This window comes from Culex quinquefasciatus, chromosome 3, assembly GCF_015732765.1.
Source record: "Culex quinquefasciatus strain JHB chromosome 3, VPISU_Cqui_1.0_pri_paternal, whole genome shotgun sequence".
NCBI lineage: Eukaryota > Metazoa > Arthropoda > Insecta > Diptera > Culicidae > Culex > Culex quinquefasciatus.
Window position 1 is genome coordinate 36,042,727 of NC_051863.1, and position 266,799 is coordinate 36,309,525.

Below are 266,799 nucleotides of genomic sequence, written 5' to 3' on the forward strand. Positions count from 1 at the left end.
AAAAATCGATATTAATAAGATCAATAAGTTTGCAGTGTAGGAAAAGTAACGAAATTAGGATACAGTGCGCCTCCATTGCTTTGAAATAACTTAGTTTACATCAGTTTACTTTTTTTTTATAAATCACTGAAGTTTTATCATCATCATCGAGAAATAAAACTTCAATATATATATTTTTTTAATTAACAGGTAAAATAAATAAAACAGTTGCTACCCCTCTAACCTTACCGCGCGTCTAGGCAGGGTACATATGGTTTATAACTTGTGGTTTGTGGTTTGTTTTATAACTTGATTTTTTTTTATTTGAATCCTGAGGTCGCTGGTACGAATCCCAAGGCGGACACTGACAATTCTTAGTGTCGAATGTTCGGTAACTTCTCCCCAAAAGCAAGTCCTCAAGAATTAGCAATTTTCTTGAAAATATGAGTTATGTATTTGTATTTTTCAAAGGCTATTACAATATTCAAAACTCTGTATCTTGAGTACGGATATTCTGATAGATTTGGTGTCTTCGGCAAAGATATGTATTGTATAGAACCGTTCAGCAAAAAATAGTTACACTCTTAAAAATCTGCCCATTTTCTGACATTATGATAAAGGCGGTAAAAAAAATTGAAAGTGTTGTCATATTTTCAAAAACAGAAATCGAAGGAAATCATTTTTTTTTTTTGCTTTAGTCCGTTGCAAATATTTTTCAACCAGCCATTCCAGATATAAAAATAAACCTGTATTTTACAGATTTTTCGATACCAATAATCACCAAAATATGTATATACAGATTATTTAAAATGATTTTATTTAAAAAAATCAAAAATTTAATAATTGAATTATGCTTTAATATCATTAAATACCTTAAATACGCTGTTAGATTTTTTTAATGGCCATAGAGGTTTCCACTTTGATATCATACAGATAAATAACAGATTTATTCTGAAGAAAATACAGATCTCCCATAAAATAATCTGTCATCGTTTTTATTTAACGTTTATATCCTGCGTTAAAAATCATATTTAGCATGTCTGGGATTGATCAAAAATAATTTGAATTTTTGTGAAATTTTTTTTTCGCCGAAAAGAAAAACCTTATTGCTTAGATATTTTGAAAACTAATGATTGCAAAACAACTGGTGTAAGAACACTTTAAAACACTGTTGGCATTCAAGTATCAATGCAATGGCTTGTAATTAAAATTTCATTATTTCCCGAGGTAGGGGGCGACGTTTTCTCTATATCACCAAAAAGCGTTGAATTTTTAAGTGAAGTTAACTTAATAATTATGCTTCCAATTTTTAATAAAACAGCAATTCCCCACGAAAACAGCATGATTCAAAAAAAAGTACTCCGATCGGGCTCAAAATTTTTCTGGGGGTTCTTTGGCCGAAATAATTAGACCCGTATTTTCTGTTTGGCCATTAGAGTGACCTACGCCGTGTTAGGGTGGTCCGAAAAATGGGAATTTTCGCCGATTTTCGCAAAAACCACTTTATTCAAAAAATCATATCTCCGCGCCATTTCATCCGATTTTAGCTGTCTTGGTCTTGGTCTTGGTCAGAAATGGTAAATAATTTTCTTTTTTATTTTTGTTTGAGGCCGTTGCAAATATTTTTTGAAGTTTATGTCCCTCGACTCTGATGAAAGTCCAGGGGGGGAGGGTTAAAAAAATAAAAAAAAAATGTTCAGAAATTTAAGTAACAGGCTACAGAGTAAACATTTGAATGAAAAAAGGGTTTTAAAATGCATTATACTCCTGTCCAGTTGTTTTGCAATCATTAATTTCCAAAGTATTGACGTAAATTTTTATTTTTACGAGAAACAAAGTTTTTGCGGTGCTGTACATTGTAATTTCAAAAAAGTTTAAAATATTTTTAAACGAGCTCAGACATGCTAAATTTCATCAATGAAATCAATGAAGAAAAAAGCATTTTAGATTGTTCCAATTTATTTTGCACCCGGATTTTTCGGACCAATTTTGAAGGGGGGGGGGCATAAACTTTGAAAAATATTTGCAGACCATCGTATTTGCCAGAATAGCAATTTTTAACTCTTTTTCTAAACAACTCTCCAAAATTTGGGGAAGATTAGTTTTGCATTGGATTTTTTTTATTTATAAAAATCACGTAAAACCCTACAATAAAAAGTCTTTTGATTATCAATCCAACGATTGACCCGCACATCATTTTCTTCCAAAAACGTTGCTTAATCCACCTTTAGGTGGGTGGTGCCTTCCTTACATTCAAAAAATTAATACACTACAGAGTCTCAAAAAAGAGTATAAATAAGACTTATTTTTATCAAAATATCTGAGATCCGGCCTAAAAAAGTGTGTAAATAACACTTAAGTGGTTATAACTTTTGATAGGGTTGTCAGATCTTCAACGTTTTAGGCTCATTGGAAAGGTCTTTTGATAACCTATACAAAGACAAGTCGCATGGTGGATCCGGAGAACGTTTTCATCAACATATTTTACATCCAGCTTCCAAAAAGTGCATAAATAACACTTAAGTGCTTACAACTTTTGATAGGATTGTCAGATCTTCAATGTTTTGGGATCGTTCGAAAGGTCTTTTAAATACTTTTTCAAAAATGTATAGCATGACGGGATTTCTTACAAAAACCACCCTTTTTACAATCTTCCGGACATTATTCGAAATCGTTTTTAGCATAACTTTTGAAGTACTTTACTAAACTTCATAATATTAACTAGGGTCTTGTGGGACCTCAAGACAGATCGAATGAGATCAAAACGGTCGAAATCGGTTGTGCCAATCCGGAGATAATCGTGTGCATATTTTTCGGTGCACGGACTCACATCCAGACACACGCACGATTCTGAGTCGATAGATATACGTGAAGGTGGGTCTACGAGGTCTAATAAAGATGTTCATTTTTTGAGTGATTTTTTAGCCTTTCCTCATTGAGGTGAGGAATGCAAAAAAATGAGATCCAAATTTTGAAAACTACTAAAATATCACTTAAGTGTCCATAACTTTTGATAGGGTTATCAGATCTTCAATGTTTCAGGCTCATTTAAAAGTTCTTTCAATTATCCGACTAAAGACGCAACAATTTTCATCGAAATATCTGAGATCCGGCCTTTAAAAAGTGTACTCAAGTGCTCATAACTCTTGATAGGGTTGTCAGATCATCAATCTTTTAGACGCGTTGGAAAGGTATTTTGAATACCCATCCAACAATGGGTTAGTGACAGATCCGGACAACGTTATATCAAAATATCTGAGATTCGGATTCCAAAAGGTACTGATATATCATTTAAGTGCTCATAACTTCTGATAAGGTTTGAAGATTTTCAGTCTTTTGCGCTCATCGAAAAGTTCTTGCAAGTATCTTTATAAAACCATATAACAAGACAAGTTTTCTTACAAAAACCTTTTTACAAAATATTTTTTTTTGCATATGTTTTGAAGTACTTAGCAAAACTTCGTAATTTTCAATAGGGACTTATGGACCCCAAGTCGAATCGAATGCGACCAAAACAGTTAAAACCCCAGTTGAAAGCCAGTGGTGAGATAATCGAGTGCATATTTTTCTGTGCACAGACCAATCAATCGATTCTATTTATTTCCAATTTTCTTCAAAAGGAGTGCTAGATCGTCTTTCTTCGACTTGTGATTCCCAAGATATAAAAGTTGGAAAATGAAGGTTTTTTCTCTAAACTCACCAAAAAAGCGAAACATTAGGGTGATGCAAAAAAGTAGGGAAAGTAATTCTTACATGATTTTTTCTATAAAACTAACTCGATCAGTAAAATTCGATTACGAGTAATGAATCGTTTGAGCTGAAATGAATCGAACATAGGGGAGAGTGGGGAGACTTGATCCCCTTTTTTTGTATCGCACATAACTCTGTCAATTTCTCACAAAACTATGATCTTTTTGCATGAATTGAAAGCTTAAACATTCAACTATGTTTGGCTGATAAGGGTATTTCATCAGATAAACTCTTCGAATAATGCCAAGCTATTTAAAAAAATATTTTAAACCGGCATTTTCAAAATGTTGGGGGTAATTTGATCCCCCTTTCAACATTTTGAAGAAATCTTAAGCAAAATGTTTCTTATTCATCCAAACTTTTTATTTTCTATAAGAAACAGCAATTTCACATTAAACCTGTACGTTTGTGTTCAAAATATAACAAGTTTAGCATGTAAAATATTTAAAAACTTAAAATTTTCTTTTTTAGACCAAAAATGAGCATGTTTACGAAAGCTGGTAATTTTTGTTTACAAAACTATTGAAAAATGGTTCAAACTGCAGTTAGTTATGTACAACTATACTAAAGGAAACTATGTACGTAAACCCAGCCAAATTATTTAATCTTGAGGCTGATTCCAGTGACTGTAAAAATGCAGGGATCAAGTCTCCCTTAACGCACTTTTTTAAACAATTGATTGTAAAAATAGTATGACGATAAATTTAACGTCAAATGCGTAAGGGTTTTGGAGTTGATATGTTTATCAAATAATTCATGCATAAAACATATTTTTTTGAATAATTTTTGAGTGTTTTCTATACTTATCAAAACAAAGAAAAAAGATCTCTTGGAAGTTTTTTGCAGCACTTCTTAGAAAAATGTGTGTAACTCAATCCAAACATTTTTTTAATTTTTTTCTTAGTTTTCTACAATGAGTTTTAGTCAATTTCGCACAACTTTCTAGAACAAAGCTAATTGTTTTACCCACATGCTGACGAGATACAGGCTTGGGATCAAGTCTCCCCGGGGATCAAGTCTCCCCACTCTCCCCTATTCTAAGAGGACTCGAAACGCTAATCAAACCACTTTCATCTCATTGCTTCCGGGTGATTGAATAAAAATGTTTATGAATCATTCTGCTGAGTTCTCAACTTTCAGTTCTCCACGGTTTTTTTTTTTTGTTTGGGTTAAGGAATTCGATCTGGGAGCGTTCTTTTATTACGTAACGCAGTAGGGGGGGAGGGGGGGTCGGAGGCCGTGTTACGCTCCATACAAAATTTTTAAAATGTGTATGGAAATTTTGTTACGAGGGGGGGGGAGGGGGTCTAAAAGTCCGATTTTTCGCGTTACGTAATAAAAGAACGCTCCCTCTGTACACGGATAGAAATCCTGCTAGCAAATCCGGTAACTCTGTGTTGTTGAATTCGACATCATGGAAATGTTTCCAAAATCGTTAACATTTTTTTCGATTTTTAACAACGATGTTATCGATGCAGCATTTGTTGACGATTTTGAAAACATTTCCATGTTGTCGAATTCAACAGCACAGAGTTACCAGATTAGCTTACAGAATTTCTATCCGTGTAGGAACCCTTCGCAACAACCAGCCAAAGATTCAACATGATAAAAAAATTAACAAGTTCAAGACGATCAGTTCCTTCCGACAAGATTGTGTGGAACGCATACAGAGTTGCTACTTAATCAAACAAACCGATGTCAAAAGCTCTATTTGCCAAAGTCATCATCGAACGCGGTCGTGGTGGTAGGGATTTCGGAAGACAATAAATGGCATCGGTTCGAATTGTAACCAAATAGAAAAACAGTTGAGTTTCGAATTTATTGGTTCTTTGAATTGATTTTTCTTTTATGTGTGTACGATCAATTTAGAGTGAATTTTCGGCAAATGGAATCGTTCGATCGGGTTCACTGGTGATTGGTTCTATAACTCATAATAAAAATTAACTGATATCCACTGATAATCATTTAACAAAATACTTTAAAATGAGCAGTGTATTTTGCTGTATTGCCTTTAGTTTTTGTTACGGTTTAATTTCATAAGAACGTGCGCTAACAAAATAATTTGATTTGATGTTTTAACATAACTGAAAAACTAATTAAATATGTGTTAGGGATAACTTTTTCCACTAATGTAATAGGATGCAAAATAAAGGTGTACAAATCTATAAAACAAATCTCATTTGTGTTGTGTGCTTTTTACAAAAAGTCGAAAACTGAATTTTCTCATTCGTCGTACGTTTTGTGTGAGCGTTTTTTACTTTATTACTGTGTTATGCGAAACTGTTCAATTTTCGTGTAAATATACGTTGGAATTCCAGATCACAATCGCTTCGGGCTTAAATAAAGAGCAGATTCCGCCCTTGTTTATTGAGTGTATCGAATTAGCAGTGTTTAGTTTTTATTCGTTCTATAAGTCTTGATTCTAGCAAAAATAGTTGCTTTCTGTGTTTTCCGTTCTCACAAATTTGGCGTTCTGACAAAACAAAAAAAACGGTTCATTGTCAATTTGATAAGGTTTTCGAACAGCTGCTCGACTGTGTCAACGTAAGTTTTGTTTTTATTTTATACTTCGAGGACTTCCGTACTATTGATTTAGAATTATTAGTCTAAAAGCGTTTTCGATATGCGATATCGCATGTGTTTTTATTTTCAGTACGGCAAATAACTTTTCTGCTGGAACATAAAAGTGATTTCTAGTGTTTCTGTTCGTAAAACGCTTAATTTTCAATCGATGATTTTTGTTTTTGGTGATTTTTTCATACTTGTAAATATAAATCTGTTCCTGGTTTATTGTTTGCTTAAACATTTATGCTTCGAGATTTTTGTAAGTTATACTCTATGTTTTGATTTGATGTATGAATTAGAAATTAAGATCACGATTGGCTAGTAATTGTTTTTTTAACGTTTTCATGCGACGAGTGGGGCTGATTCGGAGGCGCGAAAAATCAATGTCATACTTTTGTAGAATATTTCTTTGCGTTTTGTGTGTACATGTAATACCCGTTTAAAATTGAGAAAAATTTAACACTAATTGAGGCGCTCTACGCTGCCTTCAATGCTAATCGTCACTGTAGTAATTTGTTTAAAGGCTTTTTTAATTTGAATTTGTATATTTTATCACGTATGAACATCTTCTGGTTTAGCTGAACTATAAAACAATTAACCTAGACGTCCTTTGTTATGGTTTGTTTCTTTGCTGAGCAAATACAGTGAAGACCAGCATTAAAAGCAATGTAGCACTGCTCTGTTTTTGTTCATTTTATTACTGTTTAACTTTTAGGTTTCCTTTCTTATATTTGCTTGCGAGTAAGTAACTAAGATTGCCTCTATAGAGTTAAGCGTTTTGCTTTGTTTTTGTTATTTTTTCTGTGTCAAATATTTTATCATAAATATTTCTATCAACAGTTTCTTTCTTTAGTAAGATTTTTCCTTAGGAAATAAAAAGATCGATATAATCTCGGTCATTGATTGTCCGCGAAATCCGAATAGGCCCAGTCGCTCGGTTTAGGTTTGTTGTTTTATTACTTTTAAAAACAGGTTCTCTTTTCTGTGAATGCACCATACTTTTGACTTGGTTTCATATTAGATGACTATTTAAAATTTTCAAAATAATACAAAAAGTGACACATAACACATTATCTCACCAAACTCTGTTAAAATACATTATGCTGTTTTAGGAAGAAAAAATGAAGCCTTTTTAAAGGGAGAATAAATCATTTTATTTGAAAAAAGGGTTAAAATTCCTTCATGAATTTAATGGAAATTTAAATTTTCCTATTTTCGATTATGTTCTCAATTTTTATAACTCTATACAGTTTACTTCAGTCAGTCATCTAGAAAACAATATTCCGATTTTTTCATGTAGTTTTACGACCAATTTTTTATAATATTCCCAGGTAAGAAGCACTTAGTATTCCAGTCTATTCGAATTTGAATGAATTTTGGTTCGTAGATTTCTTGTCATGTTTTCATTTTCCCTTGTTTATTTCAGTGCTAATTATTTTTGATAATTTTTTAGATTTGAAATGAAATCTTATTGTTTTATTGTTTTTTTTTTTCACAACACCAAATACCAAAATAAAAGTAATGTTGTTCGCAATAACTTACAAAACTAATAATGCTTTAGGATTCGACATAGATTTCCGTCTCTATTGTGGGTTTGTTGAATTTATTAGTTTTTTTGTTTTTAATCACAGCGCTAGAAGTGTCGGATCAGATGACTCAAATCATGAAAAGAGGAAGTTTTTGTTTGCACATTAAAGGCTTTCCAAACTCATTGCTTTGTAGCAAAAAGTTTGCATGAATTTTAGGTTATTTGCTAGGTATTATGAAGGGTATCCTTTGCCGCTTTTAGGGTGGCTACTCTATGCTTTACTCATCTTGGGATTTTTGTGATTAACAGTAAGGTATTATCTTAAGATTACAAGAACACGTACACATACTTAATACATATGAATCGTGCTGTAGCTTAACTATCAAGGAAATAAAAGATTAAATTTGTAATTTTAATTAAAAATCATATGAGCAACATGAGTTCTGATTGTAACGGGATTGAACATTATTTTAAACTGTGTTTAATTTTTTTTTTGTTAAAGCCAAGCTTCCCTGCACCGTGCGGCACACGCGATTCACTTGTACCTCGGTTTTGCTTTGCGCCTGCTTTGTTCGGTTTACACCCGTACCCGACAGATTCGAGCCGATGGTATTTTGGTTCGCACGCTCGGCTCGTCGGCTCGGTTTCGTGTCTGGCACTCACCCGTGGCATGAACCCAGCGTATGAGCCAATGTGGTTCACTCGGCACATGGTATGCGCCTGCGGTACAAACCGGATTCAACACCACAGCGCGTACCACGGCACGTACCGAGTGAACCACCTTGGCTTATACGCTGGATTCATGCCACGGGTGAGTTCCAGACACGAAACCGAGCCGACGAGTGTCTTGGTGCGCTGGTACGATGAACCAAAATACCAACACACAAATGGGTTCGGGCTCGTACCGAAGCTAGAAAACCAAACCCGCGGTGTGCGTTGTCACTGGCGAAACTTGGTTAAAACTGAAGGAAAAGAGTTTCTGATATTTTTTGCTGAAATTGATTTGTTTGCGTAGATTTCTACGTAATAGACATTCATGGGCAACTTAAATCTTAGCAGAGAAACGAGCTTTACTTCAAGTTACACTAGTTACTCTCCTTGCTTGGACAAGATTCTTGAAGAGAATAAGTTTAACGTTAGATTATCGATACCGTTGAATAATTTATGTAATGTGCAATGTCGTGTAAATATGTGAATTACACTTTAACTTCCACTACCAAGATGAGATTATTCGTCGATCCGCCCTTATAACATGTCAGTAAGCGCTTGTCTCTTCAAGGTATGATAATTTTAGGCTCCCAGAAAACGCCTCAATTGAAAGAATTACATTTGGATTCATCTTAAGCACTTCTTCCCTTCAGAGATTAACTAAGTTGCGCCTTCATAATTTTATTTATTGGTTGGAAACTCACTAAAATTTAGTTTTGTCGTTCAGTGAGCCCAAATCTATCATACCTTACGAAGCTGACATCAACTTCAATAATGTCGAGTTGTATAATTTATTGTGTTGATATTTCTGAAAATGTTAAGCAAAACACACACTATCAGCTATCTTATTAAGGGATTATAGCTTACATTTAAACTTACTGGCTTGTGCATGTGGGTCATCGCGCATGTAATTCTGTGTTTTTTTTTTAAATCAGTACAAACATATCTCTAAACATGCGAAGCCTATTTGTTTGTTACTGAAAATGATGAAAATCTCACACAAAAAAAATCCCAAATTGCCGCTACCAACTGAAGGAGCCAATTTGGTCGATTGTATAACAAAAGCATCGTATTATTTCAGAGATAACAATAAAATAAGCATTAACAACTTTATTCTGTTCATACTTTCAGAAGATTGGATCGTTTTTGTATTGCGCGAATACGCTGTCGTTTCGTTTTGCGTTCGATAAGTTTGTGTTGTTGCACGGTTAATATCACACTATTGCTTTCGCAGTGATTTTGAATCACGATTGGGTTGCACATTTTGAAATGTTCGGTTTTTCCTTTTTCGTTTTTGGAGTGGCACTCTTAAATCAATTATGGTTGAATCTCCCTCAGTAGCGTTTGTTTTTCTATTCGCAAATTTAATCGAAGATGTTAATGGCTTTCATGCGAAATTTAGTCAAATAATTTCACATTCAAATCTACACGGAGAAGAGGAGATCCATTCCCAAATCAGCAGAGTGGTGTGAGTTTACTAATATCCGAATTTGTCGATTTCAGGGATCAGTGTTTTTCTTTTTAAAAAATACATAAATCATTAAAATTTGAAGTCCCTGGTGAAACAAGGCGAAAGATCACGAGAAAATAAAACGGCAAACGGCGAAGAGCAACTTTCCTTTTTACCTCTCCGCTACATTAAGGGTAAAGAGTCATACTCTCAACCAATGCTCAAAAATGGTCAAAGACCGTGATTTCCAAAAAATGAAAGAGATATAGTCAGTTAGCTTTCACCATCGAGCTCCGATCGTTGAAGGCTGACAGAACGCACCTGTCATGGTCGTCATGACGAATAGACCGTAAGTGAACACACACGAAGCTAGTCACGATCGAAACCGAGCTCAACACTCAAGCAGCCGCGCGACACAAATGCACATGCTCTTTCTCTTTTTTCCTTTTTCTCTCTTTCTTCCTGGTGCGTTGCTGACAGCAGTCATTTGAAAGCAGCCACGAGGAAAGTAATAGAAATTTCTGTAATCCTCAAACGAACGAGCTCTTCGCGAGTGAGAGAGGTGGCGAGAGTCAAATGACTGTGTGAGTGACTTTGCGTTGCGCTCATCGACTTTCAACAAAAAAGCGAATGCTCACAACCTTTGCTCTCAACTAAAGTGCTACTATTCGAATCTCGAAGTACGCATGAAAATTTTGTATTGAAAAGCACACATTATTAAGAGTTAATAAAATACTGCACATTTGGTGAGACCGAGGTCACATTAGATGTAAAAACGTCGTCTTCTGACATCTTTTAAGAATGCCTTGGTGATGGTTCCTCTTTCCGTGTTATTGATTTTGCAATCATTTTAAATTTTTCGTAACTTTATCGCCAAATTTGGGGTTGATTTTTATTTTCAAACCAAATTTCAATTTCCTAAAACCCACATACACTGCTTGCTTAAAGTGTACGAATATTCTAAAAAAATCCACATGGCGTTGCAAACAAAGAGGGACCAGACTAAGCTGCACTATACTGGGTTTACACGCTATGCAGTTTACGAGAAAATCCTTGCCCGAAGCATCTACAACTACCGCTGAATAAATCCATAGTAAAATACGATTAAGATACCTTCTGCCAACAATTCCGCGATCGCTTACGTAAAGTGTCCCCGTACGTACGCATCGATCACCTTCGGCGTCTCCTCGGTACAACCGACGATTTCCAGCACCCGTCTGGTTGCGACCATATCCGCGTGGCGCAGGTCCTGCTGGTGGCGACTCAGGCTGACAATAATGTACCTGAAAAGGAAAAAAAAGACGGGGGACACGTTAAAGAAAACAATTCTGCTCGGCCCCGAGAAACTCTCCGCCAACACTTACACCGCTTTGTTGCGCGTTTCGGCGTTGTACGTGTTCAGCACCTGCACCGGCGAGTCCCGCTTCGGGTTGACGCGGATGAGCGAGTCCACGATCGTCAAAAACACGTCCACCTTTGCCTTGGCGCGCTGCGCGTGTCGAATCGGCTCGCAAATGTCCACCTTGGTCTTCCGGTTGGCGATCGCCTGGATGTGATCGCAGCCCTGGAAGTAGGCCATCTCGCGGGTCAGGTTGACGTTGTTCAGCTTGGTCGGCTGCTCCGTGAACGACATAATGTTGACGTGCGTTTCGCGCTTCAACATCGGCAGGGTCAGCAGAACGAACGCCGCCTGGCACGACATCAGACGGTTCCCAAAAACGGGTTCTGTTTGAGAAGGTTTTGGAAAGTGAGCAAAAATTTATCAAACAACAAAAAACAAACAAAAAGTTCTTACTTTTCGACTGCTTCGATCTCAAATCCAGCGTGACGAAGAATCGCAACCCGGTGCGCTGATAGTTCAGCATCGAGCTGTTCAACGCGTTGTAAAACTGCTTCATCACCGTCGGATTGGCCGTCACGTTTTTCAGCGCTAAATTGTTGGCGGTGTGCACGGCTTCCTTGACCACGTTCAGGTAGCGTTGCCGTTCCTCGTACAGTCGCATCGTCTGGTAGATGAAGATGGGATGGAGCTTCGATTCGGACACCGAAGTCACGCGGTTCAGCACGTTACCGTACGCGGTCGAAAACGGCGTGTCGACGTCCTTCAGCAGCTTGTAGTCCTGCAGTACCAGCGCAGCCTGGACAATGTCTCTGTAGGCCATGCGCGAGAACAGACTCTCCCAGACGGCGGACACACGCTGCAACGGAGCCGGCACCAGCTGGATCGTGTACTGATGCTGCTTGATCATCTGGCAGGCTTGCGTGGCCGTCTGAACCGCCTTGAAGGTTTTAATGTCCTTTAAAATCTGCACAGCTTCGCTGACCTTCTCCTCACCAGCTTTCTCATCCTCTTTTTTCGGCTCCTCCGAAGCTTCCGCACCATTTTCCACCCCATCCGACTTCTTCTTTTTGCTGGCCACGTCCGATTTTTCACCGTTGGATCGTATCTTTTTCCCACCCACTGCAGCGTTGATGACTTCCATCTTTTCTCTGTCCTTCAGGTTCATGTGCAGCATCACCGCCAGATCCTTATGGCTCCACTTGTGACAGCTACGGTCCGACGCGAACATCTTGGCCAACTCCACGGCGGAATGTTTGTCGTACCACTTGGTTAGCGCCGTCTTCATGCCGTGACCAAATCCTAGAAACAAAAAAAATCCTTCAATTTTTACGAAAAAGAAATTCTAAACCACACTCACCCTTGCCGGTGGTCGCCAGCTTCTGGTAGAAGTGCACAAACTGGAACAGATCCTCCGAACGCTCGATCAGCTTCGGGATGGTCTCGTACACCTTGTGCTTTTCCTCGGGCGTTTTGAACGTCCGCGCTAGGAAAGCCAGCGCAAAGAGGCACTCGTCCGGACGAACCAGCGAGCCACTTTTCATGACCTGGAAGGGGAAAGGGAGTTTATGTCATACGTTTAGTATATCATATCCGGAACAGTTTACGGATCGGCCAATGTTCAAAAAATCATAGCAAATCGATAATTGAACATAATGATACGCTTTTACCTTCATGTGAAAGCTTTCCTTGTGATCTTTCGATTGATGTAGGGGAAATATACCCATTTTAAGCCTAATAAGCGGTCGTGTTTGAATGATGCTAGATAATCTGGAGTGTTTCTTGAAATTTACTAAAACCAAGAACACCAACGATTAGATCAACTTTTTGTGAACATTTCTGTTTATTTTCATTTTTACTAAAAGTTTTTCTATTCCTTTTACAAGCATTTAAAACATATATTTCCTAAATGTATTCTAATCGATCGAGAATGCATTGGGTCACGCCCATTTTTCTATTTTCAGCTCAGTACTTGTTTCCAACAGCGCTCTTTTGGGTCTGCTTAGTGCTGCCAAAATTGATGAAATTTTAAGCGAACACTCACGAAAAGTAGCATTTATAGAGGAAATTTCCTGGCATCTCTGGCTCACACCAACAAACGCTGCTGATGGTGTTGGTAGCCACCCTTTGTTTTTTATTTGCCTTCGCTTCTCGCTTGGTTTTCTTCAGCCTTCGATTGGAATGGGTCGTCAAAATCGAAACGTCAAAAGACTTGGCACTTTTGTTTATTTTTATGGCGCTTGCTAATTATTTACATGTTTCGGGATTATATTTCAAGTGAGTGGTCAACTAACGTGCAAAAGAACATGTTGCCGAAAGTTGGGGGCAGTTTTGTATCGAAAGCGCCGTGAAATAAGGCGAGGCGTAGCGAAAGTGAAAAGTTAATTTTGGCGATATGTGTGTGCCAACAAAATGATGAGAAATGGACTCGCAAAATAGAAAATATCGACGGTAACATTTCAAAAGGCATCATGTACATTTTGACACTTTCTGGGTTATTGCATATTCTGAAAGTACTCCTAATAAGCTACCTCTCCACCAAAAATGAGCAAAAGTTACTTCAGTAAAGTCTGTTTAATCATGATTTTAAATAAAGTAACATAAACAAAATCTCTGCTATCAGCAGTCCCTGTTTATATAGCCCTGTCAATCTGTCAAACAAAAGACTACATGAACCTCGTGACGAAAAAAAAGCAACATGAACAAAGCGCCATGTACATTCGGCGAAGAAAAACGAATTATAACAAAGCGTCCCCCTCAATGACAGCAGGGTGATATAGAAGTTGGTGATTTCAAAAGAAGTTATGTTTGTTTTTCGTTTTACGGAGCAAGGTGGGGGACGCGGCCTCAAGTCAGTCCAAGTCCGGTTTCTTGTGGAAAAAAGGGTAGTGGCCGAACTAGTATTGCATACCAAATGAACACCACCGGAAGATATAGGGGATCGGGAGGGGGGAGGTGAAAGAAAATTAGTGTTGATGTGAGTAGTAAGAACTTGGATGATTTGAGCAGTTACGGTAATCTAAGTTTAACACTGAATAAAGAAAATCTGAAATTGTGATTCAAAGTAAGAAGGCCCGGAATAAATTAAATTATTAGTTAATTAAATAAGAAAATGTAACTAATCGGAGATCTATACAAAAGAAACCTATGATGTATTCCAAATTTAAAGGAAATAAAAATACTAGAGAAAAAAGATGAAAACTAACTGCCGACCTGTCACGTCCGTCAATAGTCTTGTCGTACATTACAACTAGAAACAGATCTGCCAATGAAATATTACACTTCGTTCAAATCAACTAATCATTTAAGTCCAATTATTCATCTACGGAAAACTATCTAACTTTAATCAACAACCTAAACTAAACTGTCTGAAAGTAAATTTAATCTCAAATCCCCGAATGTTTTATTATAACGCCAAATAAGGTAAAGGATCTTGTTTTTAAACCAGTCTTGCCGCTTCCAAAAACCAATAAACATAAATGAACAGTTCATAAGTTGAACACTAGTAATTAAGACGACTATTTCATGCCATTCATTTCATTAGGGCATAGAGCTTTGCAAACAAGAGTGCATCTATATTATACCTTATGTAAACTGTCATTTGAGTTAAGGAGACACACTCCTGTTCACAAAACCCATGCGCCCTTTTGAAATGTTAGGCTCCATTTGATCGTCAAGGCTCCAGTAGACCCTCGATTCGCAACAATGGTCGATACAACCATAATCCGAAAACCGTTAGTTCAACAGATTAACGAATTTTGTCCGATATCATCGCACTATTGATTGACCGAGACTCTATGGAAATTTTGACATATCAAAATGCTACGTAATAATATTTTTTTAAAATAAATTTCAAAATCTATTCTATCCTACAATGCCTAGAAGAGGCCTCTGTTTCTGTTGTGAGTAAGCGCTGGTTTCAGAGTTCATTTTTCAATTTAAAAGGGGTGGGAGACGACTAATTTGCTTCATGAACTCCTACTCGGCCTTGGGACCACCTCTTAAGACACTGATGGCTCCTAGCTAGGAATTAAACCTAGACACAGCGTCGAGGCCCGCTTCGCATGGCAAAAATGTTGGCTGGGGGGAAGTGATATTATCACGAAATTTTATTTTAAAGCCAACATTGCTAACGGCGTCGAGGTCCTTACTCATGCCCAAGGAAGTTATGTTTGTTTTTCTCAAATAAAATTACGGAACTAATGTTTTATTGAATTTGGATGATCAAGTATCAATAAAAGCAACGTTTTTCATCGCTTGTTATCATTAGAACATCTTATTTTGCTTTTATATTAAAATGGGAATTGAAAATGGATGCTCAACATTCAAATGCGTTTTTCTCAAAACGCATGGTTTGTACATGATGCTTTTTGAAATGTTGGCATCGAATATGATCAAAAGTGCATTAAATTTGATCTTTTTGGCCAGTAAGTGGCATACATTTGCGTGCTTACTCGAGGCGGTGCTGTTCCTGGTAAGTTTATAGCCGTAATAGCATTTTTGAGCTTTAATCGAGCATCTAACTCTACATGTCTGGAGTTCTTTTTGAAAAGGTCCAATAAACAAAATTTTAATTTTTTTTTCTTTTTGGGTGTTTTAGAAACCGTCTTGAGGCAGGGGTATTAAAAAACACACAAAAAGCAAAAACTGAAAATTTGTTTTATTGGACCATTTCAAAAAAAACTCCAGATATGACGAAGATGGGTGTTTGATTAGAAAGGGTATATTTCCCCTATACTGGTCTAGTCATTTCTGACAAACCTTAATGCAATACGTCGTCGGCAATACTTTTCTTCTACAAAATATTACTTGCTTTCACTACTGCCATAAAATTAAAGTACGCATCGATCTAACATCTGAAAGCAATGAAATACATATTTTAGGTCAAATTATGACTTACGGCGTTACGTGCTTTTAACTATAAGAAATGATAATGTCTTCGAAGGTTTAAATTTTGAGCAATGCAAATTTGCTGTCGATAAAATTCAATTCAATTTCATTTTATTTTAGTAATATTGGTAAATAATCAAGTTACAATTCGTTAATGTTACGTTTCTAGTAGAGTTTTGAAGATAATCGCAGTACAAGTGCAACCCTATATTTTTCCACCCCACCTCCTAAATCTGCATTGCTAGAGACGACCAAATCCTTCAGCTGCCCCCATCCCCCGTAATGCTTCGCTGTCTAGGAGACAAGACACGCAAATGAAAAAGAGAGCCATAGCTCCGATGTCCCCCCTCAAGAAAAAGATGGACGATTAGCCCCTTACCCTCTCAACCATCTCGAGCGGAGGCTCGGTCAGCGTTACCGCTTCGGCCAACTTCCGGACTAGCGGATCTTCGTCCGCTCCATTGACAGCGTTCGACTGCGTCGTCGTCGTCGTCGAAGTCGCCTCAGCCAGAGTCTTGATAGGGCCGAGAATCCTACAGCCTTCCTCAATGTTCAGCGGTTGGGGTTTGCGAATGTAGAACGGCTGATCGGTGCCGAGGTACAGGTACCTGAGGATCACCTCGCTGTCCTTCAGTTTGGCCATCGCTCCGGGACCGGCTGCAGAGCACTTCCGCGGGGGTTCAGATACGAAGGAACAGAAAAACTTTCGACTCGATGTGCACCTATTTCGAACGGAGTGAAGTCACCACACAATTATTTTCACTGCTGGCCCAGTCTCACCGAGACACACTGAAAGAAGAAGAGCAGTTCTTCACAGCGTAGATACACGTCGTCGTCGTCGTCTTCTTCGAGTATCGGACTCATGCATGTAGCAGCAGCAGCAGCAATGGCCTGGCCAGCAAGTCTCTATCACCACATACGCGCGTGGCCAAGAGAGAAATTAAACGCACACCAAACTAAAACAAGAAAAACTACGTATGAGCTCTGAGTTGTTGTACAATTTTACGAGAAGAAGATGGGGCGCGCATCTACTGCTGTAAGGCAATCCCCGCGGTGTACGGCCACTCACTACACTGTGTGCCGTATACGTACGTATATACCCTCGCTCTCTCGCGACGTCCCACGTGTCGTCTCAAAAGGCAATGCCAACTCTTAGTGGGGTGTAGTAGTGTTATTGTGGATTTGTTATGCTTATTTTGCATAACATACCAGCATAGTTCGCGTACACCTGTTGAAGAGATGTTCAAATAGAGTCAATTAGTTTTGATACATTGATAACAAAATTAAAATTGAAATAACTTTTCATGGTTTGAACATTTCAATGAAATAAGTGTTTTCACTTAAATCTGTACAGTTGTTTTACAACACAAAGTGATAATCAACGTAGAGAAATGAATTTTAAATTGTTTTCATTGTTTACATGTCTAATATCATTAAAATTTTGAAGTTCTCTGAGAAAATATTTTTTCGGTCCCTGATTTTTAAGCCAATATTCAAGGGGCGGCATAAACTTTGAAGGGTATTTGAGACGCCCTAACTTGATAATTTTCACATCTGGAGTTTTTTTGAAAAGGTCCGATAAATCAAATTTTCAGTTTTTTGCTTTTTGGGTGTTTTTAATGCCCCTGACTCAAGGCGGTTTCAAAAACACCCAAAAAGCAAAAAACTGGAAATTTGGTTTGTTGGACCTTTAAAAAAACTCCAGATATGATTAAGATTGATCGCTAATTAAGTTAGGCGCAAAAAAAATAAAAAAAAAACCATTGGAAAGTTATTAACCACCTGATAAAAATATTTTAAATGAGTCCAAAGTTCTTTTAAAGATCCATTTTTCTTAAACAGCTGATATCGATGTTATTTATTAGGCACCCCTACACACTTCCAACACAGACTTCAAGTGCATGCGCTCACAATCACACCGAGAAAAATATCTAAACTTGGGAATACATTTAGCAGTGGTGAACACACTAGCTCAAAATCTGACGTAGTTGGCTGTATTTTGACATCTGTTTATTTGGTTTGTTTGTAAATAAATGTTTGTTTGATAGGTTATCCAGCATAAGTTGTCTTCTCTTTGGGACTCGGAATGTTAGATGCAAATGGGTTCTGAAATCAAGTCAAGGTGATGATTTTATTACACATATCACATCCATAAAGCTATTTTTTTCAGTGCAATGAAACTTCTTACACGCAGAGCAAAAATATATCAAATATTTTTTCTTGATTTTAACAAAATTGAAAACTTTAGCATACAACGATAAAAAACATTAATTCATTGATCTTGACAGATTCCAGTTCCAAAATAGTAGTTTATACAACAAGTTGCAAAAAGAAGATCAAGTTTTGCAAAGAGTTATTTACAACATTTTTTGCAATTCTGAAAACACTTCTTTAATGGAATTTTATGTCAAACATTCATGTGTTTAGTAAATTCATCGTTCAAAACAAAAAAAAAATTGAAAAATGTTACTTTTCGATACAAGTGTTGAAAAGTTCAACTTTTCAGCACCCATTTTAGTGCTGAAAAGTAGAACTTTTCAGCACTATTATTGAAAGGTATTAATTTTCCATTCTGTTATTTTTGATAGGGAAAAGTAGGCCGTTTCGTTTCTCCAGAAGGACAGGAAAAGTTGACGGTTTCACAGTGGAATTGCAAAAAAACATATTTATTTACAATCGGCAACCTTTTAAGCTGTAAAAAAGATCGCTTGAAGCGGAATCAGACTGTCCACAATTTATGGAACAGCAAAGTGTCATAAGACTTTTCCTCATGAGCCGAATTGGGACAACTGTTTTAGCCTTGTCACTGTAAAATTTTTGGATATTTTTTATTGATTTCGGATAGAACAATGTGCATCATTTTCCAAAAATAAAGCTTTTAAGTGTTCTAAAAACTACTGTCCCAATGCCATTGCTTTGGGAACCAACAACGAGAGAGGTACTCCTCGATATTAGCTCATGGAAAGTGCTAAAAAGTGCAAAAATGCCTCACGGCAAGAAAAAGAGGCGGTCCTCATCGGCAGGATCGGTAGATTTGAAGAAGCTAAAGAATGCCGAAGCGCTACCTGCAAAGCCAGGCAGTTTGAGCAAGGACGCTCAAAATTCGTCTGGAAACCAGTTCGCTACCCTTCCTGTGGAGGTGAACGAGAAGGAAGAAGAAAGTAAATAAACAAATGAGATCAGTTATTAATAAAACGAAAAATACAACAAAGATGAAGAGAATTAAGCCATACCACCAATAAAGACATATTTAATTTAAAAAAAATGCTGTCTCAATTCAGACTGAAGCCCCATTCGCCCCCGTGTTGATAAAAAATAATTTAAAAAATGTTATAATTATTCAATTGTTGTCACAAAATTCGACTGAATTTTTAATGCTTTGATTCAACAAAAATCTTGATTTTCAAATCAACAGCATTGTTGATTCAAATATGCCTTAATTTTTGCGTGTGGGATTTCTAGAACATTTCCTTTGCCTGTTGAACTTATCTATCCCTACCGGAGTGACTATTTTTTTTTTTTTGGAATAAACCTTATTTTTGATACCTTCAAATGAAAAGCTTAAGGATCTATTGAACTACGGTAAACAAACATTGTTTTGTATTTGACAGATTGCCAAACTCACTAACAAAGCTAAATGTATGCATACGTTTCTGAAAACAAATTCAAGCAAACTAATAACTCCTTTAATATTAAAATTTTGGAATAATTTTCAATAAATCAGAAAATTAAAAAAACAGCACAGACTCGATTATCCAAAGGTTACGAAAGAACTTCGGATAATCGAATCACAAAAACAAAATTCATATCAATTTCGAGTTCAGTGCATCATCCCAATATTTCATCACGGTCATCTGGATGAAATAATTTTATTTACATTTTTTTGAAATAGATTTTATTTAAATTGTTTTAATTGGTGCAAACTATTTTGGGGCATTCCCTATGACCAGCAAAGCCATTTTGTGTCATTGGTTCACCCATACAAGACTCCATACAATTTTGGCAGCTGTCCGTACAAATATGGTCCGTAAATATTCGCAAACCTGTATCTTTTGAAGGAATTTTCGGTTTAGTGTTGTAGGTATTGATGAGAACTATCAGAAAAAATTGTATCACGGAAAAATATTGATTTTTTACCTAAGGCCGTTGCAAATATTTTTCAAAGTTTACGTCGCTGAGCTTTTTAATTTGACCTCCTAACCCACCTTCAAATGTGGTTTCTGTATGTTCTAGACAAAAAGTCTGTAGGTAGTTTGATTTGATTTATTCATAATTTATTTTTATTAGGATAGGACCTCTCATATGGACACTTTAAGAAGTCACTTTAGGAGACAAAAAACCGCAATTGGAAAATATGGACAAACATTTTGTCGCCGAGTGAGTTATTGGAAAAAATCGGATTTATTGGAAGATTAGAAATTTTACTTTTGACTTCAGTTTGTAAAGGCTCGTATGCAAATCGGAAGGAAAGGGCTCAAGAAACAGCTTTACGAACAGCAGCACAAAGGAGAGGGAGCGATTTCTTGGGGCTTTTCTTCACCCTCTCTGGCTTGCTTTAGCTGCCGCTGCTGCTCATTTGTTTTTTCTTCTTGACCGGTTCCTTCCGAAGTACATATACCGCTTAATGTAATAATTTTGCAATTGTACGTTGCAGATTTTTTGATAAAGTGCACCCTTTTCAAGATACAGTACCTGTTCGGTAACTGGGCTGAAAACATAGCGCAGTCACCGAATGCTGCTCGTTAACTGAGCTGAACAAAAAATAACGAGGGGACCACCGATGCATAATATTTTACAGATGCAATACAAAAATAAGAGTTAATCAAATTTATTTAAAATACTTACTTGTAATATTTCTTTAATTGTTATTTAAAAATAAATAAAAGTTTAAAAAAGTTTTTAAATTTATTTAGTATGATTTGTGCATCCATCAACCCCTTGGTCATTTCGGTTTGTTTTGGTTTATTGACGATTGTCTGTTTTTTAACTGGGCTCCTGGGCAGTTATCGAGCGCCCAGTCAAACAACGCCCAGTTACCGAACAACTACTGTATAGCCACTTAAAGTTTAATTTTCCATGCAAAATTTAAGTCTATGATTGTCAATCCCTGAAAATATTTTTTTCGAAAAATTTAGCAAATTTCAAAAAAGATGAAGCCAATTGATTTCTGGTTTCTAAAAATCAACGAATAAAAGAAAAAGAAACAAAAAAATAGGTTTTCTAAGTCTCATCCAAACAACCCTTCATTCTGCGGTTACCACACAATTGCCTAACATGGAGTTCGGATATTCGATTAGACAGCAATCTGGCCCGATCGACGACGCGCGCTTGCTTTCTGGTTTCAGGGCGTATGTTTATTTGATTTTTTTTTCTTCTTCATATTTTGTTGGTTTATAAATATTTTCTTTTTTGTGTTTTCTCACATTTTTTTTTCTCTCGGTTTAATATATATTTTTAATATAATAAATGACTAAATGGTTTCGCACTTTCCTCCGCCATCTCTCACTTCAACCTTTTTTTTTTGCACACATGCATTGCAGCGATTCGCGTTTTTTTTTTTTTTTTTGTTTGCTTCGTTTCTCCATTCGAATATATATTTGCCTATGTGTTTTTGTGTTTTTGTTAACCTATACTTTTTTGTCGATTTTTGTGTCTGTTTTTACTTTTTTGTTTTGCTCTTTGAAAAACTATAGATATAGAAGTATGTAGATAGATATAGAATTATGTACAAATCATTCTTTTTTTTTTTTTTTTGCTCTGCTGTCATACCATCTTGGTTTGACAACTCTGTGCCTTCTCTGTTAAGGGGTTGCATGTACGGTTGAATGTAAAATTTACACTTTAGCGTTATCTGTTTGCATTTTTAAGGGTTTAATATAATTTTGAAAGTTGTAGGTCTTTTTTAAATTTAGCTATGGCGTGATTCGTGCGTGTAATTCTGTTGTTCTTAGGCAAATTTTGCTCTTTTATTTTGTAAGCGTTCGTGCACGAGACAGGCTAGCGAGCGAAATATTTTTTTCTTAGTTTTGCTTCTTCTAAAGAATATAGTTTCTCCAGTCTGTTTGTAATGAATTTGTTAAGCATAAATAGATGTAGACTATAAATAGAGTTTTTTTGTGTTGCTTTGCGTACGTTACATTCCAAAAATACCATCTTTAAGGTCAAAACACATTGTAAAAGTGAGTAGCACAATGAGCTTGCTGCTTCAAACCAGGCTGGATGTTTTGAAGTCCTTTTCCGAAAAAAGCAGTCTGCGCAACGATGCCATATTGTGAACAAAGAAGCAAGTTAAGCTTGTTTCGCTAAGAAGAATAAATATACTAGCAAAGCTACAATTGTTTTGTTTGCCCTCTTTAATTTGTTATAATAGTTAAGAGACAACACGAGACGAAAGCGCGGACAGTTTGAATCACAATGATAAGTTTTTAATCGATCTCGTACTATTGTTTTATCATTTTTGCTAGTTTTCCAAATGTGCTTGAGATGTAATTTTGGTGTCGAGTGATGTCAAAATTGCGATACTGGACAAATTTGGGGGAGAGCACCTTACCAAACAGCAAACGTTTGAAATGCATTCCAACCGAGGCCTTGCGAAGGAGAGATTTCACGCCTCAACGGAGTCGTTTTCAAGACTTTGATCTTTCTCACAAGTGATCGAAAAGTTCGTCGTTCTTAACAAAACTAGGCGAAAGTCGTATTTTTGTGTCGTTTTTTTCTTCGTAATTTGTTGTTTCTTGCTTGCTGTCGCTGATGTCTTTTCATGCAGAAAGACTTCAGAGTGTGTCTGAACAAGGGGGGAGGGGGATTACAAGGTATTTACGAATAAGGCGCGTCAAAACTCCTGACAAATAGCAATCGCATCGCGTACAATAAGCTTACAGGACAAGCACAAACACATCTTACCCAGGCCGCGCTCAATCCAAGAAGCTGTACATCGATCACATGACCTGGACGATCACCGCCACTCATTGGTCTATCGTTCGGTACGGTCGCCGGTGGGGCTCCGGGGTGTAGTGGATGCGGGTGCGGATGTGCTGCGGCGATCCGGGCACACTCTCGGAACCTCGCCTTGGGGGTAGCGGAGGCGACGGGGACGCAGAGGTGAACCTACAAAAAAACATCTTCATTCATATGCTACAAAACCCTACCTAATCTAGGTAACCTACCGTTGATTAAGAATCGGCGACTGGCCGAGCTTTTCCAGCTTCCGGTGCAACAGCAGGGGAGATTGGCCTCGGTTGAACCTGAAACAAACGAAACCATCAATACCTTAACCGAACCCTCCTCTTCATACTTCGCCATACCTCGGTGGTGGATCCGGACTCCGGTGGCGCCGGTCATTCCCGAGCACGTGGGCCGCCGCCGACGGGGGTATCGCCGACGGTATTCCCGTGCTCGACCCAGCCACACCAAACGGATTGCTGCCGTAGTGGTTCACCGGCGCAACCGTCGCGCCGTTTCCACTGCCAAACGGAAACGATGGTTGTTGGTGGTACATCTGCTGCTGCTGCTGCTGGAGTAGCTGGTTTTGGAGGTGCTTGTCCTTTGGTCGCTTTTCACCCGTAGTGGCCAGGTTGAGCTTCACGAACGAAGCGAACCGTCGCTTGGCGAGATCTGCAATGGAAGTGAACCATCCTGGAGGTGTGAGGAACACGGGGGAGCGATCGTTTTGCAAACCACAGCGCAGGAAGCATTTTTTTTTTTATTGTGGGGAGGGCATTTGTACAAGTCGGCATAAGCAGCGTAATCGGGGATGATGAAAAATGGTGCGCGGTTTGTAAGCAATGGTGCAACGGGTAAAGAAAAATAAAAGAAAGAAAGAAAAACACAATCAACAAATGAAACACCAAAACGCAGTAAAAGCAACTTATGAAAACTGAATGATTTTAGGCGGGAATGCTCCGGCCCATGGTTACTCTAGCGTGCACAGTGTGGGGTAAGATGGAGCAGCTGCCCACCATCCTCAAACAAATCTGAGGTTTTTTTGAAAAGGTCCAACAAACCAAATTTCCAGTTTTTTGCTTTTTGGGTATTTTTGAACCCGCCCTGAGTTAGGGGTTTTAAAAAACACCCAAAAAGCATATACAAAAAAATGGTTTAGTGGACCTTTTCAAAAAAAAAATCCGGAAATGTTCTAAATTTGCTCAGGGGGTGTCCATAAACGACGATATTTTGAAATCACCCATATTCTTGCCCCACCATCCTATATGTGCTGGGCACGCTAGTGCTTCTGAGCAGCAAAACTATGAACTCAACATTTTTTGAACTGGGACAGCTTTTCATGGGAACAGTTCTTCCCCAAAACCGGAAATGAATTTCAATTATTTTTTATTTTATTTGGCATAAACTTTTTGCAAACCTTCCCTATGACAAAAGGAGAAAGTTGTAATCATTGGTTCACCCATACCAGGATGCAGGCCTGCAAAATGTTTCCAACCCAGCGTACACATGAAGCAACCCAAAATGTCAGTTCACTGCTAGCATGTGACTGTAAGCCTACTGTGTCCGTTCAACCACTGTCACCTGACTCGTGCCGGTCGGCTGCTGGAGAATAGGGACGTGGCGTTACATCGTGCTGCCATCTGGTTTTTTTAAGCGCAAGAGTGGAAAAGTGCTGAGTCATCGTCTAAAAATAGACGGCGTTCTATCTCGCCCAGCAAAATGAAGTCAATAAAGTAGTTGGTTTCGATGAGAAAAAGTGGAAAATGTGGTCTAAAAATAGCGACGCCATCCCCCTATGAGAGACGTGAAAAAATGAGTAACACTCACTCAATTCGTGTCGTATGACTGACTCGTAAAATCCTCTCTAAACACTATTTTGACTATTTTTAAACAATTGAATGGTTCTATACTGTGCAAAACACTTAAAACAACCATAACTTATGTTCAAAATTACATTTCCACGCATAAATACCAACTTTTTGTGTAAAAACTTGTTTCTTTATGTGTGTGCGTGCAACGTCGAATGAGCGTTGGTCGACTACTGCCTCGCATTGCAGCTGCTCAGTGAGCTAGGGCACTCACGACTGAGTCGGGTTTGTTTATGTCCCGGTTTTGCGGTTCAGTGAATGGATCTGAAAAAATCGTGTATGCGTCGCCGATTTTTGCGTCAGGACCCCTGACATTTTTAGCTCTGTCAGGATGTATACAACTTTGACAGCAGTCCGTACAAAAATGGTACGTTAATATTCGAAATACTATTTTTTTTTAAATCCTGTTTAATACTCTCTCGTTTGCGTCCAAGACAGCTGAAATCAGTGAAGTGGTGCGTAGTTATGATTTTTTTTTAATTTGGTTTTAGCGAACATGGCCATTTTTCGGACCACTCTAACACGGCGTAGGTCACCTTAATTGCCAAACAAAAATATAGGTCTTATTATTTCGGCCAAGGAACCCCCAGAGAAATTTTAAGCTCTTTTAAATTATAAATTCTATTTTTACTTTTTTAGAACTTTAGAATTTATAGGTAGATTTTTGTTTATTTTTGTTTTTTTAATATAATAGATTCTAAAGTTTTTTAATTTTCAGGGTTGTTACGGGAGAGTCTAAAAAAAAATCCGCGCCAAATCCGCGCCGACCTAAAATCCGAAACCGCGCAAAATCCACGCCATATAAAAAATTATCGCGACCTACATTTAAGAAATTTTATTTTTTGATAAAGAAAAACTAATTCAGAAGGTATTTGATTAAAAAAAACTCGTTTTATGGTTAAAGGCTCTAAAAGAATGAAAGCAATAAATCCATTTAAAAAAAATCCTCAAGAGACGGTCAAGGCAAGGGTCATGAAAAAAAAATCTTCAAAATAGAAAATACAATATAAAAAAACCTAAAAATTTAAACCTTAAAATTATAATATGATAAAATTTCGAAAGTCTAAATATTCAAAATCTAAGAATTTTTATACAGTTTGTAATCCAAAATCCTCGCTTAAATTTCACTCCGAAAGAAATTTTATTTCCGATATTTAAAATAATGTCTTCTCATAATTTCAAAAAAAGGACTTCAAAAATTGTGGAATTCAAGAATTTAAGAACTAAGAATTTAAAAATAAAAACATTTCAGAATTTACGAATTTTAGAATCTTAGAATTTTAGAATTTTAGAATTTTAGAATTTTAGAATTTTAGAATTTTAGAATTTTAGAATTTTAGAATTTTAGAATTTTAGAATTTTAGAATTTTAGAATTTTAGAATTTTAGAATTTTAGAAATTTAGAATTTTAGAATTTTAGAATTTTAGAATTTAGGATTTTAGAATTTATAAGCTTAAGGATACTAAAATCATTTTAGATTTGAGAAATTTTTTTCTATATTGTTTTGAATTTGATATTTTTTAGTTTTTAAATTTTGACTTTTTAATTTTGATTTCTTTTTTAAATCTTCAAATTTTCGATTACCCTATTTTTTTTGTTTTTTGAGTTTCAGATTGCTAAAATTTTGAATTTCGAAATTTCAGATTTTTTAAATTACGATTTTAGAAATTTCGAAAAAAATTAATATGTATTTTGATTTTTTTTGTTATTAAAAAAACTAATAAAACTATTTTTTTCGAATTTTTGAATTTCTGAAGCTTTGAATTTGGAATGTTCTGATCTTTTTATTTTCGCCAAGAATGTTTAAATTTAGAAAAAAAAAATTTCTACTGATTAAATTCCATTCCAAAATTCTAAAGTGGAGGCCAGCTTCTGTTACGTCCAATCAAGCTCATATTTGGCGCCCACCAGAACAAGCCCCAATAATAGTTTTTGTTACACATTCTAAAATCTATATGTTAGGGAAATGTTTTTAATATTTGATTTACAAAATTAAAAATTGAATAAATCCAGTATAAAATTAAAAATAAGTAAGGTTAAAAATCATTACTCAAAACTCAAAAGAAATTAAATATTCAGAGCCGGAGATGTTAAGAAATGACAAGAAACACATAAAAAATAATTTCTACATAATCTTTATCTTCATTTTTCGACGTTTCGTACTAAGAAAATACAAACAAACATTTTCAAAATTGCCATCCGCGCGAAATCCGCGCCTGAGCAAAATTAGCCAGCAAATCCGCGCCAGATCCGCGCCATCCGCGCGAAACGCGCCGTCCGTAACAACCCTGAACTTTTTTTTAATTTTTAGCCTTCAAAGTTTTGATTACATTACATTTTTTACATTATATATATAATTTTAAACTCTTAAATTTTCTGCAATTCTTTGATTTTTTTTACCTGCTCCTGGATTTGCTCTTAACCATTTCGGACCATTTCCGTTGAACGATAGAGGTCTAATCAAATATTTCGATCAAGGAACCTCCAGAAATTTGTTGGGCTGTATTCGAAGATTTAATTTTTTTATGTTTGAAATTGCGAAAATTATTGAAATTTTGAATAAAAAGCATTCCAGACCCAGCGAGAAAAATAAAACTTTAACACGAAAATGACCTCACTGGCAAACAATCGCCTCTAGCCAGGAGGGAACGCTGAGTTGTTCCTAAGTTTTTTTAAATATAAAAAAATATTGTTTTTTTTTATTTAGGCTGTTGCAAATATTTCTCATTTTTTGTTTTTCACCGCTTCAAAAACAGTCCGAAAAATCTCGAGCAAAAAATATTTTCGAAAAACTTCTAAATTTTAATGTAATTTCAGGTGCCAACCAATTAACCATTTTATAATAATTTTCTTGTTCTTAATTTTAAATCAACAAAAACATTACTATCGTCGTCAAACTGAACCCAAATGATCGCCTACACTAAGCCAAAAAGCTACCACACAAATTCTCACAATCAATCGCAACTCCAACAAACTTACCCGTATCGTCCTTGATGCCATCCCCCGGGACCCCTCCGTTACTAACGCCCTGCATCGCATAACCCGCACTCCCGTACTCGGGCAGCGTTTGCCGCCCGTAAAGCTGCTGACCATGGTTCGCGTAGAAACCTCCTCCTCCTCCCTCGGGGAAACCCCCTTCACTGCCGGCACTCCCACAGCGCTCACCCGCCCTGGCCATGCCACTGCTTCCACCGGCGCCACCATTGCTCTCCCTACTGCTGCTCTTGGCCCGACCGAACGTGTTGAAGAAGCCGGTCTTGTGCTTGGGACTACTGCTGCTGGTCAGCTGTTGGTATTGGTACGTCGGGATGTTGCTCGACTCGGCGGGCACGAGCTGCGGATAGCTGCCAACGATGCCGGTGGCGGCGAACGCCGGGTTTGACGGGTGGTGCACGGTTCGGTGCGAGGGTAGCGGACTGTACTTGACCGGGATGCCGCTGGGTTGCTGCTGCTGATGCTGCTGGTAGAACGGGTTGGTCGTCGATGGCTGCTCGTACTGTTTGGTTTCTCTCAGCTGATTCTGCTGATGGTAGAATCGTTGAAGAACTGCGGGGAGAGAAGGGGTTTGATGGTCTGTTTCATACAAGTCTTAATCGTAGTCAATATCTTACCAATGGGACTAGTATTGCCTTGTAGATGCTTGTACTGCTGGTCTTCGTTCAGGTCAATCATCTTTCTGTTCAGCATCAACGGCGACGACGGATTGCTGAAGCCACCTCGGTTTCCGTTCAGCATCATCCCGCCGCCACCGTCCTCACCCGGCAGCGGTGGCTTGTACGGCTTTTGCTCCGACTTTCGGTGCGAGAACGGCGACGTGGTCAGGTTCTTGAACAGACTCTGGCCCAGACTGCTCAGCGTGGATTCCTTCTTTGGGCTGCCGTACAGCAGGGGCGAATCGACGACCGACGAGGACGAGCCGGCCGCGGCATTTGCGTTCGTGTCCACCACCATCCGTCGGGGCAGAAAGGGCGACTGTTTGTACTTGCGGTTGCCGTCCGGCAGGTTGACGTTGACGGTACTACTGGTGCTACTACTAACTATCGCACTATTTGGTTGCAGTTTAAGATACTGAGCCTGAGGTGTTTGCATTTGTTGTTGGTGTTGTTGTAGTTGGAGGTGATGTGCCGGTGACGGGGACCGCAGATCGTAGGGCATGGAAGACGAGGTAGTTTGGGGCGCCGCGGACGGCGCCAAGCTAATGTTGCTGAGTTTTGTGTGAAGCTGTTGTTGCTGGTGGTGCAGATCAACGTTGCTGCTGCTGCTGTTGCTGGTGTGGTTTGGCATGTTGCTGGATTTGATCGGTATGGACGATGCTATTACGGTTTGCTTTTGCTGGTTCGACTGCGCCTGGACCGCTTCCGTCAGACTTTCGAATGGTGTCGGGACTCTGCGTTAGGGGAGAGGGGAAAGATCAAACACTTAATCGTATCGTAGTTCAAACGTTCGGCGTAAGCGATATTGTAAAAGAATGAAGAACTACTAAAACAAAACAAAACAAACAACTCAAATCAAACTGGTTAGTAGTCATGCGACGTTCACGTGAGTGAGGATTAATGTTAGTACGTAATTTGATAATTTACTGACAACTTAAATGAGGACACGTAAAAGTGATTCAAAAAGTATACTTACTGGTTAGAACTTAAAATACTAAAACAACTAGTTACCTACAAATAAAAGAAATGATCAAAAATACTTCGGTGCACGCGAGGTACAACTTAAAAAAGAAAGGATACTTAGAAATGGCACGCAGAGTAGAGAGAAGAAAGTTCGAATAAAGGCAGAGTCAGAAGAAGTTTAATAGAAATAACGGAACAAATTAATTTGGATTTTTCTGGAAGATCTCAAAGTATTAAAACTAGGTTGCAAATTTTTTTTTTGCAATTCCGTCGTGAAACTACTTACTTTTCCTGTCATTCTTGAACGATGAAATAGCCTACTTTTCTGTACCAAAAATAACAGAATCGAATAGCAATACTTTTCAAAATAAATGCTGAAAAGTTCTACTTTTCAGCACTCAAATGGGTGCTGAAAAGTTGGACTTTTCAGCACTTGTTTCGAAAAGTAACACTTTTCAACATTTTTTTTGATTTAAACAATTTATTGACAAAATACATGAAAATTTGACATAAAATTTCACTCAGTGTGTTTTTTGGAATTGCAAAAAATGTTGTATGGAACTCGTTGCAAAACTTGATTTTTTCAGCACTCTTCGTATTTATCCAACGAGGTGAACCTCGTTGGATAAATGAACGACTCGTGCTGAAAAATCCTCTTTTTGCAACTTGTTGCATAAACTACTATTTTGTATTTTTTAATCCGACTGAAACTTTTTTGGTGCCAAAGAAGCAATTTTGCATTATGGAAAATCGTCCATATAATTTTCCATACAAATTTGACAGCTGTTCATACAAAAAGGAATTTTTGATCGATTTGGTGTCTTCGACACAGTTGTAAATATGGATAAAATTTACACTAAACCCCCAGTGGTTGGTTACTTTTTCGTTTGACACTTTTTTAGTTTGTACCGCGTTGGTTGGTCAAAGTCAAACTAAAAAGTGAAAAACTGTCAGTTTTTACACGGCGCTCACGCACACTATCAAAACAAACGTTTGGTAGTGTGTGTGAACTCCGTGCTAAAAGGGGTGTCAAACTAAAAAGTGACCCCGTTCGTTTGACAACAGTTGGTGTCAAACCATCGGGGTTTGAGTGAACACTGAAACAAACAATCGTGAACTTCTCCGATCTTTCCAAAATAATATTCAATATTTGGCTCTTTTGAAATGTTAGTCTTAATATAAAAAAAATAAATGTTGTTTTCAAAAAAATCGAAAAATATCACTAATACCTATGTCATATTTTAACATTGAAAATCGAACCATTAGTTGCAGCCAGAATAAAGATTTACCCTTCTCTGTGCCAGATATTGACAGATTTTGCCAGATTTTTCACTTTATGCCCATCTTATAAAATTTTTTGTATAAAATGAACGTATTTAACTGAAAATCAAATAAAAGTATAATATGTTTTACAAAAAGAAGATGTAAATTCAACTTTTATAAGGTCATAAAATCAGTTAGACCTGAATTCTGAATTAAATTCTACAAGATTTTGAATTAATTCATATCCTGCCTCCCCTTCGCCATTCACAACTGTAAAATTTTTGTCTGGCAGATTTTTCCAGAATTTTCATCGATATTTTGCCAGATTTTTCAAATTTTGACCTGGTAACCCTGGTTGTTTGGGTGAGACTTAGAAAACATCAACTTCCTATTTTTAAATCTTTGCATTGCAATATCTCAGCAACTAAACTGCCGTTCTAAGCATAATTGTCCCATGTCATCATTTGACGATTTTGACCTTTTGACATTTTTAAGTTTAGTTTGTCGTATACTTTTCGAAAAACTCATAAAATCTAGTACTTTGTTCGGAAACTCATCAAAAACAACACCAAGTCTGTTTGTCCCATTGTTACACTTCTACGCATAATTGTCCTACCAAGTATTTTCTTTTCACGGAATCATTAGTTATATGAAGTATTGAGTCTTGTTTACATACTGTATTGCAATAGGATCATAAATAAGAGTGATAAACTTTTAACTAGGGCGTTTGGGGACTTACAGGACTAATCGAAAAATTTCAATCGCGTTTTTCTCAGTTGCACTTTTTTGAACATGGGACAATTATGCGTAGAACGGCAGTAAAGGTCGTATGAACAAAGTCCAAAAAGCAAAGTATAAAGAATTTTCGCAGCTTTTCTTTTTTTTCAAAAATTGGCAAACGTGGGCACTAATATAAAAAAATAAATAACTGCAACTTTTTTTAAAAAAAAAGTTACCTTAAAAATGGCTTTAACTTGAAAACTTGCCAAAAACCCATTTTCAACCAATATTTGATCTTTAAAAAGCATTGGAAAGAAGAACTCTTAAAATTTTATAAAATTTATGGGTTGGAAGTTTTACTTATTTTATGTGACTTTGCCAAATGTTTTTAAAAATGTCATTCTTTAGGGGTCAACTTTGGTTGTGTTTTTTACTGACATTTCCTATATTTTAAGTAAAAAGAAGTATGCAGTAATTTTTCTAGTGTCCCAGATTATGCCTCTATGCATTTTTTTAACACATTAAATTAATAAGGTGCTATTTTCTAGCAGAAGATGTGAAAAACAAGCAAAAAAATTGAAAAAGTGACTATTAAATCATGAAAAACTTAGATAGGCAAAATGTAATACTATCAAAAACAAATGTAAACCTAACAAGATGAATGCAAATTAAAATACTAAAAATAGAACAAGAAAAATATAAAACAAGAGAAGTAAAGTTTATCGTAGAACAAAAGTTGCTCAAAATGACCTCCCAAATGACGTGAAAAATAAAAAAATCAAAAACAAATTTGGGCAGTAGAGGGTTTACTATTTTTTGTTTGCTGATTTGATTTTACGTCGAAAAATTGAGTTGAAATTTTTTTGCGACGGGTATTTCGATTTTTTGAAAAAAATCAGTATTGATTCAAAAATGTATAACTCGTTCAAAGATTTTTTGACCATTCTGGAAATTTCTGAAAAGTTGGCATTTAATGTCCCCTAAAACATACATATGTATCAGAAAATAAAAAAATTAAAAATAGTGTTTTTTTGCAAATAAGTTTTAGTGACAAAAAGTGAAATAAAAATCACAAAAAAATATGTGTGTAGTCCTTACCAGATACAGATTTTTGAATTTTCATATATATCATGGACAAAATAACGATGCAAAATGGCTTCTTTGGGCACACCGAAGCCACCAAAAAAGTTTCAGCCGAAGTAAAAAATACAAAAAAATCGAATAACCGAAATCTCTCTTGTAACTAATTCTGGATCAAACCGCTTGTTTTGTGAAAGTGAGCTCCAACAAGCGCAGTACGCACCTCTCAAGAAAAGGTCAGCGGTTCTCAACTTGGGGTACACGTATTCCCGGTGGTACCACCGGAAATTTTATTTGAGAAAAAAAATACATTTTTTGCAAAAAAATAACGCAATGTTTTTTTTGGCTAAGTATTTAATTCTTCATTTTTTCCAATCGCTTATCATTAAACATTAATTTTGTATGAAACTTTGTAAACTCGGTTGCCTTCACTTCTACATACAAAATGGGGACAGTTCATACAGAACGCTAGTACACTGGAAGCCCAACGTATTGATTTTGTGTAATTTATGATTTTCTTTAAATCGATTTTAGGAAAGTATCGAAAATATACTCAGATTTACAAAAAATATAATTAAGTGCATCGTTTTCGATTTTTTATAAACTTTTGCAGACATACTATTTAGGCTATAAAGTTACAAGAAACAGCACCGCCTCGAGTGAGCACGCAAGTGTATGCTACTTACTGGCCAAAGGATCAAATTTAATACACTTTTGATCATAACTGCTATTTTGCGAGACCATTTCTTATCATTTTGTTGGCACACGCATCCACACGCAAGATGAGAGGTTAACTGCTTAACGAAAGTCGCCATCAATAACTTTTAACTTGCGCTAACGTTTTCAAAGCGCTTAAGATACAAAATTGCTTCCAACTCCAAAATTGCTCCAACTCCAAGTCACTCACTTGAATAATAATCCCGAACCATTTGAATAATTAGCAAGCGTCACCAAAAAAACAAACACGCCAAGTCTTTTGACGATTGACTTTTGACGACCCATTCCAATCGAAGGCTGCAGAAAACCGAACGAGAGGCGAAGGCAAATAAAGAACAAAGGGTGGCCATCAACACCACCAGCAGCGCCTGTTGGAGTGAGCCAGTGATGCCAGGAAATTTTCTCATCACAATTGGCAGCACTAAGCAGACGCAAAAGAGCGCTGGAAGAAAAAAGAACTAAGCTCAAAATAGAAAAATGGGCGTGGCCCAATGCATTCTCGTCTGATTGGAACACATTTGGGAAATATTTGTTTTAAATGCTTGTAAAAAGAATAGAAAAACTTTAAGTAAAAGTGAAAATGAACACAAATCTTCACAAAAAGTTGCTCTACTCGTTGGTGTACTAGGTTTTAGTAAATTTCAACGAACACTCCAGATTATCTAGCATCATTCAAACATGACCGCTTATTAGGCTTAAAATGAGTATATTTCCTCTACCCTGCTCACCGAACGAATAAGCGCAACGCAAAGTCAATCCCACTGCGGGCCAGCGCAATTTTGATCCTTGAATACTAAAGGATTACCTCAGTACAACGAAGACCGTCAGTAAACTAACACGAAGATGAAACGAACGAATGCCGCGATTGTCCATGCTCCATACACATGGTGTCGATCCAAATCCCAAAATAAAATTCCCTGACTTTTCCCTGACCCCTCCAGACCACCAATTTTTTTGTTTTCTATACTAACATATTGTTTGGAGCGTTTTTATGATTTCATTCATTTTCCTTTTTGAATATTGCAAATTTAAGATATAGAGAAAAATAAAGACTTTTTTATTTTATTTTTTTAACGACGGATTCTGCAAAAACCTAACAACTTTTTTATTATTTTGTCAATCATTTTTTTCTAATCGAACATCCAAAATGTGCAACCATAAAATTGTCATATGTTTTTTATCTGGTGATGCAATTTTAAATGTTGCCTTCTACCAAAAAATCTACAATTTTGTTTGTGTGGGTCCTATAAACATATGAAACACAATAGCTTACAGGACCTTTAAAAAAACTCTAGAAATAATTAATAATTACAATTGTTGCAAATTTCAAATTGCGATTAGTTAGTTTCACTTCACTTCCTAAAGAAAATGTCAAGTTAAAAGTTTTCAAAAAAAAAACAATTGAAAATTTGAATTTAAGTAAGAAGTCATGTTTAATTTTAAAATTGTTGACATTTTGCGGAATTTTCAAACGAATTAGGCCAATGCCATTTTTGATTGCGTTTTTTTATTAAAAAAAACTAAAGGTTTTGGAGACAAAAACTTGAAAAAATATGTAATTTTGTAGAACCTTAAGAAAGTTTAAAACAAAATTGAAAAACTAAGAAAAATATACAACTAAATGAAAAAATTTCAAGTACATGTTTACGGTTTTAAAAAAGATCTAGGTATGTTTCAACAATCAATGTATTTAAAGTAAACGGTTTTCTGGATATTTGAAGAAAACATCTTCTAAAATAATTTTACAAAAAAAATATTTTTGCTATAAAATTAAAAAAAAATGGTTTATACTTTGACTAGAGCCTACAGACGATCATTCACACGATCAATACATTTTATAAAAATATAAACAAAATACAACCTGCTCGAGCTTTTCAAATAGTCATTATTTATCAAACTTAGATAATTGGGTGTTTTGGAATAGATTCCAAATTTAAGCTCGATCTGACCACGGGAACTCCTCCTTGTAACCCCTTGAATGTTGTTTGGGGAAAATATGTGAAATGTAGTTGTACAATCCCTATGAAATCTCTGATGCTGACAAATTTACGGGGAGACCATATTTTATAAATTCTTGAACTCTCAAATTCCTTTACTCAGAATTGTTACGAAGAAATTGAAAAAAATCCGCGCCATCCCAAAACCCAATCCGCGCAAAATCCACGTTATTTTAAGAAAAATAATTTTGCGACAAACATCCAAAAAAGTTTTATAATAAATTCAATTTTGAAATCTCAGAACACAAAATCTTGAAACGCTGAAAATGTATTTTTGCTAAAAAAAAAACAAAAATTTCAACATTTAGAAATGTGAAATCTTAATAAAAAAATAATAAAATTTATAAATTGTAATAAATTCTCGATGTTTGAGGTTTTAAATTTAAGATACAGTTCATACTCGATGATCTTACCAGAGAGAATACATACTCTTTGATCTTACCAAAGCGTCACTTAGAAAAATCGAAGCAAATTTTCCTACATCTTCTTCTCAAAATTTCTTTAACCGAAAAAAAAACTCTAAAAACACTTCAAATTTTATCAGGTTTTCTGCAATCTAAGATGGTAACAAAAATGACAGAATTTAAGAATTTAAAGTATAAGAATATAAGAATATAAGAATTTAAGAATTTAAGAATTTAAGAATTTAAGAATTTAAGAATTTAAGAATTTAAGAATTTAAGAATTTAAGAATTTAAGAATTTAAGAATTTAAGAATTTAAGAATTTAAGAATTTAAGAATTTAAGAATTTAAGAATTTAAGAATTTAAGAATTTAAGAATTTAAGAATTTAAGAATTTAAGAATTTAAGAATTTAAGAATTTAAGAATTTAAGAATTTAAGAATTTAAGAATTTAAGAATTTAAGAATTTAAGAATTTCAGAATTTCAGAATTTCAGAATTTAACTTTTTTTTGTTCTCTTGATTGTTTTTATTTTATTTTTTATATTTGAATATTGATACCTTTGATTTTTGTTTTCAGATTTTTTAAAAATATTTAAAAATTTCGGATCTTTAATTTTTTTTATATGAATTTATTTTTTTGGGGATTTAATAATATTTTTCCTAATTTTATTTCCTAATTTCTGAATAATCTAATTTTGAATGTTGGTGATTTAATTTTTGAATGTTTTGATTTTTTTTTATTTTTCTTCAAGAATGTTCAAATTAAAAAAAAATCTACTGGTTGAATCCCATCTAAAATTCAAAAGTGGGAAGCTTCTGTTACGTCCAATCAAGCTCATATTTGGGATAGAAGCACAGTAAACCCACTGGAACATGCCCAATAATAATTTTTGTTGCTTCCAAATGTCTGTATCTTTAGGAAAAGTTTGAAATATGATTAAGATTCACAAGATTAAAATTGAATGTATCCAGTATAAAAGAACAATAAATAAGGGTAAAAAACATTACTCAAAACTTTAAAAAAAATTAAATATTCAGAGTCAGTATGTTTTTAAATGCGTTGAGTGTAGTCCGTAACAACCCTATTTTTCCATAAATAATTGTTTTATTTCTTTAATTCTTGAATTTATTTCTTTAATTTTTAATTCCATTTCACCATCACTTTTTTGCTTACATTTTAGATTACACAAAATTAGACTACTTTGGATCATTTTCAAATCATAGTTCAGGTTAATTTTGAGAAAAATAAAAATTTAGATAACGAATACTAAAGTGAAATTTTGAAAAATTTTCTAACCTTATATTTTTTTAGAATTTAAGAATAAGAATTCAAAAATTAAGAAATCAACAATTCCAAAATATCATAATTTAAAAATTTTAAAATCTTTATGATTTAGAATTTTAATTTTAATTTTTTTATTTTCAAATCTTCGATTTTTTTAACTTTTGACTTTTTAAATCATTAAATTTTTCTGACAAAATGTATGATTTTCTCTACGGTCCCTTTATGCTAAGCAAACAACCAATTTTAGAACAAATCTCTGAGGATGGTGGGGCAACTGCCTCATATTGTCCCACCCTGTGTGCGCTAGTAATTTGTTGATAATTTGTAATATTCAGTTGAACGGAAATTCAAATCAAATACAAATTATTTGATTTTTAAACCTAAACATATTGCAAACAAGCTACGCATTTTTCATCATGACCCTTTTCTTAAGCATTTTTTATATGGAGTTCACCGTTCCTTCCGGACTGACCAATATAAAAAAATTAATATTATCACTGTTGTAAAGTTTGGCCTGGATGACATTCAAATACATCATCAAGGGCGAATTTTTAAAAAGAAATGAAATTTTGTAGTAATATTTTTAAGATCATCGAAATTCCCTGACCTAGCTTAAAATTCCCTGACTTTCCCTGACTTTTCCAGGTCAAATAAAATTCCCTGACAATTCCAGGTTTTCCCTGACTTTTCCAGAAATCGACACCATGTACAGAAATGATTTGTTTTGTATGGAAATTGTCCACGAGGAAGGGGGTTGGGGAGGGCTGGTCTGAGTTTTCAAAAAAGTGTCCACGTGGTTTATGGATGGTACCATAAAGAAATTCAAGAAATATTTCTGAAGTTTTTTTTTTTAAAGGTCCAATAAACTAAATTTTCAGTTTTTGCTTTTTGGGTGTTTTTTAATACCCCTGACTCAAGGCGGTTTCAAAAACACCCAAAAAGCAAAAACTGGAAATTTGGTTTATTGGACCTTTTCAAAAAAAAAAAAACTCCAGATTTTTACTGTTCAGGTAAAACTGCTTGATGGTCAAGCACAAATTACTTCGTGGGAAAACCACGCGAGCGCGCGCTCGTTTTGTTAGAATGAAAGCTCGAGTTAATCGATTAGTGCTCAAGAGGGTCGTTTTGAACGCTGAAATAGGTTTAGAAATTGCAAAATTCGACAAGCTAAGCACGGTGTTGTGTGACTCGGAACTCGTTAGGTAAAACGTTGCAAAAAGAAAGTAAAACGCAGCAAGGAAAACAAAGTTATTAAAGAAGGGAAAAATTAGGAAAAGAAAGTTTAAGAAAAATCGTCATGCTATCGGGATCAAACATGCACTGCGCAAACGTACCTATTTTGATCCGACGCCGAAGAAGAAGGCCTCTGGATGCTGACGGAGTTCAGCGAGCTGGAGGAGGCAAATCCTGGCCCAACTGCGTTCGCCAACAGCTGCGGCGGAGAGGTTAGCTGAATGCCACAGCCGATGGCCACGTTGCGGAACCAACCGGCCACGTCGGTGCTGGTGTCCTTTTCGGCTTGCTGCAGAAAGCGATGCTTCAGCAGTTCGGGGTACTTTGGTCGCGCCTCGAAATCCTTCTGCAGGCAGCGCTGGACAAAGTCCTGGAACTCGGGGCTGAACGACTGGTCCTCGGGGAGGCGAGGCGGGCTGGATGTGAGCACTTTGGTGAGAACTTCGAAGTCGGTTTTGCAGCCCCGGTAGGGGAAGAGGGCGGTCGCCAGCTCTACCAGGGTGATTCCCAGCGACCACACGTCCGCCCGGATGTCGTACCGGGACTTGGCCGGATCTATTCGTTCGGGCTGAAATGGAGCATGGAAGTAAACGTTATTAGTGTGAAACGGTGACGGAGTACAGGAAATACTTACCGCCATGTACGCGGCGCACCCGGCGGATCTTGTTTTGGCGTTCGAGTCCACTAACCGGCCACTGATGCCAAAGTCGCACAGCTTAATGTTCCCCCGGTCGTCGATCAGTATATTCGACGGTTTCACGTCCCGATGAATCACGTTGTGCTGGTCCTTCAGATAGGCGAGCGCAGTCACCGTGGCCACCGTCACCTTGCCCAGGATCTGCTCGGGAATTGGTTTCTTGTACTTTTTCTGCAGCTTGTCGAAACAGGTCGTCATCAGCTCCATGCAGATCCACACGTCGGCGTCGGTGATGAAGCAGCCGAGACACTTGACGATGTAACGGCACTTTTCCGACTTGAGCACCACGTCCAGATCCATGATGATTCGCTTGTTCTCCTCGTCGTTACCCGTGCGACGCATCTGCTTCACCGCGATTACCGTATTGCTCGGCTTGTGGCACATCTTGACCACGTGACCACTGGTTCCGCTGCCCAGTTCACCCATTTCCTGCATGTCCGCCAGCGAGGTCTTGTAGATTTGGTCGTTGATCTTCAGCATGCCGCTTTTCTCCATGATCGACTGGAAGCGCATCTCCGACTCGGGCCGCCAGGTGCCGCTCGGTGGTATCCGAATGTCCAAGTTTGGTCCTGAAAAAGCATTATTGACACCATTATTGATAACTGCACAAATCATCCTCCCGTAGGAACTCCCCCTTTCACTTACGTCCTCGTCCGGAACCGAGTCCGCCGCTACCACCGCGTTGCGCGCGATCAAAGTTGAGGGTCGGCGGCGTTGGCGGTGTCCCCCAGGGACGCTGCAGTGGAGGGCCCGGGACAAACATCGGAGGTTGCTGGGGCAGCTGCTGTTGTTGCTGCTGCTGGGCCGCCGATTGTCCTGGCAGCAGTTCGGCCTCAATCTTGTTGATGCGGTTTCGTATCGAACCGGGGCTAGACATTTTAACGCCGCTAGTCCGCTCCTAAAACCGTCACAATCGTTACAACCGTTCCGCGGCGATTGGTTCCACTGCAATTTTCCTTCTCTTGTTTTCTTCGTTTTTGACACAAGGCCCTGATGACAGGAGGGGAACAGCCACGGAGGTGGCGAAGGCCCAAATCGTAGCAGGCACTGAGGGATTTATTCCGCAATACCGGGTGTTCCTTCAATCCCTGCGGGGAAAACTGGACCAGGGTGTGACCACACTCACCAACCCATCGGACGGCCCAATCCCGACGAACTCGGTACAGCACCACACAACCTTCAGCTCTTTCTCCTCCTCCTGCGTCAAGGTTTCCACGACACTCGCGAGGCTCCACTCCAAAGGGAATCGACCACCACCGTCGCCCTGTTCCGGCACCGTGTTCCGCGAATCGTTTGCACCGGGAAGGGTGGCCTGGCTAATCTTTTTCGCGTATTTTCTTATTTGCTGCTGCTGCTGCTGCTGCGGAGGGCCCCGTTCCGTCGTCGTCTTTCGTCCGCGCGTACGCACACACACTCACTGCTTTAACATTTTTTTTCTTCTCTTCTTTATTTTTTATGTGAAATCGATGGCAGATCGCGAAAAGCATCCACGAGAGCGGGGTCGGGCGGAAAGGACGTAGATTTTTGTTTTATTTGACAGCAGTTTTCAGACACTGAGAAAAAAATAATATTAAATTAAATTTTACTTATTGACGAGTTTTGCTGAAACTTGCCGGAATAAGGTTCGAAACTAAAAGGCAAACATATTTCAAATAAGAAAGAAAAAAAAAAACAAAATTTATAAAGAGTCTTTTAAATTTTCAACAAATTAATGCAGCTAAAAATGTGTTCATTTGAAAAACATATTTTTAAATTTTAAAACCGATGTACTTTTAAATTTACATAGGGCTTTAGGACCCAATTCTGGCAAAGATCTGGCAGAATGATGGCAGCGTTCTAGCAAGAATATTTATTTTCGCTCTGTTAGAATTGGGTACTAAAGCTCTATATGTCAATTTTTATGAACACTTTTTTATTTTATTTTAATGCAAAAAGAAAAATTGACAAGACAACATTTGTTTGATGGATCAACCATGGTCCCCTTGGAACGAGCCTAGGAACGAGCTGTCAAGTAAGAGCTTTTCTGTTAAGAAGGACCGCGAGGTTAATTTTTCAAAATTGATTTAAAAATCCAACTCTTTGTGGTCGTACAAAGGGTCAATGTACTCAGAAAAATAAGCTTTATCGCTGTAAACAATAATATCAGCAATCTAAGCTTTATTTTAGGACCCAATTCTAAAAGAATCCTTTTGAAAATCACGTTACGCATCGAGTTACGCATTCTGTCTTTTCAGCACCCAAAAATTTATTTATGTGGATTTGTGGTTTATTAAATATCTGGAGTGTTTTTTTTTTTAAAAACAGGTCCAATAAAGCCAAACACCCAAAAAGCAAAAACTGGAAATTTGGTTTATTGGACCTTTTCAAAAAAAAAACTCCAGAGATATATTGTCCGTTTCTCTCGAAGGTACACGCCGCGCGGCATTCCAGAATGTGCCGCAGACACTGTTGCCAGTGATTTTCTGCACTTTTGATGCAATAAAAAACATACCTGGCAACAATGCCATGAAATTCGGAGAAGAAGATCAACAATTACAAAACGCACATCGTTTCGCGTACGCACACTAGCACACTATATGCACAGAGTAATCCAGAGAGAACAGTCCGAACAGTAGTCAGCAAATTTTGTGGCTCCGTTACGAGTATACCCTTTGGGAAGGTAGCGGCTCTCGACGTTATGTTTTGAGCGTTACGGGTTGGATGAAGAAAATTATTCATCATAGTAAGCTTAGGATATTTAAGATTTGTTTGTTTTGACAAGTGCCAGCCATCAAGGTTTCGATTTTGTATTTCTCTCAGTTCAAGATCTGTAATTTAAAAGACCTTGGGGGAAAAAGACCTTGAGGAGCAGCAAAATCCAGTCTAAGCCTGCAATGTCCACCAGGACCACCCAAATACTTAGATTTGGCGGTGGGACAAAAGCATCCGTTGAGGTTTGCTTCCTTCCGGGTTTTTGTTTCGCTCTCAAATGGATAATGAATATGCTGCAGAGTCAAAATTGCTGCCCGTGGATTAGGCAAGATCTTTTGCCTAACCAAGGCAGTTTGCCTAACGTCCAGGTGATCCATAAGCGCTATCTTACGAAGTAAGTCCAACTATGGTTTTATTACTAGTTTGCGATTGTCCACGGTCCATACAAATAAATGTGTGGTGAGCTATTGTCAAGGAAAGAGAGGGTATTAAAAATCGAAAAGTCTGTTTATCAAATCAGACTAGGATAAAGATTATAAATGAATATTAAACATATAATCAATAAGATTCCATATGCTAAACATATTTTTCTAGTGGTATGTTTCGTCGTTCCCTCAAAAACTGGCCAGAGAAATTGTTCTGACTAATCATTCGGTCACAAATGTTAAGGCCACGGAAACTGTCCCAAACAATTTTGCACAAATTTTCACTTTGAAAAAAGTTTAGTTTTCTGAAAATATCACTGGAATTCTGTTAGAATTGCAACTTGCAACTAATTACGCGAAGCCACATCTCCAGTGAGAACCTGGTCAGTTCGAGCCACAGCTGGTACAATTCTTTGGCGGGCATTGGCTCACCCGTTGAAAGGCGGTGGTTCCAAGTCCTTTTTCCAACTTTTCCAGCAAACTTCGGACGTACCGGATGTGGGGACAATATCCACGATAGCCATCAGTAAATTTCTTTTGTTGATTTAGAGCTTTTGGAAAATTTTGACAACTAAAGATTGCACCTGGTTGCTTCGATAAAAAAGTAACAATTAAACGTCAGTTCACTCTGAGGCTCACGACAATCACAAGTGTTGCTAAAGGGGGGATGTACCACGATGTACCGCGTAACGCAACCATAAATTAAATGCCAGTGCTCCCTCTGGGTTACTCTGTGCTATATGGCTAGCCCAGCCGTCCCCTAACATGACAGTTTTCGTGAATTGCGCGTATCCACCGACAGATGGCATGTGGACCTCGTCGGAGTCCGCCCATTAAAAACGCAACTCAAAATTTGCATGGGAAACTTTTTTTCCGTGACGGCTTTCGCGGCACGCTCCCTCCAACTGTTCGAGACTAATATTTTAACGTGGCGTATCTTTAAACAAGTTTTTCAAGAAAATGATTCCAGAATGCTTATTTCAAGCAAAACAATGTAAAAGGACCTAAGTCGAAAATCAAAACAAACGAGATTTTTCATGCAAATGATGCACTAAGTCTTCAACTATCGCTATATATCGAGAAAAGTTCAAAAAGTTGATTTTTTATTAATAAATCCTAATTTTACTAAGGGCCAAAGTAATTTATATTGGGTTTGTTTTCAACATCCACATAGCCCCTTTACTATAAAGGACCAATGTGAAAACTGGAGATGTTTTGTTTTGAAATCGTGTTAGCTCAAGGGACAAACAAGATGTTGTTTATAAACAAAATTGAAATCAATTTGGCCCTTTGCTTCAAATTATGTTTTTTATATCGATTTCTGCTTCAAATAAAAGAAAATCCCGGTCATTTTTACAAATCTCGTTAATTTACACGGTACGAAGCAGCTCCGACGTGATGCAACTTGCAGCGATAAAGTGGCGGAGAGCGTTCGGCGGCGGTGAGAAGTCTGCTGTAGGAACGAGCTCATTGGTACCTGTGTCGGGAGTGTCCGCTCCAGGAAAGGGAGCGGCTTGGTAAATGGCCATTCGCGGAAGAGACACTTCATACAACATTAGACGTGATAATAGTAATATTCGTCACAACTGAAATAAATGTAACCCAACAATGTTTGCAAATAGATTTTATTTATTCTGTAACTTCATTTTTCCTTCGATCGGCAGTCTTCGGATCTAATCTTCGGTTGGATAATGATAGAAACTCCATCGTGGAACATTGGCTATCGGATTTTCGATCTTTCCTGAAGCCATTTCTCACATTAGTTTGCATTCCCGTGTCTTACCGTCGCCATCTCGTTCCGATGAAACTCTCCGTTGCTAGTGCTACGCTTTTTTCTTGGGAGTTGCTCATGACCGTCCACCGACCCAGTAGCTTTTTACGAACGGCCTAGCGATATTGTGGCCTGGTTTCAGCGACAATTTCAGCAGCTTGATTCACACAAGTTCGTCCATTATAAGTATATAAAAATCCAGAGAATGCTAGAAGCACCAGCCGAAGCGATCATCTGGATTATGAACACTAAAGGAATTTGTCTGTAAAATAGAAACTTATCTAAGTATTATCATTTTAAAAACCTTAAAAAGTTACTGACCTTGACAAATGCAGAAGGAACATAACACGGCAGCCACGGCAACTTCCCAACCTTATTGCAGAATAAACAACTTTTTCCACTGTAAAATTCTATTTTTCACATCACAATATCACGATTTGCCCTCAATTACTCAGAATTCTATCGAATTGGCCGCGAAAATAAAATAAAAAAACCCCTTTCAAAATTAAAACAAAAGTTTGATTGAAAAGGCCCTAACACGAAAGCAGACTCTGTTTTGGTTTGGCCTGCCAGGCCAAAACAAAAGAACAACATAAACAAACCGTCATCGTGTTTGGCCTAGGGTCCAACTGGAAAACGAAACTGTCACTGTTTACAAAGGTGCTATCACGCAAAGGGCCCAGCTCGATCCCGCACTGGTAAAACTTTTGCACGAGGCCTAATTATTTTTTTCATTGATTTTCTTGGGGAAAAAAACTTTTCCCGTGAATTTGAATATAGCGAAGCATAAGCACACTAGTTTTACGCTATTTGAGTGAATAATCATAGTAAATTTCTCATTTTTCTTAAAATAGGAATTGAATTACTAGTTGCAAATTTCATTTTCGTTTTTCTCAATGTTTTGAAAAATGACAATGGCCGTTTTACAATGTTTTGCTTGATTTTGTCGTTTTAAACCGAAAGCAGGCAAAAACTATATTAATTTAAACTATTCGCCATTTTCAAATGTTTGGCTAGATGATATCAAGGCCGCCATCTTAGGCCCACTGGGCCCACAAAAAGAGGTACGCTCAGTTTGTATGGGAGCTGTCAACATGCTCCCGGGCTGGGCTAGCCATATGGTTTTGCTGCCTGACAAAATTCAACCTCACCTTATTTTTGTGTAAGTACACGCAATACATACGAACGTAGATTATTGTCCGTTTCTCTCAAAAGTACACGCCGCGCAGCATTTCAGAATGTGCCGTATAGACATTGTTGCCAGTGATTTTCTGCACTTTTGATGCAATAAAAAACATACCTGGCAACAATGCCAGGCGATTCGTAGAAGAAGATAAACAAAAACAAAATGCGTAGTACAGAATTTGACAACGCGCATTTGCCGAAAGTGCGGCGCGTCGTTTCGAAGCTGCAGCATGGTATGCCGCGTGTCCTTTTCGGGAATACGCGCAATCCAAATTTTTATGCGAAAATGGCGTTCGAATGGTGAACGCCCAAAAGTCAAAATCACGCAGTGGTACCGACATTACGAAAAAGTGTGTCATTTTTTGTTCTAATGTTGGTGGTACTGCGCGATTTTGACATTTTTGGGCGTTCACCATTCGAATGCCATCTTCGCTTAAAAACCTGCATAATTTTTCGTTGTTCCATCTTTCCCTTGTTCAGAACTGCTACGTCATTTGTGAATAAACCCGGATCCATGAGGATTGCCGCATGACACAAAACTTCCCGAATGTTGACGTGCATGACATTTCAACAAATATCCCTAAACAATCTCAAGCCGGCTGACAGTTGTGCGAAATTTCCCCAAAAAACCAAAACAAATCGGAGGGAGTTTTAGCGATCGAGCAGAACCATGGAACCGGTGCCGAAAATGAAAAAGGAAGACGAAGATTACGTCCCGGACATGGATCAGGCATCGGCCGATGAAGAGGATGACGACGAAGATGAATCCGCAATGGAGCAGGAGGAAATGGAAGGGGACGAAGATGAGGACGACGACGACGCCGAAAGTGATGTGCCCGGAGATTACATCGAAGAAGAGATGCTGGTGTTTGCTGACTTTGAAAAGTATCTGGCCACGGAAGAGCTCATCGATCCCAACGTACGGGTTAAGGTGATTGGGATCGAAACCGAGAATCCCATCGTCCAAATCAACAACGATCTGTATAAGGGCTCTTACGACTTCGCCATTGGGACAAACGTGTTCCTAGAGGAAGATCCTGAGGGTAAGGCCGCAATCGATCCGCTGTACAGTCCAAATCCTGAGAAGTTGTACAAATACTCCGGTCAGAGCTCGAAGGTGCTTAAAATGAAGCGGATATTCGTGACGCCAAAAACGGAACAACCGGCGGCTACCGACGTAAAGGTGAAACCGGAGCCAACCGACGAGCTCGAAGAACCGGACGAAATAGACAACGCCACGTCCAAGGAGAAAGAGCGGTACATTGTGCGGCAGAATTACGAGGAAGCGCTGAATCTGCACCTGCCCGAGGGCGTCTACCCGCCAAGGCACATCGATCTGGAGCACAACTGCGAGGCGATCGTCCGGCGAACCTTGACCACGCTGAACATGGCCGAGAGCGATATGGAGGACGACCCGTGTGGTGGCGACTTTAAGCCGGTGATGTGAGATTGATTATTTTTAATAAGCTTTATTTAAGTTCCACAAGACTGTACATTTTAGTTATTTTGCAATGCGTTTTAATGCCTTTTCACAAATGCCCTTGACATTCTGTGGTTTTGTCCAACCTGGAAGGTTTGTTTGTACGATTATTCTAACTTCTTTTCACACCATATTAAAAAATGTAAATAATCTATATCTCTATCTATATCGAAGGATCTACGAGAGTGAACGTCCAGAAAACTAAAGATTGACTTTCAAACTCAATTTAAAAAAAAAATATCCATAATTTAAAAAGCGTTGCAAATTTTTTTTAATGAATTTATATAACAGAAGGTACGGCAAGAGGCAATAGCTCGTACCGCCGTAATTTTTACGGTTTTTTATATTTCCAGCATGATGAGAAACGTTGCTGGCAATGCAATTAGTTAATTTTTCGAAAAAATATTCAAATAATTAGTTTAAAAAATCGGAGCACCTCGATACGACCTGTTACACACTGGTGAAAAACTCGCTCTTAAATCTATTTGAAACCAAAAAACGTTAAAAACACATTGTAATCTTTTTTTTCTAAGTGATAACTATTTAATTGTTAGAAAGTTAACATTATTTCCCATGCATTGCTTGTATTGCCCCACCTAGCTGTAGAAGGTGCTGAGAAACCATAATTTAAAAATCGTTTTTTTTTATGATTCAGAACCAGATTTTTCTAAAGCTTGTTTTGATAAATCCATGATCAAGACCTGGAATAAGATGTTGTTGATGTTGATTTTATTATGGGAACTTTTAGGAATAAGATAAATATCCAAATAAATCCTATTTAGATATTTCCAGCATGAAAAATTTTGCTGGCGATGCAATTATTTAGTTTAAAAAATTCAAATAATTAGTAGTTTTTAGCTTGTTTTACTTGCCTATTTTTAGTTATTGGTCATGTATGCGACCAAAGGCAGTATGTACATACTAGGATGTAACAAAATGACACTTTTTTGCGGGCATTTCAGGGGATGATCCCCTAGGTGTACTGAGTCAGAATCCCAAATATGAGCCCGATTGGTTGCGACAGGACCTGGCGCTCCGGCTTTAAAGTTTAAATGGGATTTAACCCGTAAAATCGGTGCGTTTTGGTTTTTGCCATTTTTAAGTCCTTCAACGATTTTTGGATTTTTCAAAAACATCATGAGTTTATAGTTTGTGTTCCAGGGTACAACTTTGCCGAAGACTGCGAAGAGATTTGACCGCTCTGAAAAATGGTACAGAATTTACCAAATCTTTACTCTTGTTTTTCTGATAACGTAAAACATGTTCTGGCAACACTCGCTTTTGAGGCGCGCTTTCGGCAAACTATGCAACGCATGCTACGGGCGTCGCGACAGGTCGGCATGTATTTGTCCAAGCGTCGTGTTGTTGTTTTTGTTGTTGTGATTGTTGAGAACTAAAGTTCTTATGGAACTGCAAGAAGCTCTCCGGTGAGGGTTCTGTTGGATGCCCAGGCAGAACCGATTCTAAACCTTGCTCGAGTGTCAACAAACGCGGGTGTCTCGAAAGCGCTTTATTACGCACGGATGTTGTATGCATTTTGAATATTCCGTATTCCGGAAGATATTTCGAGAGACGCGCATTTTAGTGAGAGTTTTCACTCGCTTTGTAATCAATCAAAGAGTTATGGCAATTTGGCAATAAAATCGGTCATAAACAAATTAATGTATTGCATTGACAACATAAGTAAATACTATTTTCATACAGCAGAGTTCTCTGGCTAGATATTTTGCGAATTCATTAGACACCAATTGCACTATGTTCGAGCATAGGTTCGCTAACATGTCCCCCAGCACCACAACTGGTCGAGACGAAAAAGATCCACACGGGAACGCTCCCTTAATGACAGGACCAGGTGGGTTTAGAACTAAATCCTGCGAGTCACTGCCAAATAGAATACAGGAATCTACGACAGATTAAAAGAGCAGCACCGGTGATTGAATCCTCCGGCACCATCGAAAACATAAGCACAACATCCAAATTTCCTTTCCATGTGTCAAACTTTGACCGTTGTACGCTGGATGTTTTCTCGTTGCTATAGTTACGACGCCTGGCTCTGGAGGCGCGTGTTCAAAGAAAGTGTTGCCAATACAAATCAAAGAAATTAATGGCAAAAAGTTTTTTTATTTTCAAATCATTGTACAAGCAGTAATAATTATCAAATCTCTTCACAGTCTTCGGCAAAGTTGTGCTCTGAAACACAAACTATAAGCTCATGATGTTTTTGAAAAATCCAAAAATCGTTGAAGGACTTAAAAATGGCAAAAACCAAAACGCACCGATTTTACGGGTTAAATCCCATTTAAACTTTAAAGCCGGAGCGCCAGGTCCTGTCGCAACCAATCGGGCTCATATTTGGGATTCTGACTCAGTACACCTAGGGGATCATGCCCTGAAATGCCCGCAAAAAAGTGACATTTTGTTACATCCTAGTACATACGTAAAATTAAAAAATTCAAAAAAGTAAAATCTCTAATTCAAAAACTCAAATATTAAAAAATAATAAGATTTAAAAATAAAAAAATACAATTCAAAAAGTATATTAAAAAAAACGATAAAAATTCGAAAATCAAGACTAAATTAAATTAAAAATTTCAAAACACTTAAATTCTGTAATCCTCAAGTTTCTTAAATTCTTAAATTCTTAAATTCTTAAACTCTTAAATTCTTAAATTCTTAAGCATTAGCATTTGGAGGACGCCCCACCACCGGAAGGCTCCACAACGCTTATCCCACTGTTTGGTCTGGTTGTGTTAGACCCTCATCCGGAACAATAATCCAACACGGGAGATACCATGTCTTCATCTTTTGATGAGTGTGTAATACAGCCCAGGGCATAAGGGGGTCCACGCCGGGTCCAAGCTATCCTCGGGGAAATGAAGGAATGTTAGTAAACACCTATCTAAAGTGCGCAGGGACCCCTACGTCACCTTAGTGGTATAGATGTTTGTAGGGTGGTTTTGGACTCAATGTTAGTAGGAGAGGTAGAACCCTAGGATATACCCCGAAAGGTATTACGGGCGAATCAAGTTGAGTTAGTTTGTTTTTATTATTAAACATATACTTGTGACTGTATAGTGTAAAAGATGCGTGATTTATGTTTTTTATATTTAAATCCACGGCAGATACAACGCGACGAAGCCGTGCATGATTAAATTGAGTATAGTACTACTAAACTAACCTTTCTCTCATGTAAAGGCAATGCTGATTAAACACAGTTTTAACATGTCTGCTGTTAAGCTCAAGCTACCGACTGTAAGAGTAAAGAGAAGTTTATATTTTCCTTTAAATTATTGAGTGTTTAAGCGAAATTCGAGGTTATAAATGATTTAACGCATAATTGGATTCTTTATTTTAAACTCTTACAGCGATGCGGAGAGAACATTAATTATTTATTTGTTATATTAAAATATAGGAGTTAGAAATTAAATTAAAACGACCGATTTGAAAAGCATAATTAGTTAATATTTCTACTTTTTTGTGTAATGGGATTAATCAGCATATTTAATATTTTCAAAAGTCAGCATATTTAATAAGTTTGGAAAGTCGTCACTAAGTTTTAAGCGTCGGCATCTGTGAGAATCGGCTAGTGTAAAATGTAACAGTTGGGAAAATTTCTGTCTAGGTATTAAAATATTGTTGATTCGATACAGTCTTTGACAGCCGGCTGTGGAAAGACTGAATCACAATTGAAACTTGTGTGAAAACAATTTTGGTTGGTCTCATTTTAATTTCAAAATTCGCGTTAAGTCAGGCTAATTTCTGTCATTTGATACCAAACTAAACTAATAAAATAAATAAACAAACTACGTTACGTCAAGAATATCCAATCAACAATAAAATAACTAAAATAAACCGAAAAAGTTCATGTTTCCGTTCCTATTGTGAGTCGAACATGCAGCTTATGGAGCGTTCTTTTATTACGTAACGCAAAAAAATCGTTGTATGGAGCGTAACAAGATCTCAGACCCCCTCTCCCCTAACTGCATTACGTAATATAAGAGCACTCCCATAATCTTCTCTCTTTCTACTGTGTGCTCAACATGGAGCGAACTCACCGCGCACTCCAACAGCAAGCAGCACCAACACAGCGACAGCCTACACGCGCTGTTTGTGCTGATGATGATGATGATGACGACGAAGCACACAGCAGCATCAATGGCACCTCTCTCTCCCTCCAAACCTTCACGCGAAAACTCCAGCCGCGCGATCACACAGGCACGCACACGTACACAGGTCATCCGCGACCAAAGCCCTGATCTGAGGGACAACACACAGAAGAGCAAAGTCGTCGCTCACTCTCTCGCTCTCCTGCCCTCCGCGCGCAGACACTCAGCCAACCGGCTTTGCTTGTGCCGACAATCATCATCCAACCGCGTTCACACACACTGAAATTCTCTTAAATTCTTAAATTCTTAAATTCTTAAATTCTTAAATTCTTAAATTCTTAAATACTTAAATTCTTAAATTCTTAAATTCTTAAATTCTTAAATTCTTAAATTCTTAAATTCTTAAATTCTTAAATTCTTAAATTCTTAAATTCTTAAATTCTTAAATTCTTAAATTCTTTAATTCTTAAATTCTTAAATTCTTAAATTCTAATATTCTAAAATTCTAAAATTCTAAAATTCTTAAATTCTTAAATTCTTAAATTCTTAAATTCTTAAATTCTTAAATTCTTAAATTCTTAAATTCTTAAATTCTTAAATTCTTAAATTCTTAAATTCTTAAATTCTTAAATTCTTAAATTCTTAAATTCTTAAATTCTTAAATTCTTAAATTCTTAAATTCTTAAATTCTTAAATTCTTAAATTCTTAAATTCTTAAATTCTTAAATTCTTAAATTCTTAAATTCTTAAATTCTTAAATTCTTAAATTCTTAAATTCTTAAATTCTTAAATTCCTCTGTTCCTCTGTTTTACATCAATTTAAGCAAATTATCTAAATTTGTCCTTTTGATTTTTGGCATTTTAAAATTCTGGACTTCCAATATAGGAACGTGGGGTTACATCGTGCTGCCATCTGGTTTTTTAAGTGCAAGAGTGGAAAAGTGCTGAGTCATCGTCTAAAAATAGACGGCGTCCTATCTCGCCCAGCAAAATGAAGTCGATAAAGTAGTCGGTTTCGATGAGAAAAAGTGAAAATCGTGGTCTAAAAATAGCGACGCCATCCCCCTATTGATCTTTACAACGAGCTAAAAAAATAAAGATCTGAAAACCCTGCCACAAGAAATTAAAAATAAAATTTTTCAAGCATGTTAAGGGCAGTTCGCTTTGGAACGTGGAATCGAACAGACGTCCAAACAATCAGTTCTTCAGAACGCGTTTTTGTTCGCGCCGGCTATTGTCCTGCACAATAGGCCGATCCACAAAAGCTTTACAGTGGTAGGAAGTTCACCCTAGTAAAAAAATGAACGCTACCGGAAAAAAGTGTACGCTACAGTTCGATTTCGGAGCTAATGCACCGATGCCAACGGCCAGAGACGCGGTCAGCTTCTTCAAGACCCAGCTGAAGCTCAGAGAAAACGAGGTCCATTCGATCTACCGAGATCCAGAAGCAAGCGTGTTGTTCGTCAAGTTCAAGGACGACCATTTCCTGGACCACGTGTTACACGAGGTCGGCGACCATGTGGAGTTCACCTATCCAGACGGAAGAAAGACGAAAGTAGCGGTCACTGTTGCCGGCGGGGTGCTCAGATATGTGCGCCTGTTTAATCTGCCGCCCGAGGTCACGGATACGGAAATCGTTAAGGCGCTGCAAAAGTACGGTACAGTACGGCAAGTTGTCCGGGAAAAATTTCCGGCCGACTTTAAGTTCAACGTATACTCCGGAATCCGAGGCGCGCACATTGAGGTTAAGTCCGATATTCCTGCCGCCATGTTTGTTGGACACTGCAAAGCCAGAGTGTTCTACGAAGGGCTTAAAAATAAGTGCTTTGTGTGCAAACAGGAAGGGCACGTCAAGGCAGACTGCCCAAACAAAAGCTCCGTTCAGGGAAAGCTGGCTCCCAGCGGTGGCACTGGTTCGCAGTCGTACGCAAGTGCTGTCAAAGACGGCAGCGTGCAAGAGACGGACGACTCCATGGTCGAAGATGACGCCGGCAGCGGCGACAACGCAGCGGAACGCGATGACGCAGCGGAACACGATGACGCAGCGGAACGCGATGAAGCAGTCATGGAAAACATGATTTCCCTGCCTCAGGGAGGCGCCGAAGACAACAAGCTCAATCCCGTCGATTTCGATCGGGATATCAGCCCTACCAGCCCACCGTTCGATCCGGTTTCGCTGAATCCAGCCAATCCAGCCCGACCCAAGTCTGAAGAAGTGTCTGGCAAGTCGGGCAGGAAAGGTCGCTCCTTGACCAAGCAGCCTGGCCAACCACGGACGCCGAAAGAGCCCCGTGACCCGCTCAAGGAGCTCTCTAATTCCGATCGAGAACCGAAACGTTCAAGATCAAGGTCACGATTGAAGAAGTAAACTAACACTCTAACACTAACACTAACACAACGATTAATTACACACAAAAAGTAGCAACGATTAACATTAACGCCATCCAGGTTAAAGCGAAACTTGGTTTACTTAAGGAGTTTGTTGTACAGAATGATTTAGACATCGTCCTTCTTCAAGAAGTAGCCTTCCTAAATTTTAGCTTTATTCCGACACATGTTGCCATCACGAATCTGGGGAGCACACACGGCGTTGCAATACTCGTCAGAAAAAACTTAAAATTTAATAACGTGGTTTGCGATTTAGAGGGTCGAATCGTGTCCGTTGTCATCAATGGTACCAACTACATTAACGTGTACGGTCACTCGGGTTCTCAGCGCAAGAGAGAGAGAGGAGCTTTTTTCGGAAAAAATCATTCTTCATCTGAACAAAACCAGCGCCCCAAATGTAGTGATTGGGGGCGATTTCAATTGCTGGCTTGATTCTTCAGACAGCAAGGGAAAGGCAAACACTTTTTCACCAGAATTAAATTCATTAATTACTAATATGCGTTTAAAAGATCTTGAATACGTTCTAAAGGGGAGCGCAAAAAGTTACTCCTTTTTAAGAGGAAATTCTGCATCAAGATTGGACAGATTTTATATAAACTCTGAGTTAGTTGCCAAAATTCATTCTTTCCAAACCGTTGACTTAGCTTTTTCCGATCACTGTGCTAAAATGTACAAAATTAACGTTGACCGAAACGATCTGGGACAGATCAATGGGAAAGGAATGTGGAAAATTAATAGTAGCTTCCTCAATAACGATGAAATAGAGAACGCATACTGTTTCTTTTACGAAAATCTCAAAAAAGTTAGGAGTTATACTGAAAATTTTCCATTTTGGTGGTGTTGCTACTTAAAATCAAAAACAAAAAAACTTCTACAAATCCAAAAGTATAAATTTTAATCAAGAATTAAACAGACGGAAATCTTTCTTATATCAAGCCCTTGCTGAATTATCCCAAAGTCAAGATAATAGGGAAACAAATAATGACGAACTACAATTTGTAAAATCTAAACTTCTTGAAATAGAAACGGAAAAGCTGCAGCACTATGAATCGAAGCTTACAGGTAGTAACTTGGTTGAAGGAGAAAGGCTAAGCCTTTTTCAGCTGATTTCGCAGCAAAAACGTCAAAGGAATTCCCTTATCGAATTGAAAAAAGAAAGTGGGGAGGTGACTTCGTCAGTAAGGGAAATTCGAAACATGATTTTTGACCATTACTCAAATACGTTTAAAAGAAAAAACCTTGATCCTAACGATGCAACCTTACTCGAAAATGTAACGAAAGCGCTGTCTAACGAACAAAAAATTAAACTTTGTGAACCTATTACTGACGACGAACTTTTTACTGTTATTAATAACTCTGCTAAAAAGAAAAGTCCTGGTCCTGATGGGCTAACTTATGAATTTTACAAGAAACATTTCGATTTGTTAAAAGATGATTTACTAAAATTATTTAATGATTTCCTGATCGGAGGAGTTAGACCTCCTTCTGAATTTTCAGAAGGTCTTGTCACTCTTATTCCAAAAACTGGGGACAGTCAAGACCTGAACAATAGCAGGCCGATCAGTTTACTTAACTGCGACCACAAGATTTTGACAAAAATCTTAGCTATGAGGATTCAGGCTTTCCTAGGAGGAATTGTTGAGGAAGGTCAAACTGCGTGCATTAATAATGGATCATGTATTTACAATTTAGATAACATAAGAAATATTCTAGTTAAAGCTAACAAGTCTAAAAAATTCAAGCTTGCTTTACTCAGCATTGATATGGCTAAGGCGTTTGATTCGGTAGATCATCATTTACTTTGGAAAATTCTTGAAAAGTTTAATTTTCCAGATCTCTTTGTTAATCTTATCAAAAACATTTACGAAAAATCAACATCTAAAATTATGTTTAATGGATTTACGACGAATTCAGTAAAAATTGAATGCTCTGTTAGACAAGGGTGCCCTTTATCGATGATTTTATTCATTTTATACTTAGAACCTTTGATAAGACAAATTTATAAGATGTTAACCGGTTTCTTTATATCAAATAAATTTATAAAAGTTCTCGCTTTCGCAGACGATGTTTTGATAGTTATAAGAAGTGATGAGGAGTTTGATGCATTAATGAAAATTTTGCTTGATTATGGGAAAATTTCTGGAATCGTATTGAATAAAAACAAGTCTTCCTTTTTAAGGGTCAATGGTTGCAAGATTGGCCCTCAGTTGATCCCAGAAAAACAAAATCTAAAGATATTAGGAATGATTATAACTACTAATTGGAATGAAATGATTAATCTTAACTATAACAACATAATACAGTCTATTAAAAGTTTACTGATTATCAACGGGAAACGATTCTTGGATATCTTTCAAAAAATTTGGTTGCTGAATACCTTTATATATTCAAAACTTTGGTATATTGGTCAAATTTTGCCCCCATCAAACAAGCAATAAGAATTTGTACATTTAAATTTCTTTGGAAATCTCAGTTTTTTTTTAAAATTGCCCGTGAACAGCTGTATCTTCCGATTGAAAAGGGAGGCGTTGGATTAATGGATCCAGAAATGAAAATTAAGTCTCTATTTATCAAACTAGTTCTTTACGGTCATAAAAATTCTCCCCTACAAGATGATCATTTTATGATGAATAATGATAATCTGAAACATAGCCGTAATACTACGGAGTGGCTACAAAAAGCAAAAGAATTGAAAAAAATTGATTTATTAAACACAAGCAAGCTTATTTACATGTGCCTCTTGCAAGAGAAGACAATTATTTTGAAAATAGAGCAAAAATTTCCTCATTTAGACTGGGAAACTATTTGGGCAAACTTTAAAAATAATTTTATTTCAAGTGAAGCAAAAGAAACTCTTTATTTTGTTTTTAATGATGTTGTAGCGAATAGAGATAAAATGTTTAATTGTTGTGTGCAAAACATCGAAAACGCACTATGTGAAATATGTGGAAAGAGAGATACAAATTTTCATAGGATTAAGGATTGTGAAAAATCAGACATAATCTGGAATTGGGTAGAAGATGTACAGTCATCCCACATATTCGGAACGGTTTCCAGATCGGCCAATGTTCAAAAAATCATAGCAAATCTAGAATTGAACTTAATGATTTGCTTTTACCTTCATTTGAAAGCTTTTCTTGCGATCTTTTGAATGCTGTATCGAATATCTGCAATTTTTAACTTTTACATGAAGTTTTTGAAGAATTACTTTGACCCTTGAAATCCACAAATTCGGAACACTTTTTTCTTAGGAATGTAAACAAACTTTGTACCTCTCCAGGAGTACATATTTATTACCAAATAATGACTTCACACACTGAAACCAAGAAAGCTCAAGCTTAGTGATGTTTTATACATGGTTTGATAACTTTTTTGTGAAAATGTCAGTTAAATTCAGGTGTTCCACAATTGTGGGAGGCACAATAACATCCCACAATTATGAAACAGGCCATTTGGAGGCAGTGTTTTGCTGCTCTGGACAAAATAGTCTTGGAATGAAGTTTTAGTTCAAAAAGTACTACTTTTACTAGTGAAATAGCAAGATAATGTCCAAATGAAGGTTCTAAAAATAGTAAGGTCGACAGAAAAGCTACTTTTGGCATGCTATTGACAAATTATCATAAAAGTGTTCCGAATTTGTGGGTGTTCCGAATATGTGGGATGACTGTAGTTAAAAACAAATTGAATTTTCAATTACAACCGACAAAAAATTTCTCAACGAAAATTTTAGAAAAGGATTACAAAAGTAAGGCAGCACTTTTTGTAGTAGCAGAAGCAATCCATTATCAGATGAGACACTATGAAAATCCATCCCTTTTTTGCTTTCAACAAAGGTTAAGAGTTCTTAGATGGAATAATAGGACAGCTTTTAAAAATACTTTTCAAAATTGTATTAACTTTTTTTAACTGGTAGTTTATTTAGTAGAAAACATTATTATATACAATATTTGTTAATTGTAATCTCTATCAAAAGCAAAAACCAATATTTGTTAATTGTATTCTCTATCAAAAGCAAAAACCGTAAATAAAGAAAAAAAAAAAAAAAAAAGGGGAAATGATGCCATTTTGAATGTCAGGAAGGCAATTAAAAAAATCAGAAAATTCAGAATCTTTATGTAATTTGAGAAGAATAACCTGAAATCACTTGTTTTAAAATAAGTTGAAATAAATGTTTGTGATATAAAAAAAGGCAAATCAAATTTTGCTGACATCGCTACGATCAAAATATTTATTTGGCTGCATGTTTAGAATTGTTATCATTATCGGAACACGATTGCGAAGCACATGGCGATTAATGGTTTAAAAGTCGTTGCCTCCTCCAACTCGTCGATGCTTTTAAAATCTCTCGGTGGTTATTCTTTGTTTTTTTTTTAGACAAAAAAAGAAAAACTTTGAAGCTGAAACAGAAGATTACGCCAATGATAACACAAAGAAGGGAAAATTGTGCAACTTAAAACTAACGAAATAAAACAACCAATTGTATATTTTTACATAAAATGCGAAAGACTTTTTCGATACTCCTTTATTACGTTGTGGGGGGGAATTTGATTACAATTAGTACATAAAACGAGCGGGAAAAAGTAAGACAAGGTTACGATAATAATTACACTTTTTTCTTTCTCCTGCGCCCTTTTTCCACCACTTTTTTTTCGCCATTCAGTTTAAATCGCTCTGTTTAAATCTCGCGGCAATTTTCGCTTCGCTCAATCGGGGTGTCATCTGCACTACTCACTCACTCACGCTGCGGGGATTGGTTTTCCCACGCTGCTCACACTCTCACACACACTCAGAATAATAGCAATTCGATTACTTGATCAAGCTGACTATTTTGTTGCTTTTTTCTTCTCTCTCTCTCTTTTTCTTTTTTGTTGCTGTTATCTTGGAGGAGTTGGATGCTTATTACAGGCAAAAAAAAAAAAAAATACACGATAAAAATGACGATAGACGTTACATTTAGATATTTTTACCTTTCTATACGCATAAAATGTTTTGTAAATGTCGGAAATATGGATTGTTTCTCTCTTCTGCGTCAATTTGCGAAGGGGGAAAACGGGAGGAATGGATTCTGTTCGGTTTTCGTTGCAAGCCTTTGCTCTCATTGTTTTTTGTTTAAGCAGTGTTGTGTACGGAATTTGGGACTTTTTCGTCTGGTCGTCCTCGTTTTAGAATAATTCTTCTTCTTATCGCTCTAGGTGGTAGCTAAAATAGTAAGCCTATTGTGTATAACCTTCTTCTTTACGTTTAGTTTCAATACGTTAATTTTTATTTTCGTAGAATATTTATAAATTTTACTCAATTTAATATTTTTTTTCTTTTTCTGTATATTCATCACAATGATAGTAATATTCATTTGAATGTTGTTTTCCTTTCTTTTCTCTCTAAATGTATAAATCCTGAATCGGATGCCAACCTAAAACGATCCGTTGGTTCTGTTTAGCTCAACTAAGTTCGACCAAACTTGCTTTTAAATACTGTAACTTGTCTTTTTCGAAAAATTCACAAATAATTTTTGTTCGCGTTAAAATTTGCACAAAGTAAGATTTTCTCTTTTTTGATAGTAATTGTATCTCTCTCTAATAATAGTTTCTCTAAGCATAGTCCACGTTCAGATTTTTGCGTTTGTTTCTTTAATCCAATAATTACAAGAAAAAGAAAAACAAAAGTTAAACATATTACACAAAATTGTTATAATTTAATAATCCCGCGTACTCATCCAACCAACTGTGGCCTTTAAAACAGCAAATCCGTAACTCGCGTGCCCTGGCTCCAGTTGACCGTCTGCTCGTCCGAGGCCGGCTTCAGATACTGTATGCTTTCGGGTTCGCCACCGTCCTGCAGCTGCTGCTGTCCGTTTAACGTCGTCCCGTCCACAACACCGTTGAACCGGGGCGGCGACTGGCTGATCCCGTTGGGGCCGCCACCGTTTGCCAACGGCTGGGCAGGATGATGTTCGTTGCTGGTGCTGCTCGCGGAGGAGGACGGCGACGGGGTCCGCGTGACGCCCAGCTCGAAGGTGGTATCTATGGCGGCCTTTACTGGGGTATAACTAGCAAAAGGAGCGGAGCCTAGAATTAATCGAGGGGTATTGGTAACAGAAAAACTTTATTCGAGCGGGGTTTAACGTAAGGCAACGGAAGAAGGGTGGAGAAATGTCTGAAGAAGGGTGTAACGGAAGTGCAGGATTGTGGAAAGGGTGCAAAATGTTTGAAAAATATCGAAATGTAAAAGTATTTATATTGCGGAGTAGAGATCAATCAACCAACGTTTGATATCGAACGTAAGAGAGGTCTTAATCTAATCTGATTATTTTTTTAAACCAAAATACCGAAATTTCGTTACACTAGAAATTGTAATTGATTTGTTTTTGTTGAACTTTTATAAACATCATGATGCTTACAAGTCAAAAGAACGCCCTTAAAAAACAGTTTTCCAGTAACATTTTCTGACCGCCCTTTTCAACATAAATTAATTGATAAAAATGAATAAAATCATTGAAAATTACGTACTTTAGCCTCACAACCATATATACCTGAATTCGTTTACCGACCGGAATGCAAATATCCTTTCTCCCAAGATCTCGGCACGGTATGTCCACGCCTCCTTCCTCCCTTGTTAATTTTGTTAAATGTGAGTTCGTTTACATAATCCTTCTCTGGCTAAGTCTACGGGTCCGTCAATAAATTTTCTGTATTTTTTTTGCAGTAAAAAATAGGAAATATTTTGCAAGTTTGTGTCAGTTAATTTTAAAGTTATATGGCACTTTTTGGCAACATCTTATGATGCCATAGGAGGAATTTCAATCGTATGACAACTAAAGATAAAATATAATTGCCTGTGTAAATTTTCTCTACACAGAAAAAAAGTTCCTGTAAATTTATATTATTTATCATGTAGGGTAGGGTAGTCATCAATGAGACACTTTTGGTTTTCAACTTTCAACGATTTTTCTAATTTTTTCATCAGCATGTTTTAATGAGCTTTTTATTGCATTTTCTTTCTTTTAGTGTGTTCTAACTGTGACCAAAATATGAGATCGATCCGACATCTACAGTCAGAGTTATTCAACTGTCTCATTGTAGACGCACTTGCCAGAAACAATGAGACAGCTGGGGAACAATGAGACACTCTACGAAAATCAATACTTTTCTAATAAAACATCATGTTTTTGTATTGTTCCATTACAGGTGACTTGCCTTGAACATTTTAGAGCAATTTTGCCAACATTAAACTTTAATTAACAAAAGTTTTACTAAAAAGTATTTAAATTTTGTAAAATCCATATATTTATTCAAAATAACTTTGTATCTTTGGTTAAATGAAGTTAAAACTCTATAAATATGCCAAAAATCACTTTTAATTCATGTTTTGAAAGATTTACATTGATTTTGAAATGTTTAATGAAGAAAAATCAAAGTGTCTCATTGTTACTCATGGGCTAAAATGAGTGGGGAACAATGAGACAGCCCTGGATTCTGGGCATATTCTTAATTTTGGTCAAACCTAATGCAAGGACATTGTAGCCCAACTTAATCCCTATGGAACGCCGAAAGAAATTTGAAGAAATATTAGTTTTGGTGTAAATGGCAGCCAACAAGCGAAAAAGTATTTTTTGTCCATAATTTACTTTTACACCCCAGAATCAAACATTTATAAATAACTTTTCAAGGGAGCGTTCATAACCAAAGCCACCTTTATGAGTTTACATAAGAATCAGCAATTACGTGCTTTGTAATTTTTTTTTCTGTGCACAGAAAAATATATTACTGTAAATTTACATTATTCATCATGTACCAAAAGGTATCATGATAAATGATGTAATGTAAATCATTAGATTCATTGGAAATTTACGTTACTAGTTTTTTTAAAGGTCCTATAAGCTATTGTGTTTCATATGTTTATAGGACCTCTTCAAAAATATAGTCTCAACATTTGAATGCAAAAACGTATTTTAAAATGCTTTTTACACTAGCTCAGTTGTTTTGCAAACATAAGTTTTCAAAAAAAAGTAAATTTTGACGAAAACAAAAAAAAATAGCGAAAAAAATATCCAAAATTTTCCTAAATTTTAAATCTGTTTAAATCAATTCAAACATGCTGAAATGATTTTAAATTTAAGGGAATGCATTTTAAATCAATTTCAGCTGATTGCACTTAAATTTCCATTGAAATTTTGAAGATATTTGTAAAAAAACATTTTTTACCCCCTGATTTTTCGGGCCAACTTTGGAGGGTGTGTGATAACAACTTTAAATAAAAAAAAAAGTTTGAAATTCAGGGAAAAATATGCTCTTTCTGAATACCCCTTGATTCAAGGATTGATTTAGTTTATGGTAAGATTAAGTTAGTTTTAGGTTAGGTTATGTTTTCTTAACATTTTTTCCTCATTGTACCAAGTGTTACAAAAATGATAAATCGTATACTTTTAAAGTTATGAAAATGAACAGTGTTTAAATCACGAAAAGCTAACTAAAGCTGAAGAGCCACAGGTGACCACTTATTATGTAAACCAAATGTAATTGTTATAAGAAAGATTCAATAAAGTATATTTAATTCAAAAAAAAACTTTAAATAAAATTTGTTCCAGCCTTATGTGCTTTCAAAAAATCACTGGATTGCTATTTTGGCAAAATAAATAACTAAATGCGATTCAGTAATCATTACTTTTGCTGAAATTCGGCAATGAAGTAAAATCATTGCTTAAAAATGATTGTTATCCGAGCATTCGTTGGTGAAGGTTGTCTGAATCAACATGACTCGTCGCGTCCCGGCGCAAAACGCCGGCAATACCGCCCTACCTGCGGCTCAAGCAGGCAAAAAAGTGGGAATTTCCAAAAGGAAGGTTGAGGCCTCAACTGATGGCCAAAAACCGGGGATTTCCAAAAGGAAGGTGCTTTTGGAAGTGACATCGAACAGCAAAAAGACGAAAAAGAGCGACGGTACTGTACCGATGGATGAGGAGGAGGAGAACTCTTCATCGCACGAGGAGCAGCTTTTGAAGAACAACAAGTTCGCTGGACTGCCTGACGAGGACCAGGTAGCGGAAGCAAAGGAGAATGAAGTGAAACAGCGAAAGGAGAAACTGCCTCCTTTTTATGTGCGGCAATCAGCAGCAACGATCGACTTTCGAGCGGGGCTGGTTGAACTCATCAAGTCTGGGAAAGTCCTAGGCAACATTCGTCTGTGTCAGGACGGATTTAAGGTGCTGGTGCAATCCAGGCAGCACTATCAACTGGTCAAGGATTACTTGACCGAAAACGAGGCGGAGTACTTTACCCATGATGTCGCCATGGATAAGCCGTACAAAATCGTCGTCAGAGGTCTGTACGACATGCCAGTGGAGGAATTAGCTGCCGAGCTAAAAGTTTTGAAACTGGATGTGTTGGCCGTGCACAAAATGAGCCGACGCAACAAAGACATCAAGTACCGTGACCAGCTCTACCTGCTGCATTTGGCTAAGGGATCGACGACGCTTCCTGAGCTGAAGGCAATTCGAGCGGTTTTCAACATTATCGTGTCGTGGGAGCGATACCGACCAGTGCATCGTGACGTCACACAATGCTTCAACTGCCTGGGTTTCGGGCACGGAGGTAAGAACTGCCACCTGAAGCGTCGTTGCGCCAAATGTGGTACTGATGCGCACATCACGTCCCAGTGCATCCAAGATTCGCTGGTGAAGTGCCTCAACTGCAACGGTGAGCATTCGTCAACCGACCGAAAGTGCCCCAAGAGAGCTGAGTTCGTGAAAATTCGGCAGCAAGCATCGACGAAGAATCAGCCTCAGCGTCGTAGAACTCCTCCAGCCCTGGTGGAGCAAAATTTTCCACCTCTTCAACCGCGACGCCAGGTCCCGAACTTGGCACCGTTGCCGTTGGATCCCAGGAAGAGAGCTGAGATGAATCATCCACGGCCGGGTTCCAGCCAGGAGCCGAGACCGCCACCACCGGGCTTCAGCCAGGAGCCAAGACCAACCCAAGAACCAGCAGTTGAGGAAAATGGTAATGATCTTTACACCTCAACCGAACTCCTCAATATTTTCAAACAGATGTCCGCTGCACTGCGTGGATGCAAAACCAAGACCCAGCAGATTGAAGTGCTGACCTCGTTCGTCATCCAGTATGGATCGTAGGTCCCTCAAGCTGCTGAATTGGAACGCTTGCTCCATTAGGAGGAAGAACTTAGAGCTGGTGGATTTTCTTCGCGAGAAGGAGATCGACGTAGCTGCCATCACGGAAACTCATCTGAAGCCCGGTGAAAAAGTTTATCTGCAAAACTACAAGATCGCGACGCAGCTCGATAGGACCACCTCTGGAGGAGGAGGTGTGCTTGTCGCTGTTCATCGTGATCTCAAGCCACGCCGGCTGCCACACTTTAAGCTGGACATCATCGAGGCCGTTGGGGTGGAAATTCCCACTTCGGTTGGCCCAGTACTCTTCATTGCTGCATACTGCCCACGTCAGGTGAATGCCAGAGATGGTTCAGCAGCAAAACTGAAGAGCGATATCCAGAAGCTGACACGGCGGAGCGCAAAGTACATCATCGCTGGTGACCTCAACGCGAAGCATGAAGTTTGGGGCAACAGCAGGAGGAATCGGAACGGAGTGATTCTGCACAACGATCTGCAAAACGGATACTACAACGTTGTGAGTCCAGATCGTCCAACGAGGGTGGCTCGGTCTGGGAATCACTCAATCATCGACTTCTTCATTACCAATATGGCTGAGAACGTGGCTCATCCTGAGGTGTTTGAAGAGTTGAGTTCTGATCACTATCCGGTGGTTGTGGAGGTTGGAGCTTCCGTTACTCCGCAGCGGCAACCAACCCGGAAAGATTACCACAACGTTGACTGGCAGCAGTTTCAGCAAGTGGTCGACAGCAACATCGACTATGATCAACACCCGGAAACTTCTGCCGATATTGATCGTTCGCTGGAGGTGATCCAGCAGGCTATCAACCAAGCAGAGGCTGCCAACGTTCGGGAGGTTCCTGTTAATTTTAAGGTAACTGATATTGACGTAGATGAGCAGTTCTCTACGGAATCGGTCTTTTTTCTTTAATTTTAATTTTTGTATTTTTTAATCCGGCTGAAACTTTTTTGGTGCCTTCGGTATGCCCAAAGAAGCCATTTTGCATCATTAGTTTGTCCATATAATTTTCCATACAAATTTGGCAGCTGTCCATACAAAAATGATATGTGAAAATTCAAAAATCAGTATCTTTTGAAGGAATTTTTTGATCGATTTGGTGTCTTCGGCAAAGTTGTAGGTATGGATATGGACTACACTGAAAAAATTGATACACGGTAAAAAAATTTGGTGATTTTTAATTTAACTTTTGTCACTAAAACTTGATTTGCAAAAAACACTATTTTTAATTTTTTCATTTTTGATATGTTTTAGAGGACATAAAATGCCAACTTTTCAGAAATTTCCAGAATGGGCAAAAAATCTTTGACCGAGTTATGATTTTTTGAATCAATACAGATTTAAAAAAAAAATCGAAATATTGGTCGCAAAAATTTTTCAACTTCATTTTTCGATGTAAAATCGAATTTGCAATCAAAAAGTACTTTAGTGAAATTTTGATAAAGTGTACCGTTTTTAAGTTATAGCCATTTTTAAGTAACTTTTTTGAAAATAGTCGCAGTTTTTCATTTTTAAAATAGTGCCCATGTTTGCCCACTTTGGAAAAATATTTTGGAAAGTTGAGAAAATTCTCTATATTTTGCTTTTTCGGACTTTGTTGATACGACCCTTAGTTGCTGAGATATTGCCATGCAAATGTTAAAAACAGGAAAATTGATGTTTTCTAAGTCTCACCCAAACAACCCACCATTTTCTAATGTCGATATCTCAGCAACTATAGGTCCGATTTACAATGTTGAAACATGAAACATTCGTGAAATTTTCCGATCTTTTCGAAAAAAATACTTTCAAAAATTTTAAATCAAGACTAACATTTCAAATGGGCGTAATATTGAATGTTTGGCCTGTTTGAAATGTTAGTCTTGATTTTGAATTTTTGAAAATATTTTTTTCGAAAAGATCGGAAAATTTCACAAATGTTTCATATATTAACATTGTGAATCGGACCTATAGTTGCTGAGATATCGACATTAGAAAATAGTGGGTTGTTTGGGTGAGACTTAGAAAACATCAATTTTCATGTTTTTTAACCTTTGCATGGCAATATCTCAGCAACTAAGGGTCGTATCAACAAAGTCCGAAGAAGCAAAATATAGAGAATTTTCTCAACTTTCCAAAAATATTTTTTCCAAAAGTGGGCAAACATGGGCACTATTTTAAAAAAATGAAAAACTGCGACTATTTTCAAAAAAGTTACCTAAAAAAGGTTATAACTTGAAAATGGTGCACTTTTTCAAAAATTCACTAAAGTACTTTTTGATTGCAAATTCGATTTTACATCGGAAAATGAAGTTGAAAAATTTTGCGAAATATTTCGATTTTTTGAAAAATCTGTATTGATTCAAAAATCATAACTCGGTCAAAGGCCCATTCTGAAATGTCCTCTAAAACATATCAAAAATGAAAAAAATAGTGTTTTTTGCAAATCAAGTTTTAGTGACAAAAGTTAAAAATCACCAAATTTTTTTATCGTGTATCAATTTTTTCAGTGTAGTCCATATTCATACCTACAACTTTGCCGAAGACACCAAATCGATCAAAAATTCCTTCAAAAGATACAGATTTTGAATTTTCACATATCATTTTTGTATGGACAGCTGCCAAATTTGTATGGAAAATTATATGGACAAACTAATGATGCAAAATGGCTTCTTTGGGCATACCGAAGGCACCAAAAAAGTTTCAGCCGGATTAAAAAATACAAAAAAAATCGAATGACCGAAATCTCAGAGAATTGCTCAGATACTAAACACTTGATTAGACTTAGGAATGTTTATAGGAGACAATATCAACGGACTGGGGACTATGACAAAAAGATTTCAGTTAACAATTTGAACAAAATCATACAAGACCGACTTGACAATATCAGAAATCAAGAATTTTCAAAACATGTAAGCCAGCTTGGGAATTATTCAAAACCATTTTGGAAACATTCAAAAGTTCTTAAAAACAAACCAAAGCCTATTCCTCCTCTTATTGTTGAGGATTCTCCTTTGATTACATCCGAGGAAAAGGCAAATGCACTTGGGCTTCATTTTGTTAGTTCACATAATCTTGGCGCTTCCATGACCAGCCGTAAAGAAACATCAGTTGCCAATAGTATTTCAACAATTAATAACTCTACCTTTGAATTTCCAGCAGATTCCCATGTTTCTGGTGAGGAAGTCAAAGTTGCAGTAAAACAAATGAAAAATATGAAAGCTCCTGGCTTTGATAACATTTTTAATCTGGTGTTGAAAAAACAGAGTGATCAGTTCTTTCAACATCTAGCCAATATTTTCAATAAATGTTTGCAACTTGGTTACTTCCCTACCAATTGGAAGCTGGGCAAAGTCATACCAATTTTGAAGCCTCAAAAAGATCCAACGTCGCCAACAAGTTATCGTCCCATTAGTCTTTTGAGTAGTCTGTCCAAACTCTTTGAGAAGGTCATCTATTCAAGGCTTTTGGATTTTACCAACGATAATAATATAATTTTGAATGAGCAGTTTGGCTTCCGCAAGGGACATAATACTGCTCATCAGCTTACGAGAGTAACTAAAATCATCAAGCAGAACAAGCTTGAGTCTAAATCAACTGCTATGGCTTTGTTGGATGTTGAGAAGGCTTTTGACAATGTTTGGCATGATGGTTTGATACATAAACTATATTTATACGGTTTTCCAATGTATCTTATCAAAATTATCCAGCACTATCTTTCGGAGAGATCGTTCAGGGTTTTTCTGAATGGGATTGCTTCTGGATTATTCAACATTGATGCGGGGGTTCCCCAAGGAGGAAGTATTCTCGGACCACTTCTGTACAATATTTTTACATCTGATTTGCCTACTCTTCCTGGTAATGGTGTGTTGTCACTTTTTGCTGATGACACTGCCGTTATTTATAAGGGTAAAATAACCAGATATTTAGTTGGCCGTCTTCAGAAGGGTCTTGACGTTCTTTCTGAATACTTTGGCGACTGGAAAATTCGCATAAATGCAGCCAAAACTCAAACCATCATTTTTCCACTTTCCAAATCGGCCCGATTTGTCCCAAAGGATGATGTTTTGATTAAAATGAATGATGTTTCGATACCCTGGTCAAAGGAAGTTGTCTATTTAGGTCTCATACTTGACTCGAAACTTTTGTTTCGGCAGCATGTAGACAAAATATTGAACAAGTGCAGCATTCTCATCAGGTGTTTGTATCCTTTAATTAACAGAAAATCAAAGCTTTCTTTGAAAAATAAGTTAGCAGTTTACAAACAAATAATTTACCCCGTTATTGAGTATGCAGTACCTGTTTGGGAGTGTTGCGCTAGAACTCATAAATTGAAGCTCCAGCGTGTCCAAAACAAGGTACTCAAAATGGTGTTGAATGTTCCTGGCTGGACAAGATCAAGTGAGGTTCATGAATTAGCAGAAGTAAAAACGTTGGATCAGAAAATTCAAGAGAAATGTTTGAAATTCAGGGAAAAATGTGCTATTTCTGAATACCCCTTGATTCAAGGATTGGTTTAGTTTATGGTAAGTTTAAGTTAGTTTTAGGTTAGGTTATGTTTTCTTAACATTTTTTTTTCCTCATTGTACCTAGTGTTACAAAAATGATAAATCATATACTTTTAAAGTTATGAAAATGAACAGTGTTTAAATCACGAAAAGCAAACTAAAGCTGAAGAGCCACAGCTGACCACTTATTATGTAAACCAAATGTAATTATTATAAGAAAGATTCAATAAAGTATATTTAATTCAAAAAAATTGCTTAAAAATAAGTAAATCTGTCAACCGTCCAAACAGTACGCTGCCGAGTGAAATCAAGCGTTTGATTATGAAATATTTAATATAGAAATATATAAAAAAATATTGCCCATTGCTTATCAGAATCATGAAATTGCAAACTGAAAAAATGTCACTGAATTTTTGTTTGCTGAGATTCCAGTTGTTTTGACAACCGTTTCACTGAAATTTCAGTCAATCATCTGTCAAAATGACAAATATCAAGTAAGGCCGTTTACAGTAAAAAATCGAGAATCGAGAATTGATTTTTTTCCGTGTTGCAAATATTTTTTGAAGTTTATGTCCCTCGACTCTGACCAAACTTTGAAAAATATTTGCAACGACCTAACTGAGAATTCAGTAAAATCTAAATTATTGAATCGTTTACTGAAAATTCAGTTAATGAAAATGCTGTAAAACTTCACTGAATGTAAGCTATCAAACTTTAGCTATCGAAATTTTATTTTGCTTGCCATTAAAAATGTTTCCAGTATTGTTATTCAGCAATTCCCCACGAAAACACGATTCGAAAAAAAAACGTTCTGGCTGTTCCTTGGCCGAAATAATTAGACCCGTTTTTTTTGTTTGTCCATTAGGGTGACCTACGCCGTGTTAGGGTGGTCCGAAAAATGGCAATTTTCGTCGATTTTCGCAAAAAAACACCTATTTTTAAATCATATCTCCACGCCATTTCATGCGATTTTAGCTTTGTTAGGCGCAAAAGAAAGGTGATTAGTTTGGCTGTTTGGGAAAAATAGTAAGAAGTTTCAAAAATCTAGCTTAACATTTGAAAAGGTCGTATGAAAACTTAAAATGCTGTTTTGAAGGTCTCGGGACCAAAGAGCCTATGTTTGAAAATATTTTTACTTGATTCCTCGAAAATTTTTACATAAGATATCAAAAAATGGTGAAGTTATGTTTTCAATACTTTGAGATACGAGTTTTTGAAAATAAAAACTGGGGTTTTCGACGTGCCACGCGCAAAAATGGGAAAATGACGAAAACGAAAAAAAACAGTCTTTTTTCTCTAATACAGCGATGACCTTGAGCAATTCTCTACGAAATCGGTCTTTTTTCTTAAATTTTAATTTTTGTATTTTTTAATCCGACTGAAACTTTTTTGGTGCCTTCGGTATGCCCAAAGAAGCCATTTTGCACCATTAGTGTGTCCATATAATTTTCCATACAAATTTGGCAGCTGGCCATACAAAAATGATGTATGAAAATTCAAAAATCTGTATCTTTTGAAGGAATTTTTAGATCGATTTGGTGTCTTCGGCAAAGTTGTAGGTATGGATATGGACCACACTGAAAAAAATGATGCACGGTAAAAAAAATTGGTGATTTTTTATTTAACTTTTTGCCACTATAACTTGATTTGCAAAAAACACTATTTTTATTTTTTTTAAAATTTTTGATATGTTTTAGAGAACATAAAATGCCAACTTTTCAGAAATGTCCAGGTTGTGCAAAAAATCTTTGACCGAGTTATGAATTTTTGAATCAATACTGATTTTTTTCAAAAAATCGAAATAATGGTCGCAAAAATTTTTCAACGTCTTTTTTCGATGTAAAATCAAACATGCAATCAAAAAATACTCAAGTGAAATTTTGATAAAGTGCACCGTTTTTAAGTTTAATCCATTTTTAGGTGACTTTTTTGAAAATAGTCGTTTCATTTTTTTTAAATTAATGCACATGTTTGCCCACTTTCGAAAAAAATATTTTTGAAAAGCTGAGAAAATTCTCTATGCTTTGCTTTTTTGAACGTTGTTGATACGACCCTTAGTTGCTGCGATATTGCCATACAAAGGATTAAAAACAGGAAAATTGATGTTTTCTAAGTCTCACACAAACAGCCCACCATTTTCTAATGTTGATATCTCAGCAACTAATGGTCCGATTTTCAATGTTAAAATATGAAACATTCATGAAAGTTTCCGATCTTTTTGAAAAAAATATTTTCAAAATTTTTAAACCAAGACTAACATTTTAAAAGGGCGTAATATTGAATGTCTCGCAGAGAATCGCTCTTTAAAAACAAGTTTCTGAAACATGGCTATTGCGTAGCTTACTTATCATTTGAACAACATTTTCTATAAAGAAAGAGTAATTATTTTCGCAGGTATTTCTTATTTCAGTGAAAAGCCGTTTTATATCGGTAATTTGAAAATAAATTAAAAAAAAATAATCCATTTTTCTAGCAACTACATCAAACAAATCCCTATGAAAAAAGCTTCAAAAAACCAAAACATCAAACAATCGACTCGCTGTGCCATCCACCGCCAGCCGTAACTACGAGCACCGGCGACGACAGCACCAAAAATCGATCCGTGATCTCGTGCACTTTCCCCGCCGAACGATGATGATGACCGTTGGCCTGGGCCGCCGGTGGGCCATCGGGTTGCTGCTCATTAGCGCCACCACCACAACCGACACGTTTGCGTTTACGTTTGACGACGGGCGTGGGGTTGATTTGGCGAGGCTGTTGTTGCTGTCGTGGTTTGCGTTCTAAATTGGTCAATTGACGGTTGGGGTTCGTGGGAAAAATGTGGAGAAGAAAATGTCAATTATGTCGCGCTTTAATATGCCGTTTGAAGGTGAAAATGAGGCCGAAATTGAATTTAATAAAAACATCCAACTAAACTGCACTAGAAACTGGCTGGTTGGTGTTTGAAAAAGGGGGTGTGAAATGAGTAGTTATTTGAACAAGGCAGGGGAGTCGGGAGTTTGTGGAGGGTGGAAGGGAGGTTTCGTGAGTAGCTGGTCGATACAGAAGTTGAAGAACGACAACAAACGACTGAAGCGAAAAAGACATTGGAGAACTACAATCGCATCATCGAGATAGCTTTATCTGCACGAACCGAGAGCCAATCCTACAGGGTGTATACGTGTTGTGTCCACTACTGACGAAGATGGAATGTGGAATGATGGCACTTTTCTACTTTCTCTATTATAAAACTTAAGGTGGCGCGTGACGATAGATTTTTTTTTCTCTCTTTCTCTCCGGTTTGTTTGATCGGTTTATTTTTCTTTGATGAACGCTAATCAGTGAGACTCAAAAGAGTTCAGCTGAAATACCAAGAAGAAAATGTGCGACGAAATAATATTGTATTGAACTGGGACTACAGTCTGATTAAGGAAAGCAATTTTTTTTGATGATCTAAAACAGTCCTGCCCAACGTCCGTCCTGCCCAACGTCTTGTGATCAAATTTTAACAAAGTATAAGAACATTCTTCATGTTTGAATTTAATTCTTATAATTATTATATTGATATTTTTTTAACTGAAAAAACTGTGCAGGAAAACAAAATTATTCATTTCGTAAAATTGTGAAATTAATGAAAAAACTTGGATTGTTGTCTTAACATTTGCAAAAAGAGACTACATGTTATTTCTATCAGTTTTGACTGTGTTTACTTCAATTTGAAGTTTTTTTTCTAGTTACTTTTTTTCAAATAAATAAGTAAGTAAAACTAATGTATTTTTCCAGAACAACTTTCTAGTGATATTTTTTTTAAAAAGCTTGAAAACCAAATTATTCATACTGAAAATAGATCGCTGGAAATGTTTTTAAAATATTAAAAAATGTATCAAAAACTTAAAAAAATTGCAACGATCATTGAAATTTGAAAAAAAAATTCTAAAAAAATATATCACGGAATTTAATTGCAATCGTCAAAAACAATATCTATACAATCTTAAACAAGCAAAAATTAAAATAAGTCAAATAAGCAAATTTTTGAATGTAATCTTTGTTTTTCATTTTTAAAATAAAGATATATGAATCATATTTGCAACACTAGTTCTTTTATGTATTTGCTTTCAAAGAACCCAATCATAAGAAAATTAATAGAAATGTGTTTACTTTTTCAACTTTTATCAAATATTAATTCCGGCTTGCCATTGCTTCCGAAAAAAGTTTTTTTTCAGTTTTTATTCCCTATGGGAAAAAGTTGTTTGAATTGTACACTCTGATATTCATCCTAGCCAAACCTTGCCTTTATCCATTTGAAACAACTCTTTTGAAGACACTATAGCGCCAAAACTTCGCCATTTATTTTTTTTGTTCCGATTTGGAACGCTGCGCAATGTTTTGAAAAATCGTATTTTTCTAAGGTCAACATTGGCCGTGTTTTGCCTTCCGCACGGAGGAAAGGCTATAAAATCACTCGAAAATTGAACTTCCTAAACACACCTCTTAGCTATACCTTCACGTATACATATCGACTCATTTTCTGAGCCTTAAACTCTACGAAATCGGTCTTTTTTCTTAAATTTTAATTTTTGTATTTTTTAATCCGGCTGAAACTTTTTTGGTGCCTTCGGTATGTCCAAAGAAGCCATTTTGCATCATTATTTTGTCCATACAATTTTCCATACAAATTTGGCAGCTCTCCATACAAAAATGATGCATAAAAATTCAAAAAATCTGTATCTTTTGAAGGAATTTTTTAACCGATTTGGTATCTTCAGTAAAGTTGTAGGTATGGATACGTACTACACTGAAAAAAATGATGCAGGGTAAAAAAATTTTGGTGGTATTTTATTTAACTTTTTGTCACTAAACCTTGATATGAAAAAAACACTATTTTTATATATATATATATATATATGTTTTAGAGGACATCAAATGCCAACTTTTCAGAAATTTGTGCAAAAAATCTTTGAGCGAGTAATTTTTGAATCAATACAGGTTTTTAAAAAATCGAAATATCGGTCGCAAAAATTTTTCAACATCATTTTTCGATGTAAATTCGAATTTGCAAGCAAAAAGTACTCTAGTGAATTTTTGATAAAGTGCACCGTTTACAAGTTATAGCCAGTTTTAGGTGACTTTTTTTGAAAATAGTCGCAGTTTTTCATTTTTTTAAATTAGTGCACATGTTTGCCTAATTTTGAAAAAAATATTTTTGAAATGTTGAGAAAATTCTCTAAATTTGTTTGTTTTTGTTTACTGGACGTTGTCAGGATTTGTCCCATAGCAAAGTAAAATGAAAAGCATATTTTCAATCAATTTTTCACTTTCCATCGTTCTGTAGAATGATGATTCTCTTCTTCGATGGTACACTTTAATTTTCAATACAAATTTGGCAGCTGTCCGTACAAAAATGATGTATGAAAATTCAAAATTCTGAATCTTTTGAAGGAATTTGTTGATCGATTAGGTGTCTTCAGCAAAGTTGTAGTTACACTAGAAAAAAAAGTGGAACACGGTAAAAAAAAATTTGGTGATTTTTTTTACTTTTTGTTACTAAAACTAGATTTGCAAAAAAAAAAAACACTATTTTTATTTTTTTTTATTGATATGTATTAGAGGCCATCAAATGCCAACTTTTCAGAAATTTCCAGGTTGTGGTCCTATAAAGAAATGGAAACAACCCGTTTGCTCTGGAGGTGTGAAATTGATACACTCAATGTTTACATTTCTAGAGTTTTATTTGAATAAGTTCTATAAACATAGGAAAGACAATAGCACCTTTTCAAAAAAAAAAAAAAAAAAAACTTGATAAGAAATTGTCGTGAAATGTCAAACATCCTTCAAAGCTTCGTTTCGCAAAAAAAATATCTATGCAGGCCATGCGAAAGTGAAATAATTGACAACCGGAAGAGATTTATAAAGCAAAAAGCAAGAAAAATATTGAGGAATGAAGAGAATCGAAGGGACTGAAGAATTCATCGAGAGATCAGGGAGATCGACAACCAGAGCGTCGACTGTAGGTAGGGCCTTACAGTACCAAACAAGATCACAGTATGTACTAAAAATTAATGATGAAAAACATTAGACAAGACAAGCAAAATTTTTCGTGCAGCAAAAGTTGGCAGGTTAGTTAAACACGAGAAAAATAAAAACTTTAAAAGCTGTAAAAGGTTCAGACATTTTCAACAAGTTTTTAAGGTGTCGTGGTTTCTGGATGGTCATTTGATTAGAATTCAGCAGTTCTGCTCCAGAATGTTACATTCACAAATCATAGATTAGGAGAACCCTTTACAAATGAGACATTAGGAGAACATTTACAAATCAGAGATCAAGAGAACCCAGATAAGTAAGGTAAGGCGAGTTTTCTTGCCTTATTTAAATTTCCCGATACTTTCAAGTTTACCGTGATATTTCGAAAGCGTTTGTTCTTTTGAATGTTTTGATGTCATTTTCTTCCACCATCATAAATTCTATTTTTTTTTTTCAATGCAGATTTTATTGTATATCTAATCCCAAACGGCGTTATTAACCGTATAAATTAACAAATTAACTACAGTTTATGCAACAATCAAGTTAATTCTCATATTGACCTAGCATTTTTATCACGTTGACACCATCGTATAAATGTAACTACAATGGTTAAAGGCTTTAACTTAAAGAACTGCACGTGTGCAACCTCCAACAACTCCGACAACCGGTTTTCAAGTTCTTTAGCGTGAGAACCTGGAAAAGGGCGTTTCTTCGGCAGCATGCTAAGCTACACCTCAATCTATGAGTATTGCGCTGCTGCTTTAACCTCTGTGCACCACTCCGCGACCATGATTAATGCAGTTCTTGCGGTCGTATCTCGCCAAAGGTATCTCATTCAGTCACGTTTAATTCCACAAAGCTTTCGCGCGCCCATTTGCAAACCAACGAACAAACGATTAGTTTACAACTTTGACGGTAAACTAACACACTCGACGTACAATTTCTCCCCAAGACAAACAAGGCGCGAGTGTCATTTACCCTGGCCAAACACAGAGAACTAGACCCCCCGGCGTTGTGTAAACGCAGTTCAGATTTCCAATTGGCGATTCAATTGGCACTAATTTTTCGCTGGTCACCACCACCAACCACTTCCAATTCCAATTCCAGCACGTGTTTGTACGGCAATGGGCAGAACAACTGGAGCCATTGACTAACTTTTTGTGACGACTAGGGGCTTGTCAGCGAACCATAAAATTCGCCGTTTTGACGTGGTCGCTGATGGCTTATTAGGTTAATTGTAACGTTTTTATTGCACGTGCCCGCGCCTTTCTTTCTTCCTCGTCGTCGATGCAATAAAAATTTTCACGCGTCAATCACATTGGCAGACATTCCAGCGAGCGTTATAAAAAAAAATCATCGTCAATGACTTCCGACGTTTCCCTCTTAATAGTTTCAGCTTGATGGGCGAGGTTTGTACCATGGGTGCCTTGCACTAAACGATTTGCCAAACAAAGTAACGGCACGGTGCATTTATTTCATTGTGGCGAATGCAGCGGCATTCCAATCGGGAAATGCCATTTGGTGGCATTCCATTTCACTTTCGTTTCTTTTTTTGCAGATGGTTAATTTATGTATTGGGAAGTTAACTTGAAAGAAAATTAAAATTTTAATGTGGCTATTTCACCACAAGATTTGTGTTTTTTTTTCTCTAAAAAACAAATTAATGAATTTCTATTCTGTTCAGATTTTATATTTATTGTTATTGAAATTGTCAACAATTTACTAAACTAAAAGAGATGCTTCACAAAATGGAAACGCAATTTTTTTGATCAGTCTATTTCGGATTTCGGACCTCGGAATTATTTTGGCCAAATTTGACCCAAATCGACGATCTTTAAGTCTGGTGTGACATGTAATCTCTATATAATATACAGCCCTGAAACGGATTAAAGGAAGGCTCGATGATCTTATTTTGGAAATTAACATTACCCATTCTGCACATTCTTACTGTGAACGGACGCAAAGGAAAAAATCCCGAAACTGTCGAGAGCGTGTTCATTTTCAAAAAAGTTCACCCAAAAAAAAGTGTCGATATCCAGAATCGAATCGAAGACCTTTGACTTATCGAATCCGCGCCTTTGCCGTATCGGCCACCAAGATTCTATGACTTAGAAATGGGTTTTATCCCTTATGCCCAAATCGCACTTTACCGAATCCCATATCCCCGAAAATCATTTCCCCGAAAATTCTACATCCCCGAAAAATCCCCGAAAATAATTTTCCCGAAAATTCCACATCCCCGAAAATCATTTTCCCGGAAATTCCATATCCCCGATTGTCATTTACCTTAATGGCCATTTTACCGAACGGTCGTTTTACCGAATTTACATATACCCGAATGGTTACTTTCCCAAAAATTAAATTGCTAATTTAATTTTGATCGGACTATTTCGGTGAAAACTGACACAAATTTTAAAAGAAAGATGATGAAATTTTAAGTGGAAGTATGTGTGTGTGATCTCTCCGACGGCCGTTTGTTTTTTTTTTATTTTCTAATTCTTTACTTCAAATTCGAATTTTGCACCCAAAGTTAAAGAACGAGGGCATATTCCTCACGAAAAGAAACGTGAGGAAAGTGCTATATTGCGAGAGTATAGTCCTCTCGCGTGTTCATTCGTTCATTGGAACAGTTGATATATGGACAAATGACCGCCACTTTATCACCGAACCATGGTGGTCCATACGGCAAAGGCACGGTTCAGCATGCCGAAGGTCTTGAGTTCGAGTCTCGGTACCGGTACTTTTTTTTGATAGATGAACTTTTTTTTGAAGATGAACCCATGAGTAAAGTTCAATTGTGGACATGATACTGCTTTGATCGCTACTTCCCCGAACCCGGTCAGGCGGGTAGTTTTGGGCAACGGGCATACCCGCGTGACCGGTTTTCGGGGAAGTGGAGTTCGGAGATTTTCAGGGATGTGGAAAATTAGGGGAAGTGGCCATTCGGGAAAGTGGTTTTTAGGGGAAGTCGCCTTTCGGGGATGTGACCGTTCGGGGAAATGGATTGTTCAGGGAAATGATTTTCGGGTAAATGACATTTCGGGAAAGTGTCTTTTCGGAGATGTGGCATTCGGGGAAATGTCTTTGCGGGAAGGTGGGTTTCGGGGAAATGTCATAGATTCTACAAAATGGTCATTTGCCAATAAGTTAAGTCACTCAATGGGATGAACTGTTTCAATGAACGAACGAACACTATTTCTTGATAGTTCACTTGCTAGAGGATTATTCTACCGTTTAATTTTGGTAGAGCTATTCTCTCGGGTTTCGATTGTGGGTGTACAAACTCACAATAATGCTTATTTGCCTTTTTTAATATCCAATGGCAAACCAAAATAATTTCGAAATTAATCAGTATCGATTTTCGACACATCTCTTTTTTTTCTCTCTACAAAAAAAGCTCTGAGCTAAAATGTGACAATCAAAAAATTTGGGCAATTTCGCCGTGTGAACGTGCAGTATCAGCAGATCACGGCGTGCCGAAAATCGTTAAAACGCAGTTAATGACGGCGTGTTGCAACGCGCTGATGAGATAAATTACGATGGTGTCGAGGATAATAAAAAAAGAGGAGCGCAGTAAAACGTTTTGCGAATTAATTTATGGGTCAGTTTTTGGCATTGGTAGCATTAAAAATAACATTGAAATTTGAAATTCTATTAGAATAAACTCAACAAGACTAAATATTACTAAAGGACGCAACAAATTTGTGCCTGTAACGGTTTCACCTTTTACGTAACAAAGTAAACTAAAACACGACAATTTTTCGCTCGAAAAAGGTGTGAAAAAAGCAGATTGCATGGCTCTGTCAGCTACTGCAAAGTTAATAAAGTTAATAACTGCAATTTGCGAGAAAAAAAATCTCCTGACACGCTCCTAACCGTCGTCGTCTAGTGCACAGCTTCCACAACTTTCCACCAGACGAGCAGCTTAAGCTATGTTTGTTTGCAAACGATACGATCAGCTTGAAACAAAGCCAAAAAATGCAGCTACTGTGCAAATTGACTACATGCCAGTTCGAAATTGGTGTTGTTGTTTTGTGTCTTAATTTTTTGTGAGTTTAGAAAGAGAAAAAAACAACGATTTTTTGTCAAACTGCGTTATATGCTATATTTTGTTGTTAAAAATACCAAAATATTCTACATGTCCAAAAGAGGTACAATTACCCTACTTTTCGCTAATTCCACCTCCATGTACTGAACAAAGATCTACCTTTTTTTCGCGGTTACGCGTTGATAAAAGCCTTAAAATTGATGGAATCTGATCGAACCAAAACCATCAAAGGTGGGGGGAAGATGCTTTCAAACTTTCTCATGAGTCTCACACGAGCAGTGCAAGCAATAACATTAACGCATCATTGGTGGCGATAAAAGATGTCAGCGGCGGACAATAGTTACATCGAGGAGGCTCGGGGGTGGAAGGGTAATGGATCGATTTCATGGGTTGCCGGCGACACACGATGATGATGAGCACGGCCAGCTTATCGAAGAACCAACCGCACACGGTCACAATCGCGATAATTTAGTGGCGAAGCGTGACTTCCAACCGTGAGAAGAGAGGTGTGAATGATGAGCAGTTCTCGCAGATTTCGGTCATTCGATTTTTTTTGTATTTTTTAATCCGACTGAAACTTTTTTGGTGCCTTCGGTATGCCCAAAGAAGCCATTTTGCATAATTAGTTTGTCCATATAATTTTCCATACAATTTTGGCAGCTGTCCGTACAAAAATGATATGTGAAAATTCAAAAATCTTTATCTTTTGAAGGAATTTTTTGATCGATTTGGTGTCTTCGGCAAAGTTGTAGGTATGGATATGGACTACACTGGAAAAAAAATGAAACACGGTAAAAAAAATTTTGGTGATTTTTTTATTTTACTTTTTGTCACTAAAACTTGATTTGCAAAAAAAACACCTTTTTATATGTTTTAGAAGGACATCAAATGCCAACTTTTCAGAAATTTCCAGGTTGTGCTAAAAATCTTTGAGCGAGTTATAAATTTTTAAATCAATACTGATTTTTTCAAAAAATCGAAAAAATGGTCGCAAAAAATTTTTCAACTTCAGTTTTCGATGTAAAATCAAATTTGCAATGAAAAAGTACTTTAGTGAAATTTTGATTAAGTGCACTGTTTTTAAGTTAAATCCATTCTTAGGTGACTTTTTTGAAAATAGTCGAAGTTTTTAATTTTTCAAAATTAGTGCACATGTTTGCCCACTTTTGAAAAAAATATTTTCGAAGAGCTGAGAAAATTTTCTATATTTTGTATTTTAAAACTTTGTTGATACGACCATTCGTTGCTGAGATATTGCCATGCAAAGGTTTAAAAACAGGAAAATTTATGTTTTTTAAGTCCCACCCAAACAACACACCATTTTCTAATGTCGATATCTCAGCAACTAATGGTCCGATTTTCAATGTTAAAATAAGAAACATTTGTAAAATTTTCCGATCTTTTCGAAAAAAATATTTTCAATTTTTTTAAACCAAGACTAACATTTCAAAAGCGCCAAACATTCAATAATACGCCCTTTTAAAATGTTAGTCTTGGTTTAAAAATTTTAAAAATATTTTTTTCGAAAAGATCGGAAAATTTCACGAATGAATTTCTTATTTTAACATTGAAAATCGGACCATTAGTTGTTGAGATATCGACATTAGAAAAGGGTCTGTTGTTTGGGTGGGACATAGAAAACATCAATTTTCCTGTTTTTAAACCTTTGCATGGCAATATCTCAGCAACGAAGGGTCGTATCAACAAAGTTTAAAAATGCAAAATATAGAAAATTTTCTAAGCTTTTCAAAAATATTTTTTTCAAAGGTGGGCAAACATGTGCACTAATTTAAAAAAATGATAAACTGCGACTATTTAAAAAAAAGTCACCTAAAAATGGATTAAACTTGAAAACGGAGCATTTTATCAAAATTTCACTTAAGTACTTATTGATTGCAAATTTGATTTTACATCGAAAAATGAAGTTGAAAAATTTTTACGACCAATTTTTCGATTTTTTGAAAAAATCAGTATTGATTCAAAAAATCATAACTCGCTCAAAGATTTTTTGCACAACCTGAAAATTTCTGAAAAGTTGATGTCCTCTAAATCATATCAAAAAATAAAAAAAAAATAAAAATAGTGTTTTATTGCAAATCAAGTTTTAGTGACAAAAAGTTGAATAAAAAATCACCAAATTTTTTTACCGTGTATCATTTTTTTCCAGTGTAGTCCATATCCATACCTACAACTTTGCCGAAGACACCAAATAGATCAAAAATTCCTTCAAAAGATACAGATTTTTGAATTTTCACGTACCTATCATTTTTGTATGGAGAGCTGCCAAATTTGTATGGAAAATTATATGGACAAACTAATGATGCAAAATGGCTTCCGAAGGCACCAAAAAAGTTTCAGTTGGATTAAAAAATACAAAAATTAAAATTTAAGAAAAAATACCGATTTTGTAGAGAACTGCTCTGATTGTCGAACAGAGAAATTTTGCTGCAGAAAAAGAGTTGTAATGTTGCACGAAATGTCATGTAACTTGATAGCTTTTTTTTTAGTTGTTTGGTAATCAATTCCAAACTCAAAATAATACCAAATTGGTATGAAATCATGTATTGCTCTTCAATTATCCTTTAGACTATTTTTGTAGCTTTCACACATACCAAACTATAGTATTGATTGAAAGGTTTTTCAAGACATTTCTCTTCTTATTTACCTCTGCTCGAAAAGTTAATTTAGCTTAGCAATGAGAATAAAGTTTTGCCTTCCTCACCTTACTGAGGAAAGGCTATAAAATCACTCGAAAACTGAACTTCTCAATTAGACCTCCTAGACCCACCTTCATGTATACCTATCGACTCAGAATCGAATTCTGAGCAAATGTCTGTGTGTGTGTGTGTGTGTGTGTAGGGATGTGGGTCTGTGCACCAAAAAATATGCACTCGATTATCTCAGCACTGGCTTAACCGATTTGGACCGTTTTGGTCTCATTCAATTCGTCTTGGGGTCCCATAAGTCCCTATTGAAAATTATGAAGTTTAGTAAAGTACTTCAAAAGTTATGCTAAAAAAACGATTTTGACTAAAGTCCGGAAGATTGTAAAAAGGGTGGTTTTTGTAAGAAACCCCAGCATGTTATACATTTTTAGAAAGGTATTTAAAAGACCTTTCCAACGCGATACAATACATTGAAGATCTGACAACCCTATCAAAAGTTATTAGCAATTAAGTGTTATTTATGCACTTTTTGGAAGCCGGATCTCAGATATCACGATGAAAACGTTGTCCGGATCTATCATGCAACCCGTCGTTGAACAGGTAATCAAAAGACCTTTCCAACGCGTCCAAAACATTGAAGATCTGACAACCCTATCAAAAGTTATAAGCACTTAAGAGTTATTAATACACATTTTGGAGGCTTGTTCTCAGATATTTAGATGAAAACGTATTCCAAATATATCATGCGACCTATCTTCCCACGAGCGTGTCTATTTTGGATAGCATTACCCTTTGAATGAGAGGAAGGCACCAACCACCTAAGGGTGGATTAAGTAACGTTTTTTCGTAGATTTAATTTGTCGAATTGTTCTCCATATTCTAATAATTTGGATAATTACCGAGAACAAAACTAATCCAACCCGGGGAAAACCATCTGCCTCTTCTACAGTTTGGCAAGAATCTGCTCCAGAAATGAACACCGGAATTCCCCACTCTATCGCCGAGTCAAGCCGGCCGGAATAATTAGTTCCAGCGCTAGTTAAAACTGAAGCTCGCTCGCTCGCACAAATTTGCCTACATTTGTGGAGTGGTATAATGATATCGTCTTTATTTTATTTTTTCGTCTTGCCGGGTACGAGGAATTGCGCACAGATCTTTCACGCCTCGGGGGGCGGAGCTCGATAAAAGAGCGGACGTGTGTAATTGCGATATCAATTAGAACGTCGTAGTCATTTGGCTCGACTTTATGCGCCGCGCACTTTCTTTGTGTATTGTGGAGCTTTGTGTGAAGTACCGGTTCTGAAGCCGGGCCGCATCTGGAGCGAGGCATATGGCAGATCGTCTGCAAGCAAGCTAGGGTGGTCTGATTTTTTGAAAACTTTGTTTTTCCTGTGAAGCAAGCACACATATTAGAGAGAGTAACCCTATTGGGTGGAACAGGGTACAACTAACCAATTTATATCCAAAGAGACAAGAGAATGCAATCCGCCCCAAGTTAAAAAGAGCAAAGTGACATCCCTTAGCTTCGTGGGGATGTGTACAAAAAGGCACAAAACATCCGCATGTTCGTCCGGAAGAGATTGAAGTAAAAGGGCAAACAGAGCTCCGCGGTCTGTCAGCTTGGGCGCAAATATATAGCTGGGGCTCCCATACTTGGCTGCACTTTGTGTGCAAACAACGCCGCCTCGATAAGACCTTGTCGTTGGTTGTGACTCGCGCTTTTCCGCAGGCGTCGTTGCTCGTACAAACGTTGTCCGCGCCGAAGCTTTGTCGGGGTGGCTGCAGCGCAGGAGAAACTTTCTGACCAGCGGCAGCTGCAAGCACTTTAAAATTGTGCAACCATTAATAACCTAATCCCTGGGCTATTGGGTGTTAGAATGACTTCTGGCACTGCAATTGGTCCAGCTTGGTGTCCGTGGTCAGCTGCTAAACCGGTAATGCTTGGGGGAATCCATTTGAGGTCAGGGATTGTCGAATGACTTGATTAGACTTAGAAATATTCTGAAAGTTGCACGATTCTCCCAAGAATGGATTTTAGCATATTTTGGTTTTTAGTCTTTCCATCTGTTGGCGCCAACGCCAAAGTAGATTTAATTTGCCCAAGAAATGATTTTAATCTTAAAAGAAATAGTTTCCAACCCATATGATTTTTCTAACAGTGTCAGGTAGAGTAAATTTGCAAGAATAATCCATCCATTTCCACAGTGTCAGTTAATCCTTCTATTGTTTAAGCACATAACACAACACAAATGTACCCGCACATACACGCCACATATTGAAGAAGAAAGGAAACAGCAGCATGTAAATAACCGCATACCAACTCACCATTCGTGTCCTTTCCCTTTCACACATGTTTCATTCATGTATTTCACAGCACACAATAGGCTCAAGGACGCGCAGCGCGCGTTTGAGTAGGCAGCTTGCGCAAACAGACCAATAGGAGAGCAGGGAGTAGGAATGAAAGAAATGAATGAATGAAAAGAAGAAGTGGCGTGTACATGGTTTAGGGAAGAAGGATTGCGCACCCGATAGGAGATTAAATAATAAGAATACTTTTTCGTTGCAAGAATGAAGAAGATTCGGCAAATTTGCCCGAAAATTTATGCTTAAAAACCAAATGAATTTGTTAGTCCGTAAGTCAGTTTAAGCTTGTAAATATAGAAGTTAACATCGTGAAACAAGCTGTTTTCTTGCATCCTGGCCAAAGGAGTCCACTGGAAGAAAGTCGTTGTGAATACAGTCCACTCGCCGATTGTCGCCTTGAAGCTGTGTTGTGCCACGGAATTCCCTGCAACACAGTGGAAAGGTTGGACAATCAAAAGCCCTCCTGGAGCCGGGCCTAGCGCTCCTACATGGTCCTTCAAACCGGATTTGTGTGAAGTGTTCGGACTTTCAGACCGGAATTGTGCGAAAAGTGCGGATCTTCGTGGTCCTTCAACCCGTTATTCTGTGAACGTTCAATGAGAGTCGCCAACCGGAAGTAAAAGTGATCCGTCAACCCGGACATGTGAAAGTGGCCTTTAGCGGATGCGAGGAAGAACTGACAAGTGGGTCTAAAGAGACCAAAGTGAAGCACAGCCAAAGTGTTTTGCGAACCAAAAACTCGTGTGCCAAGAAGTTGGCAAAGTGCGTCCACGCCGTGGACAAAAAGTGCAACAAGCAAAAGGTTGCAAAGTTAACTCAAACTTTGAGAAAAAAGTGGAGTGAAGTGAGAGCACCAAAATGGTGTTACACACGCCAATGAAGCAGCCCGTCAATCCAGATGAAGTGAAGTCGCTGATTCATCAGCGAGGACAGGTCAAGGGAAAAGTGACGAAAATTAAGAATGCCCTTGACGAAGCCAAGAAGAACCCGCAGAGGATAACCAAGGCGACGCTGAAAGTGTACGAGAAGAAGCTGGAAGCGCACTACCAGGAGTACGTGTTGCGCCATCGTGAAGTGATCGAAGCTGTTGACAAGAAAGAGGAACAAGATGATGTGCTCGACGTGTTTGACCAGCTTCACACCGAAACGCTGGTGCTGGTCGAAGAGCTGATGGAGATGTTCAACCAGCCGGTCGCTGGACCGGCCCTTCAAGTCGGTGCCAACGGGTGGCGCCTCAAGTGATCGTGCATCAGCAACCTCTTCGAGCACCGATACCGACCTTCGACGGACAGACGGAGAACTGGCCAAAGTTCAAGGCCATGTTCGAGGACCTCGTCGGTCGCACCCGCGATTCCGACGCCATGAAGCTGCATCACCTCGACAAAGCTCTGGTCGGTGATGCAGCTGGGTTGATCACCGCGAAGATGATTCAAGACAACAACTACGAGCAAGTTTGGAAGGAGATCAGCGAGCAGTTCGAGAACCAACGTGTCATCGTGGATACGCACATCGATGGATTGTTGCAGCTCAAGCCAATCACCAAGGGAAACCACAAGGACTTGCAGGCGCTCACCAAAGCCTGTGATCGCCACGTCGCCGGATTGCAGTACCAAGGACTCGTCGTCGACAGGTTGTCAGGACTTATCATTAACAAGCTAGTGGTAGGGTGCTTAGATGATAGTACTAGACAGCAGTGGGAAAGGACGCAGAAACAAGGTGAGTTGCCAGACTTTAACCAAACATTGCAATTTTTGAAAACCGAGTGCCAAGTCCTTGAACGTTCCCAAAATTCGCGCGTCCTGAGCTCAGCAAAGGAGCAAAGCACCACCAAGCCATCTTCCCCAAACCAACCCAAAATCCCATACTGCCACATCTGCAAAGGTCGCCAAGTCATGTCTGGTTTGTGGGGCGGATCACCGTCACTTTGAATGTTCGAAGTTGCTGGCGATGACAGTTCCGGAGCGCAATGCCAAAGTTAGTGAGTTGAAGTTATGTTTTAACTGCCTCCGAGCTGGTCATCGACTTTCTAGTTGCTCCAGCAACCTGAAATGTCAGACTTGCCACAAGAAACACCACACCTTGCTCCATAACGGCTCTTTCTCCAAAGCTCAAAGCGTAAGACCAACCCCAAGCCTCCAAGTAACGAACCCTACAACACCTCAGTCTGAATCTCCCAACCTTCCCACGTCCACTACACTGAGTCAGAACCTGCAGCAGCAAACCCCTCTCAACTCTTCATGTTCATCCAACCATTCCCAGAGTTTGAAAACTGTGATGTTGTTGACGGCTCTTGTCCTGATCGAGAATGATGGAGATCCCGTTCCTTGCCGTGCGCTTCTTGATAGTGGTTCGCAAGTGAACTTTCTCTCCGAGCGGATTGCCGACAAGTTAAAGGCCCCTCGTGAGTCGCTGTACGTTCCGATCGCTGGTGTAGGTGGGTCAAAGATGTATGCTAGGGAGAAAGTCAGGGTTACCGTTCATTCGAGATACTCGGCCTTCGCCGCCAGTATCACATGTCTGGTGGTTCCAAAGGTGACTGGAATCATCCCCGGATCGAAGATTGATGTTTCCTCCTGGTCGATCCCAGTGGGAATCCAACTTGCGGATCCAAAGTTCAATGTCCCCGAGAGAATTGATATGTTGATTGGTGCCTCCATGTTTTTCAGCCTGCTTAAGTCAGGACAGCTGCACCTGGCAGACGGTCTGCCAGAGTTGCGCGAAACTCATTTCGGCTGGGTATTTTCCGGCGAAATCGAGAATTCTGTGAACCATTCACACATCGCGAACAACGCTTCGTTGGATGTGCTGAATCAAACGATTTCCAAGTTTTGGGAGGTCGAGGATCTTGCCGATCCAACGCCCCCACCCTCTGATGTTGATGAATGTGAGAAGTTGTTCGTGGAAACGCATAGTCGTTTGCCGTCAGGTCGATTTGTTGTTAGATTACCGTTTCGTGGAGATGTTTCAGGGTTGCCAGACAACCGTTCGCTCGCTCTTCGTCGGTTCCTGCTGTTGGAGCGCCGTCTCAACAGAGAACCAAGTCTGAAGCAGCAGTATGCTAAGTTCATTGATGAGTATGAATCCCTTGGTCATTGTCGTGAGGTTGATGAGTCCAAGGATGTAGACCAGCATCGGTACTACATGCCCCACCACGCCGTCCTGAGGCCGACGAGCTCGACCACGAAACTGCGAGTAGTGTTCGACGCGTCGGCCAAGCAAGGTTCTACGGCGAAGTCGCTCAACGAGGTTCTCCACGTTGGAAAGCCGGTCCAAAGTGATTTGTTCAGTATCCTCCTCAGATTTCGTAAAAACCCCATTGCATTCACTGCCGATATTGAAAAAATGTATCGGCAAGTGCTTATCGACTCGTCTCAGACGAGGTTCCAGAGAATTCTGTGGAGGAGTGACTCTTCAAAGCCGATTCGCGTGCTGGAGTTACAGACGGCAACTTACGGTACAGCAGCTGCCCCGTTCCTCTCGACCAGATGTCTTGTTCAGTTGTGTCAGGATGAAAGAGAGAAGTTTCCGCTAGCAGCTGAGGTGGTTCGTGATGATTGTTATGTCGATGATATCCTTTCCGGTGCTAGTTCCGCTGACGAAGCTGTAGTCGTCCAGCGGCAGATTCGAAAGATGCTTGAGTCTGGAGGTTTTCGTGTCCACAAATGGAGCTCGAATTGCCAGGAAGTGTTGAGTAATGTTCCCGAATCTGATCGCGAGAAACTTGTGTGTCTCGATCAAGGAAACGAGGTCGTCAAGGCACTGGGTCTGACATGGTGTCCCCAGTCTGACGAATTTATGTTCGTGGTGCGTCTTCCAAAAGCTGTCACCGAATTCACCAAGCGAAGTATTTTCTCTGAAATCGGCAGGTTGTTTGATCCCATCGGATTTCTATCCCCCGTGATTGTTGTTGCGAAGCTTTACATGCAGAAGTTGTGGTTGATTGAGTTGCCATGGGACGCTAAGGTCGAAGGAGATCTTCTGGCGTCGTGGTTGTGTTTCCGTAGAGCCCTCCCCAAGGTTAGTGAAATTCGGATTCCACGCTATGTTATCAGCACGTCGACTGTCGCGATTGAGCTTCATGGATTTTCCGACGCTTCCGTTGTTGCTTACGGTGCAAACATTTACGTCCGATGCATCTTGTCCGACGGTAGAGCTCAACTTCGCCTCCTCTGCAGCAAATCAAGAGTTTGTTCGCCCAAGAAAGATCTCAACATTCACCGCAAAGAGTTGATGGCGTGTGAACTGTTGGCTCGCATGATGGTTAGAGTTCTCGAGACTGTCAAGTTTAAGGTAAGCCAAGTCGTACTTTGGACTGACAGTCAGGTTGTCCTCGCGTGGCTTAAGAAGTCCTTGGCGAAGCTCGATGTGTTCGTCCGAAATAGAGTTGCCAATATTCTTGAGCTCACCGCAGGATTTATTTGGAAATATGTCAGGTCAAAGGACAACCCCGCTGATATTGTTTCCAGAGGCATGCTTCCCGAGGCTCTAATGTCGAAGTCCGAGTTCTGGGAAGGCCCATTCTTCCTGAGAATCGAAGTGTATGATGAGGAAATCCCCAGAAATTCCAGATGATGAACTCCCCGAGTTGAAGCTTGGTCCGATCATTGCAACCCCAGTGTTCAATGAAGACCAGCTTCCGGTGTTTACAAGGTTCAGTTCGTTCAGAAAGCTGCAGCGTGTGATGGCATACGTGCAGCGTTTCATCCAAAATTGTCGTCAGAAAGATCCGTCTTGTCGAGTGTTCATGATTCACCCAACGATCCCTGAGTTGCGCGCTTCGCTGGAACTGATCGTAAAGATTATTCAGCACGAAGCACTCAGTGACGAAATCCACCGTGTTCAGAATGACGAACCGTGCAAGAAGATTGCAGGTTTGCACCCGTTCTACCAGGACGGTGTCTTGAGAGTTGGAGGTCGGCTTCAGCAATCCTCGCTGTTGTTTCACTCCAAACACCCCTACATTTTACCGAAACACCCTGTAGTTGACCTTTTGATTCGCGCTTATCATGAAGAAAATTTGCATGTTGGTCCCAAGAGTCTGATCGCTGCTTTGAAGACAAGATTTTGGCTGATCGACGGAAGGTCGTCAGTTCGCAGAATCACCCATCGTTGCGTCACGTGTTTTCAGGCTCGCCCGAAGGTCGCTAGTCAGTTGATGGGAAATCTTCCTGCATATCGTGTCAACCAAGCTCTGCCGTTCGAGGTCACAGGTGTGGATTACGCAGGTCCAGTTTATGTCAAGGAAGGTCGATACAAGCCCAAGATCGTAAAGCTTACATCTCGGTGTTTGTTTGTATGGTCACTCGAGCCGTACATTTGGAACTCGTTTCAGATATGAGTACAGAGACTTTTCTCGCAGCTCTGAAACGCTTCGTAGGTCGTCGAGGACTCCCCGAGAAATCCACTCCGATAATGGAACCAATTTCCGCGGAGCGAAAACCGAGCTACATGAGCTCTATGAATTGTTGAAGTCCCAAGTCACAGTCGATGAAATCGCTCAGTTCTGTCAGCCTCGTGAAATTAATTGGTCGTTGATTCCCCCCGAAGCCCCCAACTTTGGTGGTATTTGGGAAGCCGCCGTTAAGAGCACCAAATTTCATTTGAAGAGAACTCTCAAGGAAGCCAAGTTGTCCTTCGAAGAGTACGCTACAGTTCTGACTCAGATAGAAGGAATTTTAAATTCACGTCCTCTCTATGCTACCTCTTCCGAACCTAATGATTCAGAGATTCTCACCCCCGGACACATTTTGATTGGTCGTCCCCTGACCGCCGTACCTGAACCCAGTTGTGAAGGTGTTCAGATAAATCGGCTCAATCGTTGGCAGTACATGCAACGATTGCGCGATGAGTTTTGGAGAAAGTGGCATCGCGATTATTTGCAAACCCTTCAACCCCGCGGTAAGAATCGAGTTAAATCCGCCAACATCAAACCAGGTATGATTGTCTTGCTAGAAGAAAAAGATGCGCCTGTGCAGGTGTGGAAGTTGGGAAAAATCACAAAAACCTTCCCCGGGAAAGATGATTTGGTGCGTACGGTCGAAGTACAGATCGGCACAGTAGTGTACAAGCGGGCAATCCATAAGATTGCTGTTCTGCCAATCATTGATAATGCTAATTTGGTTAAGGTCACAGAGATTCCATCTCTGCCCGGCGGGAGTATGTTGGCGCCAACGCCAAAGTAGATTTAATTTGCCCAAGAAATGATTTTAATCTTAAAAGAAATAGTTTCCAACCCATATGATTTTTCTAACAGTGTCAGGTAGAGTAAATTTGCAAGAATAATCCATCCATTTCCACAGTGTCAGTTAATCCTTCTATTGTTTAAGCACATAACACAACACAAATGTACCCGCACATACACGCCACATATTGAAGAAGAAAGGAAACAGCAGCATGTAAATAACCGCATACCAACTCACCATTCGTGTCCTTTCCTTTCACACATGTTTCATTCATGTATTTCACAGCACACAATAGGCTCAAGGACGCGCAGCGCGCGTTTGAGTAGGCAGCTTGCGCAAACAGACCAATAGGAGAGCAGGGAGTAGGAATGAAAGAAATGAATGAATGAAAAGAAGAAGTGGCGTGTACATGGTTTAGGGAAGAAGGATTGCGCACCCGATAGGAGATTAAATAATAAGAATACTTTTTCGTTGCAAGAATGAAGAAGATTCGGCAAATTTGCCCGAAAATTTATGCTTAAAAACCAAATGAATTTGTTAGTCCGTAAGTCAGTTTAAGCTTGTAAATATAGAAGTTAACATCGTGAAACAAGCTGTTTTCTTGCATCCTGGCCAAAGGAGTCCACTGGAAGAAAGTCGTTGTGAATACAGTCCACTCGCCGATTGTCGCCTTGAAGCTGTGTTGTGCCACGGAATTCCCTGCAACACAGTGGAAAGGTTGGACAATCAAAAGCCCTCCTGGAGCCGGGCCTAGCGCTCCTACACCATCCCATCTGCTGTTTCTCACTATTCAAACAAATTATTTAGCAATTCTTTTGACAAAATTCGCTTGCTCACATCGTACTAAGCAATTGTTACGAAATTTCAGTTTAAAACGCCTTTTTTTAATTTTTCCGCCAACTCACAGAAATCGGAAAAAGTAGCCCTGACCCCGTGAAACTTTGCCCAAACGAATCTTTTTTCGACATTTCGTGACGGAGGGGCTGTACGACCCCTTTCGTTTTGAGATATGTAGCTCAAAACGATGAAGATATAGAAATTTGGTGTCAAAGGAACTTTTGTGGACACCCAATTTGATGGGTTACTCAAAATTCGTCAAAAATCGTGAGACATGTCATTTTATGGGATTTTTTATGTAATTTTTTTTTTAAATATTTGATTTTGATCCGAAATATCCCAGCGAGCTATTTTTTCCATTTAGAACAAAAATAATAAAATTACGTGCTAATTTCTTACTTTGCATGGTTAGTTTTTAGAGGGTAACAATGTTCTACAAAGTTGTAGAGCAGAAAAAAAAACAAAAAAAATATCTACAAACATAAGGAGCATGTGTTTTTAACGAGTTATCAGAATTTTTCGAATTTTTTGTGATTATTTTAATCATTTTTGACAAGTATCAAAAGACTCGTTGATTCGTTGATTCAGTTTTTAAAATTTTGGGCGCTTTTTCAATATATTTTTTTTCAATCTATTTTCGACTGAAACAATTATATCTGATGTTCGAGAAGTAATTTATAATCAACATATTCAGCCATAACTTTTATAATTGTACAGGGACAAGATACACGTTTTCGAAGGATGTGCGACAAAAAATCGTATACATAAGGTTAAAAGTGAGAAAATATGAAAAAGTATAAATTTTATCACTTTAAAATGCATAATGAGCAGTATTTAAAAACTTTTGAAAGTCTCGTTTGGATTATATTTTGAATAATTAAAACACAATATTTTTTTGATTCTGCAATAATTTTTGATTTTTTTTTGGAAAAAAGTCTGGATTCAATCTCAAAGTTAAAAAAATTGAATTAGAGGCCACGGTGTCAACATTTGAATGAAAAAAAGTGTTTTAAAATGCATTGTTCGTGCAAGACGGCATTTGTGTCCGTCCCCTGTGTTTACTTCCTTACTACTTTTGTACTGATCAGAACAGAACAATAAAGCTTTTCTGCCTCTTCGCGCGCTGACCACCGTCCGAGACGGTTGGCTCAGCAGTCAAATCAAACGATTGTTTTTTTTTTCTATTCAATTTGGAGATTCTACGTGCTTGGACAACAACAGTAACACAACGTAGGAAATTCAAAGTCGGGCTCTGGCCGAACATGCATTCAACATCAGTCCAATTGTTTTGCAATCATTAATTTTCAAAATTTTTAAGTATTGACGAAAATTTTATTATTGTGAGAATTTCATAAAAGTTCAAAATAATTTTAAACGAGCCCAAACATGCTAAATATGATTTTCAATGCAGAAAATGGCATTTTAGATTGTTCTCAGTTGATTAAACTTGTATTTCCATTACCATTTTTTTTTATTAAAAAAAATAATATTTTTTTGCCGCCTAATTTTTCAGACTTATTTTGAAAGGGGGTGGACGACATAAAATTTGAAAAATATTTGCAACGGCCTTACATTTTTTTACAAAAAATCAATTTCTCAAAATTTGTATTTTTTCAATTTTTAAATTATGTGGCATGTTTTGCGGCCGCGTTTGGTAAAAAAATAATTTCAGTTTTTAGTGTACAATAACATCATGATTCGAATTCCCGGACGCTTCGAAACCCGGACACTTCATCTTGTTTTATCAATTATGAGGATATAAGTTCGCACAATTATTGTCTAAACTGTGTTATTTGATGATTTTTAACATCAACTTTCATTTCAAATATGTTTGGACACTGTGGCCAATGCTAAAACAATTAAATTAAATTGAATCATGTGATTACCAAAACTGTGAAACATTTTTTTGGTTCTGATTTCCTTAAATTCTAGCAATTATTTATACAAAATATCAATTGTTTTGATGTTAACATCTTATTTGATACCTAAACAATGCCATTCACTAAAATGTTGGCCCAAATTTGTGCGATTCATAAGTAAAAACGAGTGTCCGGAATTCGAATCAAAAGTGTCCGGATTTTGAATCAACTTTTATCAGTGTCCGGGATTCGGAGCACAACAAGTCATTTTAATTTGGAAATTGTGAGGAAAAATGGTTAGAAAAGACATATTTTGCATGCATTCTCTTTAAATGAACTGTTTATACTACATTCTGATGATATTTCTACATTTCTTACTTATTACATGATTTTTTGCCAGTTATAACAAAACTGATATGCTACTAAGTGTCCGGATTTCGAATCATGACGTTATCATTCGCAAACGAAAAATAATCTGAAGATTTTGTATACAGTGCACCGTTTCCAAGATATGGCTCCTTAAAGTTTAATTTAAAAAAAAAATAGTGTCTATGATTTTCCATTACTGAAAATTACTGAAAAGTTTGAAGATTGGACCTGGTTGCTGAAATACAGAGGGTAAAATAAGAAGAAACGAGAAAATTTTAGTTTTTCAAGTATCATCCAAACAGTTCCCTTTGTTCTCAGCAACAAATGGTTTCAAAATTTTCAATGCTAACATTTGTAAAAAAAATTTGGTCTATTTGAAAAAAAAATATATATATATATATATTTAAAAACTTTGAAATTAAGACTAACATTTCGAAAAGGTCTTAATATAATATTCACTATTACGCTCTTTTGAAATGTAAGAGTTTTTCTTAATACTTTTTTATGGCTCAAAGGTTGCAAAAGTTGATTAAATGATATTTTTGTGAGATTTTCCATTTTTTTTAAACAAGAGCAGTTATATTAAAAGAGCAGTTATATTGAAAATTTTGGAATAAGAAACACCCAAAAAGCAAAAATTGAAAATTTGGTTTATAGGACCTTTTCAAAAAAAAAAAAAACTCCAGAAAGGTTTTTTGGACATTCTTTAATCCATACCAAAAACCACATCCGTTTCGAATCGAAAAGTAAAAATAAATATAAATTGAATATATTAAGAAATCTATAACTTGAAAACATCGGGCACCCCTGACCAGCATTCAACTTCAAGAAAAGAAAGAAAGAAGCTGGAAGCTGGATTTGCAGGAACCGGGTTCACAGCACGGCGGGCAGTCCATTCTTTCACACTTTTACCAAACAGTAACACCAGCTGTGCGGCAGTGTTCAATTCTGTCCCAAACACTATTCTGCGGTTTCACAGCTTTGTGTCGAGGTCGTTCGACTTTCCTATTGAGCTGGCAATAATAATTCTGGACCGCAGTTGAACTTTTGACTAAATGATTTGCGGGAGCAGCAAAACGCGTGCAACGATTAATTTCAAACATAAATTAGGTGAAAAGTTGTTCATTAAGCGTTGACCCCAAAAGCGGTCATCTCGGAACAAACCGTTTAACCTCTCCCCTCTGGTGGTGGTCAGGGTTAACGAGACACACAACGCGGGGTGTATAAAATATGGCTGATGAGAATCAGCGAACGGTGAAATTAGCCAAAAGGGCACACCGGCGAGCGAGCTTTGATGGTTTTAACTACACCACCGAACAGAGAGCATACAGTACACTGACAATTTTACCGCAGAACCTGAGGGAGGGGGGAAGCATTCGTTAGCTAGTTTCGACTGTGCATGTGGCCTAGGGCGGGGTGCGGGGTTCGCTCCAAACCGAAATGGGTGGCAATTTTACACTTTATACACACACACACACACCCTGAACAGCATCAGCAAAAGTTCCTGGCAGCATGTGCTTTTTATGCATCCGACTGTTAACTATGTTGAATTGTGTAGTCAAAGGCTGGATTTTTGCAAAGAGGTGTAAGTTAGTGACTTAATTTGCGGTAAAAGCTTTTTGCTGATTGGGGAACTCCGAGTTTTGTCGCAGCACTTCCACGAAAAAGCAATTTATGGGGTGAAGTAAATTGCCTCTGGAAATACTTTGGATAGGATGTATGGCTTGAAGGATTTGTTTTAGGTACGCTGATGTGACAACTCCAAGTTAAAATTGCATTGTTCTAGACATTATCGTTTTATTCGGATGTAGAATGCAATTATCAAAAGCAATCAAAAAATGATTTCCAAATGCATTTTAAGCCTCAAATGTTCTGGAAGAATTGTATTTCATTTCCTTAATTAGCTCACATAAAAAAAGATCTACACCGAACAAAATTACCATTGCTATTCCGTTAAATCCTTTGTTCATGCCAACGAGAAGTCAGTTCAGGCAGTCTTTCAAGTCTTTGTCCCGGAGCCGCTGGTCCCCAAAAGTCCACTTCCTGCTTTTTTCAAAACATTTAATTATTATCTGCTCTAAATTTCTTTGTTCCGAAAAGCATCCGGAACACTCCCGAGTCGATGAGGCGTTAATTAATACACAACTCACGTTTCTACATCTCTCGAGCTGTGCTTAATTATTCTGATTCTAAGCCACTCGCAAAGCTCGCCCAGCAAGCTTCTAGCATCTGCTTCAAACAATCAGCTATAAATTGGTCTCTCAACCGTCATAGGTCAGTGACCTGATCGTGATCACTGAGCATCACTAAATTTCAGTAGATGGATGGGCATAAGCGTGGTTCACGAGTATATGAAAAGACAAAAGTTTTAATTGAATTATTTTTCACTTTCAAACTCTTCTTCTAGAAAGTTTTCCTCAAACGGATAAAATTTTCTCGTCTTAGAGATTTCTCATAGGTTTTGATCCGAGGAACAAATTTGCAATAGTAGTTTATGCAACAAGTTGCAAAAAGAGGATTTTTTCAGCACGAGTCGTACATTTATCCAACGAGGTTCACCGAGTTGGATAAATACGAAGAGTGCTGAAAAAATCAAGTTTTGCAACGAGTTCCATACAACATTTTTTGCAATTCCAAAAAACACACACTGAGTGAAATTTTATGTCAAATTTTCATGTATTTTGTCAATAAATCGTTTAAATCAAAAAATGTTGAAAAGTGTTACTTTTCGAAACAAGTGCTGAAAAGTTCAACTTTTCAGCACCCATTTGAGTGCTGAAAAGAAGAACTTTTCAGCATTTATTTTGAAAAGTGTTGCTATTCGATTCTGTTATTTTTGGTACAGAAAAGTAGGCTATTTCGTCGTTCAAGAAAGACAGGAAAAGTAAGTAATTTCACGACGGAATTGCAAAAAATATCGTAAAGTGCTAGGAAATGATCTCAAAAAGATACAGGTTATTAAAAAAAAAAATGATTTAGTACGGCAAGGTTTAGGTCACTAGTTTTGAAAAGGACAGTAATAATTTAATTTATTGGTATTCGAAAGGAGTTTGGGTTCCTAAAACAATTACATGAGCATGAGCATGAGCATGGCTGACTGCCAATGAGCTGCTACTCCGTTATTGACAGATCAGCTGAAGTTAAACAATGAATCAAAAATGATCAGTGGGAGCCAACCATCCGTTCACTGTTTAACCGCTGAAGAACCCTACTTTTTAGTCAATACCGGCGCTCTCCCAAGAAGCCTGCAGTTCAACGAAAGGGAGGAATCATAGTTTTTCGCTATATACTTGTTGATACCGCTTGAGACCGTTGAATCCACAGCATCTCCTTCAAGCATCACGTGATTAATTTTTTTTGGGTTAGTAGGATAAGGTATTGGCTTTTCGATGCCACCCCCGAGCTACGACGCTGTGGGGAGGACTTTCATAACAGAACCGTCGGCGAGCCTTCCGAGCAACGATGCTATGGGAAGGTCTTTCTGGTTAACACACAAAATCACAGTTATTTTGCTCCACTAGGAACTCAACGATCCGAATTGTCAGTGCGTCTTACGATCATTATATAGAAATGGCTTTTTCACCGCAAAAAAATAAAACCTAATTCGAAAAATTTAAACACAATCCACCCGACGCCGTGCCTTCCGATCAACGATGATATAGGAAGGGCTTTGAAAATCACAAAAAATCACTTTTCACTCCGAATATTTTTTACGACCACGCGCTTCCTTTGCCAACTATGCACTCTGGGTTCCTAAAACGATTACATGATTACAAAAATAGAAACATTTTCAATTATTTATTCTATTTTGAACAAATTTCTACGGATTCAGTTGATACAATGACATTATTTTTTGATGAAAGTTTTTTTTAATTTTCTGATCGATATTTTGTAATGCAAAGTTGTAACTCCAGAAACAAGTTACACTCTCACATAAATACCATAAACCGGAGTGACATTGATAGCCTTTGACTTTGATTGGTTTGAGATTTGTCGGCAAAATGAAGAGTAGAAATAAAATACTTCCGGAATGGATATGGAACCATACATACCGTGGTAGAGAAGTGTTCAAAGTACTTTAAAAAGATTTTTTTTTTATAAAATTTTGAAAAGTTTCAAAAGCTAGCTAACTTTAATTACAAAAATGATTTTAAAATGTGATGATTTTCTCAGTGTAAATTGATTTAATTATGAAAAAAAATATCAGATTCTTGGGACAATTTTTAACTAAAAAATTTAATATTAATAAGTTAAAATAAAATTTAATAACAAAACAAGTTTTAAACAATTTTAGGCAAAATGTTAACTTTTATTCCAAAGCAAAGGAGTAAAAATAATTAGAATGAAATAAATGCATTTAAAAAATGATGCTTGTTTTATTGGAAGAGTACATTTTTTTCATTTTTACATAACTTTTTTCAAGTTATAGCCTAAATGGGTTAATTTTATGATAAAAATTGCATGGTTTTGATATTTTTCAAAGTGTTTATGTATGTCCATTGTACATATAAAATTTACAATATTTCTAATCTTTAGATTACAAATATTTTCAAATCTTTAAAATAAAGCATTACATTTCATAAAAGGTAAAACCATACCCTTTTGATATAAAATTTTTGAAAATATTTTTTTCGAAAGATTGGAAAATTTTGAAAATCAAACAGGTAGTTACCTAGCTTTTCCAATTGAAAGTTGAAGGCTTTATTAATTCTAAAAAGGTTCAATAAATTAATTTTGATTTTTTTTTATTTTTGGGTTTTATTTTTGGCAGCTGGCCGTACAAAAAATCATATTTTCCAATTTTTAAAATCTGTATCCTTTGGAGGAATTTTGCTGATCGATTTGTTGTCTTCGGCAAAGTTGTCGGTGTATTGTTGAGAACTATAAAAAAGGTACACGCATTTTTTCAGTCGATTTTTAAATTAGGTAGCTTAAAAATCTAATTTCCCAAAATCCGTATGTTTTGCCAGTTTGAGCCAAAGTTTTTGCCGCCGAGTTTTGATTAAAAAAAAGGTTTGATAGAAAAATTTAAATTCGACTCGAAATTTTTTTTGACTTCTATTTACAATGTAAAATCAATTTGCATTCAATTGTACTTTACAGGAATTCGATAAAGTTATCCATTCGAAAAAAATACTTTGGAATCCGAGCTAACATTTCAAGAGGGCTAAATATTAATTTGATTGAAAATCGATCAAATATCGACTTTCTTTAGAAAGGGCGCTTAGAACTTAATATAAATTAACTAGAAATAGGTTGTCATTGTAGGCCGACATTTTGATTAATTTCTAATAAGGTTGAAATCATTGTAATGCCCTTCCAAAAATAGTGCAAAAGAAGCATTTTGAGATCTAAAAGTAGCACCATAGTTTCAATAAGTATTCAAGTACAATTAATATAATTTTCTGGTTGAGTTTGATGTTGTTTTTCGAGAGTTGAAATTTTATGTTTTTTTTTAAACATTGAGTAAAAATAAACAACTTGACTAATCGAAATTATGAGTCAACTCGATACATATTGTTTTAAAACTGGCAGATTACAGCACCTTCAGAGAATGAAAGATTACTGTCGATAATAGCACTATTTGTAATAAATACATTTCAAAGCCTTGAAAGAAGGTAGCTATTTATTACTCTACAAAACCCTCCAGCATGAAGTATTCAAGCTTCACCACAAACGATGATTGATTGATCTCTAGCCTGGCAGGTTACTACAAAAGAACTAAACGACAGATCTATATGTGCAGTGTGTTCCGGTCGTCCCGACCTACATATCACTCTAATAGCGACCTAATGAACCCGGACAGTTCAGTGACTCTCCGGGTGAGACTTACCCAGTGGCATCGACGACAGCAGGGTGTTCTTGTGCGACAGCAGTCCGTTGTCTGGGAAACCACCTCCTCCACCTCCAGCACCGGCGTTGTTGGGCTCCACGTCCAGTGTCCTGTCGGCGGCGGCCACGGCGGACGCATCAAAGCCATTCGTCTCCAGCAGTGACGTCTCCGAGGGGTACTCAAACGTCGAGGTTAATGAATCGTCAAATTGAATTTTGAACTGCAAGAGAGGGAGAGAGAAAGTGCACACAGAGATAAGTCAGAGAGGTGTGTCAGCAGGTTTTTCAACAGAGATGGTCCGCCGAGATGTGACAGGATGACATCTCGGAGAGGGGGGAAAACATTTTAATTGCAAAACATGAAAGAGTAAGCTGATAATTAAGACGGTTTTGCATATATTTGTATACAATCATCAGCGCGGCTCGCGAAACGCGCAAAGAGATGCAGGCATAAATTCCAAGTCCGCGTAGCTTAGAGGTACGTTCAGGAATCAACAAAAAAAAAGGTAAAACAAATAACTTCGTAATGAGAGTGCACCCAGTTTAACGTGTTGAACAAGCTGTAACGAACGTCCACTTGAAATCGGAAACGATTACAGAGTATCACGTTTAAAGCCATGCAAATTAACCAACAAAAAAACAGCCCGAACAGAGTGTAGTAAGGAGTTGGTCCGTCGCACTTAATTTGAAACGCGAGAGGCCACCGACCTCCACCGGACTGGTTGTGTGAATTTTTCAAAAAATAACGGTGACTGGCCACTTTGGCACGAAATTTGGCCCCGCGTTGTTTACAAAGTTGGAAATTATGATTGATGAACGCCAGTCAGCCAGCCGTGAAGGCCAAGTGCACCCCCCAAACCGGCTTTTTTGCCCCTCCAAAAGTAACGTTTTTCGGCGGCGTCAATTCTGGAAATTGATGGTTTTTGATGAGATGTGCCACACGACGGCAAATAGATACACGTGACCGTCACACGGTGGTATGGGTCGGCTGGCAAAAAAATACAGGTCAGGACTGGCAATGAACCATGAACCCCGTGTTCTCTCTGGGTTCAAGCTGTATGGGGAGGTAAAATTGGAGGTAATTGTTGGAGATCTTCGTGTGGGGAAACATGCGTCGTACGGAAAGATACTGTGATTCACGGTTCACGGTATCAAAATGATATTCCACACGATTATTAAATGTTACAGTGAACTCTGGCAAGGTTTTGGCATGAAGCCAGTGCACTGGCAGTGAAGAGATTGGTATAGGTCAGCTCAGAGCAGGAATGAATTAAAGAGCCAACATTTTAGAGGGGCGCAGGTGAAAAAAAAATCTATACATTTAAAAAATACACTGAAAAAATCCATTCCCAAAACCGTGAACAAGCGTTCATGAAATTTGGAACCACGAACACAGTTCTCGAATTGCATGATACTTTTTTCAAATATCTACACAGAAAAAAAAAAACAATTCTCGTAATCGTGAATTTTGTTCAAGGATTTGAGAACCACAAAGGAATTTATTCATTAGTATGGTACATTTCTGGAGTTTTTTTTTTTTAAATAGGTCCAATAAACCAAATTTCCAATTTTTGATTTTTGGTTGTTTTTGAAACCGCCTAGAGTCAGGGGTATTAAAAACACCCAAAAAGCAAAAACTGAAAATTTAATTTATTGGACCTTTAAAAAATATCCAGGTTTGCACTATAAATGTGAATATATTCTTGTGCGGTTTTCAAAATCATGAACATAATTCACGATTTCGAGAATTGATTTTTTTCCGTGTAATAGCATATTAGTTTTGGAATGGTTTTGATATTATAATGAAAAAAATCCGTGACGTTGAAACGCCGGGATGTGCCATGAATATGTTTATGATAGATTTTCAATGTAAGAAATAATTATTTTTTTTCATTGAAATTAACTGAAATCTTCACAAAAGCTTATTTTTTTAAAGAGTTTCGCCAAGATATCGCCAGTTGAGAAATAAAAGTTAGTTAGGTAACACTCACTGTGGAAAGCTCATTTAAAAAAAAAAAAATATGCTTCTAAAAATCTAAAATCTTCTAAAAATATGCTTCTACTTCGTAAATTGTTTTTTTATTTGTTATGTAAAAATAAAAAGCCATTTACGATTGTTTATTTCAAGTTTATTTTTCATCTTTCAAAGCTACCAACTGTATGTTGTTTTTTCCGTACCGTACGGATTTTGTCGACCCTTTTCGTGGAATTTTCACAGGCCGGATTTTTTCGTATAATATGGATATTTAAGTAGGTTAATGAATTGAATTGAATTGTTTTTTGCTTTGGCCAATGCTTTAAACACTTTTTATTCAAATGTAAGTTTGGTTTTGAAATTATTAATTAGGTAGTTTAAAAATAACTATCAATTATTATTTTTAAATTCCTTACAAAACAAATACATCCAGTAGAATTTCCAAGAGCTTTCAAAAGCTTGTGAAAACGGGTAAAAATCTGAATAAACAAACTTGACAATTTGTGAACTGTACAACGTTGAAAAAAAAACATAAAGATTTATTGCTCCAAGTTACGGTTTGTTTAAAAATGTTATTAAAACTTGCAAGCCATAGACTTCAAATTAAAATGTTTTTATAAGCTTAAAAGCTGTGGATACCACTCAGTATAATCACTCTAAAACAGATAACATTTTCGCAAACCACATTTTGAAATATTAAAGTAACCAATGAACTGACTTTTTCAGCCATAGAAAAAACATTGAGAAAATTTTGTTCACGGTGATAAGCAAATAGTTAAAATTTATTCCAGAAAAAACTAAAAATTTTTTTTTTGCAATTCCGTCGTGAAACTACTTACTTTTCCTGTCATTCTTGAGCAACGAATCGGCCTACTTTTCTCGACCAAAAATAGCAGAATTGAAAATAAGTACCTTTCATTACCAGTGCCGAAAAGTTCTACTTTTCAGCACTGAAATGGCTGCTGAAAAGTTGAACTAGTGGCACTAGTATCGAAAAGTAACATTTTTCAATATTTTTTTGTTTTGTTACCCCTTAGGACAAAGTTTCACGCAAATCGGAGGGGGGTCGGGCCAGCTGCTGTGTGAGTTGGCGGAGAATTACCCTACTATTAAAAATGATTTTAAACATGAAATTGAAAAATATATCCTTTAATTTTTTTCGATGTGACTCCCCTTTTTAATTTTTTTTGCGGTTTATTTCGGGTAAAAATATGGAGCAATTCTCTACGAAATCGGTCTTTTTTCTTCAATTTTAATTTTTGTATTTTTTAATCCGACTGAAACTTTTTTGGTGCCTTCGGTATGCCCAAAGAAGCCATTTTGCATCATTAGTTTGTCCATATAATTTTCCATACAAATTTGGCAGCTGTCCATACAAAAATGATGTATGAAAATTCAAAAATCTGTATCTTTTGAAGGAATTTTTTGATCGATTTGGTGTCTTCGGCAAAGTTGTAGGTATGGATACGGACTACACTGGAAAAAAATAATACACGGTAAAAAAAATTTGGTGATTTTTTTATTTAACTTTTTATCACTAAAACTTGATTTACAAAAAAACACTATTTTTAATTTTTTTTATTTTTTGATATGTTTTAGAGGACATAAAATGCCAACTTTTCAGAAATTTCCAGGTTGTGCAAAAAATCATTGACCGAGTTATGAATTTTTTAATCAATACTGATTTTTTCAAAAAATCGAAATTTTGGTCGTAAAATTTTTCAACTTCATTTTTCGATGTAAAATCAAATTTGCAATCAAAAAGTACTTTAGTGAAATTTTGATAAAGTGCACCGTTTTCAAGTTATAGCCATATTTAAGTGACTTTTTTGAAAATAGTCGCAGTTTTTATTTTTAAAATTAGTGCACATGTTTGCCCAGTTTTGAAAAAATATTTTTGAAAAGCTGAGAAAATTCTCTATATTTTGCTTATTCGGACTTTGTTGATACGACCTTTAGTTGCTGAGATATTGCAATGCAAAGGTTTAAAAACAGGAAAATTGATGTTTTCTAAGTTTCACCCAAACAACCCACCATTTTCTATCGTCAATATCTCAGCAACTAATGGTCCGATTTTCAATGTTAATATATGAAACAATTGTGAAATTTTCCGATCTTTTCGAAAAAAATATTTTCAAAATTTTCAAATCAAGACTAACATTTTAAAAGGGCGTAATATTGAATGTTTGGCCTTTTTGAAATGTTAGTCTTGATTTGAAAATTTTGAAAATATTTTTTTCGAAAAGATCGGAAAATTTCACAAATGTTTCATATATTAACATTGAAAATCGGACCATTAGTTGCTAAGATATTGACGATAGAAAATGGTGGGTTGTTTGGGTGAGACTTAGAAAACATCAATTTTCCTGTTTTTAAACCTTTGCATTGCAATATCTCAGCAACTAAAGGTCGTATCAACAAAGTCCGAATAAGCAAAATATAGAGAATTTTCTCAGCTTTTCAAAAATATTTTTCAAAACTGGGCAAACATGTGCACTAATTTAAAAATGAAAACTGCGACTATTTTCAAAAAATATGGCTATAACTTGAAAACGGTGCACTTTATCAAAATTTCACTAAAGTACTTTTGATTGCAAATTTAATTTTACATCGAAAAATGAAGTTGAAAATTTTACGACCAAAATTTCGATTTTTGAAAAATCAGTCATAACTCGGTCATGATTTTTGCACAACCTGGAAATTTCTGAAAAGTTGGCATTTTATGTCCTCTAAAACATATCAAAAAAAAAAAATTAAAAATAGTGTTTTTGTAAATCAAGTTTTAGTGACAAAAGTTAAATAAAAAATCACCAAATTTTTTTACCGTGTATTATTTTTCTAGTGTAGTCCGTATCCATACCTACAACTTTGCCGAAGACACCAAATCGATCAAAAATTCCTTCAAAAGATACAGATTTTTGAATTTTCATACATCATTTTGTATGGACAGCTGCCAAATTTGTATGGAAAATTATATGGACAAACTAATGATGCAAAATGGCTTCTTTGGGCATACCGAAGGCACCAAAAAAGTTTCAGTCGGATTAAAAAATACAAAAAAAATCGAATGACCGAAATCCTAGAGAACTGCTCTATGTATGTTTAAGATTTTCTAATTAACTTTGCCGAAGTCGATCAAAAAAATCCTTCTGAAGGTACAGCTTTTTTTAAATAAATCCACAAGTTCTTTTGTAAGATCACCGGCCCGCAAAATTGAATTGAGACTTGTATGGTGAAACAAATGATGCAAATAGTAGTTTATGCAACAAGTTGCAAAAAGAAGATTTTTTCAGCGCGAGTCATATATTTATCCAACGATGTTCACCGAGTTGGATAAATATGACAAGTGCTGAAAAAAATAATTTTTGCAACGAGTTCCATACAACATTTTTTGCAATTCCTAAAAACACCCTTTGAGTGGAATTATAAGTCAAATGCTCATGTATTTTGTCAATTACCAGTTTAAAACAAAATAATGTTGAAAAGTGTTACTTTTCAAAACAAGTGCTGAAAAGTTCAACTTTTCAGCATCCATTTCAGTCGGCCCCGGTGGCATTTTTCGAGACGACATTTGTCTGATCATACGATATACGAGATACGTAGAGCTGCATCGGCTTTGATCATTCAGTTTTCACAGCGGCCAGTTGGCCGTGCGGGTTGGGGCGCAGACTTAGTAAGCTAGATATAACTTTCACAGGTTTATTTTTTTTGAATTTCAAATATTTTTCCTAGCGCCTGCCAGATGTAAATTTTCACATTATTAGAGGTAAAATTAAAGATTTTTTTCTGACATAAAAGATGTACCCCTTTTTAGATGTTATTTTACCATGATTTGTTTTACTGTGTATGTTGTCTGCTGGCAAATGAAAATCAATGTTTCTTTTCAGTTTTTCAGTAATAACAATTTTGTCTTCGATTTGGAGAAATCTGTACGAATTTCAAAGGTTGGAAATGTAATATCACATTTTGTGGACATTTTGAGAATTGGTTAAGGTTTAAAAAATCTCAATTGAATTTTTGATGAACGATCCCTTTGATAAAACAAATGATCAATTAAATTGATTAGAAAATCTCCAACCCTTTATTGATTTTAACCTGCATCAATCAGTTAGCTTCGTTTGCAATCCATTGGTTCAGAATTGTGTTCCGCCCTTAAATTATATTGCTTTTCCGCAAATAACCAGCTATTGGATTCCATGCACTTACAAATATCTGTGCATTTGAAGCAAAAAGGCGAATTTCCTCTATATTGCTGCAAGTTGCTCACTTGCACCGGAACCTGCTCAAGCTCGCCAACTAATCCCCGGGTGATTCATTGTCCAAAGTACTCGTTGACTGCCACCGAGCACCGAGTGTGCACTTACGAGTGTCAAATGACCCCCTTCTGTTCAAGCTTCCCCGTCTGACCCGGCCACTAAAAGTGGCATTTCTGCACAAAAGCTAGTTATCCAATCGACCGGTCCCGGTCAGCCAAAGAAACGGCCAAAGAAAGTGAAGTTCGATTGCAATTTCAGGGGGGAAACCCCCTCGCCAAGTTCGATTGTGTCACCGGTGTCTATTGTATTACGCGACAACTACTTCCTTGGGAAAACCCTGCTGCTGGTCGTACTACTCGTCGTAATGGTGCTCCGGTAATGCTTTTATGCACCTCCCCAGCGTTCCAAGCGTTGCCAAGTTGAGCATCAGCGCGATTCAGAACATTAACTCGTGTTCTCGTTTTTCGCGCCACTTTGCTGTGTGCAAACATCGAACGGCGACATTTGCACAACGTTTTTGTTTTATGTTCTATGCTTCTATCTCGATCTCTCTAAGCGGTTGTTTGTGGCGGTTTAGCACACATCGAGTGTTTCACTTTTTATTGACGAATCACCATGTTCGTGACGGGTAGTGGATGAGACTCTCCAGCCTTGGCACACATAGGGCAGGAAGCTGACGTTACGGATAGTGTTGGACCTGGGGCTGTGACGGTGTCGAGCAGTGATGCCACAGGTGCAATTATGAGTGATGTGACGTGTCCGGATGTACAACTTGAGCGCGAAGTAAATCAAGGCCTAGCGGGGAAGATTAATTGCAATATCTGGTTGTGACGGACGAATGTAGTGCGCGCAGATTTGCAGCTGCAGCTGTAGTGTTCTTTGTATGAGGCTTAACAATAACCACATCAGGTTGATAAGTACATAGATTTCGAGTTAATTAATCAACAAGAGCAGCGTAGCGACTACCCTAAGAATCAACTCAAAATCTCCTCCAACTTCATGCCATAATTACACTGCAAAATCAGTACAACCGGAGGTGCTCCGCCTGCAGAGACAACGCGTTACGCTTCGATTCAGCTTGCCAGCAAAGTGATTCTACCGTGTTCATGATACAAACACTTCGAGTCAGTTTTTACATGGCAGGCCCTGCCCCCATGTTGACGATGAAGTCTCCCCCTCCCCCCAAACCAAGCTCGGTATATCGCGCAACTTCCTGTCTTCCTCCACTATACCAGCCAAGCCACGGCTAAGGTCAAACACGTGAACGCAGCGTTCCGTAACGGTGCACTTTTCGGATTGCATGCCTCGAGTTTTCTCTCCGTTGCATATGCTCTGCATGGTTTTGAGATTGGTTTACTTCCAGCCAAGTGGCCAGCATAATCTACCGGATTTGCAGCTGAGACGCGAGCGAGATTCAACTTCCGGTTTTGGGCGCTTCTGCGAGGTTAGGAAAAAAAGGTTTTTTTTCTGCTCGCTTTAAAACGGTTCCAAAGCAAATCCTACCAAGAATAGGTTACACCACCCTATTGTTGAGCTATGCATCATCATCGTCAGCGCCATCCGCGAAGACATTTTTGATTTATGGCCATGATTGGGCGAAATGGATCATGTCTGTTTGGGGTGTGCATTTTTTTTTTCGAACCCTAGGCCAGCATCAACATTTGCCGAAATTTATGAACCGTATAAATTCAATTCACACCATTGGTCCTTCTAGCTTTGGGTTGGACTGCTTCAAAGCTTTAAAGAGTTCTGGAATAACTGTTATTCTCTAGAATTATGCTTTTTTACCAGATTTTTAATTTTGTATTTTTTTAATTTGGGTGAAACTTTGTCTAGCTAGGATGAAAAATGGATATTAAGGGCACCTCCTGTTTCGTTCCTTAAGCAAATTTAAGCATATGTAAGCAATTATGTGCTAAATCGGTACAAAACGCCTTTTTGATATCGCTTATAACTTGTCAGGATCAACTTGAATCGCTTTCAACATTTAAAAATAATTGAATTGCACAAAAAATAAATAATTATACAAACACTTTGATTAAAAAAATACTTCTCAACAAAAAATACTAATAATATTTTTTGTTGATTTTGGTACGATTAGAAAGACAGCATAAAAGTTAGGAAAATTTATAATATTTTCTCAAAGTTGCTTGATTTTTTACAAGCATTCAAGCCATTAATTGATCCTCACACTCATTTTGGACATTAAAATTGCTGTTCTTTATAATTTTGTTGCAAAATATTAATCTGAAACAGGATCAGAATCAGGGGCGCCGACTCTGGGGGGGCACGGTACTTTTTGCCCCCCCCCCCTAAAATTTGGCTAGGGGGGCAGCCCATACATTGTGCCCCCCCAGAAATTTTGGAAGAAAATGATTTTTATTTCAAATATAAAAAAACACAAGAATAATTGAAAGTATAATCTAAAACTTAAATGGAACATTGTTTGTACACACGAATAGAATTCTTGTAAGCGAAACCGTAAAATAGCTCAAACACATTTGTTGTTTTCGAAATCGCTGAAATTTTTCGAACAAAATCGTTTACAATTTTCTGAATTTAGATGCATTTTTTTCTAAATCGACAACGTTTTATCTATACCACTGTGCTCTCTAGGAAAATAGGTAAGCTTAGTACAAGAGCACAGAGGCATCTGTATATGATTTGAGAGATGTCGTCAACATAGATTTTACGGATTTGCTCATAAGATTTCTATATGTGCATGTTGTTCCAAAAACAAAACCAATGTACTTTTTCCATAGCATGCGAAAACAATCATCAAGTTTTTAACGCAACATTCTGCGATTTGCCATTGTAGATCAGGATTTAGCTCGGATTTAGCAAAAATAAACTGAAACACTTTTCAAAATGGTCATTTGTTGGCAGCTTTACGTTTTCAAAAATGCTGATAAATTCATTTTTTTTGGGTAATTTAAGAAAGGATTTGAAATGATTTCAAATATATTTGTTAACCGTTCTATACTAATTTTAGCCGAAAAATACAATTGCTTCAAAAAAAGTAATTTTTTGAAAACTAGCGCACCGCTTTACTGAGAAACCGACATATTAAAACATGATCTGAGATAGTTCCACATTATAATCTTAATAAACACAAGTGTATCGCCTTCTGCAATTTATGATCGATTTAAAAAAAAGGCTATAGAAATTTTAACTGCACCCTCAAAAAGTAAGCCAAAAAATCAGGGAGAAAAAAATATTACTAAAAATTTATGATTAAATTCTTGAATTCTTAAATTCTTGAATTCTTAAATTCTTAAATTCTTATATTCTTAAATTCTTAAATTCTTAAATTCTTAAATTCTTAAATTCTTAAATTCTTAAATTCTTAAATTCTTAAATTCTTAAATTCTTAAATTCTTAAATTCTTAAATTCTTAAATTCTTAAATTCTTAAATTCTTAAATTCTTAAATTCTTAAATTCTTAAATTATTAAATTCTTAAATTATTAAATTCTTAAATTATTAAATTCTTAAATTCTTAAATTCTTAAATTCTTAAATTCTTAAATTCTTAAATTCTTAAATTCTTAAATTCTTAAATTCTTAAATTCTTAAATTCTTAAATTCTTAAATTCTTAAATTCTTAAATTCTTAAATTCTTAAATTCTTAAATTCTTAAATTCTTAAATTCTTAAATTCTTAAATTCTTAAATTCTTAAATTCTTAAATTCTTAAATTCTTAAATTCTTAAATTCTTAAATTCTTAAATTCTTAAATTCTTAAATTCTTAAATTCTTAAATTCTTAAATTCTTAAATTCTTAAATTCTTAAATTCTTAAATTCTTAAATTCTTAAATTCTTAAATTCTTAAATTCTTAAATTCTTAAATTCTTAAATTCTTAAATTCTTAAATTCTTAAATTCTTAAATTCTTAAATTCTTAAATTCTTAAATTCTTAAATTCTTAAATTCTTAAATTCTTAAATTCTTAAATTCTTAAATTCTTAAATTCTTAAATTCTTAAATTCTTAAATTCTTAAATTCTTAAATTCTTAAATTTAAATTCTTAAATTCTTAAATTTTAAATTCTTAAATTCTTAAATTCTTAAATTCTTAAATTCTTAAATTCTTAAATTCTTAAATTCTTAAATTCTTAAATTCTTAAATTCTTAAATTCTTAAATTCTTAAATTCTTAAATTCTTAAATTCTTAAATTCTTAAATTCTTAAATTCTTAAATTCTTAAATTCTTAAATTCTTAAATTCTTAAATTCTTAAATTCTTAAATTCTTAAATTCTTAAATTCTTAAATTCTTAAATTCTTAAATTCTTAAATTCTTAAATTCTTAAATTCTTAAATTCTTAAATTCTTAAATTCTTAAATTCTTAAATTCTTAAATTCTTAAATTCTTAAATTCTTAAATTCTTAAATTCTTAAATTCTTAAATTCTTAAATTCTTAAATTCTTAAATTCTTAAATTCTTAAATTCTTAAATTCTTAAATTCTTAAATTCTTAAATTCTTAAATTCTTAAATTCTTAAATTCTTAAATTCTTAAATTCTTAAATTCTTAAATTCTTAAATTCTTAAATTCTTAAATTTAAATTCTTAAATTCTTAAATTCTTAAATTCTTAAATTCTTAAATTCTTAAATTCTTAAATTCTTAAATTCTTAAATTCTTAAATTCTTAAATTCTTAAATTCTTAAATTCTTAAATTCTTAAATTCTTAAATTCTTAAATTCTTAATTCTTAAATTCTTAAATTCTTAAATTCTTAAATTCTTAAATTCTTAAATTCTTAAATTCTTAAATTCTTAAATTCTTAAATTCTTAAATTCTTAAATTCTTAAATTTTAAATTCTTAAATTCTTAAATTCTTAAATTCTTAAATTCTTAAATTCTTAAATTCTTAATTCTTAAATTCTTAAATTCTTAAATTCTTAAATTCTTAAATTCTTAAATTCTTAAATTCTTAAATTCTTAAATTCTTAAATTCTTAAATTCTTAAATTCTTAAATTCTTAAATTCTTAAATTCTTAAATTCTTAAATTCTTAAATTCTTAAATTCTTAAATTCTTAAATTCTTAAATTCTTAAATTCTTAAATTCTTAAATTCTTAAATTCTTAAATTTAAATTCTTAAATTCTTAAATTCTTAAATTCTTAAATTCTTAAATTCTTAAATTCTTAAATTCTTAAATTCTTAAATTCTTAAATTCTTAAATTCTTAAATTCTTAAATTCTTAAATTCTTAAATTTAAATTCTTAAATTCTTAAATTCTTAAATTTAAATTCTTAAATTCTTAAATTCTTAAATTCTTAAATTCTTAAATTCTTAAATTCTTAAATTAATTCTTAAATTCTTAAATTCTTAAATTCTTAAATTAAATTCTTAAATTCTTAAATTCTTAAATTCTTAAATTCTTAAATTCTTAAATTCTTAAATTCTTAAATTCTTAAATTCTTAAATTCTTAAATTCTTAAATTCTTAAATTCTTAAATTCTTAAATTCTTAAATTCTTAAATTCTTAAATTCTTAAATTAATAAATTCTTAAATTCTTAAGTTCTTAAATTCTTAAATTCTGAAATTCTTAAAAAAATAATTGATGTATCATAATTTTGAAATTTTCGATTTTTTTAAACATTGAATTTTATTGTTATTTTTAAATTTCTGATTGTTAAAATTTCTGCTTTTGATTTCTTAATATTTTCAAGCCATAATTTTTTTTATACTGCAGTGAAATCTCTTTTTATACGAGGCGTTACGTTTTTCTAATTTGTAAATTTCTCTGGAACGACGAAACATTTTTGCAATCTTTTAAAAAAGCAATTTGTAGGTTTTGTTCAGATCTACAAAACACTTTTTGAAGCTTTCAAAAATATTGTAGGGTTTAAGAGAAATCTACGACACAAAAAGCGTAACGCCACCGCGTAAAAAGAGGTTTCTCTGTATTATTTTTTTTTAATTTTGGAATATTGAATTTGGTGTATCTGTTATTTTTATCTAAATTGCAGATTTGAAAAATGTATGTTTTTTTTAAATGTGGATTTGTATTCTTAAATTTCTGAAGTTCAAAATTTTTGCTTTTTACTTTTGTTTTTAGTTTAAAAATATTTGTATTGTTGAATTACTAAATATCTGATTATTTTTATTATTGACTGTTACTTCTAGAAAATAAGTGAGTATATGCCAATGAGAAGGAATTCGCCTTCCAAACATATACAAAATTCCCCTTAATCAACATTCTCAATCAAGTTTTAATAAATTATCTTTTTCTTTAAAAAAATGATTCCAAGAAACTATACAAGAAACTTTAACATCTAATCGCCACTCTTACCTATCGGTTTCGGAAAACAACCGTGCCCCCCCCCCCAACATTTTGGACTAGTCGGCGCCCCTGATCAGAATATTTTTTGTTAAATTTCAAATTTCAAATTTCAAATTTCCCATTTCCCAGGAATTTTGTTACCTCGGGAAACATGACGCTCTACTTATTTTTCATCAGAAAAAAATCAAACATTGATATAAACTGTTTCGAAAAATGTTTAGTTTTAGCAATTTAAAAACTGTGGATGACCACCTCAATCCCATTTTCCCGACTTTTCCGCATCCTTAAATAATAGGCATTTCTTAAACTTAAACAATGATCTTAATTTTTAAAAAATAAAAACAAAAAAAAAAATTAAAATATAAATTTTACAATAAATTCCTTTAAAAAAAATACTTCACTGGAAGCTCTAAATATTTTTAATAAGAGTTAAAACATGAACAATCAGTCTTTGAAAAATAACTGTAAGCTTAACTATTTGTATTGTTTCAAACTATAATTTCAAAAATGCCCACATAAAATTTGTGATAAATGGTTTAACTTAAACATCCAAAAAATATTTTCGAAAAGCAGGCCCGACATTATGAAACGTTCAAATTAGGTGTTTTTAGCCATTACAACTGATCTCTTGGTTCCCTTGATGCAAAAAAAAAGTCGGAATATTGTTGATTCAAGAGAGCAGTTTCCGAAACATCGCAGGGTTGAAAAATGAGGGCTTATTAGATGACATTGTGAAAAAACCTATTTTTTCAGAATTTCAACTTTTAGAGGCTGTCTCAGCAATCAATTTCAAAAAGCAGTGTTGGAATTTGAGCGAGAAGAAGGAGAGCATTTCGCGCTCGCGAGACAGGGAGGGAACTTGTAGTACTATTCTCTTCTCGCTCGCGCTCGCATTTTCGTTCGCGTTCTCGCTCTCGCCGCAAACGCTCGCGAGCGTTTATCAGGCTTATGAATACGAACCAGGCCATGGTATGGAGGTGTAACTTCAATCGCTGTGTTGTTTTTTTTTCGTTTCTAACACGTTCAACTTCTCGCGAACGGGCAATTCTGGCTCGCCAGCTATCCCGTTCGCGAGCGGAGGAGAGCACGGGCAATCGGTGAGTTACTCTCAGCAGCTTGAGACTCGCGGCGAGAACTCGAGAGAGAGATTTTTTTCTCGCGAGAGCGCGATAATACCAACACTGTCAAGAAGAGGTTTTGCAACCAAAAAATATTTTTGAAAATGAGATAAATATTTCAGGAATACAATTTTTAGTAATATAAGGTAAACAAAACCGGTAATTGTTTATGTGTACTCAATTTGTCTGCAAATTTTTAATCATAAACTACAACTTTGTTGAAGACACCAAATCTATCAGATATAGATTCTTGAATATGTATTCACATAAAGCAATTCCAAACGAAAAGAGCCTAACACGGTGTGTTTAGTAGAACAAACTAATAATAAAAATGTCGGTATGTCTGGTATTTGGCACCGTGAAAGGACATTTTGCGGGGTATACCGAAATATTTCGTCGAGGGTCTAGAGCAACTTTTTTTTTATTTTGAAGATTATTTTTCGATTTTGTGGTATTTTTGTTCAAAAAAGTCACAGAAAATCGATGCATTCATCAAATTTCTTATGAATATGCCTTGGGGACCCTTACCAACTATATTTGACCCAAATTGTTCTCCGATCGGGCTCAAAATTTGTGTGGAGATCCTTGGCCAAAATCGTTAGGGTGACCTACTCCGTGCTAGGGTGATTCCAAAAATGGCAATTTTCGTCATTTTTAGAAAAAAACACATTTTTCAAAAAATCATAACTCCACGCCATTTCAACCGATTTTCGTTGTCTTGGATGCAAATGAAAGGTGATTAGTTGGTTTTTCTAGAAAAAATAGTCTTAATACCTAAAAATCTAGCCCAACATTTGACAAGGTCAAATGAAACATTAAAATGCCGTTTTGACGGTGTCTGGACCAAAGAGCCTATGTATGAAAATGTTTTTATCGGATTTCTTGGACAATTATACGTAACATTCCTAAACATATGAGGTGTTCATTAACAGAATTCCGAGATATGAATTTTTGTAAACAAAAACGAAAACGGGATAAAAATCTTTTTTTTTAACTAAAACTGCGATAACTTTAAATTTCAGCGATGTTTGGGTACCAAATTTTTTTAAATTTAAATACGCAGAGAATTCAAATGTTAACATTATCTGTCAAAGGAATTCGCCTTTGATTTTGAAAAAGATTTACATGTTTAGAAGCTCTCAGCCAAACGTTGAACGGAGTAATTGCAGCATGTAAAGTTCGAGAACATTTGCGGAAATTGTGCATTGCATGGTGTTCAACTCGTTGCCACCGGCATCAAAGCTCACCGTACCGACACATCAGGTGGGAGTTGGCCAATTATGCAGATTAGCCGCGTACAACATTGTTGGTGCTAAACATAGCTCGTAACTAGTGATGCAGTATGTATTTTCGATGTTAATGGCTCGTTATCCTGCGAGTGAGCTAACACAATTTGCCTCTGGATCTAGGTTGTTCTATAAATGATTGCTTGACAGCTTGTTCAACAATCGGATTGCATCACAATATTCGATACCTCTGATTTGTTTACACTAATAAAAAGCGAAGAGCTTCGTCAACCTATCGTGCCCAAGACCGACTCCAAAGTCTACACCCACACGTAACCCTCCTCGTAATGCGTTGTTCTGCACGTAAGTCACGAACGTCCGCTCTAGCCAAGGTCAGCGTTTGGCAAATTCCGACAACACCAACGGTCGATAACACTTCTTGCCCGGTCGGTCGGCGTTTAGTTGGGCAGCGGCGTGTTGACGCAACGCGAACTCCTTGTAAAGGTGTCTGAAGGTCTCGGGAAAGTGCAAACTTCACTCGAAGTGCAAACTCTAATTGAGACAAATGGTGCCGACACCGGTCGATGGACGACGATGGTCAGCAGGTCATGCCGAAGCCTTACATGTCGGGGCGGAGTTCTTGTCGACCTTTTAGAGTGCAACATGTTACCTTACATTTTTTCTTGGTTTTTTTTTTGTTTGTTGGTAGGGGGAAAATGTTATGGAGTCTGACATGCTCAACGTAGTTTGCAGTGGAATTCTGGGTACAGAGAGGAAAAAATGCTATGCAATCTTTTTTACGAAGAAAGACAAGATGGAACATGATAGCAGTTTGAGAGCACCGTAGAAGCTTGTTAGGTTGAAAAATTTCAACAGCAAAAATCGAAACGGGTTTTCTTCTGTGTTGTCAGTTGGCATTCCAAACAACCCGAGGTTCTACGGTGCTTCGCACAGTTTGTAGTAAAACGCTTGCACATTTGCGTTAGTGATTTTTTCCACCTCCAAAAGATTGTGACGTCAAATCCAGTTCGAAGGAAATGACACCAGAAAAAAAGCTTGCACAATGTTATGCAAATGTTTGGAACATTTGCCGTCGTCTGGAGTGTGTTGCAATATCTGCAGGACAACGAGGACAACAAAAAAAAAAACGGTTGACGCGACTTTCGACACTCTCCGGACAAGGTTTTTGCAACATGTCCCCAAAGTGACACACTCGCACAAACCAGGAAAACGAGAACGATATGTGTGTGTGAGATACAGCTCTCTTAAAAAATGATGATTATATGAAACGATGCTCTGCGCTCGTCGCCATTTTCTGATGTGCAGCGGCGGCGGCGTTGGGCTAGTAAAGATGAGTTGAAAGTTGACAAACGGACGGCTCTAATGGGTTTTTGCAGCACCCCAAGCGCCATAAACGCACAAATGCAAGTGCAGTTTTATTTATGTGTCACAATCGTAAAGTTTACCACACGGGCGGAACGTAGCTTCATATAGCCTTGAGTGACTGGGTGACTATGCGCTCTGGAGTTGTGCACTTTGGACGATGGCAAGCACTCCAGCGCTGAAAGTGTCATTTATTGTCGTTGAATTATGATTGCACATTTTTGGTGCATATTTTGGCACACATATGAGACCTTCTGGCAGAAGAAATTATGTTGGATCATAACTTAGTTAGTGGCATTGTTGGAAACACAATGTTTATTAGTGAAACAATGGATTATCTGATTCTTAATCAGATTAAACTAATGAAAATTTAGTCAAAGACGATTTATTTAGATCGGATTATTTTTTTAATGTTCAAGAAGATCTAATTTTTACCAAACATTTTGTTTTCAACCTTTTCAGGAAGTCATTTTGAGTAACTTTTGTTCTAACTAAAGCGGTAACCAGATTTCGTTTTTGAGATCCCTTTTTACCAGGTTTTCTCCCGATATCAAAATGAATTTTTGCTGAAGTTTTTGAGTCATATTACAAAGTAATCTATTTTTTTCTGTTTTGATCTACATGCCCTTCAATTTTTAGAATTTAAAACTTGATTTTGTTGTGTAAATTATTACTGGAAAACATTTTTTTTTTAATTTGGATGGAAAATACTTTTAAAATTTATATTTCACAACAAGATATGCAAAAATTATTCAATGTTTGTGAATCTTTCTTTGAAAAACAAATCTCGTTTGAATTAAGGAAGATTGATTCAAGCTTTAGCAATTTCTTAAACATAGTGAGAACTGAGCATTTCTCTACCAAAGCCGGAAATGGATTTTATTTGTATTTTTTGATTTGGCTCAAACTTTGTGGGGGCCATTCCTATGACCAAAGAAGCTATTTTGTGTCATTGGTTCACCCATACAAGTCTCCATACAATTTTGGCAGCTGTCCATACAAAAATGGTACGTAAATATTCGAATATCTTTAACTTTTTAATAAATTTTCTGATCAATTTGGTGTCTTCGGCAAAGTTGTAGGTATTGTTGAGGACTATTGAGAAAAAATAGGTACACGGAAAAAAAATTGCCGATTTTTTTACTAAATTTTTTTTCACAATAACTCAATTTCCCGTTTTTTTTATTTTCGAGATTTTTTGATATGTTTTAGGGGACAAAAACCCACCATGGAGCCATAGAAAAAAAAGAAAAGGCTCTGTTTTCAAGATATAGCCACCGAAAGTTTGATTTTAGCGAAATATTTGCAGTTTTTAGATTTTTAAAAATAGTGACCATGTGTGACCATTTCTAAAAAAATCTTTTTTTCGAAAGGTTCAGAAAATTTGCTATAAAAGACATTGAAGATTGGACCTCTGGTTGCTCAGATACAGCGGCTTAAAGAAATAGAAACAGGAAAATTCAAGTTTTCGAAGTCTCACCCAAACAGCACACCATTTTCTAATGTCGATATCTCAGCAACTAATGGTCCGATTTTCAATGTTAAAACATGAATCATTCGTGAAATTTTCCGATCTCTTCGAAAAAAATATTTAAAAAAATTAAATGAAGACTTACATTTTAAATGGGCGTAATATTCAATGTTTGGCCCTTTTAAAATGTTAGTCTTGATTTAATTTTTTTAAGTATTTTTTTCAAAAAGATCGGAAAATTTCACGAATGTTTCATGGTTTAACATTGAAAATCGGACCATTAGTTGCTGAGATATCCACATTAAAAAATGGTGGGCTGTTTGGGTGATATTTTAAAAAAAGCTTGGAAATTCAATTTTATATAAAAAAAATTTCGTCAAATTTGTTTTTGAATGAAATTTTGATTTTTTCCAATGTTTGGTTTTTCCATCACTATTTTTTCAGAAATTCATAACTTGGCGGCAGATTTTTTGACCATGTTTCTTTATGGCTCAAAAGTTGCGGGTTTTGTCCCCTAAAACATATCAAAAAATCTCGAAAATCAAAAAAATACGTATTTTGGGAAATTGAGTTTTTGTAAAAAAAGTTGAATAAAAAATCGGCAATTTTTTTCCGTGTACCTATTTTTTTCCAATGACGCAAAATAGCTTCTTTGGTCATAGGGAAGGCCCCCACAAAGTTTGAGCCAAATCAAAAAATACAAAAAATAAAAATGGTTGAAATCGGCCGATTTCGTAGAGAGTTGCTCAACTTTCTCTTTGTCAAGAAAAAAAAAAAAACATTTTGCTTAATTGGTTTGTCCAAAAAAATCTAAGTGAAATTTTACTATCAACAATATTTAAAAACAATCGTTACATTGAAAACGATACTTTCTGATCGAATTTGTGTTTTCTAGGTATTGATAGCCTGTTTTTTTAATTTTTCATAAAAAAATAAATCCCGCAAAATACTCATTTTTGGCCAATGTAATATTTCCCCTCTCAAAATTTGCACATAAAATTAAGAGTAAAAAAAAAGTTAACTTGAACTTTATATTTTCATTGAATCAACTTACAACCATACAACCAATTGAAAACCAGTCAGAATATATTATTTCACTTTTTTTTTTGAATCATTTTTGAAAATTTACTTTAATGTTTTTTACACAATTTTAAATTTTGAAACCACACATTGACACATGAACAAACATATGTTCATAAGTTCTGTAATAATTTATAAAGAATTTAGTCATAGCTTTGCAAAATATTAAAATAAGGCTCGGAATTGGAATTTGATTTCAAAGTTTATGCCCCCCTCCCCCAAACAGTTCCGAAAAAATCAGGGTGCAAAAAACATTAAAATTTCAATGGAAATACAAGTCTAATCAACTGAGAACAATCAAGAATGCCTTTTTCTGCATTGATAATCAATTCACTATTTTTAAACATCGATATCTCGATACGAATATTTCATATTTTAACATTGAAAATCGGACCATTAGTTACTGAGATAACGACATTAGAAATTGGTGGGTTGTTTGGGTGAGACTTAGAAAACAACAATTTTCTTGTTTTTAAATCTATAACTTGAAAACGGTGCACTTTATCAAAATTTCACTAATGTACTTTTTGCTTGCAAAATAGCTTTTACATTGAAAAATGAAGTTGATTAATTTTTGCGACCAATATTTCGATTTTTTTTAATCAGTATTGATTCAAACATTTATAACTCGATCAAAGATTTTTTGCTCGATCTAAAATTTTCTGAAAAGTTGTCATTTGATGTCCCCTAAAACATATCAGAAAATGAAAAAAAAAAAAAAACGAATAAAAATAGTGTTTTTTTTTGCAAATCAAATTTTAGTGACTGAAAATTGAAATAAAAAATCACCAAAATTATGTTTTTCATTTTATTCAGTGCAGTTCTTATCCATGCCAACAACATTGTAGAAGACGCCAAATCGATCAAAAAATTCCTTCAAAAGATACAGATTTTTGAATTTTCGTATATCATTTTGGAATGGAGAGCTGCCAAATTTGTACAGAAAATTATATGGACAAACTAATGATGCAAAATGGCTTCTTTGGGCACACCGAAGACACCAAAAAAGTTTCAGCCAGATTAAAAAAAGACCGTTTTCGTAGAGAATTGCTCAGTTATGACAGTTATGTCAATATGACAATGAATAAAAATAGTGTTGTTCAGATTTCGAGTGGCACAAGGCTGAATAAGGTTGAAAGTCCATAAACGTAAAAGCAAGTGAATTTTAGGAAACTTTAACCAAGTCACGAGATAGCGAAGATGAACATGGACCATTTCAAATATTTTCTCAGAAGACAGAACCACGCTAATTTTAAGCATTGGCATCGCTAGTTTTTTTTGTTGCTTTGTGTAATTAAGCGTTATAGGTCCAATATAGGAACATCTACCCTTATTTATTAAATGTCGACGCTTTTGTTGGTATTTATTTTTTTGAAAAGGACTCAGTCAGTTCAATTCAATTGATGGTTCAAATTGAAGAAGTACAAGTCAACCACATTTCATTACCCCTATCAGCATAAGAACAATTTCCATTAGAGCGAACGAATGCATTTTTATCTCGGTTTCCATTTTACGAACTGCGGGTCACCAAAGGATACATAAAACTGATTTATCTCCTCTGTTGACTTCCATGCGGGATGGTGACAGGCAGTCAGTCAGTCCATGGAACTTCAACCCGTGACCCAATTTATCACTGTTGATCAGCTTTGCTGTCTCTCTTCCATAGAGATGTTAGATCTCTTGCGATTTATTTGTTCTAACGAACTTACTCGACACAAATAGCAGAAATGCTAGACTTTCATTCTATCTTTGATCAGATTTTAATCTCAAAGCCAATATTTGCGAAGGTTACACCACATTTCAAACGAACCAGCGAAACAAGAAAAGCAACGAAATCCGATTAGTGCTAAATTCAGAAAGCAAACACCGACAGCTTGGCTTGCTCTGCAAAGAGTGGAAATGAAAAGCTCTGATTAGTTGCGGGCTGTAATGTATAGTATGCTGCGGTTGCCTTTCCCGACCAATAATCCTCGGTCGGAACTATTTCCAACCTTGGCCCGGGATAGCTCAAACTAATACGGAAGCCGCATCACGTTCGGCGCGTAAATTTCAACTCGCTAAAAGTCGAAGCTTCAAATCGTCCTCATCCGGGTTACCCGCAGACCTGTCAGAGTGCCCGAAGGGCTGCTGCCGCTACTCCACGCCATTGAACTCTCGGACGGATGTCGGAGCTGAGCTGAAAACTAGTTTTCCAACCATGGTCAGAGCTTGGTATGCGCTCCCGGTGTGGTATTAGCTGCTTTTTCCACCAAAGCCAAGATGGAAACTCGTTTCGCGCGTGATAATAACCTTCAAGTGGTTCGTCTAGCTGGTGTGGACGGATGCGCGGTGGTCCGGACAGCTCGGAGCTTATCTAATAACGAGGGGAGATTCGAAATTCGACTTTCGTTGATATTCGGTCTAAATTGACTGTTGGACAGTTCCAATGGAATGTGGAAGTGCCAAAAGGTTGAGCTGTAGAAAAAAGTTCTGGACCAGATGTCTGAAATCGAGAATTACCAATTTTAATGTAGGTACATCCACCAACAACAGTTTGGCAACGCCACCAGCGGCACGTTTCGGGCGCAAGGTCGGAAATTGTTTGCAACTATAATTGACGGTTTCAATTGTCGCAACGAGTCGTGTTTAAAGTTCCCACCACCAACGTGGTGCTCTGCCTTGGGCAAATGCTCCCCCCGGGCCATTGAATGCAAGGCAAAGCTCCGAGGATTTGCTGACGGTTTGCACTTTCGAAAGAAAACAGGCGGACTAGGCAGATATAATCAACAGTTTGGACGGACAAGCTCTGCGATTAGGTTTCGGACGTTGGTTGTATGTATGTAGACGGTATTGTTCTCCTTGCGAATTTCTTGAATGCTATAGTGTAAACAGAGAAAGACAAATGAAACACATGTGGGATATCCAATGGTTGGCCATCGGTTGACAAGGGAGCCGACAACGGACGTCAATAGCCTGCCCATTACTGATTGTCAGTGTAATACACTCAGTATAAATTGAGCCTGGACCATATAATGCCACTTGTTACGTCTGTAAATCATTACTCCCGGAAGTCGAACGGGAAAACAAAAACTGTTGTTTTTTTTCTCTCCCAAAAAAAACTGATCAATGACCAACATTGGCATAACTTCCGAAGAAGACCGCCACCAGCTACAAACTATTAACCCCAACAAACCAAAAAAAAAAGTATAACGCAGCACACATAACGTGGCCAGGCAATTACAGTTTTGTTGATTTGTTTCCATTGGCGTCGGATGAGTGCCCGCGCGCGCACTGGTGAACTCGTGGCCGCCACCGTATCTGGGTCATGAATTACAGAGTGTTGGCCGCGGCCGCGGCACACACACACAAACCGTGAAAAAAAAATCGCTAGCCTCTCCGACACTTTATCAAGTTCCATAGTTCTTTCGGACAGTGCCAACTTCGTGCTCGTAACGCCGTTTTTTTCATGAATTAAAATGCGAACCAGATCGAAGACTCAGAAGAAGCGATTCGGGTTTCTTCTTCATCTGGTACCACTTATAGCTGTACAGAGGCGCACTATTTATTTATTATCAAAACATTATTTACAGCTGCAGCTCCATTAGTGGCGCGGCCAGTGAACCCCTCCTCCGTATCCACAGTCACACAGCTAGAAATGATTTCTTGGTCACGTACTGGAAAAAGGGTAAACGCGCGCGCTCGGTTTGTTCAATGAATTTTGATCCAGCTGAATACTCTTCCAAAGCCACAACCTGCTTGAAAGTTAATTAAATCTTCAATGGTCAAGTTATTAGAGTACATCTCGACCAACAGGCCAGTATTGTTACTTTGTTGCAAAGGATGGATGCCAACCCTCTGGGCATATCTCTGGTTGTACCGCGGTACAAGAATATTGCGTGAGCGTCAGTTCGCACCCCCGAACGTGTCCGCAGTTATTGCTTGTAAATTATGATTAGTTTTGCTGCGTTTAAATTTAGTGTGAATAACAACGCGCGTGGAACGCAATTTTAATTACGCTTGTTTTTGGATTTTGCTTTATTTATTGCTTTTGCACTTAAACTCGTTTTATCTGATCGTTTTTTTTTGCTTTTAGTCCAAGCAAACCGTTTGCCAACACAATATTTATATTTTTTTGTTATTCTTATCAACGTTTCCAAAGCCGATATGGTTACTAGTATTTAACAAAATTAGTCAATGTTGCGATCATCTTAGTGACAATTCAATGTTATACATTCTATGAAATTTTTCTGAGGGGACGAATCTCTTTGATGCCTTCGACAAATTTGTTTCTGGGAAAAAGAGCTCTGATAATCGAAATGAGACTTAAAAATTGCCAAATGCACTGATTTTAAACCATACAACACATTTAATCCTCAAAACCGGAACGGCAGTTCATGAGGAAACCATTTGAAATTGTTTTTTTTTACGAATTACCTAGAATATTAACATAAAATACTCACAAATTGGAGAAATTCATTAACAGGATTTCGAGTAACAGCTTTTTGAATATAAATTCACACGCAAACGAAAAATTAGGAATTGTTTTTTTCAGTATAATTGTCATAAAAATATTCAACATTATATTGTAGCTTGCTGCTTTAATTATTGAGTTATGGCCATTTTATTGAAAAAGTTATTTTTCCATTTGCGCGCGCGTTCGTATTCAAAAATCTGTACCTTGGAACAGCCATGCCAATTATAAAGATAAATCTGTATTTGACAGATTTTTCGATCTGAATAATCCCAAAAATCTGTATATACAGTTTTTTTTAAAATGATTATATTTGAAAATTTCAACAATTTAGTGGTTGAATTATGCTTTGATATGATTAAAAAGCCAAAATCTTCTGTAAAAAAATTAAAAATGTCTTCCATGGCTCCGAATGCGACATGATACAGATAAAATAAAGATTTATTTTTTTTTTAAATAAAGATCTGTCATAAAATAATCTGGCATCGTTGCCTTGGAATTCATTTTTTGAGTATTTTATGTGAATTTCCTAATGAATCCCATGAAAACAGACATACATAAGCTCTTAAGTCCAGACTACGGAAAAGATAAAAACTTCTTCATAATGTTTATATTACCTTTTCAATTGTTAGCCTAGATATTTATTTTTTTCGTCAAAAGCTTTCATTTGCGTCCAAGAGAGCTAAAAAATCTAAAAATCTGTATCTTTTGAAGGAATTTTTCTTTGTTGGTATAGATGAAAGCAAAAGCGAAAAATAAATTTTCCATGATTTTTTGCTTATCTTTAAATCCCTTTATATTTTTAAAAAATTAAATAAAAAAAAAACACTATTTGTATATTATTATGTTTTAGGACACATAAAATGATATCTTTTCAGAAAATTCCAGAATAGGCAGAAATCTTTGACCAATTTATTGAAGTCATATTTAATATTTGGACGTTTTGAAATGCAAGTTTTGATTCCAAAACATTCAAAATATTTTTTTTCATGAGATTCGACAATATCACGAATGTTTCCTTTTTTATTGTTGATAATCTAACCATTAGTTCCCGAGGTATCGGTTTTCAAAAAACGAGAGCTTATTGAGTAACATTGAGAAAAAATATTTTTTTTGTTTTTTTTTTTATCTTTTCAAAGGCCGTACAAACAAAGTTCAAAAACCGCGGAATTTTCTCAATTTTTCATTTTTTCTAAAATGGTCAAGTATGGACATTTCAAAAAAAGAGAAACTGCGATTTTAAAACAAAACAGTGACCAAAAAATGGATATAATTTGAAAACGGTGACATATTCTGAATTTCACTTGAGTAATTTTTAATTGTAAATTTCATTTAACATTTAACTGAAGTCTAAAGAAAAAAATGGCTCCTTCGTTTTTGCCTTCCTCACTGAGGTAAGGCTATAATCCTGCTCTAAAAATGAACTTTGTATAAAAACGTCGTAGACCCACCTTCATATCGACTCAGAATCGAAAACTGAACAAATGTCTGTGTGTATGTGTGTGTATGTATGTATGTGACCAAAAAACTAGCTCACGTTTCTCGGCACTGGCTGAACCGATTTGACCCGAACTTGTAGCAGTCGACTTAGTTTATGGTCCCATAGATCGAGTTTTATACAGACTGAAGTTTCGATAAGTAGTTCAAAAGTTATGTATAAAAATGTGTTTTCACATATATCCGGATCTCACTTAAATGTATGTAAACTATGTCCGGGTCCATCATCCAACCCATCGTTGGTTAGGTTATCAGAAGGCCTATTCAATGAGTATAAAACATTGAAGATCTGGCAACCCTGTCTAGAGATATGTCCTCTTAAGTGATATTGATGTACTTTTTGGATGCCGGATCTCACTTAAATGTATGTAAACTATGTCCAGATCCACCATCCAACCCATCGTTGGTTAGGTTATCAAAAGATCTTTCCAACGAGTCTAAAACATTGAAGATCTGGCAACCCTGTCTCCAGATATGGTCACTTAAGTGACATTTATGTACTTTTTTGAAGCCGGATCTCACTTAAATGTATGTAAACTATGTCCAGATCCCCCATCCAACCCATCGTTTGTTAGGTTATCAGAAGACCTTTCCAACGAGTTCAAAACATTGAAGATCTGGCAACCCTGTCTCGAGACATATCCACTTAAGTGATATTTATGTACTTTTTTGATGCCGGATCTCACTTAAATGTACACCCAACTGGCAGTCGCATGATTGTGATGCATGGCGGCATGAAAGTATATCGGAATCTGCATGAAATCTGTCCTCATGCATTTTTTGCGATATAGGAGTATGACATTTTTGCCCGTTACCGACAATTATCGACATTACCGACGGCTTATTGGTTGTATTTCACAAAAAAAAAAAACACTTAGCAGAACGAGGATTGAACCACCACCTTCTTGGTTATTGATCCGACACGCCACCACCGCGCTATGGACGCTTGATGTAAAGTGAATGAAAGAGCACCAACATATGCTTCTCTTTGGAGTGTTGCTCGGGGACGGGCCAGGTTTATATGTGTTGGTGAGAACTGCAGATCGCTGAAATTTTTACACGCGGGCAAAAATGATCTACGGGCTTGCTGCAAAAAATGTTATAAAATATGACATTTTCTGCAGCAAATCCAATGTTGCAGATTTTGAGATATATTTTTTCCTTTGGGTGTATGTAAACTATGTCCGGATCCACCATCCAACCCATCGTTGGTTAGATTTTCAAAAGACCTTTCGAACGAGTCCAAAACATTGATGATCTAGCAACCCTGTCTCGAGGTATGGCCACTTAAGTGATATTTATGTACTTTTTTATTCCTGATCTTCAAAATAGATGAAATTTTTGTACAATTCCATTATATCAGCCATTGTTGGCAATAAGTGAGGAAGGCTCCAACCACATAGGTGGAATAAGTTTGTTTTTAAATAATTATTTAAAAAAAAAAAAATAGCAGCTTAGTTTTTGCCAATCCTGGAAATTTTGAGAAAATTTCATTGTATGCATATTTTTTAATAAAAAAAATTGTTTCTTTTATTTATTTTATTATACTAAAAACTTTATCTTAGACACCAAACCAATAAAAAAAACTTCTTCAAAAGATTTTTTTTTTAAATTTTACATGCCACTTTTGTAAGGATAGCGGCAAAATTTGTATGAAAAATGACATGGCCAAAATGGCCTCTTTGGTACTCAAAAAAATTCAGCCAGATTTAAAAATGAAAAAAAAGATTGAAAAATGGCTCATTTCGCAGAAAATTGCTCAAATGCGTGTTTAATAATTTGGGCCATAGAACCTTCTTATCCATTTTAGACCAATTAAAAATTTTGAGTTTCAACTTTCATGTGGAACCATTGAATGAATCAATGCATATCTCAATTTTCATCAAATATCGACCAAAGGAGTTCAATTTAAAGACTTCCAACTGGTTTGTCAGTGCTTCTTTCCGTGACGTTACAACTGATATAAAATTTACAACGTTGAAGATTTTTTTTTTCATTAGTTTTAACTCAGGCAAGTACAAATTCTATAAAAGCTATAAGTCTTTGTACGCTAACCGCATGATTAACAGAATTTTGCCTTGAATGTACTTACGATAACAAAATCAAAAATGTGTTCATGTGGAAGCACGGCTAAAAACTTAATAAGAACAGATAATAAAAATGAGTTGAAGTGAATAAAAATGAGTTACTATTTCTTTAAATAATTTTGACATCGTTATCCGGTTAGTGATTTACTTTTTATATCTTATGAAAACAAATGTTTTTTATTTTTCCCGAAGTGTCGTAAATGGATAAAGGAACAAATAAATTAATAACTTCAGGAATACATTTTTAACTTTTAAGAAGTTAAGTTAAGTTAAGTAAGAAGCTCGATTTCACAAAACCGTCCAAATAATAAGATCAGGACTGTATTTCTATCTGTAAAATTAAATTCGCTGCACGCGCAAAAAATGGGTTAATCGGAAACGCTGAGCCATCAAAACAGCAACCAAAGTGACATAATCATTCCGTAAACCGTATCAATATTCCGCCGCAAACTCCACGTTGAGCACTCTCTCATGAAACCCGATTTAAAACAAAAATAAATAGATCGATTTCCAGTGTGCTGTACGCCGCACAGACGTCCAACTTGCACCGCGCAAAGCTTTCTCCAGTCTTGTCTTGGACGGGGCTGCAATTGTTATGCGAATTCGATACCATTGCGCGGTGTTTCGTCGTCTGAGGCACATTATTTATACCTCATTGACAACCGACCACAGTCGACGGTAGCGGTAGCATTTCGCACGGATTGCCTTCCGAACGGCTTCCTGTCTACACGGCGCGGCTCGGGCTCTACTATACAAATGGCCTAATGCAGCCCGACCTGCGTGTTTTGTTGTGCGGCACACCGCATAAATTCAGCTCAGTTACCGCACCAACCCCATCCAACAGCACGAGCGCATCACTTGCAAGTCACGTTCCAGTTTCGCCATGCTTTACCGCTTCGGAATACTCTCTTCAGCGGACTCTTTACATTTCATTACCCCTCTCTCTCTCTCTCTCGATAAAAGTCGCTGATGTAATGTGCCGAATTTCGTTAAACAACCCGACGAAACCAATCTTCAAAGTCCCACTCCGCACAGCTATTATTATCCACTGTCAGAGAGTTCGGAAATTTTCCTAATGCAAAAAAAAATGTAATCTTTGTTTTCCAATTCCGCATGCATAGCTACATGTGGGCACGGCGAACAACAAACGAAACCTCGTCTCAGGCGACGAATGCACCACATACCGCAGAGTCGAGCGGTGAAATTGTTTTCGCGTAACAGCTCGAATTAAGTGCGATCACGCGCGCTCGGAGTTAAATCAAGCTTAAAGCTTGGGGTTTTTTTTTGTCAGGGAGTCGTTCCGTGGCCGGAATTATGAAGAACAAAATCTTGACCGACTTTGAATTGCAATGGCAACGCCCTTTCGCAAAGTACACTGTAATGGATTGGAAAATGAGTCCGGAGCGACAGTGCATTCACACAAAATAAAATTTTGACACCTGTTCAAATAAGAATGCTACTAACCCTCTACAACCCAACCCTGCTTTTAGACTGGCTTCGATCTAAAAATTCGTCAAAAATCCATTTTCAACCAATTTCTGATGTTTAAAAAGCATTGGATAGAAGAATTCCTTAAATTTCAGAATATTTTAGGGATGGAAGTTTGAATTGTTTAAAGTGACTTTGCCAAAGTTTTAAAAAATGTAATTTTTTGAATGGGTCAACTTTTGCTGTTTTTTTTAAATATTATAATACTAATATTTCCTATATTTAAGTAAAATGAACTATGCAGTAATTTTTGTAGTGTCCAAGGCTATGCCCCTATGCATTTTTTTACAATTTAAATGATAATGGTGCCATTTAATAGCAGAAAATGTGAAAAACAAGCAAAAAATTCAATAAGCAATTCTCTCAGATTTCGGTCATTCGATTTTTTTTTTATTTTTTAATCCGACTGAAACTTTTTTGGTGCCTTCGGTATGCCCAAAGAATCCATTTTGCATCATTAGTTTGTCCATATAATTTTCCATACAAATTTGACAGCTGTCCATACAAAAATGATGTATGAAAATTAAAAAATCTGTATCTTTTGAAGGAATTTTTGATCGATTTGGTGTCTTCGGCAAAGTTGTAGGTATGGATACGGACTACACTGGAAAAAAATGATAAACAGTAAACAAAATTTGGTGATTTTTTATTTAACTTTTTATCACTAAAACTCAATTTGCAAAAAAACACTTTTTTTAATTTTTTTATTTTTTTTTATATGTTTTAGAGGACATAAAATGCCAACTTTTCAGAAATTTCCAGGTTGTGCAAAGAATCATTGTGCGAGTTATGAACTTTTGAATCAATACTGATTTTTTCAAAAAATCGAAATATTGATCGCAAAAATTTTTCAACTTCATTTTTCGATGCAAAATCAAATTTGCAATCAAAAAGTACTTTACTGAATTTTTGATAAAGTGCACCGTTTTCAAGTTAAATCCATATTTAGGTGACTTTTTGAAAATAGTCGAAGTTTTTCATTTTTCAAAATTAGTGCACATGTTTGCCCACCTTTGAAAAACATATTTTTGAAAAGCTGAGAAAGTTCTCTATATTTTGCTTCTTCGGACTTTGTTGATACGACCTTTAGTTGCTGAGATATTGCAATGCAAAGGTTTAAAAACAGGAAAATTGATGTTTTCTAAGTCCCACCCAAACAGCCCACCATTTTTCAATGTAGATATCTCAGCAATTAATGGTCCGTTTTTCATTGTTAAAATATGAAACATTTGTGAAATTTTCCGATCTTTTCGAAAACAATATTTTCAAAATTTTCAAATCAAAACTAACATTTTAAAAGGGCGTCATATTGAATGTTTGGCCCTTTTGAAATGTTATTCTTGAATTTGATTTTACATCGAAAAATAAAGTTGAAAAATTTTTGCAACCAAAATTTCGATTTTTTGAAAAAATCAGTATTGATTAAAAAATTCATAACTCGGTCAATGATTTTTTGCACAACCTGGAAATTTCTAAAAAGTTGGCATTTTATGTCCTCTAAAACATATCAAAAAATAAAATAAAAATAAAAATAGTGTTTTTTTTTTTGCAAATCAAGTTTTAGTGATAAAAAGTAAAAAAATCACCAATTTTTTTTCACCGTGTATCATTTTTTTTCCATTGTAGTCCATATCCATACCTACAACTTTGCCGAAGACACCAAATCGATCAAAAAAATCCTTCAAAAGTAACAGATTTTTGAATTTTCATACATCATTTTTGTATAGACAGCTGCCAAATTTGCATGGAAAATTATATGGACAAACTAATGATGCAAAATGCCTTCTTTGGGCACATCAAAGGCACCAAAAAAGTTTCAGCCGGATTAAAAAATACAAAAATTAAAATTGAAGAAAAAAAACCGATTTCGTAGAGAATTGCTCAATAGCTTGAACACTATATCTGATTAATTTTGATTTTGAAACGGAATTGCAAATCATGCTTGGATGTAAGATTACAGAAAATGACATCAATGTTTCTATGAAACAAGATGTCAAGATGCTAATTTTGTGAACAAATCCTTTTAAGATTAATTTTCAGATGAAGAATCAAATTTAAAACCAACAAGAATACAATTTTTGTTTGCATGTTGTTTGTTTGTTTAAACCATCAATTTCTTTTGGCTTGAGGACAGAACAGAAGATATGAGTAATGTCCAGGACTGCAGATCGCTGACATGTCTACGGGCAATTTGACTTTTTCACATTTTTTGTAGCAAATCCACTATGAGAAATTTTGATACACTTGTTTCCAGTGGGTGTACATATCTATCTGCTATCTCCTCAGTAACGCTTTAAGCTTCTTAATTAACTGCCCAAAATAACAGAAATCAAACGCACGTGTGCACCTCCGTTATAAAGCATGCATGCATAATTTTCACCAAACATCCCAAGCTAACAACAAACGATCACACTCCCACGCGTTGCATATACGCATACAGAAATCGTCATCGCTCGGAGGCAACCTCCACTTCCATGTGGTGGCGGCGGCGGCGACGATAGCGCGGCAACTCTGATATGAAAGCTTACATTTATGCACCGTAAATATTTAATTCTTGAGTCAGTCAGCCTGATATCCACAATTCTTGAAAATCATGTTAATTTTTTGTCATTCAAACTTGTATTGAAATTACCTTAGAAGCATGCTTTTCTTACATGGATATGACTTAATGCAGTTTACTTAAATTTGCATGTAAAATTACGATTACATGTTTTACTGTGCGAAGGTGTACGCGTGCAGTCCATGGTCCGGAGAAAGAGTGCTCACACACTCAATATAGCACAATTTTCGATGCGCCATGATTGAATACAGCATTAATCAAACGCGCTTCATGTTTAATTTATGTAACATACTGTTGTTGCTGTTACTGTTGATGTTTCGGTTGCTATTATTGCTACACTACAACGCGTGCTTAACCACAATTTTCACCGTTTTCCCGGTCGAATAGAAGAGGCGGTTTGTGGCCCAGAGTTACACGAAAAAAATGGCACACTTTGTGACCGTAACATTTCGGATCGTGCAATTGTCCAAAAGTACGGCCACAAACGGTGAAGTTAAACAGCGGGAGCCCCTGGTACGTGCTTGAAAGTTCAAAACAACAACAGAAAGCATCGGGGTTTAACTCACGTAACGATGGACATAAATCGTGTGCTTGTTACACGCACAATAAAACGTGCCAAACTTTACGGAATGACAATCAAACAGAGTCCGCCAGTGGGATTGAGCCGGATTGTTGCTGAGCAGCCGTTTTCCGTGTACTTGTACTCTTGGGCCAGCAAACAATTGTGGAAACATGGCCATTTTTAAATTGCTAGGGAGGAAAGCGTTTTGGTGTTCAATGTGAAATCTTAAATTTGAATAAACTTGACGAAAACAGTAAGGTGAATAAAAACAGAAACATAATCAATTTCTGTTTGAACTCTTATAAGATAAGACTAGACGCCCTTCTCGAACTCTCAAAAACATAAGGAAAGAGCGAAAAAAGTTAATCGTTCATGTTGAGAGAGTTCCATAATGTTTGGTCACAGCAAACGCGTGTACATACATTTACGGTTCAGCTTTTTTATTGCTGCTCAGTTCGCTCTGGTTTGTACCTTTCAGTTCAGTGTGTGTATGTGTCACGAGTAAAGTGCATTATTCAAGTGTAGGTACTTCGGTAGCACGAAACAAAAACAAAGCATACCAAATAAAAATACCAACAACCGAGGCCAGCTGACAGCGGACATACTTCCGTCACAAGAGCAATCAGGGGAGTCATTATTTTTATGGCTTTTATTATCGCACTTCAAGTGTGAGATAATCATACGAAGGTGAAGCTCGAATTTGTGGGTGTGTGGTCGTGGGTGGTCGCTTTGTTAGCAGATCCGATCTTTTCTAAATTTTATTACGATTACTTTTTTCCCAAATTTTATTGATTTTTGTTTCTATATTTTCATCTTACAAACAATAATTCTGGTAAATCTAAGAAATTTGCATTTCTGACAAGCCACGTGTTGCAGCTGGCCAAAGCAAACATAGATAATTAGATTAGTATGGAGATTCTGTCTGATTAAATTATACTGCTAATAAATTGTCAATTTATCCGATAGCCGCGAGAGGCTTATCAAGCCGTAACTTCGATGGCTTCCATGCATAAACCACTCTCCGTGGCTCTTCTGAAGCCATGTTATATCCGTTTCTGAATGCTTCGTGCAATTGCATCGGATTATTGGGTACATCCAATGGAATCACTTGCATATTATACTGAGCGACGAAGCGCTGATTTGATGAGGTTGCTGCTTAAAACAATGCTGCATGTAAAAAAGAACTATCCCTTTTTGTATTGTCACACAGTAAAAATGGCGTAATTTTGGAAGGTTGAATATTACCTTTTTTATCATGTAATTTTACCTCAATTTCAACTGAAAAAGTTACATTTCACCTTAAAATCTGTAAAACTACACATTTGTTCTGACATTAAAAATGTACCTCTTTCCAGATCTAATATTACCATGATTTTTTTTTACTGTGCAGAAAATCTCCGCAAATAGATGTAAAAGAGCAATTCCAGCTCAAATCAGGAATTTTTCTGGTACTTTTGTACCCGACCCTCTCCGATTTCAATGAAACTTTGTAGACATGTTATCCTGGGCTTATATAAGCCATTTTTGTGTATATGGAGCCAATAGTACTCGAAAATAACATTTGAGAAGGGCGTAAGGTATTTAAGTATTTTTGTATTTTGTAATTTAAAAATTACTGTATCTCGAAGCCGTTGCGTCGTATCAAAATTGGAAATTGGACGGGCTTTCTGAAAAAAAAAATACACTGGAACAGAAATACACGCCACATCTATGAGATTTTTTGATTTTGAAGTCTAAAACTTAAATTTAAAGGTGATGTCACGATTTTTTTCGTTCAAAATTTTTGAGGAAATAGCCTAAAATGTTACCAAAAGACTGACGAAAAATGCAGGATGGTATGTCTCTCCTAAAAAAATACAAAAATCATTTACTAAAACTGTTTTTTTGAAAAGTGGTCTAAACGTCAAAATTCAAAAAAATTCTCCAGACAATTTTACATAAAAGTCTCCATATTGACCATTGTCCTATGTCCAATGCTTGGGAAGATACAGCGGTTTTAAAAATAAAAATGTTGAAAAAACGGGTTTTTTGGTGGTTTTTGGCAATTTCTATATGACAGACTTAGTTTTTCAGTCTCGTAAATATTTTTACCGGAAAGTTCGTCCAATTTACCATAAGTTTGCCTTAGGCAGCATTTCAAAATCGTGACATCACCTTTGAATTTAAGTTTAAGACTTAAAAATCAAAAAATCTCATAGATGTGAAGTGTATTTTTGTTCCAGTGTATTTTTTTTTCGGAAAGCCCGTCCAATTTCCTACAAGTTTGTCCTTGACCACTTTTTGATACGACGCAACGGCTTCGAGATACAGTAATTTTTAAATTACAAAATACGGTTTCTAAAATCAATACGATGCAAATCAAGTCTAGTAATCGAAAATGGCTTAATATTTATTTTTACGAAAAATGCTAATTTTTGCAATTAAAAATTACTTCATAAAAAAGGCAGAACGCTGGAGTCTTTTTTTTAAACCAAATTTTCAGTTTTTGCTTTTTGAGTGTTTTTTTAAATAACCCAGGCTCAAAGCGGTTTCAAAAACACCCAAAAAGCAAAAACTGGAAATTTGGTTTATTGGACCTTTTTTTTTTAAAAAAAAACTACAGAATTGAACATGTTTTTGGTAAGCTGGGAAGATTACTGGAGTTTCTGTTGAAATTGAAATTTCGTTTTTTTAGTGTCATCTAGTAAGCTGTTATTTTTCGATTTAAGATGTTAAAAAATGAACCCTGGGTGAAGTTTTCTGTTCTTTTCAATAAAATAAAAAAACAAAAAATTAGCTCAAAAAAAATTTCAGGATAAAAAAATAACTATTTTTATTTCTTTAAAAAGCTACTCTGGTTATTAAATTTCCAAAGTACTGCTATTTAAAAGTAATGAAAAAGTCACTAAAGTTTCATTTTTTAACTTTGCAAATCAATCCAACAGTTTCCGAGAAATCACGAGTTGAAAAAGGAAGGCTAATGAGGTGACACTGAGAATAACTCTTTTTTCACAAGATTTAAAAGAGGCAGTATCTTAAACCCAAAACTGGGCAGCGCTAGTCAGAGAGAATAATGGCCTCGAGACGAGAGAATAGTGGTACCATTTACGAACACAGAATTATTCACTCGAGGTTCATTTGCAAAATATGTTCATCCGTCAAAACAAAAAACCAAAAGTGTCGACTACGGGAATTGAACCAGAGACCTTTGACACACTAACCCAACGACTTAACTACCTCGGCCACCACAGCTTGGTGAAAAACGAGTGGTCAGTTGTCGATGTTTACCACTTGTTGGAGATTTATTGTATCAATTATCGAATGAACTCATTTTTTATGGTGGTGTGAGTTGGTAGCATTATTCTCTCGATTTTGGCGCTGAGCCCTCAATTAATATTGAGGAAACGATTCTCTCGACTCGGAATTATGGGTGTTTTGATTTGCAATTGTGGGAGTTTTGATCGGCTTTCCAAAAAAGATTGAATGTTTTTTTTTGAAAAAATAAATGATTGTTAATGCCTATAAATTAAAAACGGTATTTTTTCACGTTTAAAAAATATAAATCACAATTTTTTTCTAAAATTTAATTGTCCGGTACAGTCAAGACTCGATTCTTTGAAGCCTCGAAATTCCGAAGTTTTGATTATCAAAAGTTCGAATCATGAACAAAAAAATTATGTTATTTATTTTCTTATTTTTTGCAGTCAAATTTGAGTTGTCGATTGCATATTAGGTTAGAAAATGCAGTTTTTCAATCTTTCAATCGTGATTCGATTATCCCAAGTGAAATTTTAACGAAGCCTTCGGATAATCTAAGAAAATGCTCGATAAAACCAATAAAAAGCGTAAAAAACGTGTTTATCAAACTATCTGAGTTAAGGCCTAAAAAAGGGCGTAAATAAAACTTAAGTACTTATAACTATTGATATGTTTGACACACAGAAAAAAAATGATGATAATATTCATCAGGAAATTGTGACAAATTTTGTGTTAAAATAAATGTAATATGACAAATGGAATTATGAATTTCCATCAATTTCTGGTGAATATTCATCAGGTTCACATATTTACACATGTTTTAGGCAATATTACTTAAAAAAGAGGTAATTTCAACCAACCAAATTTTCAACATTCCAAAATTCAACTTTTTTTGCTGTGCAGATCTTTAATCTTTTGAACTCGTTGAACTTCTTTCAAAAACCACCCTTTTTACAATCTTCCGCCTTTTGAAGTTTTTTACAATACTTTTTGAAAAAAAAACAATTACTCATACTAGAAATATCAAAATAGTTCCTCTTGCCCCACCTTCCCCTACCAGATTTTACAACACTAAATTATAGGTTTTTTCCCCCAAAACAAATAAAAATTTGCGAATTAAGACAAACGTACTCAGTTAAAAAAAAATCATAGTAGTATTACATCTTGGAAAGGGTACATCTTTTATGTACATCATTCCAGTCAGAAAAACTGTGTAATTATACCCCTTAAAATGTGTAATTTTACCACATTTCTTGTGTAATTTCACTTCTATAGTCTAAATTGATGTAAAGTTACATGATAAAAGGGTATAATATTTAAACGTACAAAATTACATCTTCGATATTTAAACTTTTTTTTTTGTTGTGTATTTTGGAAATTCATGTTTGAGTGATAAAAGTCAATAAAAAGCGGGATTTGTTTTACCGTGTACCTATTTTTCTGTAAAGTCCTATTCGTATTCTATAACTTGGTGAAAAATAGTTATGTCAAGTCATCTAATTTGAACTAATTTCACAAACGGTGATTTTGGGAAACGGTTGGTCCGACTATTAATGGGAAAACAGCTTTTCCAATCTTTTAAAAGGAAAAATACATTGAAATTTTAAAATAATTATTATAGCTATAAAGACAGAGACTATACAAAACCAAACCAATCTTCACTACCAAATCTATTGTTGGACTCCCCGTGTACAAAGGCCAAATACCAACAGGTTAAAATCGACTGCCTTAATTAAATCACATCAACTCAATCAGATTTCGGTGAGCACAAGCGATGACATCCAAAGTGGATAACGCCATGAAAGTTGGCCAAATTAATTAGCGAATAACTCGATTGTCAACCACAAATCGGGTTAAATCAACCGCCAACCAGCGCACCATCAGCTACTGTGTGCACCTGTGGAAAAAGGAGAGACCACCCCCGGGTAAACTTTCCACTCCCGTGGTGTCACCCGGCACCATAATCGGATTGCACAATCTGAGCTTCACAGCAGCAGATGGATGGCTCTTTACCGCTGCAGCGGATCATCGAGAGTTTGCACTTGCATCGAACACTTTTCATCTTAATTGAATAACTTTCAAGGCGGTGTCTCTTCTCTCGTCTGGCGTTACCACCATCGAAGATGATTTCCAAAAGCATTTCTTGTCTTCTCGGCTTAAGATGCACAAGCAAGCAAGCAGAGCTCTTAAGGATTGCTGATGGTGTTGCTATTTCAGGCATAAAACCAGATTAACAGGCGTAATGTAATGTGTGTTTTCACTGCCGTTCAACACGACATGTCTGGGCGCCTTGGCGCAGGCAGGTCTTCGCTACTCTACCCTACACAGCTCGAGCTGAATGTGATCACATTATCGATTGAATGGCGAGCATCATCATCAGCTGCCATCACCTCCTGCGTGGCGAGGAACCACAGAGTGTGTGTATTACGAAGTAGATTGGATACTTGTTGTTTGAAGAAGCTCGACTTCATCACCGGCGAGCAGCAAGTCGAGAGATGCCGGTTGGTGAAACTTGAGGACGACGGTTTAGGTTTCTGACGCCGTGCTTCAGTAGAGCTGTCCAGCGAATGCGATTCGCTAATGTTCAATCATCCTCCAGCTATCGTCGACATCGAATCCCGGTTTTGAAAGTGCGCGCACTTGGGCACGGATCACGGAGTACTCTCGCGACGTGATAGTTTGCGAACCCAGATGAAACACTGTTTGATTTGCATTTCAATCGGCCACTTCTTTCGCTGCACAGAACGAAAACGTCTGCAAATTTGCTTGAAATTTACCTTAATCGCATGTAAATTTGTTTCTAAACTCGTGTAAATATTCATTGTCAAGGTTGGCGAGATAAACTTGACCCAGCTAATCCAAGTCACACGCAAAGCAACATTCTTTTTCGCTGTGCAAAAAAAAAAGAAGAACTTCACGGAATGGAGCCATCAGCCGGCTCGCTTCAAGGATTATTATGCAAATTGGTTTCCGCGGCGCGCACTTACCTTGCTATCCCTACTAGTCTTGTTTCTCATACTGGATTTGCCGTTGATCACAATGTTGGCGTTCGCGAACTCGACGTCACAGGGCGACGGCGGCCCCATGGCCCACGAGTCGTCCGGGTCGGTCGAGGTCTCGAGCGTGAGGTCGCCCAGCACCACGAAGCCGGACTCGCCGGGCTGGAACGGAGATGGAAAGAAGGAGAGAAACTTGTTAGTTGTTGTTTATGCTGGGGGTAACACTACACGGGCTGAGCACGGATTGTTTTCTGGGGGATTAATTTGCGAGTGCTGTTATCGTCGATTGAGTTATTGCTTTGCAAATGTTCTGCTTTTTCTTTCTCGGATTTGCTTGGAATGATATCAATTTGATTTAATTCCTGAGATAGCAAGAGCAATTCTTGTGAATTGTTGCACATAAAAAAGTAGAATTCAGCTGTGTGTAATGAAATTGCAGGTAAGTAATTGTGTAAGTTTTTTGAGAATTTTTTCTTACTCTTGTTTATGCACTAGTTAACAGTAACAATTGCTCTAAACCGAATTATGACGTAACACACAGCTGAAATCTGGAGTTTTTTTTAAAGGTCCAATAAACCAAATTTCCAGTTTTTGCTTTTTGGATGTTTTTGAAACCGCCTTGAGTCAGGGGTATTGAAAAACACCCAAAAAGCAAAAACTGAAAATTTGGTTTATTGGTCCTTTTCAAAAAAAACTCCAGAAATGAACACAAAAACTCTGTTAGGTTTATACTATGTACAAGTTGTAATTTGATTATTCACAAATAAAACCGAATTGAACTGAATTGATATTGCATTGCATGTAATATAACACGTAGAAACATGTAACCCATATTGGCTTTATCCTGCCCACTCTTCAACGGCCTAATAGCTGAGCGGACAAAGCCGCAGTGCTCGTTTTAAATCTCTCAGATTTGATTTATTTTTGAGTGCTGTACATTCAGTGTGTAATATTAAGTGACTCAAAGTAAAGAGCAGATCAATAGCTTCAAGATACCGTAGATTTTTATCGTATTATGCATCATTCCTAACGTGTGTTCATTGAAAGGCTATATGGCAGGAACCAGATCGGATTAACAATGTTAACAAAGTCACTTGTAGAGAATTTTCTAAGCTAGCTGATTTTTGTTAGGGATAGACACTATTTATGAACTTTTTTTAAGTAAATTAAAATTAATTTATTAAAGTTGATTAAAAACTAAATAAAATTTAAATTTTAATGATCAACATAAAATATAAATTACAAAATATCAAATTCAATTCAATCCAACATCCAAAAATGGTTTCTTAAAAAAACAACTATTTTTTTAAAATCACTTTTTTGACACATACAAGTAAAAAATCCGTCTTGGACAAAAATCAAATTTTTCCACTTTTGTCCACAAAAACATATCAAATAATGTTAAAAACGAAGGGAGTAAGTTTGTCATAATCGAGTCGAATAACAAATGATTTTTTTTACATTTACTCTTTTTTGGTAAGGTCCCAAGCGTGAACTACAACTTTGCTCAAGATACTAAGTCGATCAGAAAATCCCTACTCGAGATACAAATTTTCGGACGTTTTCATAGCCCAATTGTTTGGACAGCTCCCATGTTTGTATGGAGAAATCAATTATGCAAAATGGCTTATTTGGACATGTAAGTGAATTTGCACGATTTCGCAGACAGCGTGAATTTTTAAAATTTTCAATGCATAAAAATAAAATTATTGAACAAATATTCCAGCCACAAACCTTTTTTTTTTTAGATTGCTAAATATTAGAATATTTTTTAAAGATTTGATTTTTTTTTAAATTGACGTTACAGGTATATTGTAACAAGTTTTTGAAAGATTGCTCAGATTTTGTTGTAGTGAATTAATTTATTTTGAATGATCCAATAAATATTTAGCAAAACATCATTAAAAAAGCAAAATTCAGTAGGCAGAGTCGACTTTCTTTGAGTCGATATTACAGGGGCTGATAAAGTATTATGTAATCAGTGATCGTTATTTGGAGCATCGATAATATTTTTTTCTTCTTCAAAATCTTATTGAATCAAATCATATTTTATATTACTTTCAAAGTAAAATTTTACAATTATTTTATTTTGAAGGCATAATTATATAATAAATTTGATTATTAATACTTGGAATATACAATATTGAATGAATTTTGCATCATAATATTATTTTTGGTTTAAAAATATCAGGCATGTTTGGAATATTTTATGATTTTTTTGTATTTCTCCAATTAATCTAAAACGAAATAATATTTTTTCAATCTCTTTAAAGTTAATTGTAGATTGGAACAAGAGGAACAAATTGCTTCAAAAAGATTGCAATAACATTATGTCGCTTTAGAGTGATCGAAAAAATACAAAGCGTAACGCCTGCGCACTGTGCGAGGTTTAACTGTACTCTAAAACGACATAATATTTTCGCAACCTTTTTGTGGCAATTTGTTTGATTTGTTCCAATCTAGACCTAGCTTAAAAAAGTTTTCAAAAAAATTATGTCGTTTTAGAGTACAGAGAAACCTCTTTTTACGCGGTGGCGTTACGCTTTTTATTTCGTCGATTTCTCTAAAACAGGGGTGCTCAAAGTTTTTGGAGACCGGGCCAAATTTGAAACTCAAATGAGCTTGCGGGCCAAATAAGATATTTATAAAAAAAATACGTTATTTTAATTTATAAGAGACCAGAAAAAAAATTTATCAGCAGAAGTTTTTTTTTAATTTCTATCATTTTCAACATTTTTTTAATTAAAAATAATAAAAGACACAAAAGCTTTTAGCTGAATGTACTTGTGCTCTCCGTGAAATTTTACAGTTTTTTTTTTTATATTTTGAAAACGGTGACATGTAATCTGCCTAATTTAGTATCGGCGTAATTTTATCTTAAAATCAAGTGTGACTAATTAAATATCGTAATTTTATCTTTGAATTACGTGTGACTAATAAGAAACCTTTGAGAGCAAGAAATTTAACAATTCCATGAAACAATTTTTAGAAAATGTTTTAAGCACCCGTAAAGATGAATTGTAAATGTAAACATTTCAGCAAAAAAAATATTCATCTAATTTTTTTATGATCCAGAACATGCTCAAAATGATTTTAAACGCAAAGGATTGCATTTTTAATTGATTTCAGCTAATTGCACTTAAATTTCTATCGATATTTTGAAGTTTTTTTTTGAATTAAATTTGCCCATGAGCCAATTTGTAATAATGGGAGGAGGGGAGGGTTCTCGAAAAAACTATGTAAAATACTTGCAACAGCCTTACTCCTCCGATTTTAACATTTAATCTATCTGCCTTAATCCTGAAAGCCTGAATTTTCAAAAAATGTTCGATGAATATTTACTAGTTTCACTCACATTGAAACTTGTGAAACTGTGTCCTAAAATAGGGATCAAAACATTAATAAATCAATAGTATTTTTATCAGCAAAAAAAAAAAATTAGCATAAAAATGTAAGTAAAAAAACACTTTACAAGTGATCATCGGGCCATTATACATGATTATTCAAAATGGGTCCGCGGGCCACAAAAAATCACCTCGCGGGCCACGTTTGGCCCGCGGGCCATACTTTGGTCACCCCTGCTCTAAAACCATACAACATTCCTGCAAGTTTCAAAAAGCGTTTTGTTGGTCTGAACAAAACCTACAAATTGCTTCTAATAGATTGCAAAAATGTTGCGTCGTTCCAGAGAAATTGACGAATCAGAAAAACGTAACGCACCGCGTAAAAAGAGGTTTCACATCGAAAAAACGCAAAGCGTAACGCCTGCGCACTATGTGAGGTTTAACTGTATTTATATTGGTCTTTAGAACTCTTTCAGACAAGACTGTGGATTTTTGTATTGACTTGGAATAACATAGAATGTAAAATATATATATAAAAAAGTGGTTCAGTGAAACTATTTTGCTTTTAGAGTATAATATGTTGAGGAAAATTACACAAAGAAACCTCTTTTTTCGCGGTGGCGTTACGCTTTTTATTTCGTCCATTTCTCTTAAACCTCTTAATACTGTATATTTTTGCAAGCGTCAAAATGCGTTTTGTAGATCTGAAAAAAACCTACAAATTGCCTTTAAAAGACTGTAAAAATGATGCGTCGTTCCAAAGAAATCAACAAATTTGAAAAACGTAACGCATCGCGTAAAAAAGGGGATTCTCTGCACAAATCATCATCATGCGCTTGCCCGTTATTTATTTTTTTTTTTCAAATAAATCTATTTCGATTTTGTTTTAAGATCGTTAAGGACCAAACTTTTTTTACTTGCTGCTACTATAAGTCAGTTTTACATATTTCATTTTAAATATTTGCTTTAGTTCTATTCGTTACACAATGAAGTTTAAAGAAACTTTCTGTAATTACAACAAATTTCGAGGTTATTTCAACAATGTTCTGCAAAATTTCCGTGAAATTTAGTGCTTTGGAATTTAGTTCCCCGTGAAAATTGTATGAAAATTCACCTAGTCTAGACTTAGCTGATCAATGAGACAGAACTTTCAACCGTCTTAAATTTTCAAATATAGAAACGGTTTAAATGGCCAAGACAACTCAACAATCGACGTTATGATTTTTCATTGTGACTATTAAGTTGTATGAACTTACAAATATGGGCTTAACAAAATAATTCCTAAGAAAGGAATAAAACTGTAAAAAATATTTGCATCATTTTTTTAAACTTAACGAAACATTTACAATACATCTGCGTTGCACGTTTCTACCCAAGATGCAACTCAGCCCGTCCACTATGACTATCTACACCGCCGCCATCGCCATCAATTTGCCACCATAACCGTATCGTCGGCAATCCATCCCGAACCACTTAAGGAAAAGGTTCTCCGTACATCGAGCGGACACTCGTATAAAAATAAATTGTAATTTATTGAAAATGCAAATAGCACCGCACGACCGACCGACGTCGCGCCATCTACAGCAAATTTCTTCTGAGTCACGTCGTCGCCGCTGACCATATGGTGCAGAAATCAACACCCACGCCAACGTTGGCACAACTAGATGGCCTGGACACAGCTTCAGCTTCATCTGGTCTGTTGGAGATTATGGCCTACGACGTCGCCATCGCCACTTCGAACGCCGCACCAACTTGAAAGTAATTCGCTAAGGTCTTCAATTCCGAAATGGATTTGACATTTGGCGGCAACACGATTTCTGCGAGAATTGCTGCTGCTGCTGGGTATCCGAAGGTTGACGAATGATATTTGTCGATCGATGCAACACGTGGCCAATTTGCAAAGTGCAAGCCACAGAAACAGCCGCAAGGGATGTGTCCCAACGTTGGCACCATTTGGGAGAAGAATTCTTGGGTGATGTACTGTGTATAGAACTTCTAGCAAATGGTGTTATGATTTATGGTATCGTGGAATAGGGTGTCTCCTTTTTATTAAATGTTTCTTTGGATTTGTGAAAGAATTGTGAACGATTTTTTTGATAAATGGCCATGGCCACAAATCCTCTCCTTATGATCAAAATGTGGTCAACATCAAAATTTATCAAAACAGCTATATGTTACGGTACTAAGGCGCCATTGCATTGTTTTCCATCATCCTAAAAAGGTTCTTGCTGGAAACCTGTCGTGGATTAGCCAACCCCAATAAAGCTGCCACTTCATGCCAATTGCATACCGCTTGCGGTGCCAGCCGCAGAAGCAACAGAGTTCTTGAAGGTATTTACTTTTACCCATTGAATGGAACACCACACCGCCACCGTTGTCTACCCAGGGTCTACGGAAAGAGAAAACACACCCTCTTTGGCGGTTGGGTGTTCTTGGGGCATGTTTTTTTTCTGTGTTTGCCGGCAACTGTACCAAACCCCACCCCACTTCTCTTGTACCGTGCCTAACGAAGGAGCTTCACGACAGCCACGACGTCAAATGGAAATGGAAGACAATTGTGCACGGCTCATTTAAAATGCAAATCTTGGCCCGGCTCGCCTATCTTAAGCGGTCGAAGCTGGATTTTTTTCTTCTGTTGTTGTGGCAAAGCTGCCAAACGTCAAGGTCGCAGAAAAGTGATGGAAAACGATGCATTTGAGGGGAGGGGGCGCTGCTTGAGAGGAGTTCAAGTCAACCAATCCCCCGAGAACAAGCTTGCCAAACCTCGTTATTCTGATGATAGCTAATCTGACATCGCCAACGATTTTTATGACGGTTTAGCTACTTTGTTGTATGGAATTTACTTTTAAGGCGGTTGATGCAACCTAAACTTTTTGAGTTGAGCAATTCTCTATGAAGTCGATTGATTTCGACAATTTTTATTTGTCTCGAACTTCCCTATGACTAGGGTTAGTGAAATTTCACGATTTCGCGGACAGCGTGAAATCCGTGAAATTTGGCTTTTTCCGCTAAATTCCGTGGAATTGTATGTTTGTGTGAAACTGTAACGATATTTCTCAAAATAATTAATCAAACTCAAAAAGGAATGAAAATAAATCTTACAGTGAAGTTAAGCAAATGAATTCCCTGGTTTAATATAGGGTTAGTGATTTTTGACGATTTCATGTACGACTTAAACTTCGTGAAATTTATCTATTTTTTCAAATAATTTTTTTAATATCAAAATAATAAATATTTCTCCATAAAGACTATTTAAGTAAAATTTATTAGTTTTCATTTGAAAAGCTTGATATGAATGATTCGAAGAATTGTTCAGTTTTTAAGAAACTAACTAAATTGAGTAATATTTTCATTCGTTGTAATACACATTTTGCTGCTATTTTATTTAAAAAGTATTGTTTCAATAGAAATTAAAATAATCCAGCTTTGTTTTATTCAAAATAAAATGAAGAGTATTTCTTATCTTTAAAATTACCTTCTAAAAAGATTTCAGATGTTTTTCTGAGTCCTGATTAATTTTAACAATATTTGATTATTTGGGTTGATGATTCCCGTGAAAGTAAAAAATACTTTTTTTTTTGTTTTCTGAATTAAAAAATTCGGTTTCGTGACAACTTATATTATTTTTGGCTTTTGATTTTAAATTTAGTTTTTGATAAGTGAGATGAAAACTTGTAAAATTATTTTTAATGGGCTAACTGTCGCAGAAAGTTCAAATAATTTTACTCATTTTGGCTGAACAAGATTGTTTAATCTTGCTTTGATATGAAATTTAATAAAAGGTCTAATGATAAGACAGAAGCAAATCAGCCTAAGCTTTAGTAGTCGAATATTTAAAAAAAGGAGTCCAGTAAATGAGAAAACGCATACCCTACATTTTGTTTCAAAAAATATAAAGGGCTCATCCATAAACCAGGTGGAAACTTTTTGAGAATTAGGAGACTTTGTTTTGTGTCACGTTCAAATTCAGTGAAGTTTTTTTTAGTTGATTGAAGAATAATATATTAGCTTAAAAAGTAGTTCTGTGATGAAAACTCAAGATTAGCAGAGTTATTTTAACATTTTTCACGTTCCGCGAAATTTGCGTGAAATTTGATGTTTTGAAAAAATAACTAAGCCTATGACCAAAGAAGCCACTTTCAGTAAATTTTGAAGGAATTCACTGATCAATTTGGGGTCTTCGGCAGAAAAAATAGGTACACGGAAAAATATTTGCCGATTTTTAAATTAACTTTTTTCACAAAAAAACAATTTCCCAAAATCCGTATGTTTGATTTTTTTTAAAGAGCGAGTCCACGAACAGGGCATACCCCTTTGTATGGGACGTCGTTTGGACCTCACCAATCTTTCAGGGATTGTTTGTACATATAAACTAGCATCTGGCCAAAATATGAGCACTCTAGGTCAACGGGAAGTGGTGCAAATCGGGACACAAAGTTTAAAGGTTCAAAACCGTCAAAAATCTTAAAAAGGCTATAACTTAGGAAAAATCAATTTAATTTCAAAATTTAAAATGCATCTGAAAGGGCTTAAAAATGCAACAAAATGTAGGGAGAAGCATCCCTATTGGTTAAATCTAAAGGGAGTTATTGGCATTTTAGTGAAAAAAAACATCATAATTATAAAGTGTTCCATCCAGATATCAACTCGGTTCGACCTGCAGCTTGTAGGGGACATCTGGTTAGCATCTGAGACTGTGTACGCTTTGGGTAAGGCAGTTTAACATATTAAATAGACACTTTAACTTTTACTGAATTTTTTGGTTGTACATTTTTGCCCGGGGACCCTTAGATCAAATTTTCCGGTGATAATTTCATCATATTCGTGTTCCTGAGACAATTTCACAATAGAAAAATTTACAAAAATGTTTATTTTCATCCATTAATCCTTAAAAAATTAAAGTTAAAAAAAATAGAAGCAGCTTTTTTTCTGGTGCCATCTAGTATCCTTGGAAACGAACATGATTTTCAATAAATGTGAATTGAATATTTTTCTTAACTTTAATTTAAAAAAAAATGTTTTTGACGACAAAAACCGCAACTTCTCAGCCATAGAGAAGTATGCACAAAAATGTTGCCACCAAGCTATAATTTTTTTGGAAAGCTGTGTTTTTTACAAAAGTTTAATTTTGCAGCACTTAAAATTAGACCATAGTAACTGAAATATTAGCGTTAGAAAATGTGGAAATGTTTGGATAAACATAAAAAGCTTCAATTCTTGTTTGTTTTTCTTTTATTCGCTGTATTTTAACAACCAGAGGACCAACCTTCAGTGTCTCTTAGACAAATTGGTTGGAAATTTTCTAAACTTTTCGAACACAATGTTTTTTTCCAGGAATGGACAATCATGGACACTTTAAAAAACCGAAAATCGGAAATTCTTCAGTTAAAATTAAACTTTAAATGGCTTTATCTTGAAAACGGGTAACTTTATCAAAACATCTGCAAAGTACTTTTCGATCGCATATTCAAATTTACACAAAAAACTGAAAGTATTTTTTTTTTCAAAACATCACATTAAAAAAAATCATTACAAAAATGTTGTCCATACTTTTCTATGGCTTGATATTTGCAGTTCTTTTGTCCCCTAAAACATAAAAAAATGAAAAATTAAAACAAACAAATTTTAGAAAATTCGATTAGTTTGAAAAAAAAATTTATAATTTCAAAATTGGCATATTTTTTTAGTCCTCATGAATACCTACAGCTTTTCCCAAGACACCAAAATCGATCAGAAAATTCTTTCTAAAGTTACAGCTTTTAAATATTTACGTACACCCACAGTTGGGTAATGCCAGAATAAAGAACACGATCGGGTAGTATAAAGGTACTGTGAACGGACACAGAGGATAAATCCCGAGATTGACGAGAGCGTTATTCTCATGAGTTCATTAACAAAACAGTTCATCAACTAAAACAGTGCCGGTAACGAGACTCGAACCCAAGACCTTTGACATATCGAACAGCGCCTTTGCCGTATCGGCAACCAAAGTTCGATGAATATGATATGGTCATTTGGCAATATAAGCCACCCAATGAGATGAACTGTTTCAATGAACAAATGAACACAATTTCGTGGTGGTTCACCCGAGAGAGGTTTATTCTTCCATTGAAATTTTGGTAGAGCTATTCTCTAGGCTTTCTACTGTATGGAGCCTTGTTTTGGTCAACCAATGACACAAAATGGATTCTCTGGTCGTAGGGAAGGACCCCACAAAGTTTTACTTAAATCAAAAAATATAAATAAAATCAATTTTTGATTTTAGTGGGGAATTGATCAGTTTTGGAAATTAATCCAGCAAGCTTTTATCAACTATCAATTTCAATTCTGTTGTTTCGTGTTTTTTAAAATATATTTTTTTTTTGGGTAAGATATCGTGCGTAAACCACGTGGAATTCAAATTTGAAATTTTTAATTGTGAAAATATTATTGCGGAAATTTCCTATTTACACAAACAACATCTTACCAAAATGTTCAAATAGAAGTGTTGCAGATTTGAAATAAAATAAAAACAAATCTTACTATTTTTTCGCAAGCTTTTGTAAGCTTACCGTTTGGCCAGCCAGTTGAAACCATGAGCACCCCTGACATGTAACATTTTATTTAAATTCAATTAAATTCATCGTAATATATGCATTATGCTGTTTCTGCATTTGATATTCCGTGTTATGAGCTGCAAATAGAATTAGCTTATCTTCTCGCTCAAGAATCCATATAAACACAGAAAACGCAAGAAAGTGTCTTTCGCGGAAAATTCCATCTCAAATGCAAAGCACAGTTCCAAGCCTTTGTAGAGTTTTTCGTATCATCCCGCTTGAACTGTGCAATCAAGCTCGGGGAGGTCTGAAAGTTGCAACGTCCAGCCAGCCAGACAACGCCTGGAACTGGTTTCTTTGTTCCGAGGCAGCTCCAACAGATTAGTTTTTTTTCTACTTTACTTTTTTGCATCGAATCCACCCCGGAGAATAGAGCGCAGCGAAGATCGGAAAGTGATTTTGCATATATAGACCCATCAGAATGGCCTCCTCCAGGGGAATCTCTGCGAAGAACTCGCAAAAAGATTTCTTCCCGATTTAAACCCCGCACAAGAAAAAGCACTTCTCCGACGGCAAACACACTTGAAATAGTTCAGAACGCAAAACAAAATCTTACAAACTATTTCCCACAGCTGGTTGCAGAGCAAATACGTGGCGGCAGCGGCAGCAAAAAAAAAAGGTGCAAGGCCACTTGAATTCTTATCTGGTGGCCTGTTCCAGGTGACTCAAGTGGTGGCAGCAGTCGCACCCGGTCTGGACGGAGTTCTTTTTTTTGCCACTTCTCGAAACCAGTTCAACGAGTCTAAGATCTTTGGGTTCGAAGCAACTTTCAAATGAAGCGTATAATGGACGCGGTGTGTGTCCCTGTCTGCGTCTGGTCTGGCCCCGACGACGGGTGAGTCCTTTCGATCAATCGGACGTGGTTGGGGTGGGGTACAGCGGAGGTTGAAAGTATTTTCATATTCAAAAGAACTATTTATGTAACTTTTTCGAGCTTGATTTTAGCCTTGTACCTCATTAAATTATTTAATATGTGCTCTTGGCACTAACTGACAGTTTGTGAATTTTTATGATTTTTAGCATTTTTTATTTATTTTTTTTTTTTCAAAACATGAATAAGAATTTTACGAGAAAAATCTCATTTGTTGGTCTTATTAATCATTTGTTTATAAAGTATTTTAGGGAAAAAATGCAGGTTTGTTGTGGTGTTTATTTTTTGTTATTTCAATAAAATAATCTAAAAAATCTCAGTGTTTTTAAAGTTTACTTTAAAATATTGAAATGTTTTTTGTCGGAAGTCGGATCAACAGTACATTGCCGTTACAAAATTGAAAGCTTATATTTTTATTAACGGAATCGACGTAACACCTTATAATGTGGCCCTCTTAAACCTTGCGGTTTCGTCAACGGATCCACAGGCGTGTATCGTTCTTTTTGCGACAAGACTCCGCCTCCCGGGTCTCCTAAGTGTGAAGGTATGGGCACGGGGAGAGGGCATCGAATACCTATATTTACACTTAGAATTTTTTTTTTGCGTCCGCCCCGGGATTCGAACCGGCGACCTCTGGATTGTGAGTCCAGTGCGCGGTCCGATTGATCCACACAGGCTGACAACTGTTTTTGTTAATTGGTCCAATGCTTCAACCTATCTATAGAAAAAAATAGTCTGATGTTTCAGAAAAAGTGTTAAATCGTAATCATGAACTCTACGATAAAACATATTATTAAATTGAGATAAAAGATAGCATGTTTTCCATGACTTTATTTTTGTAAAATGTTAATTTCCAAAACTTTTACCAAAATTTGTAAAACATTAAAAATTCTTAATTTAATATAAAATGCATTAACAACCGTCTTATTTACAATGGATTTCACAAGATTTTTCAATATCTGAAAATTTATTTTTGCAATTCCGTCGTGAAACTACTTACTTTTCTTGTCATTCTTGAACGACGAAACAGCCTACTTTTCTGTACCAAAAATAACAGAATCGAATAGTAACCCTTTTCAAAACAAATGCTGAAAAGTTCTACTTTTCAGCACTGAAATGGATGCTGAAAAGTTGAACTTTTCAGCATTTGTTAGGAAAAGTTATACTTTTCAACATTTTTTTGATTTGAACGATTCATTGAATCAATGCATGGACATTTGTCCTATAATTCTGTCCAAAGGGTGTTTTTCGGAATTGCAAAAAAACGTTGTATGGTACTCGTTGTAAAACTTGATTTTTCCTCACTCGTCGTATTCATCTAACTCGGTGAACCTCGTTAGATAAATGTACGACTCGTGCTGAAAAAAATCCTCTTTTTGCAACTTGTTGCATAAACTACTATTTTCGAACAGTTTTGTTCATTTTTGCAAATCGACTTTTCTTTATATTTTTGGAATTTGGTGAAACTTCATTCCGTTGTCAACAGAAGTGATTTGGAAGCTGGTCATACAAAATGGGTATGTAATTGTTTGAAATTGTGTATTTTAAGAAGCAATTTTGTGTCTTCGGCATAGTTGATAACCTACAATTAGGGCTTTTCGAATAAAAACGTACACAGAAAAATGTATATTTTTTACATTTTCACTTGAAATTGATTTATAAGAATTGTATAATTTAAAAAAAATCCTAAAATAAGATTTATTTTTAATTTTCAATAAAATTCTTTTTTGCATATGGTGCAAAATCTGGTTCCAAAGAAAAGAATGTTTGAATAATAGTGTTTTTTGAAAACGTCGAAAAAAATAACTAAAAAAAAAATTTTCAACAATCGAATCAATTTACATTTTTTTTGATAAGGTGTACCGTTCTCAATTTATAGCCACCTTTGGGTACATATTTTGACTTCATTTAATTTTTTTGCATTTTAGAAAAACTTCTTGAGAGAAAAACTCTTCTGAAAAAAAGTATGAAAGTTAAGCAAAATTTCTGCTAAACCTACGATATCTCGGAAACTATTGGTTTGATTTTCAGTGAAAAATAAAACTTTTGTGAAATTGTATTGTTATCTTTCTAATAAAAAAACAATTTCAAAATTTAAAAATCAAGCATAACTTTTGCAAAGGTCTACAAATTTTAAAACTTTGAGACAGCAAAATTATTGAAAAGAGTAGAAAATTTCACAAAGTTTGAGTTTCAGTTGAAAATTATAGGCTACCTTAGATGTAACTACTTAAAAACTCATTTTCATTAATTCAAATATTTTGTGAGGCTGTATGAATCTCTGCAACAAGTTGTCCGACTTTCTCAGAGTCTCAGAGAGCATGTTGTAGGAAATTTTCTTCCTTTCTTTCATCAAGTTTAAAATAATTAAAAATATTTAAATTTTCAAAAATTATGACCATAAACTGACTAAAACTCCATAACGGTGCGCTTTATCAAGAATTCCGTCGAGTGTATTTCGATTACAAAATTTAATTGAGCTATAAAATTTATTTTTCCAACCACATTTTTTTAATCACGTTTTTGAAAAATCTATTTTTTTTTTTTCAAAAGAGTCATGGATCAATTTGGTGTCTTGGGCAAAGTTGTAGGTATTGTTGAGGACTTTTGAGAAAAAAATATGTACACGGAAAAAAAAATTTGCAGATTTTTTTATCAACTTTTTTTTCACTAAAAATGGTATGTAAATTTTTTAAATCAAGACTAGCATTTTAAATGGGCGTAATATTCAATATTTGCTAAAATCAAACTTTCGGTGGCTATATCTTGAAAACGGAGCCCTTTATCAAAAAATCTGTAAAGTACTTTTCGATTGCAAATTCAATTTTGCATTAAAAAGTAATGTCAAACTTGTTTTTGCATGAAACTTCATTTTTTTCCAAAAATCAGTATTTTTTCAAAAATTCATAACTCGGCGGCAGATTTTTTGACCATGTTTCTCTATGGCTCAAAAGTTGCGGATTTTTGTCCCCTAAAACATATCAAAAAATCTCGAAAATCAAAAAAATACGTATTTTCGGAAATTGAGTTTTAGTAAAAAAAATGTTGATAAAAAAATCTGCAATTTTTTTTTCCGTGTAACTATTTTTTTCTCAAAAGTCCTCAACAATACCTACAACTTTGCCGAAGACACCAAATTGATCAGAAAATTCACTCAAAAGTTACAGCTGTTTGAATATTTACATACCATTTTTGTATGGACAGCAGCCAAAATTGTATGGAGACTTGTATGGGTGAACCAATGACGCAAAATAGCTTATTTGGTCATAGGGAAGGCCCCCACAAAGTTTGAGTCAAATAAAAAAATACAAAAAATAAAAATGGTCGAAATCGGCCGATTTCGTAGAGAGTTGCTCACATGAAACATAATTTTCGAAAGGGTGACCAAACTTGAAAAAAATTATAAAAACTGAAAAACAAATTGCAAAAGTTTCCTCTTAAAGAGTTTCTTGAAATGTTTATTCAACCTAGACTAGAGCGTCCAATTTCCCGGGGTTACAAAATTCCCGGGAAACGGGAAATTTTCAACAAATTTCCCGGGAAATCCCGGGAATACCCGGGAAATTTGAAATTTAACGAAATTTATTCTGATCCTGTTTCTGATTGACATTTTGCAACAGAATTGTATAGAACAGCAACTTCAATGGCCAAAATGAGTCTGAGGATCATTCAATGGCTTGACTGCTTGTAGAAAAATCATGCAACTTTGAAAAAATATACAGATTTTCTAATTTTTAGTGCTGTCTCTCAAATCGTACCAATAAAAAAATATATATATTTTTAGTATTTTTTGTTGAGCAGCATTTTTTATTCAATGTGTTTGGACCGTGGAAATCTATGCTCCACAATAATAAAATTGTTTTTAAATTTGCATCAGTGACCATAAAGTTGAAAGTGAAATAATCAAGCAAAAATATTGTTTTTCATGGCAAATAACTTATTCCAGAGCAAGTATTTTCAACTTGTGAATAAATAGATTATCATTGAATTTGCCTTTAAAATGTAATTTCTAGCGCTATTCAACTTGAAACACTATTTCATGAAATCACAATTCAAAGTTTTAAAATATTTGGAGCATGTTTTTAAAATATGGTTGCATTCTTTGGGTAAATTTCATATGATACGAAGTTGTTTTTAATCATTTTTCATGGTTTCAATTATGGTATAATTTAAGTTATATGGTAATATGGCCTAATTAATTAATTAGATAAACATAATTTTCATAGTGTAAAAGTGGTTGAAATTAAACAAGCAAATCTTTTCAAATAATTTAATTATATCAATTCAATTTTCAACCAATAAACAAAAATGTCAAACAAATTTCAATTGTGAATACTGGCCGGAAGAGGAGAATATATATGAATGATATAACACAAAAAATCGTTAAAATAGGTTGTTGAAAATAAAAAAAGTTTATTTTCAATCCATAATAGCGTAATTTTTGTTACCCAACATATTAGCAAACAATATTCCTAAATAAAAAATAAATAAATATTATCTGAATTAAACCTTGACAAAAAATTCACAGAAAACCTAATTAGTTCAGTATGAATATGAAGGTTGAAATTAATTAAATTCTCTCATAATTATTTTTTATAATTTCAAAACATTGATGCCAAAAAGGTAGGAAAATATATACTTCTGCTTGTATTTCGGGAATTCCCGGGAAATTTACAAAATTCCCGGGAAACGGGAAATTTTTTTTCCGGGAAATCCCGGGAATTCCCGGGAATTTTTTTCCCGGGACGGGAAATTGGACGCTCTAACCCAGACTTTTGAACGACGATGTAGTTCCAGATGGGAATGACTGATTTGATCGGTTTGGCCTTGAAGGAGATCGATGCCTTTGGCATCGTATCTCAATTCTTCGATGTTACCGGAAAGGAGCTGATGAAGTTATTGCGAGAATCAATTAACTCGTATGAGCTTTTGCCTTTTGTTGCGAGTGGTGGTGGGAGTACGATAACTTCTGAAACTTTAAGCTGCGAGTTCGATAAAATTGCAAAGGATGTAATTACCATGATTTGCGATAATACTCAGCTAATTAAACCGGTTGGTTCAAATATTTGCCATCTTGCTGACTCTGAAGCCCACGTTACGTCAGGCGAAAGCTTCCTGCTCAAAACACATCATCGTTATGCACTTTTCATCAACACGATACCATTAGCACAGATTCGGCATCGCCGCCACCACCCTGGTATACTAAGTATCAACTCTGAAGAAACCCCCAACGAAGAGAGGCCTCGAAAATGTTACCTCTTAAGTAAAGGAAAATTTCTTTGTTTTCTCTTTCGCACGTCAAACGCCAAAATCATCCCCGCCAATAACCCCCTTTTTCCGGAGCCCCACTCGTGTGTGTTTGTGCCGATACTCATCAAAGCTCTCCGAAAGAGATGCGGGATGATGATCATCACGCAATCGGACCATTAAATGCTATTACGGCCAAAAATCCAACCGAGCGCGCATTGCACCCCACTGCCACAGTTTTGCTTGCTACCCCTGTTTTGGGTGCCTCTAATTGAGCGTGTGTGGGGAGTGTTTACTTTTTACTTGAAGTTGGAATGCATTTTTTTGACAGGTTGTGAAAAAAAGTATCTAGTTTTTGGAATAACACAATCGAAGTTATTCTAAAAAAGTTACTTGTTTTACAAAATATAAATATATAAATATACACTCTAAACTTAAACGAAACTATTGGCACTACGCCCCCCGGGGCATGGCCTTCCTCTAACGTGGGATTTCTGCTCCAGCGCCTCTGACGAGACAGGAGAAACCGGGACCGACGTTTTACTTCACCATCCGATAGAAGCTCAGTGGATAAGGCGGGAATCGAACCCGCGTCTCATAGCATCATCGGGACACTCTAAACTTAATCAACCGTAAATCGGCAAAAGATGGGAAGCGGAAGCATTCATTTCAGTTGTGAGAGCAGCAGCTTTTTTGTTCGTTTCATAGCTGCATGACGGCGAAGAAGATCGTGGTGGCGTAAGTTGCTTAAAACAGCAATCTAATTGGGTTATGTACAGAAACCGAAGAAACACACCTATCTGCGAATTTGCAAAAATAAAGTAAAGAAGTTGGGTAAAAAATGACTATTTGTAGTTTTTGACATTTTCAGCATTCAAATGAGTGCTTAATGAACTTTTCAGCACTATTTTGATGATAAGAAGCCTATTTTGTAGCCATAGAATGACAGGTAAAGTTAGTATGTATTTCAATAAGGAATTGCAGAAATTCTACCATGAGTTGATAATGAAAAAAAACCAACTGCAAGAAAAACAATCTTCTTGGGGCAACATGTGCAATATTTTCCCTGTTACAATAGAAAGCAAATCCACTTGCACCCTTCCGTGGAATGTGCCTTCCGGTTTCAATAAGTTGGCTACTAAATAAAAATCATAAATTTCTTGCTGCTTCCGCAATTCTGAGCCATAAGGTCAATGAAAAGTTGGGCAAACAGCAATTTCCCCATTCTGAGAGTGTTTACTCTCGATTTGCCCCTCGAAAGCTCCTCCCCCTCCGGCCAAGAGAGATATGTTTATACAACATATTAAACCATTTTTTTATTATTATTTCACTTCCTACGGAGCGCGCAATTTCTTAGATCAACTTTTGTGTTGGGGTTCCAGCTGGAGAGCAGCATCGTGTGGGCATCACACTAAAGTTGAATACGACCAGTAACAACAGTCAAGAAGGCAAGCAAAAAAACGGGCGAAGAAGGCATCTTCAGACATCCCAATGTGAACCAATTTCATCCATCTTTCCTTTGCAACCCCCAACCATACAGACACCCCACCCGGCAAACACTTGGAGCCTCAATTTCATCGCGCTCGCTTCATATGAGTGCGAGATGAGCTTTCGGTACTGTTCTTATTGAAAAGGTGATGATCAGCAAAAAAATGGATGCAGATTGCGTATTCTCGGGATTTCAATAAAAAAACATTTTTGGTACATGATTTATCTGTAAGTTTACAAAATATGCAAACTATTCCTAAATCAAATTTTAAATTCAATACGTTACAGTTTTCGCTTAGCTAAAGTTGTTAAATGATTGTTTTTCTTACACTTGTTCACTACAAATTTAATTAGGTTTATCATAAGGGCTAGTGATTTTCCATGGCCAAAATGTAAAAAATTGTGGCATGCCAATTACAAAACATTGGAATTTCACGGCATTCTAAAAACTGCTTGATGTTAAAGCAAAAATGTGTTACTGTAAAAATGAGCAATAGTCCAGAATACACGATATTATCTCCTGGCACATAATATTCACCTTACCAATTTGACACACACACACAGGCAGTCGTTGTTTAGGTTTAGGTCTCCGAGTCGAGTAGTGGAATCTCGCGTTCGCGCGTGGTTGTAAAAATCAACTTTCCATAGCCGATCTGTATCTCGAGTGGACCAGGTCCATTTATGTTCTGGCGGCGTTGACCCTCCCTCCAAAGCGGGAGGTAGGTTCCCCGACCGGGGGCGATGTCAACAGCCCGCGTGGATGACGTGTTGCGTTGTGTGGCCATAAATGAGTAATTTATCTACGGCGATGAAGTCGTTGGCACAAAAAAGAACTTCAAAAAAGTTGATCGGCACTTGGACTAGTGGTGTACAGTGAATAGTTGTTGGTTTGACGAAGTTGAATTGAAGTCAGAGTCGCTAAATCTTGAGAAGTCGGAGTCGGTAGTGTGGGTCCTGTGTACAATCACCAGGATCTTACTGTACCCTAGAGAACCTTGAGTACGTCTAAAACCAATCTATGCAGAATGGTTAGCGTTGGCAGTTTTTGCCACCGAGTTTGCATCGAACGGCTGGTGTCCCCGCCGGCTACTGGTACCGTGTCAACGCACAAAAAAAAACATTCGTGATGGGTTCAAGGTAAAACGCCAAGCTGCAAGCGCGCGCTACCGTACCACTCGATTCCCGGATCAACGCAGAGTCAACGACTTGACGCAGCGCATGCCCGCAGGGCTCGCGTATCGTTTGCTTGAAGTTCCTATACGGTGTGACAACTTGTAGAAGTGATCACCAGGGAGCATTGACTTTGTACAAGTTAGTCAAATGTGTATGCAAATCTTCTCCAAATCATCTAGGTTACGTTTTGATCAAACCAGTAGCAAGTTCATCATGGGGCATTAAATCTACGTTAAAGCTTCATAATGCCTAGACATAACCGGTGTGATTTGTGTAACGCCGCTGGCAACACTGTTTACGACTGATGTTCATTTACTTTATTACGCGTATCGACCACAAACCCACACAACAGGTCTGGTCTGCTGTTATGCCTCAATACAACAAGTTGTTGGTGCGTTCGCACAAATCGCATAACGTTCTATTACCGCGTACAGAGTGAAACCTGCAGCATGTTACCATAATTCACTGCCCAAATCCCTGCCCTATTTCGGGCTTCACTTTGACGCTTCTATTCATGGACACAGTGCGTTGCGAGAGAGTTTAGTGGACCCAGTTGCTTGTCCAACCAGAACCAGAGCCAGCACACCATCGATTACGTGACATTGTCTCATAAAAATGGCCCCTATTTTCTTACGGCTTTGCGGTTCCCTGATTTGGACACACTGATGAATATACTCTGGTCGCGCAGAGGGCAGCCCAGCAAGTTGGATGGTGTGCCAATTATGAAATATCGGAATTAGTTACGCATCGGAGACGGAGCCGACAGGCGAGGGTGCAATCAGGGAAAAAGCGCGCGGTGGCGCGAAATTACGGTTCGGTATTAGGTTTGAGTTTTTTTGCTGGCGTCAAGAATTGACTTCTGGTTAGGCGTGCTTTTTAAATTACCCAAAATAAGGTTCTTTCTCTTAAATATTACGTCATACATTGAGCTGCTTGAAGATCATCAACCAATCATTTCGACATAATCAGACAAATTTGAAACATATATGTGTTTAACAAAGTGGATTTGTTTACAATCTGTACAGGTTGTCAAAACCTTGATGCGCATCCCTAAAATGCAATTAAGTATATAAATTGCCAAAAAAATTCTTTTGAAATATGGCTATCATATAGGGGAACTATACCCTTTCTCAGCCTATTTCTATTATCGGCCTATCAGCACTTTGATCATGAATTACAGCTTTCATAAAGTGTTTCTGACTGTTCCAAAGTAATGATTAGCTCAAATAAAAGTGAGCAAGCAACTCTCCATTGTTGAAACATCTGAAAGTGTTGATTTAATAGCGGAAAACGGAAAAGTGATGAGAATTGGTCGAACGGCTTAGAGTGATTAGAATGGGCATATTTCCCCTAAAACTGATTCTTTTTTGATCATTATTCATCACTTTTGAGTTATTTTTGTGTCATATTTGAGCTCAAGGTCATACAATTTGAATTTCATTAAATTTTAATAATACCTATAATAATATTATTACAACAAATAAAATTCGAAGATTTGATTATCCGAAGTGAAATTTGCGAGCACTTTGGATAATCAAGTCTAGAATGTATATCTATGTTTACTATTTAGTTGAGGTTGGAGTGTTATTTGCTTTGGAGGGCCTCGTGAGCACTTGTCGATAAAAAAAATGCAAATTTTGGATAACTAAAGCTCAAGCTTAACTTTTGTAATGGTTGAAAAAAAAAAAGATAATTTTCCTTTTTTCATATTTTAGACCAAAACCTTTTGAACTATTATTATGGGAAGGATTTTTATGCAACACCCAAAGGAAAATTATATCTCAAAATCTGCAACATTGGATTTGCTGCAGAAAATGTCATATTTTATAACATTTTTTGCAGCAAGCCCGTAGATCATTTTTGCCCGCGTGTAAAAATTTCAGCGATCTGCAGTTCTCACCAACACATATAAAGCTGGCCCGTCCCCGAGCAACACTCCAAAGAGAAGCATATCTTGGTGCTCTTTCACTCACTTTTCATCAAGCGTCCATGGCGCGGTGGTAGCGTGTCGGATCAATAACCAAGAAGTTGGTGGTTCAATCCTCGTTCTGATAAGTGTTTTTTTTTTGTGAAATACAACCAAAAAGCCGTCGGTAATGTCGATAATTGTCGGTAACGGGCAAAAATGTCATACTCCTATATCGCAAAAAATGCATGAGGACAGATTTCATGCAGATTCTGATCATTGTTATCCGAGCATTCGTTGGTGAAGGTTGTCTGAATCAACATGACTCGTCGCGTCCCGGCGCAAAACGCCGGCAATATTGCCCTACCTGCGGCTCAAGTAGGCAAAAAAGTGGGAATTTCCAAAAGGAAGGTTGAGGCCTCAACTGATGGCCAAAAACCGGGGATTTCCAAAAGGAAGGTGCTTTTGGAAGTGACATCGAACAGCAAAAAGACGAAAAAGAGCGACGGTACTGTACCGATGGATGAGGAGGAGGAGAACTCTTCATCGCACGAGGAGCAGCTTTTGAAGAACAACAAGTTCGCTGGACTGCCTGACGAGGACCAGGTAGCGGAAGCAAAGGAGAATGAAGTGAAACAGCGAAAGGAGAAACTGCCTCCTTTTTATGTGCGGCAATCAGCAGCAACGATCGACTTTCGAGCGGGGCTGGTTGAACTCATCAAGTCTGGGAAAGTCCTAGGCAACATTCGTCTGTGTCAGGACGGATTTAAGGTGCTGGTGCAATCCAGGCAGCACTATCAACTGGTCAAGGATTACTTGACCGAAAACGAGGCGGAGTACTTTACCCATGATGTCGCCATGGATAAGCCGTACAAAATCGTCGTCAGAGGTCTGTACGACATGCCAGTGGAGGAATTAGCTGCCGAGCTAAAAGTTTTGAAACTGGATGTGTTGGCCGTGCACAAAATGAGCCGACGCAACAAAGACATCAAGTACCGTGACCAGCTCTACCTGCTGCATTTGGCTAAGGGATCGACGACGCTTCCTGAGCTGAAGGCAATTCGAGCGGTTTTCAACATTATCGTGTCGTGGGAGCGATACCGACCAGTGCATCGTGACGTCACACAATGCTTCAACTGCCTGGGTTTCGGGCACGGAGGTAAGAACTGCCACCTGAAGCGTCGTTGCGCCAAATGTGGTACCGATGCGCACATCACATCCCAGTGCATCCAAGATTCGCTGGTGAAGTGCCTCAACTGCAACGGTGAGCACTCGTCAACCGACCGAAAGTGCCCCAAGAGAGCTGAGTTCGTGAAAATTCGGCAGCAAGCATCGACGAAGAATCAGCCTCAGCGTCGTAGAACTCCTCCAGCCCTGGTGGAGCAAAATTTTCCACCTCTTCAACCGCGACGCCAGGTCCCGAACTTGGCACCGTTGCCGTTGGATCCCAGGAAGAGAGCTGAGATGAATCATCCACGGCCGGGTTCCAGCCAGGAGCCGAGACCGCCACCACCGGGCTTCAGCCAGGAGCCAAGACCAACCCAAGAACCAGCAGTTGAGGAAAATGGTAATGATCTTTACACCTCAACCGAACTCCTCAATATTTTCAAACAGATGTCCGCTGCACTGCGTGGATGCAAAACCAAGACCCAGCAGATTGAAGTGCTGACCTCGTTCGTCATCCAGTATGGATCGTAGGTCCCTCAAGCTGCTGAATTGGAACGCTTGCTCCATTAGGAGGAAGAATTTAGAGCTGGTGGATTTTCTTCGCGAGAAGGAGATCGACGTAGCTGCCATCACGGAAACTCATCTGAAGCCCGGTGAAAAAGTTTATCTGCAAAACTACAAGATCGCGACGCAGCTCGATAGGACCACCTCTGGAGGAGGAGGTGTGCTTGTCGCTGTTCATCGTGATCTCAAGCCACGCCGGCTGCCACACTTTAAGCTGGACATCATCGAGGCCGTTGGGGTGGAAATTCCCACTTCGGTTGGCCCAGTACTCTTCATTGCTGCATACTGCCCACGTCAGGTGAATGCCAGAGATGGTTCAGCAGCAAAACTGAAGAGCGATATCCAGAAGCTGACACGGCGGAGCGCAAAGTACATCATCGCTGGTGACCTCAACGCGAAGCATGAAGTTTGGGGCAACAGCAGGAGGAATCGGAACGGAGTGATTCTGCACAACGATCTGCAAAACGGATACTACAACGTTGTGAGTCCGGATCGTCCAACGAGGGTGGCTCGGTCTGGGAATCACTCAATCATCGACTTCTTCATTACCAATATGGCTGAGAACGTGGCTCATCCTGAGGTGTTTGAAGAGTTGAGTTCTGATCACTATCCGGTGGTTGTGGAGGTTGGAGCTTCCGTTACTCCGCAGCGGCAACCAACCCGGAAAGATTACCACAACGTTGACTGGCAGCAGTTTCAGCAAGTGGTCGACAGCAACATCGACTATGATCAACACCCGGAAACTTCTGCTGATATTGATCGTTCGCTGGAGGTGATCCAGCAGGCTATCAACCAAGCAGAGGCTGCCAACGTTCGGGAGGTTCCTGTTAATTTTAAGGTAACTGATATTGACGTAGATACTAAACACTTGATTAGACTTAGGAATGTTTATAGGAGACAATATCAACGGACTGGGGACTATGACAAAAGATTTCAGTGAACAATTTGAACAAAATCATACAAGACCGACTTGACAATATCAGAAATCAAGAATTTTCAAAACATGTAAGCCAGCTTGGGAATTATTCAAAACCATTTTGGAAACTTTCAAAAGTTCTTAAAAACAAACCAAAGCCTATTCCTCCTCTTATTGTTGAGGATTCTCCTTTGATTACATCCGAGGAAAAGGCAAATGCACTTGGGCTTCATTTTGTTAGTTCACATAATCTTGGCGCTTCCATGACCAGCCGTAAAGAAACATCAGTTGCCAATAGTATTTCAACAATCAATGACTCTACCTTTGAATTTCCTGCAGATTCCCATGTTTCTGGTGAGGAAGTCAAAGTTGCAGTTAAACAAATGAAAAATATGAAAGCTCCAGGCTTTGATAACATTTTAATCTAGTGTTGAAAAACAGAGTGATCAGTTCTTTCAACATCTAGCCAATATTTTCAATAAATGTTTGCAACTTGGTTACTTCCCCACCAATTGGAAACTGGGCAAAGTCATACCAATTTTGAAGCCTCAAAAGATCCAACATCGCCAACAAGTTATCGTCCCATTAGTCTTTTGAGTAGTCTGTCCAAACTCTTTGAGAAGGTCATCTATTCAAGGCTTTTGGATTTTACCAACGATAATAATATAATTTTGAACGAGCAGTTTGGCTTCCGAAAGGGACATAATACTGCTCATCAGCTTACGAGAGTAACTAAAATCATCAAGCAGAACAAGCTTGAGTCTAAATCAACTGCTATGGCTTTGTTGGATGTTGAGAAGGCTTTTGACAATGTTTGGCATGATGGTTTGATACATAAACTGTATTTATACGGTTTTCCAATGTATCTTATCAAAATTATCCAGCACTATCTTTCGGAGAGATCGTTCAAGGTTTTTCTGAATGGGATTGCTTCTGGATTATTCAACATTGATGCTGGGGTTCCCCAAGGAAGTATTCTTGGCCCACTTCTGTACAATATTTTTACATCTGATTTGCCTACTCTTCCTGGTAATGGTGTGTTGTCACTTTTGCTGATGACACTGCCGTTATTTATAAGGGTAAAATAACCAGATATTTAGTTGGCCGTCTTCAGAAGGGTCTTGACGTTCTTTCCGAATACTTTGGCGACTGGAAAATTCGCATAAATGCAGCCAAAACTCAAACCATCATTTTTCCACTTTCCAAATCGGCCCGATTTGTCCCAAAGGATGATGTTTTGATTAAAATGAATGATGTTTCAATACCCTGGTCAAAGGAAGTTGTCTATTTAGGTCTCATACTTGACTCGAAACTTTTGTTTCGGCAGCATGTAGATAAAATATTGAACAAGTGCAGCATTCTCATCAGGTGTTTGTATCCTTTAATTAACAGAAAATCAAAGCTATCTTTGAAAAATAAGTTAGCAGTTTACAAACAAATAATTTACCCCGTTATTGAGTATGCAGTACCTGTTTGGGAGTGTTGCGCTAGAACTCATAAATTGAAGCTCCAGCGTGTCCAAAACAAGGTACTCAAAATGGTTTTGAATGTTCCTGGCTGGACAAGATCAAGTGAGGTTCATGAATTAGCAGAAGTTAAAATGTTGGATCAGAAGATTCAAGAAAAATGTTTGAAATTCAGGGAAAAATGTGCTATATCTGAATACCCCTTGATTCAAGGATTGGTTTAGTTTATGGTAAGATTAAGTTAGTTTTAGGTTAGGTTATGTTTTCTTAACATTTTTTTCCTCATTGTACCTAGTGTTACAAAAATGATAAATCATATACTTTTAAAGTTATAAAAATGAACAGTGTTTAAATCACGAAAAGCAAACTAAAGCTGAAGAGCCACAGCTGACCACTTATTATGTAAACCAAATGTAATTATTATAAGAAAGATTCAATAAAGTATATTTAATTCAAAAAAAAAAAATTCAAAAATGCAGATTCTGATATACTTTCATGCCGCCATGCATCACAATCATGCGACTGCCAGTTGGGTGAACAATTTCATTGATTCGAATTCTTTTCTGAGGCTGCATCTCCGAAACTGATTGCCCATTTTTTAAAGTTCCATCACGTAGAAAAATCCAATTGTAAACATAGCAAAATGTTGGGTGTACTCCACAAACATGATTGTCATCTCAGGGCCAGCAAACATGTTTGTCCAATTCGAACCAACAAACATGTTTGTTATGACCCAAAAATGACATTTTCAATTTATCAACTATCATGAAGGATGGTTAACAAACATGTTTATCAAATGAATAAACTATTTTATTAAACTGATAATCTAGTTTAACACGTTATTTAGAGAAAATTATAGGATTTTTCAAAACTTTTCAATTTTTTTAATTCAAATGTAAGTACTTTATTTAAAGAATTATGTTTTAACCTGAAAATAACCTAAAAATTCGAAAATTTACACCTAAAAGTAGCTATTACTTGAAAAGGTACATTTTATCAAAAAAGATTGAAAATTACTTTTCTATTCAAAACATGATTTTGCTTAAAAAATGATTTTCATCAATTTTTATGTCCAGATTTTCGATATTTAAAAAAAAAATATTTAAAAGATTTAAAAGATGCATTTTTAGACCACTTAAACAATTTTCTTTAAGTTAAACTGTACGTATTTTGGGAATTCACCTTAAATAAAAAATGTGATTATTTTTTCGTGTACCGTAAACCGGGGTAAATTGATAGGATTTTAATTTATTTTTGGAATATTTTTTAAACTTGTAAGGATTTTTTCAAGACTATTATTTTTAAAACATGTACTAGGGTAGGCCACGCAAGGTCCATGCAATGTTTTTGAAAAAAAGTTTTTTAAACAGTGTTTAAAAAAAATAGTTGCGTATAAAATTCTTATTTTGAATACCGGGGTGACGTTGATAGTCATAGTTTTTGTTGTTAAAATTAGGTAAAAGGTGTTCAAATTTTATTTAATGTTTTTAACAAAGAAAAACAATGTTTATATTTAGTTAACTATGTTTATCAGCTTTTTAACAAAATACATATAAATTTTAGGTGAAATTGTTAAAAAATCAGAATTTTGCCTAAAATATGTTAAAAATAGTTTTGTTTATTGAGGTTTTGCAGCGCGACTGTGTTTCAAATGTAGGTGGCGCCAAAATGAGGTTACTTGCCAAAAATCGTATTCCTTTCTGCTAGATTGAAGAACAAAATCGCTTATTTCTCATGATTTCCTGCATCAATCTTAATGAAACTGGTTACAAAAGAGGAGAAAAATTTTTTGCTTTAAAATAATGAACATCAACTTTTGGGCGCGCAAAAATTTGAGACCTTTTTCTTTAAAAAACATGTTTTGGAACACGATAAAATGAGTTTCCCCGTATATATCAATGAAATAAACAGTTATATAGTTGATAACAGATGTGTTAACGTATATTCAACAATTTTTATTGATATTTGACAGACTTTCTTGCCAAATAGTCCAAATTACTATCTTTTTCTAAATTTAAAGTTTTCTCATAGAAAAATCAAACAAACATTGGAAAGTTACACACCAAATTGTTGGAAATAATTTTTCTCATCCGAATCCGGCATAAGTTTTATAAAAATGTTGATTAGGAAGGATAAAACACATTTTTTTCAAAAAAACATAGGTTTACGCTATTTGTTCATAGGTGGCAACATGTGTCTTTTAGCTTTGCTGCAAATTCTCTATGATATCATCGATCCATATTGCATTTCAAAATGAATTCGAAGCACATTTTGTATGAAATTTGTTCGACTGAAAATGCTACAAAAATTTCATATATATACATAAGGGGTTTGCTTAAAAACATCACGAGTTATCGCGATTTTACGAAAAAAAAGTTTTGAAAAAGTAGGTCGTCATCGATCATGGCCGTTCATGGTCATCCGCGACAGACACGGACGACGAAACAAAGAGAAACGCAAAAAGTAACTTTTTCAAAACTTTTTTTCGTAAAATCGCGATAACTCGTGATGTTTTTAAGCAAACCCCTTATGTCTATATATCAAAATTTGTGTAATTGTCTGCTCTTCAACTTTGTAGAACATTGTTACACTCTAAAAAATAATCCTGCAAAGTTAGAAAAAACACGAAATTTTAAAATGAAAAATTTTGTTCTAAATGACCCTTCTGGGTCAATGTACATTAAATTTCCCATAAAATGACATGTTCCAAATATTTTTACAGTCAAGTAACGGAAAATGGGAGAATTTTTAAAACGTTTTTAGTGTTTTTTTTCGATGAAAAATACGTTTTTTCGGAATTCTGAATACGCCATCAAATCGGGCGTCTAATTTAACATAAAAGTCCCTTTGACACCAAATTTCTATCTCATCACCGTTTCAGGCTGCAAATTATTGAAAAATACCACTTTTTTCGAATGTTCAAAAATTGAAGGGGTCGTACCGCCCCTCCGTCGCGAGATATCAAAAAACGGACCTCGGATTCGTGATCGGGGACAAAAGTTACCCCTTAGGACAAAGTTTCACGCAAATCTAAGAGGGGTAGGGGCAACTTTTCCCGATTTCGTGTGAGTTGGTAGAGAATAACCCATATACAAAAAAAAAAACGATTTGCGAAATAGTAGGGGAACAGCATCTAATTCCAGCGTGCTTCTAATGTTGGCAGGTCAGAACTTTGACATTCAATTAGAGCTAATGAAAAGCGTTTTCAGCTGAAATCGAGTGATAAATAGATCAATAAGAAGTGAGCAAGCAAGTTTCTATCAAATGTTTTGCAAAATTAGTTGATTAAATAGTGAAAATCAGCAAATTGGATGGAGTTAGGAGCGAGAGCTTAACCTGCCAAACATACGAGAATTTCCCCTACTCAAATATTATTTTGAGAGTAAGACATAAATGCCACAAAAGTGTTAAAATGTTTGTAATAAAACAATGTTTTATAAAAGTGCTGGAGAGATTTTCGTTTCACCAATTCTCCACTTTTAAATCGGCGAGAAAATTTCGCTTGAGATTTAAAGTTTAAATCACTGTTAAAAAATAGATTAGTTGATGATGACAATGTCCCATCATCTTGCCGGAACCAGTAGCTGAGCCAAAAGTCAATTCATTAGAAAATCTGTTCGAAAACCCCATTTACAACCCCCGTTTCGACAACCGTACGCTAATCGTCGGATGAAAAATGACCGTCCCGGGTCACACATCACATTGTCGAACACTGATGAGTGAGTGACCGATTAGACTCACTTTTATGGCGATTCGGAACAACCTGAAAGATGCGGGAGCGGGAGGGAGAACCCACGTCTACCATGTCGTTGACAGGCCATTTTAGAAAGTCAAAGTTTCAGATTTGGTCACGATCGTGTGGCGGACCATAAAAAAAAAACGGCATCGCCAAAGATCAACAATAACATGAAAGGTGTAACAAAACGACGTTCACAAGATACACACCTTGCTGTCGTCCAACTTGAGAGCTGCGCATCACGTACAGTAATAGCTTGCTGGTTGGACAGCTTAAACAAGGTAAAAAGTGACAGCTTGTTTCAAACTCAATAGTGTCGAGCAACCAGAGTTTCACTGTATTGGAAGGGCACGGTCATTTCGATCCACATTCCGGCGAAAACATCCGCTTTCTTTTTATCAGCGGCGGATATCGATGGCGACAGCTTCGGCCCTCAGCCCAGAAGACGAACCCGAACTTGACCGTAATTTCGACAGTAATAAATCATCATCATGATTCAACCAATGTTTCTTCTTATTTTTAAGGTTTGCTTTATTTTTTCGACCGGGTTGCAATCCGTCTTCCGTGGCTCGATCCTCTGACACACACATACAAGTTTACCACTTTCTTTGTGTATGTGTGCAGCGGAGTGAATGTTGTGAAATAAAGCAAAACTTCCGTTATAATCATTTCATTTCTTGTTCGTCGACGTCGAAGTTGCGGTCCGTCGTCTTCTTTTCGCTAAAGTGTCTTTCCTTCTCTCGACTTGGTCTCGGGCAACAGATGCTGCCTTTGCCGATCTATGCGAAGGGACTTAAAGTAAAAGGAAAGAGAGACCAAGACTGAGATGAAAACGGGAGAGACTTTTGATGAACTTGACACAGTTCTTTGCTTAAAACTGGTTTAAACTTGGTTTAGAGTATTGAAAGTGGCATACAAGAAGCTCGTTTAGTGAATTATTTCCAATCAAAGCAAAAACCAATGGCGAGACTACAGAATACAGTCAACAAAAGGGAAACCCATGTAGGGTTTTCAGTCAAATAAAAATCTACATTACTCATGAGGAATTCTCATTCTCGCTCCAAATTAATCATCCATCATCTGGTGAGATCAATACTGGATCATCTCTCAGGAATCCAGTCATACAGTGCAACGATCTCCGCCAGCACTTCCGAGTGGACCGGCCCCGCACATGTCGATCTAATTGCTAGATGCAACAACAACAACAACAACAGCTTTATGGGGGGCACTACAATTAGCATCTGACCGTAATAGCTCTCTTTCTCTGTTTCTCCCCCCCCCCCCCCACCCAACCCCGGTATAATGGCAAACTTCCGACGATTGGCTACCCCCTTCCGGAAATGTATCGCTGCGCAACTCACTTACTCACTCTCCACACCTAACGCAACACATTTTGCGAACCATATGGGGATTGAACTTTGATCACACAAACACACGCGCGGCAGTTTTGCTTTGTGTGCGCGAATTAAACTTGCCACGCTTGTGTAAGTGCTTCTCGAGTACGTATGGAGTGTGTCCTTAATGCGGGCGCGCGCATGTGTTGAAGCGATGACAGAGTTGTGCCTGTTTGACTTATCGGTTCGTGAAGAGTACCGTCAACTGGCAAGATATTGGTCAAAGGATTTTTTTTTGGGACTCAAAATGCAAAGATAAAAGTGTTGATCTTGTTGAATAGTTCTTGGACATTTCAGTTGTGTTATTTGACAAGTTATAAAAGTTAAAACAACAACCCGTAGTTGCATTGACCAGAACCCTCAAAAGGAACATCCACGTGTCACGGAAGATCAGTGGGGGCTATTTTTCCTCGATTCGCAACTTTTCAAATGCCCCTGTCATGGTGTTCATTACCGGCGCTGGCCACGAACAGTGATTTAACACAAATTAACATGGTTTTGTGGTGGATCGCTGTCTAGTTTACACACGGAAAACAATGATAAGCGCGCTCTCCTATTCACTCAAATCACATTTTTTCGAATGTTTCACAAAATTTCCTTTGATTTTTTCAAAGAATTTTTGAAGAATGGAGTTCAGGTTGCTGAAGTATAGATACAAGTAGAAGAATAAATCCAGCCTACTTTTTCAAAAGGTCCTATGTATATAGGAAACCAATGGCACATTGGTTTGTTTTGAAAAAGTAATCGAGAAAGTTTCGAGAGTTTTTTGGATATCACGTACTCAACTTCAAATGCCGATATCTTGATCCGGGTTTCAATTTCAAAAAAAAAAAAACATACGTATACAATTTATCTTGCTGATAAGATTATTAACAGAATTTAAAATTAGCGACTAACATTTTAAAATATTTTTAATTGTTCCCTTTTCAAATATTAGCTCAAAACTCACATTTTTCTTTTTGTGGCTGTATTTTAACAACTAGGGGTTCAACCTTAAATGAATGTTAGACAAATATATAGGAAATTTCATGTAGTTTTCGAGCAAAAAAAAATCAGACTTCAGCAACCAAGAGCACTGTTGAAAAACTAACCGAAAATTTAAAAAAAAATCGCAAAAGTCAAACTTTAGGTGGTTTTATGTCAAATACAATACCCTTTATCAAAAATTCTGTTAGATAATTTTTGATTTCCAATCCGATTTTGTATCTAAAAATTTTGTAAGTTTAGCCCAAAAGTTGTCCTTTTAATCCAATAAGGCTGGTACAAATATTTTTTAATGTTTTAGATACCCTTCCCCCTCTCCCCCACCCCTCCCTACCTCAAAATCGGCCCGAAAAATCAGGGGGCAAAATAATATTTTTTTCAATTAACTAAAATCAATTTTAAAATGGATTTATCTGCGTTTAAAATCATTTTTAGCATGTTTGGCATGTTTTAGCATGTTATTCAAAAATCTTTTGAATTTCAGACAATTTTCGATGTAAAAAACTAATGGTTACAAAACAACTAGGGGAAAGTGGGGCAAGTGTAGCAAGCTAAGGAAATGCTCGTTATAACCGATAAAAAAGTTAAAAAATCTGTCGGATTTTTTTTATAATCATCTTATTCTATTTTATTTATAATCATCTTATTTTATAATCATCTTATTTTATAATCATCTTATTTTATAATCATCTTATTTTCCGTACGTTCTACTCAACTAGTGGGGCAAGACGAACAATGCATGAAACAACATGTTAATTTGCTAACAATTGAACTGTTATCACTTAGATACATCAGATTAAAATTTATTTGAAAGGTTTCTTCCATTTTTAGATTAAATAATAATATTTTACTCAAAAATTTATCCTTTTTACCGAAAAAAATATTCCTTGGATGATAAATAGTAAATTTTCATAATATCACTATATTTTGTATGGACAACTTTTTTTTAACAATTGTTTATCAGTTTTTAAGTACTTTCATGTATTTATTTCTATATAAAATATGTTGTTGCAGCAATTTGTATTTTTTCCATACTAAAAATCCATATGGTACACTTGCCCCACCTGAACAAAGTTTTTTAAAAGCTCTAAATAAAAATAATCAAAAGTTAAATCATACTTTGTAATAGGTGCATGTCATTGGTAGGAACACTACTGATCTAGGAAAAATAGCATTTTGATAAAATGAGCCTTAAAACGAACCCAAAGTCTTATTTTGTACTTTCCAAATATTATAAGAAAACAAAGGTTTTGAAAAAAACTTCATTAAATCTTATGCCCCGTGGCGTTTACGTCGTTTTGGCGGTTATGTGGCAGTAGAATCAACTAATTGCATTGCTAGCAACAATTCCTCATACTGGAAATAATCAAAATTGTAAAAATTACGGCCGTACGAGCGATTGTTCCTCTTGCCCCACCTTCCCCTACACTTGTGTAAAATACTTTTTTTCATTCAAATGTTGAGACCATGGCTTGTTATTCAAATTTTATAGTTTTTTTCGCCCTCCTCGAACTTCAGCAAAGCCGAGGGACAACAACTTTTTTAAAAATTTGCATCGGTCAAAAAATATAAAAAAATAATGTTCAAAAACTATGGTTTTGCGCAAATATTTTTTTTAATGCTAAAATGTGAAATAAAAATTAGGGTGAATATTTTAGAGTAGAGGTGGGCAAAACCACTATTTTTTTAGAGCGGCTCATTTTCGTTCGCTCATTAAAAAGAGCTGCTCTTTTGAACGGCTCTTTCGCTCTTTTTCAAAATTTGGATGAAAAGGCTTTTTTCAAGAATGGTGTGATTTTTTTAGTTTTTTTATTGGACTTGTATAAATAATTTAAAACAAGAAAATGCGCTCGAAAAAGTCCTGGCGGTCGACTTTCGAAAAATTGAAAAGCAAACAAACTTAAATCTGCCAAAATTTAACAAATGCTGATATTTGGAGAAATAATTCTGCAAATTTTATTCAACATTCTGATTAAATCGATACTTGCCAAACTTTAATCGGGCTCGAGGATTTGGTTATTTTTTTCCAAAAACTCGTAGGCTATTTATTATATTTTGATAAAATGTTCCAGGTTAAGCAATTTGAAATGCTCAAATACATTAAATTTTGAAAAGTACTTTAACTGTATTTAGAAAATAATTCACTTTTGGAATTTCAAAGAAAACTAGGAAACTGAATTATTTTTTTATAAGCATTGAAATGTATGAAATTGCATTTTCAATTCTCAAAACAAATTTAAGGCTACAGTTTGTTGAAAATTTGTTGACCGTGTATACATAAAAAAAGACACAAGTTTTTAAAATCATTCCATCTTGGGGCGGTTCTTTCAAAAGACCGGAGTTTCAAAAAAAAAACCGCAGCTCTTTTTTCGTTCGCTCTTTCTGGTGAACCGGCTCTTTGAGCGGCTCGCTCTTGTTTTGCCCACCTCTATTTTAGAGTGTATCTTTTTTCCCAAATAGTCCTTATCTTACCTTAGGGTGACAAGAAAAAATGAAAATTTTGGATTATCGTAAGAGATACCCCCTGGCTCGATTCTTTAGGTTAAATAAATGTGCCAATTGTCAGCTAAATCGGTTAAGGGTTAAGGCTCGTTTTTTTCGTTGAATTTTGTATGGGAAATTCGAAAAAATGCATGAGAAAAAGCAAAAAAAATCAAAATTCCGCCAAAAGGTGGCGTTAAATGTGGCGGATTATTGTAAAGTGTGAGATTTTTATGTACAATTATATGAAAATCAACTTTGCTGAAAACCTCAAAACGATCCGAGTTAACCCTGACGAGTTATTGATGATTTAAAGAAGACGTTTTTGTATGAAAAGATTTTTTTCACCAACTTTAACGATAAAAAAGCGACCCTTAACCCTTAAAAGATTTCGCTCAAATTTTTCACAGTTATTTATTTCTGCCCAAGGAATAAAATTCCTGATGTTATTTTTTTTTACAAAATACCAAATAGAAATATTGCAAAACAAATTATGTTCTTTCTAAAATAACTGAAATTCTAGATTTTTAAATCCGAAATCGGTTGTTTTAAAAATCATTATTGGATTAGAACTAAAAGTGGCATGGAAATAGTCCAAATTTTATGGACAAGAAAAAAAAATAAAAAATTGAGTAGAAGGTTAATGCAAAAGTTTAAACTTTCTAATCTAATACAGACGCAATCAGTCCGATGAAAGCATGCTGGAAAGTTAAAAAAAAAACAAAAATAAATAACAAAAAATTAAAACGACTAGCCCTGTTCACCGCAGAGAGAATTCTGAGAAGGAATCACATTTCACAGAATCTAGTGGGGAGGAAGGATGCGTGGACAAACCGTACCCAACGCTCCCTGAGAGTAGAAGGTTAAAGCAAAATAAGCTAAACTCCAAACATAATTCTAAACAGATAGTAATAATTCAACAATGTCACCTTATTTTACGGTACCCACTCGAGCGAGTATTCCAAATGTGAGTTCTTAGTTCTTGGAAGGAGTCTCTCGAGGCAGCGCGCGTAATAAAAAAAGCACGATCTGACTAATACGTGCTCGCGCAGGCCATGGCAGAGTCAAGGCGCATGAATGATTTGATGTGTGTTTTTTCTTCTTTCTTCAACATGGTACGACGAACCGCACCTTGAAGCAAACAACTTGTTTTTTAGGTATTTGTGACTGGTTGTTTCATCGAAAAAAAAAATTGAAGTTAGTAGTTCGGCACGATAAAATACCCAATCGTGGCGATAAGCCTTATCAACATTTTTATGCTGTGACTGTTTTTGATTGTTACGTAAAATTTAGGAATTTTTAAAGGTAAACTTTCAAAACACACACAAGTCGCTTTAAAGTCGCGTAGCGTACTGTTGTGTAACTCTCTCAAGTCTGGAAGAAAGACATGACAAAGCTATAAATATTCCAGGCCAAGCTCAAGAGTTTCCTTTATGTCTTATCGCGTAAAAAGTGCATCCCCGCTCGCGCTGATAAAGTTTTAAGTAAGCACAGTGGCAAGATAAATATCGACTTTGATAAACAAGAGACCGGGGAGAAAAATTGAAACGGGGTGACTCACCTTGGGCAGCTCCCGCGGGCGCGGTCGCAGAATAATTCCGTCGTTCTCGATGTAGTCCGGCACGTCCTTCCGGTCGCTAAAGTTGAACACCATCGTGTTGGCCTCGGTGGGCGGCGGGGGCGCCTTGACCTTCTTCTTGACCAGCACGGGCACGGCGGGCGGAGCCGTGGTCGGCGGTGTGGCCGCGGCCGGTCCCCACTTGGCCATGAAGAAGTCACCACCTGCGCTGTTGTCAACACTGTTGTTCGGAGCTTTCGCGGGCGGCACCACTTTTTCACTAGCTTCTTCGCTTCCACTCTTCTCTAGATTGATTTGATTCTTCTCGATTTCGCGGGCCGTCAGGCTGCCCGTTTTCACGTCACTTGACGACACTGTGGTCGGGAGGGGAGGGGTAGGAGCACTCGCGGAATCTGACGCATTTATCACTAACTTGCTTCCGTTGGTATTAACACTAGTATTGGCATTGCTACTGCTATGATTACTAAGACTATTGCTATTGGCTGTGACACTACCGGCCGCCCTGAGGCCGTTGGCCGCCGACAGGCTCTCGCGGGACAGCGGCACGGGCGGCTTCTGGGTGAGAACGACCGCGGGTGGTGGCACTGTGATCGGCGATGACGACGTCGATGAGGAATTTGACGAGTGATCGTCCACGTTCAGCCGCTTGCTGGCGAGCAGCTTGACACCGGGGCTGCCGCCGCCATTGTTGGGACCGGGCAGATGCGACTTGTTCTGGGCGCCGCCGCCACCGTTGAAGCGGAATTGCGTCGTAACGCCTGCCTTGGCAATGTTGTCCATGGCGGCGCGCGAGACCGTCTTGCTCGTATCGGGCTCGTCGTCGTCGTCGTCTTCGCCGGCAGAGTCGTCTAACTCAAGGTCATCCGGTTGGCTATCGCTGCCGCGATCACTGTTGATCGAGTACTCACGCTGCTCGGGATCGTCCGGATCGTCGTCCTCCTCGTCGCTGGTGGTGTACTGCAGGACGGCGCGCGGGGGTGCCTGCGGAGGCGTGGGGGTGGCGGTGACGAGTGCCGCGGCTGGATCCGATGGAGTTGGTGAGCGTGTGCTTGTCGGGGTAGAGGTCGCAATGTTCAAACCGCTGAGCTTACTCGTGAGCGCCTGAATCGATGGTGAATCGACGAACGTGGCAGCCGTACTGTTTGTGTTGTTTTGCATACTTGCTGGGAGAGCCGGGGCTGCGGTCGAGAATCGAGGACTCTCGGCACGATTTGTCGCCGTCGTCGTAGTTGTAGTGACTTTGCTGGTGGTGTTGTTGTTTGGCGATAAGGCGGGTGATTCATACTTGAGACGGTAGGCTTGGGGCGGCTCAACGCGAACCGATAGCGGCGTCGATGTGACGGTATTGTTTTGAACTGGCGGCGTCGGTGGAGTCGCGGCGGCGTTCTTGGCGTTGTTGGTCGTCTCCAGGGAGGTGCGGATCACGTTCAGGTCCAGCTTGGGCAGCATCGGGGGTTTGTCTTTCAGACCGTTGGCAGTGTTGGCCGGGCCAGTGCCATTCGACTTGGGACTAGTGGCTCGCGGGATGATATTTGGCTTTTTCGGGCTGAGCGGCGGCTTGGGGTGCGTAATTGGGGGCTTCTCGTGCGAGATGATCGACTTGTAGCTGGCCACCTTGGCGGCCACCTCCCCGGCAGCACCGTTAGTTCTGGCAACGGGTCGTCGGCGGTTGGCGTTTGCTTCGAAAATTTTCATCGTCTGCCGCACAACGTCCGGCGGCGGACGCTCGTCCGCATCGATGAACGAGGTCAGCCGCTTGGGCTTCGGGTCACCCTTTTCGCGCCCGTTGATAATCTTCTCCTCGATCGTAACGCAATCCACTATCAACTCCGCGGTTACAGCAGCGGCAGCCTTGTTCATCGCCACCGATTGACAGTTGTTGTTGTTTCCGTTACTGTTGATGTTGTTGTTGGTCGCCGTCCCGTTGCTGCAAATCTCGTCCAGTATGATCACATTGCTGTCGTTGCTGCTGTACAGATTCTCCTTCTGTATATCGCGCTCCCAGGCCTTATGATCGTAGCGCACCAGCGCCTCAACTGATCGGGCCCGTTTCAGCGAGTCCGCGCCACGCTGCTTATTGTACCGATTGTACTCGTTCTTCTTCTCCGTCTGTCGGCCACTTCGCGTATAACTGTTCTGTACGCTTTTTTGGAACGTCGAGATGTACTCGTCGGGAGTTTTTGCCTTCTGCTGGTGGAACTGCTGCTGCTGATGCTGCTCCCGCAGGTTCAGCTGATTATGCTGATGCTCCCGACCCAATTTCTCGTACTGATGGGACTTGTCCTGCGAGTGATCTTTCGCCTCGATCGAATTCTCCCGTTCACTCAGATCCTCACTTTCTTCGTCCAGCAGATTGTTCAAACTTGTCGCACGGCGCATACTATTCAACGACGGTCGTTGCTTGTTCGCGGACTGCCGCAGCGCCAGACTCAGATATCGGCACCGCAACTTCGACACTATCCCCGGCCCGTACTTGAGCTCTTCCGCCGAGTCCACTTCCCCGGGGATCGCCGCACCGGTGGCCGTCCCGTTCCCTACAAATCGGTTCTTCTCGTAAACAACAATCTCTTCAGCACTCGCTGCAACCATTTTGGCAACCGTTTGACTGCCACCACCGTTCGGGCTCGAAGCACTTGAAGTGTTTTTCTTCAATTTCCAACTCTCACTGTTGCCGCTGCTATAACTGTTGGTTTCACCTGAAGCTGGTCGCGTTAGCTCGCGCTCACACTCAACACTTCCACTAACACCAGCACCGGCCGCCGCGGCATACTTTCCCACTGGACCACTATTTGGAGGTGCTGCTGCTGCTGCTACTGCCGCTAGTGCTGCTGCCCGACTATTGCTACCAATGGAGGTGCTCTCCGGACCGTCATTGGAATGTGACTGCTGAGTGTGCTGCAACGGTTGTTTCTCCGACGTGCCAGCAGCACCAGCAAGTACCCCCGTCGCCTCTCGAGTGGCTGTGTTAGTGGGACGGCCGAGTGACGACTTCACCAACACTTGCTGCTGCGGGGGTTCATTCCCAGGTGGTGACGACGTCGGCGAGTGACCTACGAACACCGGAGTTCCGAACGCGGCGGCTGTTGGTGAAGCAGGTGAATCTCGGTTAGGGCTGTCTACTAACGCTAACGCTGCGGGCGGACTAGCATCGGACGGTGACGTCGCCGCTGGACTACTACTAGTGGCTTCACCGGATGGATCTTTGGTGCATTGAGGTGATGGTGGTGGTGCGGGTGTTCAGGTCGATGAAAATGGGGGGGTGGTGTGCAGAGAAACATAGAACATGAAGTTAGTGACGTTTGTACAAACAGGTATCCCTTAACCAAAACCAAAACATAAACATAAAACTGATAACGCTTGAACCTCAAATTACAACCCTGAACGCGCAGTTCATTCCACGACTACAATCAATCAAGAAGTCAACACAACGACGCGGGTGGAGTTGCGCGAGGTTCACTCTCTTCAAAACTCTCAAGTGCGACGCGTATAAGCGCGCGTGTAAATAAAGCCTCTCTCTCTCTCTCTTGATTCTCTTGAGTGTTGAAGAAATGAACACGCAAAGACAGGTACGAAGAGACAGGTAGGTCGCGGGTCGAGAGCACCGCTGCGTGGTGGAAGGTAGAATGAGAAACGCATCCGCGCATCGCGTCGGAGAAATTATCACCTTTCTACGATCTGCTGCGCGACGACCCCCGCGTGTTTGTAGCGTTGATCTGGCAGTGATGCCAGTTTTAGTTTATTCAGGATTAATTTGATCCAGATGCAATAATTCCAAGCAAAACTATATATTAGCAGAACTTTTTTTTGTTTACCCTAAAAACTGGCAACACTTCCGCGACGTGAAGACCTCGTCGGTGGAGAAAATACCAGTGGTCAACGTTCGGAATGATCCACGCGAGATTAACGAAAATATTATAGGGTTCTTATGATCCCAACGCGAAGAAAAAACGCACATTGAGGTTAGTTCATTCGCGCAGGTTGACCGGTTCACCTTAACCGATGAACCAGCGCACTGCTCTGCAACGCAGAATGAGGGAATAAAACGGACAACTCCACGTTGGTTAATCCGGTTATACCGGGAGGTATCCACACACATACCATCTTGATGTGTATCATCCCGAACCTTTAAGGTTTGGGCAAGATGTTCTCCACCAGATATGCCAAGAAGAGCTATCTGAAATTTTAGAAAGTTCTGCGTTGACTAATTGACTTGGGATTGCCCCCAGGACAACCCCTCCGCCAACATCGTAACGCTCGCATGGACGCATAATCGGATCTTGACCAACGAACGACCAAGGTCTGGCGGCCAGCCGGATTGAGGTGAGCGCGAATTTAAAAAAAAATAAAAACCGGAGTACGACCCAAAGTAGAACACGCGTATACGAGCGAGGAGGAGCAGAAGGGGGACAAGTAGGTCGGATTTGTGTTCAGTTTTATGTGGGACAGCCCGAGCGCGCGGGGACGGGTTGATCCCGTCGCCAGAGTGTCACGTTTCAGTAAGTAGATAAAGCTCTTTCGCGCGATGGCTATCGGCGGCGGGACGTACATACCAATGAGGGTATTTTTAATAGGAATTCAAGGAAAATCGAGCAAACAATTGATGGTATTAACCCACTTTTCAGGGGGTGGTCGGCGAAATATTGCCGTGTTCCAAATTTGAATTTCCGAAATCCTTCGCACAAACAGTCGTTAATCAAGGAGGCACACACTTTGTTCGTGTCATCTCTGGTGAAATAACCCCAAGTACGAGTTATAAACAGGTTGCCAGCGAACCGGACCGCTGGAATGTGGCACAGATGACGAGGACTGAAGAAGCGTCAGTGTCCGGGGCGAAGTGGATTCGCATCACACAAGAAGCGAGTTCAGTCCGAAATCAGAGCCACACATTGCGAAGAAATCTGGCTGAAATGATTCCAGCTGGCGTTGATTTTGCCACCTGGCGGCCTAAGCCATAATGCACCAAATAGAAGTGTTTCGGCGAATCTCTTTCGCGGGTATTCTGACACTGGAAGAACTGACATTAAATTTTATTGTAATCAATTTTCTAACGTGCATCTGCCATTTTTACAAATCAATTTTGACTCATTTCAGAAGTTATTTAAAACAAATTCAACAGCAGATATGAAACGGATTGAAAGAATTCAAATAAATTATCCTTCAAAGAAAATGTGACAAAGGGAATGCTCTACAAAATGAGCCTTATTTTCATTTTAATTTTTGTTTTATCAATCTGCCTGATTTTTTATTGAATTCTGTATGCATAAAGAAACCACTTTGCATCTTCAGTTTGTCAATATTATTTTTGCAATTCCGTCGTGAAACTACTTACTTTTCCTGTCATTCTTGAACGACGAAATAGCCTACTTTTCTGTACCAAAAATAACAGAATCGAATAGCAACACTTTTCAAAATAAATGCTGAAAAGTTCTACTTTTCAGCACTCAAATGGGTGCTGAAATGTTGAACTTTTCAGCACTTGTTTCGAAAAGTAACACTTTTCAACATTTTTTTTTTATTTAAACGATTTATTGACAAAATACATGAAAATTTGACATAGAATTTCACTCAGTGTGTGTTTTTTGGAATTGCAAAAAATGTTGTATGGAACTCGTTGCAAAACTTGATTTTTTCAGCACTCTTCGTATTTATCCAACTCGGTGAACCTCGTTGGATAAATGTACGACTCGTGCTGAAAAAATCCTCTTTTTGCAACTTGTTGCATAAACTACTATTTCCATACAAATTGTTTTTTGAAGGAATGTTTTGATCGATTTGGTGCCTTCGAAAAAGTTGTAAGATAGATGAGGACTACACCGAAAACAATTGAGTAGTTCTCTCAGATTTCGGTCATTCGATTTTTTTTTTGTATTTTTTAATCCGACTGAAACTTTTTTTGTGCCTTCGGTATGCCCAAAGAAGCCATTTTGCATCATTAGTTTGTCCATATAATTTTCCATACAAATTTGGCTGCTGGCCATACAAAAATGATGTATGAAAATTCAAAACTCTGTATCTTTTGAAGAATTTTTTTGATCGATTTGGTGTCTTCGGCAATGTTGTGGGTATGGATATGGACTACACTGGAAAATAATGATAAACGGTACAAAAAAAATTATTTAACTTTTCGTCACTAAAACTTGATTTGCAAAAAAAAAAACACTATTTTTATTTTTTGATATGTTTTAGTGGACATCAAAAGCCAACTTTTCAGAAATTTCTAAGTTGTGCAAAAAAATCTTTGAGCGAGTTATGAATTTTTAAATCAATACTGATTTTTTCAAAAAATCGAAAGTTGGTCGCAAAAATTTTTCAACTTCATTTTTCGATGTAAAATCGAATTTCGTTTTCGTTTTCGTTTTACGGAGCAAGGTGGGGGACGCGGCCTCAAGTCAATCCAAGTCCGGTTTCTTGTGGAAAAAAGGGTAGTGGCCGAACTAGTATTGCATACAAAATGAACACCACATACTTCATTTTTCGATGTAAAATCGAATTTGCAATCAAAAAGTATTTCAGTGAAATTTTGATAAAGTGCACCGTTTTCAAGTTAAATTCACTTTTAGGTGACTTTTTTTTTAAATAGTCGAAGTTTTTAATTTTTTTAAATTAGTGCACATGTTTGCCCACTTTTGAAAAAATATTTTTGAAAGACTGAGAAAATTCTCTATATTTTACATTTTTGAAATTTGTTGATACGACCCTTAGTTGCTGAGATATTGCCATGCAAAGGTTAAGAAACAGGAAAATTGATGTTTTCTAAGTCCAACCCAAACAACACACCATTTTCTAATGTCGATATCTCAGCAACTAATGGTCCGATTTTCAATGTTAAAATATGAAACATTCGTAAAATTTTCCGGTCTTTTCGAAAAAAAAATTAAACAAAGGCCAAACACTCAAGATTACGCTCTTTTCAAATGTTAGTCTTGGTTTAAAATTTTTGAAAATATTTTTTTCGAAAAGATCGGAAAATTTTACGAATGTTTCATATTTAACATTGAAAATCGGACAATTAATTGCTGAGATATTGAAATTATAAAATGGTGTGTTGTTTGGGTGGGACTTAGAAAATATAATTTTTTTATGTTTATAAACCTTTGCATGGCAATATCTCAGCAACTAAGGGTCGTATCAACAAATTTCAAAAATGTAAAATATAGAGAAACCTTTCAAAAATATTTTTTTGAAATTGTGGGCAAACATGTGCACTAATTTAAAAAAAAAGAAAAACTGCAACTATTTTCAAAAAAGTCGCCTAAAAATGGATTTAACTTGAAAACGGTACACTTTATCAAAATTTCACTGAAGTTCTTTTTGATTGCAAATTTGATTTAACATCGAAAAATGAAGTTAAAAAAATTATGCGACCAATTTTTCGATTTTTTGAAAAAATCAATATTGATTCAAAAATTTATTACTCGCTCAAAGATTTTTTGCACAACCTGGAAATTTCTGAAAAGTTGGCATTTGATGTCCTCTAAAACATATCAAAAAATAAAAATAGTGTTTTTTTTGCAAATCAAGTTTTAGTGACAAAAAGTTAAATAAAAAATCACCATTTTTTTTACCGTGTATCATTATTTTCCAGTGTAGTCCATATCCATACCTACAACTTTGCCGAAGACACCAAATCGATCAAAAAATTCCTTCAAAAGATACAAATTTTTGAATTTTCATACATCATTTTTGTATGGCCAGCTGCCAAATTTGTATGGAAAATTATATGGACAAACTAATGATGCAAAATGGCTTCTTTAGGCATACCGAAGGCACCAAAAAAGTTTCAATCGGATTAAAAAATCCAAAAATTAAAATTTAAGAAAAAAGAACGATTTCGTAGAGAATTGCTCAATTGATACACGGAAAAAAATGCATATTTTCAAAATCACTTTTTGTCAGATAATTGTTTTCAATTAAACACAACTTTTAGTTTTGTTTTAAGTTTTAAGAAAACAAAAAGTGCCATCTTTTCAGGAAATTCCAGAAAGAGCAAAAAATCTCTGAGTAAATCATGTTTTTTGAAATAGTATTTATATTTTAATCTTAAAAGGACAAAACAACTGGATACTAAAAAATACTATTTTAAATTTTTTTTTTTCGTTGTCTTATTTTTGATTGTTGAGCTTAAGTATGACCCTTAAACTACTGTAAAGTGATTTATATATTTTAAATCCAAGATGGCGGCCAAAATGACGATAATGAAATATTGAAATGAATTTTTGTAATTTTACAGGCAATCAGCCATTCAAATTTGATTAAAATGGGGTCGCAGAACTCGAATTTGATGTTTAAAGTAATAAAAAAAACATGATTTTTTTTTGCTCGTTATTTGATTATCCGAAGTTCCATACAAACATTCGGATAATCGAGTCTGAACTGTATAAAAATAAACAAATTAAATTTGCAATCAAAAAGTACTGAAGCGAAATTTTCATAAAGTGCATCATTTTCAAGTATTAGAAATGTTTAGGTAGCCTTTTTTGAAAAAAAGCCGCATTTTTCAATTTTAAATAATAGTGCCTATGATTGCCCATTTTTGGAAAAAAATAATTGTAGAGCTGAAAAAATCATTTTATTTTTACTTCTTTGATACAGCTTTTGCAGATTTAAAAACAGAAAAATAAGATTTTCTTAGTGTTGCCCATTTAGCCCTCGTTTTATGATCACCGATATCTCGGGAGCTAATAGTCCGATTTTCAATGTTGAAATTTTCTACCCTTTTTCATAATTTTTTTTATCTTAATTTCATACATGGATAGAAATCTTGTAGGCATATCCGGTAACTCTAAGTTTTTGAATTCCTAAACATAGAAACATTTTTCTCGATTTTGATGTAAATGTTTTCAAAATCGACAAAGTTGCTGCTCGAAATCAGAAAAAAATGTTATGGATTTTGGAAACATTTCTATGTTTAGGAATTTCAAAAAACATACAGTTACCGGATATGATTGCATGATTTCTATCCGTATAGTTAAGGCAAGACATAATTAAGGAATTATGGATTAAGGAAGTCATTTTTGAACAAGCAAATTTGATCTGCAGTGTTGGTTACAACTGGTGTACGTGATTTCGATGACGCTCATTCGTTTTCCAAAATTTAAGATTAATATTATAATTTTTTAGCGTTTCTCCAAGAAAAATAAAAATAGATTTGATTTGTATATATATATATTTTTTTGATCGAAGCATTTTGGCTAAGTCAGTAGCTAATATTTGTACTGAGATACAGAATTATATTATTGAGAATAATTGAATTTGACATGTTTTCTAAGCCTTCATTTTCAACTGTCAATAACTGGGAAACTAGCGGTCCGATTTTCAATGCTAAATAATCAAATCTTTGAGAAACTTTGCAATCTTTTGTATAGAAATATATTCAAAATATTTAAATCAATGTAGAAATTTTAGAATTTACATTGAAAATTGGATTCTTTGATCCCTCGAATTTTGTATGGACAGTTGCCAAAATTGTATTGAGATTTGTGTGATTGATGCAAAATTCTTTCTTTGGTCATAGAACGTAGCCCCAACAATTACAGAGCAATTCTCTAGAAATCGATCTTTTTGAATTTTCATTTTTGTATTTTTTAATCCGGCTGAAACATTTTCGGTGCCTCTGGTATTCCCAAAGAAGCCATTTTGCACCATTAGTTTGACCATATAATTTTGCATACAAATTTGGCATCTGTCCATGCAAAAATGATGAATGAAAATTCCAATATCTGTATCTTTTGAAGGAATTTTTTGATCAATTTGGTGTCTTGGGCAAAGTTGTAGGCATGGATAAGGACTACGCTGAAAAAATGATACGCGGTAGAAAAAATGTTTTTTTAACTTAACTTTTAGTCACTAAAATTTGATTTGCAAAAAAAAACACTTTTTTTATGTTCCTTTAAGGACATTAAAAGCCATTTTTTCAGAAATTTCCAGGTTGTGCAAAAAATCTTGACCGAGTTTTGATTTTTTGAATCAATACTGTTTTTTTAAATCGAAATATTGATCGTAAAAATTTATTTCGAACAGTTTTTTTTGCACAACCTGGAAATTTCTGAAAAGTTGGCATTTGATGTCCCCTAAAACATAAAAAAAAGTTTTAATGACAAAACATTACTTCATTTTTTTTTCAGTGTAGTCCTTATCCATACCTACAACTTTGCCGAAGACACCAAATCGATCAAAAAATTCCTTCAAAAGGTACAGATTTTTTGAATATTCATACATCATTTTTGTATGGTCAGCTGCCAAATTTGTATGGAAAATTATATGGACAAACTAAAGATACGAATTGGCTGGGCATACCAAAAGCACCATAAAAGTTTCAGCCGGATTAAAAAATACAAAAAAAATCGAATGACCGGAATCTGAGATAGTTGCTCTACAGTCAAATTTAGAAATTAAAATTTCATGAAATCGACCGATTGCGAAAAGAATTTCTCTGTGGACTTCTGCATCAGGATTATCAATACTGTTTAATACATGATCAATTTGTATAAGTTCATTGCACTTTTTATTCAAGCTTTTTGAAATCAATTTTGATTTGTAATCTTTGAAAATATTCACAACTGCCTACTTTAGAATATTTCTCCTGATTGTTTAAAAAATTATTTGAATTTCAAAGATGTGATGAAACTTCATTTTTCATGAATCATTTTTTTCGTTTTCTCTTACATAAACATATGCTAAAAGATTATCTCAAATTATGTTGCTTTGTTAATTAAGTAGTGCGAAATGATAATTTTAAGCAAACTTAAATTTTCCCATATTTTGTTTAGGCATTTCGATTTTTTTTTTCGTGTATTTTTCCGTGGCTCCACCACACACTCGGTTCGCCGGCTCCTATGTCTTCCTCATCCCACTCTGACTATTTGGCTTATATTTGCGCAAAGTTTGCGTTTTCATATTCAAATCGATTAAAAAGTTTTTTTTGCCTCACCACTTTCATGCCGTTGTTTTTTCAGCATTAAATAATATGTGCACACGTACAAACACACATACAGCACTCACACGTATGCAGGTAAGTACTTGGACCGGCTAGCAGAGAAAGAGTGGCGTTGGTTCCGTTCGAATGTACAATAATGATCGCGCTGCATGTGTGTGTGCGGGTAAAATGTAAATGAACCTCCCCACATGTGGGCAACCTCCGGTCGGGGCTTTGGGGCCAGAAGCGCCACTTGGGCCTTTTCTGGTAATGTTTTTCTTTTTTTTTGGTTGAAGGTAACGCAGCAAAAACAAATCGAAATAAATCATCACCAAACACCTGTTGTTATGGTTGGCAGCGGGAGTAAAGTATGTATTTTGCTGATTGTTAAGGTGAGACACACCAACCGATATGGGCATGTGTTTGTGGTACTTTGCGACGCGCGAGGTACTTGGAGAGTGGTTTCATTTCGCGCTTACCAAGGGGGAAAATTTGCCAAATTGAGGCGTTTTTTTTGTTCCTACATCGTCATCGTGCCATCGATAAAAAGTACTTAAGTCGCTCGGGCGAAATTGCGTTGCGATTGCGTTTCAAATGGGTCAATTGGGTAACTTCAAAGCTGCTTGGTCAAAGTGCTTACAATGGGTAGCACCGAAAAGCATAAACCCCGTTGATGCAACGTGATAGAAATACCTTTGATGATGGTGTCATCAACAAAAAGCACCTAACTAATGGTATCATATCAAAATGGAATCTTATGTTACAGCTTCACGAAAAGCGCATTAAAAAAAATAATTAAAAAAAATCGGCCATGTGTCGTGATGACAGTCCAGAGTATCGGTGCGTGGTTATTACGTTTGGCCAGCAAAGCAATCAACATTACTTTTAATCTCAAAGTTGTCTTAAATCTGGCACTTGATCAATTTCTTTGCTATTAACCTCTACAACCCAACCCCGCCTTTAGACGGGATTCGATTTAAAAAATCGCCAAAAATCCATTTTTCAACCAATTTTTGATCTTTAAAAAGCATTGGAAAGAAGAACTCTTAAAATTTTAGAAAATTTATGGGTTGGATGTTTAACTTGTATTATGTGATTTTGCCAATGTTTTAAAAAATGTATTTTTTTGGGGGACAACTTTGGCAGTGTTTTTTACTAACATTTCCTATATTTAAAGTAAAAAGAAGTATGCATTAATTTTTGTAGTGTCCCAGACTATGCCTCTACGCATTTTTTTACAATGTTAATGATAATGGTGCCATTTTATAGCAGAAAATGTAAAAAACAAGAAAAAAAAGTGACAACAAAAACATGAAAAAATTAGATAGGCAAAATGTAATGATAGGAGGTGGTAGAATAAACCAAAAACAAACATAAATAGAACAAGATAAATGCAAATTAAAATACTAAAAATGAAACAAGAAAAACATAATACAAGTGAAGTAAAGTTTTTCGTAGAACAAAAGTTTCTCAAAATGACCTACTAAACACGGAAAAATAAAAAAAATCAGAAAAAAAAATTAGGCTGTAGAGGGTTAAATTGAAAAAAAATAATAACTCAACAGAGAGTACAATTTAAAAAAAAACTTTTTTAATATTTTTTTTTATTTCAGTTCATTTTGTACTCATCTGCGACTTTTAAAATTTGTAGAGTTCATTTGTTTTGACAAACATATTCTTCATCAAGTTAAACTAACAACCTCAACAGATTGGTAAATATCTCTCAAAATTAAAATTATCGAACACCTTTTTTATATATTTCTTTTTGTTTTTCTCTCACAAGCTGCAGGTAATTCATAAGATGTTTTCGAAAAACATATTTACATGCTTGGTTCTTGCTGCAAAAGGTAACTGAGTAATGTTCTAAGTTTTCGAAAATCGTTTTACTTCGTAGTTTAAGTTTTAATGAAACTTCATCCATGTATTCCCTATGTCAAAAGCCAGCTTGCATTCTTAGTTCTTTAGTAATTTTGTTCTTTAGTTGTTTAATTGTTTAGTTTTTTAGTTCTTTAGTTCTTTAGTTCTTTAGTTCTTTAGTTCTTTAGTTCTTTAGTTCTTTAGTTCTTTAGTTCTTTAGTTCTTTAGTTCTTTAGTTCTTTAGTTCTTTAGTTCTTTAGTTCTTTAGTTCTTTAGTTCTTTAGTTCTTTAGTTCTTTAGTTCTTTAGTTCTTTATTTCTTTAATTCTTTAGTTCTTTAGTTCTTTAGATCTGTAGTTCTTTAGTTTTTAAGTTCTTTAGTTCTTTAGTTCTGTAGTTCTTTAGTTTTTAAGTTCTTTAGTTCTTTAGTTCTTTAGTTCTTTAGTTCTTTAGTTCTTTAGTTCTTTAGTTCTTTAGTTCTTTAGTTCTTTAGTTCTTTAGTTCTTTAGTTCTTTAGTTCTTTAGTTCTTTAGTTCTTTAGTTCTTTAGTTCTTTAGTTCTTTAATTCTTTAGTTCTTTAGTTCTGTAGTTCTTTAGTTCTGTAGTTCTTTAGTTCTTTAGTTCTTTAGTTCTTTAGTTCTTTAGTTCTTTAGTTCTTTAGTTCTTTAGTTCTTTAGTTCTTTAGTTCTTTAGTTCTTTAGTTCTTTAGTTCTTTAGTTCTTTAGTTCTTTAGTTCTTTAGTTCTTTAGTTCTTTAGTTCTTTAGTTCTTTAGTTCTTTAGTTTTTAGTTCTTTAGTTCTTTAGTTCTTTAGTTCTTTAGTTCTTTAGTTCTTTAGTTCTTTAGTTCTTTAGTTCTTTAGTTCTTTAGTTCTTTAGTTCTTTAGTTCTTTAGTTCTTTAGTTCTTTATTTCTTTAATTCTTTAGTTCTTTAGTTCTTTAGTTCTTTAGATCTGTAGTTCTTTAGTTTTTAAGTTCTTTAGTTCTTTAGTTCTGTAGTTCTTTAGTTTTTAAGTTCTTTAGTTCTTTAGTTCTTTAGTTCTGTGGTTCTTTAGTTCTTTAGTTCTTTAGTTCTTTAGTTCTTTAGTTTTTTAGTTCTTTAGTTCTTTAGTTCTTTAGTTCTTTAGTTCTTTAGTTCTTTAGTTCTTTAGTTCTTTAGTTCTTTAGTTCTTTAGTTCTTTATTTCTTTAATTCTTTAGTTCTTTAGTTCTTTAGATCTGTAGTTCTTTAGTTTTTAAGTTCTTTAGTTCTTTAGTTCTGTAGTTCTTTAGTTTTTAAGTTCTTTAGTTCTTTAGTTCTTTAGTTCTTTAGTTCTTTAGTTCTTTAGTTCTTTAGTTCTTTAGTTCTTTAGTTCTTTAGTTCTTTAGTTCTTTAGTTCTTTAGTTCTTTAGTTCTTTAGTTCTTTAGTTCTTTAGTTCTTTAGTTCTTTAGTTCTTTAGTTCTGTAGTTCTTTAGTTCTTAAGTTCTTTAGTTCTGTAGTTCTTTAGATCTTTAGTTTTTTTTTGTTTTTTTACTGAAGTAATTTCTCGGGTGAGTTTTCAAAAATCCGTAACAGCCACCGTGACCTTCTACACTTATTTTCGTATTTCTCCAAAATGATACATAATTTCATTCATTTTTAGTTTAGGACACTTGAAGGACGTGTAGATCAACAATATCATGCATCTTTTTGGGCAGAATTTTCGGGAATTTTTCCTTCCTCTAAAAAGTTGTTAGGCTTGCAACTCTGTCGAAGACATCAAAATTTTATGTCGTTATCTACACCTTCTACCAAATTTATAGAAAGCAAACCTTCAAAAATCAGTTTCTTGAACTTGGCAACTCAGAGTTAAGTTTTAGATCAAAGTGATGTTTGATGCACTTTGAGAGCTCGTAAAAACAAACATTTTTATTGTTTGACAAGTCTATTTGGACTTAAGGACTAAAAGTTACAGCTATTTTAAGGTAAACAAGATGCATTTTTAAACTTAAATATCTCGAAAAAGCGCATGCCAAATTTCAAGCCCCAGGTTGCATTCGAAAGAGGAGATCCAGCACTACAAACGCTGAAAAAATCTCAGAGGTGTTTTTCTTGAAACTCGGGATATTTTCATTTGAAACAGTCTAATTTTCATGGGAAAACCATATGGGACCACCCTAGCGAAATTCGAAAATTGTCTAAATACATGTTTTTCCATGTATTTTTTCCCGCTGAATCTGAATCAGCCCTCAGAATTGAGCCAAAGTGTAAAAAAAATCGATTTTGGTCATGTTTTGGGTTTCTATGTAAAAGTATCATTTATACCTAAAATATTGACAATAATCGATTTTTTACATTTTGGCTCAAATCTGAGGGAAGATTCAGATTCAGCGGGTAAGTTTAAAAAATACATCTTTTTTAATTTGAAATAGCTATAACTTGTGATCCCTAAGTCCAAATAGACTTGTCAAATAATAAAAATGTTTTTTTAGAGCTCTAAAAGTGCTCCGAATATCACTTTTGTCTAAAACATAATCCTGAATGGCCACGTTCAAAAAACTGATTTTTGAAGGTTTGCCCAGATGCTTTCCATAAATTTGGTCACAGAAGTCGTAGATTACGAGATAAAATTTTGATGTCTTCAACAAAGTTGCTTGAATTGGCAAGCCCAAAAACTTTTTAGAAGACGAAAAAATTCCCAAAAATTTTCCTGAAACCAAAAGTTGTCCCTTTCAGTTTGCAATAACTCTTCTGAAGACACCAAAGCTCCAAAACTTCACTTTTTGGAAAATCAATTTTCCACTTAATTTCACGATCTGGACCACTGTGCAATGGCTTACGTCCTTTTGAATACTAATCCGGGAAGGGACATTTGCCAATCAACATTTCAAGATCATCTTTAAGGAAAAAGTTAGAAATTTTAACTCAGAACTTTTTTTTCTGACTTAAATCGATTTTTAATTTTCAAAAAAGTTGTCAAGATCAACTTCTTTAGATGCATTAAACCCATTATAATACGATAGCACAAAATGATTTTTATCAAACAATAAAAGTTTATCGATTCAGATAATTCCAACAGTAACTGTTTCTTTTTTTCAGTGAAGAACCTCAACTTTACCACTTGTGCAAAGATGAAACTCAACAAACCAGTAACAGTAACGCAAACGCGGAGGAACCGCAAAAATAAAAACAAAAATAGCAAGTGCGCAAGCAGCGAACGAATGGGCAAACAAAGTCATCAAACGAAAGTAGAACAATGTGCCGGACTGACTGGACTGGACCAGATCACAAACATTGTTGTGCTATTTTTTGTTGGTTTGTCGGTTGTGTGTGAAACAGTCAGAAAAAAAGCTGCTACGTTTGCATTCAATGTTGGACGAATCGTCAAACGAATTGAAAATTTACGAAAAAAAAAAGTTTGGCTGTAAAAGCTACACAAGCGAGCGCTTCAAAGTTAGCAATTGTATTTTTTTGGTAAACAATGAGTGGCACTAACTCAATACCCGATGTATACAATTTGGAGCACTTGTTGATACCGGGGAAGGCATTTGTTGCGATATCTTATCGGTTTATTTTTGCGCTATTATGGTGAGGGGGTTAAAAGTTCGCGAACTGCGATCGATTTTGATGGATGTTATCGCTGGTGTGATTGACACTTCCGCGAACTTAGGAAAGAAATTTATGGCGTTATATGTGATAAACTTGGAAGCATTTCTTGCCTTAAAATGTTTGGAAAATTGGGTCAATGTTTCTTTATTGTGGAAAAATAACAATTTGTGAATTAAGTTGAAATATAAATTTTCGTTTTTTTGTAGTATACACGTTATTGAAAATGAAAAAAATGCACATTGTTAAACAAACATTTCAATTTCAATTATTCAAATGAAACATTCAAAGTACCGTCATCAAGGGTGGCATTTGGTATAAGGGGTGAGATTGGGTTACACAAATTTGAACATTTTTGTATGATCCAATCTACTGGGGTAGGCCACACAAAGTCCATACATTATTTTGGAAAAAAAAAGTTATTTCAATAGTGTTTAGAAAAATAGTTACGTTAAAAATTCTTGGCTTATATTCCTGGGTGAATTGATAGTCATAGTTTTACTTGTTAACATTGTGCGCAACTCGCAATTTTCATTGTATGAACGGGCCTTGACCGATCTTATGCACTAGGTTCCCAACGAACACGCACTGCCCTTACACCTACATCTCACCCTTGCTCTGAGTCGAGCTCAGTTAAATAATGAAATATCTTCATGACACTTTCAGGAGTGATTAGAGTGATTTGAGTGGATTTAACAAATATTCTGTAATATAAAATTTTGTACATGTATGTAACCCCTTAACTAAGTTTATAAGCTTTTTAAACAAAATACATATAAATTTTAGGTGCTAAAAAGTCGGAATTTTGCCTGAAATTCGTTAAAACTAGTTTTGTTTATAAAATTAACGATTTATACTGTATTTTGTACTGAATTCGAAGCATTCGTGCATGTTTTCCCATTTCACATGAAATTTGTTCAACTGAAATTGTCTGTAAATTTTGAGATTTTTTTAAATTGTGTATCAAAAACACAGATTATTTATTATTTAAAAACTTATTTAACATTCTCCTAGTGCAAAATTGTCCAAAGAATCCGAAAATGCATTCCGTTTTCCGATTCAAAATCATGTTCATTGAGAAAATCATGACAAGTTTAGAAGTTTAAAATAATGGCTTTCATCAACATTTTCTTAACTATAGTTAACTATCTTTTTAAACTTTTCAAAATTTTATGAAAAGTTCTTCTTGAGGTACTTTAAACACTTCTCTATCACGGCCAGTATTATTCTTCACCATTCCGTACGTATTTTAATTGTACTCTTCATTTTGCGGAAAAATTGCAAACCTATCAAAGTCACTCCGTTTTATGATATGTCCCTCTCACACCTCCATCGGATTTAGCGGGATACACTAAATGTTTACGTTTGATTATAGGACGTTACCAAAAAGTCTAGATTTTAGGTTTTAAATTTATATTTTCATCAATATTATAAATTATTTTAGGCTCTAATTTTTAACGAATTTTTTGATTTATTTTTTTTAGCTTTAATTTTTTTTCAGATTTTTTTTTTTAATTTTTAATTTTCTTTGAAAGTTTTAAAAAATTTTAAATTTTAATCTTTTTTTAATTTTTTATTTTTTTTTCAGTTTTGTTTTATCTTCCATCGGATGAGGAAATAAAATGTCGGTCCCGACCTTGGTTGTTAGGCCGTTAAGTCATTCCAGGTGTTGGAGTCGTCTCCATGCCAAAGTACAAATAACACACCAAACCAAACCTACTCCGGTGGAATCGCTGGCGGCGGTTGGACTCGCAATCCGAAGGTCGTCAGTTCAAACACTGGGGTGGAAGGTTCCTTGAAGTAGAAAGATGTTTGGGTGCTCTCTCCATTCAAGCCTTCGGACTCCTAGGGTCGAACAAAAACTTGCAATAGAGACCACAAAAGGCCTGGGGGTCGTTAATGTGGATGGTTTGATTTTTTTTCAATTTTTCCAAATTTCTCAATATTTCATTAATTTTTTTGTTTTAAATTTTAATTTCTTTTAAGCTTTTATTTTTTTTATAAATTTCATAATTCTTTTAAATTTTTTGTTAAAACTAAAAAAAAAATTGTATACTTTTTAAAAAATTTCCATTTTAATCTTTTTATTTTTTTTTTAATATTTATTTTTTTCCGTGCTTGTTTCGATTTTCCTGTGTAAAGTGTTATTAAAGGAGAAAAGCTCGGAACTTAACCTCAAAGATAAACAACCGAATGAACTTTTTTGACAGGTGTCAGTTCCGGGACTTACGTACGTATTTGAAATTATAATTTTGTTCCGGTTATTCCGTTTCGCATGGACACAAACACGACCAGGAACACGGCAAGGACACGGCCACGGGAATGGCCAGGAACAGGCACCTACACGGCCAGGGACACGAAAACGGCCAGAAGCACGGGCACTAACATGGGCAGGAGTCCGGACAAGGACACGGCCACGGGAACGACCAGGAACAGGCAACTACGTGGTCAGGTGCACATACACGACCACGGCAAGAAGCACGGACAAGCACACGGGCACTTATACGGAAAAAAACTCGGGTTATGACGTTTCGCGCAATCGGAAACAAATTCAAAGAAATGCTAAGTCCCGATTTGACACCTGTCAAACCACTCAAATGGCACTCACAAAATGAATACTGAGTTCTTTGAGTTCATTTGCTACGTCACGGTTTTCTTGCTTTTAGAGGAGAAAATCGTGACGTCAGAAATGAACTCAAATCACTCAAAGTTCATTTTGAGAGTGACTTTAATATTTTGGCCTAGTTTGACAGCTACCTCGTTCCCAGGTTTTCTGTGGGAGAGAAAAGGAGGCGAATACTTTATGAAAATCATACCTGTCAAAATTCCAAGCCTCAAAATTTTGTCGCGAGTTGATTTTCTCCTCTATAGAGGAGAAAACCGTGACGTAGCAAATGAACTCAAAGAACTCAGTATTCATTTTGTGAGTGCCATTTGAGTGGTTTGACAGGTGTCAAATCGGGACTTAGCATTTTTTTGAATTTGAATTTGCCTCCGATTACGCGAAACGTCATAATCCCAGTTTTTTTTCCGTCTTAGTGCCCGTGTGCTTGTCCGTGCTTCTGGCCGTGTTCGTGTACGTGCACCTGACCACGAAGTTGCCTGTTCCTGATCGTTCCCGTGGCCGTGCTCTAGGCCGTGTCCTTGTCCGGACTCCTGCCCGTGTTCGTGCCCGTGCTTCTGGCCGTTTTCGTGTCCCTGGCCGTGTAGGTGTCTGTTCCTGGCCATTCCCGTGGCCGTGTCCTTGACCCGTGACCAGGAGTGTTTGTGTCCATGCGAAACGGAACAACCGGAAAAAATTATAATTTTAATTGCTAAGTGCCGGAACTGACACCTGTCAAAAAAGTTCATTCGGTTGTTTACCTTTGAGGTTAAGTTCCGAGCTTTTCTCCTTTATTCCATTTGAAGCGATAGAAAACAGACTGAATACTGGGTCGCAAATCCCCAAGAACTGAGAGCAAATTTGCTACCGCGACAGGTACCGCCGTGGGGTTCACGTCGGGTGCAAATTTGATTTGCTTCGATGTTTGCCACCAGCGCTGGAGATCCACTAACAAGTTTGATGACTTAAAACCGTTAAAAGCAGAGCTTAAACAATCTTTATCATTTAGAAAAAAAAACCGTCAAACAAGATAATCTTACGCTAATCCCCCTTTAAAAAGTCCGTAATGAGATTGGCACATCGTTATCAGTTTTATCTAAATTTAAATCCTAAAATATATTTACAAACACTTTTACAACACAAAATCGATAAAACAAACCCACGTTGCGGTGGCATTTTTTGGTCAGTTCGCTCCCAATTTCCCGAGCTACGCGATAGATAAACACACAACCGGCCAAAACCGACCCCAAAAGCCTCCGCGTCGGAATGTGTTATCGTCGTCGGGTGAAAACAAATTAACGGAAAAATCAAGATAAAACAACAGAGAAAAAAAAACCAGAAGGAACACAAAAAAAATCGAGTTCATCAGCGATAATGAGCTTGGGGCGCGTACCTTTTTGACCACTGCCGCTGCTGCTGCCGCTGCTGACGTTTGGAGCCCCGCCAAAGGGGTTCCCGGCGGGGCCACCCGCCCTCGGCGTGGTCGGTGTCGTGAGGGCGGCCGCCACCGTGGACGCACTGTCGTGAACCGGCACCGAAGCCGCGCCGATCGTTTTCGCTAGGTTCTTGCGCCGCTGGAGCAGCTCCTTCTTCCACTGGGGAACGGCTTCTTGGCCGGAAGTGGTACCATTCGAGGTGGCGTTAGTATCTGCCATCATGCACACACACAACCCTTAACACATACACACACGCGTGTTAGTCACACCTGGTTAAAAGCACTCACTTGTTACTGCGCTTGCGTGTGCGAATTTCTTGCGAAGCTGCTGCCGTTTTCACTTGTTATTGTTTTCTGTGTTAATTAGTTTATCTTGGGCCTCTTCTCCGCTTCTCGCAAGCACATTACTTTCAACCACATGCCTATCACACAACACTCCCTCCAGCCGGGGGGGGCCACCGTGGCCAACTTTAGGGTGCCGCCATGTTCCAACTCGGGCTTCTCTCTTCTTCACCAATCGTGCGCGGCCAGCAGCTGAAAAAAGGTTTGCCAAAGTTCCTGCTGCCGGTTAGTTCCGTTTCCAAGAGTCTCCAAAGAGTTATCGATCGATTGTCCGTTCGTGTGGCCACTTCGTCGTCGTCGTCGTCGTCAACTGAACTGGATTCGGCCGGCTGGCTGCTGGTGTCCGCTTTCGTGTAGGGTTGGTCACCGACTCCGGCCAAGCCGCTCAACCTGTTGTTGTCTACCCTGTCTAATGAGAAATCAATTTTTGCCTATCACATGTCTACGGAATACGAATGTGGCGACAGCCAACGGCATACACGAAACCGACCCGTGAGCGCCCCTGATAAGATAACTTTTTTTTGGCCAACGTCGAGGCCGCCAGCGATATCGGAACAGAACTTGCTGCCACGCAGCAAACGCGAATTTAAAAGCGTGGAAAACAACAGCAACCGCGCGGAGAGAGACTGAGAGAGGAAGCAAAAAATTAAACAAAAAAGCGCCTAGAATGTTGACATAATCTGAAGTGTAACGGACTCGTTTTCGGCCGTGGTTCAAGTTCTCCAAGAGTGGGGCTCAAGGTGGCACCAAAGAAGAGAGAGAGAAACGCCACACGATCGCCGATGGCTTCGCGAAACGAGTTTCGGGAGATTCAACTATCACTTGGTGGAGGGTTCCCTGTAGATTGGATCTGCCTTGTTGAGGAACTATGAAGATGTAAAAAATGATTCCTCTGTAGGTTTAGAAAGTTGCTGCGGTTTTGAAACTCGTGATCACTTTCCGTTTCAAAGAATCAACCTTGCGTTTAACATAACGAGATTGGCCTGGCCGCTTCAGCGAGCCCTAATAAATAAGAATTTGTTTATTTTCTGAAAATTCGTCCGTTTTTGTTACATTGCTTTGCTTAAATATACAAACTTGTACAGTTTTGAGCTCAATTTAAATTTCTCGTGTGCACTAGAGGACCTTCAAAGAGAAATGGCATGGCACTCAAACACAACATAACTCGACTGATGTTACTTGAGCAGGGAAACGTTAGCAGGGAAAATTTTAGTTCTCGTATTGGCCACCAGATGGCGTCATTGAAATCCAATTTCCATGCTCACTTCACATCGTCAGCAGGGAAAAAATTGTGAAGACAGCAGGGAAAGTGAAATTTCCCTGCTAACGTAAATAGGATTTTTTTAACTATAATTTTTATCGTAAATGCAATCCTTTCAACAATATATTTGCTTTGATGTATAATTAGTTTTTTACGTATTTCAATACCTTCGAATCTGAACAAATATTTTCCCTGCTAACGTATAAGTTACTAAGCCAGAAGAATATTCATAGTCATGGATCACAAAAATCAGCGTTTTCAAACCAAAATAGTAATTTAAGTTCAAATTTACATTCAAACTTTTATCCAAAGGTACTCAAATATGTTGGTGTAAAATATTTTCAAATCATTCCTGTGCTTCAAGTGTTCAGCAGTTAATTCTATCATTAGGGCGTGGCTTATTATTGTGATGAGCATTTTCCTTGCTAACTTCACAGTATCCAAGCTTTTTGTTTTTTATATAGGCTGTAGAACTATTTAAAAAATAAATGAGTAGGTACCTATTTAATTTAACACTAGCACATTTTACTACCTTTTCATTAAAGTACGATTGTAATGTAAACTCAAATAAATATTTTGTTTGAAATAACAATATCACATCTTTTCTGGTTGGATAACTCTTAAAGATTTGGATTTCCTTGCAAATATTTCTTTACCATTAACCGCTTGGTATTAGAATTTTATTTTAAAACAATTAAATTTCTATTTTTTTCGAAATTTATATTTTTTTAGACATATGTCCCAGAATCAATTTTTTAAGTGAAGTCACAGGCAAATTAAAAATGTTTTCCCTGCTTACGTAACAGTTTACTGAGTTAAGTGTTACTTCAGCAGGGAAAACGTAGGCCACGTCCCGCAAACGACCCACAACCTCGTCAGCAGGGCAAATAGTTGTGAAGACCGCAGATTTATGTTTTTTTACAGGGCCATGTATGGTGGCAAAGCTTTCACCTCATATGCAGTAGTTTGAGAGTTCAATTGCATTTGATATTTTTTCCCGAACTTATATGGACACCTTAGGGAAATCGACCAATATAGTAGTTTAACATTAACATGAATCATTTTATCATTAGTTAAGTAATAACATTGCCAATGAATCCGCATTGTAAATATCGCCTTGATTCTCTTGAAGGCTGTTCCTCTCATGAAAAACTTTTTTCTGTTTTTGTAATTTCAAGAAAATTTTAATTTGTAAGCAATATATCTAATTGAAAAAAACATGAAAGCCACAAAAATATATCATGCCCCAATATGTTTTGAAAACATAATACAAAAATAGGCAGATTTTTTCCCTGCTGACTTCACTTTTTTTCACTGCTAACAACGTTGTGGGGGCGTGGCCTACGCTTTCCCTGCTGAAGTAACACTTGGCCCAGTAAACTGTTACGTTAGCAGGGAAAACATTTTTGATTTCTTTGGGACTTCAGTTTGAAAAAAAAAATCAATCAATTCTGGAACGCGTAAGCAGGGTGATTTCGTCCGTGACTTCAGTTAAAAGAATCAATTATGAGACACGAATTTAACTTTAGAAAAAAAATAATTAATTTTCAAATAATTCAAATTGATGTCGCTAGGAGTTTTGGCCTTAATGTTCCATAGTTTTTGTAAAATTGCTCTAAAAAACATTCTAATGTCAAGCGAATAATAGTAAAGAAATTATTGAAGAAACTCCAAATCTCTAAGAATTTGCCTTTTTTTTATATTTTCGCTGCTTACGTTAGCGGTAATTATTTGAGCAATTTCCTGCTGATTTGATCAAATCAGTATTTTTGTATATTTTAATGCATTTAATCTCAGTTTTTTTTTAACTGGCCCGCGAGCCGGATTGATTTTCGACTTAAAAATGAAGATAAAAATGACTAGTATGAATATTTTTCAAACTTTTATCAAAGTTATGTTCGCTGGTCACATGAGAATCGATTCCATCAAACAAATCATGAAAATGTTGGCAATTGTTAATTAGACGATCAAAAATGTAAAAATTGAGCAAAAAGGGTTGGTCAGGCCTGATTTAGCTAATGGAGGAGAAGCTTTATTATCGGATGTTTATTTTTCATGCTAAATAACGTAACAGTTACTGAGCCAGAAATAAACTTAAATTTCCGAAGAAGCTAGTGTAAAATTAAATACAAACTACTAATTTATTTTTTAAATATAGTTCTACATAGACCTTAGCTTGTATAAATAAAAAAACAAAAAGCTTGGTAACTGTGACAAATAAAAACTGTGAAGTTAGCAAGGAAAATGCTCATCACAATAATAAGCCACGCCCCAATGATAGAATTCACTGCTGAACACTTGAAGAACAGGAATGATTTAAAAATATATTACACCAACATATTTGAGTACCTTTGTATAAAAGTTTGAATGTAAATTTAAACTTAAATTATTATTTTGGTTTGAAAACGCCGATTTTTGTGATCCATGACTATGAATATTCTTCTGGCTTAGTAACTGATACGTTAGCAGGGAAAATATTTGTTCAGATTCGAAGGCATTGAAATACGTAAAAAAAACTAATTTAAATACATCAAAGTAAATATATTGTTGAAAAGATCGCATTTACGATAAAAATTATAGATAAACAAACCTATTTACGTTAGCAGGGAAATTTCACTTTCCCTGCTGTCTTCACAATTTTTTTCCCTGCTGACGATGTGAAGTGAGCAGGGAAATTTGATTTCAATGACGCCATCTGGTGGCCAATACGAGAACTAAAATTTTCCCTGCTAACGTTTCCCTGCTAAAGTAATATCAGTCATAACTCGCTCTCTCGTCTCTTTCCCGCTCATAAACGAAGGAACTCAATTTTGCCAAGTCTAGCAAAACAATGCCAAAGGGCCGTTGTGGGTTTGTAAAAAAAGAGTGTATCCCTTTCATGCCAGATGTAAACATCCTTTAGCATGAACAGGACACACTCTTTGTTTACAAACCCACAACGGCCCTTTGGCATTGTTTTGCTTGAAGTAATTCAAGCTCTGCACTGAGTGACGACACTTCTCTCTCTCAGGTTCTCTAGTGTGCACCAAACACACGAACAACCTAGGGCGTTACACCCTTACCAAAAATCATGAACTCAAAAAATCGTATGAAAAGTGGGATTTGGAACTCAAAAAATCATGATTTTTGGTAAGGGTGTAGAGGAATCGAAATCAGCGCTTCGACGGGGAACGGTCAGTGAACGCACATGAAGTTGAAACGAACGAAACCGAGCTCGGCACTCAAGCAGCCCTTTTGTACCAAAGCACATGCTCTTTCATTCCTTCTCTCTCAACCGTGATTTCTCTTTCTTGCTCGTACTGTGCTGCTTGATGGCAGCAGTTGTTTGTATACAAGGCAGTTATGGGGAAGGCGATTGAAATTTTGGTAGAATGTCAAATGAACGTGAGTTTGTTGCTGGTGAGAGTCAAATAAATGCGTGAGTGACTTTGCGTTGCGCTCATTTTGTTTAGGTATGTGTGGAGGGATGAAATCAGTCAACGTTCGCAAAATGTGTGGAATGGTCACTAGCCCTGATCGAAATATACAAAAACTGCAAACATTTTGAAAAATATTTGCAACGGAATTATATCCTTCAATGGTATACTATTTTGAAAGGGTTTGAAAATGTATTGTAGACGATGACCACCTTTAAAAAAATCTATCTAAAATCAAAAATATTTTCAAATGAGCCCCAAGAAACTAGAAACCAAAAAATAAAAAAAAGCTGGATTTTTTTTCTGTTTTCGCTCAATTTTTATTCTGCACTCCGTTATCCTTCTTTGTTATATCTATCTTTTCTTGTGTAAAAACTAAATATTTTAAGTTTCTTATTTGAAATCTTCAATATTGTTTGACAAGATCACATTTTTTAAAAAAAGACAAAGTTACATGTGAGCAGTTCTGCACCAACACCGGAAATAGATTTTATTTATATTTTATTTAAAGTTTTTGTCTCCCCACCTTCAAAATTGGCCCGAAAAATCAGGGGGCAACAAAATATTTTTTTCAAAAAACCTCAAAATTACAATGGAAATTTAAGTACAATCAGCTGAAATCAATTTATGTATTATGCATTGCCCTGCATTTAGAATCATTTTTACGATGTTTGGGTTGATTTAAAAATCCGTTGAATTTTTGAAAATTTTCGATGTTTAAGTCTTTTTTTCGCTTAAATTTTTTTTTTTCGTCAAATCTAAAAATTTTGAAAATTAATTATTTAAAAACAACTGAACTAGTGTAAAATGCATTTTTAAACACTTTTTCCATGCAAATCCTGAAACTATGGCTTGTTATTTCAATATTTATTTTTTTGTCCCTCCCTCGACCCCGGCCAGAGCCGAGGGAAAACAATTTTGAAAAATATTTGAACCGGCATTAGTATGGACAACAATTTTGCTACCGAGCAAGATTGTTTTGAAAATAATATGTTTTTGGGGAAAAAATTTAGTAAAAAACTAAATGTTTACTTCAGTTAAACATCAAATTTGGCGATTTTTATTGATTAAGTTCCAAACATTCAACTTTACGTCCATTTGAAATGTTAGTCTTGATTTCAAAGTTTTCTAAATATTTTTAACTTTTCGAAAATTGTTTTCAAATGTTTAATTTTCAAATATTGAAAATTGAAAATGTTAGTCTTAATTTAAATGATTTGAAAGTATTATTTTCGAAAAGATCGGAAAATTTCACGAATGTTTCATATTTTAACATTGTAAATCGGCTGACATATCGACATTAGAAAATTGTGGGTTGTTTGGGTGAGACTTGGAAACATAAATTTTCCTGTTTTAAAACCTTTGCATGGCAATATCTCAGCAACTAAGGGTAGTATGAACAAAGTTCAAAGGAAAAATATAGAGAATTTTGTCCGCTTTTTTAAAATATTGTTATCAAAAGTGACAAACATGTGCACTAATTTAAAAAAAAAAGAAAAACTGCGACTATTTCCAAAAAGTTAATAGTATATATTTCATTTTTTTTTTGAAAAACATCAGTTTTGATAAAAAAATTATAACTTGGTCAAAGATTTTCTGCCCTTTCGGGAAATTTCTAAAAAGTTGGCATTTGATGACCCCTAAAATAAATCAGAAAAAAAAAATAAAAATAGTGTTTTTTGCAAACTATTTATTTCAAAAAAGGGCAAACATGGGCAATAATTTAAAAAAAAATAACTGCGACTCTTTTCAAAAAAGTTACCTAAAAATGGCTTTAACTTAAAAACGGTGCACTTTATCAAAATTTCATTAAAGTTAAATCGTTAAATTTCATTGGTCTTTCAAAAAAAATTGTATTGATAAAAAAATTCATAACTCGGTCAAAAACTTTTTGCACAACCTGGAAAAATTTATGAAAAGTTTGCATACAAAACCAACCAGCCCGTCGACGACAGTCACAAACGAATATGCTCAGAGAGGATCGCAGCTTGGAAAATATCAGCGCGACGCTCGTTTAACCAACACTATCACAGTGAGCCGACAATTTGATTTTGGCTTGGTTAAAATTACTGTCAAATCTGTCTCTGATGTTGTGTAGCCAGAAAAAAATCACATTTTTTATTTATAACATTGATTTCAACCAATTTAATCATTGATTAATACATAACCGAGCGCTGACAGTTTTGAATCAGATTAGAGTGAAAGAACCTCTTTGAGCCATTCGCTGTACTAACCAATTTGAGTGAGAGGGAGAGCAAAAAAGTGAGAGAGAGAGAGTTTTCGGTAGCGTTTTTTTTTTCATAAAATTATTTTTATTAGGTCCTTTTCGGTACTGGGACCTGGTTAGGACCGAGTCGGCTTTTGTAATAACATTTGACTTAATAATTACAGAGGATCTTGTGTGTAAATGTTAGTGGGAGGGGAGCCGATTACCCGCGGCCTACTCGGGGTTAGTAGGGAAGGGATTGATGTTAAAGACAAGGCGTGGGAAGGGAAGGGGGATTGTGTAGGGGTCTTGGTTGGCTCTGCTGGCCTTTGCGTTTTGTCGGTAGCGTTTGGTGTGGTAGTGGTATGAATTCATCGGACCAGTTTTGCGTCGCGTCCGACTTGTGCTCGCGTATGAAAGCGTCGATTATGAGTAATCACTTGAAAATTTGATTCATTGGAAGATTTTAATTTGCCAGTCCCAATTATTTTGTCCAGCTCCTGTAGTTTGGATCAAAACAGTACTTATTAAGATTTTAAAGGGTTAAATTATTTTCATACAAGCAAATCTGTTCGAAACATTTTAAAAGCCGACAACCGGTCAATCTCTCCGGCTTTCATCTCCGTTGATGGTGTGGCCATGGGGCAGTGGTGGCGTGTTCCCCTTGTGTTGTTGTCTTTTTTATTCTCTCTGTCTCTCTCTCTCTGCCATCCCATTGCCACGAGCAGCAAAACGCGATGCTAAATTCCAACTCTAAATTAATTTTCAAACCGTATCAAAACAGCCACACTAATATCCAAGAGTGGATAGTGTTGTGCTTGTGTGTGCCCTGCTGATTTGCCTTTGTTTATTGTTTTGTGTAGTGAAGCCAGAGATCCAACCAGCACACAACCACTTCATGTAACGACGCTGCAACTTGTTGGGTCGTTTCTTCAACTGGTGTTGGTTTCTGGGGGAGCAAGCTGATGTGATGGTGTGTTGGTTCGAGTGGGCCCCAGAGTGCATTGTTCCCGTCCCGTTGGTAGGGTAGCTCGCTTGCATTGCTTGGAAGCAACGGCCATAACAATATCGCAAAATTTATTGTTGAAAACTGGTGACTCGACGACGTCTGTGGTAAACTCTCTTCTTTTTTGTCTGTCTGTGTGCTAGTAGGAAGTTGTGACCAGGGTGAAGACTTGGTTGAGATTGTTTAGAGCATTGCAGAATTTGCAAATGCCTAGAGTTTTTTTTTTTTTTGAAAAGGTCCAATAAGCTATTTTGTTTCATATATTTATAGGACCTATTTAAAAAAACTCTAGAAATTCTCTTAACTTTTGGATTTTGCCGCTAATCAAGCAACATTTTTAGATACATCAACACTTGCACACTTTTATTTGAGCCATTCATTACTTTGAAAAAGTCAAAAACACTTAACGAAAGCTGTAGTTCATGATCAAAGTTCTGATAGGGCGATAATATAAATGGGCAGAGTAAGGGTATATGGCCATGAAAGCCATTTTGTATCTTTGTTTATTTTTTCTGGCAGCGAAGTGACGTTTTTCGCAAGCGGTACGCAGCTGAAAAAAAATAGAAACGGAGAATGGCGTTTGCCTTAATATCTAAAAGGACGGATTTTGAACCAGAGGGAAAAGCCTAACAATTGGGTACTAAAGCCCTATGTAATTTTTTATGTACAACGGTAAAAAACACGATTAAAAACCATTTCTAATCACTTTTTTTCATTTTAACGCAAAAATTTTTTTTGACAGGACAACATTTTTTCGATGGATCTACTATGGTCCCCTTGGAACGAGCTGTCAAGTAGGAGCTTTTCTGTCAAGAAGGACCGCGCGGTTAATTTTTCAAAATTGATTTAAAAATCCATTTTCAACTCTTTGTGGTCGTACAAAGGGTCATTGTACTCAGAAAAGTAAGCTTTATCGCTGTAAACAATAATATCAGCAATCTAAGCTTCATTTTAGGACCCAATTATTCTTAAATTGTATGAATAAAAAAACAGAAATTCTGAAATTTTCAAGTTTTAATTTTGAAATTGAGAAATTAAAAAAGATCAATCAGCAATTCAGAAATAAAAATATACAAAAATAAAAATAAATGTATCATCAAAATTCAAAAATAAGAAAACTAGGTAAACATAACTAAAAAAAATTTGAAAAATTAAAAAAATCCAAGAATTAAAAATCAAAAATTATAACGATTTAAAATATAAATATTCCAAAAATTTCAACAAAAAAAAGTTGAAATGTGTTACTAACCTAAAATATGATTCCAAAAATGTCGGATTTTCTAGCGACATTTAAAAAAAACGAATTTTAAGAATTTAAGAACTTAAGAATTCAAGAATTACGAATTTAAGAATTTAAGAATTTGAGAATTTAAGAATTTAAGAATTTAAGAATTTAAGAATTTAAGAATTTAAGAATTTAAAAATTTAAGAATTTAAGAATTTAAGAATTTAAGAATTTAAGAATTTAAGAATTTAAGAATTCAAGAATTTAAGAATTTAAGAATTTAAGAATTTGAGAATTTAAGAATTTAAGAATTTAAGAATTTAAGAATTTAAGAATTTAAGAATTTAAGAATTTAAGAATTTAAGAATTTAAGAATTTAAGAATTTATTTAAGAATTTAAGAATTTAAGAATTTAAGAATTTAAGAATTTAAGAATTTAAGAATTTAAGAATTTAAGAATTTAAGAATTTAAGAATTTAAGAATTTAAGAATTTAAGAATTTAAGAATTTAAGGATTTAAGAAGTTAAGAATCGAAGAATTCAAAAATTTAAAAATTTAAGAGTTTTAGAATTAAAGAGTTGAAGCATTTAAGAATTTCTGAATTTTAGAATTTGAAAATTTAAGAACTTAAGAATTCAAGAATTTAAAAATTTTGGAAGTTTTAAATTTTGAAATTTAAGAATTAAAAAAAAAAAGAAATCAACAATTTGAAGATTTAAGAATTTCGAACAGAAAATTAAACAATAAAATTTAATGAACGTGAACAAAACCAACAGAAACAGTAGACTGATATATTTAAAAGAGAGAAGAAAAGTCGTCACCATGGTTTGAGGATTATAACTGGCAACATAGTTGAAGTGGGGCGGACGGGTTGGTGGGTGGGTGGCATGCATGTTTGCCAGCAGCGGTCCACCGCGGCGTAGACCGACAGCCACGGTTTGGGGCGAATGCTTTAGGGCTGAGAGAGAGTGAGACCTGCGCGCGCGGCCGGGACGGGAACGAGACCATTGTGGAAATCGATTTCATTCTTGTTGGGCTCTGCATTGCTCCCCTTTATTTTTCAAAAAACTTCCCTTCCTCCTCAGTGTCGGGTTGCACAAATACAAACGCAAACGGCCAGCCAGCCAGCCATCTATCCAGACTGATGGGGGGGCTCTGCCTTCTAGGCCAGACCCCGTGGGGGGAGGGCCACTGGAGATGATGACGACGACGACGGTGACCACGACAAGTGTGTTTTGTTGGTGTAGCTTTGGCTTGGTCAGCAGAAAACAAGAACTTTGCACTGGCCACACGCACACTCCGGAAGACGGGCTACTTTGGCCCGTCTGGTCTGGTACGCCTCTGGCCGGGAACGCCTAGGGGAATCGCGCTGAAGGGGAAGGAACTTTTGATTGCGTGTTAAAAAACATTGCAAAAAACAATCCATGCATGCGATTATTAACTGGGAGCTGCTGGTTATCACACATAAATTTTGCACCACAAACACACACACAAATACGTTGCACCACGGACAGACGGACCACGGTCCTCATAATTTGGATTTGGAACCGGTCTTCTCGGATTTTGACTTACGGGATTCAACTCGATTTTCCCGGAAGCACGCACTCGCGAATCGCGTCACTTTTCACACAAGAAAAACGCCGTCGGTTTTGTTTGATGCCGTCGGAAACGCACAAAACTTTTGCGGAAAACTTGATTGCGCGAATTAAAAACGCGAGCCGTCAGAGGAAAAACAAGAGGCGAATGACACTTCGCTGCTCCAGCGGGAGAGAAGCATAAAATGAGAGAGAGAGCATTAAATCTGGAGAGAGAGTTTACTTGAGAGGCGTTCCCAAACCACGTAGACATTCTACGTGTTTAGCGGTTGTCTGCCTACAAACTCTACCATACATAATTTTATTTTAACGATTTGTTTTCCGAGATTTTTAAAATGTTTAAACTTTTTGCATGAAACAGTTCCAGTTAAGGTTCTGATGAAAAAGGATCGATCATGTTTTTTTCTAAACAATAATCAACGTAGTTTGGGCATGACGCCTTGCGTGGAGTTTTGCAGAAGAAAGACAGGAACAAAAGCAAATGAGAGAAAAATATTCAAACTTGATGCGCGTTTTGGTTTGATGTCTTTTTTGTGTGGGCCGGATTTGGGAGAAAATATCGAAAACTAACCGGTTCACAAAAATTTTCGCTTTGAATTTTGTTTTCGTTTTGACGCTTGAAGATGTGTTCACCAAAATTTATTTAATTTATTTAATGATTTATCCTGCAGAACTAGCGTTGAGAAACTGTATTATCCATTAATTTCGAAGCCTCTGTGCTCTCTTGTACTAAGATGGCGAGTTTTCCTATCTAGTTAGCATACACTGAAATACATATCATGATAGATGCCAAGGGCAATAGAGGAGAAAATCGTGACGTCAGAAATGAACTCAAATCACTCAGTGTTTATTTTGTGAGTGACTTTAACATTTTGGTCTAGTTTGACAGCTACATTGTCCCCAGTTTTCTGTGGGAGAGAAAAGGAGGCGAATACTTTATGAAAATCATAGGGTATTTTAACCATTAGTGGACCCCCTAGTAGAGCCGAAGCACATTTTTCACAAATTTTCAATATTTTAAGCACTTTTTCATAACCCTTTGTACAAAACAATGAAAACTGAAGTCTTTTGAACAATTTTGACTACTTGTTTCATCAGTTATTTGTTTTTGAGCAGAAAAATAGCCAATTGAAAAAAAAAGTTTTTTTGCCTGTTGTGGACCCCCTTTTCCTATAGTGGACCCGGGTCCATAATCCGATTGTGGACCCGGGTCCACTATAGGCAAACTGTTATTTTTATACCAAATTTTACCGATATTTGATGTTTTGATGCATGGTGTAGGTCTAATGATAGATATAATGAATAAAAGATGGATTTTTCTCACGTTTCATCATAAACAAATATTTTTTGTTAACAAATTTGGCTTTAAACAACAAAAAACCAAACAGACATTTAAACACATTTATTTCCGAAAAAGATCAGAGAAAACGTCTCAAAAACCACTGTAAACATAAAAATAATTTTAAAAAAGTAATCTTGATGCAAATTTTTCCATATTAATTACATAAATGGTTGACCGAAACTAAACAATTTAATTGTTTACAGTTGCTGATAAAACCACGCATGTTTATTGGAAAAAAATGTTTTGTTATTGATTTATTATTATAAAATATCATTTCAAACTGCAATTATGGTGCTTCAGTTAAGTACAATTAACTATAGTTTTGATTAATTATAAATTCTTACGGCTTCGGCATTTTTGGTACTTTTAACATGAAAACAGCTATATTTATACTCATAATAGAAAAATATGCGCTTAGGTTGATAACAACAAGCATTTATTGTATGTTTTAGAGAAACTTTTGCTTGAATACACAGTTTTCATCATTTTTGAAGGTTTAATTTACAGGGGTCCACTTTTGGAAAAGTTTGGATTTTCGTTGTCCTATATTGGACCCCCCCTATTTTTTGCTCGAAAATTGCAGTTCTTCGCTTTATTTTAGTAAAGATCCTTAAACTTACATTATTTCGACTTGCTGAAGTTAAATAATCAGTCAAAAAATGATTGAATGGTTAATTCAATCATAAAATATAAATGCAGTTTTGTTGTGAAAATGCTAGTGGCCATGGCTGATTTCAGATGTCGAACTCAAAACACTTATTTTGGTGAAAAGGAAAATTCAATGTCAGTCAACATTGTTCTAAATGATGCTGAACATGCCAAATAAAAGATTTGTAGACAACAACACGCTTGAAATTGTGATTTTATTGAATTTTCCATTAAAAACCCTTCGGAGGGTCCACTATAGGAAAGGGGTCCACTAATGGATAACGTACCCTACCTGTCAAAATTCCTAGCCTCATAATTTTGTCGCGAGTTGCTTTTCTCCTCTATTCAGTGAGGAACTCTGGGAGTAACTCTGATGGTACGTTCATTTGAAAAGACGGTGCTTTGAACTTTGACAGTTCTTAGTGCGGCACTCAGTGTGGAACTAGCCATCAAACGAACGTACCATGAGTTTCTCAGCTTACTCCAGAGAAAATACAATTCCCACCCATAGGTTGATAACGTTGGTTAAACGAAATGTCAATGTCAGGCAAATGTCAACAAAAAAAGTAAACATCACATTTTTTCATAATTATACTAATCTCCCACAGTGGACCTGCAAGTTTTGGACGTGGTTTCATCTTTCCCGAAAAACGGGAGACTCCTGCCGCGCAGGGAGTCCAAAGCAAGTCAACCTGAGGAAGGATGTAATCTTTCGCCTAGTCCTACACTCCCGAATTTTCTCCGAAGGGGACTAGTTTAGCTGGATCATCAACCAATGTGGCCCCAACTGCCTCAAGATGCACAGTTGGCTCATAAAAATAAGAAACGGAAATTTGTACTTATTATGCACCGTTTGATTTCGAAATCTTCTGAATATGGCAAATTGAAACACACTACTTAAGATTTTTTTAAATTTATTTTGCAATTGCAAAATTGTATAGTTTGCACTCAGTGTGGCTCACGGGTTCACCGGATTGCCTAGAAAGCTTACCTTATCAATTCTTTGTGCACTTCAGCTTCCAGATTTACATATTTTATTTTCAAAATAAACAAACCCCTATCAACGACACACCCACTTTTCAAACACAAGGTTGATCTATATAGGTGGGATTGGTGAAAAGCAACCGGAGTAACTCGGAGAACCCACTGAGAATTTTGGCTCGAGCCTCCGCTCAATTCAAGCTCGATCTCGAGCCAGATTGACTCGAGGCTTGAGCCAAAATTCTCAGTGGGAACATTGAGAAACTCTCGTTACTCTGGGCAAAATTGAGGAACTGTTTTGCTAACTGAAATGCCCTTGATTATTAATTACTCTTTGTAAACTTTTTTTGTAATTTATAAATTCAAAGTTAATCGTGCTTTGCATTTCATTAGGGCACAACACTTTTCTAAACAAGAGTATATCCCTCTCACACCTTATGCAAACTGTCATTCGAGTCATTGTTTACAAAAGTTTTGTGACATTTTCAAAAAGATTCTTGATAAAATTATTTTATATAAAATCATGAGGAAAAAAAAATCTTTGTAAACTTATAATTCAACTGGTTGACCAGTCTACCGCACCCAGCAAAGTCATTGATTTGTACCGTTTCGCGACATTCGGTCGATAAGTTTGACATTTGGTTTGTTTTCATTCGGTGCTCGTTCTTCGTACGGGTGTTCGGAAAATGTGTTTTGATTGAATAATCACCGGAGCGGCTGGAAATTGTGTTTAGTGAATTTTAAAGCTGAATTTGTTAAATTAAATAAACCACGATGAACCAAGCCGAGGTGGCGAAGCTGATGTCGCAGCTGAGGATCGCGATCCGCCCGCGGCATCGCAACATAAAGAACGTGGACGGTCCCGAGGGCCGGCTGGACAAACTTCGCAAGACGGTGACGGCGCTGGTGAAACATGAACGCATCGAGCTGAACTACCAGCGAGCGGACGAGGCCCGGGGGTACGCGGAACGGCTGATTTCCGACGCCATCCGGTACGGCGACTGCCACAAACCGACGATGGAGATGGCCGACTACTGGCTTGTGGAGAAGCAGCTGGTGCACAAACTGTTCAAGGTGCTGGCGCCACGCTTTGAGGACTGCAAAGTGTCCGCGACGCGGATGTACAAGGCACCGAAGGACTACCCCGGGTGGTACAGGAAGCGGGCCGTGCTGGAGCTGCGGGGGAATCCGTACCCGCCGTTGGTGCAGAACTTGGCCCAGAACCGCAGCCTGCTGCACAACGTGCTGCTGGATGAGGCGAGGAAGGACTTCCGGAAGGAGAAGTACGCCGAAATTGCGGCCCAGATCGGGCAGGATGCTAGTAACAGTGTTGGAAGTGGTGGTGAGGCGGAAGCGGGGAAGTGAAGTTCTTTTGGGGGGAGGAAATAGTGTGTAAATAAAATAGCGAAGTGATTCCACAATGGTTGTAGAAGTTTTTTTTCATGAAGAAGCCTTTTCTGATTGAGTTGGTCCTTTTTGACAGAAAAGATCCTACTTGACAGCTCGTTCCAAGGGGACCATACTGCCCATGATCGCATAAATGTTCCATATGCATTTTCATCACTTTAGAGTTATTGATGCAGTTTGGTTCGTGTGCTCATAGGGGGATGGCGTCGCTATTTTTAGACCACGTTTTCCATTTTTTCTCATCGAAACCGACTACTTTATCGACTTAATTTTGCTGGGCGAGATAGGACGGCGTCTATTTTTAGACGATGACTCAGCACTTTTCCACTCTTGCACCTCAAAAAACCAGGTGGCAGCACGATGTAACGCCACGTCCCTATTCTAAAAAGCCTACAACTGCACTACAGCTGTAAACATAAACAAAGTAGAAGGCTATGTTCAAGCTCAAGCGTGACATATTAGTGAATTGTGTTGAAACATTTTGGATCTGTTAATGTTGATGTTTTCGCTGAAAAATTAGTGCTTCACACTTTTTTTTTGTTCGTAGAATAAACGATGGGCGGCCAAAAGAGGCCTTTTTGTTCTGCACGTGATGGAAAATTATGTGGAATCTTGTGAATCAAAAGACCAACCGAGTAGAATTTCCGATATTATCTTCAAGGGTGGTGATAATATCGGAGTAAGATTATTCAATATTATTTAGCAGGTGTCTATCGGAGCGTTTGGTACGGTATGTCCACGCATCCTTCCTCCCCTGTAGATTCTGTGACATGTGATTCATTCTCACAATCCTCTCTGCGGTAAACACAACGTAGTAGGGCTGGCCGCTTTAATTTTTGTAATACATATTCGGGTGTTCTCGGATGTACTGCAATTATTAATAATGACAAGAAAAGTGCTTGGGGCGTAATCTTATCACAAGACTTTCCAGCATGCTTTCATCGGACTGGCTGCGTTTGTGTTAGATTAGATTTAGATTAGATCAATATTATTTAGCAAGTGTCTTTCAAAGTTATCGATAACTCGTCGCTTACATTTCAAAAGCGTCATTAACATAGGTTGAGACGTAGCGCTTATTGAATTGTTAGTGACGAATTATGCCAATCTCAATTTCAACCCTCTTCTTAAAATGTGTTGACTTCGAATACTTGAAAAGCTCGACGTCATCGACTTTTCTTTATTCCTGACAAAATAAATTATAGCTCGATCACAATACTTGCCACTTCTTGCTATCATTTTGCGAACAGTAAATTGGTTCTGCTTTGACAGTTCTGAATTGAGGCCGTTTTGCGAATCACTATTCTGCACCCAGGTTCTGATTAATATTTTACAACAAAATTGTATAGAATAGCAACATAAATGGTAAAAATAAGCGTGCAGATCAATTAGTGCTTCGACTGCTTGTAAAAAAAACATACAACTTCAAGAAAATGTTTAAATTTTCTAAATTTATAAGCTGTCTTTTAGTTTGTTCAAAATATTTAAAAATATTGATCAGTATTTTTGTTAAGAAGTATGTATTATTTTTTTAATCACAGTGTTTGATCGGTGAGTAAAATTAACCAATGCTTTAAAACCATAAAATTGATTAAAATTTGCCTCTGTGATCAGTTAGAGAAAATATGATAAAGAATATTCATTATTAAATTGAAATGAAAAAAATAGTGCAGTAATTATGTTTATCATGGCAAAAAAATTTAATGATTAAAAATGCAGGAAATCTGTTTTTCATGGCAAATCTAGATTATATTTTCAAAAGGTCCTATCTGCATAGGAAATTCATGACGGATAGGTTGTTTTGAAAATGCCCATGAGCCCATGAATAGCATTTAATTTACGAGACACGCTGCTTTTTACTTGAAAACCCATTTTTATGCAATTACAACTCAAAGTTTTCAAATAATTGGAGCGAGTTTTAAAAATATGTTTGCCTTTTTCGGGCACCTTTGATATAGGTAATACGAAGTGGTTTTAAAGTAACAATAGTTTATTTTCATTCCATAATATCGTGATTTTTGTTGCCCAACAAATGAACAAGATCCTAGACAAGATCTATTCCCAGTTGTGATTGCTCCAGAAATTAAGATCAAATAAACCTTGAATGAACTCGATAATTAATAAGTTCAATAAGAGTAGCAAATCGAATTTAATGAAATAATATTTAATTCTTTCATTATTTTTTTTGTAAATTTAAAAACATACCAAAAGGTTTAGAAAATGTATACTTTCGCTTGAAAAAGGGAAATATATTGTCGGGATATCCCGGGAATTCCCGAGACGGGAAATTGGACGCTCTACGAGGCACCAACCAAATCGTCGCAAGACACCACCAGCATTCACAGACGTGGATTTTCCTGCTTTGGCGTCTCCAGGAGCGGTATCTGCTCGAGTGGTTCCAAATCTGCAGCCATTGCCATTGAATCAGCGGCAAAAAGTTGCAGATAATAAAACACCTCCAGGCTACAGGCAACCAGCATCAACGGGTGAAGGCAGTGACCTGTGATGCAAAGAACAGCAGTGACCTGTGACCTGTGACCTGTGATGCAAAGAACTTCTGAACATTTTCATCGAGATGACAACAACACTGCGTGGTTGCAAAACTCGTACGGAACAAGTAAGAACGTTTGGAGGATTCATCTTAAAAATACAGTCCGTAGTTTACTCGTTCTAATGATTTTGAATATTTTAATTAATTTATTTTTTTAGTTTCAAGTTAGGATTAGTTGTTAAAGAATTTTTTTTACCCAAATGCATTATGTTCAGTGCAAAAATGTAAAACAATTTGAAGTAAATGAATGCACAGTTAATAATAAAACAAAAAGTACAAGAAAGATGAAGAGCATTTAGCCATATCACTTGGAATCTAAAAAAAATATCTTAAATCCCGAAAATCCGTATACGAATAATAGTAGAAAACCCCCAAAGTTCTGCGCTGTTAAGTCAACGCTCAACAATCTTCACGAATGCGCCGTTAACCGGCCGCAGCGTAATGTCCGACTTGATGCGCACCGTATTGCCCGGGTCACACGGCAACAGTCGATAGCTGCCGAGCAGTTTCACCAGAATCGTCTTCGCCTCCAGCAGGGCGTACTTCTGGCCGATACAGTTTCGCGCTCCGGCACTAAATGGGATGTACGCGTACGGGTGCCGCTTGGCGCTGTTTTCCTCGTTGAATCGGTCGGGGTCGAAACGGTCCGGCTCGGGGAACACTTCCGGATTGTTGTGCATCGCGTAGATGAAGATGATGACTTCGATGCCGGTGGGGAGCTTGGTTCCGTTGATGGTCATGTCGCTGGTGGACATGCGGCCGATGATGGGGACTGAGGGGTGAATGCGGAGGATCTCCTTGATGGTCATGTCCAGGTATTTGAGGTCCTGCAGCATGCTGTTCGTCAGGATTGTGTTTTTGAAGTCCGGTCCAAGCACCTGCACCATTTCGTCGTACAGCTTCTGCTGGACGGCGGGGTTGCGCGCGATGTGGTACGCACCGAAACTCAACGCGGACGTGGTCGTGTCGTGGCCGGCGGCCATGAAAGTGTCAACCTCTTCGCGGATGTCGGGATTGCTCAACGGGTGACCGTCGATAGACACGTTAAGCAGCAGATCCAGGAGAGTCAACTTACGCTTGCCATAGATGTCGGACTCTTCGAGTTTCTTCTGGGTTATTAGCTGGGCGGATTCGTTTTCCAGTTGATTCTTCCTGGTGACAATCACCGAATCGGTGAAACTGTGCAGCACGTTCAACAGCCTTTTTTGCTGTTTGGCCATTTTCAAAAAGGGGAACAGCCATCTGAATTCGCGCAGAGCGCTGAACAAACGGCGCAGGATCAGATCAGCCATTCTGCAAGAAATTTCATCAGTCTTTGTGTAGAATCAGAAAACTTCGAACTCACTCCTTCACGGCTTTTACGTACGACGAATCCGGATTGTCCTGCGCGTTTATCTTCACTCCCATGGCGGTCTCCGAGATTACGTCCAACGTGCACAGCGTAATGTATTTATAAATGTTAAAGTCGCCCTGTCCGACCTGCTCGCGAAGCTTATCAACAAGCACTTCAGCTTGCTGGTTGAATGTACCCAGAAATTCCTCCAATATTTTGAAATGGAACGCCGGCGTAATGATCTTTCTCCGCTGGGTCCACTTCTTCCCGACGGCGGTCAGCAGTCCCTCGTTGATCCATGGCTTCATAAAGTCGTAGATCTGTGACTTGTTGATGGTCCGAGTGTTGATGATCTGCTCGACCACTTCGGGACTGGTCACCTGCAGCGAGGGTTGATTTAGGAAGCTTTGCGCGATTAGGTCATTGCCGAAGCGCCGGTGAAAGCCGGACGAAGTCGCGAAAATCTCCGGAGGTTCGGTGCCGTCCTTGAACAGGTGGGAGCTGCCCAGCAGTGGGACGCTCGGAAGCACGTTGAAGCTGGGTAGGTTACGCCTTAGGTTGCGTGTCGTTGCGTAATTGCGGACTAAGGTCGTTACTAACCAGGTTACCACCAGCAGGAGTAACGCCAGTAATAGTGCCGTAAACATCTTGGTGCGACTGCACTGCACGAGACTTGAAGTAACACTGGCGACGACACCTTACGCATCAAGTGGACAAACAGATTAGATTAGCAGTGCCAAAGGTAGTTGTTTTCAATTAAGGTGACTTCAGCATAAAATTTGTCATTCGTCACCTAAGCTGAATGAATCGGCATGATTTTCTACTCCAAATTCCAAATCTTCAGCTCACTCCATTCTGTTTTGCTCCGTCTTTTATCAAATACATGGGCAATCACTCTCTAATACTTTCGGCCCAACATGAAGCGTACAGGTCGTTATCTCCAATTCTTACAATTCCTTTTCGTTTAAAACAGCGAACATCAGTCAGTTTCGGCTAGTTCTTTGGACGACGAGGTCGCACAAGGTGACGCGATCTTCTTCCCTCAATTAAAACTAAATTTGTACTGCGTAGCATTGAAAAGATGCTGGCGTTACTTGTGTCGGCGCTTCTCGCTGTGGCCATAACCTGGCTCGTGACCACAATTGTTGGAAACATGCTCCTGGTTAGGAAATTGCAGCGATTACTGCCAAAATTCGCCACGATTCCCTCGGTTCCAGTGCTGGGCAATTCGCTGGAGTTCCGGAAGGATCCAACCCCGCCGGGAATCTTCAGAACCTTCTTTGGCTTCCATCGACGGTTTGGCGAAAATGTGATCACACAGAGTTTGTTCAACTTTCCGAGCCTTCAGGTGACCAGCGGCCCGGTGGTTGAGCAGGTCATCAACACGAAAACCATCCAGAAATCGATTATCTACGAGTTCATGAAGCCGTGGCTCGGCGAGGGACTGCTGACTGCACTCGGGAAGAAGTGGGCCCAGCGAAGGAAGGTCATTACGCCGGCGTTCCACTTTAAGATTTTGGAGGAGTTTCTGGACATTTTCAACCACCGGTCGGAGGACTTTGTTGGTAAACTGCGCGATCGGGTTGGCAAAGGGGACTTTAACATCTACGAGGACGTCACGCTGTGCACGCTGGACATAATTTCCGAGTCCGCGATGGGCGTGAAGATAAACGCGCAAGATAACCCTGACTCGTCGTACGTGAAGGCGGTTAAGGAGTGAGTATTTCGTTGCTTATCTTTTTTATCAGTTGTTATGACCGACTTTTCCTTGTAGAATGTCCGACATAATCTTCCGGCGGCTGTTCAGCATGATGCGCGAGTACAAAGTCTTCTTCTACATGCAAAAAGCCGCCAAGCGTCAGAATGCGGCCGTGGCCGTATTGCACGATTTTACCGATTCCGTGATCGTTACCCGAAAGACCCAGCTCGAGAGCGAACAGGCCCGCAAGGCAACGCAGCAGAAGCTAGAGGAGACGGACATTTACGGCAAGCGCAAAATGACTCTGCTCGAGCTGCTGCTCAACGTGTCCGTCGATGGTCACCCGTTGAGCAATTCCGCCATCCGTGCCGAGGTCGACACGTTCATGTTCGCCGGCCACGATACGACCACGTCCTGCATCAGCTTCGCAGCGTATCACATCGCCCGGAACCCCTCCGTCCAGCAGAAACTGCACGAAGAAATGACCCAAGTGCTAGGGTCAGACTTCAAAAACACCCAACTCACCTACAGTATGCTGCAGGAGCTCAAATACCTGGATATGACAATCAAAGAGGTGCTCCGTATTCACCCCTCCGTCCCCGTAATCGGTCGCAAATCCGCCCACGACATGGTCATCGATGGACAGAAAATTCCACCCGGCATAGACATAGCTGTGCTGATCTACGCGATGCACAACAATCCGGAAGTGTTCCCCGAGCCGGACCGTTTCGACCCCGAGCGATTCAACGAGGAGAACAGCGCCAAGCGTCACCCGTACGCGTACATTCCGTTCAGTGCCGGAGCGCGGAACTGTATCGGCCAGAAGTACGCCCTGCTGGAGATTAAGGCCACGCTGGTGAAGCTGCTCGGCCACTATCGGCTGCTGGCTTGCGATCCGGAGAACACGGTGCGCATCAAAACCGATATGACGCTGCGGCCGGTCAACGGGACGTTCGTGAAAATTGTCGAGCGATGAGGGTGTGTTGAGCTAATGATTTGAAATATACGATTTTTTTGCTACCGTTAGTACAACTATTCACGGTGTTTATTATGAAATTTGGCTTGTTTTAAGAAACAGAAGTGCAATTATGGAAATGTGTATTTTGTTTTAGACTTATTTTAGTCTGTTTGTAGGAATGTTAAAACGATGGCTTTTGAAACATCAATTTTCGGTCAGAGTGAAAGCTTATTTCAAAAAATATTCGCAGCGGTCTAAACTGTAGTTGAAAAAATTTTAAGGGATAATACAACTTAGGGTTTGTCAACAAAAAGTTCGATGCTTTGGTGTAAAATAAATATTCATCGAAACATCACTAAAATTAGACATGCCCTACAAATCAGTGTATCGTACATCGAATTGCAGCACAACATTTTGTTCTAGGAAATGTTCCTTGGTGTGTTGTTAAATTTCGTTTAGTTATGCCCTGTAATGTGCCTGTAATCAATTTCTACTCCATCGATGCAAACACCACATTCCTAAACGGTCTAATTAATGTAATGATAGTCATTCCCAGGCAATTTTGCACAGCGAAGCCCACACGTTTTATGGGCTGGTTGAGCAATTCCTAAAATCAAACTATTAATTACCGTTCACTGATGTGTGGCTTCCCAGAGCCAATATCGCCATTTGGCGGAATGGCTGACCTGTTAAGCATTGTTGAAAATGTCTGGCATCATTTTCCCATATATTTTCAAAAAAGTTGCACTATGTTTTCTCCCTTAAAATGGTTCCTCAAAATTAAAGGATATGGTCTCTCACCTGCCTGGGCGAAAACGTGACCCTGACTTTTCCCAAACTGCCACTTGACAGGCGACCTTTCGGGCGAGGTAGACCACCCGTGATGTTATACCATGTTTTGTTAGCGTCGCCCAGACCTCGCAGCTTACACTAAATAATCTCTTCATTTTACGGTCGAGGCTGCCGGTGATTAGCATGTCAAGTGTTTGTTTTGAGGCTAATTTTCCCCCACCGAAAAGAATTGCCTCAAAGGAGCAACCCAAAAGCGACGCGATTCACATGCTTGGCTCGACACGTGGTTCGCACCCGTCCACGCGGGGGAACACGACCGTTTCGAAACTTGACTGGAAACACTGGTAAAAAATTAGTTTAAACTTTGTACCAATTTAAATTTATCGCGTTTTTCTGATATTTCTCATAAATATTTATTTTGAATTGTAAGAGAACGAGTTGTGGCGCTAAAGCCACGGCAGATAGTGTCCTGTGCATTCGTGGAAATACTATGTCCCATCCGTGAGGGTCCCGGAGCACAAAAACTTCTTAGCATGGTGCTCCTAACGATTTATTGCTCTAGCAAAAAGGAACGTGAGCGGGATATCCCCACGTATCTTCCTCCCCTGTAGATTCCGTAGATTCAGAAATGTATTGCTGTTTGAACATTCGTGCTCAAACTCAATCCAATTCAACGAATCATCTTTGCGGATAACTTTACGCAGTTGGCCTGGCCGTTTAGCAAAAAAGTGTGTTGGAAGTAATCACCACGACAGTCTACCGAATCCTTCCGAAAGGTTGGCTGCGCTAGGGTTAGATTGGAAATATTTATTTGTAATACCAACTTTATCATCGACTTTTTATCACTGTGATGGCCGCTTTATCGCCGTGTTTTGTCTTATGGCCGTATCCATCGGATGCTGCCTCGCTCTATAGATCGCACGTCTAGTGGATTAATTAATTGTGGCGCTTAAACTGTTGACTTTGCCCGACACACAAAGCCGCACTGATAAATATGCAGCCTAAAATGGTAACTGGATGTGGGGCGTGTGACGTTGAGGTAGGTTTTCTAGGTTAGGATTTAAAGCAGTATTTTAACCTATATTGTGATCTTAACTCTAACTAATCTATTAAATTTTCGGCGTAGAAATGAAATTCATTAAAACAAAGTTCACTCAGTCCTCCAAGATATCCTAATAAATGTATATTAAAACAAAATATTGAAAATTATGTAACTTTTATAACAAATATTCATTAATTGTCGAGTTATTATGCCAAAACCTCGACTTTTCAGTATTGCATTTTTATTTTAAGGGGATAGAAGAAGATATCCAGATTTTTAAGCGAAGATACGAATGATGCACGCCCGAAATGTCAAAATCGCGCAGTGGTACCAATTTTAGAAAAATAAGTGCGGCTGTCGTGGCACAATATTTTTGTTATGATGGTATCACTGCGTGATATTGACATTTCGGGTGTGCACCACTCGTAACGCCGCTTAAAAAACTGGATACATTTTTGGCTCACTGAAAGTATTTTGACAAAAATCTTGAAAATTTTCACTTCACATCGTAATTAGTTTGTATGACGATTTAGTCTATGTTTACATCAAAACATTATAAAAGATATGGAAACACACATATTCCAGCGATTCTCAACGAAATCGACCGATTTTGTGCATTTTATTTTTTTATATGGCCTGAAATTTGCCCAAAGAAGCCATTTTGTGTCATGGGTTCACCCATACAAGTCTTCATACAATTTTGGCTGTTGGACCTTGCAAAAATGATACGTAAACATTCGAAAACCTGCATCGTTAGACGGAATTTGGTGTTTGAGACAAAATTCAGTTTCCCACAAGAGAGCGTTCTTTTATTACGTAACGCAAGATTTTGGATTTTTGACCCACCTACCTCCGTAACAAATGCTAACAGATGAGCTACCCTCCCTCCCCCTTCCAAATTTTGTAACATATCCAGACACTCCCTCTCCCCATCCTAACTGCGTTACGTAATAAAAGAACGCTCTCAAATCTGTTTTTGTTTTAGGGAACAAAAATCTGCAAGTTTTGAGCCATGCGAAAATAATTCATTTTTTACAAGTTTGGAGTCAAGACTAACATTTTTAAATAGCGAAAGTTTTAATATTATTCAATATTTCAATAATAAACATATCGAAAAACTGTAATTTTTTTTAAATATACGGGTTTTCAAAATTTAATTTTTGTTTTAAAAGTAAATTTTAAAATCAGCATTTTTCCCCACTCTTTTTTTTCTGAATCTACAACTTTGCCCAAAACACCAAATCGAAAAATACAGATTTTTGAATATTTAGGGGAGTGTGGGGTGATTTGGACACCCTAAGGAAATTGCTCTGCCACGGGCTGTATAGATATTTTAAAGGAATGTGGGTGACACCAGAGGATACTAGAGACCATATTTGATGGAAAAATGTCATTTGTTTCGATTAATTTTGATGAAAAATCCATTTTTATCGTAGAAATTAAAAGGTGTCCAAATTACCCCCACATTTTTGTGTGGGGGTAATATGAACACGCCTATGGGGGTAATTTGGACATGCCTTGTGGGGTAATATGGACACCTTTTTTGGGGTAAATTGGACACATGTTGAAGAATAAGTTTAACATTTGATTTTTTGAGCACGTTTTATATAATTTCACCTGGTTTTGTAATTGCTTTATATTTTTAAGTGATTTTTTTTTGCTTACAATATTTCATTAAAGTTTTAAATAATGATTTTGTGATAGAACTTTAATTCAGTAGGAAGATAGCAAATAGTTCAGTGTAGTATACATAATTTAATCATTCATTCTGAAGTGATTTAAACATTGATTCTGGATTAGGCACAAGTATAGTTTTTAGTGATTAAGGTATCGTAGAGACTTATTCAAACCAATCTTTATATAGAACTAATTAACCTGAAACTATCATTTTTTAAATTTTACATTCCGTAGCCCTTTAAATTTGAATATTATTATGAACCAGCGTACAGAAATTAGAAATGTCAAAGAAATTAATTAAAAACAATCAACATTAGAGTCTAGTTGAATGTGCAGTAATCAGATTTTCATCAATTCGAGTATTGAAATAAATTTATCTAAATTAAAAAATAGAGGTTTTGTGAAAGTTCTCATTACTCACGTTGTTTTGACATTTTAAATCCCTCTACATTTATCTGAATCCCTTTAAAAACTCAACCAACCATGAAAGTTACTTTGTTTGTGCCTGACAGGTAGATTTTCAGGTGTGTCCAAATCACCCCACAAGCCATTTCCAAATTACCCCCATAGCATGTTCTATCAAAAATGTAATTTTTGATTATAAAAATGAATAAAATGCACAATATTTATACGTACATACACAGAAAAAAAAATTATGGTAATATTCATCAGGAAATGGTGACAGATTTGGTGGCAAAAAAAAAGATTAATTTTACCCCAGAAAATGATGAATTTTCATCAATTTTTTAATGAATATTCATCAGATTCACATTTTACACATTTTTTATGTAATATTACTCAAAAAAAGAGGTAATGTTCAACCTACCAAATTTTCAACATTCCAAAATTCAACTTTTTTTTCTGTGTATCTCAGGCATCGGCCAAGCAACCCCCTTAAACAAAAATTGTCCACTTTGTTGCCATATAATCCCTGCAAAACCTTATTTCCCAACCCTCAAAAATTAGAACTTAAGGCAGTGCCAACCGGCGTAAGGAAACATTTACATATTATACCAAAACTACTTAACCTATTTCAACTTGTTTGATTTGTCCATACTCCTAGGCCATTACTAGTACTACAAAGAAAAAAAAGTTGGATTTTGGAATGTTGAAAATTTGGTAGGTTGAATATTACCTCTTTTTTGAGTAATATTACATAAAAAATGTGTAAAAATGTGAACCTGATGAATATTCATCAAAAACTGATGAAAATTCATCATTTTCTGGGGTAAAATTTATCATTTATTGATTTTTTGGTTATAGGAATGCCCCAAAAGATTTGAGCCAAACAGAAAAAAAAAACATAAAAAATCAATTTCCGGAATTCAGGGAAGATTGTTGATTCGTCAAATTGAATTATATACAGAGCGTTCTAGAGTGATAATCATTTCTATTTCATGAGAATGATAGACGGCTTCGCTCAATAAATCAAATAATCCTTCACCATCATTGGATTACATCCCCATTCCCCATACACCTTCTCCACAGCGTAAACATTTCCGGGGAAGGTCATGCATAGAGCCAGCATGATGCATAGACAATTTTCCGCCTCATTATAGGTCACTGACATGGACCCGGCACACTCTGCGCTAATCTGGGCAAAATTCCTATGCGGTGAACCAGGAAGTGAAAATTATGGCACCGGAGGAGTTGAAAATTAAATGAAATTCGGTAAGATGACTGCTCTTTCAGGGAAAATTAATTTTGACAAAAAAAAAATCCCAGATCTATGATTGTTTTTATAACCAATAGCGGAATGAGTTCATCAACTTCGCAAGTGAAATCGGAAAATTAAGGCTTTAAGATAGTGATAAATTATTTGAAAAGCATTTCTCCAAAATAACGGAAATATGAGAAAATTTCAAAATTGCCAAGAGATTAATCACTTTCAGGCCACGCTGCGAGGCTACATAACGTTCTGTTTTCGATTACACTAAAGCTTCAACATTGGGATCAAAATTAATTATTTCTCTGTATTGGCCGACGTCTTCACATAAACAAACCAGCCTTCTCAAAATGCTTGAGGTTGGCTTTTGATATGCGGTCAGCTGGAACATTCCTTACCGGTCCGTGCTCTTCCCTTTCAGCAACACATCAGAATTTCAACTGAACCGAAAGAAGACAACACTTCGATGCTGTGCTCGGGTTTCCACCTGACCGCAAGCCACACCCAGACCGAAAACTACATGAAATTTTCAACTGGGAAAACACACATGTTGAAGGGTTTTGGTTGCATCGTCTCTGGAACAAGCTTTTTTTTATCCAAACTTGTCTAGAGTTGTAACTCACAAGAACTGTTCCTCTGATTTCTTAGTAAGTCCATAAAAGCTGCACGTAAGTCTACTTAGTAAGTCCGCAAAGTTAATGTTCATGAATGGTTGAGATATATTTGACTTTCAACTTCATTAAAAGGGGTTTCTATAGAACATGTCAATCCCGAGAAATTTCTTTTCATTTTCATATGTTATTCCGTAACCCCAGGTAAGTTTCCATAAATTTTGAATAATATGCCAAGATTACTGAAAATTCACTTGTTATTTTTCCATGTGAAATCACTTGACAGCTTTTCGTTTTTAAAATGTTAAGAAAAACTTTGAACCTCCTTTCAATTAACTTTCCGTGACACTTTGGGGTGGCACCAGATGAAGGTCACTGCAGTTCTCGGTCTGGCTCATCCTTTGTATAGCCTTCGGTGGCCGTTCCGTCGTAAAAAAAACTTCCCGTTGCAGAGCGGTAGAAAAGTTCAAACTGGAATTTTAACTGTATGCAATGACAGGGCCACGAAGTTTTAATTTCTGGAATTGAGTTACTTCAATTAGTGTAATGGATTTAATTTTCATTAACCCTACAGTACCAACAATTTTTGATTTCTCAGAATGAATTATTTCGCTACACCCAAAATTCAGAATCGAGATAATCGTTCTCTCAAAATTTATTGAGGGCTCAGTGCCAAAATCGATAGAATAATGGTACCAACTCACACCATCATAACAAATGAGTTCATTCGTTAGTTGAATCAATAAATCTCCAACAAGTGTCATACATCGACTTCTGACTTCTACTTGGTCACCAAGCTGTGGTGGCCGAGGCAGCTAAGTCATTAGATTGGTTTGTCAAAGGTCTCTGGTTCGATTCCCGTTGTCGACACTTTTGGTTTTTTGTTTGACGGATGAACTTTTTTTGCAAATGAACCTCGAGAGAATAGTTCTATCGCCCATCTTGAGCTGTGTTCTCTGCGTCCGTGAATGGTACCACTATTCTCTCGACTCGAGACCATCATTCTAGTCCGAGAGGCTGGTTCAGGCTGCAATTTAATGAAAAACACCTCTTTTTCGCATGTTCAAAAATGGAAGGGGTCGTACCGCCCCTCCGTCACGAGATATAAAAAAACGGACCTCGGATTCGTGATCAGGGACAAAAGTTACCCCTTAGGACAAAGTTTCACGCAAATCGAAGAGGGGTCGGGGCAACTTTTCCCGATTTCGTGTTAGTTGGTAGAGAATTACCCAAATATTTTTTCAAAAGTGGGCAAACATGTGCACTATTTAAAAAAAATGAAAAACTGCTAGTATTTTCAAAAATGTCACCTAGAAATGTATTAAACTTGAAAACGGTGCACTTTTTCAAAATTTCACTAATGTACTTTTTGATTTCAAATTAAATTTTGCATCGAAAAATGAAGTGGACAAATTTTTGGGACCAATATTTGTTTTTTTTTAATCAGTTTTGATACAAAAATTCATAACTCGGTCAAAGATTTTTTGCACAACCTGGAAATTTTTGAAAAGTGCGAATTTGATGTCCTCTGAAACATATCAAAAAATAAAAAAAAATTAAAAATTGTGTTTTTTTGCAAATCAAGTTTTAGTGACAAAAAGTTCAATAAAAAATCACCAAAATGTTTTTTACCGTGTATCAATTTTTTCCAGTGTAGTCCTTATCCATATCTAAAATTTTGCCGAAAACAACGAAAAAAGCAACAAAAATTCCTTCAAAAGATACAGATTTTTGAATTTTCATGCATCATTTCTGTATGGACAGCTGCCAAATTTGTATGGAAAGTTACATAGACAAACTAACGATACAAAATGGCTTCTTTGTCCATTCTGTCCCTCAGGCCTTTTTAGAATATTTTAGAATTTCCTCAGTTTTATGACATTTTTCATTAACACTGCAATGAAACTGATCCCCCAAACAGCGAAAAAATTTACTAAGGGAGCGTTCTTTTATTACGTAACGCAGTAGGGGGGGAGGGGGGGTCGGAGGCCGTGTTACGCTCCATACAAATTTTTTAAAATTTGTATGGAAATTTTGTTACGAGGGGGGGGGAGGGGGTCTAAAAGTCCGATTTTTCGCGTTACGTAATAAAAGAACGCTCCCTAAACCAGTAACTTTTTTTACTGGTTCGGTCAATTTTGACCGGTTTCCAAACCAGCGAAAAAAATAGCGATAAACACTAAAACAAGCAAAACTATAGCAAACTATGCCAGCCCAAAATATTCATTAAATTAAGCTGGAAGTTTAACCTAAAGCTTCCAGGCAAATACCTACATTTAAACGTACGAACGCGCCATGGTGGAGCTTGACAAACGACACCGTGATGCCGGATGGCGTTCCATCCTGGGGTTGGCAAATTTCACCCAAAAGACAACACCGTGAAATGTGTCGTGAGATGAAGCATTCAAAGCTCGAGTAACTCTATATCGCTGGTGGATACAAATGGATGTTCTTGGCGGTGATTCCGGGAAAGTGAGATATTCACAGCAACGAGTACTGTTGGTGAAAATGTCACCGCGTGAGAAATTCAAACATGAGAGTTCCGCCTAGCATGATTAAGCTTAGTTGTGCGAAATTGGGTTTCAAGACCATATGGGTAAGTCTAGTCAAGCTTTCCTTGCATTTTTTCCCACCGAAAACATTCAATTTTCATGATCTGATGTATCTTGAAATAACCGAACGCTTGTCACAAGCAAAGGGTATAATTTTATCGCTTGTTTATGCTGATTTCCTCAAGCTAATGCGATGTTCTTGTCTCGATTCAGTTTTGCGCCCTGTTTTGCTGTCTACCCTTTTATATCTGTATCACCAGCAGCGAGGAGCAAAAAGTTCGTTCACATCGGCTTTCAATAGCTATTTGAGTTTGCAATCCACTTTCCGGAAGTTCGTTAGTCAGGACACAAAAGTAGCACCTTCAGAGCGATACAGATAGGAAGTCGTAAAGTTTCGAAGATGTTTTGTCGGCACAGATAACACGCTTTAGTCACAGTCAGCTTCATCAAGCACCGTGTTCAACATCTATCGTGCGCAAAACTTTCCGGAATTTGTCCCCGCCGGCTCAATCAAGAAACCAAATACCTCTAATGCGACTGGAGAATGTTTGCTCATCAGCTTTCGGCAACTCTGCAAGTGTTTCTCTCTGTGATGTCTCATTGCCAGGGAAGGGAAAAGCCGCTGCCTGTACGTTTCAACACAATTGTTGTACTCACAACTATGCCCCTGTATCTATACACTTTGCATACATTCCGGCGATAAATACGCCACCGTGCCGGTGGCTCCATCTCTGGTCGAGCTTGGTTGGCGTCCTGCCCACGGGGCGCTATCTTCCGCGTGAAATGCTCCAAACATGTTCGCGTTGGCCGAAGCAAACAAATCTCTTGCGAGCCCGACACTATCCTTGACATTGACGTACATAGCAGCTCCTCCCAAGCATCCGGCGGCGGATTTCAATCCAATTTTGCACTGGCTCGGAAATCATTTGAATAATGTATTCATGATTGTATTTGTTTCCTGCTGGATTGGTCCGGACACGGTCTAGCGAGTCTCTGGGCTCAACAAAAACAGTGCGCTAGAGGAAATGTATCTTCCGTCTTCAAGTGTGGCAATTATTTTCCACTTTAATAGTTCGAATAATGCCTTCAACAGCTGTGAGTTCAGAGTGTACGAGAAACGCTGCAGCCGTAATTTACTGCCTACTTTAAGGGGAGATTTGCGACGCAACCCTTTAGATGGGTCGCCAAAGTCCCGTTTAATTGGTTCCATTTAGCATTTACCCCGGAGCAAATCAGGCGCAAAAATAGCAAAGAAAGATACCACCAACTTGACCCCCCCATTCCCCCATTCCCCCATTCCCGTTGAAGAGCCTGTAGCGGTGACACCCAGGCTGGAAGTGGAACCAGAAAAGCATCAAGAATTATTTTATTACAACTCATTTGCACGCATTTTGCAATTAAACTCCAATTAGCAGGACTTCCGGTACTGCTTTGCGTCGTCCAAAGAAGTTTTGTATTGCGTAATTTTGAATCTTTTCTCAAGAAACTTTCCACGGAGACGCATGGTAGGTCATCTTAGGAGTATTAATTGGGTCATTGCAAGGGATTTCCCGTGATTGCCAATTACGGGAATCAAATGCCTTGAATATTGTCTTTTAGAATCACTAATATTTTATTTGGAAGCCAATTCAAAAGTAATAAGCTCTAATGTGAAAATTATATAACTTGTCAGTGTGATTTGTACAATTTGATATTGCTAGATATTCCACACTTTTTGTTGATATTTTGTTGGAGTTGGATCTTTACTCGGATATGAATCTTGTTAGCAAATCCGGTGATTGTATGTTGTAGAATTTGTAAACATTAAAATGTTTTCCAATTCGTCAACTTTTTTTCCAATTTTGTAACCTATGTTATCTATTTTACACTCAACCCCTGGTGGTTGGTCACTTTTTTGTTTGACACTTTATAAACAAAACCGGGAACAGGGGAAATATACCCATTTTAAGCTTAATAAGCGGTCGTGTTTAAATGATGCTGGATAATCTGGAGTGTTCCTTGAAATTTACTAAAACCAAGTACACCAACGAGAAGAACAACTTTTTGTGAACATTTCTGTTTATTTTCACTTTTTCTGAAAGTTATTCTATTCCTTTTACAAGCATTTAAAAAAATAGAATGCATTGAGCCACGCTAGAGCGTCCAATTTCCCGGGGTTACAATTTTTTTTTAAAGGTTTTTTTTTCCGGGACGGGAAATTGAACGCTCTAGGCCACTCTCATTTTTATATTTTCAGCTATGTTTTTTTCCAGCGTCCTTTTGGGTCTGCTAAGTGCTGCCAAATTTGATGAAATTTTAAGCGAACACTCACGAAAAGTAGCATTTCAAGCAAACAATGTAAAGGGGCCAAAGCCGAATGTACACAAAGAGTCTATCCTGCTCTTTCCAAATGTAAACATCAACTGACGTGAACAGGATAAAATCTTTGATTACACCGAGTTAATGCCCTGCAAAAAGATTATTTTTAAGTTTAAGTGTGTGCTCATAGCAACCTCTGAAATTTTTGACGATAATAAACACAATTAATGCAATAATTTGGAGAAGACTAACTCATCACCTTTGCAGTAGTCTTTAAGACTGCTGACTAAACACCAACACTTAATTACTCAGATTTAGAACGGAAGCAGATCGAAAATTTGTATAATCTTTTAAACAGATCTGTGTTGAAAAATTACACAGTTTGAGCAGCTAGACCATTCAATAATCTGTGTTATCTGACTTTTTCATATATTTGCTTGCACACGCAACATTTAAATAACACAGATCTGTGGCAGTGCGTGGCCGAATGGTTACGCTGTTCGCTTTGTAAGCGGATGATTCTGCGTTCGATTCCCATCTGCTGCAACCTTCCATCGGATGAGGAAGTAAAATGTCGGTCCCGGCCTTGGTTGTTAGGCCGTTAAGTCATACAAGGTGTAGGAGTCGTCTCCATGCCATAAGTACAAACAACACACCAAACCAAGCCTACTCCGGTGGACTCGCTGGCGGCGGTTGGACTCGCAATCCAAAGGTCGTCAGTTCAAACACTGGGGTGGAAGGTTCCTTGGAGTAAAAAGAGGTCTGGGTGCTCTCCCCATTCAAGCCTTCGGACTCCTAGGTTCGAGCAGAAACTTGCAATAGAGACCACAAAAGACCCGGGGGTCGTTAATGTGGATGGTTTGATTTTTTTTGTTGAGATCTGTGTAAATAACCCAGTTCCTTTTGAAAATTACGTCGTTCATGGGCACTTCCTGACCAAATTCAGAACAAACTTCTCAGGATGGAGGGTTAGTTGCTATGTACTAGGGTGGTCCAAATTTGGGCTTTCTCGGGGCCAACACGCAAACCTCTCCCTCTAATCGCTTGAATTTTGTATGGGAAAAAACGTTAAAAGTTAGATGGAGTTAGATGCGTTCCCCTAGATCCGAAAGGGATAATTCATAAATTACGTGGAAACTTTTATAATTTTTTATGTCATTTCTCAAAATTTTCGATTTAAGATAGGGTGCTATTTTGTTCTAGCCTATCTCCTCGAAACGAGATATACAGTATGTAAAAAAAGTATTTACACCCCTTGGGCACTAAGCACATTTTGGGATGAAACATGCAAACAATTTAAAGTTTGACATAAACCTAGTACGACGTTTTGTTCAAAAACTCATGCCGAATATTTTGTTGAAAAAAGCACATGAAAAGATGATTTCTATAAAAAGTTATACAATAAATACTATTACAAAAATCAAAAAAGGTGCAAAACAAGTTTGTACACCTATCGAAAAATAAGCATGAATAAGGTTATTTGTTGACCAATCACCATAAATCCAGTCTCCCAACTCCAAATAGGCATCCTTGACTGATTAAAAAATAATTCGGATTGAATATAAGTTTACTAACTACTTAGTATAAAAGTTTATATAACTGGTCTGGAAATTATATATAGAAGTTATCTAAACTTAATTTTGAAAAAATTTAATTCAACTAAATGTCAATATATTACCATAGAATTGCTAAATAAACATTTTGGAGTGGGTGTAACACCGTTTTGGGGGTCTTTGTATCGATAGAAATAGATTTTTCGTTGAAATTTCGTACCAACCCGGAATAACGTCGTCGGAAAATCCGCCGGCATCCGAATCGGTCCACGATTCACAAGTACATGTTTCATCACAAAAGGTACATAATGCCCAAGAGGTGTAAACCCTTTTTTTCATACTGTATGTTGAAGAGACAATTACATTGAATAAACTTGATAATATTTAAAAAAATTAGAGAAAGTTTTCTAACAAGTAAAAATTTTGGCAGATTTTTTTAATGTTCTAAAAAAAGACTTTTTTTCTTTTCAACAGCAATCAACATTCTGGAATTGTTAAACGGGTATGAATCTTCAAGCAATTTCAATATGGCGACTTGTATCAGAAGAAAGTGAAGCATTTTCGCTAGTTCTCACTGTTCTGTGTTTTGCGTGCACGTCCGCAAATATAGACCACACACATACTAACACAAAGCGCCACTAAGAGGCAAAAGGTGAATATTTTTCACATTTTCGTTGAAAATATGCGGGTTTGCAAAAACAAATAACAAAACCAACTTTTAAGTATAGTTCGACTGTCAAACTTGTAATTCGTTGCTGATTTGTTCGAAAATTTGTTAAAAATAATAAGTTTTTTGCAGCACCCATTTTGGACGGACATTTCTGTTGTCACCTTCTGGTTCCTTGGATTGGCCATGGATAATTTCACAGTGTTATAAACAGGGCAGCTACCACCACGTGGCGCCACTGTTTCGAATGAGAAAATGATACAGGTTTTTCATACGAGTTTCAATCCCGTGATTGTAATCAATCTGCTCAATTTGTCACCGTTTACGTTTGCTCACGTGGCGGCATTCCAAGCACGCTCACCTTTGAAATTGGTCCACCCTTTTAAGGCTGTACCTTTAAACGGCTTCCAAATAAAAGTGACACACAGCCACAGGTGTAATAAATTACAACTGGAACAATGCTGTCGTTCATCTCGAAAGCCCGTCACGATCCGTTCCAGCTGCAAAGTTTCCTTGCACGTGTCATACACATCATCTTTTCACGTGTTGTTCAGGGTTGATACTTGATTTTGTGGGGCCCAACCAATTCATTGCAAAACCCACACCGATCGGCTGCCTTGCCATTCAACGATCAATTCACTCGAAGCCGCGCCGACCAACCTGCCAACATCAACTTTGGCGCCATTCACCGGTGGTCGGTGGCCGGAATGTTGTTTGGCCAGACCTCGGGACACCGATAACATTGTTGTGACACCCCGGACTTCTCCAATTTCCCAACGCACGCACCAATTTGTTTGCGCCAAAGCGGGGTAAAACAGGAAATTTTACTTTTTGACAGCTCCAGTGCGCGCCATAATGGCGGACGCTATAAAAATAAAGAACTTGGGTGCTTTTCAGCTTTACCCTTCACGTCCCTTGGTGGTTTTTTGTTTGAGGTGTTTGAAAATTGACACCGGAAAGGTCACCCACAGTGCGCAGCCGGTTCCGAAAAAGGTGTTTTCCATTAAAAATGCAGCTGGTGGCGCTGCGGCCATGCGATACGCCACCACCGAGGGGCTATTTTTGGGAGTTGTGACCAAATATGGTGCCCCACAAAGGGACGCTGGAACGTGCGTGCGTCTATTGCGATGCAATCCGAAATTGATTTCCCGCGTGACGCTCAACCTGATGGCTGTTGGGCGAGCGCGCCCGAAAATGATGGACGAGCGTTAGATTGAATGTCTCGTCTAAGTCCAAATTGGCTTGGAATTGTCTCGTCGGTGCGATGTAAAGGGCTGAAAAGCATTCAAGCTTCACCGGCGATGGATGGGTTTAAGCATGACAAATGTCCCATAGTCAGCTTCTTTAGTGAAAAGAAGCATATTTTAATTTTGTTTGCTCAGGTTCATTTCAAAAATATTTAAGGCCGATTTTTGAAACTTTTTGTTCCTCGGATCTGGCCGGGGTCTAGAAGGGTGGAGTGGATAGTAATATTAAAATTTAAATAACAAGCCATAACCCCTACATATCATTGAAAAAAGTGTTTTGAAAATGCATTTTACAATAGTTCAGTTGTTTTGCAATCATAAATTTTCAAAAAATGTAAGATTTGGCAAAAACAAAAAAAAAAAAATGCGAAAAACTTAAAAAATATTCCAAAGATTTTTGAACTAACCAAAACATGCTTAACATGATTACACTTTAATTTGATTTGCCCACAAAACCCAAAAACTTTTAAAACTACTAGTACCAGCATAAAGGAATTTCGATTTTTTGCCTTCCTCACTGAGGTAAGGCTATAATCTTGCTCTAAAAATGAACTTTTCACAAAAAAATCGAAGACCAACCTTCATGTATACCTATCGACTCAGAAGCGAAAACTGAACAAATGTCTGTATGTGTATGTGTGTGTGTATGTGGTGTATGTGACCAAAATACTCACTGAGTTTTCTCAGCACTGGCTGAACCGATTTTAGTCAAACCAGTTGCATTCGATTTGTTTAAGGTCCCATACGTACCTATTGAAGAAACGTTACTCAATCCACCTTAAAGGTGGTTGATGCCTTCCTCACATTCATGTTGTAATTACAAATTAATTTAAGAGTTAAATTTTTTTTATTATTTTTTTTTGGCCGCTGCAAATATTTTTTGAAGTTTATGTCCCTCGGCTCTGACCAAAGGGGAGGGGAGGGGGGAAAAAATATAAAAATTGAAATTACAAGCCTAGGTTTTAACATTTGGATGAAAAAAGTGTTTTAAAATGTATTTTACAGGCGTACAGTTGCTTTCCAATCATTAGTTTTAAATATATCGAGGTATTGACGGATTTTTTTCGCAAAAAAAACTTTTCGTGGGACTGTACATTGGCAATTCATGAAAATTTAAAATGTTTTCAAAGGAGTTCAAACATGCTAAATGTGATTATAAACGCGGGAAAATGCATTTAACTGGTTTTCAGTTGATTAAACTTTAATTTTCATGAAAATTTTGAAGTTTTTCGAACATTTTTTTTGCCCCCTAATTATTCAGGCAAATTTTGAAGTGGGGTGGGGGGGGACATAAACTTTGTAAAATATTTGAAACGGCCTTATTTATTTTTTTGTTTTTATTTAATTTTTTTTATAATTATTGTTTTAACCAAAACAGAAATTTTCAATTCTTTCTAGAACAACTCTCCAAAATAAAGGAAAAAGGGGGGCTGTAATTGAATTTATGAGTGTTGATATGCCAACATTAGGTGCACGATGGAATTGCATGCTGTCCCCTTAGTCTTAGTAAACAATGTCTTATGAGTTGTTGATTTCAGTAAAAAGTTCGTGTAAATCATTGTCAGGACAAAATGATGTATTCAGCAACATAATTAATACAGTCTTTTTCCATAAGAGACGCAAACACTGCTTGAGCAATGTGGCAACCGGGCGATATGCATGCTGCGCGACTCTCACGCGTAGGCAAAAAGACCCGGCCTTTGATGTTATGCAAAAATCACCCTTTTTTGTAGCAATAAAAATACTTTTTCTACTTCACTAAACAAAATAAAATTTAATAGGGTCTTAGTGGACCTTAAAACGAACAGAATAAGATGGATCCGGCCAAAATCGGTTCAGTCAGTTCTGAGAAAATCGTGTGGAAAAAAATCATGTCTACACACATCCCCACAGACATTTGTTCAGAATTTGATTCTGAATCGATAGGTATACGTTTTTATGATAGTTTAAAATACATTAAAAGATTATTCTTTGATGTGTTTTGGATTTTGAATCTGATGTGATTCAAATTTAATAAGCTTCTTATTTAGATATTTCTTTTATTTATTTATTTTTATGACATCATTAAAAAAAGCTTAAACTTTTTTTTCTTTCTTTGAAACTGTCAAAAAAACACGAAATTATACCAGAAAATATAACATTTTGTATAAGTCTAGTTGTCCCGCCCGTGTGGATCAATCGGACCGCGCACTGGACTCACAATTCAGAGGTCGCTGGTTCGAATCCCGCGGCGGGCGCTCTAAAATTCTTTGTGTAAATATGGGTATTCGGCGCCGTCGCTCCGTGCCATACTTTCATACACTTAGGAGCCCAGGGCGGCGAAGTCCTTGTAGATAAAAAGGAAGACACTAGTGGTTGGTACTAGCAATGGTGGCTGACAGCTATAAAGTCAACTTCGTTTTATAAGTCTAGAATTTCTTGTAGTTAATTTAAAACATATTTGAAAAAATATCTTTTTTCACTACCGCCAACTGGAGATAATTTGGACTGCAGTCTGAATAGATACAGGAGACTTTGGAAATCAGTGTACTAATTGTTTTGTTCTATTCATGTTGTAACTAAAATCAATCAAAACAATCAGAACATTTTGCAAAAAAAATGGCAAATTTCTTACTTTTGTCGTGATTTGCTCCAGATGCCGGTTTTTGATGAAAAATAATTAAATATGATTTTTTAAAGTTTAATGTCATAAATATACGAAAATATAAGACCAATTATTATTATTATTTTTTTGCGGATCTGAAAACTAAAATTTCAGCAATTTTCCTAACAAGCCATTTTAATGCTGATATAAGGCTTTCTAGGCCCAGTTATAGAGCTTTATGACGTTTCGCGTACGCACACTAGCGCACCATTTGGTTTTGCTGCCTGACAAAATTTAACCTCACTTTATTTTCGTGTGCGTACACGCAATACATACGCACGTAGATTACTCTATAGAAATATAAATTAACCCAAAAATGATGAACTTCTCGTCACATGCAAACAATGATCGAGCTCGAACTGTCATAGCCCTGCGAAGTATGTTGGCTGACATATCGGGCGGTCAGTCAAAAAAAAAACCAGCTAGAAGTCGTCTGACAATAAAATTATGCTAGAAAGAGATAGGAAATCTGATGCAAACAAACTTCTAGCTGCCATGTAAACATACTTTTGTATTGGAAAATTTCTGACTACCTTATATGCCGAATACAAATTTTAATGCTTTTAACTTTTTGTCGAGTATTTTGTATTCAAATATTCATCTATTTCCACAACCTAATCTAAATTTCCAAACAAAATTTGATTTGTTTTCAATTTTGGGAATTCCCGGGATAAAATTAAAAAAATCCCGGGATTCGGGAATTCCCGGTTTTGGAAAAATCCCGGGATTTTTGTCCCGGGAATTCCCGGGATGGACGCACTATTTATGGCGGATTTTAAGAAAAACTAGATGAAATTTGTGTTAAACCCATCGAATCATCAATAGTTTGTCAAGAGTGAGGAAGGCACCAGGATTAAGTTAGTTTTTTCTCGAGGACTGCTCAGATTTCTCCGCAGGGGGAAACACTATTCAGAGAAATTTAATTTAAAACAACTTTAAATGATTGGAAATCGTTTTGTTCTTTGAATAACCTCTAATATAACGTTCAGTTTTCGTCATTAACTCTAATTTACTGGCAAGCGCAAAGTATGACATTTCAATTAACAAACATTGACGTCTCGACAACATACATCGATTTGCTCAAACAGATATATTGGATTGATTCCAAGAAAGCAACCAGTCCAAGCGCATGCTGAAAGCAACTCACTACAGTTAACTTTCTCTTCTCAACTTTGCAACGATGAATTCTGATCAAAAACTAAACGCTGGCTTTAGCCACAACTTGCCGGCTTTTGTCTGGTATTTGGTCGACAGAAACATTCAGTTGCTCTCTCTATTCTATCTAAAGATTGTAAGACAGAAGATTCTTCCTTTTTTTAGCGATTCTTTTGATTGCCATTTTACTCTGGAAATGCCACCAACTAAAACTAAGTTAAAGTCTTAACGATGTCAACGGGTTTTCATTCCAATCCCATTTTCCCACAGCCATTTTTTGTGGTCGTTCGTCCAAGAAAAGCTTCTTGAAATCATGGTGGGAACAACACGGATTCGAAGAGTAGATAAGCGAAATCCGTTTGGGAAATTGAGAATCGCATTACTCACTGTAGCGACTACATACAAAATACTGTTTTAAATAGTTTTTTTCCTTCTGTTATAATACAATTAATTCAACGAATTACATTTTTTTTATTCTATAATTTTTTGAATTCACAATTTTTTAGTGTACTTAATCCCGCCGAAGAACTAACCCGTCGATTCTGCAACGGGAAAAAATATGAGAGTCGAGTAAATGGTGGATGAACAATAGTCGGTCTAAAGTGTGGAACCAGTTGCAGAGGTTTCCACGTTGACGTCCTCGCAAACGCCCCCTCCTAGAAAATGTCAGTCGCTTGCTTCAATCAAAGACAACGAACGCTATTTAAAGTGTTAAATTCTCACAATGTGCCAGCGCCTGGAATGGTTGTTCTAAAAGTACTAGTTTGAATTATTTTTTTTAATTTTGAAGATCAATAAAATTATTTTTTGCAAACCTTTAGATTATTTGAGAAAACAGCAAATGTTGGAAAAAATGCTTTTTTACTGATACGCCCATGGCTAAAAAAATTGAAACAGAAAAGCATTCTCCCTTTTGCGGATCAGCGAGAAACGTGGCGGCTAATAGATGGAAGCATCGTCATGGGAAAATTGCATTGTTGAAGTGTGCTCCGGGTAAAATATTTGCAAATAGTATCAACTTCAAGCAGGCGCCGGCTCCTGTCTTTTTCCGAGCACGGACAGTTCGTTAGTAGGCGTCCCACTCAGTGTTGTGGATTATTTTAAGTGTAAAGCATAAAATATAAAACGTCATCCCGAGCCATAGTTTTTATCAGAGTTACACACTAAAACCCCGGTGGTTTGACGCCGATTGATGTCTAACTATCGAGATCCTTTTTTAGTTAGACACCCTTTTTACACGGCGCTAACACACACACACACACACTACCATGCAAATGGTTTGGTTGTGTGCGTGAGCGTCGTGTAAAAAGTGACAGTGCGTCCAAAGTTCGTCTTTTTTTAGGTTGACTTTGTCAATCCAATGGGGTAAAAACTAAAAAGTATCTGACAAAATCGTGTATGTAACTTTGAATATAATTTTGCACAATTTTATTTTAAACTCAACATGGCTACCAAGAATTCTGTAAACACGCCGTCACGAATGGTTTATAACATTCCATTTTTCATCTTGCCACTATTCCTGCGTTGATTCGCCCACGTTTCCCACGCAACGTGCCGCCGACATATCGTCGAGACTGTGCATTGTTGTCTCATGCTGTTTTTTTACGTTTCGAGAAATACACAAGATGATGCACCGAAATCAGTAAAAAAATACGCCCTTGACTAAATTTAGCTCAAAATCGCCGTGCGTCGGCCAAGCGCAATCTTGACGCTATACAAGAGTGCTCCTTAAATCCTTATCACCGAATGGTTTCAACTCTCAACGAGAAATCAATTCTTAGAAATGTTCTCATATTCAGGTGCGCTTAAAGGAGCCACTTGTCAGAAATACAACGTGTGGTTGTGCGAGATGTTTGAGTATTTTCTGCAAGCTTACAAATAGGTTCATCAGAAAAAATGATACTTTTCTTGTATGTTTTTGACCTTGAATTAAATACAGTTGAGGTATTTGTTGTTTAAAGGCTTTGAAGGCCTATTACAGGGCCACAGGAAGCTAGAAAGTTTATTGTTATACACTAAAACCCCGATTGTTTGACACTAAAAGTTGTCAAACGTACAGGGTCACTTTTTAGTTTGATACCTTGTTTACACAGAGCTCACATTTACTAACAAACGTTTGATTTGATAGTGTGCGTGATCGCCATGTAAAAAGTGACAGTTCGTCACTTTTAAGATCGACTTTGACCAACCAACGGGGTACAAACTAAAAAAGTGTCAAACAAAAAATTAATCAACCATCGGGGGTTGACTATCTTGACGTTTGTCGCTTTTTGGCGTTATGATGTTTTACCTTGAATAAACAAAAACAAGAGCACGCAATGTTTTCCATTCTGTGAAGTTTCCCGAAATTTGGTTGAATTTGGTTGCCGAAGTCCCAAGTTATAATTACAATTGTTGACGGTATTCGAGCTCGTACTTGTGTCAAACGTGTTGTGACCTGAAATCCCTTTGGCCAGTTGTCGCACTTACATCAATTTTCAGGGTGTGTCAAGTTAGCACGACAAGATAAAAACTTCCTTCATATGAAGAGCAACAACAATGCGTGGAGTTTTTTTTTCGGTTTTCATAGAATATCTCCGGAGTTTTTTTTTTGAAAAGGTCCTATAAACCAAATTTTCAATTTTTGCTTTATGGGTGTTTTTAGAACCGCCTTGAGTCAGGAGTATAAGGATTTGAATCGAATTTTGGGGATCTGTGATGGTCGAAAGGCATTGAGGCATTGTGAGCTGCACAAAATGGCCTTCTTAACTCAATTTGGCCCAGAATCGACGTACGACAAGTAAGCACGACAGTGACGATATATTACATATCAGCAAACTCAGGAAATGTTTTGAATTGCTTTGATATTTTTAGTACCAAAACTACCTTTGGTTTTTGTAAATTTTCATGTTCATTAATATGCATTCGTTGAACAGTGAGTATTGCTTTGTCTTTGTGGTATGGGTAATATTTTTTAATTAAGTTCCCCATGAACAATGTATAATGAATCATGTTCAGAGAAAACCTCTTATTATGAGATCTAACAATAATGCATAACGCTTCCAAAGTGATAGCAACGGTTGGTCAACATGAGCAAGCAGAAGCTTTTGCTCATTAGGAGCAGTGTAAATACAGAAACTAAGAAATTCTTCTACGGTAGAAATACCACGTAACGAGCCATACCAACAAACCAAAAGCGTGGTATATTAATTTCTCAAAAGCAGAGTTTGCCTACTCCGAACTCAAGTGTTCCACTAAAGAGTTGTAATATTTCCAACCGAAGAGTTGAACGAAAGCTCGAAACAGAGAAGCAAAAATAAAAACAAAACCCTTCCCACCACTAGCTCTGCTTTGAGGTGGCACTATATCGGTTTATACAGCCACCGCTCAAAGTGAAGACAACGCTCTATACGGTTCACAAACGCAATTGGATCGCTCGTACATGTTAGTAATGTGGGGTGCTTTGTGGTAGCTTCAAGTCTACAGAAGCGATGAAATTGTTTCCCGCATTTTGCCTGCCACTTGGCCGAGGTTTTTCCAACTTCTGCCAGGAGGGAAATCTTCTTTTGGAAGAAATTGAGCACTGAAATGTAATGCGTTTTGATGAAAAAAGTTGTCCCAATGTCATTCGTATTGCGTTTTGAACAGCTCTTAATTTGGATTTTGCTATGGTATAAAAGTTCTATCGGATCTAGATAATGGAAAGAGGTGGAAAGCTGAAAGATCTTGTTTACAGTAGTTCTTTGTCTAACCTCTTCCAGAGCTTTGATATGACACGTCCTACTTTGGTTAGCCCTCTCAGTGATTTTGGCAAGAGCTTTCTTGGCAATATCTCCAGTACAGCAACTCCAAGTTTCAAATTTTCAAGAAGATAGCTACTGGAGAGCAGGAGGGGGGACATATTATCCGGATTGAACTTATTGAAGCTTAAAAGCAGATTCTTTTCTATTTGCCGAGAAGAGACTCTGTGGTTTGTGCTGGAATCTCTCTCATCCACTTATACTGTCTCGAACCCTCAGTTGGTTGGTTGCAATGTTTCGATTTATTTTCCAATTTTCCACAAACACACAGTCAAATATGTTCCAGTGTGTATGTGTGTGTAGGTTTGTGAGCTCATGTGGATGGACTTATGTTGAGTTTTGTTTGGTTTTGTTCGCTGACAGCAAATGGTGCCCTTGAGGCAAGGACCACCAAAACTGCTTGAGTTGGCTGGAATCCGTCTGCGAATCTGCGTCCCGCTCTTCCACAACAGAAAAAAATAATGTATATTCATACGAAAAGTTGCTCCAGCCAGCAACAAATTGGATTTGGATGAAGGAAATTTGGCAAAAGTGTGGGAAATGAGAACAGATGACAATACGGTGGGTTCCTTTCCTAGGGCGGGAAATGGGTGGCATTCCCGCAAGTTGGATGATTTATGGCGGTATTGCTCATTGTAATCCAATAAATTTTGCGCTGTGTGCAATCGAAGAAAAAGTTTTGAATGACTCATTTTAAGCTTGTCGATGAAGCCAAGCCTTTTTGAAAAAAAGTTGAATTGAGCAATACATAATGAGAATCTCTGTGACCAAAAAAAAAAAAAACAAAAATAATAAATTAGACCCGTTTTTTTTGGTTGACGATGGTTCTTGCTAAATTGGGGGGGTTCCAAAAAAGGCGTTTTGAACAATAATAGCAAAACCCACATTAAAAAATATACATATATCTCCGGAACAGCTGAACCTAATTAGTTGAAACTTCATTAAACAATACTAAGACACCCTTATCGCCTAACAAAACAAAATACAGTCTAATTATTTTAACCGAGAAAACTTCCACGCCAAATTTTGACCAAATTGGAGCACTTTTGAACTAGATCCTGCTGGTTTAACGTGGAATAGCTGAATATTTTTATTGGTGTTTATGTTACTGATTGCGAAGGCCTTTGACAAATTATGAAAAACAAAAACCTACGTTGATTTCACAAAGAGCAATTCTCTACGAAATCGGTATTTTTTGTAATTTTTAATCCGACTGAAACTTTTTTGGTGCCTTCACAGAAAAAAAAAATCATGGTAATATTACATCTGGGAAGGGGTACATCTTTTATGTCAGAAAAAAGTAGTAATTTTACCTCTAGAAATGTGTAATTTTACCACTTTTCTGGTGTAATGCCACTTTTTTAGTCTAAATTAGCTTAGCTTAGCTTGGTTGACCGTACTCTAGCCGAGCAAAAAGCTCGCAAAAGCTAGGTTGGCGCCGATAAGGAAAATAAATGCGTCAGGAATGTGCCGAATGACACATTACCATTCATTTTTCCTTTTGGTCGACTCCTCACGATCAACGGGGGAAGTGGGGGAGGGATTTGATGATTGGATACCCTATAGAGATGCCTAAGAACTTAGACGACCTCCAAGATACCCGGATTTGCAAGGGGAAAAGGATTGATGGGATACTTCACCGACGAATGAAGTAGTAGGCTTTGGTTGGTGAATATCATGAAATTTAAAATGCAGTAATAAAATAATGAAAATAAAAAAATAAATAAGAACGCTCTCACCAAATTTGACCCCAAACCAACGACGTCACTTCCATCCTGAGAGCTGTGTATGTGGAACTTGTCCTTCTTTCTCCGCTTCCTTGGCATCTCCTGATCTGCCGGATGTGACCGCCAGCTGGTCCACCACAGTCACGTGAATCCAGCAACGATGACGGAAAGCAGCACCAGATAATTCCACTCAGCCGACGACTCTCCAGTGCCAGCAGGCACCAACTGACGTGTAAAACTTGCGGTCCAAGGGACGGAACGTCTTCACGTTCCGGGGGTCATTCAGCTAGGCCTGCAGCTTGGTCAGCTTGGTGCCATTCTCCGTCACATCCAGATGCTCGTAAATCTCCTCCACGTTGATGAAGGTCTTCAAAATCATGTGCACCTCGGTTGGGCTCGTTCCTTCTATAGTAGAGGTGGGCAAAAAATGAGCGAGCCGCTCAAAGAGCCGGTTCACTGAAAAGAGCGAACGAACCGTGGCTCAGAAAAAAAGAACCGCGGTTCTTTTTAAACTTCGGTCTTTTGAAAGAACCGTTTCAAGATGGCATGATTTATGTTATAAATATAATTTATTGAATTTTCAAAAAAATAGTATTAAATTTGTTTTTGAGAATTAAAAATGCAATTTCAAATATTTCAATGCTAATAAAAATTTATCTCAAAAGTAAATGATTGTCTGAACAAAATGAAAAAAAAAAAATCATTGTACAACTGATTGTACACTAAAGTTTAACCAGAATACGAATTTGAGCATTTCAAATTGCATAATTTGTAAAATATTACCAAAAATCTACTGAATAGTTTAAAGATCTTTGAAAAAAAACTCCTTTTGTCCGATTAAGCTTTAGCGTTTATAGACTTTATCGATTAAATCAGAATTTAGAAAAGAGTTCACAGAATATTTTCTTCAAATAAAACATCAGAATAAGTTCAATTCTTGCAGAAATAAACGCAATTAAAAACAATTTTTCCAGCATCCTAGGTTTAAGCACGTTTAAGTTTGGATGCCATTCAATTACCCGAAAGTTTAAGTTCGTGTAGAAATCTTGACAAAGAGACCACCAACACCTATGGTTTCCAAGGGCATCTTCTCGTTTTCATTTTCAATTTGTTTTATCAAATAATTTATAAAAGTCCAATGTTAAGAAACCTTTAAAATCACACTATTTATAAAAAAAAACCTTTCTATCCAAACTTTGAAAAAGAGCGAAAGAGCCGTTCAAAAGAGCGGTTCTTTTTAATGAGCGAACGAAAATGAGCGGCTCCTAAAAAAGAGCGGTTTTGCCCACCTCTATTCTATAGCGTCTGGTCGCGAACCCAATGTCCGGAGCTTTAGTCACAGACAAAAATGCGAAACAAAAGGCACACACAAAAAAAACACTTTTCACTCCGAATATTTTTACGACCACGCGCTCCCTTTGTCAATTATGCACTAAAACCTGTAATGTCACTTTTTTAGTCTAAATTGAGGAAAAATTACATCATAAAAGAGGTAATATTCAACCTTCCAAAATTACAGCTTCCAAATTAACATTATTTTTTTCTGTGTTCGGTATGCCCAAAAAAGCCATTTTGCATCATTAGTTTGTCCATATAATTTTCCATACAAATTTGGCAGCTGTCCATACAAAAATGATTCATAAAAATTAAAAAATCTGTATCTTTTGAAGGAATTTTTTGATCGATTTGATGTCTTCGGCAAGAATCTATTATATTTCCCTGAAACCCATATTACCGAAGGGACATTTCCCCGAATGCCACTTCCCCGAAAAGATATTTACCCTAATAGTCATTTCCCCGAATTCCATTTACCCGAATTTCCCGTTTCCCTTAATCGTCCATATCCCCGAACGCCATTTTCCCGAATGGGTCACAACTCCGAATACCACTTACCCGATAAGTCATTTCCCTGACGACTTGGTGAGCTTGAACTGGAATTAGGAATACTGTTACAGAGAGCGAGTTGTGGCGCTATAACCACGGCAAATAGAGTCCAGAGCATTCGTGGAAATACAATGTCCCATCCCAGAGGGTCCCGGAGTACCAAACCTGCTAAGCATAATGCTCCCAACAAACACAACCAAATCTCGGAGCGTATGGTGGTGTGTCCCCACGCTTCTTCCTGTCGAATCAGAAAAGCTCAACCCAATTACGGATCATCTCTGCGATACGGCTTTACGCAGTAGGCCTGGCCGCTTTAACGCTTGTGATGTTTCAATGCATTCTAATGCAATGACACACTACAAATGTTAATAAATTACAAGAAGAGTGCTAGGCGTCATCTAACCTAAGGCACTCTCCAGGATCCCTTCGAAAGGTTGGCTGCGCTAAGGTCTGATTAGATTAGATTATAAGTTGTTTAAATATACTATAGTGGAAATCAGCAAATTGGATGGAGTTAGCAGCGAGTACTTAACCATATGAGAATGTCCGCTATTTGTCCGATTGTTGGGTTCTTGAACAAAATTTGAAAACAAGACAAATTTCCTTGAAAATTTCTCAAAAACAACATCTAATTACGCGTTTGAATACAAATGTTAATTGAAAAAATCCGATATTTTAAAACATTTCATCAACAGCTTACCCAAAAAGCTGTTCGGTGAAATTGAGAAAGAAAATAACTGTTAGTCATGGAAAACGTCTTCAGTGAAAATGAGCTTACGCCAATTGCCGTTTAATTGAATTTTAATTTTTCCGAATTTATTTATCCCTACACGGATAGAAATCCTGTCCGAAAATTCGTAAACAAATTGTTTTAAAATCGATAACATCGATTGTTTTCATTTTCGTTTACAATGTTTTCAAAAATGAAAACATTCTCCTCGATTTCGAAAACTTTTGTTTTCGAAAGCGCAACTTTTGTTTTCGAAAACGCAACTTTTTCCGTCACCATTTTACGGAGCGTAACAACTGTCATAACGCAGCCTAAATCAAAACGTCAACCCAAACGTCGTGACAGTTTGTTTGTGATTCGGGAGAAAAAAAAAGTTGCCGGTGTCCCGAAAACAGGTTCCGGAGGGTGCCAAATTAAGTGTAGTTCGGCAGCAACAATTGCTGCCCAAGAGTCCAGCTGCAAAGACCGCCAACAAAATCGTTCCGGTCAACCGGGACGAGATTAAAAGTGCTTTCGGAGGTGGTGAAATCACCTGTCCACGAAAATCAAAGTCGATCCGCACCGCCGCCTGACAAGTGATCGAAAGGACCAGTACAGGTATAGTTCTGAAATGAAAGACGGAGCCGTTGCCAACGACCACCCTCGAGTAGATGGAAAGCGGTCCATCGCCGGAACCTCCTCCTCATCCTGCTCCACGGCCGCCGGGGAAGATGTTGGCCAGCGGGAGGAAATCAACAACGAGCCGTTGCCGTGCTGCCGTTGATTGACGTCCCTTTGAAACTTCAAACAGAGAAGGAGGAGGAGGTGAGGTTCTCGAGGGTGGTTGTTGGCAACGGTTCCGTCTTTCATTCCAGAACTGAACCTGTACTGATCCTTCCGAGCACTTTTGTCAGAAACAACGGTGCGGATCGCATTTGACTTCTCCCGGACAGATGATTTCGCCACTTCCAAAAGCACTTTTAAGCCCGGTACCGGAACGACTTTGTTATTTCCTCCTCCTCCTCCCCCTCCTCCTCCTCCTCCTCCTCCTCCTCCTCCTCCTCCTCCTCCTCCTCCTCCTCCTCCTCCTCCTCCTCCTCCTCCTCCTCCTCCTCCTCCTCCTCCTCCTCCTCCTCCTCCTCCTCCTCCTCCTCCTCCTCCTCCTCCTCCTCCTCCTCCTCCTCCTCCTCCTCCTCCTCCTCCTCCTCCTCCTCCTCCTCCTCCTCCTCCTCCTCCTCCTCCTCCTCCTCCTCCTCCTCCTCCTCATCCTCCTCCTTCAGGGCCACCGAGGAAGAATATGTTCTCAAGCGGGAGTAAATCATCAACCTTGATACCAGGAACTTGGTAAGATTTGAATGAACAAATTCTCCCCAAAACTCGTAATCGATCGATCTAATCGGCCTTCCTCCCTCCACAGGCTGCGACGCCGTCCACTTTCAGATCTGCAGCCACCTCAAATTGAACCACGACTTCAAGAAAGGCGGCCCGGGACAAGTCGCATCAACCGAACTCGAGCTCCGTTGGCATCCTGGAGCCTATCGTGGTCAATCTTCGGTCGTGCAGAAGGCGCTGAATACCCACACTCACACACTACATTACACTCTACCACCACAAAACTGTAATCTCACAATCTTCAATTCTACAATTCTTATTTAAAAAATTCTAAAAATCTGAATTTCTAAATTTTTAAAACTCTCAAGACCTTAAATTCTAAAATTCTAGGATTCTTAAGCTATATTTGAAATTCACACACACACACATTTCTAAATAAATTTTAAAATTTAAAATTTTATTTAATATTCTGAAATTACAGATTTATTAAATTCTAAAATTTCATTTCTAACATTCTACAATTCAAAAATTAAAAATAGATTCAAAAATTCTGAAATTGTTTAACTAATTAATTCTAAAACTCTTATATTCTATAATTCAGAAATTTCAAATTTATTAAATTCTAAAATTCCAAATTCTGAAATTTTAAATTATTTAATTCCAAATTCTAAAATTCTAAGATTCTAATCTTCTGTAATTTTAAAATTATTAAATTACAAAATAATAAAATTCGTAAATTCCAAAAATTTTCATTCTTAAATTTTAAAATTCCAAAACTCAATACTTTTCAAATTTTAATAAACTTAATTCAAAATTCAAGACTCTTCTTAATTTCTACATTTCTAGATTTCTAAAATTCTAAATTTCCAAAACACAGAAATTCTCAAAATTTATTCTTCCTCAATTCTTCAATTCTATATTTATATAAATGAGATTCTAAAATTCTATGATTCCAATGTTCAGAAATTTTTAAATTCTATATTTTTTTATTTAAATTAATCAAAAATTTCGAAAATTCTAAATTTTTCAACATCTCAATTTCTTAATTTCAAAATTTCTTAATTTTTATACTTCTAAATTGAGAATTTCTTAAATTCTAAAATTCAAAGATCCTAAAATTTAAAAATTTTAACATTTTGAAGTTCAAAAAATATGAAATTTTAAAACTTTGAATTATTAAATTTTTAAATTCGAAAACTTTAAATTTTGAAATTTAAAATTTCTAAAATTCAAAAACACTGAAACACTAAAATCTAAAATTCTATAATTCTAAAGTTCTTTAATCTTTAAACAATAAAATTTTGTAAAATTTAAAGATTGAAATTCTAAAATTTGAATATTCTAAAAATTCTCAAAGTCTAAAATGTTCAAATTGTAATAGTCTAAAATTTCAAAATTGTAATAGTAGTATTAAGTTCTAAAATTCTATGATTCTAAAATTCTAAAATTCTAAAATTCTAAAATTCTAAAATTCTAAAATTCTTAAATTCTAAAATTCTAAAATTCTAAAATTCTAAAATTCTAAAATTCTAAAATTCTAAAATTCTAAAATTCTAAAATTCTAAAATTCTAAAATTCTAAAATTCTAAAATTCTAAAATTCTAAAATTCTAAAATTCTAAAATTCTAAAATTCTAAAATTCTAAAATTCTAAAATTCTAAAATTCTAAAATTCTAAAATTCTAAAATTCTAAAATTCTAAAATTCTAAAATTCTAAAATTCTAAAATTCTAAAATTCTAAAATTCTAAAATTCTAAAATTCTAAAATTCTAAAATTAAAATTAAAATTCTAAAATTCTAAAATTCTAAAATTCTAAAATTCTAAAATTCTAAAATTCTAAAATTCTGAAATTCTAAAATTCTAAAATTCTAAAATTCTAAAATTCTAAAATTCTAAAATTCTAAAATTCTAAAATTCAAAAATTCAAAAATTCAAAAATTCAAAAATTCAAAAATTCAAAAATTCTAAAATTCTAAAATTCTAAAATTCTAAAATTCTAAAATTCTAAATTTCTAAAATTCTAAATTTCTAAAATTCTAAAATTCTAAAATTCTAAAATTCTAAAATTCTAAAATTCTAAAATTCTAAAATTCTAAAATTCTAAAATTCTAAAATTCTAAAATTCTAAAATTCTAAAATTCTAAAATTCTAAAATTCTAAAATTCTAAAATTCTAAAATTCTAAAATTCTTAAATTCTTAAATTCTAAAATTCTAAAATTCTAAAATTCTAAAATTTAAAATTCTAAAATTCTAAAATTTAAAATTCTAAAATTCTAAAATTCTAAAATTCTAAAATTCTAAAATTCTAAAATTCTAAAATTCTAAAATTCTAAAATTCTAAAATTCTAAAATTCTAAAATTCTAAAATTCTAAAATTCTAAAATTCTAAAATTCTAAAATTCTAAAATTCTAAAATTCTAAAATTCTAAAATTCTAAAATTCTAAAATTCTAAAATTCTAAAATTCTAAAATTTAAAATTCTAAAATTCTAAAATTCTAAAATTCTAAAATTCTAAAATTCTAAAATTCTAAAATTCTAAAATTCTAAAATTCTAAAATTCTAAAATTCTAAAATTCTAAAATTCTAAAATTCTAAAATTCTAAAATTCTAAAATTCTCAAATTCCAAAATTCCCAAAGTCCGTAATTCTCAAATTCCCAAAATTTCAAATTCCTTAATTCCCTAATTCTTTAATTCCCAAATTCCTAAATTCCTAAATTGCTAAATTCCTAAATTCCTAAATTCCTAAATTCCCAAATTCACAAATTCCTCAATTCTCAAATTCTTAATTTCCCAAATTCCCAAATTCTTAAATTCCCAAATTCCCAAATTCCTAAATTCTCAAATTCCCAAATTCTTAAAAAAAAACTAAAATTCAAGAATTCAAAATTTCAAAAACTCCAAAATTAAAAAATTTAGAAATTTAATAATTTAACAATTCAAAACTTCAATGATTCAAAAATTTCAAAATTCCTTTATTTCTCAATTCCTAAATTCCTAAATTCCTAAATTCCTAAATTCCTAAATTCCTAAATTCCTTTATTCCTTTATTCCTAAATTCCTAAATTCCCAAATTCCTAATTCATAAATTCCTAAATTCCTAAATTCCTAAATTTCTAAATTCCTAAATTCCTAAGTTCCTAAGTTCCCAAATTCCTAAATTCCTTAATTCCTTAATTCCTAAATTCCTAAATTCCCAAATTCCTAATTCCTAAATTCCTTAATTCCTAAATTCCTAAATTCCTTAATTCCTAAATTCTAAAAGTCCTAAATTCCTAAATTCCTAAATTCCTAAATTGCTAAATTCCTAAATTCCTAAATTCCTATATTTCTAAATTCCTAAATTCCTAAATTCCTATGTTCCTAAATTCCTAAATTCCTAAATTCCTTAATTCCTTAATTCCTAAATTCCTAAATTCCCAAATTCCTAATTCATAAATTCCTAAATTCCTAAATTCCTAAATTTCTAAATTCATAAATTTCTAAATTCCTAAATTCCTTAATTCCTAAATTCTTAAATTCCCAAATTCCCAAATTCCTAAATTCCTAAATTCCTCAATTCCTAAATTCCTAAATTCCTAAATTCCTAAATTTCTAAATTCCTAAATTCCTAAATTCCTAAATTCCTAAATTCCTAAATTCCTAAATTTCTAAATTCCTTAATTGCTAAATTCCTAAATTCCTAAATTCCTAAATTCCTAAATTCCTAAATTCCTAAATTCCTAAATTCCTAAATTCCTAAATTCCTAAATTCCTGAATTCCTAAATTCCTAAATTCCTAAGTTCCTAAATTCCTTAATTCCTAAGTTCCCAAATTCCTAAATTCTTAAATTCCTAAATTCCTAAATTCCCAAATTCCTAAATTCCCAAATTTCAAATTCCCAAATTCCCAAATTCTTAAATTCCCAAATTCCTAAATTCCTCAATTCTCAAATTCCTGAATTCCCAAATTCCCAAATTTCCAAATTCCCAAATTCCCAAATTCCCAAATTCCCAATTTCCTAAATTCCTAAATTTCTAAATTCCTAAATTCCTAAATTCCTAAATTCCTAAATTCCCAAATTCACAAATTCCTCAATTCTCAAATTCTTAATTTCCCAAATTCCCAAATCCTTAAATTCCCAAATTCCCAAATTCCTGAATTCCTAAATTCCCAGATTCTCAAATTCCCATATTCATAAATTCCTAAATTCCTAAATTCCCCAATTCTTAAATTCCCAAAATCCCAAATTCATAATTTCCTAAATTCCTAAATTCCTGAATTCCCAAATTCCCAAATTCCCAAATTCTTAAATTCCCAAATTCTCAAATTCCCAGATTCCCAAAATCCCAAATCCCAAATCCCAAATTCCCAAATTCACAAATTCCCAAATTCTTAAATTCCCAGATTCCCAAAATCACACATTCCCCAATTCCCAAATTTCCATATTCCCAAAATCACAAATTCCCCAATTCCCAAATTCTTAAATTCCCAAATTCCCAAACTCTCAAATTCCCAAATTCCTTGATTCCTAAATTCTCAAATTCCTAAATTCCCAAATTCCTCAATCCCCAAATTCTTAAATTCCCAAGTTCTTAAATTCTCCAATTTCCAAATTCCTAAATTCTCAAATTCCCAAATTCCTATATTCTAAAATTCCCTAAATTCCCAAATTCTCAAATTCCCAGATTCCCAAAATTCCAAATTCTCAAATTCCCAGATTCCCAAAATCCCAAATACCCAAATTCCCAAATTCCCAAATTCCAAAATTCTTAACACACACACACACACACACACACACACACACACACACACACACACACACACACACACACACACACACACACACACAAAAGCAACGCGATTCTTGGGCGCGGTTAAACCCTCGCATGGACTCATATGTATGTGGAACAGGAAATGGTTCTAGTACCCGGCATGGATCCTGTAAGTAGACTAGTGCAGAAAATGCAACGCCTCCCCCCGAAGTTATACCGAAAGGTGGTCCCGGGGACAAGGGCACAACGTTCAAGGACTGGTTTAGTGGGTCAGGAAGACTCTTTTTTGTTTTCCCAACCCCACACTACCTGAGAAATGTATTCTCAGGTGTCTGGTAGCAGATTCCGACCTTGTAAAAAAAAAAAAAAAAAAAAAAAAAAAAAAAAAAACACACACACACACACACACACACACACACACACACACACACACACACACACACACACACACACACACACACACACACACACACACAGATTAGTTATTAAATTAATTATGTATTATTTGCCTCAATAAATAAAAAAACGAATCAACTGTTTTACTGAACCAAAGAAATATCCAACGGTCAATTCAAAAACCAAAACCAACGGTCAATTCAAAAACCGATTAAACCGTTCGGGATGGCTGCGTGCGTTTTGTTTTGAACCAGGCGTCACCAACCGTAACCACTCAAAATCGACAACATTGTTCTCGATTTTGTTGCAAATGTTACCGGACGACTGATCGACAACATTCTGAAACGAATTTCAGAACGAATCGAGAACAATGTTGTCGATTTCCCGGACAGGATTTCTATCCGTGTATACTGCCCACCATTGAAAAAACGGCTAATATCCACTTTTGGCAAAATCGAGATATTGGCACCAGGTGGTAGAGGATGTTCCAACGCATCTTCTGGAACTTGAATTTCACTGAAATAGTGTTTAGACTTGGCTGCCGATGCGAAAAACCAAACGGCTAATATGCCACTCTTATGGGAAATTGCCTTGACAGAGATTTTGTGACAAACACTAAAACGCGTTTTTCTCGGAATACTTGATTTGACATAATAGCCAAATTTTCAATTATGGGCAGTATAGGGGATAAATAAATTCGGAAAAATTAAAATTCAATTAAACGGCAATTGGCGTAAGTGTCACTTCGGGAAAATTGCATTCGGGGATATAGCCGATTAGGGGAAATGATTTTCGGGGAAATGGAATTTGGGGAAATGCCATTCGGGGAAATGTCATTCGGAGAAATTAGCTAGACCCCTTTGGCATAATTTTAGGTATGGATAAGGAATACACTGAAAACAATGATACAAGGTTAAAAATGTTTTTGGTGATTTTTAATTCTGGAGTTTTTTTTTTAAAAGGTCCAATAAACCAAATTTTGAATTATTGCTTTTTGGGTGTTTTTAACACCCCTGACTCAAGGCGGTTTCAAAAACACCCAAAAAGCAAAAACTGGAAATTTGGTTTATTGGAACTTTAAAAAAAAAAACTCCAGAATTTCACTTTTTGTCACTAAAACTTGACTTGCAAAAAAACACTATTTTTATTTTTGTTATTTTCTGATATGTTTTAGAGGACATCAAATACCAACTTTTCAGAAATTTCCAGAAACGGGCAAAAAATCTTTGACAGAGTTATGAATTTTTGAATCAGCGAAAGAAAAATCAACTTAATTTTTTTATGTAAATCGAATTTGCAATCAAAAAGTACGAAATCTCAGAGAATTGGTCAAATGTGCTTCGCAGCCGTGTTTTATTTTTCCTCCTCTCAAAATCACACAAGGGCCAAATAAATTAATGTTGAAAATTGATCGCTCGCCTGGAAATGGTTTCCACCCGGCATTTACATCATCGTTTTTTTTTCTTTTCTTGATGTAGTGTCATTTGAAACGTCCATCGTGTATCAGACATCAAAGCGAATTAATCTGCAGTAAAAAAAACGGTGTTGACGCTGGCGTTTTTTCCTGACCTTTGGGGCTCGTTTTACTAATTGCCGGAAAATTATGTGAAATCGGCGCCGTGTCAGCATTTCCATTTTAATTTGATTTGTTTTGTTCCCTCGCAAACTTTTGCGGTTTGCCGAGTTAGTTCGTCAAGTTATCGTGGAGACTTTCTTCAAGTTCAAACCGGAACTATCGTTCAACCCTTTTGACAGAGAGAAACTTTTCCGATTTGTTTAACTGGGTGGTTGTATTTGGCAACCGGAGTATGTTTTGAGGATCCTGTTTATGTGATGAAATTTAAGCATGTTTTGTTTGTTGAAAGTTGTAGCAGGGAATATTGTTCGAGGAATATGCAGTTAATTGAAACGTAAAATATACAAACAAGAGTGAGCAGAGGGGAAAAACGATATATTTTTTGTAATTGGGCTCAAATTTCCAGACTTGAACCGACCTGCTACACATGCGATGAGTGATTTAATTTTCTACTTTGGAAAGTTTGCTTATATCCGCATCCAGAAGCAAATTTTCCTAAAACGACTGAGCTCTAATTCTTGGAAAAGCATTTTCGCGTTGCTGACACGTGTCGCCTGGCTGTATACATCTAATTTAATTCCGTTTAAAACTAAGACGTTCTTCTTTAGCTGCTTCGTGCAGTCGCTAACTAAATCAAGACTATGCACGGTGCATAAACTAAAGTCAAAATTGCATTCGCGGAAATTTCAAGTTTTATCATAAGCTGTTTTGCTTTCAAAGCGCTACGGAGATGCATTATGGTGAGTTTCGTCAAGAAGCTAAATCTATTTATTCACATTAAACTGCACTCGGTGTGGCAAGCGTGCCGGAACGTTTTGAGTTGACGACCGAGAGAAACTATGAATGAATTCGCCAATGAATGGATGAGAGATGGTGAAACAGACGGAACAAAGTGTTGTGGTTGACGACAGAACAGCAGTGCAAACAGAAACTTGGCGCTGAAATAATGAGATTTTTCCCAATGTAAATATTTGAAGTTATTTAAATACATTTATTTATTTTTGACTCTTTTTGTTTTATTTTGTGGAAGGACATCTGCTCGTAGCTAAGTTTTCTAAAATAAGCTTCCAAGAATCAGGGTCAGCCTTTTCGAAGATTTAATTCAACTAACAAATTCAAGTTGAATTCCAGGATCGTAATAAAAATTCCAAAATCATTTGAGGGAAGCCCTACCAAAAAAGCCACCAGAATATGAATAAAGCCCAAAGGGGAGGAGGGCTGCGGACCCCGATGCGGACAAATAAAACAACTCCAAACAACTTTCCCGAGTTTGTACCGGGAAGGCCACCGCACCCCACAACCAGGCAGGACTACATATCAATTCGACCTACATAGCGGCGGCGTATGCGGGGGCTCAGCCAACATGACACTCCTCGCCCTACGGACAAACACCCGGACGTTAGTTCGCGCCGAAGGTCGTCTCACCAGGACAGTGGTTGAAGTCCTCGTCCTGACTTCCACCATTGTCGCGGGAAAGATTGCGTTTGATGCACATAAAATTGAGGTTATTTCGAAAAAAAAAAATCTTTTTTTGAAAGAGAATTACATTTTCTATCATCTTATTCAATTTTATGGTTTTAAGTTGATGCAATCAGAATTCTTTGAAGCTTTTTTTTTGGCAGAAGTTGATTTTGAGTGTATGCCATCCATGCGATAGCTCAAACATTTCTGCGTGCTTTCAAGTTGACATAGTGCGATGGTCACGTTTTTAATCAGAAACGAAAGTGGGAAATCGATTGAGTGAATGAAATCGAGAAGTGCGTAGGTTAAATGCAATGTATGCTTGAAGCAAATTTATATAAAGTCTCTTTTACAAAATCCAACATTAATCACAGCTCTTGAACACGAAGCTTTTCCTCGCAAACATCAAACAATTTCCCGAAACTCATCGCACCTGGTTTCGTTTGCTCGCGACCACAACTTCTGCTCACCTGTTGACACAATCGTTGATCGAGAGGGTAGGTGATATCATCAAAGTGTATTGGTAAGCAATTTGGTGCCTTCGTGACCCAATTGACGTCTGCCGACACACGCTATAATCGTGATAGCTGATTTGAGTTTATATCCTCGTTATTTGTTATTTTCGTCCTTCTCCTCCTAGGTGGACTCACACCTCTCCCTCCCAACAGCGAGTGAAACCCCAAAACTGGGTAATCATCGGCTCGCCATATCGCAAACCATCTGGGTGCAAATGAATGTGTGGATGTGGTACAATGCTTTCACTACTAAAGATTACTCCTGCCGCCCCCACTCTGCCTGTACGCTCTTCTCCGGAGAAGATACTGAGGGGTTTCCTGCAAGTGAAAGCTTGTTTAGGGGGAAGAAGATTATATATTTTGCGTTGTGAAATTGTTTAGAATCTTTGATTTATGACTTTTATTCTGATATTAAATAGGTTTTGTACAATTAATGGACCCTAGGGTGCCAGACTATGGGACTCAGAACAACATCGAGTCTGCGGCCACGGAGGGGTCCGGAAAAAACCGGAGTTTTGAATATGATTATTATTATTGAAGAGATTGAACGAGTATCAAAAGATTTGAAATTTAGCACGCATTTTCAATGTTTTAGAGTTTTTTGAATGCAATATAAAAATTTTCGAAAACATCATATATTTTTTAAATGAGCAATTCCATACCAAAACAAGAATTTTTTAGGTACTTTTTTCTCGAACATCTCCAATTTCAATGAAACTTTGTAGACATGTTATCCTACATTATGTAAGCCATTTTTGTGCGTATGCAATTTCTTTCGATAATGAAATTTGAGAAAAGCGTAAGTATTTTAAATATTTTTGCATTCCGTAATTTAAATATCGCTGTATCTCGAAGCTGTAGCATCAAAAAGTTATCAGAGACAAACTTGCAGAAAATTTGAAGGCTTTCCAAAAAAAAAATACACTAAAAGAAAAAAAAACAATCCACTTTTATGAGATTTTTCGATGTTTGAGTTTAAAAGTAAAATTTAAAGGTAAGCCCACGATTTTTTATCGTTCAAATTTTTTTGTGAAGATAGCCTACACAGAAAAAATGATGGTAATATTCATCAGGAAATGGTGACAAATTTTATGTCAAAAAAAAAAAAAAAAGATTCATTTTACCTCAGAAAATGATGAATTTTCATCAGTTTCACATTTTTACTCATTTTTATGTAATATTACTCAAAAAAGTTGTAATATTCAACCTACTAAATTTTCAACATTCCAAAATTCAACTTTTTAGATTATTTTTGACCACATTTCAATTGGAAATATGCGCTTACAGATATAAGCTAATAACATTGCTCATATCTGAAAACTGAATATTTTTCTATGGATGGTAGTAACCTGGATAGTCAAATAGCTTAAATCATCAAAAAAAAAACGAGTTATTTTGAAAAGTGGCCATAGACAATTATATGGGAAATTGAACGAGCTTTCCGGCAAGATATTTTCGAGACTGAAAAATCAAGTCTGTCATACAGAAGTGGTCAAAACCATCAAAAAACCTATTATTTCAACATTTTTATTTTTAAAACGGCTGTAACTTCACAAGGATTGGACTTAGGACAGTGGTCAATATGGAGACTATTATATGAAATTGTCTGTAGAATCAATCCCGTATTCGGTTTTTGAAAATGTTGACGTTAAGAGTACTTCTCAAAAAACCTTTTGAGCAATTCTCTACGAAATCGGTCTTTTTTCTTCAATTTTAATTTTTGTATTTTTTAATCCGGCTGAAACTTTTTTGGTGCCTTCGGTAAAAAAAATTTGGTGATTTTTTTATTTAACTTTTTATCACTAAAACTTGATTTACAAAAAAACACTATTTTTAATTTTTTTTATTTTTTGATATGTTTTAGAAGACATAAAATGCCAACTTTTCAGAAATTTCCAGGTTGTGCAAAAAATCACTGACCGAGTTATGAATTTTTAATCAATACTGATTTTTCAAAAATCGAAATTTTGGTCGTAAAATTTTCAACTTCATTTTCGATGTAAAATCAAATTTGCAATCAAAAAGTACTTTACTAAAATTTTGATAAAGTGCACCGTTTTCAAGTTATAGCCATATTTAAGTGACTTTTTTGAAAATAGTCGCAGTTTTTTATTTTTTAAAATTAGTGCACATGTTTGCCCAGTTTTGAAAAAAATATTTTTGAAAAGCTGAGAAAATTCTCTATATTTTGCTTATTCGGACTTTGTTGATACGACCTTTAGTTGCTGAGATATTGCAATGCAAAGGTTTAAAAACAGGAAAATTGATGTTTTCTAAGTTTCACCCAAACAACCCACCATTTTCTATCGTCAATATCTCAGCAACTAATGGTCCGATTTTCAATGTTAATATATGAAACAATTGTGAAATTTTCCGATCTTTTCGAAAAAAATATTTTCAAAATTTTCAAATCAAGACTAACATTTTAAAAGGGCGTAATATTGAATGTTTGGCCTTTTTGAAATGTTAGTCTTGATTTGAAAATTTTGAAAATATTTTCGAAAAGATCGGAAAATTTCACAAATGTTTCATATATTAACATTGAAAATCGGACCATTAGTTGCTAAGATATTGACGATAGAAAATGGTGGGTTGTTTGGGTGAGACTTAGAAATCATCAATTTTCCTGTTTTTAAACCTTTGCATTGCAATATCTCAGCAACTAAAGGTCGTATCAACAAAGTCCGAATAAGCAAAATATAGAGAATTTTCTCAGCTTTTCAAAAATATTTTTTTCAAAACTGGGCAAACATGTGCACTAATTTTAAAAAATGAAAAACTGCGACTATTTTCAAAAAGTCACTTAAATATGGCTATAACTTGAAAACGGTGCACTTTATCAAAATTTCACTAAAGTACTTTTTGATTGCAAATTTAATTTTACATCGAAAATGAAGTTGAAAATTTTACGACAAAATTTCGATTTTTAAAAATCAGTATTGATTAAAAATTCATAACTCGGTCAATGATTTTGCACAACCTGAAATTTCTGAAAAGTTGGCATTTTATGTCCTCTAAAACATATCAAAAAAAAAAATTAAAAATAGTGTTTTTTGTAAATCAAGTTTTAGTGACAAAGTTAAATAAAAAATCACCAAATTTTTTTACCGTGTATTATTTTTTCTAGTGTAGTCCGTATCCATACCTACAACTTTGCCGAAGACACCAAATCGATCAAAAATTCCTTCAAAAGATACAGATTTTTGAATTTTCATACATCATTTTTGTATGGACAGCTGCCAAATTTGTATGGAAAATTATATGGACAAACTAATGATGCAAAATGGCTTCTTTGGGCATACCGAAGGCACCAAAAAAGTTTCAGTCGGATTAAAAAATACAAAAAAAATCGAATGACCGAAATCCTAGAGAACTGCTCTAGGACTTTTACTAATTACTTGCTAAAAAAAAATTAAAACTGAAAACGACAAGATGCCCTTGAAAATCATAGGTCAGGCGTAGAGCGTCCAATTTCCCGGGGTTACAAAATTCCCGGGAAACGGGAAATTTTCAACAAATTTCCCGGGAAATCCCGGGAATTCCCGGGAAATTCTAAATTAATCGAAAATTGTTCTGATCCTGGTTTTGGTCAATATTTTGCAACAAAATAGTATTAAATAGCAATTCTAATGGTCAGAGTAAGTGTAAGGTTCACTTAATGCCTTGGCTGCTTGTAAAAAAACATACAACTTCAGGAAAATATATAAATTTTCTAAATTCGTTCGCTCAAAATATAATGCTAAGTATTTTGTATTGATAAGAAATAGCCAGGTATATGTTTTTCATGGCAAATATTTTATTCAGAACAAATCTTACTGGATTAATCTCATGAATAAATATATAAGCATTGAATTTACCTTAAAAATCTGCTATTCACTCGAAATACCATTTTTAAGCAATTACAACTTCCAGTTTTCAAATGTTTGGAGCGAGTATTTGAAATATGTTTACATTTTTTGAAGTAGTTTTTTAATGATATTTTTAATGATTCGGCCTAATAAAAGACTTCGGTAAAAAGAATTTTCATAGAAAAAAAGTTGTTTAGTAGTTTCAGATTTAAACTTTACGACCTTGGTACGCTTAAAAAAATGATTTCGCGTAAACGTGAACAGAGCTCATGCCAACGGGAACCAGGAAGAAAACTATTCAACTTTTATAGTGCATTGCACCATGAAAGTGAACAGTTTTCTTCCTGGTTCCCGTTGGCATGAGCTCTGTTCACGTTTACGCGAACTCATTTTTTTGAGTGTAGCTCAAGTGCTCTATAAATTTTTAACTTTTGACTGTAATTTCTCGAATACTTTTGAACAAATTAACCTAATAATTTGGTAATGGGAAACAAAACAAAAAAAACAATTTTGATCTTGGCGGGAAGAGTTACCTTATTTTCAAATGATATATCAAGAATTTTTGCTTAAAAAGCTTACCAAAATTTTAATAGTTTATTTTTAATATTGTAAGTTTATTCATAATATTGTACAAGATCTATACCTAGCTGTGAATGCTTCAGAAATTATTATCATCTGAAATAAATCTTGACATAAAATTTTTAGACGAACTGATAAGTTCAATAAGAACAGTAAATTGAATTTATTAAAAGTTTTTTTATTTAGATTTTTTTTTGAAAGTTTGAAAAATTTACCAGAAAGTTGAGAAAATGTATACTTCCGCTTGAATTTCGGGAATTCCCGGGAAATTTACAAATTTCCCGGGAAACGGGAAATATTTTTTTTCGGGAAATCCCGGGAATTCCCGGGAATTTTTTTCCCGGGACGGGAAATTGGACGCTCTAGTCAGGCGGTCTCTATTTCAAGATTTCAACTCGAACCTAATCATTCGAGTAATTGAATGGCATCCAAACTCAAATCTAGGACGTTGGAAAAATTGCTATTAATTTTAAAATTGCGTATATTTCTGCAAGAATGGAACTTATTTTATATGAAAAATAAAAACATTTTGTGAACTCTTTTCTACATTCTGATCTAATCGATAAAGTCTATGAACGCTAAAGTTTTGTCGGACGAAAGGTTTTATTTTTCTCCAAAATCTATTAACTATTCAGTAGATTTTTGGTAATATTTTAGCAATTATGCAATTTTAAATGCTCAAATTTGCATTCTGGTAATATTTGAATGTATTAAAGTTTTTTTCATGTTATTTAAAAAATCATTTACTTTTGGGATTAATTTTTAATAGCATTGAAATATTTGAAATTGCATTTCCAATCCTCAAAAACAAATTTAATACTAATTTTTTTTGGAAATTCAATAAATAATATTTACGACAAAAATCATGCCGCTTCTTTAAAAAAAACGAAGTTTAAAAAATAATCGCAGTTCTTTTTTGTAAGCCACGGTTCTTTCACTCTTTTCAGCTAATCGGCTATTTAAGCGGCTCGCTTTTTTTTTCCTCATCTCTAACTGAGTTAGATTTATAATTACCAGTATGATTGGTTGCGACAGGAAATGGCGCTTTCACTTTGAAGTTTGAGTGGGATTCAACCCATAAAATTGGTGCTCAATTGGTTGACATTTTTTTGCATTTTTTTAAAACCGCATGAGCTCATAGTCAGGGAACAACTTTGACGAAGAGTGCTAAAAACTTCGTCAACTATTAGGAATGTTACAAAATTTAAAACCGTGCCACTGAAAATTTACACGTTTTCCTCACTCTTTTCTGGCAGCACTTGCTGCTTCTGCAGAAAAGATTGAGGTAGGCATCGAGACGCGCATGCAACCAAGCAAGCTGATGGTTGCCAGAAGAGCTTGAAGTAAAAGTTGAAGTAAAACTTCCGTACCTCCGTACTTTAAGTCATTATTTTGTTGAAAAGTGTACTGATGAAATCCCAAGCTTGTCGAATCTGTAAGACTGTGTTTAAAAAAATCGATTCAAGAAGTAATGATTTTTTTTCAAATTATACTTTGTTTATTCCGTTTTGAAAATAATTGTTTTTCCTGCCATTCAAATTTTTATGAGATTTTTTAACAATTGGCGATCTCTTAACTGTCCCTGGATTATATGGTTATTAAAATATGCAAAGATTGGGCGATGTCTTTAATTAGGTTTTTTTTTTCAAACAGAGCTTTCTGTGATTCAAAATAGATCAGCATTCCCTAAACTACGCAGTATCAAATCATATTCTTTTTGTACGCAGTAACAATGTCGTAATCGTAAAAGAAATACAAACATACCGACTTTTTTTTTGCTGTTGACGTCTGCCAAAAAGTCGAAGCGCGTCCGTTGGCGGTCGACGCCGCCCCCTGAGACGCCACGCAGCCCTCACAAAACGTCACAGACACACCGTGAGTAGAGTACTTTGGGCGATGTAAGTGGAATGCTGTCATTGATGGTGTCATAAATGTCGTTCTTTTTGAAGAAACGCCACGGTACACGCTCACTCGGTCATTTCTATCGCTGCTTTTCTTGGGACGCACATGACCCACTTCAGTATAGAGGGTGGGGAAAATTTTGCCACCTACATGCTGGGACGGATTTCAGGTTGATTGGCAGCTGGTACCCTTAACCTTAACGGCTTGACAGCACAAGAACTCGGAGAATAATTAAGGCAAACCACACTTCAACCAAGTCTTTTTACAGAACACTGTTTTATTTAACATGATGATTTTTACTTTTGCAATAAAGTTTATATTATCCATAAAATTTTATGTTTTTTCTGTAATAAATTGTCTAAGATAACTTTCCAAGGGCTAACTTTCACCCTAAATAACGAAAGCAGAAAAACAAGGGAGCCGAAAACTTTTAATTGTGAAAGAATCCTAAAAGGCACGTCTCGCTCATTAGATCCCTTTCTGGCTTTCCAACTACCTTTTGAACTCGTACCAAACCGTGCAAAGAACAGCTGGGATCTTTTATTATTTCCAGCAGCAACTTCTACACCTACACATCACATGGGAAAAAGCTTCCAGCTGTTGTTTATACTCGTGGTTCGAAGCTTGAGCCGATTTGACGATGAAAAGCTTACTCTTGTTCTCAGCCGATTTGAGCGAATCACTTTGAAGGACGGAATCCTAACCATGTTTGCGTTCTTCCTGGAAGATCTGAGCTTAGTATTTCCGGGAGTGTTTGACCATGCTCGGTAAACAGTTTTCTGAATCATCTCTGTTTATGGTTATCCTGAAATGCTCAGCATAGATTTTTTTTAAAGAAGAAAACTGTTCAATCGATTGTAGATTATTTTGATTTTTTTTTTTGAAGCATTGCATCTATTCTACTTTTATTTTTAAGATCAATAAAATAGTAAAATTGAGCGAGTTGTGGCGCTATGACCAAAGACAATAGTGTAAAAATACAATGTCCCATCCCAGAGTGTCTCCGAGTACCTAAACATCTTAGCATGGTTCCCCAACGAATAAACCAAGTCTCGGAGCGTAGATTCAAAACTGTGTTGTTGTAAGAACACCCCGTGCTCGAACTCAGCCCACTTCAACGAATCGTCTCTCTGCGATACAACTTTACGGAGTAGGTCTGGCCGCTTTAACGCGTTTCAATGCATTCTAATGCAAGAGCGCAGTACAAATGTCAATAATTGACAGGAATAAAGCCGGATCCCATCGAAAGATTAGCTGCGCTAGGGTTAGGAGCAATTCTCTTAGATTTCAGTCATTCGATTTTTTTTGTATGTTTTAATTCGGCTGAAACTTTTTTGGTGCCTTTGGTATGCCTAAAAAAGGCATTTGCATCATTTGTTAGTCCATTTAATATTCCATACAAAGTTGGCAGCTATCTTTACAAACTGAGATATGAAAATTTAAAAATCTGTTTCTTTTGAATGATTTTTTTGATCGATTTAGTGTCTTCGGCAAAGTTGTAGGTATGGATAAGGACTACACTGAAAAAAATGATGCATTGTAAACAATTTTTTGGTAATTTTTAAATTGAATTTGAGTTTTGAAATTTAATTGTATTTCGCCTAAGTAACAGTATTTGTACAATTTTTGATATTTTTGAACTTTCAAACTAGGGAAACTATACCCTTTTTAAGCCTATTTCTATTATCGGCCTATCAGCACTTTGAACATGAATTACAGTTTTCATAAAGTGTTTTTGACTGTTCCAAAATCGTAAATAGATCAAATAAAAGTGAGCAAGCAACTCTTCATTGTTGATACAGCTGAAAATGTTGATTTAATAGTGGAAAACGGCAAAAGTGATGAGAATTGGTCGAACGGCTTAGAGTGATTAAAATGGGTATATTTCCCCTATGTGCCTCGTTTTGCTCCACTTTCCGTTGATCTAGATGCTAGTGCTCATATCCCTGAAAATTTCGGATTGATTTAATCGATGCGATATGGGTATTCTTTGCTCGTGGACTCGCTCTTAAGTAAACTAAACTTACTTGCGAATTCAATTTTCAAAATAAATCCTGTTTTTTTTCTTGTTGGAAAAAGTTCTTCATAGTCAGTGCAATATTTATTTTAAAAAATTGTTGAGTAACCATTAACAAGAAAATTAAAACAAATCCTTTTCTAACAAGAATATCCCGGGTAAAAACCAGTAAAGACAAAGCTAAATCGCTCCGCAAACTTTAAATAGAGGCAAAACCCTCAAACTTCCGCCAAGGACAATCGCGTGGACGTCCCGGCGGCACTGTTTGCTAGCGCGTACAGAGCCGGTGTGCTGCTGCGGCCACAAAAAGCAAACACCGTCCGTTTTTCGGACCGGCCAAAGCGTTACTCAAATATTGGACCATCCGGGTTTCATTAGTTTTTGCTCGCCCATCGTCGTGCATCGCTGGCTTCAAGTTTCCGATTCTGGGGCTGAGGAATCCGGTGATTTGGCGAAAGCTGACATTGTGTGCGTTTGGCTGCTTTTTTTGGGAGCTGCATTTTCTGGAAAATGAAACGATTTTGTAAAATTGTTTGGAATTTTGTGCCCCTGAAGAATGTAAACGAAACCAGAAGGATTGATGAAAGTACGTTGGGTTCAAACAAAATTAACAATAGAACTTCTAGAATGTTGTTGCATAATTTTTCTTATTGATTTTATTATTCTCAGAACAACTATTTAAACGCGTGTTTCTTAATAAGTGATATTGAAAGGTCCTGGAAACATGCCTAAAATACCTGCATTAAAGAAAAACATTTATATTTTTTAAAGGTTTTCAGGTTTGGCCTAACCGTTGCAAATATTGTTTGAAGTTTATGTCCCTCGACTCTGGTCGGGGTCGAGGGGAGGTGCAAAAAAAAAATAAATAAAAAAAAATGAAATAACAAGCCATGATCTCAACATTTGCATGAAAAAAGTGTTCTAAAGTTCATTATACACCTGCCCAGTTGTTTTGCAATCGTTAGTTTTCAAAATATCCAAGTATTGAAGAGATTTTTTTTTTCGCCTAAAAAATAACTTTTTGCAGTGCTGTACATTGGAATTCCACAAAAATTGAACATATTTTTGATCGATCCCAGTCATGCAAAACATGATTTCAAGCGCAAGAAAATGCATTTCTGATTGTTTTCAGTTGGTAAGACTTCTATTTCTTTAAAATTTTGAAGTTTTTTGAAAAAAAAAAAAAAACACCAACGTAAATAATTTAGACGTTTCAGTGTCATTTCATATCAATTGTATCCAATAGTTTTTCCATTTATTTGTTGAAATTCTGGCTTTTAATTTCAATTATTATATTTTTATATCTGATCAATTCTCTACGAAATCGGCTGATTTCGACCATTTTTTTGTTTGTATTTTTATTTGGCTCAAACTTTGTGTATTATATTTTTTTACACAAGACTAACATTTCAATAAGGCGTAATATTGAATGTTTGGCCCTTTTGAAATGTTTGTCATGATTCAAAATTGTTAAGGTATTGTTTTCGAAAAGATCGAACAATTTCACGAATTTTCCATGTTTTGATATTTAAAATCGGACCACTAGTTGCTGAGATATCGACATTAGAAAATGAAGGGTTGTTTGGGTGAGACTTAGAAAACTTCAATTTTCCTGTTTCATTTTCTTTAATCCTCTGTTTCTCAACAACCAAAGTTCCAATCTGCAATGTCTCTTAGTCAGTCAAATTTGTTTTTGCATGAAATAAGGATTTATTTCAAAAATCACAATTTTTTCAAAAAATCATAGCTCAGTGGCAAATTTTTTGATCATACTTCTCTATGGCCCAAAAGTTGCGGGTTTTGGTTCCCTAAAACATATCAAAAAATCGCAATTTTTTTTTTGAGAAATGGAGTTTTTGTAAAAAAAAGGTTTTATTAAAAAAAATCGGGAATTTTTTTCCGTGCACCTATATTTTTCTCAAAAGTCCTCAACAATACCTAAAACTTTGGCGAAGACAACAAGTTGATAAGAAAATTCACTCAAAAGTTACAGTTGTTTGAATATTTAAATACTTTTTTGTATGGATAGAAGCCAAAATTGTATGGAGACTTGTATGGGTGAACCAATGACACAAAATAGCTTCTTTGGTATGAGGGAAGGCCCCACAAAGTTTGAGCCGAATAAAAAAATACAAAAAAACGTTTCGATTTTGGTACAAAATTGCTCATTTGTTTGACCCACTCTTCTGCCCACCATTGAAAAAACGGCTAATATCCACTTTTGGCAAAAACGAGATATTAGCACCAGGTGGTAGAAGACGTTCCAACGCATCTTCTGGAACTTAAATTTTACTGAAATAGTGTCTAGACTTGGCTGCCGATGCGAAAAACCAAACGGCTAATATGCCACTCTTATGGGAAATTACCTTGACGGAGATTTTGTGTCAAACACTAAAACGCGTTTTTCTCGGAATACTTGATTTGGCATAATAGTCGAATTTTCAATTATGGGCAGTCTTGAAAACCTAAAAAAAAGCATCCGCATTAAAGCAAAAAAAAAAAAAAAAATGAATAAAAAAATGTTTCCACCTTCGAATAATCGAGACTCAAAATAATCGAGTCTGAACTGAACTCAAAAGAACTTTCCAACAAAGTTTAAGCAATTTAAAATGACAACTTTTGTGCTCTTGTTAAAAGTGGCCTATTCGAATTAAATATTCATAACTCCTATGTCTACATGCAACATGAACTAGTAATGAATTCGTATTTATTTATTTGTTCACCCAGTTTTTTTACATTTCGGCAAAAAACAGAAAAATTGATATAGTGATTTTGTTGCTAAATAGTTTCACCGTAAAAATCTTGCACCACAATTCTCCCAAAGTCAGCACTGTTTCCTGTCGACTTTTCCGTTGCCCAATTTTCCCATCACTCGCATGACTTCACTTATCATATCTTTAAATTTTCAAGCACATGTTCTCGACTGGGCCACTCTGACCTTGTCTCTCACATCTGACGGACGATCTTTCTCGTCTGCGTGTTCTCCTTCCAAACCGGGGTAGAAACCTGTGAAATAAAACATTCAACACTTCAACATGTACCGGCAGCAGCGGCGTGCAGCCAACTGAATTCAACTTGATAATACCGTCCCATCCAACGGAAACGACGGGCTGCACTCACACTTTTCGTGCCGAGCATGGTTCGGCGGTAACTCAGGACGACTTTCCCTCCGAAACAACTAACGGAGAGCGCATATTTTGCGCGGGCTTTTCCTCGTCAGACGTGAGTGACTCGCTTTTCACACGGCTTATGGCACGTTTTCACGGAGTCCATCTTCCCGTGTGAGCGTCTCAAAGTCAGGCTGTGGTTGTTTGGTCGGTCCGCGATGGTTGTGATCGAAGAGATGACACGAGAGCACCGGAAAGTGTGAATCAAAACAAACTTACGTGTACCAGCGACGGGGTTATTTATAACGAATTTCGTGGATTTGGCACGTAGTTTATGTTTTTTTCTATACATGTGATGATGTGTGTTGTTTTAAGCGGAAGATTATCCAAAATGATTGGTTGCATAACAAAATGAAATTTTTTCGTCTTTATGGTTTCAATCACCTGGAGCGAGAAACAAATCGACGTGCTCATGCTAGCTTATCGAAAGTGAATTTCGGATTAAGTTGGCTATCAAAGCCCCACCTTTTGACCTTCACAAGTACCAAAAATTCAAAATATCCAAAATTCGATTTCAATCCTGCGATATTTAACAAACGCCGTGAAAACCCCGAGCAATATTGTCACTCTTAAAAAAAATGTATTTGCGATCTGATCGTGCTTTCTAGTCACAACCTGCAAGTGCGACGACTGGTCAAAGAGAATTTAGTCCGAGGACGTTTTGCCTTATGGAAATGCAGGGCTATTGTTTAAACTTTAAATTATAACTCGAGGCGCCGGCGACTAAATTTTACCAAACTTCGGGACAATACACAGAATTGTCAACCAAAATAAAACATGTTTATCATTGTTTACACTGCGTGCTCTAGTTTTTGTTTATTCTAGGTCAAACTTGGTATGTCAAAATTCGACGTTTGAAATGATTGCACCATCACGTTAAAGTGTATAAGATATTTTGTGTATACTTTTTGACAAAATTTAATGAAACCTAATTAAGTGCATTATTTTTACCGCAGGTGAGCAATTCTAACCGAGTAAACCTTCAACTCATGCCTCTAATTTTACATTAAAGCCCCTTTGACACAATATTTCAAAACCATAACAATTTTAAGCTGCAAATTATTTGAAAACACGTCCTTTTTCTAATGGTCAAAAATGGTTATATCACCCTCGGTCCTCGGATTCGTGATCAGGGACAAAACCTAAGGACAAAGTTTCACGCAAATCGAAGAGGAGTCGGGGCAACTTTTTCCAATTTCGAGTGAGTTGGCGGAGAATTTCCCAATACAGTCCAGTCTAGATTATCCGAAGGCCTCGGAAAAATTTCACTTCGGATATTTAATCGAATCAAGATTTTTTTTGTTTTTGATTAAACTACTCTAGAAGGATTTAGAATCCAAGATGGCGGCCAAAATGGCGGTGTCAGAATATTGATGATTTTTTTATTGGCAATCAACCAATCAAATTTGACCAAAATAGAGTCGCAGAACTCGATTTTGACGTTAAGGTGAAGCCGCAAAGGATTTAAGAGGTAGTTTTTGTAAATATTGCTCGGTTTGTTCTAGAGGTCGTATCGAGGTGCTTCGATTTGCATGAAACTTTTCACCGGGAGGACATTTACGGAACCATACACATTTGGGCAATATGGTTATCAAAATTCATGGTTTTTGATACTGGTAATAAAATGGCCATTTTGGCAGGATTGGCCACACTCAGAGTGACCATTGCCCTGAGGGAAGGTTCTACCGGGGACATTTATCGAACCATACGACTTGGAGCAATATGGGTATCTAAATTCATGGTTTTTGATACTGGTAATGAAAATGGCCATTTTGACAGGATTGGCCACACCCGGAGTGGCCATTACTCTGGAGAAGGTCCTCCCGGGAGGACATTTACGGAACCATACAAATTTGGGCTATATGGGTATCAAAATTCGTTTTCCGAGCAATACTTGTTTTGGCAATATTTTCGTTTTTTGGCAACTCATTTCCACAGAGGTGCCAATGATTGCAAACATTAAATTAGAATTAATTATTAATGATTAAATAAATTGGCAAAGAATTAAAAAAATATAAATAAAAATAGAATTACTTTTTAAAGTTTTGTACCAAGTTCTTTGTCATATTGGTCATGTAGAACATAACCACCTGCACCTTTTTTAAAACCTTAATATCTTTTTGCAACAGCCTCCAACACCCATACTCCTATAGGTCGAAAGTTAGGGAATTTCATGGACTATAAGCCTACAATATTAACTTTTTGGCCAATCGCAGTTTTTCTCATAGTTTTTCGATTTTTCTATAACAAACATTTTACAACGTTCGTTTTTGCCCTGTAGGCGTCCATAATTTACAACTCCAACACTTCTAACTAACGTGAAATTTTCTGAGGATTCCAAATATGATAAAATTTAGACCAAAAAGTGCCTCTATGGAAGCCTACAGGGCAAAAACGAACGTTTTAAAATGTTTGTTATAGAAAAATCGAAAAACTGCGATTGGCCAAAAAGTAAATACCGTAGGCTTATAGTCCATGAAATTCCCTAACTTTCGACCTATAGGAGTATTGGTGTTGGAGGCTGTTGCAAAAAGATATTAAGGTTTAAAAAAAATCAATTTGAGCAGTAATTTGCAAAATTTATGAGAAAAAGTTGAACCAATCGTGGATGTCTATAGGACATTTTAAAGGGTTTCAAAAGGCCTTTCGAATGCATCTAAGAGAGTTGGAATTGATGAAGTTTTACGGAAATGCGAGCAATTTTAAGATTTTTCATGTTTTTTGGACCTCAAACTTCAATGCCCGTTTTACCCCACATCCCTTTGTCGTTTGGCAGGAGTTCATCTCATGTATAGACAAACAAACGCTTAACGTTTCATCCAAATCGGAGCACCTCGATACGCCCTGTTACACATTGGTGAAAAACTCGCTCTAAAAATTAATTCTTAAAATCAATTTTAAAAACTTAACTTCGCGGCCCCCCCTTTTTTCTACTATTGTAGACTTTTTGCCGTAAACAATAGTATTTGAGGAAGATCTGAAAGGAGGTAAAGGGTTGTGCGATTTTGCTGAGTACGAAATATGATAAATATCAAGAGCAGTTTTGAAATGTTTATTTCTGTGAGTATTGCCTTTTTTTAGACTTAAGATGATTGAAAAAAATCTTTTTGTGATTTTTTATTTTATGATTGAACTATATGTTTTGTTGAAAATAATGTAAACAAAATTGTGTTTAATAAAAAGTAGCACTTATTTTTAGTTTTTTTAACATTGAAACAATTAAAAACATCAAAGTTTTTGCGTGTTAGAACTTATTTTATAATTTCTAACATATTTCTCTGAACATCGCTTGAATGTACTGTCGATGAAGAACGACCCCGTCGTCGTCTTCCGCATTCTGTGCGTGAATCAAATGATGCTGATAGTAGTGTTAATTTTGACAAATTGTTCACAATTTGTGATCGAGTGGTGCCAGTTGCCACCTCGTTCGTATCGTGTTGATTCGCGTGCTCGAATAAAAAAATCTTCGCGACATTTTCGATACCAACATACGTTTAGTGAGTTTTTTTTGTTACTTCAACCGTCCTTATCCAAACCAAGCGTATTATGAATGGCTGGGAACAGATGTTTGTGATTGATGTACACGGTAAGTTGTAGCGACTTGATTTCTCTACACTGCGATTTGCAGTGTGACAATAGAAGTCAACACATACAGGTGCAAATTCCATAGTAAATGAAAAAGGTGGATATTATTTGAAAATAACCTTTTATTTTTGTTTTGTTAACCTATGCATATTTTTGAGTTCAATAAAACAGGTCTTGCTGTGTTGGTCTTAGTGCCAAGCAACTAATGAACCGTCACGTTGCTGACTCGCGGTCGAAAATGCTCTCTAATATTAATGGACACTCCACCCCAAAAATAGATCTCCCCCGTTTAGCACTAGGAAGAGTCGACTAGAAGAGTACGCGTAGTACCCATAGTAGAGCGCGAGTTTGTTTGCTTGCTCACAGCAGCTGTCACGACAAAGCACGTGAAATATACCGCCATTGACCGTCAAGCCGGTGGACCGGTTTATGTGTGACCGATGGTGGGCGGTGGGATCTTTCCGAGGGAAAGAAGAAAAAATGAACTAGCCATTGAACTAGTTTGTGGTATTTTGTGCAGTAGGGAACGCTTCGGATAAGAGTGATGAATTAAAATTTAATCCTCTCATTTTTTTGGTAACACATTTTGTTTAGGTTGGTAGGAATTCGCATAACCAAAAACAACTTTTTTGTCATATTTCTTCCAAAACCTGTTGCATACCGGCAAAATAGATTAGCGTAAGATATCGTTCAAAATGTCTGAATTTTACATCGTTCCACGAATGGGAACCTGTTTAAATTTTAGCTAAGCTTATTTGCTTACTAGATCACTATGACGGCGTTCATCTAACTATGGCTCATTGAACTTTGATTCGATTTCGCTCGTTTCTAGTCTCGATTTTTCTCCAGTTTTTATGTAGCTTTGTTTAAGGTATAGTTCCGAAATTCCATGATGATGATTTATGTTGCTGAATTTTTATTGCTTTTTTCGGTTCAAGTAATTTTATATATTTTTTAAATCAAGTCTTTTTTGAAAAAGCTTAGAATGCTTATTCTGTTCATGATCGCATAAATATCCATTTGCATTTTTGCTGATTTCGGGTAATTTGTTGAAATAGCTTCTTTTCATGTGAAACTGTATGCTTCACGAATAATAGTCACAACTTACTTTCACAAATTCATAAATCAACGGCAAGTTTGTTTGTCTCATAAAAAAATCAGAAATGCTCTCATCGTGAAAATGTTCACAAACTAGCCCCGCTCAGAAGTAGTCCGGTGATTTTTTCACTTTTTCTTCCAATAAGGTACAAACAAATCAAGTTTGGTTGAATTTGGTTGCTGGAGTTCCGAGTTATAATTACAAATGTTTATGGTAGTTGGGCATGTACGTGTGTCAAACGCGTACTGACCTGAAATCCCTTTGGCCAATTGTCGCATTTACAACAATTATCAGAGTGTGTCAAGATAGCTCGACAGGATTGAAACTTCTTTCATATGAAGAGTAACAAAAATGAACTGAGCTTTTTTTCGGTTTTTTAATGCATATCTGAGCATTGAAATCGAATTTTGAGGATCTGTGAAGGTCGAAAGGTGAGGTATTGTAAGATTTAGAAAATGGCATTCTTAACTCAATTTACCCAACAAGCACGCGTGACAAGTTAGCACGACAGCGACGAAATGAAAACTTTTTCTTGCTGATTTTAGGGTCTCGGGACCAAACAGCTCATAGTTGGTAATATTCTTTATAATTTTTTAGAATGTTATAATAAAAAAAACATTATGAGATTTAGGTATATTAATCGAACTCAAAGTACCATGCCTCTCCATCGAAACGAGTTCCATATACATTTGCTGTAGACGCACGGTGCTTTATGTTTAGTTGTTGTACCACATTCCAATTTTTTTTTCGACCATAACATTTCAGAATCTTGTTAACAGTTTGGAAACGATGCCTGATTTTTCTGTTACATTCTTAATGGAATTCCATATAAACTGTAACGGGAATCGCTGGTACCTGACTATTAATGGATATTCACAAGTTTTGGATAAGTTACGTAAAACTTTTTTCAAAACTCATAGAACAATATTTTCAGCAATGATTTCTTTGGTCCTGAGACCTTCAAATCAGAAAACGAAGTTTTCTTTTGATTTATTTTAATAAGTGTAATCAGTAGGGCTAGGGATTATTCACGGCTCAAAAATTGAAATTTCACGGCATGCCAATCACAAAACATTGTAATTACACGGCAATTTCAAAATACTTCTAAATCTGTTTGAAATAAATGCAAAAAAATATATTTATATTTTTGTGTGGAGACTAGTTACTTTGAGAATTAACAATAAATAAAAAAAATACTACCCCCTTACACAAAATATTCAACTCAATTATTGTATGAGTTCAGTTTTTTCCAAGTTGAGCAATTCTCTACCAAAACCGGAAATGGATTTTATTTGTATTTTTTGATTTGGCTCAAACTTTATGGGGGCCTTCCCTATGGCCAAATATGCTATTTTGTGTCATTGGTTCACCCATACAAGTCTCCATACAATGTTGGCTTCTATCCATACAAAAATGGTACTTAAATATTCAAAAAGCTGTAACTTTTGAGTGAATTTTCTGATCAATTTGGTATCTTCGGCAAAGTTGTAGGTATTGTTGAGGACTTTTGAGAAACAAATAGGTACACGGAAAAAAAATTTGCAGATTTTTTTATCAACTTTTTTTTCACTAAAACTCAATTTCCCAAAATACGTATTTTTTGATTTTCGAGATTTTTTATATGTTTTAGGGGACAAAAATCCGCAACTTTTGAGCCATTGAGAAACATGGTCAAAAAATCTGCCGCCGAGTTATGAATTTTTGAAAAAATAGTGATTTTTGGAAAAAAATGAAGTTTCATGCAAAAACAAGTTTGACATTATTTTTTAAT

The 266,799-nt window shown here is 36.6% G+C and overlaps 7 protein-coding genes and 1 long non-coding RNA gene across 11 annotated transcripts; 3 read left to right on the plus strand and 5 right to left on the minus strand.

Moving 5' to 3' along the window:
• Positions 1 to 5,987: 5,987 nt before the first annotated feature.
• Positions 5,988 to 17,246, minus strand: LOC6041800 (60 kDa SS-A/Ro ribonucleoprotein homolog). Its single transcript, XM_001850963.2, has 5 exons — positions 16,589 to 17,246; positions 12,680 to 12,866; positions 11,776 to 12,621; positions 11,345 to 11,705; positions 5,988 to 11,263 (listed from the first exon to the last, which is right to left on the minus strand). The coding sequence occupies exons 1-5, from the start codon at positions 16,850 to 16,852 to the stop codon at positions 11,119 to 11,121; spliced, it is 1,803 nt and encodes a 600-aa protein (XP_001851015.2). The 5' UTR covers positions 16,853 to 17,246; the 3' UTR covers positions 5,988 to 11,118.
• Positions 17,247 to 21,614: 4,368 nt separating this feature from the next.
• LOC6041802 (dual specificity mitogen-activated protein kinase kinase hemipterous) lies at positions 21,615 to 40,505 on the minus strand. 2 transcript variants are annotated; one of them, XM_038260508.1, is made up of 8 exons: positions 39,679 to 40,505; positions 38,971 to 39,602; positions 38,438 to 38,904; positions 28,632 to 29,407; positions 28,000 to 28,566; positions 23,514 to 23,823; positions 23,376 to 23,453; positions 21,615 to 23,316 (listed from the first exon to the last, which is right to left on the minus strand). In XM_038260508.1, the coding sequence occupies exons 1-8, from the start codon at positions 39,908 to 39,910 to the stop codon at positions 23,175 to 23,177; spliced, it is 3,204 nt and encodes a 1,067-aa protein (XP_038116436.1). In that variant the 5' UTR covers positions 39,911 to 40,505; the 3' UTR covers positions 21,615 to 23,174. The 2 variants fall into 2 exon arrangements, with proteins under 2 accessions (XP_038116436.1, XP_038116435.1); XM_038260507.1 differs by having other exon boundaries at positions 23,514 to 23,844; positions 39,679 to 40,504.
• A 3,487-nt stretch (positions 40,506 to 43,992) lies between these two features.
• On the minus strand, positions 43,993 to 44,599 carry LOC119770233. Its single transcript, XR_005278727.1, has 2 exons — positions 44,242 to 44,599; positions 43,993 to 44,182 (listed from the first exon to the last, which is right to left on the minus strand). It is a non-coding gene; the product is annotated as an uncharacterized LOC119770233 (long non-coding RNA).
• Positions 44,600 to 45,678: 1,079 nt separating this feature from the next.
• On the plus strand, positions 45,679 to 46,612 carry LOC6041805 (guanine nucleotide-binding protein-like 3 homolog). The gene has a single exon (XM_001850967.2). The coding sequence runs from the start codon at positions 45,776 to 45,778 to the stop codon at positions 46,550 to 46,552; it is 777 nt and encodes a 258-aa protein (XP_001851019.2). The 5' UTR covers positions 45,679 to 45,775; the 3' UTR covers positions 46,553 to 46,612.
• Positions 46,613 to 57,561: 10,949 nt separating this feature from the next.
• Positions 57,562 to 191,072, minus strand: LOC6041806 (mucin-5AC). Of its 3 annotated transcripts, none has more exons than XM_038266086.1 (5): positions 190,782 to 191,072; positions 170,436 to 173,533; positions 135,530 to 135,703; positions 97,867 to 98,086; positions 57,562 to 59,144 (listed from the first exon to the last, which is right to left on the minus strand). In XM_038266086.1, the coding sequence occupies exons 1-5, from the start codon at positions 191,044 to 191,046 to the stop codon at positions 58,810 to 58,812; spliced, it is 4,092 nt and encodes a 1,363-aa protein (XP_038122014.1). In that variant the 5' UTR covers positions 191,047 to 191,072; the 3' UTR covers positions 57,562 to 58,809. The 3 variants fall into 3 exon arrangements, with proteins under 3 accessions (XP_038122014.1, XP_038122013.1, XP_038122015.1); XM_038266085.1 differs by having other exon boundaries at positions 170,436 to 173,653; XM_038266087.1 differs by having other exon boundaries at positions 58,974 to 59,125; positions 170,436 to 173,653.
• A 14,417-nt stretch (positions 191,073 to 205,489) lies between these two features.
• LOC6041807 (39S ribosomal protein L17, mitochondrial) lies at positions 205,490 to 206,269 on the plus strand. Its single transcript, XM_001850969.2, has one exon. The coding sequence runs from the start codon at positions 205,621 to 205,623 to the stop codon at positions 206,209 to 206,211; it is 591 nt and encodes a 196-aa protein (XP_001851021.2). The 5' UTR covers positions 205,490 to 205,620; the 3' UTR covers positions 206,212 to 206,269.
• Positions 206,270 to 209,075: 2,806 nt separating this feature from the next.
• LOC6041808 (cytochrome P450 4c3) lies at positions 209,076 to 211,026 on the minus strand. Its single transcript, XM_001850970.2, has 2 exons — positions 210,147 to 211,026; positions 209,076 to 210,094 (listed from the first exon to the last, which is right to left on the minus strand). Exons 1-2 carry the CDS (start codon positions 210,779 to 210,781, stop codon positions 209,194 to 209,196), a joined length of 1,536 nt encoding a protein of 511 aa, XP_001851022.2. The 5' UTR covers positions 210,782 to 211,026; the 3' UTR covers positions 209,076 to 209,193.
• Positions 211,027 to 211,181: 155 nt separating this feature from the next.
• On the plus strand, positions 211,182 to 212,868 carry LOC6041809 (probable cytochrome P450 4d14). The gene is made up of 2 exons (XM_001850971.2): positions 211,182 to 211,850; positions 211,909 to 212,868. The coding sequence occupies exons 1-2, from the start codon at positions 211,216 to 211,218 to the stop codon at positions 212,807 to 212,809; spliced, it is 1,536 nt and encodes a 511-aa protein (XP_001851023.2). The 5' UTR covers positions 211,182 to 211,215; the 3' UTR covers positions 212,810 to 212,868.
• Positions 212,869 to 266,799: the final 53,931 nt, after the last annotated feature.

What these genes read in the sequence shown, in the direction of transcription:
- LOC6041806 (XM_038266085.1), bottom strand. Translation starts at nt 191,046, where the DNA reads ATGATGGCAGATACTAACGCCACCTCGAATGGTACCACTTCCGGCCAA. An exon ending in GCCCGCGGGAGCTGCCCAAG is followed by an intron (nt 135,704 to 170,435) that starts GTGAGTCACCCC and finishes TCTCCGTTCCAG; the next exon opens with CCCGGCGAGTCCGGCTTCGT. An exon ending in GCTGTCGTCGATGCCACTGG is followed by an intron (nt 59,145 to 97,866) that starts GTAAGTCTCACC and finishes GATTAATTCTAG; the next exon opens with GCTCCGCTCCTTTTGCTAGT.
- LOC6041805 (XM_001850967.2), top strand. Translation starts at nt 45,776, where the DNA reads ATGGAACCGGTGCCGAAAATGAAAAAGGAAGACGAAGATTACGTCCCG.
- LOC6041809 (XM_001850971.2), top strand. Translation starts at nt 211,216, where the DNA reads ATGCTGGCGTTACTTGTGTCGGCGCTTCTCGCTGTGGCCATAACCTGG. An exon ending in TACGTGAAGGCGGTTAAGGA is followed by an intron (nt 211,851 to 211,908) that starts GTGAGTATTTCG and finishes TTTTCCTTGTAG; the next exon opens with AATGTCCGACATAATCTTCC.
- LOC6041807 (XM_001850969.2), top strand. Translation starts at nt 205,621, where the DNA reads ATGAACCAAGCCGAGGTGGCGAAGCTGATGTCGCAGCTGAGGATCGCG.
- LOC6041800 (XM_001850963.2), bottom strand. Translation starts at nt 16,852, where the DNA reads ATGGCCAAACTGAAGGACAGCGAGGTGATCCTCAGGTACCTGTACCTC. An exon ending in GCTGGCGACCACCGGCAAGG is followed by an intron (nt 12,622 to 12,679) that starts GTGAGTGTGGTT and finishes TTTTGTTTCTAG; the next exon opens with GATTTGGTCACGGCATGAAG. An exon ending in GAGATCGAAGCAGTCGAAAA is followed by an intron (nt 11,706 to 11,775) that starts GTAAGAACTTTT and finishes CTTCTCAAACAG; the next exon opens with AACCCGTTTTTGGGAACCGT.
- LOC6041802 (XM_038260507.1), bottom strand. Translation starts at nt 39,910, where the DNA reads ATGTCTAGCCCCGGTTCGATACGAAACCGCATCAACAAGATTGAGGCC. An exon ending in ACTCGGTTCCGGACGAGGAC is followed by an intron (nt 39,603 to 39,678) that starts GTAAGTGAAAGG and finishes ATGCTTTTTCAG; the next exon opens with GACCAAACTTGGACATTCGG. An exon ending in TCGCCGATTCTTAATCAACG is followed by an intron (nt 23,317 to 23,375) that starts GTAGGTTACCTA and finishes GTTTTTTTGTAG; the next exon opens with GTTCACCTCTGCGTCCCCGT.
- LOC6041808 (XM_001850970.2), bottom strand. Translation starts at nt 210,781, where the DNA reads ATGTTTACGGCACTATTACTGGCGTTACTCCTGCTGGTGGTAACCTGG. An exon ending in TACGTAAAAGCCGTGAAGGA is followed by an intron (nt 210,095 to 210,146) that starts GTGAGTTCGAAG and finishes AATTTCTTGCAG; the next exon opens with AATGGCTGATCTGATCCTGC.